At 42.8% G+C, this 241,597-nt stretch overlaps 6 protein-coding genes across 8 annotated transcripts; 3 read left to right on the plus strand and 3 right to left on the minus strand.

Moving 5' to 3' along the window:
- Positions 1-42,966: 42,966 nt before the first annotated feature.
- On the minus strand, positions 42,967-58,479 carry acp7 (acid phosphatase 7, tartrate resistant (putative)). 3 transcript variants are annotated; one of them, XM_079174514.1, is made up of 15 exons: positions 58,443-58,479; positions 57,492-57,579; positions 57,224-57,348; positions 56,331-56,531; positions 56,064-56,246; positions 54,976-55,001; positions 53,657-53,754; positions 49,295-49,357; positions 48,377-48,491; positions 48,068-48,181; positions 47,310-47,376; positions 46,825-46,892; positions 46,664-46,735; positions 46,140-46,277; positions 42,967-46,027 (listed from the first exon to the last, which is right to left on the minus strand). In XM_079174514.1, the coding sequence occupies exons 3-15, from the start codon at positions 57,330-57,332 to the stop codon at positions 45,962-45,964; spliced, it is 1,320 nt and encodes a 439-aa protein (XP_079030640.1). In that variant the 5' UTR covers positions 57,333-57,348; positions 57,492-57,579; positions 58,443-58,479; the 3' UTR covers positions 42,967-45,961. The 3 variants fall into 3 exon arrangements, with proteins under 3 accessions (XP_079030640.1, XP_079030641.1, XP_079030642.1); XM_079174515.1 differs by lacking the exon at positions 58,443-58,479 and adding an exon at positions 58,266-58,434; XM_079174516.1 differs by lacking the exon at positions 58,443-58,479 and adding an exon at positions 58,266-58,434 and having other exon boundaries at positions 57,224-57,364.
- LOC306707176 (KATNB1-like protein 1) lies at positions 57,983-60,806 on the plus strand. Its single transcript, XM_079174519.1, has 10 exons — positions 57,983-58,120; positions 58,648-58,760; positions 58,863-58,900; positions 58,993-59,269; positions 59,368-59,483; positions 59,568-59,618; positions 59,703-59,792; positions 59,927-60,031; positions 60,188-60,281; positions 60,358-60,806. The coding sequence occupies exons 2-10, from the start codon at positions 58,653-58,655 to the stop codon at positions 60,388-60,390; spliced, it is 912 nt and encodes a 303-aa protein (XP_079030645.1). The 5' UTR covers positions 57,983-58,120; positions 58,648-58,652; the 3' UTR covers positions 60,391-60,806.
- Positions 60,807-61,161: 355 nt separating this feature from the next.
- On the plus strand, positions 61,162-63,870 carry LOC306707731 (fibrinogen-like protein 1-like protein). Its single transcript, XM_079175314.1, has 3 exons — positions 61,162-61,374; positions 61,476-61,631; positions 62,246-63,870. Exons 2-3 carry the CDS (start codon positions 61,487-61,489, stop codon positions 62,935-62,937), a joined length of 837 nt encoding a protein of 278 aa, XP_079031440.1. The 5' UTR covers positions 61,162-61,374; positions 61,476-61,486; the 3' UTR covers positions 62,938-63,870.
- A 547-nt stretch (positions 63,871-64,417) lies between these two features.
- On the minus strand, positions 64,418-66,007 carry chrm5a (cholinergic receptor, muscarinic 5a; the record flags this gene model as incomplete). Its single annotated transcript, XM_079175359.1, has 1 exon — positions 64,418-66,007. The coding sequence occupies exon 1, from the start codon at positions 65,996-65,998 to the stop codon at positions 64,418-64,420; it is 1,581 nt and encodes a 526-aa protein (XP_079031485.1). The 5' UTR covers positions 65,999-66,007.
- Positions 66,008-110,539: 44,532 nt separating this feature from the next.
- Positions 110,540-204,503, minus strand: LOC306707036 (ryanodine receptor 3; the record flags this gene model as incomplete). The annotated part of the gene is made up of 101 exons (XM_079174313.1): positions 110,540-111,374; positions 111,857-111,908; positions 112,626-112,726; positions 113,736-113,800; positions 113,987-114,143; positions 114,245-114,379; positions 115,682-115,828; positions 115,985-116,045; positions 116,140-116,267; positions 116,359-116,401; positions 116,500-116,630; positions 116,951-117,148; positions 117,230-117,316; positions 117,445-117,616; positions 117,897-117,955; positions 118,114-119,429; positions 119,652-119,733; positions 120,951-121,055; positions 121,173-121,301; positions 121,391-121,479; positions 121,575-121,655; positions 123,134-123,207; positions 123,729-123,805; positions 124,012-124,091; positions 124,184-124,283; positions 124,376-124,429; positions 124,515-124,566; positions 125,901-126,010; positions 127,057-127,153; positions 128,632-128,744; positions 129,062-129,196; positions 129,286-129,345; positions 129,487-129,657; positions 131,100-131,192; positions 131,291-131,378; positions 131,476-131,716; positions 131,987-132,310; positions 132,588-132,718; positions 132,821-132,902; positions 133,116-133,354; positions 134,210-134,270; positions 135,052-135,101; positions 135,280-135,401; positions 135,515-135,582; positions 135,680-135,795; positions 135,908-136,031; positions 136,297-136,372; positions 136,527-136,589; positions 136,985-137,131; positions 137,234-137,323; positions 137,826-137,904; positions 138,054-138,217; positions 138,825-138,965; positions 139,658-139,748; positions 139,975-140,195; positions 140,851-141,020; positions 141,597-141,717; positions 141,804-141,912; positions 142,064-142,250; positions 142,511-142,646; positions 142,776-142,879; positions 143,669-143,798; positions 144,382-144,496; positions 144,592-144,865; positions 149,770-149,901; positions 150,504-150,606; positions 152,207-152,407; positions 152,763-153,570; positions 153,882-154,108; positions 154,526-154,612; positions 155,210-155,375; positions 155,477-155,637; positions 156,105-156,293; positions 156,376-156,584; positions 156,936-157,110; positions 157,509-157,711; positions 158,028-158,175; positions 159,661-159,820; positions 160,105-160,188; positions 160,951-161,054; positions 162,924-163,028; positions 163,116-163,332; positions 164,866-165,058; positions 165,348-165,589; positions 166,657-166,790; positions 168,265-168,383; positions 168,703-168,798; positions 170,084-170,219; positions 171,186-171,366; positions 172,262-172,383; positions 172,790-172,954; positions 173,574-173,742; positions 174,372-174,446; positions 175,260-175,353; positions 175,871-175,970; positions 177,032-177,144; positions 177,658-177,736; positions 177,925-177,999; positions 182,155-182,259; positions 186,404-186,523; positions 204,456-204,503. The coding sequence occupies 101 exons, from the start codon at positions 204,501-204,503 to the stop codon at positions 111,279-111,281; spliced, it is 14,559 nt and encodes a 4,852-aa protein (XP_079030439.1). The 3' UTR covers positions 110,540-111,278.
- A 13,969-nt stretch (positions 204,504-218,472) lies between these two features.
- On the plus strand, positions 218,473-238,069 carry LOC306707316 (formin; the record flags this gene model as incomplete). The annotated part of the gene is made up of 13 exons (XM_079174709.1): positions 218,473-220,791; positions 220,951-221,071; positions 222,608-222,669; positions 224,309-225,117; positions 227,279-227,420; positions 232,015-232,102; positions 235,455-235,516; positions 235,783-235,871; positions 236,872-237,001; positions 237,112-237,258; positions 237,404-237,463; positions 237,561-237,681; positions 238,062-238,069. The coding sequence occupies exons 1-13, from the start codon at positions 219,007-219,009 to the stop codon at positions 238,067-238,069; spliced, it is 3,624 nt and encodes a 1,207-aa protein (XP_079030835.1). The 5' UTR covers positions 218,473-219,006.
- Between the last annotated feature and the right edge of the window lie 3,528 nt (positions 238,070-241,597).

A 241,597-nucleotide genomic window follows, 5' to 3' on the forward strand; every position in this document is an offset into this window, starting at 1 on the left:
CTATTCCTAGTCTGGCCGCCAGGGGACTCATTGAGTAATGAATGTGTACTGGGTTTAGAGGTTCCTTTATGTCTACAAAGTGTAAAAATAGTTCAAGGAATGAATAACACATGCATGTTCACACCAAGCAGAGTACCAAAGTAGACTCCAATAAGAGTGAGACAATCCAAATGAGTGGAATGTACAAAGTCACTTTGATCATTCAGACTGTATTAATTAGCATCTTTGTAATTGTTATAAACTCAAATTAAAACTCAGATTCCTTCCAAATCATGACATTGTTTATGGCTGAGCATTTGACCTGTGACCTCTTTCTCTCCCAGACCCATCCTCATGACAGACTGCTCTCACTTCACCCGCTACCAAGGATGCATTTGGCTTTTTATTTCTTACTCTTAGGATCAAGCCGGCATGCAGACTTGTGGATACAGATGGAAGCTGAAGAAAGAGAGTGAGTGTTCTGAAAAACAGGAAATCACAAAAGGTGCATTCCTTCTGTGAAATAATATTAGAGGGCCTGTTTAAAATATGTTAAGTGTAATGACCCGTGACTGTGATGACACACAACATCTGGATACCTGTTCTTCAGCCGGTGTATATATACACCACAGGACCTCAGACTTTTTTATGATCTCTGTGACACTTAGGACTTACAGCATGCAGTGTACCTTAGTGAAACCTGAACCTACAGGAAGTGATACGGGGCGGTAATGATGCTTCGCTGGTCAAACTGTCATTCAAATGTAAAATGGCTTCATCGCTGTGAAATGGGATGACGGCGGTATAAGAGTCTTTGGTTTCATGGGAAAGACCCTTGGAGATATCACAGGCAGGTGCGACTGGTCACTTCCGTGTGGGCGTGACCGTGGGCTCACAGCGTGGGAGGTGAAACTGACAAGACCGTGTTGGAGGTGCAGAGACTTGCCAAGCTCTGATGAATAACCACTGAAGTGAGCCAAAACTACAGCAGAGACAGATAGCAAGTGTTTACTCTGAGTGTATCCCTTGGCGTCAGTTTCCAACTGGGGGCGCTTACACTTACTCGTCAGGGAGTGGGAGAGTTCGTTTGTGTTTAATCGCAGAATTTCTCTGCTCCTTTCTGCATGGGCTCAAGATAAAACACCAGATACTGACAGGAAATACTGACCTCATGTGTTTAAGATTTCTGTACCTCGCTGGATCAGCTAGGTGTCAGACTGTTTAATATTAAATAATAATGTGCATTATAATATTAAATATACATTGCTGTCTGTCAAAGCCCACTAAAGCTTTTATATTTAAAACACCTAGTGCCATGAAGTCTGTTTAGAGATTTAGGTTTATTGAAGCACCACTTGAAACCAACCAGGAGGTTTATAATATAGTCAGCATGCGCAGCAACCATGGCTGCGCAAACAAATAAAACAGCAATACTAGCAGGAAAAAAAACAACTAACTTTCATCGAATGTGTTCCAGCAAAATAGTTTCGACATGTTGGGAAACACACACGTTCACTTTCTTGCCCAGAGTTAGATGAGAAGAGCGACACCGCTCTCATAAAACGGGTATACAGTTTCTCATCCAACTCTCGACATGAAAGCGAATAAACACATTTCCCAAGATGTCAGACTATTCCCCTGAGCAGCAGATCGTCAGACGATCTTGAACATGCTCAGGCCGAGTCTTTTTACAAACAGATCTGAGAGACTCGAGACCTCAAACCAAACAGGTCACATTCAGAGATAATGCTCCAGCACTGTTTCTATAATGTGAACTGATATGATGCAACGAGTAGTCAAATGGACTTACAACTGGCAACAGGTATACAATCAAAACAAATCAAAAGGAATGACGCAGACAGTCAGGACATCTACGAAGGAAGAGCTCCATGGGAACGTTGATAATCACACAAACAACAGTGAGAGCTTCACCTTATATATACACACATTGGTGAAGTGATGACTAATGGGCTGGCATGAATCTGAGCAGGCAGGTGAAAGGATTTAAAAGTAATTACTGCACTGTGTTTAACATCGCTTCAGGCTTAAGCGGCTCCTTGAAAGACAACTGTAAGGTATTAGTGGGACAATCCCCAACATATGGGTCTGTAGTTCAGGGGATTTGTCTTTGCATTCCAGTGATAAACACTTGTTTGCTTTTTTTTGTATTACTATCAAGCATATTACAATTGTGATGTGCATGAATCCCATTTTCTTTTTATATATTTCAGTAAAATGATTTAAAATGAGCATTACACTCATCAGTATGTAATGTTTTCTAAATGATAGCAGAGATATATGATTTAGAATCTATTTCATGGTCAATTAAAAACATTTTTTATTCACTACAAGCAAATCATGCCAATGTGGTTTTTTCCATCTTTAAAGCTTCATCAGTTTTGTTGTTTATGACAGCACGGTATGCTGAAGTGGAGCAACATCTGAGGATGGGCAGTTTACAGGGTGATATGAAGCAGCACGTCGGCGTTATCGAACAGACAGGTTAAGACATTCTCCTGACATTTACCATCATTCGCAATGACTAATTCATCAGACATTTGAAGTCCGTGCCACCATTAATCTGGATAGGCTCCACTGTAATGTCCCCTGCAGCTGCAGTTTTCAAACAGCAGAAAAGCATGTGCGTTTAGCACAAAAGAAAGGTGTGTATGAAGGACTAGCGTGTATTAACAACTTTTATTTGGCAAGTGGGCCTCGCTTGAACGCATCATTCTTATCTGCCACAAAACATGCCCCGGGGGGCCGAGAGGGAGCAAGCTTGTGTTAGTCATGTTTTTGGGGAATAAAAATGATAACGGCTAGAGAATGGAAGTGGAAAGTATGAGTAAGAGGCCTACGAGGCTACTAGTCACAGACAGAACAACACGAGTCACTGATAAACTATCAGACGGTGACCGGCAAGGTCATCTTTGATCATCTTTTATTTTAGAACAACTGTTTAAGCACAGACAATAATCCATAAATCCTGTCTGGTCAGCTCTATATTGAACTCGGTGCACAACATATTGTAGAAACTCATATCTAACAGGGTGGCTGAATACTCTTCCAAGTCAATTTGGGAATCGTAAGATATAATTTATGAAAGGAACTAAAGGCCGTTTGTTACCAGACCAAACTTTTTTTAAAAGTCTTTCAGCTGTTTTGTTTTTGGCAGATGCCAGAACACTCAAATGACCTGGACCCGGTGGCTGTTGTAAATCATTGATCGTAATCCATGCTTGGCCTCGGAGGGATAAAAGAAGGAAATATGGATATTACCAGTGGCTTTGGAGCTGGCGTGGCGTGGCGTGGCCTGGCGAAAATAATGATCTGTGAAACAATATTATAAGATGCTCTGTCTGTGGTAAAACCTTCAAAATGCGTAAATGCTTTCCAATGTTTTGCACTTACGCACCATAAATCAATTATGTTTCATGTTTGATGAGAAGGATGTCTGGTGGTGGCATTAAGCTAGCTCCTCCTTGGATGTATGCATGGAAGAAAATGATTAATTGGTTGCAGTGAGTCCGCTCGATTCCGGCAAGTGATGTCAGAGTCTGATTATGTTGGACGGACGCTCCGAAAGCTCGTCTTCTCTTACCGTTTACTGGCTGACACCAAGCCATCCATGGTGCTCCTCGCATGCCAGTTGTACAAGCACATGGTGAGTGATGGCGGTAAAGGCTCTCTGCTGTTCTGTGACATTTCTCCTGCTCAATGCACACCTTTGACTAATGAGCTGACAGACCACACGCCACTCGACTGTAAGAGGAAAACTGTACGCAGGAATGTTAAAGGTCTTTTGAAAGCGGCACGAGCAAGTGTTTGGTTTGTAAGAGAACTGTGGCTCATCATCCCGATGACCACACAAGTGGATAATGACTTTCTGGAAAGTGTATCAAAATGGTTCGACAAACTCTTGCTGCACGACATCATTCAAAGGAAAACTTTAAGACAACATGAAGTCAGACAGCTAATATTAGAGCCAGAGGCAGCTGCATTGTTCGGGATTATAAGAAGACTTTATAGTTACAGAATAATGGGTGATTAACAGCTTATAAACCGTTGCCTATTCACGCATCCAGCAGACACGGGACAACATTAGCATTCATTTCTGACCACCTGACCAATAGAACAACGATATCTGGCTGTGAAGAGGCAAACAGCTTCACGACGGTGAAAACTAAAAGCTAACTTTGACAAGTAAAGCAGCTCCAGGTTTCATCTCAATACAACTTCAGTCAGGAGGAGTCATGAGGGTTCAGTCACAGGAAGCGGGTGACACAATATTCGCAGCTAAATATTCTGACGCAAAAATGGAAATATTCAGTTGCAAGTTACCTCCTTCAGCTTAGTACAGTAAGCACAGTTTGGCCACAGAGATTCTTTCATCTGGAATCATAAGTTCTTTGGAAGACATCCGGTTCTATTGCAAAACACAGGACTTCACTAAAAATATCAATGTCTTGTATTTGTTTCCTCTTTTTCTGGAGGATCACCGGAGAATTGTGAAGACTTTCAACACTCCTTCTACATGGAAATGGGTTCTTTAGAGGGAAGAGATCCCATGCAAACCCTTCTAACAGAGCACCATCCCAGCCCGTCTCTCCCACAATTCCTCAGTAGGAAACAGTAGCTTTATAAAGAAAACAGCTCACAATGACATTGTGCATTGGGTTGTATTAGAACAAACTAAAAAAAGGTAATGGCACTATTTCATCCTCCCACACACACATTTACAGTTCAGTTTGCTTTTACACCCTGTTTTTCTTGGCTTTGTCTTAAAATTCCACACCAATTTTAGGAAGTGTGTTCACGCCATTTCGACCCTGAAGGATATTAAACTCAGTGAAACAGCCTTCAGCAACGGAAGCCAGGAGAGGCCAAACTTCTCCATGCCGCCACCTCTTCAGACGCTAAACAGCCACTTATAACACAGTGCTCCACAGTGCTTTCAGTGGGCCACTTTGAATCTTTCCCACGGCATCATAGGTTTGTTTAATTCTATCAAAATAACTTCCTGGAGTTAGATATGAGCCCAAAGGGAGCCCTGCTATGTTGTAACTTTAAACACCTACAGTAGTTTTTATTTGGATCTTTACAGGACTGCTGGGCTTGGGCAAACTATTTACTCCTAGATTACTTATAGATTTTCTAAATGCTTCAATGTAGAAAAACAAGCAAAGACGTATTTCTTCACATCTTCAACCCAACTGAAACGAGTGTGTCAGCCAGTACAAAGTCATGCGGCGCTCATAAACTGTATTTAAACCCTCAGAATTTTATTTGAAACTCTAGTGGAGCGGAGATCCCAAAGTTTCCAAAAATACAAAATATGGTAGACTATATGGGAAGTGTGTGTATTAAAGTATCTGGAAGACGACATGTGGAATATTTTCATTGGATGTGTGCAGCTATAAAACATAATGCGTCTGCGGTTTAAATATTTCACTCAATGTAAATATGATATAGCTTGAATATAAAGTTGGAACAAGCGGAGATAGAAAGCATAGTGTTGAACAAGATTATTATTCGGGTCATTCACGTTCCTTTTACGATCCATGGCACATGACTGACCTACTTTAAAGATAACAGACATTTTTTTTCTTTCATTTTTGACCTATATCAATACAACTCAAAGTCCCACCAATCTGTGGGGTGCTTTTCAAGATTCACACTGCAGATATCATTCTTTGTGTCCACTAGGCACTGATTCAAATCTTTTTTTTGATGCAAAAATCAGGCAAAAGCTGCCCTATCTTTGGAATTCCTTACATTCTTACAGATGTTTTTGCTGAGCAGAACCAGGTGGGATTTACATTTCTGCCAGTAGCTTTATTGTACAGATTTGCCTTAAGCTATAGGTTATACACTTCTGCAGGAGTTTCCTCAGCTCGTACTGCACATGAGACAAGTGTGTCTCTCACTGCATGACCTGATTGGAGATGTGTACAACTTTAAATTCTATAAAACATATGGATTTGAGTGCTTTTTTCCCCCTTTACCATCATATATAGAAATGCAAACCTTCCCTGTTTGTTTACACGTAGTGCCATTTGACATTTGCATGCGAAGATTGAGTGCATGCACTCTTCTGTGGCATATACTTTGATGGTTTTTCCTATTTGGCATTACTTAAAAAAAAAGGTCTGTAATTGTACCATGCAGTATTTACCGCTGATTCAAAACAGTTAACTGTGCAGAGTAAGTGTCCACGGTGTTCTGGGGAGTGTGCCATCTACAGCCATTCCACTGCTCTTCTCCTGGAAACTAATCAACAGAGTCTGTCAGGGTCACATTGAAGAAGCTAATTAATGGCAGCAGTTTGTTTTATTATCTTCATGATAAAGACGTTATTTACTGCCATCTGTGCTGCTTCTTCAAGTCAGTGCCGAGACGACTGCCAAGTCTCTCAGGAAAAGTATCAAACTTTAACTTTAATAAAAAAAAAAAGAAGTTTCTTCTGCCATGTGGCATGGAAGCACACAACATATACAAATGGATTATTCTCAGCCTCCTCACTCGAAAGTGTGCGTAGCATGAACAAAAATATGTTCCTATCTCCTCTCATCTATTCCATTTACCGCTCATTCTTTCCATCAGTCACCTACTTGGACAACCTTTCAATTGTCCCTGTATTTTGAATAAACAGCAAAGTCTTAGAGCCTCACTGAAGTCACCGTCTGGGATTGCTGCCTAAGAATGTACCCAACACAGATATTGTCCTGGCTTTTTTTGTCCTTTTCCTCCAATTGACTCTGTGACCATTGAGCCTGTGAATGCCTGTAGCAGCTTGGAGAGCACTTAAAAGGAAGTGCTGACTACCGTTTGTAGTCCCTACATCTTGAAAATGTATCACCGCACCTTCCTCAGTGTTCTTCCTGCAGCTGCAGGGGGTTGTTGAGAGCCAAAGTTTGTCATCTGCGTGCATATCGTTCACATTAAGATGAGTTATTGCAGCTTCCTGAAAGGTGTCACTTTAGTCATTTCAGGTGGTTCTGTAACACTGATGAAGGGGGAAACACTTTGCAGGCAACTCAACATGACTCAAAGACCACATTTACTTCGGAGTAATAACTAAATATGAAATCTCACAATCAACATTACAAGTCCAAGTCAATATGCGTGTGCGATGGTGCCGGGTACAACTGCTGAACAGCTGGCATATAATAACTCATCCAAACATGAGTCCTGATCAGCGGCAGCAGCCCTGGGGTACTAGCTCAGCCGCGTGTTGTCTTGGTTGCTCAGGAGGGCACTAAAGCATCTTGTGGTTTAACATCAGTGAAAGTGTCTAGAATACAGCAGCGCAATAAATATAGAGCTGTGCAAGACTATCGGGTAATTAATCATGTTAAAATGAAACAGGTTGTACATGTTCCTTTTCTACAGACAAGAATGGAGAATATAAAATTATATTTCTTTGAGGTCTTTTCACAGATTTTCTTCAGAGCCATACTGTTGCCAAAATACTTAGCATGACTTGTAGTTAAACTCGTGGCATACAATAAATCCATTCAGCGGGGTAAATGTTCTCGGAGATTCCCGGTACTAATGACAGGTGCTACCTGTGTCCTTGACACTGTATTAGTTTTCCCCAGTGAAGGGTCTTACTGGATTGCTGTTCTCTGACTGATCTCAACTCCATGTCCAAAAAAAAGAGTCGAGGGTTCATGTTGAGCCACAGAGATGACTCGTGTACTGACCGCAATCTGGGCGACATGCATGTTGTGAAAACTCCAAAGTCCAACAACTTTTTTTGTAGCTCTCAGTGGAACGATGCATCACTTCCAGTCGGTCGTAATCTGGGACACGCCAGCACATGCAGATGTTCACTGAAAGGCTTACCGCTCTGAGTGACGTGCATCATGTTCAAGAGAAGCACGGCTGAATACGTTTTTTTAAATAATAGACTGATGTTCAAAACACTTCCAAGTGTCCGACTGAAACAGTGAATTGATCAGTTTATTAAACATGTCAGCACCAAAGACATATTGTGATACATTAAGGCTTTTATTAAATATTTCCAAACGCTTCCTTGAATCATAACTACAATGCATTTATTCTGAAAGGGGACTTGTAAATAAATATTTGCATCAAGAGGGATTTCACACGGCAGGTTTAGGTGTTAAACTCTCACTCATATGTTCGCCACATGTGTGGTACATTTCCCCAATAGTCAGTCAATAGATACCATCAAGGGATTACTCAAGCTTTTGGATCACAATCGTGTGTGTGTGTGTGTGTGTGTGTGTGGAGGGGGGGGGGGGGGGGACATGGTGAACACACAACCAGAGTTTCTAGAACAAGCTAGAATCTGAGGAATTTTCCACACGTTTTTAGGGTTTCTCCACTCTCCGACCAGAAACTGGCGATTTCTCAGAAAAAGGGGCTGAAATATCAGCTCATCTCCCTTTAAGAGTACCGGGAAACCCTCTCCCACCCCCTTCCTCTTGTTCGGATCTTTCCATACCCCACAAATCGGAGGTTCCCTGGAGTTATAACTCTTGCTGTCATGTCTGAGCATTTACGGTAAAGCCGAAGCATGCTCAAGCCATGTCTCCGGGGACCAAATGGAGACTCCGCATTTTTGCACGGCTGTGTTGAAGTGAGGTTGGATGCCTCTAGACAAAAAGGCCTCCCCCAACGAAAAAATGAAAAAGAGGGGGAGACTTATTCATCAAGTTAGGAATAGTGTTCTCTCTGCTTAGAGACTATACCATGAGCTCAAAGAAAGTACAGCTCATACAATTGTTGCATGGAATGGAAATGTAGACACTGTTTTTCTTCCATACAACAATTTATCAGCGAAGATCTCAACTTGGAGGACAACAGTTCCTACAGGCAATCAGACTATCTCTGATGAACTGCCAACAACAAATGTTCGGAACCTAATTTAGTTGTGTGATTTGTTCTGCACATGGGGAAAAACACTACGACCAGTCAACACACAGCTGCATGCAACATTTTCCTCTTGGGAGCTTTGGCTGCTTGTACAATATAAACACGAATCCACTTTTATGTCATGAACAGATCTGAGAGTCGCATTGGCCATTTATTCCATTAGATCTTGATGCAGGCTGACGTCGGCCGTTACAGCAGCACAGGAATCAGTGTAATCCCTGTCCTTTGTGTGTGAAAGGTAACGGATAGAGCTACTAAACAAAAACACATGCTGGACACATTGTTGCATTCGCCCCCTGACTTGGTCCTTGTTTTAAAAGCTTATGCCACGTGATTATTCAGGCTTATTAGGCTACAGTTCTGCATCAGCTACAGTATACATTACTGTACCTCTCTGGTTTACGGCCCCTGTCAGATCACCATCAGCGAATATATGTTTTTATGTTTCGGTGAACTCTACCAGCGTGTTTCATTCCACTCTGCAGCGCAGGTCCTCGGTTCAGCTTCATGGTCCAAAGCCATTTCCAAAAGTCCAAAGAGAGATTTCTTTAGCAGATGACGCCAGGCGGAAGAGAAGAGAAAACTCCATCTAGAAATCATCAGAAAGGTCAAAGCCTCTTTCATCAAACTCCTCTAAATGATGATGAAAACAAACTGGTGAATCAATCAGAGATTGCACCGCGCAGCACTCCTGCACTGCAGGCCTTTTGTTTCCCTGACTACTTTATTCAGACAGCACTGATTGGACAAGAAGTGTGCCAGGAAATATCTTAAACCCCGTGTCACTTATTGGGGATATTTCCTCTAAAATGTCTAGTTAATTTTGATATTCACATCAAAAAGGCTCGGAAGCTTTCTAAATTACACACCAGAACTAACATCACAGCTCCAGGATAAGATCAGAGATACGAGGTACCAAGCTCTGTGTGGTTCAAGTAAACACACTTGTGTTCACAGACATCTGGGCCTGAGAGTATTGGCCCTGTGGGGGTATTTTGCAAGCGGCAACCTCCGGTGCAGAGAAATGAAGCAAACATGGAATTGCCAAAATTGAAGTTCTTTAAATGGCCACACAGGTCTGGCCGCAAAAGCCCCCCTCGTGTTAAAAAGCCAAATATTTCAGCAGAAAACTTTACAGCGTGGTGCAAAATACTGCTTTGGTCTCTATAGCTAATATCTCCAGTCATGACAACTGTACGGGGGGCTGAATTTTATATAACTCATGCGTTTAATTTATAATTATCATTTTCATCACTGCCAAGACGGTGACAGCCAGAGCCACCCACTTTGAGCTTCACAAGGGTTCCTCAAAAACCTATAGATGACGTCCATATTCTGTACATTCTGTGGTATTTTGTCATCTGCAGAAAGGAGATGTGGCACGAGCCAACTGAGGCTGCTGATAGATGAGACTTTGAATAGGAGACGACAGAGCAATGGAGCTACTCTCAAGCTCACCAATTTATTCAAGCCAAGATACCATTACTCTACGCTACACAATGCATGTGATACTCCACTGGAGGTCCTGCCCAGTGGGCACCTACCCAGGCAATGTGCTGTGTCAGGGAAAGTGGAGAAACAGAAGCTAAGTGTTTTGCTTCCCTCAGGTTGCAGATGTCGACGTCTTGTGACTGACACTTTCCGGTGGCGTTCCCATTGGGGGGCATGAAGGGGGTGCGTTGCCTGCTGAGCTGCAGCAATGAGCAGCAGCATCTACTGGAGCCCCCTTGCAGGGATATATGTTTTCCAGACCCCATCAGACAGAAACTCAGCCAAGAAAAGCTGCTGGGGCTCGGGTGCCCGGCAGAAAAAGCCAAAGGTCCCATATTATTCACTTTTCATGCATTTGTTTTCAAGTCTACAGTATCTAGGGATACAAATTACATGAGATATACATACTTTTTAAAAAGGTTGTAATTATTTGAATAGGGTCCATCCTAAATTAACAATAAAGTCATACACACATAATTGAAATGACTTAAACATATTCTGTGGAAACAGACCAGACTCATAAAGCCTCCATTCTCACCTCTGGGTCCTGACACATAAGCCCCCTGACCAGGTTATGTTGATGTCAATGTCAATGTATCATAAAGTTTTAAACCTTCCTAACAGTAATCTTAGTAATGACAACAGAGCCCAATTAGTTCTCATAAATCACTGTAATCTCATTATTACCTTTCATAATATTTGAATAACATTTGGCTGATGTATCAGTATGTATTATAACTAAAACTGACTGTACCGAGTGCTACTGGGGAATGGGTTACCACAACAAATCAGTTAACTGTGTCCTAAGAAATATGAACTTTAAATTGTCCATCATAGAAAGCAAAGACCAGGTTTTGGACAGGACCACGTGGTTACTTTCCAGCCTCTACAGCTCATTAGCTGGCGGTTTTATGTCACGACCATGAAAAAATACTGACGCAGCAATTCGGAGAGTTGACAACAGGATGCAAAAAGATGACAATCAACACAAGTGTCGGTATGTATTCTCCGCAAATAGCACCAAAGAGAAGAGGACATCTTCCTTTCGTGGATTAAGGGCTGTGATGTTGTAATTTAATTACAGCACTTCAAATGGAGACATTGACATTTTAAGTGTTGGAAAACCCAAAACAGCTTAAGGTCTAAATAATGCACTGGCAGACGCGTCTAAAACAAAAATCAAAAGGATTACTTGCAGCTTTGTCAGCAGCATCTATGATGTGGTCTCTATCGAGACTCAAGACAAGTTGAAAGGTCATGCTTAATGGTGTATGTTCCACTCTTTTCTTTTTCCAAACAAACCAAGCTCATAGCTCTTACAGCTCATTAGTGTGAAATCTAGAAAAGGAGAGTAATGGCCTGCAGCGCAGCATTCAAAATCCATATGCAGCGGGTCTTCTTTACAGAGCCGGCCGCCTTGTTTCTACAGTAGCCCTGAGCAGACAAACCAAACACGGACTCTAGATTATGCCATTTGCGTTTTTTTCACGTCGGCCACCGTAGTTCTGCGATACACACACGGCTCCCTGGAGAAGTTTCAGCTGGTTGCAATTTGCAAACTCATCGCTAGATTACACCAAATGCTGATGTTAAGGAGGCTTAATGTTAACCATGGTTTAGCATGCTAACATATACTGATTCACACTTAACACAAAGAACAGCAGAAACTGATGGGAATGGCATTCACTTTAGTCGTAAACCAAATTATAATTTCAAAGTCAGGGTGATAACAATTCACTCTGTGGGGGACATTTATGTACTTTGTTGAGACATTTCACTCAAACCCTCAAATGTGAGCCTCATGGTGGCATTAGAGGAAAAGTCAGGGGAAGGCCGAAGTCAATAGAATTCATCCGTTTGAAGCCACGAAGTGAGACAAAACTTCTGTCTTTACCAAAAACTGCATTTATAGTACCTAAACAAATATAACCTTGCCCCATTCACTCTGAGAAAAGCACCAGCAGTTAAGAGGTTGACAACAAAATCACTCAGTGTTCAGTACAACGCCATGACAGCCGAGTGTTTTTAATGGCAGCCAGTTTTTATAGAGCTCCCCCCTCTCCCAGCTGAAGGATTTATTAGAATCCCATTTTCCTCCTGAGGGGCCCTCATGTGTCCCAGCCAGCGCTGCTGCTCTGTTGTCTGCAAAGGAGCACTAGTACTATACACCACAGAAACGCAAACAACAACTAACTCGAGAGTGTGTGTGTGTGTGTGCTGTGGTGTTTTCAGTTGCTGGGGGTCAGAGTTGGGAGGAAGGTGAGGACTCACAGCCAGTCCTTGTAAAATGTTAACCTGTTGTGTTTAACTAGTCAATAAAGTTTGACCTTTTGAGCAAAGTTTTCAATGAAATATCTGATAAAAGCAGGATATGTTGTTATTTTACCCTTTAAATTGATAGAGAATAGTGATTGTATCAATACAAATTGTAACAATTCACAGCATAGTTATGATTTTAAAAGTATATAATAAATAAATTGCATGACAACAATATTTGTGTTTTTAACTTAACATGCTTTTAAAACACTTTGGAAAGTGAAGATTAATCTCTGCAGCTGTGGTCTGACTAACACATTGAGTATTCTAGCAGAATTGGCACCAACACCTCCTTTGTGGCAAACTGTCATTGAGTCACCTCTGTGTAATGCCGTTTCAACGATTGTAAAAAGGAATTTGTGCAAAAGGTACACTTATCTGTCTCACTTCTTTGCTGACTAGTCATATTAAATGCAGTCTGTGTTGTAGAAATTGCACGCTTGAAAGACCCTCTGGCTAACGGGTGTCTGATGGGTATAGGTAACATGTGAGGCTGAGCTGGTCAGGTTCAACTCCAGCTGATGAACAAACACATCCCACAGTTTGCTGGAATCAAACGATGGAGCATCTTTGTCTCGTCTTCACTTTAGCGAGTCAAAATAAAATCGTATTAAATAGTTCTGATTTTACAAAGGATCAAAGCCATCACAATACATAGCCGTTTAAGTGTTCACACATTGTCTCACCTTGCCAGCCAGTTTGATCCTAATCCGGCAAACCTGTATTGACAGTAGAGTGCCGATACACAGTTGTAGCAGTCCAAGAAAGAAGAGCTTAAAAAGGCATGAATGATTCACTCCTGTGAGGATAAAAACATTTGAGGTTTTGCAAACGTTTCAGGCAAAATCATCTAGACAAACAGCAGCTTTAGTCAGAGAGGAGCCATGTGCATAAGATTGTGTTTAAGTTTAAGTTTAAATAGTTGTAATAAAAAAATGTAAATGTTTCAGTCAATTGAAATAATCTTAAAACTGTATCACCATACATAGTAATGCTTAAATGTAATGATTTGGTATAATTTACAACATTAAGCATGTTTGAGAGTTTTACGTACAGATATAACAGCTTTGTCAGCCAAACAGTCAAACTTTTAAAATAGTGGAAGCATGCAAGTAGACCCTGTGGGATGTTCGACTTGATTAAAGCCGAGTATACAGTCGAGTCCATCTCCAAATAAACATGCTAGGTTTGTTTAAAAGTACTCAAGCAGCACTCACTACGTGTGTGTGTTTTAATCTCCACATAAAGTTTTCCACAGAAGACAAGGGGATTTCGTATCATTGACAGCCTCAGGGAAGAAGAAACCTCTGTCACCACCAGCACTTTGTAAAATAAGGGTCCTTAACACAAACAGCCTTTTGGTCTTTCTAAGGCAGAGTAACATTGTGTGTGCAGATCTTGTCCGACTGATCCTGGATCGAAAAGACAGTCAGGAATGTCAGATATCCAGCAGCACCAAGGCCTGATGAAGGCATCAAACTGCAAACTTGCATAGGGCAAATAAATGTCCTTCTTGTTCCACTTTCTGACCAAGTTTCTTTCAACACCAAGCAACACAGCCAACAGATGTGTGATGTTTGAATTCTCCGACCGTATGGCAGACGAGTTTGACGAGGTTTTCTTTGGCAAATGAAACTGCGCTAGCCATCTACCAAAATAATATACATCAACAACTGATGGGGTAGAAAAATAAACTCTTAAATAAGTATTGCTGGGAAATGTCATCAAATTTGAAGTCTCAGATTCAGAAGGCAATGTTGCGCAGTTTTAATCACAAACATGTTTAAGCCCAATGAAGGATTGTGGTCAAGTATGAGTGATATTTCTACGCAACTGCAGAAATATGGATGATGTGATCTAATGTGGCTGTCGTCCTTCAGTTTTCTAGAGTGGAATTATTGGAGTTTGGAGAACGTAAATGACAGCTGGACAAGCTCCTGCCCAAGTGCCACTCAGGATAGTAATTACAAATGATGTATTACAGACAGAAATAGAAACAGACGGGAAAGACAGAACGGAGTGTGCTACCTTCAGCCCACGAATACCTCATCGTTTAAAAAGGATATGGCTGGCGATATTCAGTATTTGTCTTACTTAAAAAAAATCTCATTAAGAGAACAAATTCATCACTAACGAGATCCCACCAACAAAGTACAGTATAGTCTGTGTAACCAAAGTCTGACATATTCTTAGGAAGGAAGGAAGGAAGGAAGGAAGGAAGGAAGGAAGGAAGGAAGGACATCAAGCAGCAACAATGTTACGAAGACAAACTGACAAAGAACAAAAGAGCTGGGATGGTATATGTAGTGAATGACTGATTGGGGAAGTGAGAACAGGTGAGCTGGAGGTCTGGTGCGCGCAGGGCTAACGAGGAACAGGTGACACTAATTGAGACGGGGCAGATATCTAAAACTGGGATGAAAACACACAATAGCAGGAAGTGAAGGGATCTGAAATGAGAAGAGAGCTGAGTGATAGAAAATCAGGAAACACAAAAAATAAATGATATGTATGAAACAAAGGAAAAACATAGAACAGTGCAAATTATGACAAAAGGATCGAATCAAATACAGTGTAGGATATTATGAGAACTATATTGGGAGTGAGGGAATGGATATTTGAGAAGAAGAGCTTGGATGGCATATCTGGGGCATGAATTGCAAGAATGCTTCAACCTATAATTCAGTAAATATTTTGGCCATGGCATATGGAAGTATTAACCACACTCATTTTCCATGATGCAGCACCGCTGTATAGCTTTTATATCATTTTACCGTACACTTCTCACTATGTTATGTAAGCTCGCTCCTGCTTTAAAGATGTTTCAGAGCTGTTGTTATCTGTGCACTGCAGAAACTGACAGGAATACAAAATGAAAAGGTCAATTTAACAAGCCAAAAACAAGTAGTTTCCAAGCTGGAAAGTCTCTTTATCTGGAATTTGGCTTTTAAACTGCTGACGCAGCAGTTGTATATGCTTCCTCACAGTTGTGTCTTGTTTTGAAATGCATTTCCAGAAAATTTGATTTGATGGTCCACCTAACTGGGTACGTTTTTTAAATCACACAAACTCAAGGTTTTCAAATAAGAGACTTGACGAAGATGACGTGTTTTTATCTTTGCGACTTTATTTTCTTAAATTAAAAGTTCAAAGTAAATGCATCGTGCTTGCCAAAAATCAAGCTTCTCAGATGAAATATGACATATTCCATGATGCGACTCCTCGCCATCTGCACTGACCAGTGGAAGCTGCTGAATGTTTGTGGCCTGAGGGATCAGCGAGAAGACTGACCCCTGAGATTAAAGAAACCGATATAAACACACAAGAGACCTGTGAGCATCGACTGTCAACTTACAAATGCTGACACTGCTCCACAGGATAGATTTATCTGCTGAGAAACAAGCATTGTGCTCCTCATCTGTAAAACAGTTCAGCATTGGGGAGGCTGTGCTGGAAGCAGATCAAGGCATTATTGACTTAAGCAGTTGGATTTATACTTGCAGAGCTTGTCAACTACTATAAATCAGGAATTGAGTCCCTGGACTGAGAATTGTGTGATTTAGTTTGATCACCAGGAGATTAAAAAACAGCCATTTGTCCAGTAGGCAGGAAAATGTATTGATTCGTCTAATATTAAACTACCAAACACAACAAACATGGAAAACGTTGGGGAACGTGTAAAAGATTGCTTGGGAAAAGATAAATAAACAGCTCCCCCAGTAAAGGATCTTTCCAGTCTGACTAGCCAAAGTCCAGATGAGGACCAGGGTCAGACGAGTCCAGACTCTGTCACCACATGAAGTCTCAAGTCGGTGATGGCGAGTTGATGGCAAAGGGTTTATTTTGGGTTGATGAGGTGAGGGAATAGTTGCTTGACAGCCAGAACAAAGATAACCGTGGTAATGAACAGAGTACAAGACACATTGAATGATGGTGCTCAGTAACAAGCCAAGAAGGAAATGTTTACTGGATAACAGAATCATATGTGGGTTAACAGAGGTAACTGTGCCATCTTATTTTATTTCTCAATGCATCGTGTGCCCTTTCGTGTGCTGAAAATAGCATTTGTGATTATGGTGTTTATCTTCAGTGTGTGGGGAGTCTTCAGATATGTTCTTCTGTCCTGTCAGAATCCTGCTGATGAGAGACTGAAACCAGACTCTGTTGCACTGATCTGATGTGTTAAAAACACCTTTTAATGCTTAAAACTGACTGTAAACCTGTCAAAAAAGTCATGCTCGTGAGCACAAGTCTCACATCTAAGGTGAGCATAGCCTCATTTTGGGACTGTTTCGTGCATAGTGCAGCGTCTTCTCCGACTCATTGTGGGGTGCCAAGCTCATTACTGCCCCCCCGAGGCCGGAAAACACCCACTCATTCGTGATGGTTAATGAGAAACACCTTTCATAGTGGGATATTCTTCCTCCACAGGCCACACGGGGCAACAATGAGTCCATTTCACAGTGAAAAACAAACTTGGACAAGTGAAACAAAGGTGAGATTTAAGCTTTATCAAAACAGTATATCTAGATTTTACAAGGGCAGAGACTTCAAGCATGATGCTTTACTTGCTGTGAGTGTTTGATTGTGTACAGACTGACTCTACAGACGACAATAAGGGATGAATCTGATCATGACTAACTTGTTGGTTTGGCAAATGTGTACAAATAGTCAAGTTCTCGACTTCTGATGAAGAGCAAAAAGCTTCCCTGACATTTTCTATGCAAAGGGGAAATTTCTGTACAACATCTAATGTCCAAATGCAGTAACACTGAGTGAAATCATATTAGAATGGAGGGTGACTGTAAATAAATGTGCTGAGGGACTGTGAAGTTCTATAGCGGTTAAGACACGACACTGTACACTGTCTTTGCTTTTGTCTCATCTCCATCTAGCTTAACTTTTGGCCAGAAACCAGACGGTAGCTGCTGATATCTGATGCAGATTTGATCAGCTCTCGCCTCAACTTGGCCCCAGTGTGGAAGTACATGATGGGAAATAAACACATTGGGGGGATGTGATGCTCATCACGCGGCCGTGGCTAGACAAGAAAAGACATGGTTGTTTCTTTTGATTTAAATTGTACATCAAAAGCAGATGTCTCACTATGATGTATGCTCACTTCTTTCCAAAGAGAGCTGTAATTTATCTAACCTCTACAAGCTAATGACAACCTGCTCGATGCTACTTCAATAATAAATGTGCTTACGGTGTCATGAAAGGAGTAAACAAGTGGGTTCAAATGTGTCGCGTTTATGTCTTTAGCTTTAATCTTGTGCTCGCAACAAAATAACACCTTTCTCATTATTCTGACCAGATATGCTGCTGTAAATGCTCCAACAATATTATACTGTAGAATAACACTATTCTGACAACACAGCATGAATTCATACAATGTTCATGCCATTCACATTTATAGCTTCAGTGGACTGACTGGGAAAAGACTGGTAGCCTATAGGTCTGAAACAGCTGGACATGTGGCTGTATTGAAAACAGATGTGGCCTGGAATGTCCACCACATGGAAAAGCTGATTGTGCCTATACCTACAACAGTAATAGGGGACCTAACAGCCAAATTTCTACTCAACTAAACTAAAAAAAAAAAACTTATGGAAAGTTGTGGGATGAACACACTGAGAGCAGTCTCCTGCGTTAAGCTCCTTTCTTGCGGTTTTGTTGACCCTGTGGGTCGTCGAAGTATGACTTTACCATTGAGGATAAGTGTTCTTTATGTATAGCGTAAAAAGGCAGAGCATGAAACAGCAAGAATATTCCCATTTGCTGCCGTAGCTGTGTTGGGATTATAGCCCCACAAATACATTTCCATATGGTGTCTGTCTGCGCTGCAAATTATCTACAGCTCAAAGAATTTCAGGACTGCTATGAGGAGTTCATTGCACCTCGTTTCTTTCTTTATTTCCAATGATATCATTTACCGTACGCCTGAGTTTATGACACAGTTCTTATATGGTGAGGAAAATCTTTTGTTTTTCTGTCGAGCACATGGAGACATCAAGGGCAATAAATAGAAATGTAAACCCAAGAAGAATTCACCTATTTCTAGAAGAGGCCAAAAAGTTCCTTTTAGATTCATGGAAACACAGCTGCACTGTTTGTGAACTTTCCTACAGACTATATATATATATATATATATATTTTAAATACGCATGTGGTGGGCATGTGTGTCAAGGAAGTGCCAAACACTTTGGTGTGATGATGACACATATTGAATCTCTCAGCTCCGCAGCCAGAAGACCCAGACCCCCCCTCTAGCTCTCTGCTAGCAGAAAGCACCAAAGCAGGTATTTTACACTGTAAGCACCTTGCCAGGCTCTCAAAATGGCAATTGCATCTGGCAAGGCAACAGAACATTTGACCTCGGACTCAGTAGCTCAACAGAGAGGGATATTTATTGTGATTTGAACATGCAATCATGGAAAACTTGTGAGCATACCTCTGCACAAACCTCTCTGTAGACATTAGACAACCAATTTCCTTCTGCTAAATCACTTAGCGCTCCGATAGCTTTGCTGCCTTTGTGTTGATTTCGCTCTTGAGACGCAGAGAAAGAGATATCCATACCACAAATGCTGGGTATCGGCCCGTTAATGATTCTGACTTGCGTTTGGCCTCACCACCATGTTAATATTTCCAACACAACTTCCTCGGCAGGCACGAAAAACTCAGTGAATGTGACCGCTGCCTCACGCTCAAACAATCTCTATCTATTACAACTGCTAACATCTGTGACAATACCATCTTAGATGACATTATAAAGTGATCTGCAGGCTGTGCGGCAAAGAGTAAAACTGTAATCTGACGGGTTTGAGAAGTTTACAGATTAGATCATGTCTTTAAAGCATCCAGCAACATAACTGTGGTGAGTCTGAGGAGCTCATTAATAAACATTTGGAGCCTTCTCAGTGGCCAGGTTGTCTCACACACGTCATGTCTGAGGTTCACAGAAGACCTCACAGTGTTTTTTTGTGAGCTTGCTCGCAGTCACCGCTCAGCCTCATTCAAAACAATTGGGGCCTGATCGTTTTTTTTTCTTTCGTTTTGCAATTCCTATAACAGGACCTTGAAAAGAGACGCCACATGTGGACTAGGTGTGCCAGATCAGGAAACTATACAACGTTCTCATCTGTAGTCTCAATAATATCACGAGACAAAAGGGAAAAAAACATTTTCCAATTTATGTACAGATCACAGATTGATGGCTTATTATCAGTTGTTCCATTCCTTACAAAAAAAACAACACATGCTTTACTGATCAGCCCATTCAAAGAGGACAACATGTTGCCTTGTGTCTGGTTCTGTTTAGCAGAGAGTTTTTTTTAGCTAAACCACCACAGATATCAATGATAGCAATATCATCAGCCCAATAAAACAGTGCGTCTTCAATAATCACGTCTGTGATTGAAGCTGCACTCCTCAATATTCTTATAACAAATTGTTTAAATGACTATGTGTAATTAGTCCCATTTGTGACCTCAGCATTCCTTGTGTTGGTTTCACCGCTGACCTTCTGTGGGCGCCTTTAGCCTTATAATGCTATTTTACACAAAACATGCATGTAATGTCAAGCTTTTTCTGAGGTTTCTGGACCAAGGGGCATACAGATTGATAAGTGCTTCTTTATTAAAGGTCAAAACAAATTTGATAGTTGATTAATAATTCATATAAAAGATGATATATTATTTTATTTATGATGTGCTTTTAAATATATATTCCTACCAAATGAATTTCTTGACAGAACTTATTCAGGATGCGTTTGCTTCTGGTAGAAAAATGACATTAAAACAGCAAAATATTTCTCTCCGTCATCTTAGCACAATATAATAATTGGATTGGATAGACCCGAGTGTTTGGGGAGTAGAACCAGCGGGTGTATGTATGAACAGACCTGTGGTTTGCCCCTTTTCTCCCCAGGGAATGACTGCATTTATTATATTAACGATAAGAGGAAGAGAGCAGCCATGAACACGTACGAATTTGATCAAATGTTCCACTCATCAACACCAAAATAAGAAGGCCTCATTGTAAACAGACACAACAGGGGAAGTAAATATGAGGCAACCACTGGAGCTAAATTATCCTCCTTAACAAGGAGACTTTCCACTTTTCCACTTTCCTTTTCACCATGACATAGTTCTTTGTTATGTCATGTAAATGCCTCTGGCACAGATTTAACTTTTCAAGAGTCATAAAGAATGACTTCTGAAATGGATCTCATTAGATGTCTGGAGCAACATGTTGCATACGAATTACTATGTAGTTCTGTATTCTAGGTGTAGGAACTGGCAAAGATTAGCAGCTGGTGAGATTAATAGTAGCAGAAAGAGCATTTTTGCATGTCAGGAAACAATAAATGCTTATTTTTGAAAACACCTAGATAAACCTTAATTTGCTCCTGTGATGAATTAGTACTGAAGTAGTGAAACTTAATTTAGAGGGCTTAAAGCAATAGTTTAAAGATGGATACCACTCTCCTATCTGTCTCGTAAATATGAAGCTACAGCCAGAAGCCGTATTAAACAAACAAGATATAACACAATAATTAGTGAAGCAACCGAGGTGAACAGTGGTGCCAATCCTAAATGTGTTACATTTAATCTCACTAGTTCAAACATGGCCAGGGACCTTTCTGTGTCTGATTCTGTTTCCACATATCAACCCTTTACTGAAACATCTCCCAAAACACATCTTAAGATGAACAAATATGTCTTACATTTTTACAGGTATTAAACTGTTTCCATTTTTTTTTAGCTTCTTCTATCAGTCAGACACACAGATTGTTTGAGTAGTTTATGCACAAAAAGTGTAGTTTCATAATGTGTCATTTTTCTTTGTATTTCAAAAAGCAATTGCCTTTTAAATATTTCAGTGTTCTGAAGTAGATTTTTTTTTAACAAACTTTCACACAAATAAATTGACGAACTTCAAAGACATCAAATCAAAGTGATAAACAACAGACAGATAATAGCAGTAATGAAAGGACTCATTTAATATCCTTTTAGTGCCTATAGCGACACAAGCACAGCAGTGTCTGTCTGTAAAAAGTATGTTATTCAAATATCCACATCAATCACACAGCGAGTGAATAAAATAAATGCATCCAGTGCGAAAGCTAATGTTGTAATAATGAACCCTGTCCCTGGAGTTTGCCCTCATGTCACACTGACCACGAGTAAAGGGAAGAAAGTCATTCAGAACTTGTAACCTGCCACAGTGATTTTCCTGGAAGATATTTTTCATGCAGATAAAATAAAAGTGTTGCATTACAAGAAATAAAAATGTCTCCGCGACACGAGTTACTAAATACTCCACATGAAATATTGACCTTTTAAAGCCAAAACAAAGTCTGTAATACCTTTTGGAATAATAGTCTATTCAGTAGCAGAAGACGTGATCCTCAAAGGACCAGAAACTGCATTTTGACCCTAATCATAGACATTGATTCATCTACTTCAATAGGTTTTCCAGATTGTTGAAAAGTCTTTGGTCATTACCTCACTCGCATGACATTCAGAGCAACTTGAATTCTGTGAAAAAGGAAATGACTTCAGCCTGTGAAGGTGAATACTGCCACCCAAAGGGACAAATGACTCATACAAAGCTGATCTGCATTATAGCATACAATGCAGTAGTGATATCATGGATAACAAATGTATACAGAAGCACGCTCCAGGGACAGCAATGTCAGTCCGTTGTTCAGTCCACCACTTTGGTCCAGACTGAAATATCTCAACATCTACTGGGTGGATTGCCATGAAATTTAAAACAAACATTCATGTTCCCTTCGGGTGGAATTGTAATTATGGCTTTTCCTGCATTATACTTGCAAAATGAATGACATTCCCACCAGCAGTGGTTGTTTTTCTTTAGTCTTAATTAGCTAATGTGCTATTTGTACACGCTACAATGTGTGTAAATGTATCCACCTTATAGCGCCCTCAAACATTTGACTGGAAATAGTCCATGGCATTGAACACCAGTTTTTTCTTACAATGTATTTCATAGATGCGAAAATCACAGTAGTGCGACGTTGCAGCTGTCAGTGGTGACGCAAAATGATGATAATAATTCTCAATAATCAAGTCTTAGTCATTTAGTTGAGGAGTAGTGAATGAGTGAACAAGGTAGTGATAACAGGCAGCCTTAGTCATGTTGAATGATTACTCGTTCAGTACCTCACTCTTCAGGCCCCTCACTTGCTCACTTTATTTTAATTCATAAAATGAAAAAATGTTTCTATATATTTCACATTGTGTAAAATAACTTGGAAATCAGTTTAATTTTCTCCCAAATTGCATATTGGCTTTCAGATAGCATATGCTCCTTGACATTAGCGCGCCACACACAATGAATTAAAAACCTCACCGTCTTTAAAGTCAAGGCGTATCACACCACCACGATTCATTTCCCCCCAAATGCTTCTTTTATGGAGCTATTATTGAATTCTTATTTCCATAAATCCATTGTAAAAACCAAGCTCAACTTCAAAAGAGCAAAAGTGTTGCCGTCTGACCTCCACTGGGATGAATCAGTGATGCCATTATTACTAATTGTTCGTCAGCTTTTGCGTTATTCGTTGGGATGAAACATCGGACTTTCTTCACTCAAATATAAGCAGTTTTCAACTTTGCACCATTTCTTGGGTGGCTGAATGGTATAGTCATCTGGACAAATGGAATAATTATTTGGGTGTCTGTCTGCTCCTGCGGTTTGTGCATAGAAGCAGGTATGACTATAACGGTATCTGTGGCAGGAATGCTGTGGCTAACCACAGCTATGAATGGAGAGAAGCTACACATAAACACAGTTGCCTTGTTTTAATCCAACTTCATATAATTTAAACAAGACAGCTTTAACACTGTATATATATCACGTCAGGTTTCTCGCTAGGCTTTGAGTCAACTGTCTGACTTTCCAAGGTTTACAGGAAGACTCTCAAATGATTCACAAACAGCAACCTGTCAGTTTCTTTTTTCAGCCTGAGAAATAGATCACTGCCTTTTTATTTCTTTGGACTGCATTTTCGTCTTTTAAATAATTGTTCTACTCAATCATCCTTAGCTGAACTCTGTGTAAGTACAGTCTTGACAACATCAGCTACCATGCAAATTTTCTGTATCAAAATAGTACCACCAGCCTTTATTAAACACCCACCGGAGAGTAACAGTGAATTACAGCACGTCTTGCTCATTTATCACGGCCTAGGGTTCAAACTTCCGCAGGGAAGACTGTTCAAAATGCGGCCAGGATCAAGAATAAATGCGCTGCCAACAAGAACAGCCACGGCTGGAGAGGATTATAAAGCCTCTTTCTTCATCATGAAATTTTCTGCATTGACTTGGTGTAACATTTTGCTGTGTATACTTCCAAAATGGGAACCTGGTTCAGCCGTTCCCTCTTCAGACCTAATGCTCAATGTCACATCCCCCACTGAGAGCTCTACCTGCTTAGTTTTTACTCACAGAATGAATATGTATCAATTTCCACTGATGTGTTTCCAGTGAAATAAACTGCATTTCAAACCACAAACTGAAAACACATATTTGTGACAAGTGGCTGTTATTGCTACTTCTAATCTAAGCATATTATATTATAGATTTCCACTGAGTACCAACAGAAAATTTTATTATTGATAAGGAAATATTAGTCTTGAGTGTCTGGCCACCTTGCAAATATAAGTCCAATATTTACTCACTGTTTTTTCAGCTCCACCAACTCCTGAGAGAAATATCTGGCTCTGCTACATGTCACAATATCTTCACTAGCTAGTTGCTAACTTTTTTGTGTTGTTTGGCTCTGTGCAGATAGCGTAGAGTGGGTTTTAAGAGCTTTGTTGCCTAAAAATGGCTGCTTTCTGCTGCTGGAAACAAAGCTGAAGAGAGCTGTGAGAGTCAACCAAAGAGTAAAGTTGCAGGTGAGAAAGCTAAAACAATAAGCTTAAAGACACTAAAATACTCTGTAGAACTTGAGGGGAGCTGCAAAGTCATAATTCGCTATGGGTTCATCACCAAAAGCGACTCCTTTGACATACAAGCAGCCGTGTAATTTTGCATTTTGTAATATAAAAATAGTGATTATAGCCTCTTTAGAAAGAAATCTGATAAATTCTCTTGTTCTTGTTGGCATTTGAAGTCAACTAGATAGTGTTTTCAAATTAATAGTGGCACATATCATTTGATGGAGGACCATCGGTTGTCCATTTATCATATCAAGCGTGCTGATTTTTTTTCATGAACTGTTATTCGTACTCTTAACACGTATCCAACGATAACAAGGTTGTTAACACTCCTGCAGAGGAACACTATGAACCTTTGTTGATTCCTCGCAAGATGGTCTTAGTACAAGTGACTGGACTGGAGAGAAGCAGTTCCAGTAATTAGTAAAATAATGCCAAAAGCCCAGCTGCACTCTCTTTCCCATCAGTCATTTGCACTTCCTGCAGCAAATTCCTGCAGTGGCTTGTCCAATAAAAAGAAGATTTTTTACTGAAACATACTGTTTGGAAACATTGCATGCTGACCGGGCAAGTTTATTTTCCATATGTTCCTTGGCTACATATTGGTCGTTGAAAGCATTTCATGTTGCGTGTCTATATATACAGACATCGACAGATTGCAAATAACTCAATTATTGGATCACTTAAGATCTGCCGGTGACCGGCATCGGAGTGCCTCAGGCTTTTTGTTCTTTAGTGTTTTTTATAGTTTACCTGTGGTGGCCTTTCTTTTGTTCGTGTAATCTTATTTCCAAAAACGGTTTTCTCGCTAATGTACAGCAAATAAAAAATGTTATGTATTAGTTGGTATTCAGAGAGCACAGGTCAGCGAACGATGTAAACAAGCTAAAGCTGATGACTCCCTCACTGCATAGCAACAATGTTTACCTGTCAACACAGACTCCCAAATGCTGCTCAGCGCTGCAACAAGGAATCTGTATCAGTCTTCTTGGCTGGCTACTAATATGGCTAACTTGTTGCTGATGTGTGATAACAAACGTAATTTCTGCAGAAAAAAAACTATGGTGAAAGAAATGTAGTCGCATCACCTTTTATTTTTGGAAGTTTGTGGTTTTTACATTACATTATTTATCGTAAAAATGACAAATCACACTGTAACTCTACACATGTTGTTCCTAATGGTGTGTATCAACCAATAACACATAATCTAAACCGGCCGTTCATTTTATGAAAAACTGACTCATGGTGATTTCGGTAAACGCACCATCAGATAATCAAGGTCCAAAGGGCCCCTTCAGACGTTACAGGCAGAGTGGAAAACCTCGATTTGACTTATTTTCGAGAAGTCAATTCACTGATTCTCAACTGCAGACGTCACGTCTTCACAGAATAATCATTGGTATCAGTGTCAGGACCCGCAGTCTGGCATGCTCATTTCTGTCTCTTTTTCTTTGATTTGGTTACACAGGCTCACTTTGGGAAACAATAAAAGCTTGTTTGTTCTTGTGCTGGATTAACAAACAGCAGATTGTTCTGTTTAGTATGGCTGACTGGTACCACCAGCCATACCAGACATTCCAGCCACCTCCATTGACAAATCCAGCCTGGATGAAGGTTTAAGCCTTCAGCGTACACTCTTAGTCACTGCCGAGTCTCTTATGTAATTGAAGTATGCTGTTTCTGGGACTTTCACAGTGGCTGTCCCTCTCAGCCGGACACAGGACGAGGACGGCAGCTGCCTTATAAGGTCACGGCTACTGTGTCATCTCCAGAAAACACACTCCCAGACAGAAATGGTATGTGCTCTGTTCCACTTTTTCAGCTGGCTATTATCTGGTGTGTGTGTGTATCTGTTTGTTGTTTGTCCATTTTTTTTTTTTTGCATTAGTTTCCTGGAAGAATAGTTTCATCTCTGTCCGTTCTGTTTTGTCTGAGACTGTGAGAGCCTGAAATTTGTTTATCTTAGGAGGTTCTTTCCAATGCAGTCACGGGTGATGTCATGAGATGTTTGCTGGCTGAATGCATTGATTGATCGTTGCTCAAGCGGAGTCATATTCACCGTGGAACCGGAGATGTGCTACTGAGCCACAGCGACATTGAATTGTCTCGTCTAATGATGATTAAGGCAGAGTGTTTCAGAAAGATCGACCCGTAGGAGTGAGGAGAGTTTCATCAAAAACGACGCATCTGTAGTCTCTTTATTTATGGGGTGGCAAATAGTGCGGTGAGGCCACAAAGTCAAGACTGTTTTCATTTGCATTCATCTTCAAACACACCCACGCACACACTCACACACCACCCAGGCGCTCCGCGGTGAGGATGTGCCACTTTAGAGCTTCAAAATTAAACATCTGCGACAAACATTATCAGAGTGGAATGCACAATGATATCTTAAAGCTGTGTGATACCAATCTGAAATCTTACAGGAGAAGATGCTCTTTTCCCGGATTTAAAAGCGAGAGAGATCTGTGACAAAATGCGAACAGTGTGTGTGTGTGTGTGTGTGTGTGAGGTGTGCCAGAGTTCATGCATTAAATTGGGTTCAGCTGCTGTCAACAATGCGGCCGAATCAGTGGATTTCATTTCAATGGGAACTGCCTCATAAAAGTCATAGGTAAACCTAGGTACAATACAGTTAAATAAAAGTACATTTGTTACTATAATTGAGTAGTTGTTTCATGTACTTATAGTATAGTAGTTGTGTAAAAAGTAAGAATTACACAGTAACTTGCTGTTGTCATCCAGTCAGGAGGCTAGAGACCTTTGACACGTCAGGAAAATTATGGCTGCATTCCATTAAGGTGAGCCAGTTTCAGGTTCCTGGTATTGTGTAAGGATTACAGATGCTTGAACCCAAAAGCACAACTCGAAGAAGAAATACAAGTTAGATTTTTACTTGTTTTCAGGCAGGGTCAAAACCAGGAGGTCAGTCCGAACAGGCAAACAAATCCGATAAGGGGCAGGCAAAAATCCAAGGTCAAAAACAGGCAGACAGGGTCGGAACAGGCAGAACAAGAACAATATAAAGATACGCTGGAGAACTTGGCACTAACACACAAGACAATCTGGCAGGGAACAAGTGCAAGTGAGGGGAATGGGCTGCAGGTGAGATGGGTGTGGAGGACCAGGTGAGGGGAATCAGCGGTGAATGGTAGGATCTGAAATGAGAGGAGAGTTAATAAAACAAGCAGACAGGATGAAAACAAACTAATATGAAGGGGAATTCGTGACATATTGTCCATGCTGGCTCACTGGAACGGCTTACTCAACTGGGACACTTTGTGGAACAGAGACATCAGTAATACTATTAGTTACATCTGTGCTTTCCAGCCTATGACGAGTCAAAATACCTGCCCTGTCTGTCCATTCTCTTTTACTTGGCTTTCAACAATTTCGAGAAACAGCCTGATTAAAATTGCATGAATTCATATTTGGCAGCTTGGCGGCAGAACAGCAAGCTATAAACATAACATTACTATCACCTTGTAAAGTTGATATAGCTATACCGTTAGGAAACAATTGCCTATTTACACACAGCAACATTAGCATTCATTTGGAGTTGTGTTTCAGCTAACGTGATTACAATAAGACCATTATAACTATTATAAGTGATTTTCTTTCTATTGCCTACATAAGAGCTACTACGGATTTTTGTTCAAACAATGTTTTAATATTTGTAAATTAATCTTTTCTCTGCTTAAATCCAAGTAATTTCTCGTCTGCTTAAATAGTATGTACCACCTCTCTTTCCACCTGTGTATTAATGGGCGTAGGTTTGCACATGGACGGTAGGGACATGTCTCTACCAATATTATGGGGAGACATTTCAATATTTGAGCAAACGCGTTCACATTATCTTTGGTGTGAACAGACACAAACACAGAGGTAGAGAGAGGAGCAGAGGAGAAGAATAGCTTGTTGACTCGCTTCTGGTGTGAACAGCTGCTTATCACGACGGTTCTGATCCTGTCTGAACCCGGTCCCTTTCCCTTAGTCCTATTGCTTAGACTGCAGCACACATATTCACCGTCTGAAGGGGGAACAACCATATCAGCAGAGCGCAGAAAACTAAGGCAATGCACAGAAAACAATAGGGCATTTTTTTCTTCAACTTATCAGACAATACAGATATGTAGTATATGATTTGAATGTGCAGAAAGTGCCAATTGCACATTTAAAGGTGTTGTTCTTCCCAAAAGACACAAGAGTCAATCATATCTACATGTGTGTTGACTCAGCAGAGATAACATTAAATGACAAAAGGTGATCTATAGGTTTATAGCCTTACTCTATCATATTCCATTACATAAATGAAGACTTTCCACCATAAATTAGTGTTTAAAATTCATCAAACCTTAGGAAATGGAGTGTTTGATACTTTCCTGGAGGAGGATGCCCCGGCCTCCACTTAATACGTGTCCTTACCAATGTTAAAAGGAAACCTATGCTCTTGCGTGCCTCTAAACAGCCAGGATTGAGAGCCGCCGATCCATTTTCATCTGTCAGAACATACAATTATTGCTGATGCCAATACCCAGACACAACACAGGCCTGCACACATAATTTGTAGAGTGAAACAGGGACAGAGAGAGAGAGGGAAGAAAGGGAAACAGATATTTGTGGCGTTGTCACTAAGCCACAAAGATAAAGACTACACGCGAAACCCTTGCTTCCAAGTTTCCAGCTTCCAGTTATCCCACACTAATTACTGAGATAACCCAAAGATGAATACTTTTACGATGACTATTTCATAATAATCTTGTTTATACATCAAATGATTGCATTGCAACACGATCCAAGCTTGGTGCCAAAGGAAAAGGACAGTATGAACTGATATAGCAGACTTAAAATTGTATAGTGAAGTGTTGCGTTGGCCACTCTCCCTGCTGGAGCTGGCTGTGTCTGTTCTTTGTCTGGGCGAGAGCTGCTGCTCTCCCATTTCCTTCTCTCCTTCCCTCCTTCTCCCTGCTGAGGTAAAAATGAGTCACTGAGTCAGCAGCTGGTCTCCGTCATCCCCAATATCGCCCAGGATTCCACAGGAGACCAGCTGCCGGATCGCTACACTCTGACAACATCACTTCCCCTTTGCCCTTCTATGGACATGTTCACTGCCGACTAAAAGGCCTCTAATGATTAAATCTATGATTAGAGTTTTGTTCATGTAAGTCCAACGGTAATTCATATGTTTTGTTTAATGGATTTTTGTTGAAACAAACCCTGTGTGTTCTGCCTCCAAAAGCACAATGCTGCAAATTCATTTTACTGCCTCCTTTCAAGAGTTTGTTTTCCCTATAGAAGCAGTCGAAGGTATACATGTACATCATCGAGATCAGCGCTTTTCTTTTCTCCTCAGAGGCCACCTACACCAGCAAGGGACAGGCAGGGGTTTAAAATAGCAAACTCTTTTAAGAAGCGAAAGCCTCACTGACTCTTTTAAGACCTCCTAACTGTACATTATGGCATTTCATATTGAACATTACACTCATGTTCCATAAGTGAAAAGTACATGTCAAGGCCAAACGCATGGAAGCATATAAAACAACCATCCCTTTCACCAGAGATTTTGGTCGTTTCAATCACGTTTATGGTAACAATTGCCACAATGAAACAAGGCTATAGAGTCTACAGCCATGCTAGCTGCTCTGTGAGGCTGTGCTTACTGTCGGCACTGCGGCGCTTTGAGCTAAATGCTAATGCTAGCATGGAAACGTGGTCACAATGCAAAGCTAACATGTTGATGTTTATCAGGTATATTTGCCGTGTTCACTCACTTAACACCATGTTAACATATGGTAATAAGCGCTAAACACAGGGAACAGCTGAGGCGTATTACTTTTGCAGGTATTGCATCATAAAGCAAAGTATTAGACGGATCAGACTTAAGAAAAATTAAGGGATTATCAAAGTTATCAAAATTCCGAGGGGGATATGAATGACTGTACTAAATTTATAGGGAATCTATCAAGTATTTGTCAAGAAGTGACTAAAAATTCAAGCTGTTGTTGGTGCTGGAGATAAAAAAGGATCACCAAAATCGGTGAGATTCATCCTCTGGGTAGCATGAATGTCTGTAGCAAATTTAAGGGCAATTCATCCAGCAGTTCTTTCGATTTTTCAAATTGGTATCGCCAAAGTCAGAGCCCATCATCGTCATGCCTTGAGCCATGCCGCCTGTTAAAGAGCTAGCATCCATGAGGCAGCTGTAGTAACTCCCGGAATGGAGGATGTGGATTAACCTCAGACTGGTTATTTTGGCGTTTTATCCTGTGAGTTGGAACTCAGAGCAAATACTTGCACTTTTGTTATTTTACTGCATAGAGCTAAAGTTAATCATCAAAACAAAAGGAAGGTCTCCATTTTTGTCTGGGTTGTTGATTACGGATGAGTGGATTCCATTATTGAATGTTTTCACCAAGGTGTTTAGTTTTCCCATTCCACTGGCTAAAAGGACAGGCAGGTCTCTGTCTCGCTCCAGCTCGTCTTCCTTCCCGTTTTCCTGTGAAGGGAGGTGTTGTGCCGTGTGCTGCTTATTTGAGGAGTCACTGTGAAGGCATGGCTGTGGAGAGGAGCTGGACCTGTCACTGCTTACTGACAGCTCACTCTCATTCTGCTCGATGTTTATCCACAAGGCTTTGTGGTAAATACAGCCTGAATTCCTGGAGAGAGGCGGGTCTCTCTCCATCCTTTCACCTGTTTAGTTTTCCAGGTGGAGTGCCGTTGGACCTACCCGAGGGCCTTCCTCCACTTATTCGTGGGCAGTTTATTGCTCCGCCTCATCTGGCCTCAGTTTTTAATGAAAAAGTTAAAAAACAGTGGAAAGAACCAAAATGTGTTTTTGCCTTTCGGAGAAAAGAGATAAAATCTCTAGATTGCGCAACAATTATTGCTTGGAGCCTCTACTCTAGTATTAAACATTTAGCTTTGCTGACTTTGGCAAGCTGAAGATGTGTTAGCATCAGAGCACAGGGCACCATTGTGTTTGAGCTCAATAGTAGGCCCGAAGCAAAGACACTCTTTGATCCAAAACATTAACTTATAACTTAGAGGATAACTGGGCTTCAACAGATTGTTTCTGTCTCTGTGGAAGTAGTCTCTGATGATTGAAAGCTTTGCAGAATCAACCCAGAGTAAACATAGCCATCAATTCAAGTAGAAGCAATTATCTTCCAAAGAGGTAGCCTTCTTCTTTATGATGGAAACTACTGTGTGAATCTTTACGCCTGTGACTGTCAATAAATTCATTTTCATGAAATCGCACCCCGCTTTTTTTGATAATGTTGATGAGCAGCATTTTTTTTAGCAATAGCAATACAATTTATTCATTATAGCTGCTGTATATGATTATGAAGTTTACACTCTTTAAACTCTTTCGGTCCTATCAACAGTTTTTTGGGGGGTTAGATTCGATACCAACTAAGCCCAGAAGAATATGTATTGAGAGTTACTTTATAAGTTACTCAATTATAATAGCGATGTTAAACAAACGTTTGACCTCAGAATGGATTTAATAATGATGTCTGGGTTCTGCCATGCTCTGAGAGAATAATGATTCTTTATAAATGTAATTGCTGATCCATTAACACAAATGATCACTTCCGTGTCATTTTGTTTCGACTCTGGATGGTTGATTGTGTTGAGTTCTCCAATAACAACAGTTTGAGATAATCAAGATACTGTTATCCTGATGAGGGCTATTATGAATGTTTAAGGGGACTTTTTTTCTTGAGTGATATATAGAGACTGGACGCTCCCTCCCCGTGTGAGAGCTGTGGTGTTTGGCTCCCAGTCCTACATGACACCATGCATCTGTACACTGGCCAGAGTAACTTTCCCATTCATTTGACTTCAGTGACTGCTTAGTCTGACATTCAATTTCACACAGCTCTGGTGAGAAAGTTGAAGAAATTAGTTCAAATCTCATGAATATATAGAACAGGAAAGCTTTTTTTACAGCTTCCTCAGGAGAGAACGCGTCTGGATTCTGAGGTCATTTCGTCTCGACCTCGTCTCACCCTGGGTTTCTTCTGTCCAGGGGATCACTTCAGACCCCTTTTTCGAACAAACTGCAGTGGCAAGTCCACTGAGATCAGTAACTAAAGGAACCGACAAAGACAGAACTGTGCAGCCGATCTTGCATAATCAACTTCAGTTAGTGCTCAATCTGAATTGTGATTAATACAAATAAGACCTCAGGGTAGCAGAACAAGCCTCAACATCTGCTGCGCTGCTCCTTTGTTCCTATCTTTTCAGAAAATATCAGAAACCCTATGACTGCAAACACTTCGCCCCATCATCTGGTCCTCTTTAACACCCGACAGAAGATCCGCCCGCTTGGGCTCAGTCTTTGTATGATACTTCAGCTGGATCTGACAACTTTTGGGGTTTTTTCATTGTTGGACCAATTTGAAGGAATTTTCTCAACTGCCACCTAATGAAAGAGTCAATTCTTCACTTTCCAAAAGCAACAATTTGCACGTGTTGATTCTCACTAGAGTTGACAGCGTAGTGTCTGTATCATTGATTTAGGGCCTTCCTTAGCTCAATATTGATTAAAAGTCTATGAAATCAATATGTAGAAAAGGACAATCAATCATTTTATTTGGAAAAATGCAAATCACTTCACTTCAACAGCCATCTGTTTGTCATTTTTGCATGTGTATTGCCTCAGAGTGTATGTCCACAAACTGTTGCTATGTAGAAATGCTGAAACAAGCCCACAGTCGACCATTCGACTGTGGGCTTGTCCAAGTTGGCAGCGGGTCAAATGGCAAGCCTAATTCTGCAGAGGACAGTGGGAGTGAGACATAAGGCAGTGAAAAGGGCTTTGAGTCACACAGCACAAAGGAGTGAATCAGGCCTCTATGCAGGACCGGGTGACTGACTGACTGACTGGTGTTTGGATCCCGCACAGCCGTGGAAATGGCTGGAATCTAAGCCACAACTGGAAAGACACTCCACGTGTGTATACTTGACTGGAGTGTGTGCTGATGAGTCCACACACTTGTTAAGTCAAAAGTCACACATGCAAACATGCGGGCACATGCACATCAAAAAGGTTATTTTCCAAATTCTGCACTGTGCAAAATAAATCTTTCCTATTCTGAAAAACCTAATTACGATATCTATTCAACGTCAAAATAATTAACACGTGTGGCATTTGTTAATTACTACTTATATCATTTAAAATACTTTCTGTTGAAGGGAAGAAGGGCAAGAGCTGTCTCAGTCTATGGTAGTTTACATACCACAGAGGAGACATATGATGTGGACACACAGAGCAAAGACAGGAAGTACTAAACCAAACACAAGAAGAATATCTCACCTTCATGTTAACCCATAGCTGACCCCGTGCGGGTTTCTTGCTAGCTAAAATTAGAAACTGAGGGGATATGAGAGGACTGTGTTGAGATGAGCTGCTGACACAGTTTATTTCTCCCATCACTTCCTGTAGTCTGGCGAAAGTAAGCTCTTTCAGATATATTGTATGTTTCAGTCTAGCTGCGCAATACGGCCTAAAGCAGTTGCTTCCTGCTTGCTGCTCCTCTTCATGTCTGATCCATCATGTGCATCCCACATGTTGTACTGCATCCTTGTAGCTTAAAGGCAGCTTAAAGAATCAACTTCTTTCTTTCTCCGCAATAACCAGATGCCCAAAAGTGAAGACAGACGTCATATTATTAAACTTCTCCTGGATTTTTACCAAAGCGGGGGGCATACTGTTGCAGACTGCTGAGTCAGGGACAAACGCTCATTGACTTTTGAGATAAAGCAAAACAAAATTCCAAAAGAAACTGTTTGATCACAACAACTTTTGTGACTTTCTTTTGAAGAGGATAGCACCAACCGAAGCAGGAAGGTCAGCCAGCATTCTTGTCCAAAAGTATTTAATCTTGTCCTCTTACAGGCTGGAATGTGGAGGATAGCCACGGTTATGCAGACTGGGAAATCTTAAATCACCAACAGATATTTGCTTTTATTCTGCAGACTCATGCTTTCTTCTCTCACTTGCATGTGTTCTTGTTCCCATCATGCCTTGGCCTGATATTCTGTTATCTATAAATCAAACATGTCACTAATCTTAAAGGAGCAATATCCGACAGTCTGTGGATCAATATAGCAGCAAACAACTATTTGCTATGTAAAGATATAGTAGCATAATGTCTCCTTGAGAAGAGAATGTAGTCACTTTCCCTCGGTCTGTGTTGTTATCCGAGATGTTCACGCATGTCAGTGTGCCCCACTGGTGAGCTAACGGCCGCTGCTCTGCACTGAGCTCATATGGAGAGTAACAGCTGAGAACGCCGTCCCGACCGACAGCGTCATTGCGGAATCGTAGAACCAACCCTCCGGTTTCCCCTCAGGTTAAAACCGTTACCTCTGTCAGCACTTTCCCTGTAGTTTGCACTGTTAGCGCTGTTAGCACTATTGGTTACGAGCCGCTGGACACGTTGAGAGCCGTTGAGAAATGCTCCTAATCTCGTATTATGCACCTTCAAAGCTTACTTTGAGGTTCCCCTCCGCTCTGTGGACCTTTTTGGCGTCTTTCAGCTCATTGTTTTGGTTTTCACGTTTTGGTTGACTCTCGCCGATTTTATCAGCATTGTTTCCAAATGCAGCAGACAGCTGTTTATGGTGAAAAAGCTCCTATTACCCAATAAACCCTACCTGCCCAATGCCAACATCAACATGAAATGCAAAAAAACATGTCACTGTTGTGTTTACGGCTTGTTGTGGCCAAAATAATGTATTATTGCAGGCTTAATTGTTTCCTACAGTTTGTCCGCAACCAGATTTCATGACTTTCATGATTGTTTTCACAAATGTTTTGGCCAGTTACCTGAAAATTACATAGGTTTCCTATTTATTGGACATTCAAACCAATCATTTTAAATAAAGAATTATTAAAATTCAAACATTTTTATAAGCATCATTTTTAAGTCTTCTTCATCATGAATTTGATTGTATTGAGACAAAAATGAAGTCTTGGTTTGGTATAATATATACAGTGAGCCTATATATAGAGTACAGAGTAAAACCGATGAGACCCTCAGAGCTTTTGATATCTGGATCATCTTCTTTGCTTTGGCATGGTCCAAGTTAGAGGGATCAAATAGTAGGAGCAGACCAAGTCTCTATCAGACAACGAGTCCCGAAGAGCTGAGGACATTTCATGTACATGTGGTCTCCTGCAGGACCTAAGACTCGGGAATGGCGGGGCTCAAGATAAGAATTACCCAGAGGATCACAGGTCAAAACATATGAAGAATAGTGTGCGTGATTATTACGCTAAAGAAGTTTTGTGGGACATCAAGTAAAAATATAAACTCTTGATTGCAACAGTGTCATTAAAAGAAAATGGACAGCTCTTTTAGTTCTTGAGAATACTTGGAAAGAAATATCCAAAAGTTGTTTCTTTGTAACTATAGCCTTTCCCGCTACCGTCTTCTCTTCATATGCCCATCCACTGCTGGTCAGCACGTGTTAAGCACGTGTAAATAGCTCATTGGTTTGTGGGAATCAATCAAATCAGCAAAAGTTACTGCAAAAAAATATGTGCAAATTATGTTTAGCATGTAATCCAAGCTCACCACTACCTTACAATAACACAAACCTGCTTTTAAGTCCGAGCTGTTCTCTGTCCTCATGCTTATGTTTAATTGAGATGACATTGGAGCAAACAGCAGAATACGTTTGAGGTGGCAGGAAAAACACAGCAGGCTGCCACGGGACTGTATATCCTATATTCTGTTGGTTTAGGTTTGGTGGGAGAACAAATATTTTAGTCACATTTAAAAATGAATCTCGTGCGCCTCTTTTCTCTGGAGCATACATAAAGAGACGGCAACCACAACATCTCTCCCTTTCACTCTCTCTCTCCCTCTCAGCCACAGCGCTCCAGCCTCACTAGACATCTCGAATGACTGCTGTCAGCATGGTCATTAAGTCTTTCAGTCTGGGTCTGTTTAAACAAGCTCCTCCGGCGGCCAGTAGCCACACAAAACCAATTCCCAGCCACGGGATGATGTGCTTCTCTCTGCCAAAATTCATGCCTTGGTCCATTTAATGGGTGGTCAAACACACTTATTGTTAGGTAGCACAAACACTCCAAGACGTGTTTTTGTTAAGTTTCCTTGGCTGCTTGTGATGAAAGGGTAAAAAAAAAACTTCAACCACCTGTTTATGTTATCATCAGAGAAGAATTCAATATGATGTCAATGTGTGGCTTACTTTTATTTTTGTCGATTCACTGAAAAATTAAAATCCTGATATAATTTCTGATTCAAATCTAAGAGTCTGCAGCCACACAAGCACCTCTGTGAAGCTATATTTAGGCACTTATAGGCAATGCTAACAGGTAGCAGGTATAATGTTTGCCATGTTTAACATTTCAGTTGTTACTCCAACAGTCTTTGACAGTCCAAAAAATGTCCCATGGGCCGTTATCCTGAAACAAACGCCCATTGTTCCAAAAATACACACTCTCCCTGCAACAAACAGAGGCACATGGCTAATTATTATGTGGAATGACGTCATAGGACCTCCCCGACTGGCATAGGCATGACCCACCACCCTGCCTTATGACTCTACCTTTTCGGTTGGGTTGGTTAGGGTTTGGCATGAGGAGTGAGACTAGCTAGGTTTAAGGTATGAGTATCAAGGCAACAGAGGGCGGGTCATGCCTTTGCCATGGGGTTGGGGGAAAAAAACATTGCGATCGGTAAAGTTCCATGACGTCTTTTTGCGGCATGTGCTTCTGTTCCTTTCACATATTTTGTATTTTGGGAACAATGGAAATTTGTTTTTGTGTTAGCATGATAACTTGTGCCAATCAGCACAAGCACTAAGGAAAATTCTGACTAGAGAACAAGTCAAGGGATCACCAAAGTCAGAATGCGCAATCTCCTGAGCACAATAAACATCTGTCCAAACGTTCATAACAATCCATCCGATATTTGTTGATGTCTTTCAATCTCAACCAAAGTGGTGTATTGACCGACATTACCACCCCTAGTGCCACATGCTGATAGCATGGCTTAAACATTCTCACAAATTGTTGTATATTTCTATAGAGAACACACAACATTTGCACTGTCTTGTTGTTTGCTTACATTGTACCTCATCCACGTCACCAAGTCGTGTCCCTAAAACAAAGTCAAATGCATCTAGATGATCTAGGTAGAGAGACGTCAGGTATCCTCACGAGTCTAGACAGGGGACATACCTGTCTGTCTGAGTCTAAACGTATCATGTCATCAGGCCAAGGACATAAATGTCATCTAATGACAAAACCGCCTGCTATTGCTGGACAGATTCTCTGAATATTTTCTATTCAGTGATCTGAGACATCTGTGTTTTTGTAGCAAGCCAGTCACTTAGTTCCCACCCAACAGGCTGGTGAAGAGTTATTTTTTTCTTCAAGGTACACTGGAGATCTACATTGCCCATTCATTTAAATTTCTCCGTAAACATTGAAAACCACTTTACCGTCAGTAAGACAGTCTAGTATGATCACAACTCTTTCAAAAACAACACTGGATACCGTCTCCCCGGGATGATTACCTTTACAGCCTGAAATGTGGCTTTGAGGATAGAGACAGCTTTCAATGCTCCCCGTCACATCGGTCTATTTCATCCCAAGCACCCCTCCTCCCCGCACACACACACATTTATTGTCTTGACCAATGTGTTAGCCAAAACCATGGGCGACGTGGAGCACCCCTGAGTGTTTTTGTGGTCACTGCTGCCCCCCAAACCAACATGAACTTAAGGTGAGAGGACAATCTTAAATGCCAAACTCACCTCAGGTGGATAAGGAAAAGAAATAGCTTTGACATGCTGTATTTTTACTGAGTGCTGAAAGAGACGTTGGTGCTCACCACCCCGCCAGTAGCACCGTGGATACCACTGGAGTTCTTATAGCAAGATCCCGCATTAACTCCCCGAGGTAAATATTGTCTGGGTTATGCCCTTTTCTCTTATATCATACATAGCTAAATGACTTCCTTTGGGCACTGCTGGGATTGCTACTGGGAGACTGTCGTGTCAAAAAAGTAGCAGCAGGCATGTGTTTAAAATGTTCAAAAGGTTGCGGTTTCCACTCCTTTATTTGTTTCCAAATGAGAGCAGTGTGAAGTAAAGCGTCTACACGGGCCTGGATTGTTGAGAACACTCAAAGACTCCTCAGGCTCTCTTTGAGACAGTTTTAAGGGGGTAAGGGTTTAGAGTTTTGAGTGCAAAATCCATTATGACCGTTAATCACCTCATTCCTATCTAAATGGTTTTAAAACCAGAGCTTTAAGGGAGGTATTGTGTTACCATTCCTGTAAAACACTGGACATGTAAACCACCCACTGACCTTTCCTTAGCTAGAGCTCAGATCTCAAGTGCTGATAGAGTGACGGCTTTGTACCGAAACGACAAAGGTGGGCTCCTCGCCGCAAAACAGCCCGTGCTCTACATTAATGCAGATTAAACAAGGGTTAGCAAGAACATTACATTGTTAACAAAAAGTGCCAACAATGATATTTGGATCCAATTGTGAGAACATAACATTAACCAAAGTTAAAGAAGACAGACAGCCTGGCATGCGCAACATTTAGGACACAGGATAGGCATAATGAGCCTGGCATTGTTCTCAACAGCATGCTGCATTCTGGGAGAGCACTCGGACGGCAGTGCCAGTCTGTAAGAGAAGACAGCTCTGCAGTGCAATTTGTCTTAACCAACCAGGCATGACGGAGCCCTGAGGGCATGCGCAGGAGTTAAATGAGTTGGATCCTTGTGGTCTGACTACAGAACAGGGTGAACGTCTTCAGCTTCCACAGTAGGTTGGGTGTGATCACAAAATAGGTTGATGTGGTGACAGCTAGGCGATAACAAAGCCCACAACATAGTTTCCGCAATGCATAATCTTGCTCATTTCAGCATAGCAAGGCTTTCTTCACAGTCAGTCACTGGCAAGAAGCTGCGCGTCATATTGTTGACGGATCAGGCTTAGCCATTTTAGCTTCCCCACACTGAGCAGGCTGCTGAATGAGATCCGTTTTCAGATTTAACAGACCCAAACACGGACTTCTTGAACCGAGTGACGTGGGCCAGCTCTGCCTGCCAACAGCAGCCGATGTGGTAGCACACCCCTGTTGTCATTCGGCTCTCAAGGCTCGTCAAGTGTTGAGGCTCAAAAGTTAATGAGCTGAATCTCTGGCCCTGGCACAAAGCTAGCACTTCCTGCAGACTGAGAGGAGTCTCAGGTTGGCCTGCCGTAGCTTTTAAGAGCAACCGTGTCTGTATGCAGAACAACAGCACCTGTGTATTCTGACGTTCTTCTGTGAGGGCGATTGATGACTTGAAATGAGAAGATATGAGGCCACACACAAAAATAGCCCTTTCACTGTAAAATTGCAGGATGATGATGATGATGGGTCTCATGCAGAGTTCTTCTTGCTTGACTAAACAAGAGTAGTTAACTTAATGTCTTCCTGATAAATTACAGCATTGCTAATCAGGATGGATGACTGCAGGAGCGATGCCACTGATGCTTGCAAGCTTCATTTTTGAGATGCCTGTTTATGTGCGTGTGGCCAGAACTGCATGGGAACTTTTCCATCTGTAAACAATCACACACTGTGCACTACATTTGTTGGATGGATGATGAATCATACTACTATAGAGACGGGTCCTCAACACGAAGAGTGATTATATATTAAAGGATATCGTCCTTATTTTTCATATAACTGAACAGTGAATAATTAGGTTGTTTGGGTCAAGTTTGCAATCTACCACTTGGAATAAGAATGTTTCAACCATTGTTAATTACTTAATCTTCTTAGTTTATTAACTAGTTTTACTGCACTCTCAGTGACAAAATGTTCTATTCAGGTGTGACAGCTGACTGAATGTGTCTATATTCTAGTCTTCAATTTTTCATAAGCTATGCTACTCTGCTACTTCCCAAATACTGCAAAAGTACCACCTGGGGTATTGATTGGGAAAAGGTTAAGGTTACGGTTAACAGGCTAACCGTAGGATTTAGTGTATCATGAACAGCAGCTGCTACATTTTGGTCTTAATTCAATTTACAATACATTCAATACAGTCTTATGCGTTTCTTTTTTTCCCTAATGGAGAAAATTTGTTTTGTATTTCCCTCACACACTTTGTGCAAAGTGTAAATACAAAACCGTGTTTCAGCGTGGGCGCCATCATGTTTATGTAACCAACTCCTGGGTACTTTTTCATACGTCTGCTGGCCTATGAAAAAGCAACATGACAATGGATGAGGGCTGCTGGTGGTCGCGGGGGTAAACACACACTGCAGTTCAGTGTACCTGCCTGTTTCATCTAAAAAAACATGTTGAAAATAAATAAACCTGCAGCAACATTTAATACTGCATAGTATTTACTGATGCATCTAGGATGTAATGAATGAATGATGCAGAGAAGGAAAATCAAACTAAGACCTTCTGTCTTCACAGTTGATCATCTGTTACATGTTTGATGGTTAATTACTTGTGCTTTAGAATGTGACCGTCATCAAATAATTGGAAGATAACTTTTTATTTCTCTCATTCTCTCACTGTGCGGTCTCTATTGTCTACAGCTTGTTTGCATGATCTCTCTTTTTTTCTCTTCGTCTTTTTTTTATGATTCAGTAAGCCAAGAGCAAATGTTAGCCTAATTTTAACTTTAATATTATCAAACAAAGAGAAAGGCAAGGCAAGTTTATTTGTATAGCACATTTCAATAACAAGGTAATTCAAAGTGCTTCACATAAAACCATTAAAAGCATCAAAACACAAGGCAAAAGAAAAGGAGATTTAAAAACAATTAACCTCTTGAGCCGGAGAGCATTATTAGCAACATTAATTGAAACATTAAAAACAGCCATTAAAACACTAAAATGACTGTTTTAATGAAGGTTCTCATCTTGTTCTAAAAGGGTTCTACATCAATACTAGAATACTTCCTTGTTTTATGAATGATGCAGTACATGAATTGAATCAGCAGCGCTGTGTGTGTTTGACTTATCAGCGACAGTCATCCCAGTAAACCCCATCCCGAAAGTTCGTATACCCTCAAAGAGCACTATCCCCCGACCAGCCCCCCCTTTGAGTGGTAAAATGTGCCCGGCACTGAATTTAGACCCTGGTCCCTGAAGTCAACACGCACTGAGTTCCTCAAAAGACTCCTAGTCCCTGGGTAAGGTTCCTGCAGACAAATGGATCTGGTCGATCTGTCAGAGTCTGAGAACTCTCTAAGTATATTGTATGCTGGTACCAGTCTGGGTGACTGACCCGGTCCTACCGTACTACAAAGCAGATAGTGCATCCGGTTTCAGTGGCAATGGAGATCCAGGTTCCTGGAAATCAAGCTGGGAGGTTCAACATCTACTGGAATCGTTCCTCACTCAATGAAAGTCCTGACCTGCATTTACAAACAGGCTTATAGTCTCTGTTCTGCTTTCCTTCATATTTCAACATGTTTGTCAAATGTTGTAAAACACCATACTAAATCATAGCATCGTCAAAGTAAGCGCTGACTATATTCAATTACTTATCATATTGAAAATGAATTGTAACTCTGGTTCAACTTCCAAAACTCTCAAATTATTTTGGAATTATTTGTTCAAACAAAATAGGCTTAGCATATTCAGTATTGACACAATGTAACTATCAGACATGAAAGTATCAGCTAAGCCAATATTTGAGTAATTATTAAAACACATGAACACAAACAGGCTACTATTCTTATTTTTCAAACATTTTTCTGCTTTACATATCACTTAAATAAGTTAGCAACATGAAGGTTAAGGGATTAAGAACTCCACATTTGAAGAAATTACTTTTTCTTTTAGTAATATGCTGAATATTGCAAAGAAACTTCCCTTAAAGACACTTGAGAGTCACAGACCACAGTACATTGCTAGAAAAGGCTTAACGTGTAAATAACGTCACTGCTAACAAACAAAAATACTCGCAAAATAAAACTGACAAGCTAACGTTAGCTTACCGAGGCATGTGAAGGGCAAGTTGGTGAAGAGGAAACGACACTTCCGGCGGTCTCGTGGCGTCTGCAGCGAAACCGTTTCACTGTCACCTCATAACTGCTCGACTTCATTCACCGTTGACCGACTCAGGTCCGACCGTTTCTTCACCTTCGTGAAGCTGAAAGTTGATACACCGAGCAGCTACTTCTAGCTCAACATGGCGGCTCCCGGGCGAGATTTCACTGCATTATCACAGCTGTGGTGTCTCATAATAGAAATGAAGGCATTAGGTTAAAACCAAAACTTAAGTCAGTAATTCAATCGTTTATAACTTTATTCAAGGTTCCATTAAAGCCATTGTACAAAACAGAGTTGCAATACGAAATACAGTTTGTAATCGCATTTTGCTACATAAGAAAAACTCACAAAAAAGGCAAAACAATAATATATGTTAACCCGTTTTGTTCAGCTGGTTTACATTTAGCTCAGATTTACTTTGGCAATACATTGTGTTCACAGCGCACATGCTGTGTTCCTGTTGATGCCATATTCTGAAGCCCTGTAAGTCATCGCAGTGTTGACGTTGGTAAGAATGTGATGTTCCTGAGCACACTGAACTTGGCTGTTTGTCTTGGTGGCGGTCTGAGGCTGCTTAATAGTGGCACTCTGGCTCTGGAAGAGCGCGGAGCTTCTGGATTGATGAAATATCCCAGAGATCAAGCATCTGAGGGCCTTCAATTCATTACACATGTCCTCAGCCTCCCCGGTTCAACCCTGTGATCAAGTGCCGCCCCTTGATCACCCGTGGAGAGAAATACCACACAAAAGCCCTCTTCTGTCTTCTGAGGGTGTTTGTTGTTGAGTGCGAGAGCTACTAGGGACTCTTGAAAATAGATAAATAATGTCTATAAGCGTTGATAAGAATTTTAACTGAAGGAAATTCTAAGGAGTCTAAAAAGAGAGGCTTCGCGGCTGTTTGGTGTACAGAAAGAGAAGTCTGCTTCCCAGTCTCACATGTGGTCTTTAGAGAGTTCATTACTTTTAGGGTTTCTTGAGCCATTAGTTTGGGAAAGGATAAATAGCTGTTGACAGAAATTAGCGTGCCGCCGTGAAGTTTACTGAGAGGGTTATATGGTCATCAACTGGCAGTGTTATACCAACCTGATGAGGACTAACGGGGCAAATTCAAGTCAAATGTAGCACATTAAACTGCCATCAGTGCACAAGAGGACACCACATCTCCTTGACCTCTTACACCACTGGTTTCAACAAATCTACTGATGTACACAATCAGTGAGAAGCAGCTGTTATTTTAAATAGTTTTCAGTCTGCTTCGTGTCTTGTGTGTGTGAAGACAGAAAGAAAGAAGATCTGACTTCTGACCTGCCAAAGCCCTTCTGTGAGAGGAATAAATTGGCTAACATGGAGTAGACGAGGAAGTGCTAGAAAATCCGTAGCCCTCGTTAACGGCAGGAATCAATTTCTGTCAACAAAAAGCCCTTCACCACACAACCACAAACCTGCTGTTCCTGTATCATAGACGTTAATAAGCACTTCATAATTCAGCAACAGGCATGCAATCTGAAGTGACATGTTATTTTCTCCTTGCTCTTTTTTTCCTGGATTGCGATCAATGATTTTTTTTTTCCAGTTTTCTTGTAGGAAATCACGTGAACTCAATGATGAGGAACGTGATGTGAAGTGCATGCTATTTAAGGCAAGAACTTTTCATCCGTCCGTTTACGCAGCATACGTTAACTGGAAAACAACCGTCTTTTATTAGACTATAAATGTGGTCGCTAACAATTGTAAATAATTACAATGATTCAATGTAGGCTACAGTCTGGCAGCACTATACTCTCCTCCCCAGTCCCCCCACGCTGGTCTCTGCAGTCGACACTTAGCGCTGCTTCTTTCTCGCGTCGGTCACTCAGTGGGAGACATCAATATACAGAGTGTAGCATGAGCGGGTCAAAGGTTAGGAACTCAGTGGTGCGGGGCCTTCTCTGCTGAGATACTTTTACAATCACAAGGCTGTGTGTGAGTGGCAGTTAGCAGTGGGTAGGCACACCAAGAGCATGCGAGTGTGAGGTGTGATCACTGTGCGCTTGTGTCTCCTTCGTCTGCCAGACCCAGCTGCGCTGCGTGGTGTCGACTTCAGAGAGAAGTTCAACAAATCCTCAGTTAGGTTTACAGACATGCCACTGACGCCCGACTACTTTTGTACTCTCTACAAGAACTCTGGGCTTCGTTTGGCTAACTTGTTGTGACACATCATGATCAAGTGTGAGCTGGTTTTTGGTCCGCCATTTGGGTAAAAAAACAAAAAAAAACTCATTTTCCCTGCAGCGTTTTCATGAGTGATTAACATACATCCTCTCATAGTACTGCATGTGCTTTGGATAGAAACGTCTGCCAAATAACGTGCTGTGTGTTAACTCACTTGTGTAGTGTTAACAAATCATTGATTTTGTATAGACTGTAGAATTATGCAGAGACATGATTGCTCTCTGGCGCTAACGGACAGCTTGACAACTCAAAACACAGATGCATGCAGATCTGCCCTGGTTGTCCGCCAATAATCATCACAGGCAGCATGCTGTTTTAAGGAATTAATACCAACATAGTGGTGAGAGTCATGGCGTGAGCAACACTCCTTTGCGGAAAAGCGCCTTCTCTCACTTTGCAAGTGCCCAAGCCACAAGCATCCCTGAGTTACATAACAGTCCTTTTGTGTAGGCGTAGACTCCCGTCTTTTCGACTTAGGTCATGGACAGACAACACAGATGGACAATAAAATGAGGTTCCAATATCCTGATAGCATTCTCCAAGGCAGAATCTTCATAGGCTGATAGAAGGGAGACTTGATCTGTGTAAGTGCATTTCCAGGTTTTGAAATGAAGAAACTGCTCTGAACGGAATGGGGTCTGGTGTCTGCCAGACTCATGCCGTTCATGGCTACGGTCAATAGATTATTCAGGCAGCAATGAAGGGACCTACAGTACATCTACCTGACGATGACAAGTTAAAACTAAAGTTACACTAGAGTGATGATGGTTTTGGAGAGAGGACAAAATGAGAGATCCATCCAAACAAATGATTTAAACGCATGTTTCATTATCTACATTGGCAGTAGATGATCATCTTAAAGTGGTCTTCTAAAAGGATAAAAACGTAAAAAAAGGATTCACTGAATCTTAATTTGAAAAGCTGAATGAATAGGAAAGAAAACTTCCATCATCAGTGCATGATTGGTGTGACGCAGCAAAAAAAAAATGAGCTTGTCTGAAGTTCAAAGTGCATGGAAGTCTTCAGAACCAGGCAGAGAAGCCATGCTTCTCCTTCTCCACCCATATGCTGTCAATCACCTTCCCATACTGGAACACAGAAAAAGTCTTTGTTATGACTTGAGGCAATACTCTTTGACCTTTTAAATGTATCCTTTCACCTTTGCTCTACTTGTGTGCATGTTCCTCCATGTGTGCTCACCTGGTCATCGGAGACCTGCTCCAAGTAAAGGTGGGTGGCATTGACTACTTGCATGCGGGTGTAGCCGTAGTCCGTGCTGCGGAAAGCGCTCCACTCTTTGGGGTTTGGATTGAACTTGTCGGTCTTCTCTCTGCAGCCCTGCAGAGGAACCAACAGCGATTAAACTGAGTCTGTTCGTGATGAGCCGCATGCATTTCTCCAGCTCTGTCCACGAAGCCCTGTGTGACTACTTCACTAAACAGACTTCACTACTGTGGCTGAGCCTCGGTGCGAGTCTGGCCGCATTTTGATATGCCGATGACTAATCCCTCTGTGGTTGGATGACGAAGCACGCACCGCTCACCACATCAGAACCCACTTAACCAGAGGAACAGCTGGTACTCAACTCATGCGGCAGACCAATTGTTGCACAGAAAGGACTGCGAACAATACATAACATTGTTTTTGTATATGCTGCTGTCAATTTATGCATCGATCTGTTTGTGAAAACGTAAACAGTGATGCAGTGATGTGAAGGTACTTACAGCAGAGCCTGCGATGATGTGTACTGGAGCTTTTGGGTTCACATAAGGCTGCTCTTTGCTTCCATTGTACACCTAAAGAGAAAAACATATGTCTCTTTCACTGATTCAAAACAAAGGCTATAGATGTAAGCATGTGGTGAATTCAGAATGCAGGTGCTGACCTTGTCACCGTAGACAGGCCAAAGCCTCTCATACGTGTGCTCATGTGCCCACAACTCCACATCCACTCCTGTGAAAAATATGTGATAGTCAGCAACCTTCCATAGAGAAAACATAACTTTTGCTTTCACATGTTGCTGTGTGATCTGATGTCTCTCAGATCCTCTGCCCATTTCATTTAGAGATGTCTCAGCAATCTTAACACAAGCTTAAAATCAGAGCAACTAAAACTTTCAAAGTTCCACCACCATAAGTTCAATAATGAAATGCAACAAACAAAAGCCTGGGACATATAATGCAGGAGAAACATTTTTGAAAATGGGCTGTTGGGATATCAGCCAGACCAAAGGCCTGCTTTTTTAATAAAGGATGTTTGGATTGCTCTGCTCTCTGCAACTGTTGGGACATTAGTCTGTCTGAGTTTGCAAATCTGTAATCTTAAACACCCATTAGCTGCACACAGCTGGTTGTCAAATAGAGACCATACCATAGCGGTAAAATAGATCCTCTAGACCTGGAGCTGGCGGTTTGGTGTCATTCCGTCCCAGTCGGACCTGAGATATAACAGAGAGGAAAGATGTCAGCATGACCTGGCATTAGCGTATGAAACACTACCTGCCACCTGAAACACTACCTGACAGAGCCCCATCATGCATGTGCCAGCCTCGGTGTAAACCGTGCCAAGCGCTGAGGGAAGTAAGTCTAAGTGGAAAGTATTTGGTCCAAATTACAGTGATTATGACAGCATAGCGTGAATTGGCTCATGGGCTGCGATGTGGGCTGGCTATCCTGCAGCACTTGCGACACGTCTGCTACCAGGGGTAATTAAAAGTTTTCCTACAATCCTACAAATACCTTTATGATGATAAAAATAAAACCTTTGCCGACACAAATGTGCTGCTCACTGAAGAACACACTGTGAGAGCTTTGTAGGCAATCAAAAATGTTTAAGGTGATGATATAATATATTTTGGTAATAAAATGTCTGCCATCAGGGAATGCAGCTAAGTCATTACAACAGGAATGTCCACACATGAGACCAAGCAGTAGCCTCCTGCTTTACGCAGCTTCTCTTCACTTCCTGTTTCTTATAAATAAATTAAAAAGACGACCTGTCAGTAAGAGTTCACCTGATCTTCTTTACACCGATACTCTTTATGGCAGTGTGAAGGAATCAGTAGTTTTGGTTACAATATACAAATTATATAAATATAAGAAACGTGTAGGATTCTGTGGTTTACACACATAGGAGTCAAACCGAGTACAGTCGTCTTGGTCGTCATCGGAGCAGTACATGGGTCTGTGTCCCATGGTGATGATCCATGGACGCACTGCTCGGCTCTCTGGCCTGTTGGCCTCCTAGGTTGGGAGAAGGAAGTGGTAAAAAAACTTGCATACGTCATTGCGTGCCACATTCGGATGGGAAGACAACTTTGTGTTGGAACAGAAAGAGGAATGAGTAGATTTATATCTATAATGGAAAAAAAGAGAGCAAGTGTGGAAACAGAGAACACTTCGCCATCGTCAACACGTGTAACTGGTGTGGTCATTAACCTCGAGGTCTTTCATCAGCCACTCATACTGCTTGAAGATCAGCTCCTGGCCATATTCGAGATAGAAATAAACCTCAGTGGAGAGGGAGATGATGTGCGCCGACCCCAGGTTCCAGCTGCGGACACACATCGTTAAAATGATACACAGTATGGCCCGGCAGAGAAAGCATGCCGAAAGTCAGCGGATAAGCAAGAACAGGCCTCACTTTAAACGCCAGATAAGTGTGAAAAATACTCTCAAATCCAGGCAATGTTCCGTCTCTGACATTTTGCTGCTGAACGCGGTGCCAGATCCACTTTAGCTCTTTACCTCCTTGCTGTAATACGAGTGCTTACGTGTTTTCATCCTGCAGGGTTAATGGAAAAGCATGTGTTCTGTACATGTGTGCTACATGTTATGAACTGAACAGTTTCCAGTAGCAGTTGTGGGATTTCAGGTTGCCTCCCCTTGTTGCTAACCGGCTCTCATCCAGCAGGCCTGTCTGCGCCTAGGGACTGATCAGTGGGCAGCTGGCCTGTGGTCTAGCAAGGTATTATCTTACTGTCTGAGAAAAGGTGGTCTGTAGTGGACTATGAGTCACCTAGTTAGATGTATAGCTCCTTTGTATGGTGCCCATGTCCCTGAGATAGGAGAGCGCTCCTAAGCTGCAAATTCCTCTGGGCTGCCTCTTACAGCTCATTAATGCTTTCTGAAAGACAGTAGGAGGTTTGGTAAATCTTCCCGTGGTACTTCACATGGGGCCCAGGTCGGAAAATAAATGATTTCTCTTTCCGAGCTCTGTCCCTGCAGCTAGCCTTCACTTCCATCTAACCAAAACTGCTGGTTAAGCACGTCAAAGCACGTTTAACTAAAGCAACAACTGACTAAGTCAAATATTGTGTTATTCCATAAAGCCAAACATATTCTGTTCTCTCTTACCTGTACCACAGGCTTTCAGTCTGGCCTGGCATGCTGAAGCGGTTCCTGTAGTTGGAGAAGTTACTGCAAACAAAGAAGGTAAGAAAAAGGTTAGACGGACTGATCATACAATCTAGGTTCTTTGACGATGAAAAAAAACCAGCACCGACACTCAGACTCCCGCTCTCTTATTGTGTGGTGCAAACACAATTTTCAGCTTTGATATGAAATATAATTAACCAGCAATTCTTAAAGTAGAGTGCCATGTTTTGGTGCAGTTCCTTTGTTTCATGTCACTGTTCTGTATTCATTTCAACCTCGTAGAGAACTCTGGGTGGTAAATCATCGGATAAAGATGACCATCAAGCTGTGGTGGTGACATCTGCTTCAAACTTTAGCTATTCTGAGAAACCGTACAATTTTCTGTCGCCAACATATCAGTGGCTGCCTATCCAAATTAAAGGCTGTAGAAAAACATGGACGTAGATTCTGTGACCTCACCCTATAGGTTTCTGATAGGAGGTTTTCAAGCTTAGGATCATGGGCAGATAATCAGACTTGGGCGACGTGGGGTGGAGCCGAGAGACATCATGGCAGAGCGCACTACACTTGTCAGTCAAGAAAAAAGGCCTCTAAATATACATCTCTAAAAACCAGGGCATCCTCTTTAAGGAACAGAATAATTTTAGATCCAGCGGCCATTAGAGGAATCAGAGCTTAACTTAGGCACCACAGTGGTTTCAGCACTGACATGTGGTAGTTCCCACTTGATACAAAAAGGTACTTGCAGTTATCTTTCACTGCTGCCATAATCTCCATGACTCATTTCTAGACTCTATGCACGGCACCAGACGACAAAATCATCAAGAAATACTCAGAAACACCCAAGAGTGCACAATCACGCACACTAAACCAGCACTCTCCAAGTATTACAATGGGAGCGCCGTGCAAAAAGAGAAAAAACTCTTTCATGGAAAGCTCTCCCTCATGCCACTCCGCCAGTCTCTCTTCACGGTGTTTAATTTCAGCATGAAAGCAGGAGCCAATCTTCTCAACGGGCCATTAAGTAAGCGAGGTGAGGTGAGAATGATTGTTTTCTTATCTTACATAAGGGAGAAAAAAAGTGGAGTATTCTGGACTTCATAATGTAGGGTTAGGGGTAACTAGAAACCAGCGGGGTCAGAGATCAAAGGCTAGGGGACAGGGACACAAAAGGAGGATCATAAGAGACCTTTACTAATATGAATAAGTCTAAAACTACGCAGAGGTCAAGGCCAGTGTGGTAATCCAGCAGTTTGTGAGCTGTGATCTCTCAGGTGTCTATCATACTATTATAACCCCAAATCCAGTTTCTACAATTTCAGTTGGTTACTTGGAAAGGATTTGAAACGAGCATCATTGCATTTACAACAATGCATCGACTAACACTTACAGTATATTCTAATCCAACAACACGAAGCCATGATAGCTAAAACAGAGCTAACGGGTGAGATCTATTCCTAAATGATCTGACGTTCTCAGCCATGGTATTGAACCAACAACAGTCATAAGATGGGTTCATACTCCCATCTTGTGGCTAGGACGTGTACCGGCAACAATGTACGGTGATCTGGGCAAACAGTTAGTAGAGATAAACAATCAATTTTGTATCCAGTTAAATAATACACACACTCTCTAGTGACATGCCCAGGCACGCCCTGAGGGAAAGGTTTAGTCTGTAGAAATGAAAGTCAACTGCAGGCTTGAAAGTCTCTCGTTTTGCGGCCTAAACGTGAAAAATCTGGTACAAACATGTATTTTATATTTGCTTCATTATTCTGCACTATGGGAGTCCAACGTATCTTCATCTGGAACAAACAGCATGCTTATTTCCACGTGGGTTTGCTTTTCCATTTAAACAAGGTTGAGATAAACATCTGGCGGCTGTCGAGGTCAATGAGAACAACCCGACTCTTAAACTGACCCAACAAGACCCCCCCCCCCATCAAATCTACCCCTTCATCATCTGATGAGCTTAATCCAGGCCGTTACAGAAATGAAAGGAACCAGTTGAAGTCTCGAGGAAGGGAAATCACTAACTCCCATCACAGGACAGCAACGGTCATTTCCCGATGAAGCGTATTGTGCTCGGTGAACAAAGACCGTCTTGATTGGGGCCTTAGCATCCTCTGTGGATCCGCTGCTCTCATCCTGCTGGAATGCTGAATGAAAACTTTTGTGGTCAGCAATGTTTCAGTTGCCTTTCACCCATTAGGTTTTGAGGTTGGAAAGAGAGATGAACAGAGAAGCAAAAAAGAAAGAGAAAAAGCAGAGGCCAGCTGCTGGGAATATTTGGATTCTTAACAACACCACAGAGCAAAACACACTTTTTACGTATAGGAGAGAGGGAGAGAGGGGAGCTGAATTTCTGGTTATGTAATGCAGCGAGCTCTTTCTTGATATCAGGATGCGGAGCCAAGAAAAAGAGACTACTGTTAGCAGCTCCTTAATAAAGACCAGGCAGTAGTCACATTTCACATGGCAAGGCCAGGCGAGGACTGTCTCAGTACAGCAGCGGCAAGTAAATATTATGGTGCAAGATCAGGCAGCTCTAAACGTTTCAAAACGTTTGAAACACACACGGCTGACTCCAGCAGATGTGCTGGGAATTTAGGGATACATTATCTGCTAATCCTCGGGATGAAAAGTATCTGTGGCTTCTGAAAGTGTTGCTCTCTCTCTCTCTACATTTTACACGTCTTTAATTATCGTGTATCATCTTCAAAACAACATTGAACTGAACTTGAAAATGTCTCCCGGAAAAATGCTAAAGGGAGAAAGACGCAATAAAACATATGTCAGAATATCAATGTACAACAAGGCCGTTACAATTTGTTTACGGCTACAACAAATGATTATTTTTATTGCCAATAAATGTCATGAAATAGGGAAAAATGCCCACCAAGCTAACCGACTTTCAAAATTGAAAGATATTACATTTTATATGAGACAAATTTCCACCCTGGTGCACGATTTCTTGTCATTGTATAGTAAAAAGCATCAAATCCTCACATTTGAGAAGCTGGAACCAGCAGATGTTTAGGATTTCTTTTAAATCAAAAATCATCAAAAATGATTTAAATTGTCCAATCAATAAATCAGCTAATTGTTTCAGCTCTACATTAGTTTTGACACACGTACGTTTCAGCATTGTTCTCTCCTCGCTGTCCTGTCTCTCAGTCCAGAAAATGACATGAAATGTGAGCAACGCGTTCAGGGATGATGAGTCAAAAACGCAGGTAGAGTTCTCACCACAACAGGTCTCTGGGACCTGAAAAACAGACAGCTGATGGTTTCCAGCCAGATAAAGGTTTGTTTTGGAGAGCTTTGCCTTGTTGACATGTTGGTGGTTCCTGACGCCGCTCCGGCCTTTAAAGACCAAAATAGCTCCCATCTGTTCAAACTGAGGAGTTTTCAGCAGACCAAAGTGTGTTCTTTATAGTGGAAAATCTGCGGCACACCAGAAAGGTTGTTTTTCAGGGCTTCACCCCCCCACACACACACACATATATACACAAAAAAGCACGCGCACACAGTATTTACAGTAGCCAGTTCTGAATGCAATTTGTCATGAGGTGTCTGGCGAGCTTCTCTCACCAATATGGATGTACTGCTATTTTTGCCCAAAACCCATTAATCATACTTTTGCCCCGAAGCAGAATGTGGCATAAAATGTAAACAAAAAGGAAAACATTAGCTAATCGAAAGCAGAAGACAGACAGGAGAGAGTCACACACCTTCCAAGTTGTCTCACCGACTACGAATGTCACTGTTAAAAAGGTCCAGTGTGTACAATTTTGGGACATCTATTAGCAGAAACAATGTTTATTATTGTGTTTTCATTAGAGAATAATCAGCTGAATCTGAGAATTGCTGTTTTCATTAGAATGAGCCCTGTATCTTTACATAGGGAGCATGTCGTCTTCAGAGTCCGCCATGTTTCTATAGTAGCTCAGAGCAAACAGACTAAACATGGGCTTTAGGGCCTTTTGCGTTTTTATGTTACCTGAAGGCCACCGTAGTCCTCCAACACCCTTGTGAAACTGCAGTAAAGTGAGCCACGGAGTGCAAAAGCTGTGGTATCACTCGTCATTTCCTAAAGTTATGTCATTATCGTAAGGATGGCCTCTGAGCGAGGTGAACGGCGTTACCACGGTTTTCCGGTTGGCGGCTCACGTTACTGCAGTCTTGGAAAGGGAGAGGTGAGAGGAGGGGCATTCAATAGGCGGCAATCTGAAACCACACCACTAGATGCCAGTAAATCCAACACACTCGAGGAAACAATTCTTCACTAAACGTGAGTTCATATAATATATCGAAATTTAGAAATTAGCTTCCACCTACTATGTAGATTCGTGGTTGCCTGGACAGGTCATGTAGGGCACGTAGGCTGCTATGGACTGAATCTGCCTCATGAACTCATCTCCGATCCTGGCATTGTCCTGAAACAGTGACATTCAGCTGTTAAACATGACGCCAAAGATTTCACTTTTTCTCCACTCGCTGATCACTTTGATTGCTCTATTTTCCAGATAGCTGCAGGAATGTATAGCCTGAAGAAATAGAAGGTTATGGTGACAACACACGTCGGTGGGGCCATAAAGTGTTGTCGCAGTTCCGGAGAACTTTGGCTGGCTAGTTAGCTAGGTAGCTTGTCCTTCTCTGGATGAAGCATTAAGTTGTTAAGTTTTCTCTCTACCCTCCGTTACGTTACTACTTCACTGCAAAACCTCATCTCAGTGAGTCGGCGACTTGCCAAAAGTAAATGTAGTTAATATGTACGTTAGCCCACTACAACGGTCACAAAGGCAACGGTACATAAAAAAGGCCGCCACTATGACCATCCCGCGACTTTGATCTGAATGGAAATGTCCGTTTTACTCCTACTCTAGTTCTATGGTATAGTTTATCAAACAAACCTTACTGAAATCATAGACATTTTTGTCTTAGATAAGCTAACACTGGCAATGCAAACACATTGCGGTTAATGGCTTTCACCTGCCACAAACATTAATGACCTTTCAGACAAAATTCTCTCTCTCTGTTCTTCTATTTATAATATCAGTGAAGCCACAGGATTGACTTGCACATTCCAGCTAAAAAACACAGCTTGGAAGAATTATGGTTGTTAATGTGTGCAGAAGTCTGCTGATTGTATTTAACATTTTTCCCTATTTGAAAAAAATAGTACTCAAAAAAGTACTCATTTTAGAAAAATTATACAGGTTCCCAAGATGAAGTTAAGCTAAATGTCACAGATGACAGTTGGGAGGTTTTCAGATGAGCAAATATGTTATTGAGACTTAAGATTCTGGGTTTTGAATGACGCTTATTTTATTTAAGAAATACTTGGGCGACATGACCCTGACTCTCGTCTTTCACCGCAGGCTTAAGGCATTTCAGAGTAATGCTAATCATAAGCTGTGTGTCTCAACCACAGCTGAGGGCCTTCATATCCACTTATAATACACAGTGGTGAGTCTTGAGATGGGAGCAGTGGAGAAAGGTAAAGTGGCTTATCTCATCTGTCATTGTGGAATTAGAGGAGTAGAAGAGTGGCTTTAAGGATATACGCTAATGTTGAAAGAAATTTGCTGTCAGCTACTTTTACTGCGCACAATTGTGATCAAAGTTTATGATGAAAAGACAGAAGAGTGAAATACCTCATGCATATCGTAGGCAAAGTCACCTGTAAAACATAAACAAATCAATGAACGAAAGAGTTTTGTAAGATGATTACTCTCTCACAGTAACAACAATAGGTATATCTGTGCACTCTGCCAAAATTAGTTTCCCCCAAAAAGTTGTGTTTACATCTTTATCATAGGGAATATGCATTTAAAGGAATAGTTCAACATTTAAGGAAATACGCTTAATAGCTTTCTTGCAGAGAGTTAGATGAAATCGATTCCACTCTCACGTATGTACGCTAAATATGAAGCTACAGCCAGCAGCTAGTTCAACTAGCTTAGCATTAAGAATGGAAACAGCCAGCCTGGTTCTGTCCAGAGGTAAATAAACCAGCACCCTTAAAGCTCACTATTTAACACATTATATTGTGTTCGTCTAATCCGTGCAAAATCTGAAATGGATAAATGAAGATTTGTGGTTTTACCGAGTTATATGCTGGAACTAATCAGTTAGTGAACTTTAGAGATGGTAGTAGGCAGTTTGTTTCCTTCATGCTAAATTAAGCTAATCAGCTGTTGGCTGTAACTTTATATTTAGTGTGCAGTCATGACAATGGTATCAATCTTCTCATCTAACGTGTGTCAAGCTAGACCTCGAATATTATAACTAGTGGACTATGGTCAGCCTCAAGCAGAAGTCTGATCACGCTTTATGAGGGATGTAAAGAATTATATTCTCTGTAAACTTGTAAAGTGGCTGTAAAACAGTGTTGAACGTGGTGTTTCATTTGAAGAGCCACCAAAAACGTTAACGCTATTTCATTATCTTTTATTATCCAAGCTAGAAAGCCAGAGACTCAAATTTTGGCACAACCCAGATCCATTATCTGTTTAGATTCTACTCCCCACAAGTGTTGGAGCGAGCAAGTGACCGGCATCCAATCAATATTAACATAATAACCAGACATATATTTGATTTGTGTTAGTGTAATCTGTCGCAAGCTGTGCCAGGTATCTGTGGATTACTAACGCCTGAGACAACAGCTGATAAAACAATGCCTCTTTGCTGCTTTGACAGTGCAAATTGTTGCAGTATTTTTTTTTATCAGTGTAGAGCTTACCGATGTGCAGGATGGCATCGTACATGCCGAGCTGCGTCTCCTTTTGCAGTCGAGCCAGAGACTGAGGGTTCTCATTGCCCATGTCACCGTACAGAGCGAACCTGGGACTGAAGCTGGTGCTGTCGTTCAGAGCGGTGAAGGAGAACACATCGCTCCAACCCTCATCACTCCCACAGTGGTAGACTGAAAGTACACAGGGTTGAGGAAAAACTTTCTAACATGAGTCATGTTGTGAGAGAAAGCCAGTAATATTACAGCTCCACCCACCATAAGTAGCGGCAGGTTTGAGGTCTGCGAGAGTGACCCTGTGGATGTACATCTTTCTCTTCTCCTCGCCTGAGTCCACAAACAGCGTAGCGTCCCCTTTGCTGCTCATCTCAAAGAGCCGACCCCCCAGAAGGCCGTACTCCACCTGGCTCCCTGACTCATTGAAGGTGGTCCAGGTCACCACCATAGAACCTGGCGCTCCTGTGAAGAAAAGCCCAACTATTGGAATCGTGACGTAGAGCGATCTGACAGGGCAACTGGATTCACTTACTGACGCATCTACGAAAGCCAAGAGGTGCTTATGAAAAACCTGACTTTGCACAAGAGTTGCGCTTTTGATCTTGCCGCTGGCAAAATATAATAACCATCAGAGAGTCGAGGTAAGCTGACGACTGGCCAGGTATTAATTTCATCAAGACATCAACGCATTTAATGACTACCACGTTTCACCTTCATGAGGAATGAACGATGGAACATGTATGCTGCATGGACTCTGTGTGAACCAAGGGTAACGTCAGCTACTATATATGTACGGCAGCTAAGGCAATTATCTGGTGCCTTTTAACCTAAATGACTTACAGGCCACTTCAGCAGGATATGTTGCCATAACATAATGGCCTTCAGCCATTCAATTAACTGTATTGCATGAAACATATAGACTTTTATTTAAATATCAATTCAAGATCACGGAAAGTGAATCTGAACTTCAGTGAACTTGCTGCAGAGCAGCAGAACAGTAACAAAACGTTTCAGTCATATTATTGAGTGATTTGTACAAAACATCTGTAAATCTGCAATTCATTTGACTTGGATACTGGTTTGTACTACTAAGCGTAAAACTGATTCCCTAAATGAAAACACATAAGGCTGAGGATAACAGTTCAAGCACTTACCTGGATAAGAGAGGTGCACTTGCTCAGGCTGGGTCCAAATGGGCGGAACACCGAGCACCAACAGGGGTGCAAGGCTTAGCCAGGCCCAGGCAGTATGAACGGACAGCATTTTAACTAACACTGGCCTGCGGGAACAACAACCTGTTGAAAGTAGCAACACGCATACACACACACACCCAGAAAATAAAACACTCGTGACTGTAATCACATGATGCTAAAAGCTTTCATGCCAAGTGAATCACAGTGTTTTGCACAGTCAACATCATACCTGACCTCAGCTCCAGTTCACACAACACAGGCCATGTTTCGGTCTCTGATGATGATGATCAGTCAACCCGAATGATGAGATTGCAGAACTGAAACAGCAGAGTCAGCGCTAACAGCTTAGAAAGAGATGATGTGTCCACAAAAGCAGCTGATGTTTTTCATTGTGCATTCAGGGAAGTGAGCTCAAGTACAGCGGAGATTATTTCACAAGCCACCGCTTGACGTAGATCAATAAAGTGCAAAGGCAAAACTGCTCCTCTGCCTCACTGATCGGAGTAAAGCCAGAGTCATGGAAAGAAAAGGCATGCTCGTTTGAGCCAAAACACTCTTATCAGCTGCTCTCATTTAATAGCTATGCTAACTGCATCTTCAGTTGAATGTGTCTTTCAGTTATATGAGATCAGCTAATGATCTGAAACCACACATCTTTTTTTGAAATTTGCACCATTCATATCTCAATAGTCGCTAGAGGGTGCACACTGCACAGACTGCATAATGAATAGGAGGCTTTATTCTCTGGTGCAGGGCGGTATTAGTAGTTGAAATCGGATGTTAACTAGTTGGCAGTAGCCTAAAAGAATCAAAGGGAAGGTTTAACTCTATTGTCTCTGCATAGGAATGAAAAAAAAGGTGAGTAACGTTCACTTTACACCGTTCAGGATACATTGTTTCACGTGTTGTAACGCAGGAATATTTAACTGTGAAGGTTCATAGACCACTGGTTGCTTTTCTATTGAACGTTACCTATGTTAGCTGTTAGCAGGTGAATACTTACCACTGTTAAGTGTCGGTAAGTTGGCGCTACGTATAACGTTACGCGCAACAAAAAGCCTTTTTATTTTGTCTATGAACTACACGTACAGTTTAATTACACTGAATACGTCTCAAACACAGCCTGACCCGAATAAGTAAGCTAACGCTAAATGTTAAATTACTAACTTATAACACTCACAACACAAGTCAGCTGTTGGCCCGGGAGCAGTTCCTGCTACGTCATTGCACAGAACAACACCATGCCCAAGTGGCTTGTGGGTAATTGTGTTTTGATACGTTGTAGCCTGTAAAACCTGTAAAACTGTCATAGTCTGTGTGTGCTTGTAGATATTTAATTAGGTCTAAAAATGTATTAAAACTGATTAAGGCTTCTTTTTCTGTAGATATAATGGACTCCAACAGTGAGGATGGAGAGTACCAAAATCTTGAATATGACTTACAACAGGATGCAGCCCAGTACAGAGTGACCTATCCTCGTGGCAGAGACACAAAAGATGTGAGCTGGAAGACACATTATGAAACACAGATGTATTTATGTATGCTGGACCTCTTTTGCTACTCATAATTTATTTATAATATTTGTCACCATCATATGCAGATGGATTATAATAAAAATCAGGATTTCAACACAAAGAGGTAGGTCATTGCATGTTTTGTGGCTACATTACAGCAAGTGAATGATGTGGTTTGGTTTTCAAATAAACGTTTGAACATTTCACCTTGCCCAGGTATCCAGTAAGTCGCTCTGGCAACAACCCAGGTAGAGTGAAGCGGGTGGTGTCCTGTAAGAGGAAGACCCATCATCTGACGGTGACTCGAAGGAAGCAGCTCGGGATTGGGAAAATTGATGATGCTGCAAACAAGGAGAATGAGATGAAGTGCATGCGGGACGTGCAGCAAGAGATATTAGACATGGACTCTTGGGAGTTCCCATTAAAAGTCAATGACAACCCAGAGACTGAGAAAAGTGGTTCTGAACAAGCCGACTACTGTTCACTCACTGAGGTCAGAAACACTATCACAGCTCGGACTATATTTCTGTGTCTTGTGTTGTGTTCTTTCATGAATAACTGTGATAATCTGATCCAAACAATGTGTTTCAGCTGACAATGGCTCATAGCACAATGAATGACGTGCTCTTTGGAAGAAATCTGAGACTGAAAGTATCTCAAACATTGTGGCAGAGAAATGTTGGAGAGCTGTTGACCTACTTTCTGAGGTACTTTAGGTGTAGTCTGTTTCAGAAATGTGACACACAGTATTTTCGCTAGAATTTCAAAAGCACTTCACTGTTTTTGTACAGAATACAAGACATCGGTGTGTTTGTTGATTTTCTCCCGCTGATTAGCAAAAGGTGAGTGATTTGAAATTTGCCAACGTCTGAGCGGCACTGTCGACAAGCGGTGAAAGTGTTAATATAATTAACTTTTCTCTGCAGCATTGATGAGAACTCTCCCAGGGTCACCATTGGCTGTTGTGTAGACCTCTTTCCTTTAGTTAAGAAGGTCCTCACCAATCCATATGAAGAGTGAGTGTTCCTCCTGCAATGTAGTGTTTTGTTTTTGATGTGCAGTTGAATTACTATAGAATGAAATGCATTGTGCACATAGTAGGATAATTACAAAAACTCTAATAAATGAGTATTGCCTTTTATTCTCACAGGTATCTTATAGTTGGTTTAAAGTGGATACATTCAGTTTTGAAAAACTGGTGGGGGGACCTAAAAACAAGTGGCTATTGTGGATCAACTGAACTTCCGATGGATAAGTAAGTGTTGATGTATGAGCTGTATGATACTTCAGACAGATAAATACTGCATACATTTAGTTGAAGTTGTCTTGTCACAGTCCAAATATGAATGCATACAGCATACATTTGTATACACAGCCATCGTGGTACAGTATTTATTCAACTTTGTTACAGAAATTTCCAGGCCTTTAATCAGCAGTTAGCAGAGTTATGGCATCAGGAACCTTTGCTAAAATCTGTTCCCGGACCTGCTGGGGACATGGCAAAGGTCAGTGCTGCATGTATGAATATAATCATTACCACTGCCATTGTTGGTTTTGCATTTTCTCATTCTTCTCCCTTAGGTCATTGACTCCTTCCTGTCTCAACTTACCTGACAGCAACTAAGAGCCAGATAACGGATCTTTCTCTGGTGGCAGCTTCCCAAAAGTGTATTGAATCTTTAATAAAATCCTTAGTTTGGAGCTGCTGTTGTTTCCACAGATGAGTGGGTCTTAGATTGTACTGTACCTTTCCTGAGGGGATATCTGTAGATCATCATGTATTTTTTAGGCTGGCAGATGAACTTGAACAGTTGAAATACTGAGAATGTGCAATATAAATGTAATGGTGTCGTAAATTTGACTTGATTGTCTTTTCATTTAACTATTTACTAGGATGTTGTAATTCTGACCATAAAGAGGAGTTTTGCCATTATGCACTTTCAGTTGTATCCCATAAACTTAGAGGCTTTTATGTGTGGCTATTATCTTTGATTGCACCACTGATGATGAATAAAGTTTGTATTTTCAATGTTAAAGTTTGTGGTTGGTATTTACATTTGTTACTACCGGAACAAAGGTTGTCATCACCTTCTTCTGTGGGAGAAGACAGCGCCGATATGTTTCCAAAGTGTACGTGCTGTACTTTAATCCAACACTGGCCTTCACCTCATATTAAAGTGCGGTTAAATATACTCCTAGATCACCAGCAACACATTTCAGTTTAACCCCTACAATTCAGTCTCATCTGGACTTTAGCCTCATTTTGTCTTGACGTGATTTAGGTAAGTCACAGATATGGGTTTACAAAGCTCCATTTACATGAGGGTTTATCTCACTTGACACAGATAAGTGGCTGGTTGGTGTCTGTTATTGAGATGTGAACCTGAGGCTGAAGTCCAGATGTGACTGGCCAGGAGAAGGCTGTGTGAAAGGACCTGCAATTCAGTGTACTCTCAGCAGTAGACAGCCCTGTTTGCATTCTGGTGCTTTTCATTCAGTAAGTGTATAGACAGCTACAGTCGGAGCCTGGGAGAGGACTTGGGTACAGAGAACTACATATCTGTACACTGCAGCCTCATACAGGGGTCTTCACTGAAGGTAACACTTTCTTATGTGCAGTTTTTTTGTGTTGTTTATTATGTTCACTGAATTCAGCATTGTATCATGAACTAAACACTGTTGTTGTCTTGATGACAAAGGAAAGTGAAGGATGAAGTGCGTGATATGCTGGCTGCTGGCAGCGGCCCTGCTGCTGCTCAGTGTGACTGGAGTTGACCTGGAGCATCTCCAAGCTGAGAACCTGAATCTCCTTCCCCCAGATGAGCACAACTTGGTCCTGAACCGTGGGATGAGAGGTATGTATAAGTGTGACTTTCACTTTCATTTTTACTTTTCTTTTTGCTGGCTTTGCTTGTTTGATCTCAATACTCTGTTTGCCCATAACTTGTGCAGAATCCTCGAAAACTCGAGCTGGCAATAGTGGTTCAGTGTGTAAAACAATCCTGTGATTGCTTTTACATTTTGCATTACCTTTATCTCAGATTATCAGTGTGGATTCTCCTGTGGGTCAAATTCCAGCCCGTAGACCAAAACTGCTCAGTAACTCATTAATGATATGTGTGACGGTTCGTCCCGTGAGGTGATTAGTGTATCTTAGTAACACAGTTTGTCAGACAAGCAGCCGTAATAGTTTCGCAATTGATCAAGGTTTAACATGTTTACCTGGGAGACATTGAGAAATAGTGTTGGTGCGCTGTTGCCATCAATGTAATGACTAATTCCTGGCATTGCTGTTTACCACAAGGACACTACCACTGTGAGCGCCAACGTTTGATGTTCTAAAATTGTACACAGTTTGGTAACAAATCAATAGTTGGACGTTTGGTTATTCGTTTTCTTGCAGAGAGTGTAGAGAAATCTGGACATATTTCCTCTACAGTTCTGCCTGATATGTTTATTTACCCAACAGCGCTACCCAGGGACTGCCATGAAATGCTGATGACGTCTTCGGGCCAGGCCCTTGACGGTGTGTACCTGATCAAACCAGGTGACTCCCCCATCGTGGCCTACTGTGCCATGCAGGAGGGAGGCTGGACCGTGGTGCAGCATATCACCGTCAACAGCAGCGTGAATTTCGATCGTACCTGGGTTGAATACAAAGATGGCTTTGGGGCCGTGACCGGTGATCACTGGCTCGGGAACGAATACCTTCATCAACTCACCCGTGGCCCTGGGCGCTTTAAGCTGGGAGTAAAACTAGTGGACCGAGACGCCGTCACAAAGACGGGGGAGTATGATCCGTTCTTGGTGGAGGATGAGTCGTCAGCATACAGGCTGAGGCTGGGGTTGTTCCAGGGCACAGCTGTAGATGCTCTGACCCTGGACACAGAGAACTACCTGCACGACAACCAGAGATTCACCACTAAAGACAGAGACAATGACAACTACTTCCAAAATTGTGCCAAGCTGGAGTTTCAGGGGGTGCCGGGAGGAGGTTGGTGGTACGACGCCTGTGCTGGTGCCAACCTCAATCGCAGGAATGTCATCTACTGGCAGAAGGACTGCAACAAGGAGCGACTGTGCAAGTACGCATGGATGATGGTTAAACCTACGGACACAGTTAAACTGATTCAAAGTGAAAACTGCAAGGATGAGCTATAAGGACTCAGGATTTGTGACACTGGGTTTGGCTGACGGCCAAAAGTTTGGTTTTCTTTGCAACAAACACCACAGAAAGCTGCATCACTCAATTTCTCTGGACATTCAATTCACCACATTTTATTCAGAAATGCAAGGACATGATCACAAAATACTGAGAACAAGAAAAAGAATCACAAACTTGGAACACAGTATAAAAATGCTGTAGGGTTTTAGCTCTAGCTTTGTCTCCATCGATCACCATGTTAATACATGAAGCAAAGCCACTCATTATTCCCCAAATTGCAAGTGCAGATTTCTTTATTATCACAGTTACAAAAAAAAAAGTGTTTCATGACATTATAGCTTATGACGCATGTAAAATAGGTCCCATCCAATGCTGACACAAAAGAACATTTCACAAACAGCATTTTAATTGTCACAGTACATTACACGTTTGCCAGAAATACAATGAAGATATGATGGCATATTGATTTAACTACAGATAGTCAGAGAAAAAAAATACTGTATTACAATGCTCATGGAAAAGAAAAATATCCTGAGGATGAAAACTAATAAACTTATTATAAACAAGGTGTACTCTTGAATCCTCCACAATGTTTGTAAACACTGACATTGTTTAGGAAGTTTGTCATGTAGTTTGAGTAAAATAAGTCTTTTATTTTGTAAGGGTCGTGGGCTGGACCAGAAGCGTTCAGTAATATTTGTAATTTAAGTTATGGAATCATTACTCAATATTTTCCACAGACATTTTGCAAGACAGAAAATGCAGAAGATGAAATGTGAAAACAACGAAGCTGAAGCTATATTCCCTCATCTGACAAATTGCAATGGCACGTGTGAAAAGGCTTTGATTATCATCAAGTTACAATCTTGACTTAGCGAACAGGTTCTGACATCAGGACGACATGTATTAGCCCTTTAAAATAAAATAGAAATTCCCAAATGTGCATCCTCAATACAAACACAATACCTACAGAATAAAACTGCATGTGTTATGACATTTTAGGTGTAAGAGCATCGGTTCAGGGGAGGATACCGGCATTTCTTAAAACTAATATATGGTCTAAATTATAAGATTGGAGCAATTTTATTATGGTCAAGATATCAAACTGTGCATGTTGATACGAATACAGTACAATATAGAATATTCTGCATTAGAGCGTCCATTTGAGGGGAAAATACTGGTATTTTTAATATTTTAGAATCTATTTACAGTGTCGCTGAATACATTTTATTTTTGTTTATTTTTGTATTATTATGGACAATTTTATAATGTTTTTCCATTTCCAATGTTGGAGCAGTAATTAACATATACTGTGGCAGACCTACTGATTACTGAGCAACTTAAATTATAGATTGAACCAGCTCCTGGATATAATATTCTTACCTTTAATACTGTGTAGAATTCAAGTTCATAAAGCCAAGATTATTAGCACAAACATATAATTTACAGCCATACGCCCTTAAAAAAAATAACAGTTCATGTTAGTTTGGAGCTAACTACAGGGTTTTGTCCATACCAGTATAGCTTCTCCTCAATCCTCTTCTTCTTCCACTGGCAAAGTAAAAGCATACGGAAGGTCTTTTGGAAAGTCTTGTTACAAAGGGCGTAGCACATGGGATTGACGGTGCTGTTGACGTAGCACAGCCAGTAGCCCAGATGCCAGAGTGAGAGGGGAATGCAGTCTGAGCAGAAGGTCGAAATTAGCACCATGATGTTGTAAGGCGTCCATGTTAGGATGAACGCCAGCAAGATGGCGCTGAGAGTCTGAGCTGCCTTCCTCTCCTTGATCAGCACCATCCTCTTCCTCTTGGTGATCTGGTTCTTCAGAGTGGCGTCTATGGGCTTAGACGTCGAGGAGGTGGACGGGACACTCATGGACTCGGCAGAGGAGAACGTCGACGTCGCCATTTTGGTGTCTCCGTTTTTGCTGTGGTGCTCTACGTGAGCGTCTTTGGCCACAGGCTTGAACTTGTAGGACACACACTTGCTGCTCTTCTGGGAGTTGCTTTTGGGTGGCGACTGGAAGAAGCTATCCTCTTCGTAGCTGCTGAGCTGCTCGCTCTCACTGCCCACTCCACCCTTGATGGTCTCACAAGCCTGGTTCCTGAAGGAGGGCTGGAAGCCCCCTGGAGACACAGGCCTGTCCTCATCCTCGGACGAGGCATAACTGTTGAAGGTGGTCAGCTGACCAGCTTTGGACCACTCGTCGTTGGTGGCTGCTGCTGATTTGGCCGCATTGCTTCTGCTGGAGGAGGACCAAGAGGCTTGATTCCTGTCATGTGAAGCCGACCTCAATTTACAGCTAAAACAGGATCTGATAATGGTCTTCTGAGGCTGCGGGACACCAGGGTCAGTGGGATAGCTAATCCCCTGCAGCTCCGCCAGATCTTTGGTTCTCTTCTCTGTCTCCTTGTAGATTCGACAGTATAGGATGGTCATGACTGATACGGGGATATAAAAGGCAGCAATGGCTGTCCCAAAGGTTATCACAGGCTCAGAGAAAAACTGGATCTGGCATTGCCTCTCAGGGACTGTCCGTTTCCCTACAAAGTATTGCCAGCAGAGAATAGGTGGGGCCCACAGAATAAGCGACACCAGCCAGGCCAAACCGATCATGATCCCAGCTCGTTTGGGAGTCCGCTTGGCCCTGTAGGTCAGAGGCCTGGTGATGGAAAAATATCTGTCAAAACTGATCACCAACAGGTTCATGACCGAGGCGTTACTGGCGACATAGTCAAGCGCCAACCACAGGTCACAGGCCAGGTTCCCTAAGGCCCAGTAGCCCATCAATATATACGAGGTATACAGATTCATGGAGAAGACACCTATGATGAGGTCAGCGGCTGCCAGACTCAGCAGGTAGTAATTATTCACCGTCTTCAGCTGGCTGTTGACCTTGAAGGAGAGCATCACCAGAACATTCCCCACAATGGTGATGAGGCTGACTATGGCCGACACGGTCGCAATGGTGATCACCTCCCACAGACTGTGGGTGAACAGGTGGATATCCATTGAGCTGGTATTTACAGTGGAGTTCAGGACACCATCTCCCTCCATGGTCTCCTTGTGTTTATTAAAATCCAGCCATGAAAAGAGTGTTTGGATTTGTCATTTTCAGAAAGACCTCCTGGTGAGAAAAGAAGCAAAATGTTATTCCTTATCCCTTGAAAATAAAGTTAGTTTATTTGTAGCCACTAGATGAGATCTAGATGAAAAAAGCCATTAAGCTGTTGTACATCATGCAGCTCACACAATTAAATCAAGTTCATGCAAGTACACGCATATGGCCTGTTTTAGGCAATCTCTGCAAACATCTGTGGCACATTTCAAAAATCCAGGTCATTACATAATTTTATTCCCTGCTCTTAATCTTTGCTTTTATCTTACTAGAGCATAAACTCAATTTATAGCTTACTAAGATGGCCATTTCTTGATGAAAATATGGCAGATAATTGTGATTTATTTTAAAACAAAAAAATCCTCCAACAAACAAATGATGGTTGTGATTGCATTTATTTTTTGGGTTTACTTGTCTTTCCATTCTCTATACAAACTAATCACTGCAAAGAATCATTAGGAGATGGAGCCCTTCCCAGCATGAAATCAATGTATATTGAATAGTCAATCAACAGAAAGAACAAATACACCCCTCATTATTATTTCAATCAGTCAAATGTGTGAACATAATTTCCTCTGAAATACTGTAAAAAGAAATAAAGACAAGAAATGCGACTTGGATTTAAGTGTGAAAACCAACCTGGGTGCACTCTAATGGAGTCAATACTGTGCATTCAACCATGAAGATGCTGTCTGTGCCCAACTTTGAGGTTAGTGAAACATACAAATCTGCCTACATGTCAAACTCACTGCCAGCTAATTCGTCAGCCATGCAACAAATTCCTATTTCTGCAGAGTATACTCTACTATACTATTTTTTAGAGTTATGACACTAAAATAATCAAAAATGCAAATATTTTTATTTGTGGAGAGCCTGTGCAATTCCCTCACCCTGCAATATACTTCCTTCTCTGCAGCGCTATACTCTTTAGAAATAGAAACATGTTCTTTTACTGTGGCAGTTGCCCATGTGTGGTCATTTCCCTCTTTAAAACATTGCTTGAACACCTAAATGTCAGGAGTCTTTTTGTCTCCAAAGCCAAACAAGCTTATGTCCAACTAAGTACATACAGTCATATTGTCTGGTCTTGTCTTAATAAGGTTTAGACTTACTAGTCACCAACTAATCAACACACAACGTGTCTACACTATCAAAGAGGTATGTCCAGCACCCACAGGCAACTACACACCCTGCACCAGTAGAGAGCAGCAAACACCCTCCACATATGGAAACTCACAGCACAAATGTTTCCCTGCACTCTCAGGCTAGAGAGGTGGTGTGCATGCACATTTCATCACAGGCTGCTGGACGCACCAATCGATAGTGGCTGACGGGCTACCCATGCCAACCTGGACATGTGTTCGGAGCAAACCCAGGGGAAATGTCTATTGTTTGACGTCTTGCCTTTCATGACCTCCAAAATACATGACGGTGCCATGTGGTCTTGCACTTGCCTTGAGAGCTTTTATCAAATGTATTGAAGCAGCATTAAATCCCCTGGGTTTGAGTACATTTGTGTATGTGAATGATTATATTCTGTGGAGAAAACACAGAATTGTGTCCATTTCGACTATACAGGGTTTGAGCATCAGGCCAGTCTCTGATCCACACTATCCGTTGAGACAAGTTCTCACTCCCTCACTCCTCCCTTAGGAAATACATGGGCATCACGCCATTGGTTTTCCGCCATATCTTTTTCTCTGCTTAGGTTTAGGGTATTTCCGTGCCATGTTACAGCCCAGCATCCGTGACCTTCCAAGCCCTTGTCATCTCAAGAATCAGTACTTTCTATTGAAAATGACCGGTACAACAGCAGTGGTCTAAACCACCGCCAGCGAGGCAGAGACCATTTAATGCTCTCAGTGTGGAGCAACAGTGAAGTTTGGGGAATATCATCTCTACAGAAAGAACCCTCCATGTGGTTTGTGGGAATTGAACCTCCTGGCCATCAGCCAGAGCTGGCAAATGTGTGTCTGTGCGCTGGCACACATACGGACAGAGAAACAGCTTTACACGCCCTCATCCTGCAGTTTCTCGTTGCATTGGGAATTATTCTTTTTTTAATCCTTTATCTATGTTTCTCGACTTTTGTAGTACTTGCTTTTTTAATTGTCTCTTACTATGTTTATTGTCATGCACCTATACACCAAAGTAATTTTCTTTGAATGTGAAGACCAATTGGAAATAAACCGGATTCTTAATTCTTCTGCTCCATTCTTCTAGTGTCTCGTGTACTAAGAAGATCTCCCCTAACAGCTCTCCCTAATGCTGAGCTCCTCCTAAAATGTATCGCAATTTAACCCAGAATGCAATGCTTTGGACGAAGTCCCTACCCGGTAATTGAGAAATAATTTCCTCACTCATTGGCATTCGTTTGACAGTGCCAGGTTAGCAGGAGTGCCAGCAGCAGCCTGAAGCCCACACAAATAACATTCCAGTCACTGAGGGGGTCCTCCTGCAGGACTTGGATTTTCCCTTATCTTGTTGTAGAATGGCATTTAACATCACATCACTCAAGTTTAGTGCAGGAAATGTCTACAGAATTCTCTGCTACGAACAAACCTCATAATGAGGTCTTATTGGCACATTGGTTTCTAACTTTTTCTTACCGATTAGCTCGCACAACAACATGGTAAAGAATTACTGCGGCTAAACATAACAACCTTAGCAGTATTGTTGTGACCACGTTAGCGCTGTCGTAAGCATGTAGCTTGAACATCGAGAACAGCCTCACAGACCCGCTAGTCCTATTAACAATGTGATAAAGTTCTGCAGGAATGAATCCCAAAACCCAGAAATCAATTAGTGTTTTAACGCTTCTGTTTCCCTCGTCTCAAAGTCAATGAGTTGTTCAATGGGTTTTGGGGTTAGATGCCCGAGATAAGGTCTGTGGTTAAAACAAGCTTTTAATGTTTTTTTCTACAGTATAAATTGTAAAATTGTAGATAAAGCTTTTATGTCGTAAAAAGGGGGGTTGGTGAGACTACAAAACATAATCACGCAACTAGTCAGCCTTGACAGCCTCCTTGTGTATACTTGCGCTCATGCGACTGTGGTTTAGTTCATTTCTGGCGTAACGTTAGCTTTTAACTTCTGCCGCATGACCACTTCCAAAATATAAACTTGTGTTTCCCACAGAGTTTCTGAAGTAATCCAAAATCCAATGGAAAAACCCCATTAGCTTTCTGTTGAGTGAACCAGTGAGACGCTAACGTCCTGAGTTGGCCTATAAAAATATGTCATCCCCGTAGCACTCTATTCCTATTTTGTAGAGATCTATGACTCATTTTATACCGTAGGGACCCAAGTCAGTGTAGCAGGAATTGAACCAAAATACACCAGCTGGCATAAAAAGAGTGTAGTTTTTTTTCTTTTTCAGAACAAAAAGTAAATAGGCTGAACCATCAGTGATTATGTTTGATGGCACAACAAATAATTAATTAGTGATGACAGGCATGTGTATTTGATAAACGAGGACTGTTGTGTTGCTAAGCCTACACACACACACACACACACACACACCCACACACACACACACATATTTGAATAGACTTCAACAGGTAGAGCAAGTCAAGCTTGCTAATAGCTTCTAAATCGAAGCAGGAAGCATCTTAATGGTACACTCAGAGCTCAGAGTGTGGGGTAAACATGGACTCCGCATCGCTATAAATAGTGAATATGGTCTGTCGTGGCCTCTTTACGAACTTTGTATGGATGCAGTTCGGTATCAAAAGGCAGGAGAGAGAGCTTCGTGATGCTGTCTGGGCAAAAAGGCTGTTATTGAAAACAAAGGCAATGCTGCAGAATATCTGGTAGCATACCGCCTGCATTGTGACTTGGTTATGAGAATGAAGAAATGATTCCCATTAGCATAAATCAGTGCCAAATACAGTAGATGTCTTGCTCTCACTCTTGCCAAGAAAACAAAATCCTCCTCATTACAGATACATCCTAAGAGTATTAGACTACCTATTACAATATTGTGAGAGCTATCCATAAGTAATGGTCATTGATTCAGAGATTAACAGAGCCTGTAGGCTGTGGGTGAGGACAGAAAACCAAAAAAATCTGCCCTGGGCCTCCATACTGAGTACAGAGGCGGACATGTTGAGGGGTGGCTTCCTGCAGGTCCTCTGGCACCTGGCCATGAGTGCTCCTGTGCAGTTGCTCCACACACTGGCCCCCACCAGGCCTCCCAGTCATGCGTAACCTTTTTCTATCTACACTCTGCTTTGGTTGCAGCACAGCAGAAACACGAAAGCAATGTGTGTGTGTGTGTGTGTGTGTGTGTGTGTGTGTGTGTGTGTGTGTGTGTGTGTGTGTGTGAGTGTCAGTGGCTTTTGTGGAAGAAAGGGAAGAAGAAAGGGAAAGAAGATGAGAGAAACCAATAGAAGAAGAAGGAGAGAGCAAAAGAGAGGCAAGTCAAAGCAAAGGAGGCAAAGGACACCAAGTGTGTCTGCGTGGCGAGTATGTATGATATGCAAATCAGCCCTGAGCTTTTTGGCACAATAGTTTGTGCATCTTGTAGTCAGCCCACTGACCCATGGTTAAGATTCCTGCATATGTGGTGTCCTGGATAAGGACATAAGAAATGCTTGAATTATTCTGTGTCGGGCACTGAAGGAGAATGAAAGAGATTATAAATGTTCAATGCAAGATCTGGCTCCTACACATGCAATCTGAATTATTTATCAGTGGGCCAGTGTTTACGGCAAATAAAAGAATGCACTTTTCTGCCTTTTGTTTATTCAACGGCCAAATGTTTTTCCCTCTGTTAGTTTAAAACAAGAAAAAAAAAACATGATTTAGGCTACATCTCTGCTCTGAAGAGAAATGATGGTCATTAAATTAATATTATGATCTGCGTATGGACGCCCCAGTGGTTTTGGCAGGTACTTAAGGGAATAAAACGCAAATGCTTAATGTATCATGGAGATCTTTTTTATGAGCGACAACAACATTTCATTAATGCCCCATCATTTGGATAATGATCTGGCAATAAACTCATTTGAGTTATTGTATGAAGGCATTTCTAAATATCAGTGTCTGTCGCTGTTTGAGCCTCTCGGTTGATGATAGTTCCCAACTCGTAACACACCTAATTTTTTCTAAGCTGATGATAGATTTTTCTGCAAGAAACAACGGTGATAGTTTGAATTACCTCCATGCTGTTCAATTATTCATTTGGTGGAAGTTTGGCACCTTGAGGGTACACGCATGTACATTAAGCTTCTATCTCAGATTGTTGATATACTTAATCTAGCTCACTATATGCAAAATTAGAGCAAATGATTTGATGCCGTAGTTTATCCCGTCTGGACAACTCCCAAACTACCATTGACAATTTCACAAAAAATGAAATTTGAGGTGAAATTGCTGCACAAAAACAGTCAAGTCTAGGGGTCTACAATCTAGTCACAATTTCCCCTAACCCACCAAACCATTGCTTCTTTTATGGTGACTACTTTAAGCACATTTGTTGCAGCACCTCCTAAGATCTGTGGGGACTGGATGGACTCGTTAAAATCACGCTTCACCGCTTAATCCTTTCGTGTTTTTGTCATTTCCACTTAATCAAAGAGAGAAAGGGGAAAGGCGGCGAGAGCCTTGTGATTTAGCTTTTGAAGAAAACGTTGATTGATTTTTTTTTTGGGGTGGAAAGAAATTTAAAAAAGCATTTTCAAAAACAGGAATTAAAAATGTTAGATGTACGCAGTAGAAATGAGGATACCGTTGTCAGATATCTCAAAGACAAGTGTAAAGATAGAAGAAGACGGGTGACAGAAAATAGGGTTGTGCCTTTAAATTGGGTGCACTACTGAGACATAGAAATATGATGAAGATGGATGTGTGTATGAAATAGATATGCTGCTATGTGAAGAGGCAAGATATTTACCGACTTATAGCCAATAGAAACACATATTTCCTCAAGGTATTCATAAATATAGGCTTTAAAACAGATATGTGACTAAGAAACTACATATACAATCTAACATACGGCACTTTTCTGTACACCAAGTCTTCCAGAAGAAGGGAAGCACTGCTTTCCAGCAGCACATCCTCCGTTGCTTTCATTACGGTAAAAGGCTTCATTAAAAATACATGCAGAGACCTCTCAGACATGCACTTGTGCACACATGACGCTGCGTCCGCTTAAAACCAGGTCATGCCTTTGTGCATTCATCAAAAAGTGCATATGCAATCACTCGTGATTCTCTGGAGGCTGTGAAACAAGTCACTGATGTAAAGAGGAAGGATAAAAAGATGAACATACTCACAGTTAACTTCCATCGGATCTCACAGTCTCCTGTTTAAGGGCACACTGTGTCTCCTGAGAGAGCAAAGTTCATGGTTAATTCCTTTGTTTTGCCTGGGAAGCCTTCGGGTCAAGTGTGGCGCTGAGGAGCAGGTTCACAACACAGTTGGAGAGAGGATTGAGGTGGATGGGAAAATCCTGCTCGCTTAACCCCTCGCATGCCAGAGGGGTCCGAGGGAAAAGTGTGAGTGCCGAGGCAGAGGTGAAAGAGGACGAAGAGCAGGATGAGGGTGTACGCCGGGAGGCTTCGGTCATCCCTGCTCAAGAGGCGCAGAGTGCAGCATCACGTTCCCCCTCGGCCATCCAACACGGCCACCGTGCGCCCAGATGAGAAAAGTATTCTCAAGTTGCAGAGCATCCTTCCTCAGTCATTCATCAATTAGTACAATCGGCTCAGGGGCCGAAAGAAAGAGGACAGGAGAGAACTTTTCCTCCCAGTGTGAGCTGAGCCGGATGAGCTGCTTCTCAGCCAAGTCGAAGCAGAATGTCACTAAGAGGCTGCATGACGCCTGAGCCAAGTCACTGCTGCTGCCACTCTGCTGCTGCTGCTGCTGCTGCTGCTGCTGCTGCTGCTGCTGCATCTACTCTGGCTGACAGACACCGACGTAGCTGACTTTAGCTGGCTGGGAGGAGAAATTCCCACAGGGCTGAATGGTTCATCATGTTTCGGGACAGTGAGCATGCAGCTCAGACCACAGAGGAAGGAGGGGTGGGTGGGGGGGAGGTGGCTGGGTGACTTCTAGGGGTCTGTTTTGGAAGGTGTGGTGGGGGCAGGAGGGAGTATGTGTGGAGGTGGTGAGAGGGTGGTGTTCAGTCAGAGCAGTGAAGCCAAGACTTGCTTTTGTGTGGTTCTACCACACGGAGCATTAATTACATCCAATGGCATGTCTTTTGTGTGTGTTTTACAGAAAAGCAAGAAGAGACTGTGTTTGAACAGCATTGTGGCTATCAGCAAACTCATCTGCAGAGCATAAAACGCCACTGCTGCCTTTGTGCTCTCAAGGGAGAGCGCTGACATGGCTGGGCGAGATAAGCAGACGACTGAAGTGACAGATGTTTTTCATTGGGACCTTTGCATGTGTGTGTTGGTGTGTGTGCGTGCACGTGTGCATACAGCATGCATGTCACTGTGCTGATTGGGGAATTATTCGCTTGGCATTCTGCGACTGACCTGGATTGATAAAAAGTATTAATCCAGATGATGGTTGCTGATCCGTTCCATGAGCTCCCATCAAATCACCAGAGAGATACAATAATAGTAATAAATCCAGTCGCTCCCAATGCATTACTTTGAACTGTAGAATATACTGGAGGTATTTTCCCTCATTGTATTTGTGGCACTTGCTCGTATTCACAAGGTCACAAGAGAAAATGATAGCTCTTGATCCACTACTCAATAATTGCAGAGAATTATCAAGTTTGCTAAATTTCTAAGCTCTGGATATACAGTAAGGCTGATATATTGTACAGTCTAATAATAACGTGGTTCCAAACACGGTCATGAGATGATTAATTCAATAAGAAAACACATTGTTTATATTTTTCTCTAATTTGTGCTTATTTTCTTGTGGATCACTGGATCGTGTCAACTTCACTTTGAAGGGTCACACGCCAAAAAGGTTGGGAACCGCCATTGAATTAAAATGTATTTGCTTGCAAACTATCCGGATTACAATAAGTAAATGAAATAGTAAGTAAAATGCATTTTTATAGCACCATTTGGGATTAAACGTCACAAAGTGCTTCACAATAAACGACATAGAATGAATGAAGAAACACAAAGAACGGAGATAGCGGTTGGTAGCAACGAGAATAAGAAAGTCCCATGTGTTGTCACACAGACTGAAGAGCTGCAGGGGAAGCTGGTTAGTGGACTATAGATAGACGACACTCCCTACAATACTTCATATTGACATTTGTCATCATGCAGCTGTCACTCTGAAATGATTTTGCGACTAGGTCAGAGCTACATGTCAGTGACATGATGGATGCGTTTCATGAAAATCCTGCCACAGAGCACCGTGCATCTCCACTCGCCCCTCCACACTGGCTGACAGTCTAATCTAAAGCCCTTTCCAGGCATCCGGCCAAAGGACAGACACCTGGCTCATCATTACCGTTAAATCGCTGACCGACACAAAGTTTACAGCATAGTCATGTGTTTTATGTGATACAGCCCCACATTAACACTCACACAAAAGCGCAGGTGCGGACACCGACGCGCTATTGCCTTACAAGCTCATTCAGATTGAATAAATTCTCAGGATCTGTCTTATTGATTAAATCACAAAAGTCTATTTGAAAGAATGTCAGGCTTAATGCGTTATTAACTTTCTCGTTAAAAACTGATAATAAAACCAGTAAGTCACATGAAGCACCCGACCATTGACGCTGAAGTCAAAAAAATAATGGTTTTCCAATACCACAAACCTAAAAGTGCTTTTCTTCCAGATATCTTTTTGATTTGGATCATCCTCACCTCATCCTCTCTGGAAAAACAATATTCACAAGGCTTCTAATGGTAAAGCTGATCATTAGAAGTAGGGGCATCATTCAGGCATCCTCCTCTCTGCTCATCTGCATCCTGAAGGCATCGGCTTGCTTTTTCCACAGGTCACTGTCGGATCGCTGCATGCCTGTGAGAGAGACAAGATGGGGAAGGACATCAACACAGCCAGAGATGGATTGCATCTGTCCACAATCCACAGGGGCTTGTTTATCTCCTGACCCAATTGTGCACCCACATGATGGCAAAAAAACACGGTGCAATTCGGCTCTCATATTTTTACTCTGAAAGTGCTTGTGCTTGGCGTGAAGGTCTGTTCCTGATGAAACTTGGCGAATGAGCTTCATTTAATCTAATACTACCCCTCTACTTTTCTTGATTTGTTATTTGCCAAATTAGAGAGCAGCTTTTTTTTTAATCACCATAAACAATAAAGATCCAGCTGAATAACCAGAAACAATCAATAGCTCACTTTGGAGCCTCCTTTAATCTATTTGATCCCCGGCATGCGGGTCTCTCCACACTGGCTGAAAGAATTGGCTCTTCTGATGTCCTCCTCTCAAGGCTTTGATGTGCAACAAATGTTTATCTGCGGTCTTGCCTGCCTATTCCTTTTTTTTCCTTCTGTCTCCCTCTGGCCCCAAGCAACAACTCCTTTTTGACATAACGATTTGCCAATACCTCGCTCTGTTTCAGTGGATTTATTAGTCCCCCTACTGTGGCGCTCGCTTTTATCCCCGAGTATAAAATATTTGTTTCTGAGATGATAAGATACACATGTTCCTGTTTCCAGCTATTTGCTGCACACATACGCCTTTTGATGATTGTGTGACTTTTAAGCAAGTTATCTAATATTTGATCAAAGCTATGCTTAGGGTCATGAATGCATAAGTGCTTACCAAAATTAGAATCCAGAAGCAGTATCCATGTCAGTAAATGAGCGAGCCACCTGCTTTGTATACCCACTCTATGTACCAATCAGCTGTGGCTGGGTGGCACATGAGCTCTTCCGCTCTACAATGCAACTTTAATGTTGCCTCGACAGAGGAGATTAGGTGATAGGCAACTTTGATTGAGCTGCAGTTGGGGACTTGTGGTTTGCACTCCTTTGAGGACATCCAACACCGACTCCTCGGACACTCCTGCGTCAACAACGATGACCTTGTCTGGACGAGACCCAAGCTAACCTGTGCACGTGTGAGCGTGCATGCACTTGTGTAAGTGTGTGTGTTGGGAAAGGAACAAGCTGTCACGATTCAGGAAAAACAGGATTGGACCCAAACGCAGGTGCAGAGATTCGGAAGAAGCCGGTAGAGCTCAATTCATTTATTTAACAGAATAACTTATAGCTGGTAGTCTGAAAAAGAGGCAGCTAACAGAAGATAATTGAAATACCTAGAACGCTAAACACTGAAAAAAAATGAAACAGACGGAGCGAGGCTGGACCATAGAAACAAGCCACTGAAACAGGGAAACACACAGACTAAAATACACAAGGAACTAATTAACAAATGAAACTCAGGTGTGGTGGGAAAAAAGCAGCTCGGTAAAGACTGATGCAGGAAGTAAACCTGACACATTAACTTTCAAAACAAAAGAGGAAACAGACATAAGCTGTCCTTCTGAAAGCCATTGTGCTAAAGCTTTTGATCACAGCCCATGAAAGTGTTAAATACTCCAATCATCATTATCATCATCATCATCATCATCATCAGATGATGATCATCACAGTTAAGGAGCCACACTTTCAACCAGAAAAACAAACTGAACTGACCTTCGCAAAGCCCCACTGCTACTCTGTCAGAGCTACTATAAAGGCAACACTGTCACTAACTGTAATGTATAGTCATTATAATATACTGTTTTTGTAATAAAAATGTATGGAAATAGACGTTTGTCTGATTTTACTGTAATTTGTGGGCTAAAATCTTGATATCTGAAGAATTTAAATTGTAGAACAAAAAAAAAGAGAAAAGAAGGAATACATGTACTTTTATACAGCAGAGGTGAACACACACCTTTACGGTGGCATATTTGCAAAGAACGAAAAATACAGACAAGCTCAGCTGTATTAGAGTTTACTCCCCATTTTACATCATTGTCCTGTGTGATACGCGTAGGTGCTCATGTGCATACTGACGCAGATCCCGTCGAGGACACTGTGTACAGCATGTCCAGACACACTCCCTTCTCTATCAGGTCGTCCAGTCACCATCTGTCTGGCTTATTGGCCATCAAAAAGGGTGTCAACGCTTCAAACGAGCTCGGCCAATGCCGCTGGAGAATCTTATCAGCAAAAGCCAAATTTCGACTGCGTGGAGTGAAAAGAAAAACACCTTTTCAACCAAGCTTGCCCCCGTGCAGCCTAACCCTAGAGAGACAAAGAAGGAGAAGAAAAATGTCTAAATATCTGATCTCTCTCTCTCTCTCTCTCTCTCTCTCTCTCTCCCTCTGACTCTGTTTATCTGGGCGCTGCCCTGCTATCACATTGGGCTGGCTTTGCAGGGCTGTCTGTGTCTTTTTAATTATTGTAATTCAGGACCACCCGTTGAATGCCTCCATCTGCCCCTCTCTGAGGGGAAAGATGGAAAAATCCTCAAAAGAGAGAAGGCACGACTTCCAACCGAATAGATGCATCATGTTCCGTGGATAACGAGAAGTCTTCACATTGCTTCTTTTAAACAGGACTCTGTTCATTTATACCCAGTAACTCTGCTTGTTCCTTACTCCCCTGGTGAGATGAATTCTTGTCTCCATCCCCAGGACATTGTTCTAATCTGCCTCATTCACACGCTATGCTCTAATAGGAGGGGCCCATCTCTCATGCAGTATCCTGAGGTATAGTATGTTTGAGTGAATCCACTATTTCTCAAAGTGGAAAATCTATAAGCCGCCAGCTACAATTTCTGCTCAGGCTGCTTATGAGAGATGACGGTTTTCTCCACGAGGGGAAGTTTTGTAATTATGTTAGTGGTGAATAAAATAGATGTTTCATGTACACCATTTAGAGGCACAGAATGTAGATTATCACAACAACATTTGTGAAATGTTATTGATCCATGTCCACAAATAAAGTTTACTGTCTAGGTATTAATGTCATTGTTGTATGTATTGTATTGTATACATATTATAGTATGGTGTTTTTTTCATATTCTTTCATATTTTAAAATTATCCATTTTATAATCCTCATACCTCTTTGGGCACCCTTGTGTTGTCAGTTTTATGAGTTATGTGACTTGGCTGCTGCAAAAGGGCAACTTACCGTCATCAATAAAGTACTGTGTCTATGTATATGATTCTTTTTATAGTATTATCTCCTTTCTTTTTTCTTTTTTCTTTTTTATGAGAGATGAGAAGCTTGAATTAACTCTCAATTTTGTCCAGTCGATATAAACCTTTCAGACTGTATATTCAGCAGCCGGTTAGCGGTTATGAGTAGAAGCATGGGGGAAACAGCTAGTTTGGTTTTTCACCAAAAGTTTAAAAGTGAATTCAAGCACCTCTAAAGCGCACTAATCAATGAACTGCTTGGCATCCTATCGGTGACAACGTATTTGGGGATTTTTTTACCTTACAGAGTCCGGCGAGCTGTTTTCCCCCTGCTAAGCTATGAGATATGTCTAAGTCATTTTTCTACTCTTAACAAACTTCAATCTGATTATTCAATTCAACACTATCGCTGCTCACTTCTGCATCAACAGCATATCTTCTACCCCACAAACAGAACCTTTTGCTTGTTTTGGAGAGTTAAGCTTGTTTGTCAATTGCATCCTCTTGAACCTCGCATGACTACTTAAAAAAAAAGAAGAAGACACACTCAAAACAAACACATATGGTCCAGCAATGTCTTTGGTTGAAATTATATAAATTATTGCTTCAAAGACACATTCGAGCTCTGAGAGGACACATCACATCAAAGCGCTGCTACATTTGCGTCTTGTTACTAAATCAAAGAACTCTGTTGAACAAAGAGAACTTTTCCCACAGCAGTCTCTGCTCTCTCGTCGGAAAAACTTTTTAATTTGAACATTCACCCTACAACTTGTGTATGTGGCCCGTATGACACCATTACTGTAGATTCTGCAATCAAAAACAGCATGACCCAGTTTAGAGTTTTCTGCCTCCAAAAAATGAGCTGACCCACAGGCCTAGCTCAGTATGAAAAAACTTTAAAGCGCCCTGATGCTTTTGTAGTCATTCACAAGACAAAATCTGCTTATAAAACCAGCTAAGCTGTGAGGTAGACCTGTGATGGTTTTGTGTGATCTGGTGTCTGAGAGAAAGGGGTTGATGTGGTTGCGCTCCATTGACCTGTTGCCGTTCTTGTTTCGACAGCACAGATCTGACATAAAAGAGCAATGTTTAGAGGGCCGTCTCTCAGCGGTTACCTGTCTGCTGACCACCTGCTGACTCAGATGAAGGGCAGACAGGAGGTGTCTCACTGATGACTCACTGACTCACTGAATGAGAAATTATTAAAGTCAACAAATACCAGGTATGCTGTGTCATAAACAACTGAGTTATTAAATGCCATAACCAGGGATTCAGTGAAGGCTGCATGTAGGTTCTGTCTCCCCACATTTCATTATGTATTTCTTAGTAGCATCCCTTTATCAGAGAATCTACCCACAGTTACTCTGGGTTCTGAATGCTCCTAAACGCTTCACACTGGTCTGTAATTGAATGAGGGATTTGTTTGTTCCATATATTTCGTTTTCCTTGTTTATTACACATCATAGCTGTTGTTCCTCTCATTAGAGTCCACCCACCGCCCACTGACACTTGCATTGGGACTGTCCTCTGTACACAAACACTGACGCAGCGCTGCACGTCTCTCACTGTCGCACACAAACAAGAAAAAATACAAGCAACTAGTTCAACGGCCCCATCAGTTAATTCAGATAATGCAGACAAGATGGACATAACCATGGTACAATCACATTGAATTAAAAAATCTATGAAACGTAAAACTAAACAAGGGAAATGACCTGATTGTTTAAGGAATCGTTTAGGAAATACACATACGCTTTCTTGCCATGTGCTAGATGAGAAAATATAATGTCAATCCTCCAAAGAGGGCTATACAGAACAGAACCCAACAGACACACAAGTGAGCTACTGCACGCACTTCACACACAAAATGAGAAATACGCTCACAAAGGAGTGGTGATAGGATGGAGGCCGGGGTGGAAGAGGGAGTAATAAATGAAACAGCCAGTAACAGTGGAGTAAATGGTGAAGCAACGAGCAGCAGAAATATAATGACAAAGCAAAGACATATCTCATGAATTGGTTTAATGTGATTGGGAAGTGTTGATTGGTAATCAAAGAGTCAGCTGACGCTGAAGCGCACTGCGGGAGCTAATTCTTCATTCATCATTTGTCTATTTAATCAGTGTTAATGAATAGTCTCTCTCTGCAGCCCTGTTGTGGAAAGAAAGACGGGGAGCCCTGACCACGATAAAGATACATTTTTCACTCTGAGCAAATGCATATCGATCATTGGAGAAGAATGTCCATTTCCTTAGTTCACTTTGTTGTTGCCATACATTGCCTCTTAGTGTACTGACTTCAAACATTGTTTAAATTAACATTGTGCCAGATCCAAAGACGTACTATCTGCTGAAAAACTGCTGGCGGCTCTTGTTTGCTCTCCTTCTTTTTCATTTGAGGCTCCATGTTTGTGCTCAAACAAGGATTTAGTCGACAAAATGTCGACTTACTAAAGGAGAAATAAGGACAGTGAAGAACAGCCGCCCTTCGCAGCATAGAGCAGCTGAGCAAATGGCATGCACAAATACTGACGGTTCAGATCCACCTTCAGGCGATGCTTTTCCCCCCACAGCTGAACATCATTATACAGCAAACACATACAACAGAACAGTAAGAGGGAGAGGAAAAGAGAAAAAGTATAATAAAAAACAAAACACGAGGCCCATAGGCATTGTAAGATGAATGCCTGAATCCCATACTTTGGAGGTTTGGTCTTATTGTTTTATACCAAAAGAATTATTATTATGTTTTTGCAAATTTAATTCTTTGTATATTTGTTTTGTTTCTTTTTAGGTTTAAAATTTCAAACAGCAGCAAAAAAAGAACAAGATAGATAGATAGATAGATAGATAGATAGATAGATAGATAGATAGATAGATAGATAGATAGATAGATAGATAGATAGATAGATAGATAGATAGATAGATAGATAGATAGATAGATAGATAGATAGATAGATAGGTACTTTATTAATCCCGCAAGGGGACATTGTTTTTGCTAGCTTACTTTGGAAAACTGCAATTCTGGACATGCACTCTGGATGACTTCCTTCTTTTTGGCAAAACAAACGGGTGTCGTTAGGTTGGTCAGCCAGAAATGACCTGAGAGCACAACATTGATGCCAAACCCTGTCGTAGAGGTGAATACTGAGCTGAAGCAGCAGTCAGTGGAAAACTCTGCCATGCTTGTGCTGAGTCTTGAAATCCCAAGCCACGAGGAGGCTTTTCACTATACTGCTGCCACGTGGGCTCTGGTCATGCTCGCTGCTCTCAGCCTCCTGGGCCGACATTTTGCTGAGAAGCAGTGACACAGTCCAAGTCTGGATTAATATTCGCAAATTATTAAGTGACATCTCTCCAAAAGTGGCTTTTCCGGGACAATATTTGACGCGTTTGATGGCAAATGTCATACATCATACGACAACGTGACAATGGGAAAAATGTCAAAAACCACATTAATCCACTGTGACTCATCTCCACGAGAACAAAACAGAATGTGTTTCATGTTCTGCGTGGTGACTCATTCACTTTCTCCGCCTCCTCTTCTTCGTTCTGTCACTTTCATTCTCTATCTTTTCTCCCTCTCTCCATATCTGTGTCTCCACAGTCCCTGGAAAGCATTTCATGCCTGAGCAAAGTGCATCTGCTTCTCTTCATCCATACCCCCACTGCCCCTCCGTATGGCCTGAGGTCCACAAGCTTTGAATTTTTCCGGTGACGGACACACAGAGGCTTACGCTCAGTTCACGAAGACGCACCTGGGGACACATGTGTCAACAGTGAAATGCTCAAAAGCACCTAGAGTGTACCGTACGGTGAAACTATCCTGAAGCCCGTTAAACATGGACACCTCAGTCAAAACTTCCAGATGACAGACACATGAACGCAGCCCGGCCTTCTCTCTCCCACTCTTGTCTGTACATATGCTGTCTGGCTCCTGACATTTGCTGTCCAGCAGTGGTGGAGCGGAGCTGTCAGAGCTCATCTCATCTGATGCCTGTCGCACTCGCACACCATCAAACCCCCCAGTGACTCCATACAGCTCAGTGGCAAAAAGTCCTGCGGAGGAAGGACAAGAGGAGCAATTCTTCAACAGCTCAGTCAATGGCAGTGATAATTCAGAGCAGAGCAGTGTGGAATTCAAGCAATGTAACCTAAGGTATAAATTATATCATTTAGCGATAGAAGGCCACGGCCGCCTCCCTGACTCCCAAATCGCAGCACGTGCTTCACGCTGTCAAATGGCTGGTGGTGATGATCCATCATTCGTGGACAACTTGCTGTAATTTTCAACACCGTACCACAAACCAAATGCTAACAGCTAGCATACTAATATGCTCACAGTTGCCAGGTTTCCATCCAAATGTAGCAACAAAATGTTAATGAGTTTCCAGAAAATCTGCTAAATAAAAATTAAATTTGTGTGGGTTTCCACCAACTACCATTGTGCAAATGTCAGGAGGTGGTTCGTCGAGATAAACAGGATAATTCTAACTATTGCAGAAGAGGGTGCAACGAGGTGACGTAATTAGAAGAACATGAGTCAAGTAGAAAACATGATGGAAATATGGCATCCATGTTTGTTTCGTGTATCTATTTTGAGGCAGATTATATTATACAAATTGAAAATGCACATAAAAAGAGGTGGATGGAAACAGACTTAATGGCAATGCTGACATCCTGATTTTTAGCAGGTATGTTGTTCACACTGTTCACTGTCTTTGTTTAGCTTGATAGTACGCTAACATTTCGTAATTAGCACTAAACGCCAAGTACAGATGAGAGTAATGGGAATGTCATTTGTTTTCCAGGTATTTGGACAAAAAACATTATTTTAATGTTTTTTATTTTCCTAATAATTTACCAGAAGGTTTCCTAAAAGGAACTATGTAATTTAGGAGTCGGTCATTACGAAAGGTCTGATCCATATAATCCCAAGCAAATATTCATTCATTATTCATTTAGAAACTTTACTTTCTACATTTGTTTAATTGTGCGTTGTTGTAGACAAATACCTTTTTGCATAATTCAGTTTGGCTAGCAGTCAATTGAAGTGAATTGAAGTGTACAAATTGAACATGCTTTTGTGATATCTTTGGTCTATGCACCTGTGTTATCACAATCTGTTCAGAAAGCGTGGCGGCAAGTTTAACCCGGTATCCCATTTGTGTTCCTTTATCTTCCTCCTTTTTTTTGTAAAAAATGAAAGAATGATTCATTATTTCCAGAAGGAAACACACAGCTGCCTTTATCTGTGCCACACAACAGCAAAAGAGAGTGAGTGCAATAGCAGAGCGGTCTTTTGTGTGCCTTTAATTTTGTGGCATTAGCACTATGGTCAAAGGAATGTGTGCAGAGGCAAACTAAAGGCAGCGTGGAGGCTTTTGATGTCAGGTTCTGTTGTGTGCAAGGCTCATGGCTTTTAATGAGGCAACCTGCCTCATTATCGGAGCTCTCCAAGGCCCTGACAGCCACATGGTGGGACTGCCTCTACTCACTGTTCTGAAGACACAAATTACAGCAGCTTAGCCCCTCACTGGGACTAGAGGCCAACATGGTCGGCCTTTCTAATGGCACCCGAGGGACACGGAGCTGTACATACGTTTGGCCAAAACTAGCTTCAAAGGCGATTCCTTTGTCAGTCCCATTAGAGTGAAAGTTTAAGATGTGAGGCGTAAATATGGGATGCTGTCCCTATCGATTGAGTGGAGATATTCAGTAGGTTGTAACACAAAAGGCAGCAGTCGACTCTTCTTTCAGCACTGCCTCATGTTGTGACTTTTCTCTCATTTTGTCTGGCAGTATTTTTCTGGTAAGTCTGTGGCCGAACTATAATTTCATCTGGGTACAGTTTTAACAACAGCACAGCCCAGCAGGGATGGAATTATCATCTGCAGAATCAAATTAATACACTTCACAGTCTGTTAGATTCCTATTAACAGTAATACATGACCTGTTGTGCAGTTCTTCTTCAACCTTTGTAAATGTGGATATTTCAATATCAGTTTGTTCATTAAACAAGATCATTTCCCCCAAGCTCTTTACACTGACACCTTAATTAACCTCAACATTATTGTGTTGATCAAGAATGAACTCAGTTGGAAATTTAATTTTTTAAACAAAAGCTTGTAATGAAAGCCTTTTTCTTTTGCAATCCAGTGCCTCTCTCTTATGTGTTCTTATTCATGTCCTCTCTCCTTATGAACTCAGACCTTTATTATAATAGAATGAGAAAGATTAACTTAATGAGGGAAAAAAAGGGATGAAATAAATTGTTTGGGGATGTCAAGTCAAGTAAAGGTGGAGGATAATTGTTAATAATATTAACAGGACTGCGCTGTTTGTGTTGGAGCATTCGGAAGATGATAGCTATTCCTACTTTCTCCTGCCCTCATCACAGTACAGACATCTGGAGCGCTTCCATGTGATCCGACCATTAACAACATTCAGTAGCTTCCAGTAACCTTATATTCTGTCCCTTCGGCTACATAAAGTGGGTTTGCATGTGTTATCCATCTATCAACAAATTGCACAATGCTGAACATGTTAACAAAGTCGTAGACTTGAAACATTCATCACAGAGATCCATAAGTGAAAGTTCTGTTATCATCCCACGCAGTGCAGCCAGAGACTGGTGTCTTTACATCACTCTAAGGAATCATCAAATGCAGTTTGTCTTTTGTCAGTGTTTTTTTTTTTATAAAAAGAAAAACACTGACTGTGTTCTGGAAAAAATGTTAATAAGAACGTGAGAGTGAACCGAAACCGTAAAGTTGCAGTTGGCCTAAGGTCAAACAGCACAACATTAGAAAGTATGCACAACAGGCACAAACAAAAACAACAGAAGCATTAATGATCCTCAGCAGGCCAGCAAAATAAACAACAAAACAGCAAAATAAACCCGTAATGATCTCTGTCTAAATGTCTTCTGACCATTTCACCTTGTGTGTGTGTGCACAAATATATTCAGAACCAAGTTTTGTTTCGCGTGGGCACCGCCACACGACATGATTCGTGACTCCATCGCTCCAGTGAAGGGAGTTAACCCGGGCAATGTCCTGTGAACGGTAGAAGCTTTTCACAGCCTTCAGAAGATGGAAAGCTGCGAGGAGGTGGACTGATGCCGGGCACACCTGACAGGACCTGTCCTTCACGCTGGGACACTAAGCCTCTTCAAAGCTCCTTGACCCTCAAGCTGACTCTTAAAAACACTGACTCTCCTGAATGACACTTTAGATTGAACCCATCCTGAATCGTGTCATTGTTAGTATCATCAATTGCACCACTGAAGACACCTGTGTGTGGTCTTGTGCATTTTTCAAAATCCCACTGTTAGTGAGAGTCAACCAAGATGTCTCCGAACTGAGTGTGTGTTTTTGAGTGTGTGTGTGTATGAGTGCATGCCTGGACTTGCCGAATTTAGCACACGCAATAGTCACCCTGTAAGTTCTTGATGAAAATTGCACTACATGAAAATAGTCCGTTGCCCAAAGCTGGAGGCAAGGTGCTGAATGCTAATTGGGTGAGATGTCTGTCAGAAGTCCTCAGCGGGCTGATGCCTGTGGGCCGTTTACCCAGCAACCCCCCAACTCCAAGGTGTTTATTTTGGGCGTATAGCCAGTGCCCATCATGTGGTCCCTCATCTTACACACAGACAATTTAGCATCCAACCATCCACCAGCAAATGGCTCTCACATACACACCCTATTCCAGGAATTTGGCATTAAATCACACAAGCCCCGCTGAAGTCCCCTGGTGGGTAGACCATGCTGTGTTTTGCCTGAAGTGAGTCTTTCCGTACAGTTTCCGCGATATCAGTTTGTGTAGATGGTGTTTCATTCACAAGCACTGCTGCCTGACTTTGTTGTGTATGACACATTTAAATCAGTAAGCGCAGTATATGAGGTTCCCTGTTGTTCATCAGTGAGATCAGCCCATTTCAATACCCTTAAATAATGAATTGATACATGTAACGTAAAGTGTATCCTTGATGAGGAGAGAGATGAGAGAGGGGAGATGAAGAGAGACACTCTTAATGGAAAATAAACACAGATGGCCTCCCACAACTGCCGGAGAACTCCTGATGCACTGGCTGGCAGAAGTGTGGCCTCATACAGTCGGGCCATCGAGTAAATATTAAAAGTGACATCTCTTCAAAAGTTTGAGGATGAACCCAGACTAAATCATAAAGTGCTCTTTGATGGTTTGAAGGGCCATACTTGTCTTTTTAGGAGTCTCTCTCAAGCATGAATCTTTCATTTCCATCCTAAATAATGTGCCATGGTTTATTGATGAGATTCACTTTCCTGTGGTGCCGTGTGCTAATTGGTCCAAGTTGCACTAAGCTCCCGGGCGGAGCGATAAGAGAATAAAGCAAAGGTAGCTACTTTGGATAACTTACGCTGGTTGTGCTTCTAAAGGTCTCGCATGGTGTAGGAAGCTTTGTCAGTTTGTCAGGTGTCAGGTGTAGGAAGCTTTGAAGTGGTTCAAGCAAACCGCCGTGAACACGGTGTGCATAAATCGATGGCAGTGGCACATGCTACATGTAAATGACCTATAGTGTGGTCCAGCATACTTTAAGTAATGGAAGCTTGAGCTCTTATTTGGAAGGTACGATGCTGGTAAATGCATAGATACTCAGTCAAATGTTAAAAGTGTTTCCCAAAGAAAAGAAAGTTGTGTTTGTTTAGCACCTGGCTGATAAAGGCACAATGTTTGTCAGTATTTTGTTTAATATTGTGGTTGATACACATATCATATTTTAGGCATTGTCATTTTGAAAACTGTAATTGTATCCTTATAGTAAGTGGTTGCAGCTGTATTAGCACAGGAGCATGCTACTGTATACCCCCCCCCCTTTTTTTTTCAATCAGGCTCCCTTAAGTACTAGTAGTTATTGTTTGAGCCTGAACTCAGTGTAGCTAATGAGAGTATACCGTACTAATTTGTCCTGTAACAAGACATGGCCGAGCCCTCTCTGCGGCTCACGCTCCGTTGGTTCTTACAGTGTGTTCGTGGTGTGTTCACAGAGCCACAGTTAGACTATATGACACACACACACACACACACACACACACACACACACACACACACACACACACACACACACATGCCAGCGCTGATCTCAGTGGATGAAGGTTATATTTCACATGTGGGACATGTAGCACTGGGCGTGTTAGCAGAAAATGGGCAACCTCACATGAGTAATGGAGGTCAGAAGAGGCCTGCTGTTTGCTTTTCAGCCATTGTGGATGGAAGCTACACTCATGGCAGCCCTTGTCTCCCTGTATGCGAGGGTCGAGCAGAGGAGAGGTCCAACTCAAAAGCAGCAACAGCAGCAGCGGACCCAGAACAGCTAGTTATTACAAACTAAATAACAGCTGGTCATTTATCAACTGCAGAGAAGTAGTGGCTGCCCATCACGAGTCCCATTTCCAATATGATCGCAGATTCAAGGTTGCTGTCGTATTACGATTCCAACGTTTCATCTGCAGTCAGAAATAACAGAATTAAAAGATTCACAATGTGGATAATGCCGTACATGGTTGTACCTTTAATCAATAACTTACAAATTTCCCCCTGGGGATAAATAAAGTATCTATCTATCTTATTGTTCCATTTATCTCAGTGCAAGATAACTGTGGCAACATAAAACCCATTTCAGATAACGACAAACTTTAATAGTGGATTAGGACTCTGGTGACAACTGCCTGCCTTGTTTTTATGTGCCCAATAACCTAAAGCTGTCTAAGCTAACAGCCAAGTCCCGGGGCACAAAATGTAATAAAGCTGAGTGAAAAACAACAGTAAATTGCCTTTATAAGCTGGTGCCATGTGGAAATTACCTGTGGAACACACTTGAGGCTTCCACACAGGATCAAATGACATTACTGTATCTGCTTTCCCTTTTCAGTGCTGTCAAGAGCAAAATGATATAATTGCACGCCACTTTATTAACCTTAGGGCAGCCAAGAGATATAGAGGTACAACAGCCCCTCTTCAGACATCACTCACAGGTTGTGCCTCAGGTGGTAAAGTGAATGCAAAAATAAAAAAGAGGTTAAAGAGTTGACCCTGAAGGAGCAGCGTCGGTACTTTGTGTTTTGAATTGTGGCAACAGGGCATTCAGCTTCCCTCAGATAGCACAGCCTGTACATCAACAGCTGCTGCTCCTGCTGCCCTCCCTCACATTAAGATCTGGTGCAGACATTCATGGCCCCCTCAGGATGAATTGAATTAACGGTGGTGATCCACTGTATTTTCCTCCAGCGCCATCACCATTTGAATCCACCAGTACTTTGTTTTGACCTAACCACTGTGAGACTATTCCCATCATCCTCATACACTTGTGTTTACTGGCAATTGGCACATGTTAGCATGCTACCACGCCAAACTAAAGATGAAAAATGGTAAACATTGCACCTGCTACACATCAGCATGGTGCATCGATGTTAGCATTTAGCTCAAGCACGGCCTCACAGAACCCCTAGCAGGACTCTTTGCTACTCGGTGTGTGGATTACTCATATGCTTAGCCGGCAACTTCCCAACTTCCTCTGCTCTCTCCGTGACCTGCACCACCGTTGAACAAGCAACCAAAGGGCCCTCGAAAAAGGCCTACAGCTAATGACAGAAGGTCCCATAGGACTCCCGTTTTCCTTACTCAACTCGCCCACCGACAACGACACAAGCTGACTCCGGCTAACATCCAAGGAAGAGTAAATGGACCATGAAGTGCAAATCCAAAACTGCTCAGAAGAATGGAGGGCGATCTTGAAAAGCTTTTTGAGAGACATACCTCTGTGTCCTTCCTCGACTCACATTAGTCAGCATCAGTGTCAGCCCCATTCATACTCTGCGTTGATAATAACATGTATTATTCATATAGGAGGAGCAAGTAAGATTAAATTATACAATCACTGTCTTCACTGTCATCGTCAATCATCCGTCTCTGCTCACCACAGCAAATTATCGTTCAAGTTCTTCATTGCTATTCATTAAGTATGAATCACATGGTGTGATCGAACCGTGATTATCGTCATCTGTATGAAGAGGTTGCATCCTGCTTTGAAAACTATATTCAGGGAGCTTGTGGCACTTTGAATGACAACCTGGTGATTGAAAACAAAAGCATGATTACCGTACACGCTAATACTCACAATCTCCAACACGATTACCTTGATTAGAGTCATCCGTTTGTGTCTGTGCCAGGCGTGTTTCGTTTTGGCTTAGTGTACAATTTGGAATTTAAAAAGAAATGGAAATGGCAGAAATGGTCTTTGCAGCATCAGATGGCATGAAGTGAGATTAAAGGTAAGATGGTGATATCTCTTTCCTTCCCTCACACACTCGTTCTTTGGTTCTCATATTCTGTCTGATCCTCTCTGTGATGCTCTCATCCGCTCTGTGCTCGTCTGCAGGATTAAGCCCACGTATCTTTGGATCACATCGAAGGGTTTGTTGCCTGCAGAAAAGTTGAAGCGTGATCAGGATCAGAGACCTGGAGTCTATCTTTTTCATATAAGATATGTCAAAGGAATTTTTGACATTTTGGGAAATATCTTTCAGTTTCTCGCTGAGAGAAAGAGTTAGCCAGGCTCCGGCACATCAATGTAAAAGTAAAATGCCAATATAAAATGTAAATCAACTTTTATTGTCACACACAGCACACAGTGACATTTAACCTCTCCAGTTAAGCCGTCCTAGATATTAGGAGCTGTACCTTAAAACCTCAAATTGACTTTTTCTCACAGGTTAAACAGGTTGACATGTTGATCAGTAAGCAAAGGTGCCCTCACAGAACCAGACAAGCTGTTTCCCCCCCCATTCCCATGACCATTTTATTTATGGTGTTTATTTGCCCCAAACACCAACTGTAGCTACTAATGTTAGCTGTAAGATAGCTAGCAACGGGCGCACCGACCGGGTACATCTTGTCTCTGTACGTTAAAGTAGCAGTTGCATGAAGATCCGGGATATGCACAAATCTCCACGCTGCCCCAAACGTATTCTCTCTGCAAACTATCTAAGGCAAATTTTGCAGTAGCTGGTTGCTACAAATTAAATTCATATTAAAAGTTAACGGACAGACATAAAAGATTGATTTCTTCATCTTACTTTCAAAAGAAAGCCTAGACGCCAATTTCCCCAAATGATGACATGTGCAATGCAGATGAACAAATTCCATAATCAAAAGTTTATCCCCAATCATAATATACAAGCTTGGAAAGTTCCATTTGCACACTGCTCTTATTTGTCATTCGTCCTCTCCAGTTTGGCGGCCCCGGTGTCAGAGCTGGATCTGCACTTGACTTGCCCCTTGCCGTATCAGCGCAATAGAACACCCGGGGAGTACGAAGCCAGCTCTTCAGCTCACTTCGACCCTCGCTCAGCACCGTTCACCTCACATCACCATGCACCTGCACTGCGGCCATTACAGCATTCGGTTACTCAGCAGCCGCGGGCTAAAGTGCCTCTGTCTGACCTTGGACATGTAACGGATCCCCTGGACGAGAACCTAAGACCGGGTTTCTCTGCAGAAATCCAAGGACGAGGCCATTTAACCAGAGATGATGTTCAGGTATTTGATAGATGATGAAAATATAAATGAGTTGTTAAATCTATCAGGATTTCAGTGCAACAAGGTTTGTGGTTTCATTTTCGTGTCGAACATTGTTTTGCCAGTAGCCACTCTGAAAGTGACGGGCACTAACGTCAAACATGTTAGTTCTCGTAGGGGGTCTGTGTCACTCTGTCTTAGGAAGATGAAGTATATAGGAGCTGAAAGAAGACGCTCTTTTCTCTCTGTGACAATAGCGAGTGAAGGGTTTCCCACTCCTGCTTTCTAAGCCTAAACACCCTGAAAATTGCCTCAGTGCAGCATGAAAAACAACAGAAGAAACTGCACCAACTGTGTTTTGCACCCTCAGACTTAGTCAAGTTAAACAACCCAGATCTATCAATCCCAATCGCTTCGCAGCCAGAGGAAAACCTTAGAGGATGAAGATACGGAACTTTGTGGTTGATGTGTCGTTCAAACGGGGTTATGAAGCAACTCTTGTCCTCACATAACACAGACCACATCAGACCTGGTCTCAAGCCTCCCAATAAGGATCAGTGACACCAACAGATGTCTCCCTTAACCACTCAGTCACAGCCGAACCAATTGAACCTATAAGAGGTAATAAAAACAATCTTTAACATTTGACCTCTCTTTTTCTGTCTCTCTTTGTTACACGCACACACACACACCTACACACACACACACACACACACACACACACACACACACAACGTCTCACATAAACTTTATTGATGTAGAAGGTGCTTCAGGGAAGAACACATCTGTCAAAGAGGTGGATGGCAGTACTGCAGTGTGTGAAGGGAGGACAGAGTTTTTTTAACTGCATTCACTCATACACACACACACACACACACACACACACACACACACACACACACTCACACACACACAATCACACACACAATCACACACACATACACACACACTGACACTCACACACACACACGATCACACACGAACACACACACGCACACACACACGAACACACACACTCTCACTCACACTCTCACACACACACACAATCACACACACACCTACTCTCACACACACACACACACACACACACACACACACACACACACACTAACTTGAGGCAGAATTTCAAACAACATACTCGTCACGTGAAGCCTGACGAAACGTTTCCTCTGATCGAATGACTTCACGTGAGGACTTTAGGTTGGCAGCACACAAAAAGCAGGTTTTTTTCAAAGAGTATCAACATATTGGAGTTCTTAAAATGTTTCTCAAGAGCAGAAATAATGTACATTTATGTTACAATGCAGAAAAAAAGAAATCTATTACATTCTTCTTCGGACAAATTGTCCTTTTCAGCTTAAAGAAGGAATTTGCTTTTCACATTCGTTCATTTTATTGTGAAAAGTGTTACGCCCGGTCTAGGGGAACCTGGACGCAACACAGTATAAGGACTTCCTCTCTCTCTCCCACTCCCAAGAACGACCAGTTATCCCAATGTTCAGTCCATGATATTTATTAGTGACGCCATTGGTAGCGATATACGTCAGGGTGAGCCTGGCCCAAAATAATAAACAAAACAAGCTTCGTTAATCAACTATCTAACCTACCCAAACTGAACAAAAGAAAAGACAGGCAGCTTCCCTAACTCCCTACCCAAAACAGGAGAAAACAGAGTAAACAAAAGAGCGGCTCACCCCTACCACTACAGGGACTGTTTATAGAATGTACTAGGGCGGTCGCCCCGATCTGTATCCGATGCAGCACGGTCCGTTTGGGAGTCGGAGAGAAGAGAGAGAGACGGCCGGCCTCCACAGGTGCCTTCTTATGTCCCGCCTCATGAGTCCCCCGTCCAATCACCGGTCACCTACAGGTAGCACTGAAAACTGTCACACTACACAGCCCCAACCTCAGGCAGGGAGGCACACAGCATATAAAATCCTATATTATGACTCGCAGTCAAAACAAAAGTGAAATAATAATTTGCCTTTTGGACAAAACTCAAGTTAAAGTCTGGTTGGCCAGCTCTCTATTAATACAGGCGATGACAGAACTCTCTTTTTTCCTTTATTTCCTTTCATTTATTTCATTGTATTTATTTTTATTCTATTATATCCATAATTGTTGAGGTAACACTACAGGTACATTGGTTAATGTGTTTAGGTTGGAGAGGGGAGGCTGCTCATGTTTATGTGACATGAAAACCTCCTGAATATAAGTTAAAACAAGTGTAATTGTACAAAAATCAAGGCATCCTGAGCCAAATAACAAAAAGTGGTAGCAGTCAAAGTCTATTCTGAATCCAAAGTTACAGGTCAGATATGCTACTGGTTTACACGACAGGAGTTTGGTGCAAGTATCTTACCACAGCATCCTACATCAGACCCACGGGAAGCTTGAAGTGAGCTCTGAGGCAGACTGGCACAAAGACTTCCTGCCCCCAGGTAGCACTGAAAACTGGCCGACCATCCTTACACTCTGCTGACGGCAGCCTGCGGCTTGCCCCACACAGCGAGTTAACACTGGCTGGACTCAAGAGCGCGACTGAGTCTTCCCCCCAGTTCAAACACTCACCGTCAGCATGGCTCCGAGAAGCCAGCTACTACCTGGGAGCAGTTCTGAAAATATGCTGCGGCCTACCTCAGAGCTATCCAGCTGTCCTCTATGGAGTTGTTTTTTTTCCATACTATACAACATTTCTACAACTGTGTGATTATAAATACCGTGGCTCATTGGGTAGAGAGGGTCGTCCGGTAACCGCAAGGCCGGCGGTTTCATCCTTGGCTGCTACATGTCCTGTGCCAAAGTATACCTGAGCAAGACACTAAACCCAGCCCACTGCTCCCAATATGCTAGGGATTGGTTAAATGCAGAAATTGAATTTCATATGTATATAATGACGACTATAATACATTTAATTTCATTATATTTTTTAAATAAAGATGTCTACATTTCCCTTTCTGTCCTGTAAGCTAAGCTCTTTTGTATTCTACTAAGTAAATAATCAATGTGAACAATTTGATATTCAAGGAGGGATTTGGTAATCCTAAAATCAGTATGGTGGCACCAAACATCCTTAGCCAAATAACAAAAAGTGGTAGCACTCAAAGTCTATTCTGAATCCAAAGTTACAGGTCAGATATGCTACTGGTTTACACGACAGGAGTTTGGTGCAAGTATCTTACCACAGCATCCTACATCAGACCCAGGGGAAGCTTGAAGTGAGCTCTGAGGCAGACTGGCACAAAGACTTCCTGCCCCCAGGTAGCACTGAAAACTGGCCGACCATCCTTACACTCTGCTGACGGCAGCCTGCGGCTTGCCCCACACAGCGAGTTAACACTGGCTGGACTCAAGAGCGCGACTGAGTCTTCCCCCCAGTTCAAACACTCACCGTCAGCATGGCTCCGAGAAGCCAGCTACTACCTGGGAGCAGTTCTGAAAATATGCTGCGGCCTACCTCAGAGCTATCCAGCTGTCCTCTATGGAGTTATTTTTTTTCCATACTATACAACATTTCTACAACTGTGTGATTATAAATACCGTGGCTCATTGGGTAGAGAGGGTCGTCCGGTAACCGCAAGGCCGGCGGTTTCATCCTTGGCTGCTACATGTCCTGTGCCAAAGTATACCTGAGCAAGACACTAAACCCAGCCCACTGCTCCCAATATGCTAGGGATTGGTTAAATGCAGAAATTGAATTTCATATGTATATAATGACGACTATAATACATTTAATTTCATTATATTTTTTAAATAAAGATGTCTACATTTCCCTTTCTGTCCTGTAAGCTAAGCTCTTTTGTATTTTACTAAGTAAATAATCAATGTGAACAATTTGATATTCAAGGAGGGATTTGGTAATCCTAAAATCAGTATGGTGGCACCAAACATCCTTAGCCAAATAACAAAAAGTGGTAGCACTCAAAGTCTATTCTGAATCCAAAGTTACAGGTCAGATATGCTACTGGTTTACACGACAGGAGTTTGGTGCAAGTATCTTACCACAGCATCCTACATCAGACCCACGGGAAGCTTGAAGTGAGCTCTGAGGCAGACTGGCACAAAGACTTCCTGCCCCCAGGTAGCACTGAAAACTGGCCAACCATCCTTACACTCTGCTGACGGCAGCCTGCGGCTTGCCCCACACAGCGAGCTAACACTGGCTGGACTCAAGAGCGCGACTGAGTCTTCCCCCCAGTTCAAACACTCACCGTCAGCATGGCTCCGAGAAGCCAGCTACTACCTGGGAGCAGTTCTGAAAATATGCTGCGGCCTACCTCAGAGCTATCCAGCTGTCCTCTATGGAGTTATTTTTTTTCCATACTATACAACATTTCTACAACTGTGTGATTATAAATACCGTGGCTCATTGGGTAGAGAGGGTCGTCCGGTAACCGCAAGGCCGGCGGTTTCATCCTTGGCTGCTACATGTCCTGTGCCAAAGTATACCTGAGCAAGACACTAAACCCAGCCCACTGCTCCCAATATGCTAGGGATTGGTTAAATGCAGAAATTGAATTTCATATGTATATAATGACGACTATAATACATTTAATTTCATTATATTTTTTAAATAAAGATGTCTACATTTCCCTTTCTGTCCTGTAAGCTAAGCTCTTTTGTATTCTACTAAGTAAATAATCAATGTGAACAATTTGATATTCAAGGAGGGATTTGGTAATCCTAAAATCAGTATGGTGGCACCAAACATCCTTAGCCAAATAACAAAAAGTGGTAGCACTCAAAGTCTATTCTGAATCCAAAGTTACAGGTCAGATATGCTACTGGTTTACACGACAGGAGTTTGGTGCAAGTATCTTACCACAGCATCCTACATCAGACCCACGGGAAGCTTGAAGTGAGCTCTGAGGCAGACTGGCACAAAGACTTCCTGCCCCCAGGTAGCACTGAAAACTGGCCAACCATCCTTACACTCTGCTGACGGCAGCCTGCGGCTTGCCCCACACAGTGACCTATCACTGGCAGGACTCAAGAGCGCGACTGAGTCTTCCCCCCAGTTCAAACACTCACCGTCAGCATGGCTCCGAGAAGCCAGCTACTACCTGGGAGCAGTTCTGAAAATATGCTGCGGCCTACCTCAGAGCTATCCAGCTGTCCTCTATGGAGTTATTTTTTTTCCATACTATACAACATTTCTACAACTGTGTGATTATAAATACCGTGGCTCATTGGGTAGAGAGGGTCGTCCGGTAACCGCAAGGCCGGCGGTTTCATCCTTGGCTGCTACATGTCCTGTGCCAAAGTATACCTGAGCAAGACACTAAACCCAGCCCACTGCTCCCAATATGCTAGGGATTGGTTAAATGCAGAAATTGAATTTCATATGTATATAATGACGACTATAATACATTTAATTTCATTATATTTTTTAAATAAAGATGTCTACATTTCCCTTTCTGTCCTGTAAGCTAAGCTCTTTTGTATTCTACTAAGTAAATAATCAATGTGAACAATTTGATATTCAAGGAGGGATTTGGTAATCCTAAAATCAGTATGGTGGCACCAAACATCCTTAGCCAAATAACAAAAAGTGGTAGCACTCAAAGTCTATTCTGAATCCAAAGTTACAGGTCAGATATGCTACTGGTTTACACGACAGGAGTTTGGTGCAAGTATCTTACCACAGCATCCTACATCAGACCCACGGGAAGCTTGAAGTGAGCTCTGAGGCAGACTGGCACAAAGACTTCCTGCCCCCAGGTAGCACTGAAAACTGGCCAACCATCCTTACACTCTGCTGACGGCAGCCTGCGGCTTGCCCCACACAGCGAGCTAACACTGGCTGGACTCAAGAGCGCGACTGAGTCTTCCCCCCAGTTCAAACACTCACCGTCAGCATGGCTCCGAGAAGCCAGCTACTACCTGGGAGCAGTTCTGAAAATATGCTGCGGCCTACCTCAGAGCTATCCAGCTGTCCTCTATGGAGTTATTTTTTTTCCATACTATACAACATTTCTACAACTGTGTGATTATAAATACCGTGGCTCATTGGGTAGAGAGGGTCGTCCGGTAACCGCAAGGCCGGCGGTTTCATCCTTGGCTGCTACATGTCCTGTGCCAAAGTATACCTGAGCAAGACACTAAACCCAGCCCACTGCTCCCAATATGCTAGGGATTGGTTAAATGCAGAAATTGAATTTCATATGTATATAATGACGACTATAATACATTTAATTTCATTATATTTTTTAAATAAAGATGTCTACATTTCCCTTTCTGTCCTGTAAGCTAAGCTCTTTTGTATTTTACTAAGTAAATAATCAATGTGAACAATTTGATATTCAAGGAGGGATTTGGTAATCCTAAAATCAGTATGGTGGCACCAAACATCCTTAGCCAAATAACAAAAAGTGGTAGCACTCAAAGTCTATTCTGAATCCAAAGTTACAGGTCAGATATGCTACTGGTTTACACGACAGGAGTTTGGTGCAAGTATCTTACCACAGCATCCTACATCAGACCCACGGGAAGCTTGAAGTGAGCTCTGAGGCAGACTGGCACAAAGACTTCCTGCCCCCAGGTAGCACTGAAAACTGGCCAACCATCCTTACACTCTGCTGACGGCAGCCTGCGGCTTGCCCCACACAGCGAGCTAACACTGGCTGGACTCAAGAGCGCGACTGAGTCTTCCCCCCAGTTCAAACACTCACCGTCAGCATGGCTCCGAGAAGCCAGCTACTACCTGGGAGCAGTTCTGAAAATATGCTGCGGCCTACCTCAGAGCTATCCAGCTGTCCTCTATGGAGTTATTTTTTTTCCATACTATACAACATTTCTACAACTGTGTGATTATAAATACCGTGGCTCATTGGGTAGAGAGGGTCGTCCGGTAACCGCAAGGCCGGCGGTTTCATCCTTGGCTGCTACATGTCCTGTGCCAAAGTATACCTGAGCAAGACACTAAACCCAGCCCACTGCTCCCAATATGCTAGGGATTGGTTAAATGCAGAAATTGAATTTCATATGTATATAATGACGACTATAATACATTTAATTTCATTATATTTTTTAAATAAAGATGTCTACATTTCCCTTTCTGTCCTGTAAGCTAAGCTCTTTTGTATTCTACTAAGTAAATAATCAATGTGAACAATTTGATATTCAAGGAGGGATTTGGTAATCCTAAAATCAGTATGGTGGCACCAAACATCCTTAGCCAAATAACAAAAAGTGGTAGCACTCAAAGTCTATTCTGAATCCAAAGTTACAGGTCAGATATGCTACTGGTTTACACGACAGGAGTTTGGTGCAAGTATCTTACCACAGCATCCTACATCAGACCCACGGGAAGCTTGAAGTGAGCTCTGAGGCAGACTGGCACAAAGACTTCCTGCCCCCAGGTAGCACTGAAAACTGGCCAACCATCCTTACACTCTGCTGACGGCAGCCTGCGGCTTGCCCCACACAGTGACCTATCACTGGCAGGACTCAAGAGCGCGACTGAGTCTTCCCCCCAGTTCAAACACTCACCGTCAGCATGGCTCCGAGAAGCCAGCTACTACCTGGGAGCAGTTCTGAAAATATGCTGCGGCCTACCTCAGAGCTATCCAGCTGTCCTCTATGGAGTTATTTTTTTTCCATACTATACAACATTTCTACAACTGTGTGATTATAAATACCGTGGCTCATTGGGTAGAGAGGGTCGTCCGGTAACCGCAAGGCCGGCGGTTTCATCCTTGGCTGCTACATGTCCTGTGCCAAAGTATACCTGAGCAAGACACTAAACCCAGCCCACTGCTCCCAATATGCTAGGGATTGGTTAAATGCAGAAATTGAATTTCATATGTATATAATGACGACTATAATACATTTAATTTCATTATATTTTTTAAATAAAGATGTCTACATTTCCCTTTCTGTCCTGTAAGCTAAGCTCTTTTGTATTCTACTAAGTAAATAATCAATGTGAACAATTTGATATTCAAGGAGGGATTTGGTAATCCTAAAATCAGTATGGTGGCACCAAACATCCTTAGCCAAATAACAAAAAGTGGTAGCACTCAAAGTCTATTCTGAATCCAAAGTTACAGGTCAGATATGCTACTGGTTTACACGACAGGAGTTTGGTGCAAGTATCTTACCACAGCATCCTACATCAGACCCACGGGAAGCTTGAAGTGAGCTCTGAGGCAGACTGGCACAAAGACTTCCTGCCCCCAGGTAGCACTGAAAACTGGCCAACCATCCTTACACTCTGCTGACGGCAGCCTGCGGCTTGCCCCACACAGCGAGCTAACACTGGCTGGACTCAAGAGCGCGACTGAGTCTTCCCCCCAGTTCAAACACTCACCGTCAGCATGGCTCCGAGAAGCCAGCTACTACCTGGGAGCAGTTCTGAAAATATGCTGCGGCCTACCTCAGAGCTATCCAGCTGTCCTCTATGGAGTTATTTTTTTTCCATACTATACAACATTTCTACAACTGTGTGATTATAAATACCGTGGCTCATTGGGTAGAGAGGGTCGTCCGGTAACCGCAAGGCCGGCGGTTTCATCCTTGGCTGCTACATGTCCTGTGCCAAAGTATACCTGAGCAAGACACTAAACCCAGCCCACTGCTCCCAATATGCTAGGGATTGGTTAAATGCAGAAATTGAATTTCATATGTATATAATGACGACTATAATACATTTAATTTCATTATATTTTTTAAATAAAGATGTCTACATTTCCCTTTCTGTCCTGTAAGCTATGCTCTTTTGTATTCTACTAAGTAAATAATCAATGTGAACAATTTGATATTCAAGGAGGGATTTGGTAATCCTAAAATCAGTATGGTGGCACCAAACATCCTTAGCCAAATAACAAAAAGTGGTAGCACTCAAAGTCTATTCTGAATCCAAAGTTACAGGTCAGATATGCTACTGGTTTACACGACAGGAGTTTGGTGCAAGTATCTTACCACAGCATCCTACATCAGACCCACGGGAAGCTTGAAGTGAGCTCTGAGGCAGACTGGCACAAAGACTTCCTGCCCCCAGGTAGCACTGAAAACTGGCCAACCATCCTTACACTCTGCTGACGGCAGCCTGCGGCTTGCCCCACACAGCGAGCTAACACTGGCTGGACTCAAGAGCGCGACTGAGTCTTCCCCCCAGTTCAAACACTCACCGTCAGCATGGCTCCGAGAAGCCAGCTACTACCTGGGAGCAGTTCTGAAAATATGCTGCGGCCTACCTCAGAGCTATCCAGCTGTCCTCTATGGAGTTATTTTTTTTCCATACTATACAACATTTCTACAACTGTGTGATTATAAATACCGTGGCTCATTGGGTAGAGAGGGTCGTCCGGTAACCGCAAGGCCGGCGGTTTCATCCTTGGCTGCTACATGTCCTGTGCCAAAGTATACCTGAGCAAGACACTAAACCCAGCCCACTGCTCCCAATATGCTAGGGATTGGTTAAATGCAGAAATTGAATTTCATATGTATATAATGACGACTATAATACATTTAATTTCATTATATTTTTTAAATAAAGATGTCTACATTTCCCTTTCTGTCCTGTAAGCTAAGCTCTTTTGTATTCTACTAAGTAAATAATCAATGTGAACAATTTGATATTCAAGGAGGGATTTGGTAATCCTAAAATCAGTATGGTGGCACCAAACATCCTTAGCCAAATAACAAAAAGTGGTAGCACTCAAAGTCTATTCTGAATCCAAAGTTACAGGTCAGATATGCTACTGGTTTACACGACAGGAGTTTGGTGCAAGTATCTTACCACAGCATCCTACATCAGACCCACGGGAAGCTTGAAGTGAGCTCTGAGGCAGACTGGCACAAAGACTTCCTGCCCCCAGGTAGCACTGAAAACTGGCCAACCATCCTTACACTCTGCTGACGGCAGCCTGCGGCTTGCCCCACACAGCGAGCTAACACTGGCATGGACTCAAGAGCGCGACTGAGTCTTCCCCCCAGTTCAAACACTCACCGTCAGCATGGCTCCGAGAAGCCAGCTACTACCTGGGAGTAGTTCTGAAAATATGCTGCGGCCTACCTCAGAGCTATCCAGCTGTCCTCTATGGAGTTATTTTTTTTCCATACTATACAACATTTCTACAACTGTGTGATTATAAATACCGTGGCTCATTGGGTAGAGAGGGTCGTCCGGTAACCGCAAGGCCGGCGGTTTCATCCTTGGCTGCTACATGTCCTGTGCCAAAGTATACCTGAGCAAGACACTAAACCCAGCCCACTGCTCCCAATATGCTAGGGATTGGTTAAATGCAGAAATTGAATTTCATATGTATATAATGACGACTATAATACATTTAATTTCATTATATTTTTTAAATAAAGATGTCTACATTTCCCTTTCTGTCCTGTAAGCTAAGCTCTTTTGTATTCTACTAAGTAAATAATCAATGTGAACAATTTGATATTCAAGGAGGGATTTGGTAATCCTAAAATCAGTATGGTGGCACCAAACATCCTTAGCCAAATAACAAAAAGTGGTAGCACTCAAAGTCTATTCTGAATCCAAAGTTACAGGTCAGATATGCTACTGGTTTACACGACAGGAGTTTGGTGCAAGTATCTTACCACAGCATCCTACATCAGACCCACGGGAAGCTTGAAGTGAGCTCTGAGGCAGACTGGCACAAAGACTTCCTGCCCCCAGGTAGCACTGAAAACTGGCCAACCATCCTTACACTCTGCTGACGGCAGCCTGCGGCTTGCCCCACACAGCGAGCTAACACTGGCATGGACTCAAGAGCGCGACTGAGTCTTCCCCCCAGTTCAAACACTCACCGTCAGCATGGCTCCGAGAAGCCAGCTACTACCTGGGAGCAGTTCTGAAAATATGCTGCGGCCTACCTCAGAGCTATCCAGCTGTCCTCTATGGAGTTATTTTTTTTCCATACTATACAACATTTCTACAACTGTGTGATTATAAATACCGTGGCTCATTGGGTAGAGAGGGTCGTCCGGTAACCGCAAGGCCGGCGGTTTCATCCTTGGCTGCTACATGTCCTGTGCCAAAGTATACCTGAGCAAGACACTAAACCCAGCCCACTGCTCCCAATATGCTAGGGATTGGTTAAATGCAGAAATTGAATTTCATATGTATATAATGACGACTATAATACATTTAATTTCATTATATTTTTTAAATAAAGATGTCTACATTTCCCTTTCTGTCCTGTAAGCTAAGCTCTTTTGTATTCTACTAAGTAAATAATCAATGTGAACAATTTGATATTCAAGGAGGGATTTGGTAATCCTAAAATCAGTATGGTGGCACCAAACATCCTTAGCCAAATAACAAAAAGTGGTAGCACTCAAAGTCTATTCTGAATCCAAAGTTACAGGTCAGATATGCTACTGGTTTACACGACAGGAGTTTGGTGCAAGTATCTTACCACAGCATCCTACATCAGACCCACGGGAAGCTTGAAGTGAGCTCTGAGGCAGACTGGCACAAAGACTTCCTGCCCCCAGGTAGCACTGAAAACTGGCCAACCATCCTTACACTCTGCTGACGGCAGCCTGCGGCTTGCCCCACACAGCGAGCTAACACTGGCTGGACTCAAGAGCGCGACTGAGTCTTCCCCCCAGTTCAAACACTCACCGTCAGCATGGCTCCGAGAAGCCAGCTACTACCTGGGAGCAGTTCTGAAAATATGCTGCGGCCTACCTCAGAGCTATCCAGCTGTCCTCTATGGAGTTATTTTTTTTCCATACTATACAACATTTCTACAACTGTGTGATTATAAATACCGTGGCTCATTGGGTAGAGAGGGTCGTCCGGTAACCGCAAGGCCGGCGGTTTCATCCTTGGCTGCTACATGTCCTGTGCCAAAGTATACCTGAGCAAGACACTAAACCCAGCCCACTGCTCCCAATATGCTAGGGATTGGTTAAATGCAGAAATTGAATTTCATATGTATATAATGACGACTATAATACATTTAATTTCATTATATTTTTTAAACAAAGATGTCTACATTTCCCTTTCTGTCCTGTAAGCTAAGCTCTTTTGTATTCTACTAAGTAAATAATCAATGTGAACAATTTGATATTCAAGGAGGGATTTGGTAATCCTAAAATCAGTATGGTGGCACCAAACATCCTTAGCCAAATAACAAAAAGTGGTAGCACTCAAAGTCTATTCTGAATCCAAAGTTACAGGTCAGATATGCTACTGGTTTACACGACAGGAGTTTGGTGCAAGTATCTTACCACAGCATCCTACATCAGACCCACGGGAAGCTTGAAGTGAGCTCTGAGGCAGACTGGCACAAAGACTTCCTGCCCCCAGGTAGCACTGAAAACTGGCCAACCATCCTTACACTCTGCTGACGGCAGCCTGCGGCTTGCCCCACACAGTGACCTATCACTGGCAGGACTCAAGAGCGCGACTGAGTCTTCCCCCCAGTTCAAACACTCACCGTCAGCATGGCTCCGAGAAGCCAGCTACTACCTGGGAGCAGTTCTGAAAATATGCTGCGGCCTACCTCAGAGCTATCCAGCTGTCCTCTATGGAGTTATTTTTTTTCCATACTATACAACATTTCTACAACTGTGTGATTATAAATACCGTGGCTCATTGGGTAGAGAGGGTCGTCCGGTAACCGCAAGGCCGGCGGTTTCATCCTTGGCTGCTACATGTCCTGTGCCAAAGTATACCTGAGCAAGACACTAAACCCAGCCCACTGCTCCCAATATGCTAGGGATTGGTTAAATGCAGAAATTGAATTTCATATGTATATAATGACGACTATAATACATTTAATTTCATTATATTTTTTAAATAAAGATGTCTACATTTCCCTTTCTGTCCTGTAAGCTAAGCTCTTTTGTATTCTACTAAGTAAATAATCAATGTGAACAATTTGATATTCAAGGAGGGATTTGGTAATCCTAAAATCAGTATGGTGGCACCAAACATCCTTAGCCAAATAACAAAAAGTGGTAGCACTCAAAGTCTATTCTGAATCCAAAGTTACAGGTCAGATATGCTACTGGTTTACACGACAGGAGTTTGGTGCAAGTATCTTACCACAGCATCCTACATCAGACCCACGGGAAGCTTGAAGTGAGCTCTGAGGCAGACTGGCACAAAGACTTCCTGCCCCCAGGTAGCACTGAAAACTGGCCAACCATCCTTACACTCTGCTGACGGCAGCCTGCGGCTTGCCCCACACAGCGAGCTAACACTGGCTGGACTCAAGAGCGCGACTGAGTCTTCCCCCCAGTTCAAACACTCACCGTCAGCATGGCTCCGAGAAGCCAGCTACTACCTGGGAGCAGTTCTGAAAATATGCTGCGGCCTACCTCAGAGCTATCCAGCTGTCCTCTATGGAGTTATTTTTTTTCCATACTATACAACATTTCTACAACTGTGTGATTATAAATACCGTGGCTCATTGGGTAGAGAGGGTCGTCCGGTAACCGCAAGGCCGGCGGTTTCATCCTTGGCTGCTACATGTCCTGTGCCAAAGTATACCTGAGCAAGACACTAAACCCAGCCCACTGCTCCCAATATGCTAGGGATTGGTTAAATGCAGAAATTGAATTTCATATGTATATAATGACGACTATAATACATTTAATTTCATTATATTTTTTAAATAAAGATGTCTACATTTCCCTTTCTGTCCTGTAAGCTAAGCTCTTTTGTATTCTACTAAGTAAATAATCAATGTGAACAATTTGATATTCAAGGAGGGATTTGGTAATCCTAAAATCAGTATGGTGGCACCAAACATCCTTAGCCAAATAACAAAAAGTGGTAGCACTCAAAGTCTATTCTGAATCCAAAGTTACAGGTCAGATATGCTACTGGTTTACACGACAGGAGTTTGGTGCAAGTATCTTACCACAGCATCCTACATCAGACCCACGGGAAGCTTGAAGTGAGCTCTGAGGCAGACTGGCACAAAGACTTCCTGCCCCCAGGTAGCACTGAAAACTGGCCAACCATCCTTACACTCTGCTGACGGCAGCCTGCGGCTTGCCCCACACAGCGAGCTAACACTGGCATGGACTCAAGAGCGCGACTGAGTCTTCCCCCCAGTTCAAACACTCACCGTCAGCATGGCTCCGAGAAGCCAGCTACTACCTGGGAGTAGTTCTGAAAATATGCTGCGGCCTACCTCAGAGCTATCCAGCTGTCCTCTATGGAGTTATTTTTTTTCCATACTATACAACATTTCTACAACTGTGTGATTATAAATACCGTGGCTCATTGGGTAGAGAGGGTCGTCCGGTAACCGCAAGGCCGGCGGTTTCATCCTTGGCTGCTACATGTCCTGTGCCAAAGTATACCTGAGCAAGACACTAAACCCAGCCCACTGCTCCCAATATGCTAGGGATTGGTTAAATGCAGAAATTGAATTTCATATGTATATAATGACGACTATAATACATTTAATTTCATTATATTTTTTAAATAAAGATGTCTACATTTCCCTTTCTGTCCTGTAAGCTAAGCTCTTTTGTATTCTACTAAGTAAATAATCAATGTGAACAATTTGATATTCAAGGAGGGATTTGGTAATCCTAAAATCAGTATGGTGGCACCAAACATCCTTAGCCAAATAACAAAAAGTGGTAGCACTCAAAGTCTATTCTGAATCCAAAGTTACAGGTCAGATATGCTACTGGTTTACACGACAGGAGTTTGGTGCAAGTATCTTACCACAGCATCCTACATCAGACCCACGGGAAGCTTGAAGTGAGCTCTGAGGCAGACTGGCACAAAGACTTCCTGCCCCCAGGTAGCACTGAAAACTGGCCAACCATCCTTACACTCTGCTGACGGCAGCCTGCGGCTTGCCCCACACAGCGAGCTAACACTGGCATGGACTCAAGAGCGCGACTGAGTCTTCCCCCCAGTTCAAACACTCACCGTCAGCATGGCTCCGAGAAGCCAGCTACTACCTGGGAGCAGTTCTGAAAATATGCTGCGGCCTACCTCAGAGCTATCCAGCTGTCCTCTATGGAGTTATTTTTTTTCCATACTATACAACATTTCTACAACTGTGTGATTATAAATACCGTGGCTCATTGGGTAGAGAGGGTCGTCCGGTAACCGCAAGGCCGGCGGTTTCATCCTTGGCTGCTACATGTCCTGTGCCAAAGTATACCTGAGCAAGACACTAAACCCAGCCCACTGCTCCCAATATGCTAGGGATTGGTTAAATGCAGAAATTGAATTTCATATGTATATAATGACGACTATAATACATTTAATTTCATTATATTTTTTAAATAAAGATGTCTACATTTCCCTTTCTGTCCTGTAAGCTAAGCTCTTTTGTATTCTACTAAGTAAATAATCAATGTGAACAATTTGATATTCAAGGAGGGATTTGGTAATCCTAAAATCAGTATGGTGGCACCAAACATCCTTAGCCAAATAACAAAAAGTGGTAGCACTCAAAGTCTATTCTGAATCCAAAGTTACAGGTCAGATATGCTACTGGTTTACACGACAGGAGTTTGGTGCAAGTATCTTACCACAGCATCCTACATCAGACCCACGGGAAGCTTGAAGTGAGCTCTGAGGCAGACTGGCACAAAGACTTCCTGCCCCCAGGTAGCACTGAAAACTGGCCAACCATCCTTACACTCTGCTGACGGCAGCCTGCGGCTTGCCCCACACAGCGAGCTAACACTGGCTGGACTCAAGAGCGCGACTGAGTCTTCCCCCCAGTTCAAACACTCACCGTCAGCATGGCTCCGAGAAGCCAGCTACTACCTGGGAGCAGTTCTGAAAATATGCTGCGGCCTACCTCAGAGCTGTCCAGCTGTCCTCTATGGAGTTGTTTTTTTTCCATACTATACAACATTTCTACAACTGCAGTTGGCAGAGCGCTACTGAGTCTTCCCCACAGTTCGAACGCTCACCGTCACCTTTGGTTCCGAGAAGCCATGGGCTACTAACCAGAATGTAGTTGTTAACATATACTGCAGGACACTCTCCAAACAGCTCAACACAGTGAGCATGAATCTGCTTACATGAAAGGGCAACACCCGACTGTAATAGGTTGAAAAGCCTCAGCCAGCGAGCCGGATGATAGACCTTCACGTCAACAGGGAGCCCCCCCAGGAAGCCTGACCACAGTCAAATAAAATAAAACTGTACTATAAATTATGAGCAGTTGTTTTCCCACGGCCTACCTCAGAGCCTCAGAGCCTCAGAGCTGTCCGGCTGTCCTCTGTAAAGTTTTGGAAGATACTGAGTTTAATTTGCATAATAACCTGGCTTCATACATAAGATGACACGTCAACATTCTAATTTATTCGAGTCACAGAACAGTGCATGTTCCATCCAGCATTCTATTCTATTCTCAAGGGCAGATAATGTCTTCTTTTAGGGATTCACTATTTGCTAATCCAGCGTTCACTATGTTTTCCATGGCACAGTTTTCACAAAACTCCACACATTATGACCCGTTAGCAGTAATGAAATAACCCAGTATATTACAAATAAAATGTGTCAATTGCTTTGCAGAGTCACAAGTCAGAACAAAAGTTTAAGCTGTTGCAAGTAACTCAACAAATTCTCCTTTTAAGTTAAGCTGTCTATGTTTGCAAATTCATATTCAAATGGTAATATATTGCATCCCGTGTACTTGATGGTAACTATAGCAACATCCAATCTCACCTGCTCCTGAGTTTGGGAATTAGTCAGTTGATGGATTTAAGACCTTAAAACAGTTTTGAACTGAAGTATTTGGTGGTTAATAGTTATTAAGACAAATAATAATAATAAGTCTTTCAATTAATTATTTTTTGTTTGCGTGGCACGTTTCACCGCTCTGATTGGAAGAATGCTGAATCACCAAACACTCATTTGTTAGTATTTGTAGTTGTACCTTATGAATACAATGATTCTTTAAAAGGAATCTCCTAAATTGGCAACATTTACTGTTCAATCTGAGCAAAAATGCCGTCGTTTTAAGTCGTAACATCTATCAACCTTGAAAATGAAGTCTGATAGTATAATGCCCAGTCTCGTTTGACACAAGCACAACATGAGGTTTGGCAACTTTTTTAGCTTTCAACCACATCCCATGGTCTTCATCAGCAGATGGAGTTGCTCAGTAGTCAAAAGAGCTCAAAATCATTGTCTTGACTAAGCTCCATGTCAACTGTCCCCGTGATAACTGAGAGAACAATTTTCGGCCAAAACTTGATTCTTAACTCTTTTATGCTTAAAATGAGACTTTAAAAAAGTTTAAATCTACATCCGGACATAGATGCACAGATGTAATTTGTCATTTTCAGGATGAGGTCTTGACTTTTTTTCCAAGTACACAGAGGCAGGTTGTCAATTGTGATGACAATTGGGCTCAGATCAAGGTGAGCGGAATGCTAGAGGCAAATCAGTACCAAGTGAAAATCAGTTATCCATTAAAGGCCTTCAGAGTTGATTAAGCTTGTCTAATGAAGAGGGAAAATACCCAAATTGTCTCTCTTCCTCTTGGTTTAGCGATTAAGGTGCTGTTGATGTTGATTGCAAAGCTCAAACACTGACGGGATGCATCAACAGGACTATGCAGTGACCCGTCACCACTTGGAGGTTTTATCTGCAGGTCGCCAGCGGAAGGTGACGGTGAGGATTGTGACTCAAGCTTCTCTTTTTTTTTCTCCAGACCTGCCCGTCACTCCACCACTGCTGTGCACCAGGAGCTAACAGACCGGATACGGCTTTCAGGGGTTATGCATTACAGCAAGCAAGATTACACTAAAGAATATTGCCTACTGGGAGCAACACAGATAGGACGCTAAAATGTCCTAATCGGCACTCCAAGTTCAGTCTAATTTCAAACCACAGATGTCAACCAAAACGTTTTAGAGTCATCTAAATGATAGAAAGCTGTCAATCTCTTCGAAGAGGACAGTGGTGGAATGACGTGAAACTTGTCCCCTGGGTTGTGTCGTTCTCTGGCCATGTGTCCTGTTTAATAACAGCTCTGTGTTGGAGATGAAGCCCCTGGTGTGTGTGAGGAGCTGTTGGCAACAAGCTGCTCGCTAAATGACCCTCTCTCTGTGTCTTGTCCCAGGTAACATAATGGAGTAACTGTGTAAGGCACTTTGATGCGTCAGTTCTTCTCAGGGGAGTTCGACTGGTGTTGTTTTCACCGCGTGAGGCACCTGATGTAGCAGGAGCTACCAGAGAGACGGCTCTGAGTTCTATGCCATGTGTTTATATTTCTGTGGACAGATTTTGTAACCAAGATAGAGTCGCAGTTGTGCAAGATGCAGTCACAACACTTTAAAGGTGTGTAGTTGAGATGGAGGCCAAGTTCGAAGATAGGTGTGGTCAGAGCAAGGGAGCTAGAAGTAGGGGGCCAGGAAGTGGGCACTTTAGGACCTCTGTCCCATTTTGGCATTGCTGTGTTATCCCGTTGCAAGTGGTCTCTAGAGTACATTTCCTTGTATCTTTATAAAGCAGAATATATAAATAACATTTAGCAATGAGAACCTCATCAGAAACCTCTCTATTGCCTGTACGGGGTTTATTATACAAAACCAGATTATGTGTTAGCTAATTGCATATTACATTAACATATTTCAAGGCTTGTTTGGCTTGTTGGAAACAGAATCAGATGTTGACATGATACTTCAAACCATGAAAAAGTCCAATATTTCTAATATTTGCTGGAACCTGACTAATGTGGAATACATTTCCTCAACAAGTCATTTGAGAGTAAAATTACAGGCCTAACTTCATTTTGCTGCCACCAGAGATAAACTAGAATTTAATAGGTATTATATGTCTCCAGCTATTTGATGGCTTAATTGTTACTATTTCATGTTGAGAAAGGCTTCCCACAGCTTTCATTATGTCAAATTATTGAGAATGATCATATCCGTGACTTCACACATCATTTTCTCCTGTTCCCATAATGGACACATAATATACTAAATAATGCAGCAGCTTGTTAGAGCATATGATACTTTGAATTGAGTTTCCTTAGATATACATTTTTTATACAGTGCATCCAAAACCACATTAATTAAATATTTACTATAACAGTCACAGCTTTTTTTGGTGTTTGGAGAAATGTGGATTGAAAATGTGGCTTATCAATCTTGCAGTTATTCATTTTTTGAGGAATGACGCCAATAAGTCCCTTTTTTATCTTAAAAATACCATTTCCTCAGCAGTGTGCTGGAACCATAAGAACCAGTCAACATGCTGGAGCTGTTGCAGGCGTAAGTAGAGGAGGCAGAGCTGCTCTCAGCAGCAGACTGCAGCACTGTGTGGTGCCTGAGGTGTGGTGACATGATGCGAGCTGACAGGTGGCACCATGGGTAATAGGGCTAAAACTTCCATCATGCAGCCCACTGGGGCCCAGTCCTACCTCTCTGACCAAACCAGAAGTGCACATCTACTTACCACACGGTAATTAAAAGCTGCAGGATGGTCACGGCTATGATATAGCTTTGAGGCGAGTCAAATTAACTTAGAACTAAAGGCCAAGGGCTGTTAGCACACAGTAGGTATCTTATTTTGAAAAGATTTGGATTAGATGCAGAGGCAGCTGTTGCATCTTGCTGGTTTTGAGACCAATATGACTCACTGTCAGAGCTTCAGGACTTGAAATAACTTGTCCAAAACAAATATTTCTTGCATTGATTTCTTTATTTGTTTCCATCAAAAGAAATGCACAGATCCGCAAAGCTACTACATATAAATGGCCATACAATAGCAATTACATTTTTGTTCCATTTGAAAGTGATCAGTAAATTCTGATGAGTCATTTTTACACTTTGTACCTTGAACATTTGCAATTATGCTGCATTCAGCAAATAAAAATCTGTCAAATCAAACAAATGCTGTTGAAAAATGAGAAAGTTCAGCCACAAACTATGTATCTGGACAGCTACGTGTTACTGCTCCAGGAGAATTACTGTACTTGCATACAATAAAGAAGAAACAAAGGTTTTGCATAGCTTCATTGTAATGTAGATACAGTACTGTAAGGCACTTCATGAAAAAATTAGGCATTTTTTTTATCCTACATAATAAACCTTTTTGCCACTTCATTCTAAAACTGTATCTCAATATGCAAGGTTACAACATCTGGAAAAAAAACTTCTCACGTCACATTTTTTGCGCACAATGTAAATCTACTGAACTTCTCCACTTTTCTTTTGGCATTAAGTCTCAAGTTCAACATTCTCAAAATATTGAAGTTGGGTTTCTTGTGCATAATATGACTGACACATTGTCCCATAACCCCACACAACCCAGTGTTTCTCAAAAAGACCCCAAAAAAAAAATTGTGCAATGACTTGGGGTTATGTGGAGTAAAAGGCAACACGCTGTCAAAGACGAGTCCCAAAACAAAAAAAAAAACGAAATGTCTGGGAAAGTTACATATCGTATCCTCATAGACTGGCATTGACACGGGTCGGAGACCTTTCTCTTTTTTAGATTAAAAAGGTAGTTTGGTCTCTCCTCCGGCCAGCCTGAAGCGTTGGAGGGATGACTGTGTGGTGTTGTAGTCCAGCAGCTGTCTGTAGGACTACAAGTTCCAGCAGCCCACTTTATAAGGATAGAGGTAAAGAGGATGCATCTGCTCTATCCAAGCTGGTCTTCGTACTGTTTGCGGAAGCAATCTCCTGCTGGGAAGAAATCCCAGCAGCGCTCCTGGTACATCTTCCACACATAGGACTCCTGGAGGCGGACACACACACACACGGACATTAAAGAGTTTCCCAAAATTACAACCAGATGGACATAAACCAATATGTATATCCATTCAAAAATATGCTGAAACAAGAGCTGAACAATTACATGATTTCATTTAAATAATCAACTATCTTGATAGGGTGTAGATGTTAATGTTTAGGTTGATAACTGCAATTGTAGTTGGCATGATGGCATCAATAATGTCAGCTGTCATTAGAGCCAAATTTGTGTCACAAATGTACTCAGCTGTTGTCAAATAAAATTTATTCTGTGAGCTAACAAAACAACAGAAAATGAATTGTGGCTGTTGTTGTGGTTATTATGCTCACTCTTTCAATGCCTGTTTGCTCATTTTTGTAAAACATTTTTTCCTTAAATCACAGACAACACCATATTATCTCTGACAGCGACAGGACAATCATTCTTATAATTTCATTATTCATTATTTATATAGAGTCATACTGTACCTGGCCCGTGTGTTCTGTCTCGTCCTTGTTGATAAGGTACATCAGGAAAAACCTTTAGAGAAAGCCATGCCAATGAGACAAAACCAAAATGTCACAACAAAAAAAAGCTTGACAAGCTCTGGCATTCTCCTGCCTAAATATCAGAGTAGAGAAAAAAAAAGCCTGTGCCGAGGTACATCTGATTTCTCCAACACCGCATTAACAGGAAATGTCACATTCTGTGTTTCGAGAGACAATTTCTGATGCAAGTGTCAAACAAAGAAACATCACCCAATCACCTGTTGTTTTCCCAAATCAAGTGTAAATGGCAATTGGACCCTGTATCTCAGTGCGCATCGCAGCCTGCCAAATCCTGATCAATAGTGTACGAGGGCACGCTATCACAAACCTATTTTCCAATAAAGTTCATAGCATTAAATAGTAATGAAGCAACATAACGAGGTCGCTCTCATATCCTCCGGCCAGCTGACTGTGAGAGCAAATGGACTGAGACTTTCTTTTGTCACGGCCATTACACTGAAACACGGATAAGCAGGAAGTGCAGGGGAAACAGAGAGACAGATGGAAAGAATACCTGGCGGGATCTAGTGTTCTGGATCACTGCGGCTATTAGTGACTTTGGCCCTGACGCTGTGGTTACGTGCTAAAGCCATCAATCATGTGGTTAAATTACAGAAAAGATGCAACACACGTTTGGTGACAGACGATTATCATCATCACATTTGCATTAAAAAGGCTTGCATAAAAGGCTTGTAAGCAGGATACTTACAGGTAGTTGGCCAAGTTGTGCTCTTGTAAGGTGTGAGTCTCAAAGCCGTGAGGCGTCGTGTCAAAGTAGTCATTACCGATCCCACAGATGAAACATTTGGTCTGAGGACAGAAAATGAAAAGATAATAAGATGTCTTTTGGACATTTTGCTGTATTTTTAAAGGGGCACTCCTCTGATTTTACACATAAAAGGTCAGTTTACTTGTATACTAGTGTTGTATATATTCTCTCAGAAAAATAATTATAATGATGTCACCTGGGTTATCTGGACTAACTTTATTCACTATTCAACTATTTATTTTCCCCCGTCTCTGGAACCTTTTAATGACCCGGCGCCGTATTCATAAAGCTTCCTAGTACAAAGAGTTACTCTAAGTGAAGACAATTCATAGAATTACAACATTTCTAAGAATATTTTTTTACAGTTTAGAAAATATCTGCCAGAAATGAAATGATCACAACACTAAAGATATTTGGCAACTGGAAAATGCAACAGTGGTCGCTGGTTTATAGATTTACATGCCGACCAATGCTGCTACTTCTATCAATTGGCCTGCAATCACAGGAACTGATGAAAGCTGAAGCACTTACACCCGTTAATATCAAATACATTAAGTACGTAAATTTACTAGCATGGTAAATAAACTTAAGCAAATAAATGTAACAACTATCAGCATGTGAAGAGGCTACCGCTAAACAAGGGCTAGTGTTTCAATCATTTTAAGGCTACTTCTAAAGTCGGCCTATGGCTTACAATTGATCAACAAACAAACAAAGATGTTTATTAAAATAGCATTCATAACTACACCATGTCTGAATAGAGACTAAATGATATGATACTATTGATTTCACTGTCCATTCTATGAGCTTTACCACTATGAGTGCTTTGTTCTTCTTGTTGATCAACTCAATCACACCTCTTTAAAAGAATGCATCATACCTAGCACCGAGGTCATTTACAGCATACAATAGTGTAAATATGCATTAATCTAATATGACACAATATTAACATGATTGCATTTTCAGTTAATGTTTTTGTTAATTTTGTAACTTTCACCGTCACACTCCATAGGTTGGGCAAGTATGGGTGAGAATGAACTCGACTCTCACCTCCATGTCCTCTTTGACTTGTTCCTGCTGGTCTCTCAGCTCTCCAAAGGCATCAATGATCAAACCTGCAACCACAAAGGATTTTCTGTGAGCTCATCATAGCTACTGTAACTGTGAAACCCCAATCTTACATGCTTTGCCTCCTAACGATACAGTATGGAGTGCCATGTGGATCTACTGCTGTGATGAGTATTGCAAAGTCTGTGTGGAATACCAGTGTCTTTGTGTTTCTGGCTACAAAGGGAGCTTACCCTGGATGATGGCCAGGAGGATGACGATGACAAAGAAGAAGAAGGTGATGTCAAATAGGATGCGGTAGAGCTCATAGGGGTCACCAGCCGGGTCCTCGATCTCATCCCCAATGCCGCCTCCTGCTCTCACCCCAACGTACATGTGGAACAGGTAACACTGTGAAAACACAGAGGGAGGGTGAGTACAGACCCCTCTGAGTCAAGAGTGTTGGTATCTCGGTGCGTCTCTAATTAGAAACGCATGTGATGGATGCTTACAGTCATCATATCGTCACACTTCATGTCTGGTTCATCCTCATCCTCGCTCTTGTTGTAGAACTTCCTGAAGAAGTTGAAGGCCACCACAGTGTAGAGATAGACCACGACTGCCAGCAGGCCCACTGTCAACACCAGCTTTAGAGAAACGCAGATGGCAGTCAGTGAAATGTCACAACCAACTTCCTGTCTATTTATGTACTTTGGTGTAGAAACACTCTAAACAAAGCTGCCAGCTCTCATTTATTTTCTATGTCGATTGCTGGCGGCGACCGAAGAGCAGGCGGTGAGAAGGGAGGAGCTCAAATGAGTGGAAGGGATGAGAGAGTTTAGCTTAGTAACCAAACACACATCAGTTTTATATTTATATCAATAAATCTTTATATAAAACTCCATTCAGATGCAGCTCCCTCACTGATGACAACAGTGGAAGCAGCAGTAAACTGCACTTGGAGCGACGGTGTAATTGGTCTGCACACAGATTCCTTGCGGCCTCGCCATTTGGGAGCATTTCCACCCTTTGAGATTTAGGTGACATTCAATTTTGATTTGTGCCTCTGGGCAGTTGACATGAGAGTCCCCCGGAAGAACTGTCAGTCAGCATTGGGAGTGAGCCATTTGAACTCAAATGTCAAAGAATACTGGGTGCATCTAAATTCATTTACAGTACGTAGCCTCACTTCCTCCTCTTGTATCTCTCCCTTTTGCCTTAGTTCTCTCAATTATCTAATGAAGGAGAGATGCAATTGTTGGATGTAAAGATACAAAAACATTTACTAGATGACACATTCTTGCTCAAGCAAGCATCGTTTTTAAAATTGATTATCCATTACAACATGTTGAACAGAAGGTGACACAAGCATGATACCTGCCAGTACCAGACATGTAGAGGAAGTGCAGAGAAGAATATATCTCCCAGGAGTTGGTAGACCAAATCAGAGTTAAAACGGGGAGTAGGATTACTCAGGTGACCAGACACAAAATCAAATTGGACGGCCGTGTTGCTAATATATTAACATATTAAGGTTTAGTGCTCTGGTGGCTTTAAGTTTGTGGAAAGAAATGCACAAAAATCCTGCAGCTTACACAATTCTGTTCAAAATTGTTTGTTTCTTTTCTTAAACAAAATAAAATCAAGCAGTAGATCACAGATGATGTCATGGTTATCTTTTGTGACGCAATCTGAAGTAAAATGAGCCATTTATTTATTCAGATGAGACATAGATGTGTGTCTACATTATTTGACAGAGTTATCAACCGGCTTGGCACTAATATTACTCAAAACGCCATCAGTGAGGCAGGAATATGGAAACCGTGATAAAACTGGCTTGTGGTTGCACATCATGGAATAAACAGGAGGTGGTTACAACCCAACCCGACCACCGACTCTGCAGTGACCCCTGCTGCTTGGAAGAAGACCTGCATCCTCCTCATCCTTACCTGTTTGCCGTTATGTGTGACAGAGGACAGGATGGTGCGAAGGGTCTTGAACCCCATGGCGATGTCCAGCAGATGAGCAGCGAAGAAGAAGTTGTTGTAATGGCCAAGGATGGACATGGTGGTGTACCATACTAGATACAGGAATGACTGGCAGAGAAAGAAAATGAGAAGTTGATCAGAATGAATCTGTTCGGTCATAATATCAATCACCTCATTTGTTCCACCCATCCATCAAATCATTCACTCAGCCATCCATAAAACCTCAAAACAGAGAAATTACTCATCCCCAGTATTCAAACTTACATTGTCTGTAAACACCACCCCCAGTTTCCACACGTGGTACTTTGTGTCGATTGAGCTCAACCTGGCGAAAGATATAAGGTTGATATGAGGGGCTCATATTTTCTATTCAACCTACATTCAAGCATCTATTCAAGCCTGACTGCTCTTTATCTCACCAGGACACCAGTGAAGCCTCCTTGACGACGGTTTCCTCCGTAGGGTTGAAATCCAGGGCGCTCTTATCCATCCCCAGCAGCTCCGCTATCCTCTCAGCTCCATACAGGTCTCCATACTTTTTGATTACCTACAAATAGCAGCAAAAGTACACAAGTAGGTATCACCAGATGGGTTTGTGGTGCGTTTGCATAACAGATTACACGAAAAAATAAGCTTACTTTGCGTTTGACAAATTTATCCCAGTAGTTGTTGGGGAAGGAACTAGTAAAAACAGCAGAAAACAAAAAACAAATCAGCAATTATCCTCGGTTTGTACAAGATAATGACTCAGTAGAATAGCTATACTGCAGCTGACTCACGGAGTATTGATGACAAGTCTGTCCCACTGTCCTTTGATGTCATCATCCGACGGCTGCTCTGTGATGTAAAGTCCGGCAAACTCCAACTTCCTCGCTATCTCCTTCTCACGTTTGAACACTACTAGGGGCACCTTGGACAGAGAGGGAGTTTGGCTGCATCATTAGTGCAGTAAAGGAAATAACATACAGTTACATACATTGCAGTGTTTGATCTCAACATGCTGCATATACAGTCTGTCTAAAAGCGACAAGAAGTGCATGACTGTGTGTGTATGTCAGCGATCACAACATATTAAGTGCTTACAGTGGAAAAAAGACCTGCATAGAAATGTGCAGAAATGCTAAAAGGCAAATAAAATAATTTCTGGCTATTTGTTTTAGAACAAAAATACTAAATCTGAGGTGAAAATCAAACTTTATTGTATTTTCTTGTCAGTTTGTGTTGATGTACCTTCAGGTAGTAGTATCCCACTACACACAGGAAGGATATGATGGTGTGTAGTATAGCCAGACAGCGAAGCGTTGGCGCCATGTAACCTGTGCTCTCCTGCAGGACAAAATACTCAAGCGCACCCTCATCTTCCTCCTCCTCCCCAGCTCTGCCTTGACCATTCCAGGGGTCTTCATCGTCTGAGTATTCACCGGTCACCTGAAAGACAAAGAAACATTTAAAAGATATTTACCAAAGCTCAATGCTGTATACATAATTATACCTTAATTTCAAGCTTACTTTGTAGAAGAGCAGAATGAAGTTGATAGCAAAGGCGACAAAAAGCGCCAGGAAGCGGAGGTTGTAGAAGTTTCTGGCCAGGTAATTCTGTGAAAACAATCATTTCTGAATAAGTTGAATATATGCAGCAAGCTGATTTGAACTCTCTTAACATACTTAAGCTCATAGTTTTGGTCGTATTTTTTTTCAAAAGAGCTGGGAGGGAAATATCTGACCAGCATCTTGGTTTGGTAGATCTCCAAGCCAGCAAAGAAGCTGGCCATGAAGACCTCCGGTAGTTCTTTCTTCTGGCCGAGCCTCTTCTTTGGGACTTTTTTCTGCACTGGAGGCTCAGGCGGGCCTTCGTCTTTAGCCTTGTCATGGTCTTTCTTCTCGCCATCTTCTGAACTGCAACAGTAATTTAGCTATTAGTGGCAGACAGATACACGCTGGTGCAATGTAATGAATATACACACACACATTTGCATGTGACCCATGAGAATAATAAAACCACCGTACAGCCAGCGTCTACTCTTGGAACTCACCCACACTCCAATCCCACATCACATCCCATCAGGACTTAAATCCCGTTAAATATCTGACATGTGTCATTACTTAAAGCAATCACACAAAAGATGTATCAATTGATCCACAGAGGAAGAGCAATGAACAAATAAAGAACACTCACTCTCCTTTCTCTGAATCCGATTTGTGGTCTCCATTTACAGCCCTCTTCTTTGCAGCCAACTATAACAAATACATTGTTTTGACCATCAATCACTTAAACAGTGTGCTCTGATATAATACATGTCTTTCAAGTAAAATGTCAGTCATAATGTTCTAGCGTCTCCAGTGTCTATCAATACGGAAATGATTAGGAATAGAAGTAGCCTTATTCAACTGACCTGTGCCTTCTTCTGCCTGACAGCGCTAGCGATGGACGGAGCATCCCCCACCACCACCTCAGACACATCCCCCAAACCTGGCTCTGCCCCGTGCTTTCCCTCCTTCTTGGGCTGTATGTTCAGCAGCTCGGCCATCAGGTCCGCCTCTCCAGCATCTCCCTGCGCCATCTGAGCCATCTCCGCCAACGCCGACGCTTCGCTCGCCTCCATCTTTTCCATCTCCAACACGTCTCCGTGGATCCCAAACTGGGTGGGGTCCGGCATGTTTCCCAAAATGTCCGTGACCTTCATGTTCTTGGCCCCTTCGACGAGGCCACCCCCAAACATAGTGGTCCACAAGATGTGGAAGAACCCCCAAACCAGGCTGTAGACAAAGTGGAAGAGGCCTGTGATGATCATCCAGAAGAAAGAGAAGAAGCCTCGCACCATCTCCTTAATGCTCATCTTCCTGAATTTTCTGTACTGCCGCCTCATGCTCTTGAGAGTGAGCAGCTGGCGGAAGTGGCAGAGGCTTTTTTTCAGGGAGATGCAGGCAACTGTAAAAGCAGAGGAAGACTCCAACATCACAATCTCCTCCTCTTCTTCTTCTTCTTGGTTTTCCACCACGCTCTGCTTGTCTTCCTCATCTTCCTCCGGACGCTCTACTGGGTCCGGCTCTGAAATTTGAGACGCTAACTGCATCTCAAAGATTGTGTCCTCGCAGAAGTTGACAAACAGTTCCATCTTCTCACTCTCACCACCTTCGTTGACGACATCGAAGATGAACTGGCGCTTTGACTCTTTCACCTGAGGCTTTTCCCACTGGGTGCGACTCGACTCGCTGATCTCAAAGTAGACTCTCTCGATGCGCTTGGCCCCACCCATGATCTCAATACGACCTAGGTAAGGCTCGAAGTAGCTGAGGACACTCTCAGCCAGGTCGAGGAACGTTGCGAGGCGAGCATCATGAGGCATATGCTCAGAGAGGTTAGTCAGCAACACAGCTACATTAAAGCCAATGTCCTTGGCGGGCTCATGAAATCTCTCCACAAACTGCTCGTAGTTGAACATGTCGTTCTCATCAGCCTCGGCGCAGGAGAGAAGAAACTCAATCTCAGACTGTGAATACTGTTTCTGGTTCTCCATGGACTTTTGGAAATCTTTCTTCGAGATGACCCCTTTGCTCTCAGGGTCGTACTCCTTGAAGCTCTCCGAGGTGGTCAAGTCCTTCAACTTGAGGAACATGTCGAAAAACTTTAGGATCATCTCCACGTTGCTGGAAGATTCCACCAAGGTGTCCACCATTTGTTTGCCAATAGTACCATTGACAACGTTACCTGTGAAGTAATGGAGAAAGAGACCAAAGCAAAGTTGGCGAGTACACACAACAACAACAACAACAAGCCGCAACAAACCATGCAGATTAAGCTAAGCTGCTTTGGTAAATATTAAATTACACTCCACACAGACAAAGCTGTTTGATGAAAGTCATATGAGAGACAATATCCTTGCAAACTAGTGGGTCATATGCTCAAATGGCGAGTCGTCAAAAAGTAAACCTTCGAGAAGGGAGAGCATCATGACGATCATGTCCTTCTGCAGGTCCAGCAGCTCCTTCAATAATTCAATCTGGCTGGAGTCCTGTGAGGAGAAGACAAAAAAAAAAAGGGAAACCTTGTGAGACACTACATTTGATCACACAGACTACTGATGGCCTCCCTGTCAGAGAACGGCCATCCTGTCTAATATCTCTAAGAGATCAAGGCTGCCTCAGATTGTGGGGACCCACAATGGCCCTGCTGGGGCTCAGAAGGGCCTTCCAGCTAACATCCATCCATCAGCACAAGGGTTGATGTTATTTTACTGTCTAAGAGCAGATAGCTAGGTCAGTTTGACTCATTTAGGGTCTCGAAGGAGTCGGTATTCAGCATGCCATAAATCTGAGGCAGACTTTGATGCGCTAAATTCAAACCCCTCCACCTGGGCTCTCCCTCATACTGGCTACTACTGTCCTTTCTGATGACCATGAGATAAGGTTAAGCTGCTGGATTTCATCCACTTTCTGGCTTATTGGGCATGGAGGAAATATAGATGATGGAGTCATACATCACATAGCTGAGTGGAATGACATATGTAATTGTAATGCAGTAGCCTGAGGTTATCCCTGAGTCTGGAGAGACCTCTAGTGGCTGCAGATATTGCACCATTGGTGGATGAAATATTCTGATTTGAACTAAAGTAGCAATACTACCATTCAAAAGCACGCCATTACAAATTCAATTCCTGCATTTAGCTTCTTTTTTTTTACAGAAATGTATTAAAGTGATAAAAAAAATAATCATGCAAATTAAATGTTTTATCTTATCGGATTATTATCACTCAAGTATTATTGTATAAGTAGAAATGTAATCTTGGGAACATCTGGGAGCCAAATGATTAATACACATACCATACGGTTAAAGCACTTGAATGGCATGTGGCTTCAACACTCCCTCAAGATTACATTTCTGCTCATACATTAATGCAAACCCTTTCGATTTCATTCCAGCAGGATTCCTACGTTGCATTCCTTTCTATATCTATACAATAAAACTGTCCAATGAAGACAAAAAGACAATCTTTTTCATAAATTCAATCTAGCAGTTGATGTAGTGGAGCTAATATCACCACTTAATAAACTCATGCGTAGTTTAATCTATAAAGCAGCATCACATTTAATAAAATGATCATGTTTTGAATCAAATAAATTAAGTGGGTAAAAATGGAAATACTCAAGTACAAGTAACTCAAAACTGTACTTCAGTACAGTACAAAAACATAGCAGCAACACCACTTTATTGCAGATATAAAACACAAACCTGGGATAACTTCATCTGCATGTTGGCAAAGACATGCAAGAAGCCCACCACTGCATCCCACAGCCTGCTGTGAGCCAGACTCTGCTGGTTCCCAATACATGGACCCTGGAGCCCAGTAGGTACAGAGAGAGGAGAGACAACCACAGAGCGTCAAAATCAGACTTTTTAGCTCTGGGTTTACATTCGTGTGTGTTTGTGGTGCAGTGTGTTGTGATATGGTACCTGTATATACTCAGTTAAAGAGTTGAAGACCTGCTTGGCCACTGCTAGTGCTTTGGAGAAGTTCCTCTGACCTGCCTCATCTATAATATCCTTACCAGAGTAGTACCAGTAGAAATCACTGATGGATTCCTAAAAAGAGGAAGAATACAATAATTTAGCATATTAAAAAGGACATGAATTATTATAAGATTTGTTTTTATAAATCTGTAATAATATACCTGAAGTCTTAGAAGGTAGTCTACAGTACTAATAATGATGTTAACTGTAGTTGTGTTCCCTGTCTGAGTTCTCAGGAAGTTCTGAAAATCTAAAATAAACAATTGTAGTTGAGTACATTCACACCACCCAGCTTCTGAAACGGTGTTGTTTAGTGACATGCAGCCCTTCTAAGTGTCGACCCACCATTGTTGTGGCCCTCACAGAGAAGTTGCAGAAACCTAAAGAGATCCTTCGTGAACTCGTCATTCTGCAGTACCTTGGAATCTGAGGACAGGAAATGAGATTAACTGCCTCTTTCAGTGATAAGAAGGCCAGAGACCCATCATTTTAATGTCAGTGCAGGCATAGCTTTCACTTCCTTATAAAGCTGCTATCTAACAACATCAAATCATGTGCACTATATTTGAGGTTCAGACGACGTATAGTGCATCATTTCACAAATTAAAACAAGGCTTAGAATAGGAATAAAACTGGGCTTTGTTGTTGAACACCAGCAAAGTGTTGCTGTTTCTTACAAACAAAGCTTTGGGAGATTTATTTCTTATAACACGCTGGTTAGTATCATCAAAATTGAATAAAAAAAATAAAAAAGGTCCCACATAGATGACAAGCACTGACTTCTTACAAAAGAAGAAGTGGAGAGATTTGAATCAGTTTTGGGCGCCTGACCATAGACTGAACAATCTATCCGAATGTCATAGAAGCATGCATGCGTTCCTTCGGTCCAAGGTACAAAGAAAGTGGCTGTAATTGCATTCAGGACAAGGGAGGAGGAGGAGGAATGGGGGTAGAGAAGGATTGGAGGGGAATGAGGAAAGGGAGTTGAACGGAGAGCAATCAAGATGTCAGCATTGCATAGAATGAGTAGAATCTAAACCATGTATTTACCCCGCTCACTCACGTTGACTGCGACCGATGAGATAAAAAACATGATCAGAAGGAAAAACAAACAAACAAAACAAAAGCAGACATAAGCAAAGGAGAAGACATTGATATTCAATCAGAAGAAGTAGGAACAGGAGAGAGTGATAGCGCTATAGATATATCTTAACATACTCACATTGATTGGAGACATTGACATGCGGTTACAATTAAACAAAGTCTGAAAAGTACAGGTTGCCGCTAGGCAGGTGTTTGGACTACAGGTTAGACAGACTTAACAGTTACCATCACTTATGCCTGAGCTCATGAGGTGAAAATGAGCTGGGATATGCATGAGAAAAACATATTTTTATACTGTATGCAACCCATCAGATCGAATAGACCTCTGATTAAATGTGGATTTTCATGTGGATGTACTCGTGACTGAGTGCTTTTGAGGCCCAGACAGGACTTAGACATACAGTAGCACAGGTTTACCTGCATGATGATGACATACAACATGACACACGGGTGACACACGGGACATGGAGATGGGCTCGCTCGCACAAACAGCAAACTAAAGAGCGGCTGTTTCGTCGAGCTAATGCTGCGTCATTCGTCTTGCAGCTGATTACAAGCCTGACTAAAAGGACATTAACTCCATGAGCCAGAAAGAGACACTTAATGCCACTTTAATACGATTTCTACATGTAACATCTCTTATAGCGCTGTGGTCTCGGCCACATCTGTAACACCGAGTGGCAGATAAAGGTCAGTCTGCTGCACAAATAAATCTAGAAATTCCATAACCTCTGTGTCATTGTCAGTTTATAAAGTGCTCAGTCTCAGAGAAGTTTACCACGTTTAGTATCCTCACTTACTTGATCCTTCTTCAGTAACCATCCCCAGACCTTCGGCTTTATTTTGCCTTTCAAATGCATTTAAGTCCAGGACACTATAAGAGATAAAATATATACCTATGACACATACAATTTCTAAATTCTATATTTCTACAATATGCATTTTAAAAGGGTACTCCATGAAGTTAGTGAATTCATAATCGACAGTTCAAAATACAACGTCAAACAAAATTCATTATCCTGACTTTTAATCCCTAATAAAGGTCAAAACACTGGATTTTACACGTCCCGTGATTCAACCAACAGCATATTTTCATTTGAGCCTTCCTGATTGGTAAACACCCATATCTTTCAACAGCCCCAGTCTGTAAATGAGGCCTTCTGTTATACAATATTAGTATCTAATTAGCTCTGATGACCTAGATGACATCATCAGACTTGACAAAGCTCCACCGGACGACATTACACAACTTTTTTCACAGGGAATACTCCCCGTGACAAGTAAACTGACCCTTAGTGTATAATTGGTGGAGTTCTCCTTCAAACTGCAGCTGAGAAACACGACAGACAGTAAATCAGGCGTTTTGTGTGTGATAGTTGGTTGTTGCTTTATTACCTGCAAGACATCATCAGTCCAGACAAACTTTTAAAAAAGCCAACGTCTCTTTTTTCCTTCAGGTAGTCCAGCATTTTCTGTATCAAGATAAAAGCACAAAAAAAAGTGTGATGCTAAAGATGCTACTAACTATACCTTAACTAGACCTTTTTCATTGCCATTCTGTTGCTCAGGCAATATTTCTGGTCCAAGTTTACTTCCTGTCAGCTACAGCATTAACAAACAAGAAATACAAAGGGGCACATTCAGAATGTTTACGTTGAGCATGCCGATAGACGTGTACCTGCTGCACCAGTATGTTTCCACCGTTGAGGACGGAGATGCCTAGTTTGAGGGTGAAAGTCACCATAGCACCAAGTCGACCTGATGACCACAAAGCATACATCATACAGTGGCGATACCAACCAAAGGTGGAAGTTCTAAGAAGACAGACAGGTAAACGTGTCTCTTCCCACCTTTGCTGGCACTGATCATCTGAAGCACCATCTCGGCAGCTCCTCGATCATGTAGTCTGGCCTGCTGGTACAGCATCTTTTGCTTCTCCATTTCCTTTTCCTGTAGGACGTCATAAAGTAAGCACCACTTGTGAATACGATTCAAAAACAAAGATGAAATACAGAACAGTGTTCCTGAGAAATCAATAGCACCTCAAATGTTTTCTCTTTTTCTTCCTCCTCTTCTTCTTCACCTTCATCGCAACTCTGAAAAAGGAAGCAGAATGTCAAACCTGCGGAATTTTGCTGAACAGCTTGCATTTCAGGAGAAGTAATTTAGAGAATGAAGTACCTTTGCCATCATATCTGCATATGCAATATACAAGGGATCCTCTTCCAAAGAACTAACAAAAAAAGGAAGATAAATATCTGGTGGTTAAACCTTTAGTAACACGCAACCACATTTCAACAAACTATAAAGTAAGGAATCTCTTTCTGTCGATATGTTCTTCTGAACTGCTCAATTGGACACAAGACACATTCAATATTAATAAACTATGAAACAAGCAAACAGCGCAATGTATGACTTGATTCTCACTTAACATCGTTACCGCCAGCAAATTACTTCCACTAATTAAGTCCATGCTCTACTTTATGACCGTGGCGGTTTTGTCAAAACAAGCGACTAATACGCCTATTTGGAAATAACCTCTGCCAAGTTTATTTTACTGATGTTTCTGATCGCGAGTGACCTCCGACCCGGGAGTGTTTGTCAGGGACAGATTGAGTGAATTGGGGGCGGCAGGCAAACGCCGACTTGCTTTTCGACCTGACTGTAAATGGGGAGATGGGGCTGGCAGTGGTAGAAGTAGTAAGAAGTTTTCTGAAGCTAAACTATTAACTTTTAATAAGAAAAACAGTTAAAAGTCCTACATTAAAATGTTTACGTCAAGTGAAGAATGAAAGAGAGGCATTATCAGCATAATGTACTTAAATTGACTTAACACCTGTTCAAGGTGGAGCTGATGCCGGATAGCTTAATGAATAATAATGCATTATAATTCAATCGTTATATCTTTTGAAACAAATCTTAATCTGCAACGTAACCAGTAACCAGGCGATAACCTCCGGATTTGAAATCAAAAGCTGACGCAGAAATGCCTCAAACTTGCATTCTTTCAAAAGACCAGCAGGAGGCGGCGACTCTTGTTGCAGAAAGTAAGTTTCATTGTATAGCGGTATATGAGAAAATTCTTTCTTGATTTTTTACCTCAGTAAACATTGTAAACAAGAGTCTGCCTTGTGATTGACAGGTCGTTACCACGGCGTTGTTCAATCTGGGAGTGTTCCATGTTTTTGTCTTAGATCTTTGACCCTCACGGAGGGTTTTTAGTTCATGAAATTCATAAAGATTTGAGGCGTTATTCAGTCTTCTGTTGTATTAAGCTCCACCTTCTCATGTTACATTTGGTTGCAAAAACCCAAGATGGCGATGGTCAAACTACCAAACTTGAGGCTTCAAAACGGCAGTCCACAGACCAATGGGTGACGTCACGGTCAAGCCACTGCAATGTATGTACAGTAAGCAGCGAGACAACAGAGAAATACTAAAAACTGCTTGTGTGTCTGTCCCAGTGCAAAATAAACACAGATGATTAGACTTGATGCAGCTCTTCATTAGCGAACAGGTGAGCAAAGCGTGTTGGTGCCAGGTGTGCAACCATGAGTGTGTATTCACCTGCACTCAGTGAGAGCGTTGTGGCTGAAATGCAGAATGAGCTGGTGAAGAGGGTCTGGCTGCTTTCTGACCTCTTCCTCTTCCTCGTCCTCCACTTTGGGCTGCGTTTTCTGGACAAACCCATGCAAGTAAATACTGGAGCACAGGCACGCAGTCTTAATATCAACCATATGGGCTCTAAATACTTTGTATGATAATGTATCGTAACATTTAACTGTTACTCAACTATACACCACTTACCTGAAGAGAATCAGGTTTTGTCAGAAAAAAACAGTGATAAGATAAGACTGACGGCATGCAGACAATAAACCACAAGCATGCACACAAACACAGCGGATGAGGTTCAGCAGTGTTAAAAAAGGTGAAAATGGAGTTAAGCATGACTCTCCATGAGCCCAGTTTGCACTTTGATAAGCTTCTTACCGATTTACATCAGAGCAGAGACCGATCATGATAGCAGACTCATCGGAACTATTTCTCTCTTTAAGTTGCCGCTAATGTGTGAGCTTGGCTGGATCATAAAGTTATTCATCTGTCACACCCCTAACTTCTTATATGGGTGCCCTGTGGCTTTCATTTCATATAATGTGGAAATTTTCTTTTTTCAATAATGAAATGACAATAAAAATTTGAATCATGACTTTTGAAAGTCTAGACACCCATTGGCACAGTCGGGTATGTTGAGTACCAGCGTGCTTTCATGATTGTCTCTTATTCGAGAAAACTGATTTCATTAAACTCCTTAATAAACCCTTTAAGCATATCACACTGGAGGTTATCATGGGCCACAAGGTGTAGAAATATTTGAGGCACTTTTGTGAAGTTGTAAAGAAACCAGCTACGTGCCGTTTTGTCTTCTGCTTTCTCTACAAACTCACTGCATGATTGTGATGTTTTATGATCGTTCAAATTTAAGAAAGAAACCACAACTTTCAGAAATTTCATTGGTAAGTCGAAGCATCGAGGCGGGATGCCCTCTTACCGACAATGGGTGGGACAAGGTGGTCGAAAATACATCAGCTGGCTCTGACATCAGCGGTGATGTCATGCTTGCCAAAAATGGGGGGGCTGGCTGAAAAACACGTATGGATGACTGAGTGCGACCCAGTGATTCGTGTTGGAATTGGGGCACTTAAACGATGACACAAGTACTTACAGCAAGATCCTGCACTAGCTTCTCCTCAAAAGAGTACTCCTCTGTTTCTATCCATATTCTCTGATAGGCCAGGAGGAAGAGGTTAATAGAGCGATGCCTGGGGAAGGGTGAGAGGAGATTAGCCTGAGTTATATAACAGCAGAGCAGAGGAGGGGAGAAGACCCTTTAGGGAGAGGTTAATGCTGGTTAGTTTAGGGTACTGGCACATCCAACTGGTCACCTTGGAGGAAACTGTCATGTTGCTTATAAATACAGAAATGTGACATTCATGCTCTCTGCCAGACTGTTGATATATTCACAATTCTTTGTTTTCTTCATCAGCGGGCAGAAATTGCAATTCTAGCCTAGATTAATGAATTGATCTGAATTTCGATTATATTAAGAACCCCTGTATCTGCACATCTGCAGATAGGAATAGGTTGACATTTAAGGGTTGGGTCTAGGTTCATATTTAGCGCACAGACATGAGAGTGGTATTCATCTTCTCATCTAACTCTTGGCAAGTAAGCGTTCCAAATAACTCCCAAAATGTCAAACTAGTCCTTGCATTACTGTGCAGATATGGACCAGTGGAAAAACCAGCGGGGATATTTGAATGGGAATTACATTTGTAGCATAAACCGTGCTTGAAGGAAAAGCAAGGGACAGTTAAGAAAGGTATGCAAGGTAGTAGAGTAGCAACAAAGGAACAGTGCTACGTTACCGTCAGCACGGAGAGCAGACTGTCATAGTCTGTGTTCTCATGCATTATCTCCAGCCTAATATGTCGGTAGGCTTTCAGGAAGTAATTATTATTTGTGTGCCTGAGGGGATGAGGTACAATAAAGTGTGACATTGAGGAGAGAACAAAGGCTGAATAGAGAGACAAAAGAGAAAAGATGACATCTGAATGCGTGGAACTCCAGTAGAGTCGACATTATCCAGAAGCTTCACATCCAGCCCTCAAACTCACAAATCTATTAACCCAAAGAAAAACAATCAATTGTTCCTGCATTGTAAATACTGTCTCATAATTATTAGCTGTGCCGTGTCATATTTCACTGTCAACAACTCTGAATAAATGAGTCATGCTGTCAGGCAGGCGGGCAGCATCGTCTCAGCACATATTGAAGATGGCCACCCCCAGGTTGTGCCTCATAATTGTTTTCCTCCCTACTGTAGCTCTCTGTCTGACTTCCTGTGATTGAGTTACAGAGCAGCAGGGCATGAAATTGCCAGTGTTCCTTTTTTTCTATTCCTTGATAACAGCTGCGGGCTAGACATTTGTCCTACAAACGGAGGGAGGGAGGTTGTGAATTAATGCAGGGTCAGAACCCAAGAACAGGGAAAATGAGGGTTGTGAGCCAGACCGGAGAAGAACAAAGTGTGGTTGCATTTGGCCGGCAAAGATAGAGGCGGTGTTATAACAATTGCTGGGCAATTGAAAAAAGACAAAGTACTACCACAAGCGGCTCTCTACTACCTTTGAATGTGGAGTGTCATGTTGGATTCAAGACTATAAGGCTGTTTGATATGGTTTTCAGGCTAAAAACATCCAGCAGAGATGTAATGTCGGTGCAATGTATGCAGTCATACCGTGGCAGATTATAAAGTGGAGCCATGCGGAAGCAGGCGACAACCGCTCGCTTCCTCTGCTTGGACAGCAACTTCTGCCATACACATTTCTTGGATCTCAATGGCTGCTCCACCTAATGGGAGTAGAATAAGTCAGAGTTAAGATGATTATTAAACACTGGAATGGCATTCTCTACCAGAACTGGTATTTTCATCAGGTTTTTCCTCATCAGGTTTTTCCTGTATCCTACTAACATGTCCAGGACTGACTTGGGGATTCTCTTCTCACATTGTAAATCATCGGCCCTTGGCAGCTTATTTAATGTGACATTAGCTGTATGATTGTTGACCCTACACCTTCACAATGGTTTTATGAAACAAGCACCCTGAGCGTCATTTACAGCTCTATATGCTCAATATGTTTGGTTATGCACTAATCTTGACGTCCGACCTGCTCCAGGTTGAAGACAGCAGCAGAGATCCTCTGGATACGATCCACCACCCTCTCAGGGTCTGGAGGCCCCTCAGTTATCATCGCTATGTCCTTGTACAGGTTCAGCTGCCACCTCACTGCAGGGTCCTCTGACTGAGAGCGGGACACAAAGAAGGATGTGAGAAACAATATGAGTCATTAGAACCTAATAACCACTCGTGATATTGAGACCTTATGCTCACCTTTTCTCGAAGGTGCAGATTCTGCCGAATATGATCTTTAACCTCTTCGTCTGTGTCTCTCTATTAAACAATAACAGGAAAAGGAAGCTTTATTATTGTAAAATGTAGCCGTTTCAAAAAAGTGTTCTTGGTTGAATGCAAGGATGGATCTTTGCTTCAGGATGTGATCTCATAAGACCCGTATTAAATGTGTTGTCTCACCAGGAGGTAGCGAGTCTTTGCGAGAGAGATGAGCTCCTGGTCTCCTGGCGTACACATGTTGAGGCCGATCGGCAGCATCTTCTTTAGAGCGGCAACAATGAGCGATGTCTGGATAGAGTAGAGCTCACCACGCCTTTTCTTGTGTTTCCTCTCCTGGTCTTGTCCTCCAGACTGTTAGAAAACGAGTTAAGCCGCCAAGTTATGGCGGCTTAATGAGCTGGTCTTTTTAGGTAATGAATATCGTTTTCCCACTTTTGCTGGGTTGCACTAAAGCACTTTCTCTCAACATTTAAACTGATAGATCAACACTATTTTATTGGAGCTTATTTCACACGGGATGCACTCCCACTGTATTTGATCAGAAGGCAAAGGAATTTATTTTTCAGGCCGAGCAAAATCTGTGACCGGAGTGAATCTGTGCCACTGAAGCATTAAGAAGTTTCACACCTCAGCTGAAAAGCAGAACTAGCAGACTGATGCTGTTAGAACAGCAAGGTGTTACCAATGAGGGAAAATTGCACTTTTGAGCCAAATTGAAGCAGCTGGCTCTGTGAAAACACAAATTTCCATATTAATATATACACATATACATACTGACACACACACACACACACACACACACACACACACACACAACATCATATAAATAGCATGAGGTAACTGTTGGCCAAACACACCAGGATAACACAATCCATCAACTGCAAACACACCAGTGGCATATGATCACATGATTTGCTACAGAAGGGCTGGGCTCCATTACTCCTGATGAGACGTGTTCCGCCCATAAAGCAATGAGGAATGAGCAAAGTTACCATGTAACACATGGTGATGAATGGTGGCCACAAATAATCAGATGACATACTACGTAACTACTCTATAGACTATATAGCACAGCGGCACAAGCTATTGGCTTTTCTGCTTAACGACGGGAGCATATAAGCCAATAAGCTGGCAGGTAAACGGCACATGCACTGCATCACTCTACCTTCTCCTTAAAGGACTGTTTGAGATAGAGGGAGAGACAGAAAGAGAAAGGCAGATGACAGGGTAATTAATGGAGGCACGCAGTCCTCATATGGACGTGCACTGCAATGAAAACCATTTGTTTGCCTTTAGACAGCTAAACCAGGCAGACAAGAAATGAAATGTTCCAACCTCTGTAACACTGACAAGGGCTCAAGGCATGAATGTTAGTTTTCTGGCATCTGCTGTAACAAGCATGCATGCAGAAATTCATACACGCACACACACTGTCATAAGTCAAAGTTAATTTCATTATTGTCGGCAAAGAGATTATCGATTTTCTTTCACAAGTTTGATGCAGGTTTTGTTTGTCACATGTGTGTGTGTGTGTTCACTCATAGTTTCTCAGAGATTGTTTCGGGCATTTTCCATGTCAACAGCAACACACAAGTGGTGACGTTAACATGGCGGAGATAATGTTAACATGTATCTTGCTCATTCTATCAATCCTGCTTATTTATGGAACTTTTTCAGCTTTCACACACATGCTCAATGGGTCATAGTGCCATTTCACATCACCAAAAGGGTTTTAATCTGCTGCCAGAGCAAGGAAATAAAGTTGACATTGTTAAGAGGCATATAAAACCTACCTTAGACATCTTGGTTTTGTTGTCTCCAGTCAAGAAGGAAAGGTTGTTAATTTCATTCTGGACCACAAAGTTCTGCTCTTCTCTTTTGAAATTCTGGTGAAAGACAAACATCAAAGAAAGATCCGTGTTCAAATTAAAGAAGGATGCCTGTTGTTTTGTAGCTGAACATGTATAGAGATGAGAAAACGTACGTGTGACTTGCACCAGAGGATAAATATCTCAGCGACCATTCTAAAGAGCTCATTGGAGTCTGCGTCCGGTTCTTTTAGCCATCTTGACCTGCGGTAAATAGGCGAGATTAATACATCCTCTGTATTTCTTCTGCATCCACTAACGTCTCAAAACAACTCCACCTTTCACTGCTCAGTGAGCTAACCTGTTGTTGTCCACATAGCGGATAAGCATGGGGTAGAAGGCGTACAGGTCCCTGCAGAGTACGGCAAACTCGTCCAGGATGAGCAGCTCTGCCTCCTGGGTGTCTCCCTTACTGTCTGCCTTCAACAGTTCTTCCTCAGACACCACCTTCACCGTCTTCTTCTTCAGCTTCTCGAGTGTAGGAAGGAAGTGGCTCTTCAGCAGGTCTGCACGGGCCTTGCTGATGATGGGTTGCACATAAACTAAACGGTGCAAGAGAGAGAGAAAATATCACTGTATTACAGTTAGTGTTTATGTATATCAGAATGTTGCCAGTATTTAACAAACATTTTCATGTGAAAAATGACCAATTTTCATAACAATAGTATACAAAATTAGCAATTCAGCCGTGAAAGCTTTTACGCACGATACATTTCCTAACAGGGTAGTTAACATGAGCCAACTAAGAGATGATGCCACTACAACACTGTCATTTAAAAAAAAGTACACGTATGAAAGAACACCATGCCCACCTGCAATCCTCTTCATCCAGGAGGCCTCATCGATGCCCAAGTTGTTGTTGAGGATCTTGAGGATGTTGCCAAGAATGAGGCTGAGGTTTTCTGACGTGACGGTGGTGCAGCAGATGCTGCCCCCGCTGGCTGGCTGGTTCTCAGGCCCCCTCTCCCACCAGTAGGACAGATAGTTACACAGCATGGGCAGCACCACCTCGATAACGTGAGGCATCTCTGTGTAACGCGCTCCAGACTCGGCCATGTCGTTGATGTCCTTCATCAGACCGTCAAGCCGCGGCATCCCGGGACACATCTCCTCTACGGAGTCAGGTATGCCTAGGACTAAAAACGATTACATCAGCCTTTACATTGTATAGGTTAAGTGAAGGTATATTTAATAACTGACTATTATTAAAGCACAGATATACACATACTGTAAAAAATGTATGATTACATTTAGCACAAAACATACATCAGCCTTTTGTCATACTGTAAGATACGGACAACATCTAAAAATGATGAGATGGTTGTAAAAGACAATAATAATGTCTGTTTAATTGCCACCTTGGTCCAACGCTGGTAATTAACTTTTATCTTAGAATTATTACAAATGACTCACTTGCACGTTCTCTGGCACTCTTGGTATTAAAGACGGAGCAGGGGTTGTATGTGTTGAGTAGTGGCTCCAGGAAGGCCACAGGCATGGCTCCAGCCAGGGTGGCCAGACACTGACCGAGAGCTGGTAGCTGTCTGAGGGACACAGAGAGGATGAGAGTTGGTTGAAAGCCGCACCGAAAATCAGTTTCTTCACTCGGGCTTTAATTACTTTACAGAATGTTGAAGAGGAGATACCTTTCTACATAGATGTTTTTCCCAGTACCCAGTGCGTAGAGACTGGTCAGGATTCGATAGCAAGACACTTGGACATCATCCACTGGAATAAAGAAAATCATTGTTATTATGATAATTCATATTTATAGGGGTAACTTTACTGTACATTTGTGTGAGTAAGCGACAGATATGTTCCGTGGTGTCAGGTAAAAGCAGCATGTAATCACTGTATAACAATAAACTTAACATTTGAATCAAATTCTTTAGCAGCCTCTTGCACAATACGTTTGATCATTCCTCTGCTGTCGGGACTCACAAAGCAGGTCGACTCCAAAGTGGTGTTGAGTGATGTGTTCAAACAAAGCGGTTAAAATGGGGAGCAGAGCTACGGTGGTGTAGTTGATATTCTGCGACACCCCTTTCATCTGGGAGCGGGAGTGAGTGAACTTCCCCAGCTTCAGGTTCTCGAACGTCTTCTCCAGGTCCTCTGCAGCGTTCTCAAAGAACGTCCTCAGCCCCACCCTCACCTGCTCTGAGCCCGACTTCATCACCGTCCTGTTGGAGGGAAAGGGAGAGTGATAAACGACTGAGACCAAATGAGGAGATGTGCAAGGGCAGCGCTGTAATAAACCACGGGATACCCCTTGGTATGCAAAGGACAACGCTGTTTATCCACTGTCGGACACAGTCACATGTGCAATTTCTTAACTCTCGCATACTGTGAAGGTTTTAGTCATGAAATATGAGACGCGAGTATCAACCTGACCGCCCTCACACTGAAACATCAATGATTTATTTCATGAATAAGGTGAATATCTAAATCCAAGGTGGGTTTGCCAATGTTGTAGGCATACTGTATGAAAAAAAGCAAAAGGCATTAATATGATAATAATAGTCGGGCCATTTCCAGGTATTTCACAGTTCATAATATTGCCTAATGAATTACCCTTTGTTAAGCCTTGACGTGTCTCACTAGGAAGGAGAAATAAAAGACAGTCTGTGGGCATCAGCTGTAGCTCTTGAGCACAAACAAGACAATAATACATTTCCCATTTAGCCTCGTTATGTGTGAGCTGCATTAACAAACAGTACATTGTCTCTAAAGAACACTACACGCCTTGGGCAACATGTGCCGTATGAAATTTGTCTTGCTTATTTAAATGCCAGAGGACGCTCTTTGTTAATGCCAGCGCATCTCACAAGACACCGCAGTAATAACTGTTAAAGAAGAAAATATTCAATGCAAATATGCTCCTCATAAGGGTTCTACAGGGGTTAGATTCTACATCATTGCATTACACTGGGAAAAATGTGGTTTGTTTCTAAAACAGTTATTGTTTAAACACAGTCAATATTTAAGATTTTTAAAACTCAAATCTGCCAGGGTCCCTGTGCGTCTTGAGAGCTCACCTGGTGTCCAGAGTGTGAGCCAGGATATGCAGACAGCTGACGATGGTAGTGGAGTCGCTCCCTACAAGACAACACATAAGACTTCAATATGACGTGAACACACACACTGTCATCCATGTTTAAGGGACTTTCTTGACCTGAACTGAGCCTTTCATTGCAGCAATGAGTTCATGTCTGTGTATGTAGCACACCTCAACAACCTCCAATCATATGGTGGGTTAAGAGTTCAGTTAAATTATAGACGTAAGGTTAGTGGATCAATATCTAGATCACCACCTCTGGTTAAGGGCGAGAAGTATTGAATTCAGTTTTTTGACCTTTTAGTTGCCATTACTTAAAGGAATAGTTTAACATTTGGGGAAATATGCACATTTGCTTTCTTGTCAAGAGTTAGAGGAGAAGACCGGTGCCACTCTTGTGTTTCTGTACGATAAGAATGAAGCTACAGTCACCAGTCGGTTAGCTTAGCATTACATAAAGATTGAAAACTAGGGGCAACAGCTAGCTTGGCTCTGCCTAAAAGGTAAGAAAATCATCCTATCAGCATCTTTAAAGATCACTAATTAACATGCCTTGTTTGTTTAAAATAGTTGTTAAAAGGGCCATTTTAGTATTTGGTAGCCAAAAATGTTGACCACAACGTTTTAGGCTTGTGGTGCAGTCAAAGCTATATTTTTACACCATAGTTAAAATCCTTCAGACAAGACACAATCGAAAACAAACCAAGTTAAGACATGATAAAACCTACTTATACCCAACTTAAGACTCGATAGAACAACAAGCATTCACTTTTACGACACACACACACACACACACACTGCTGTCAGTAGTAATCAGCTTACCAAAGAGAGAAATCCTATGTCTGACAAGAGCTGCCAGTTTACAAAACAGGCTGGAGGTGTGACGGATAGACAAGGAAAGAAATCAGACAGTTACAAGGAGTAGATTCTTAGAGAGAAGATTAGTAAATAAGATTACAAGAGTTTAGGATTTTGAGAAAAGAATGGCAAAGGGTCATTGTCATGCTATATTGCTGTAGGTGAATGAAAGTAAGTGTCTTCATTTTGTACCTGGTGACCATTTCCTTCTCCTTGTTGGAGGCGTAACCGCTGCTGCTCAGGTTCTTACTGGGGGAGGAGAGGAAGTAGAGAGAGTGGTTCTTGAAGTACTGGTCGATGAGAGGAAGGAGAACCTGAAGGAGGACATCGATAATGACAAGATCAGGTTAATAGAAACTTAATTTCAAAAGGGTTATCTAAATATGTACAGCAGCTGTATATATATATATATATATCACATCCTTACTTTGGCAAAAAACTTGATTTCTTGTTCATGAGGGGACCTGTCTGTTTTTCCACTGGCAGCCATGGCCTCTGGATTGAGAGCATGAATTCATATTTAATAGTAAGTAACAAGACTACATTAACAAGTCTCTTGCAGTCAGGTCCTATGTAATGTTACCATACATACCCAAATGAGCAATGAACTCCTGAGCTGAGTCGACATACTTGAGCAGCTTCTTGAGGAACTTGTAAGCGAACCTCTTCTCCATGGAAGAGGAATCCTGCTCCAAGTCCTTTAAACCTCTGCAACACATAATATAGGATATTAGCTACGAATCAACACTTGAAAAGTTATGAAGTCGTGTAACCCTACATCAACATGATAATATATAACAGACATCCTGAAATTCTTGACCTTGTGATGCTGTAGCCATTGATCTGCAGGAAGCGGAAAAGGTCCTGTGCTTTCTCCCGGTCACGGGCCTTCTCTTTGGCTGTCAGCGTGTCATAGGACACCAACAGAGAGTGTGTTCCCCCTCCTGAAACCACAGAAAACCCAGCGTTACGCAAGACTTGATCAGCCACGGCTCTCTATTGTGCATTTTGCGTGAAGGCAGATGGTGACATGAAGTAGATGTATCACTCAGCTGAACCTATTTAGTCAAGGCCGGCGAAGTATACATATGCACACAGGCAACGAGCAAGTGGCACCTCACATCCACCCACACAGGCATATGGTCTCTTCCTCGCTGTTCAGCATGTATCACTGTGTCTCGTCTATGATTGAATTCATAAGCATATCACCTCTGCTTCCAAGGTCACTCTTTTTCTTCTTGGCCCAGATGTTATGATAATTCTCAGCCACCACCTCCACCATCCCCTTGGACCAAAGATAAAAGAGACAATCAGCAGATCTCACAGAGGAGCATATCCCGCCCATCCAACTCATTCACATTCAAGAATTATTGCTTTTCGTCTTGTATTCAGATTGAGAGATCGCTCGATGAAAAAAATACAAATGTGAGGTCACTCACCTGCAATTCTCTGGATAAAACCACGTTGCTCATGTCTATGGGGCTCGGATTGAAGCCATTTGCCTAGAAATGTTCAAAAAGATGAAGATTTACAATGAGACACTGTGTTCTTTGATTTTGCATCTAGCATATCGCTAAAAGAAGCAAAGGAACAAAACAGTCAAAATAGTTAGCTTAAAGTAAGAAATAAAAAGCTAAAAGAACCAATTACACAGCAATGGATTAACGATAAACATACTAAGCTAAAAGTAATGGATAAAGAAATAAACTGTTGAAATTGATTGTAGCACCAAAAACTGTTGAAAATGTTGGCCAGAAGTAATGGTTAAAAACAAATGTATAAAGATATACAGGTTATAAGTTAGCAAATGGTTTTGGATAAATGGTTGAAACTAATTCTTCTTGGAGGACAAACACATTTGATGTTCGCGTTTGTCTCGTCATTCGTTGCCCTGTACCTGTGAAGCCTGAGAGATCTTTCGCATTTTCTCATTCTCCCTCTGTAGAGACATGCTTTCTCCATCCTTGGTCCTGTCGATGGTCCAGCCCATTGCCAGCATACTCTTCAGGGACTCTCTAATTGGCCATCTGTAAATCTCTTTCTCCTGAGGCACAAAGATAGAAATGGGGAACAAGGACTAAGCCTAGAAGCCTTTAGGTTGTCTCTTTAATGGTACTATTCTTCACAAATCTCACATTCTTCCTACCTTCTCTGTCAGGCCTTTGTAGATTCGGAGCTGAGGGTGAATCTTGGCCTTCTCATCCACACAGTCTCCATACTTCCATCCCAACAGCACCTGAGGCACACGCACAGAGGGATGTATGTACAAGGGTGAGCAATCTTAATTGCCTTCACAGTCTCTGAAGGACATGATTTATTGTTTGAAAGGCTGGGTAAGAGATTAAGTATGCACAACAACACATTAAGGAGTCATGGTATATTCAGTTATTGTTAATTTGTTTTGATAGATGCAACAATGCAAGCTAAGCAGTTCTCACAAAAGAGAGCACAGGCCCTCTACACATAGACTAGCATAGATACTGTCAGCATTCGCAAAAGATCTCTTTCAACACTAAAAAAAGGAAACAATGCAGCGATATTGGAAAAGAAAAGAATCAAAATATTGTTCTGAAGTATTTCACATGGATAAAGCTGCTTTTCTGATGATTTTGAATGCAGTATTTTCTAAAAGGACAGACATTTTAAGTGTCCTCTGACACTCAAGACTTGTTCCAAGTCAAATACTGTACAATTGAATACCCATTTTCCCAGATGAAAATTCTTATCTTTGGCCTTACCTTCTCTGCAGACCATTTCTCATGGGAGTGCTCTCCATATTTGTTAGCAAAGTGCTCAAGCTTCTCTGGAAGAGCAATGCTGGGGGGAAAAAAAATGTGCGACAATTAGTCAGCTCGTGTATGCAAATGCATGGACAGTCATGTACCGTGCAAGTCATCACAGGTATGATATGATAAGTCAGGCTTATACTAAAATTCGTATTGACGTGTGGCTCCAACGCGCCTTACTTAGCAGTACTGATGGGTTTGGGGTCAAAGTTGCCCTGAGCATCTACAGAAACGGGCTTCTCCACTGTGGTGCTAATTGAGGCGTCCACGTAGTCCGGTGGCAAAGCTCCAGCTATGGCACTGAGGCAAGGCATGGCCATCTTGAAAAGCTCTGCGTCATATTTCTACATGGTGAGAAAAATAGGAAGCTTCACAGTAAATGCAAAACATAGCTCTTAAGATTAGGTACAGTTATGAAAATGTTGTTATTATTTCACAAATACAAGTAATGTGTTAAAATTGTTCATTTAAGGAGGGACTTAAATAAAGCTATACAGCCTCTTTAGTGAAAGTGTAACAGTGCAGTGGGACCAGGAGAAGAGACGCTAATAGAGAATTATTCTAAAAGCTGAAGAACCAGTGTGCTAGAGGCTTTGGATCAATGATCACTGTCCAGATATTGATGTTTTCAGGCGGGGCCCTTTGCACAGCCTTCCTTTCTTGAGTGGGCATTTAGAGAGATGTGCTGAGTCCAGCCATCCGCATCACGAACAGACCTCAAGATATTTGTGCCAATGGGTCCCTCGCATACATGCATGTTAATTACAACTGTGATGAATTAAGTTACTTTTATTTAACGGTTGAGCATTTCTGGTATTGCAATCTCTTACAAAATGTTTAAGAAGAAGTGGATGTCAGCCTTCTACCAAACAGACGTTAATGTAGCATAATGAAGTCACAATGAAATTGCAAAGGACCCTGAAACGACAACGGACTTGAGCGACGTCTCACCCTCTGGGACAGAGAGTCAAATACTCCCCAGAAGATTTTCTTGGTGAGCAGTAGTTCATCCTCCGATGCTGTGCCGTAGCTGCCCCAGCCCGATGGGAGGCAGTAGTACTTCCAGTTCTGCTCATAGTGGTTGGTTAGCAGCTGGAGGACAGAATAAACAGAATTTTGTAAACAGAGGCACTTAACTGTTTTCAATGATATGAGACAAGTAAGCAGACTAAACATGCTCACAACACACTGGGCCATTAAATCCAAACGTGTACATGAAGGTGGAACAAGTGTGGAAACCCTTTCACAGGCTAGTCACAACCCATCACATCTTCAGTATTTCTCTGCTGTGTTCCAGACTGATTGCGTGGAGCAGTGGAGTCAACAAGCCTGTAATCACATAGTCCAATACTTCAGCCCCTTGTTTTCCCTCCTGCAGCTGCCCACTTCTTCCACAGCAGGTGATTAATACCGTTGGTGTGTTGGAAATTGTTCACCTTTGAGTATGCGTGTGTTTCTGAGAGACAGAGGTGTACACCAGTGATATTACATGAAAAGGTACACCTGCAATAGAGCTGGTGGAAATTGGCTGTTGGTAATACACCACCGAGCTGACAATCTAATAAACTGAAGTAGTAAAGTGTGACCAAGCAGCGACCACGGGCAGAGCCCAGGTTGAGTCATGTAAAAAGGTAAAGAAAAGAAAAGACAGAGAGAGGATTATGCAAACAGGAAACAAATAAAACGGAGTCCCGCGAGCAGACCAACAAGCAAAAAAGAGATGAGGCAAAATATGAGATGGCAAAGGGATTTAAAAAGAGTGAAAAATGAAAATCATTGCCCACTCTGAGAGGCATCTTGCAGTATTCGGTCAGCAAGGGCACATCAAAGACGAGGCGGCGAAGGAGCTGCTGCAACATGGAGGGACGAAGGTGCCTGCAGAACAAGGTGAGAGATAAGAGTGCTGCTGCCCTGAGCTGCCTTTAACCATAATCACATATTCAGACGAACCACCTTTATCACACAGATTTAGAGGGATAAGAGTGAAACAGGGCCCTTAGCTATGATGGAGTTTTGCTAGAAAGCAGATCAAATGTGCTGTTGATCTTTGCTATTCTGGCCGGCTGAATGTTTGGTGTGTCACTTTTCTAATAATCCTCACTTGCAGACAGCCAGCAGACACTCCTCTATGGCGTCTCTCTGGGCCTTGGTGAGTGAACGGCCCTTGGAAAGGCGGTAGATGGTGTGCAGAGTGGAGTCAACGAGGGTGGCGTAGTGCTCGGTGCCGGCAAAGAGAGGGGCGCAGCGGGTGAGGAGGGGTAGCATGGCTGAGCCGATGAAGCGGTTCATGGCCAGGGCCGTCTCTGTGGTGCATAGACCCTCCTGTGGAACGAACGGGTCACAGGTCATACAATATGAGATTACTTCATTTATTAAAGTAAGACTGTCATTTCAGAGAGATTTTATGTTGCTAGAGGTTTTGCTGCTACAGCATTACTTGGTCTGGTATGACTGCTGGCTCATGTCAGCTAACTTTACATATTATTAACTATTATTTACTTGTACTCTTAACTTGTGTTTTAGCATGCTGTAATCGTTACTCGTGGCCACAGTGAAGTTGTTATATAGTCTTGCTTGAAAATGAATGTGCGTATTTGATGACCATTTTCAAAGAGTACCATTTAGATTAGCACTATAAAACTGTCTTGTAAATAACCTTGCAAAATATATTAGACAGCTCCACAAACAGCAGCATGCTCAGCTCTAAATAAATAATATGTATTTAGAATTTGACGTATTATGTGATGGATTCATTTTAGCCAAAATTCTGCACACTACAATACCATACACGTATTCTTGATAAATAGGAGTAAAGAACAATTACATTAATCAACCAAAGAGAAACTTGAGCCAAGGCTTAATGAGGAGCTCCTCATTAGTATAAAAGGCTGCCCAATATTATTGATCTCTAAACTCCTTGAGGAAGTTCATGTTACATTCATTACTTCTCTCCCGCGTTGTTGTCAGCTTTACCCACCGTATCCAGAGAGGTCGCAGCCCTCAGGTCAGGAAGGAAGCCCACTTCGAGCAGTTGAAGGAGAAAGCTCTGGTCCTCGATACCATACACCCTGTCCAAAAACAGCACCATGGGGGCCTTGTGATCCGGACAGAAGCAGGCTGACATGTCCGGCTCAGTCACCGACCCATCTGAGAGAGGTTGGAACAGGGAAAGGAGGGCACAACATGAAGAGTACACCGCTCAGGTGTGAAGCAGTGAAATAACTCAGAGAACAGGCCACACTGCATAATGGAAAGTCTTTTCTGATTAGGAAAGCCTTGTGTATTCATTAGGCGGCATGCAGCAGCGTGCCGATCGGAGTTTTTCCGGAGCTGGAGCCACGGCTCGCCGTCTTCACTCTTGGCCTGCTGACAGAGCTTATGTAGGCTGAGCTCCGGGCAGCAACTTTAAGAGGCGAGTCCCGCCATGCTTATGCAGATCAATCAATAGTGCAAGACGGCTCGCTATAGAAATGATCTGGCTTACTCAGACCTATGAGAGAGTGCAGTAAAGCGTTGTGCTGATTAAAAAGGCATGAGCAGTGAAATGTAATCAATAACCTTCTGCCTTGCACTGTGTGCATGACTTTCTTAAACCGTTGTACCGTCACATGAGCTAGACATAGTGTCGCAGCATGCAAATTAATAGGATGTGTCCTCCAATGGAAGTATAAAGGTGTGCTGTATGCTGCCCTGTGTTATTAGAGTGAACATCCTGACCAGTACCTTTGTTGGTGATGGGCATTTTGAGCGGTATGCTGATAATTCCCACGAGGTCTTCAGTTGGCACCAGAGAGCGCAGGATGGCACGAATACGCAGAGCTTCGCCTTTCCCCTTGTTGATGAGCTGAAGAAGGGCAAAGGAAGTGAAAAAAATGGAAAATCTGTCCCGAGGAAAACAACAAATAAATTCGCAATTTATATCAAACATACATGCATCTCTGGAGCGCAACGTCCCAACAGGTCAATGAGTGCAGAGTAGAAGGACATTATGGCATTGCCCATGTGTACCACCTCCTCCTCATCATCGCCATCAGCAGACCTAACAGTGGAAAAAAGTGAAGAGTTGAGGAAGAACAGACACAGACGAAGAACATTTCTTAGGAACGTCACAGCAAAGATGCAAGCAAAGGGGGATAAGCAGCTAATCCTAAGGGTGAGTCCCCAGTATCGATTTGATAAGTTTTGCTTACACGTCAGAGCTGACTCCATGCACAGAGCCCGGCAGGTCCAGGGCTGGCGTCTCGGAGATCTTGATGGCTTCCTTCATGGCAGCCAGCAGGCCGTTCCCTCCCTCGCCCCTCAGGGCAGGTCCAAAACACTCTGGACGACGGATGAGCAGCTTGACCACAACACTGGAGTTCTCCTCTACGCTTTCGCCTGGAACACGAACATAAAAGAACATACATTATTGATGTCAGCAAGAAAATACAGCACATAAACATAAACACCCCTATCCCCAAATACTCAGACAAAACACCAAGACGACTTTGCCTTAAGCAGCGGAATGAAGATCTGTCAAGCTTAGTTGGGCCTTTGCTAGCGTTTACTACATGTCTAGATAGAGATACAGTAACAGAAAGAGAGAGAGAGAGAGAGAGAGAGAGAAAGTAGAGAGAGGATGGTAACTGCAGTCTTACCGTTGACAAAGACAGCAAACCGTAGGAAGGAAAGGTAACGCTCCCCCTCAATGGGGTTCCAGCCGATGTCTGGATAACCTTTAGCCAGGAGAATCGGACAACTCTGAAGACCGCAGCCTGCTAAGTAGGTGACCACCTACGGGCATACCACATGCCATCACATATAGATACAACACTCATTCAGCTCTAATCGATTCATCCCGGGTGATTTAAAAATTGTGTCTCTCCTTTTACAGACTACGGCGTCAGAAAGATTGAGTCTCACCTTGTCCAGATCAGGCTCCTCCAGTGCCAGAGCCAGGCCGTTGTTGTCCATCACCGAGGAAGCAGCCACATCTAGAGGAGTGGAGCCCCTCATTGCTGGTGAAGCTACAATATAAAGCACACTGGTAGAATCAACTATTTATTTGATTGTATTTCATATAAGCCTGTGTCTGTGTTCTCATTTCAACAAACAGCAGGGGGTGATGTTTTTCCACTTCTTCCAACAGCTGGTTAACATTAGTGTGTAAGGAAAGTTTCCTCACCCATTTGCTATGGACACATGTACTCACATTGGATTCCAAAGGGTTTATGGGAACCAGTTTGTGTAGCACGGTGCATACGTTAATTGGGAGTTTTTATGATTTTATTCTTAGATTTCCTTTTTGTTTTGCTGTCACATAACTTGTTGCAACTTGTTTAATGAGCATGCCTGGCTGTATGTGTGTGTGTGCAGCCAGGGGAGACACTCTCTCACCCCAGCTGGGAGCTCTCTGAGACTGTGGCACTGACATCTTCTAACAGAATGGGAGATGAGTCGCTCTCTTCGCTGATAGATTGTCAGCGCTCAGACTCACAATTACACACACACACGTCTTCTAAGGTGCGAGGCTAATATATGTGAGCTCACAGGCACAGAACAAGTCCTATTATGGCAGCTGATGACAATGTATCACCCATAGTGATGAGAATGCTGGCGTCTTTCATCCATCCTAGTGGTGGTTTTACAGGTGTGTTGGGCCTGTTCTTTCAGAATATCCTCTGGCATGTCCTACAGTCTGTGCATGTTGGATGATTCCTGATCAAGTCATGTGGTCTTCATCCAGTAAAATAATGTTTCAGCTCAGCATCATTTGGCTAATCCTTAAGTAGCAGGATGATGGAAGCTGTACCCACCTAGGCCCACGCTGCTATTCTCCAGCAGGTAGCTGAGGTGGTCGAACATGGCTTTCTGGTTCTGACGGCTGATCCGGCAGAAGTAGCACAGGAAGCGACAGCAGCTGGCCACCATCTTGGGGAAGGCGATTTCCTGTGGAACGGCACATACAGACTAAGCAGGTCAAACATCTTCCCCGGTTGGATTTTAAAACAAGATCTGAAATTCCAAATTAAAAAGCTCAAGTACACAATATTTCTCCGGCAACAGTCTCATGTGTTTACAGTCTGAACACAAATCTAGTAACTTGTCGAGACATTGCTAAATTGTCACTGTAACTTGATACCAAGTGGTTTTGGAGAGGTCCTTGCTTTATTCTGGGAGTTTATTGTGTTGACTTTCTCCCGGCTTGTTACTATAAAGTCTCCCGCATGGGTTGGATCCTAATTAACATCTAAAAAGCCTGACACCTTCACACACTGCCAACCTCCCTCTGCCCTTTCTGCCCTCCATCCCAGACTCTGATGCCATCAGGCTGAGGAGAAAGCCCACCTACTGGGACCACGTCTTCATTAATACGCGCTTACAAATGATAACACACAAAACTACACTCAGACACAAACTTTCTCAGTGAGCAACACATTTTTTTGCGAGGTGGAGCACTGAACTCTGCGGGTGCCTCTTTAACGGCCTGTGGAAGCAGAGATAAATATAGATATAGTTGTTTTTCAACCTGGGACTTGTGTCCTCCGAGCACATTGACCATGACCTCCATGACCGTCTCATGCATGCCCAGTATTCTCATTAGGTTGGGGTGCTGGTAGAAGACTTTGTTGTTCATGATGTCACTGTCATGATAGGGGGACAAAAAAGACATAATTCATACTTAACATTCACTCAAAACAGATAACTCAAATATAGAGTTGAGGCAACTACAACCTACCCAAGTCCATCAATCATGAGCTTCTCCTCCTCTTTGCCCATACGAACCGACAGCAAAGATCGGATCTGACCGAGGGCAGCCAGGAGGTTGATGGTGTCCTGGACCGAGGCAGCACTGATGGTGTAAGTCTTCCTCATGGCCCGGAGAAGCTCCCCAATGCTGTCATACTGCCTCCTCAGTAGGCTGAACATCTTGCGGACCAGCTCCGAGTCCAGGATGTGACACTCCTGGGCCCAGCTGACCATTGTCTGAGAAATCAGCTCCTTCAGATTAGCTGGAAAGAAAGTTGGGTAAAGATGACTGATCCTTTCCTTTTAAAAAAAACAAAAACGTTTTAATGTATTTGCTAAGAACAAACATATTTCACAAAGTTGGTGAACTTCCAAGAGACACTTTCAAATGTAAAGCATGGTCAAAAACAATGAGAAGGCTTTGTTATTCTTAGTTATCCGAGCACACTTGAAATAAAATCAGTGGAATGTCACTTTAACATTATGTAACAGCAGTTAACCCAAAGGTGAGATGACTCCTGTCAAGGGACCAGTCACTTCATAAATCATAGTCCTCTTAGAGAATGAAAATACATAATTTAACACAGTTAAAGCAGCAACATTTGTCTTGGTGGCAGCGTAACTAGCTGTAAACACACTAGTGACATTTCAAGGTCTTATAAAGTTGTTGTGGTGAATGTGTTAGCAAAAGGTTTAAATATATTTAAACATTCAGCAGACATGGAGCAACACAAGTGTTAATTCATTTCAGAGTCATGTTTCCGGTCACTCAGCAAAAGTCCAATATTGACTCTCCTTTTAGCTCTGTTTGGGTTACGAGAGCAGTGACAGAGAATAAAACGGTCAAAATGAGCTTTTACTGATTTTCTACAATGAGACTCACCTTTAAAATAGCAGAGAAACACTTGTTTTGACAGTGAAGTGCTTCCAGCATTGTGTTCTAATCCTTACTGTATGTCATTGGAGTTAAGAGGAAAATATACTAGAACCTTCCTTCAATTAATTGAGGTCACACCAAGACACTTCTCCCTTAAACACAGATGTTAACACACACACACACTCAACACAGAGCTTTATTAGAATGATGTTAAGTGGATGACTGGATGCCCCCTTTTGTATAAGCCATGCTTGAGCAGTAAATTCATAGGATGCAAATAAAAAAGACCGGCACCTAAGCTAATATAACTGCACGCATGAATCTGCCACTTCTACAAGCCCCAGCCTCTAAAGACGAGGCAATCAGCTGTGTTTCAACAATGTCAGCTAGTTATTTTTCTTCAAATCTGTCAGAAAGAAAAAACACAGCTTGCAAGTTCATTCATGAAAAGGCACATTTTCAGTGGAGAGGAAGCCCTGCTATCTCTTAAATAAGGGAAGTATGAATAGTTCTGTACAGTACAGTATTCTGCTTCCATGGTTAAACTGAGACACTTGTTTGGACATCTCGTATGTGGGTTACCCATAAGGCTTCATTAAAACTTGATCAATAGTGGGGTGAGGGTGTTCTCGGGGTATGAATACACAAAGGACAGAAAGACATCAATTAAACAACTCGGAACCATAAAAGATGGAGCCGTTAAAAACTATTGATTGCTTAAAAGTATTGCAATTAGGTGATTGTGTTTTTAAGACCCCCGTGTCTGTTTGGTTTTCCAAAGACTATTTCACACTAGGCCGTCAATCACTGCAAGTGTGTATGTGTGTTTTGAGTGATGTGTGGGGAGCCGGCAGAATGTCACTGTCAGCGGTAACCGATCCTGCCGCAGACATTTGCGTGGGTGTCAGAGGAAGGGGCAGAAGCACCAGCTTGCTCCAAAATGAGAAGCGGCATTTCTTCCTCTCAGCCAAGATGCTTCCCAACACCTGACGCTCATTCTGTCACACTATCCAACACGCTCTCTCGTTCCGTCTCTGCCGCTTTTGCTCTTGACTACTACACCCCTCCAGCATTTTCCCTTCACTACACCCCAACAAACAAATCGGACCGGTCTATTCTTACACTGATGGAACTGGAAGTCAGGAGGTTTTTATGGTGTGAGAGATCACACACACAATCCCTATGCTCTCTCTCTCTCACACACACACACACACACACACACACACACACACACACACACACACACACACACACACACACACACACACACACACACACACACACACACACACACACACACACACACACACACACACACACACTTCTTCAAGGCAAGACATCATGTCTGAGCATTAAATGCTTCTGGTGGATAAACCATTCATCAGAGGAAGAAAACGACTTCTGCGCTCCTCTTACTTCATTCCCATGAAATAATGGCAAAGACGACAGCGCCTTTCGTGTCTTCAGGCTCTCACTTTGCAAGGAGGACAAGTTATAGCCGGCGTAACAGTACAGAATGTATCATGTCATCTCAACTCTGGTCCATCCTCCTGCCTCCTGGCAAACCCTCTTCTTATAAAAGATTTTATTCTCAAAATATATCCCCTGTCCCAGTCACTTCTCACATACTATATGTGATAGGTAGGCTCTCAGCCTGGTAATGCCACCATCTCACTTGTATGCCGTCAACTAAACATAACAAAACTAAACAATAGCGACCAATATGTAAGGACACACAGTTACCACATCACACCATCACATGGACTGAAGAGGGGAGGGGCACCACCAGTACACCACCCTGTTTGTCTGGTAGGAACACTAAAAAAAAAAAAGTACGAGGGCTGAGGTCAGTTCACGCAAAACGGAAAAACGCAAAAATATTAGCAAAACTTTGCAGTTGGCTCCAACATTTCTATAGCTCATCCACCTATTATTTCAGCTAGCTTTAGCAGGAATCAATGCACAAAATAAAGGCACAGACAGCAGCACAGCAGCATATAGGCAAAACAGCAGTGGTTGAGAAAATGAGAAAAACAGTTATTGTATTGTAATAGTCAATCGTAATACCATTGTATTTATATGGAATTAATACCTATAATGATGTGTAAATGAAATTAAATGAGTTATACAGTTACCTGAGAAAATTTCCAATGGCAGAAATGTACCCAAATGGCAAATTTGATATTTTTACTAAAACCTCTCCAACAATGCTCTCCTTCACTTTATTAGCGTCAGTCTGTGCACAGGTAATGTTCACATGTTGTGATATGATTTGATCAACATTTAGTGCTGCAACTGCATCATTCCAAAGGGATATTCACTCTAAATGTGCACAGTTTTGTTCGGCATTAATTAAATCTTTCCTTTATGCTGTGTTCCATCTTCATTTACATGTAACCAGTCACATATATACTGATGCTTACCCCTCTGCAGAAATCTCACGAGTGTCACCTCTATTATGATACCAAGATTATTCAAATAGAACTTGTAGTTGCATATATACACATTTTGGGCATGTCATTTTTCACTAAGATGGTGAACATGGTAAACATTACCTGATAAGAGACCGTAAGTTCGCATTGTCAATCTGAGCTCGTTAGCATTTAGCTCTGAGTGCAGCCTCACAGAACAGCTGGTTTGGCTGAAGACTCCTAGGCCTGGTACCAGTGTACCTTATGTTAAAGGAGATAAGCAGGGAACTTTGGAGCACTTTCTTTGAGCATTTAAAGAATTCAAACAGCTCTTATCAAGGCTGCCACTAACTACTTCCAGCTCACTCAGTTAGGAATCTCCCTGAGCAGCAAGTCTTGTTGTACATCTTGTTTTTGGAAAGATCTTGGAAAGAAATGAATTACATCAAGCATCAACACTTACTATTAACATGCAGTATGTATACTATAATGATTCAAAGACAAAACACTTTTAGCGGATAAGAATTTGCCTGCATAGATGGTGAATTATTCCACTTGCAGCCTACAGCTGTTCCAGAAGTAGATGTGATGCTCCTGAACAGCAGCTGCTACCACAAACCAGCCTTCTAATCAATCATCCTGCACACAACAGCCTGCAGAGACCACCACCATCCAAAGCACTCTTTCAAGGAGGAATACACAGGCCCCTATTTTCATTCAGCCTTGCCCCTTGAGATCGGTGGGGTGGTCTTATAGGCTCCATGTCAGGGTCACACCAAATCCCGATGGAGAGATAGCCTTTCAGCATCACATTTATCATCCCAAATTCATCCATTTGCCTCTCGGACACTTCCCGTTACTGGCATCACTCTGATAAATAGACAAGGATGGAATGGTGACGGACAGATTCTCAGAAGTAATAGAATACCCTGTTTCACTTTAGTTATTACTTTATCACTACTTTGTATAAAAGGATGCCATAAAAAGGAGATAGTGTCTATGCTGATAAAACAAAACTCAAAAACAGTGACAAGCAGTTAAAATAACACACTGCTGTCTATATTGAAGACCAACAAAACAAAGCAGAATGTATTTTTTTTACCAGCTACGTAATATTTGCAATCAGCCACATGATTGGTGGCCCCTTACACAGAGTGATACTTGAGATAGAAAATTAGATACAACTTGTTCTGCATTTATACTGCTGTGGCCCCCTGCTTATTATTAAGTGCTGTGATTGAAATATTTTTGGTTCCGGTGTGTGCGCTCACGATTGTGTATTTGTACTCATGTGTCTATGGGTTTTTATCAGGTGAAGGATTTGGTTTTATCACCAACAGTTTTCCCTCTCATCGCTCCTCTCTCATCTTCCGGAGCGGGTGACAGAAGAAGCATTTGGAGCCTCTCCTCGCCCCGGCTCTATATTAACATAATGAAATTGAAAAGAAATTGAAATGGAAATGACTGCCACCCACTCAGTCCACATGACAGCGGCAGACAAATGGAGGCAAAACTGAGGGTGCTAGAGCTGCGATACAGGGGCTCCTGCTTTTAATTCTCACCACTCTCCAAGCAAAGAACACAGACAGAGAGCTCGTACTAAAAAGGAGGGAAAGGGACCATAAACAAGCAGAATGTAGTGCAGAGCAAAGGGGTGACGTGTGTGAGAGCTTGTGCTTTTATGAGAAAGAAACAAATGTTGCAAAAGAAGAAAAATATGCTTTTTTTGACATTTGGACTTAGATTGATGAATTTAGTCTTCATCCTCCAACCAATCAGACATGTGTTTATAACCCAGAGCCACAGGTACAGCGCTCAGCACTCAGTACTCAGCAGCAGCGCTCATATTATGAAGTAATAAAAACATTGATTTCCTCACATGGTGCGGCTTGCTCCTTCTCTGTGGGCTCCTCGGCTTTGTGAGACTGGCCTTTGATCTTGTTCACCAACATCAGCAGGCGACCTTTGATAGACGTCGCTTGCTCGTATTCCTCTTCCTCCATAGGGATCCCTGCACAACACAAACAGACATGCTATATACAGTACAAGGAGAGCAAAGCCTATTCCGGCAATATCTCTACTCTTCCTGTCGGGTTAGCAGACATGTCATGTGTGTGATGCGTAGTATTGGGGGCCCAGTACTATTTCTTGGCAATTTCAACTTGGTTTTCATTGCCGTCTATGCGACGCGTGCCATGGCAGGTCGGTGCCATTAGATCGTTTGTACCACAGAGGGTTGGGCATTTCAATGATTTATCACAACATCAAGATGTCAGAGCAATGTGAGAGGCACTGGACTGTAACTCCTGTGCCGGGAGACAGAGAGAGATGCCGATTGGGAAAAGAAAACATTTCTGAGAGCAAGTACTGCAACAATTCAGCTGATGTTGACACAATAGCAGCTAACGCAATAGATGGAAAAGGCACAACTCTATGTGTTTCCTCTGTGATCCATTTGATTGTTTTCCTATCTTTACATTTTCCATCCACGCTGCCAGTTCATGCTGCCTTTGTAAAATATATGTATTAAATTATGCAATCAATCCAAGCAACATAAGATAGAGACAACCAATAAAGCTGCTCATAAACGTTTTTGCAAGATCTGTATCTCACCACAGTGGAGCTGCAGCTGGTTGTGAAAATCATACAGTTCCTCCTGGATGTCTGTTGGACACGGACAGTCCTCGCCCACACTGAAAGTCAGCAGCATGTTGATCTGAAGTATGGAAACATAAAGGCAGACACTTACTACGTCTGGTACTTTAGTTTCAATGGCAATCTCAACACGTTGTGATCTCATTGTACGATTCACAATGGAAGAAAAAAAACAGTGAAGTGGCTAATTCTCCCTTGGCTCTCACAGACCGAAGGACACCATGACAAGTCATTAAAAGTAGCTGTGAAGCGCTGAACTCCATCTCCAGCTGTGACCCTAAAGGGCTGCTGTGTGTGTGTGTGTGTGTGCGCGTGCGTGTGCGTGTGCGTGTGTGTGTGTGTGTGTGTGCTCACGCTCACTGGTGCAATGACACCACAGAGAAGAAGGATGAGTTCGCTTTGAGGCATTGTTCATAGCACACAAAGAGAGTGCTTGCAACATTTGGAGCGAGGACTAGCTCCCATTCTCCTGGATCCAAAATGAGGGAATTCTGGCGAAAAACTAAAAAGGGAATCTGAGGGTGGGGAGAGAAATTAGCCATGCATGTGGAAAATTACACAAGTTATGTAACAGCTCCCTCTGAATTATCCCGTTTCATGCATCATTTGAAGCAGTGAGCCTGCAGGCTTTCTTTGTGGTCAGTTATTATAGATTCATGCGTGCCTAACTGGAAGATTTATCAGTTCTAACTCACGCACAGTTTCTTGCATTTGCCCTCTGTGGGTGATTTGCACCTTTAGGTCACATAAGCATCAATAAGATCACGCAGCAGACGCATGAGAGTTGTACAAATCACATGAACAGAGGTGCAAATTGATGTGAAACTGCGTGCTTAAAGACTTCACAACATAGCTGTGAGTAGGTGAAAAGAGCTGTTACCGAACATTACCCACAGTGTGGAGTGGCAGTCTTACTTAAACAAGATGTACATTTTTCCACTGGAAAATGTACATCTTGTTACACATAAGTAGAGTGAATGATGTGGTTTTCAAGAGGATATGTAGTGTTGATGCGGTTTTACTTTTGACATTTGTTAGCATAGATCACTGGATACCAAAAATGGTTAACCAGGGATGATGATTGGAGCTCCTGTCAGGAGTGTGCAGGCTGTGTTTGATTGACATCTTCCTCACTCTACAGTTAGCTGCCAGGGTGACAAATTACACTTATATTATCTCATTAGCGCATGGAGCCTAATAAGCCAGGATACGCAGAAACACCTGTAATCCTTCAAGTATGCGGATAAGATAAATGTATTATCTCATTCTGCTCAAAAAGTAACATTTTTGCTATTCAAGGTCACATTATGCATTGCATATTAGTGCTTTGCTATTCTAATATGGAGTTTCTTTTGCTTACTTCTTTCTATTTTGATGTGTCTGAATATAACAACATAATATAATCTCTCAATCATAATCATATCATGTAGTATATAACTGTAAAATGTAAATGTTCCTTAGTCTTTGATATGGTAAATGTACAGTGAAAAAAATGGCATATACATAAGGCAACCACTGGTTTAGATGCTAGTAACTGATGAACACATTTTGGTAGAAAACCTACAATGTAGTGACCTGAAACTGCTTCTTGAGGTAGTTGGAATATTATTAGTTAGTTTCGCAGATGTAACTAATCTGCAGCCACTATGACCTCATCTCACCTGTTCTTGAGGGGGCGATCTGAACTCTTTGGTCTTCTTTGCGGTGACAGCAGCAGACATATTGAGGGCCAGCATCAGCTCGTTGTAGCGGAACTTCTGGTTGTACTGCAGCTTGGAGACAAAGCTGTCGGAGAAAGACACGATGGCCTCGATGCGGTGCTTCAGCTCGCAGTCGCAAAAATAGTGAAGCAGCTCACACATCTGGGGAACAGACAAGGGGAGGAGACAGACAAAGAACAATGTTGCATCACTGTTTCGCACCTCGATGCAGCTGTTACAAGCAAGTCTGTTAGGAATACATACAAGCAGCCTTATGGCTTCACATCATCCAACTTATTAAAGAGACATTTCAGAGATCATTTGTTCAATATGAGCAATTTCATATTTGACTGCTTTCTAAATGGGTCTATTACAGTGGTGCATTTATGGAGCACAGCTGTGGAGATGAAGATGTTCATTGAGTTGACATCTTTTGGTGATTTACCTTCGGTGGTTTATTTTAAGGTTTAACAAATATATGATGATGCCAGATCTGTTCATGTGTGTTTGTTATCACCTGGCGTTTGACAGGCTCTGGCAGCCTCTTCTCCAGCAGTCCTTTCATTGGCTGTTTAGCCTCTTTGGCGGCCTCCTCTTCTCCAGCTTCCACTGCCTTCTCCTCCGTCCCTGTAAGTCCTTCTTTGTCTGTGGCCCCTGAGGCCCCCTCCTCACGTGTCTCTCTGAAAACATTTGGGTCAATGAGCAGTAAGATCTTATGAACGTCCTCACTACCTAGTACACCCATAGTCAACAAGGTGCTGATGAGTTTCAAGATTGGCACAAACTGGTACTCCACTCCTCCTCCTACGGGATCTCTGATGTGGTGGCCGCCACCCTGAACGGCCTCTGTCAGCATTGAAATCGATTTCTCCTTCAATGCATCCAGTGGGATTTGGGGACTATAGAGATGTTGTTCCCGCTTGGTGCTGATGAAACAGGGCGGGGCAAAGTTGAGGCGGGGTTTGAGCGAGGTACTAAGCCCCACCCCTGGCGGGAGATGCTTTTTGGAAGCATCGGAGAAGAGGCGAATGGAGCGCGTCTCGGCCGTGACGGGGATGATGAACTCATCTTTCATCGTGAGTCGAGCCTCTTTTGCCGTCTCCAGGTGGGTGCTGATCAAGACATTGTAGAAGCCCTCACGTAACATGCCTGACAGGTACTGATTGTCGATGGTGTACAAGAGCTGCGACTGGTCCAGGTGGCTGCAGAGGGCGTGGGCCACACGGGTGTTGCCCAGAGCGCAGAGGGCACAGTAGAGCTTCAGGGTGTGGTAGTGGAACTTCCTCATGTCCTCCTGCTCAGACAGCTCCATCATGTCGACACACCTTTGAAAAGAAGTGAGAGAGGATTATGAAAATACATGCAGATGTTCTGATTTCGTCTACTTAGAGGACAGACAGGTGTTATTTACCACATAGGATAATAAAATGAGCATCGTTAAAGGCTCCCTGGAGTGTTTGACCTCTAGTAGAACTACAGAGCTGTTTTTTTATAATACTTGAGAAATTAAGTGTTTGCAAGTGTTTTATGAGGGGAAAAAAAGGAATTAGGCAAAAGTTTTAGGTACAATGTCCTTTGAGATCAACTAATACGCACTGAATAGAAGCACTTAAGGACACTAAGCCATGCACTGCACCTGTTCTCCTCAGGTATATGAACGGCCAACATCTGCAGGGGCTCCACACACTGGACCACCCAGCCGTGTCTCTCATTGACCCTGGCTGTTTCCACCTTGAGGAAGATGTTGGGCATGCGGCTCCACAGCACGGCGCTGATGGTCTGGACATCTAGCCGGGGTGGACACTGGGGCACTGGGTTCTTATGTTCACTCTTAAAGATGGCGGATGACAGAGGCATGGCATTCTGGGGAGGACAAACAAACATGGAAGGAATATTCCTATTATTCAATGCCAAACAAGCAGTTAAACACAATCTTTTCCTGTTTATCATTCAAACAACTGACGTAAGCACCCATCGTGGTGGTGAAGCGCTCAGTATCTTTGGTGTAGATATAACCATGATAAAACATTAGCCCAGTGGACCTAGCTGAAGGGTGTGAAGCATAATGCTGTATGGGGGCTGCATCTCTAAACTCAGTGTGAGGTAGAATAAGGTACTGTCGGAAAGGTTAAAACGAAAAAGAGCATACTGTGAGCTGTATAAATTTCATCGACCAATACGGTGAGCATTTTTAGGATTCTGTCCTCTTTCTCCTATTTGTACAACGTTATGACATCATACAGGCAACAAAGTTGCAATGGAACAATTAGGGGACTCTACCTTTATTTTAGCCAGCTCGAACTGGAAGAGGTTAGGGCTGGTGGGTCGCACAAACACAGCGGGGAAAAGCTTGGTGTTGGGTTCCACCTGGAGCGGAAAACAAAGAGCGGCACGTTTATAATAATAGGTCCAAACATGAAGTACACAACAAAAGCTTGAGAAGCAGCAAAAGAGCATGACTTGCAGAAAGCAGCTAATGATGCATCATGAAACTCCTCACTACTTAGTATGTGTATGCACGATCATTTAAGAATGTCGGCTGGCAGGATGACTCAGCGCCGAGTGAAGCCTCAGAGTGTCAGTGAGCGAGCGCAGAAGAAGATTATACCCTTCTTTAAGATTTAGTTCTCAGAGTGCGTCTGAATGGGAAAATTCTAAGTCTGAAATTGAACAATACAGACTTCAAAAAGGAAAACATGAAAATACAGAAGATGAGTTAAGCTCAAGGTGAACAGGATACACTGATAGAAAGAAGAGTGGAAGGAGAGTTAGGCATGTAGTGATGGTGACTTACAGGTGGATGGAAACATTAATTCATACACGGCAGAAGGTACAAATGAATGAGTGAACAAGTAAAACTCACAAGGAAGCTTAAAAGCAACCTTAAAAAGTTCAACATTCAGATTATTCTATCATTACACACTGTATAAAACACAGTATAAAACAACGTCATGTATTCAGTACCTGGTAGGATGTGGCTATCTCCTTGCCATTGACAGTGAACGTCACCAGGCCGGTGGACAGGTCTATGAGACAGCCAATCTCCAGGTCCACGTTGCTGCGACTGGATGCGTGAGCCGCGTTGGTCACATCACCGCCCCACACGATGTAGCAGTTACTCCTCCTCACGCTATTAGTGTGCAAATATCAGTCACCTTATGTATGATGACATACAGTACATTTTGATTGAAGATAGGTACCCTTTTTTCCCTAAAAAAAAAAAGGTCTCACCTCTCATGGACCCGTCCTCGCTCGTCACCCAGGGTTACAGTGACCGATCGGTTTTTGCTGAGGTTGAAATTGTTGCTATAGTAATGGTAGTCGGGGGTAACCCAACCAACCCACACGCCGGCCGGGTCCTGGCCAGCGAAGACCCTTACCGAGTAATAGTACTGCAATGACACACGCAAGAGTTAGCCAACGCTGTAGGTGGTGCAACCGAATGGTAAGAAGAAAAAAAAGGTTATTTAATACCGTGGTGATGCTGCTGTAGTCCACTCTTCTACTTTCATCGCTGTGCCTCACAGATCGCAATGGATACCTATCGGAAAAAACGCATTCAACAGGTGATTATCAAGTACAAACCAGTTGACAGATATTTTCGTCTTCAGCTCTGATTGGCTGAGTAATGTTCAAAGACATTTTAAGATATCTGATGAATCTAAAACATCTCTAACTGCGTCACAATTACTTTAAATATTTGCATACTAACTGACACTGAATTTGAGTGGTCCGAGTGATGTCATGAATGTCAACAATCTAGTGGAAGTGGATCAGCCATTAATATGGTAGCTATGGTGCTTTGGAAGGAGTTGCATTTTGCAAATTCATGATTTTCATTCGAGTACCTGTGTTTGACTTTGAGGGTGTCATCTTCGTGGACTCCGTTCATGTCAATAACGGGACTGGATTTGAAGATGGAGTGTAACTCTACAGGCATGCTGAGACGACAAAACACCATATCAGCGTTGCTGTTCTGGCTGCCAAACGTCTTGTGGGTGACTTTAAGACACGGGGGGCTGTCAACGGTGCCGTCGATCCTGGTCACCTGCGAACAGGAAGAAAGTCTTTGCAATTATCCAATGACCAATTTTGTGATTTTTACCACCAAATGGTGCTTTTGTTCTTACTGCGATGTGGTTATGGTCCTTTGGCACATTGACAAAAGTAGGCAGACGCTTGCTGAACCACATGGTGACCTCTCGGTTCATGTTGACAGCAAAAGGTTCGAATCCCTCCTGAAGGCCGCACATGGTGTAGTACTTGAAGGTGCTGGCGTCTTTCCCCAGATTCATACGGCCCACCTGAGACAGACCGAGGCTACACACTGGAATAAACCCTGAAGGATGGCCAGAGGAAAATAAAGGAAGGAGAGAAATGAGGAGAGAATAAATAACCTCTAAGAACACACACAGCAGGAGAGGAGGGGAAATCAATCCAGCTTTTAAAAAAAGGCAATTTACAAGTGTCACATTAAATAAGGGTGATTTTGTTACAGGGAGCTACTTCATTTTCACTTATATCCCCAGCATGGTCATTCCAGTTTACTGCTCCTGGCTCTGCACGTGAAGCTTTTATTAAAAGATGAGTTTCTACGATCCCCTCATCAGCCTGACACTCCCGGACCTTTAGCATGTATAACTCGGCTCGGTTACCGCACACATCATATCCACATAGTAAACTTTCTCACCGTCCTCAGTTTCAAAGTCTGTGAAGCAGAGTTCAGAGCCCTTGGTGGTGATAAGGATCTCTCCGTTAAGGGTGAAGATCATGGACTTGTCCTCCATGTTGATCATACAGCCCACCACGTCCCCAGCGTGCCAGCACCGCCCGAACAAACGGCTACCCATGTTCAGACAGTGACCCTATATACAGTACATGTAGAAGCATAAAATAAAACACTCAGGAGCGAGTTTTGGCATATATATTACAAGAAATGTCCATCTCAAGTCCTTCCTTTTCAATTAAGTCTATTATTTTTTTCTGAAATAAGTCATTTTTTTAATGGAGTGACTTTCATCTGTTTCAAGAATTTGAATGATAAAGTATTTAAATCAAAGAAAAGGACAAGTTAGAACAATAGTAAAAAAAATACACTTGAGTCAACAATATTAGAACCCCATAGAGTTAGAAAAAAATTTGACTTTAGGTCCTAATTCCTATGACTTGTTAAAATATTTTTCTGTGGAGTAATCAACATGAATTCCACCACACATTGCAAATGATTATTAAGCGACTGATTTAGGTGTGGTCGACAGCTTACCCTGTATCCATCAAAGACAAAAGCGAGCTCATCCGTGCCAAGCTCCACATCTGGCTTACACCCTGGTCTCGCCCAGCCCACTCTCATGTCTCCTCCCGTCACAGCCTCAAATTCAAAGTACCACTTCCCGCTCCTCACCGCATACGTCCTCTCCACTCTGAAGAAGCGGATCTTGTCGATGCTGAGCCGCTCAACCACTTGTCCTACAGGGGGGGAAGGGATAGTCACAGTGTCAAGTCGTGGATTGCTGCTTCGAAACCAGCTGAATCCTCTCCAACAAATATGGAAATCAATGAAGGAACTCTTCATTGTTACAGTCTAACATTGGGTGAGGTTAAAGGTAATAATTTCACACCCCTATTGTCTTTCAATGACAACTTAAAGGGAGTTGAATCCTTTATCTGGGCTGGAAAATTAACACAACTTTACCATTTCTTTGCAACAAGCTTTTTATCATGTACTATAATCATTTGAACGTCCGTGCATTTAGAGTGGCATACATCCATGAGTCAGACTCACCGCCTTCCTGGTCCGAGGGCTCGATGTTGTATCCGTAGCCAATCAGCGTGCGGATGGCCTCCCGCAGGCTGTCCCTGTTCGACTTCTTGGTGCGCTCATCCAGCAGAACATAGGGAACCAGGCGAGGGTTACGCTTACTCTTCAGGTCCTGCAGAGAGGAGAGGCAGTCAGAGAAGATTTCATGCACCCATTTGCGAGAAGAATATTTCCAACTATCCCTGGTTATCTTATTAAAAGTACTGTAGGCCAGCTCAAACACACCACTGCTTTGTCTGCTACAAATGTGCCGTCAATCCCTGTAATTGAGTAGTTAATTGTCCATTTATTGCCACTGTGCTATTGCTGCCCATCATTCTCTCCATCTTTCTTGTGTCACTCATTTCCTATAGCCGCTCTCTCACTGGGCCTCGAGGAGCAACCAGGGAAGTATCACATTAATACTACTTAAGCAGATTTGTGGAGCTTAATTTGAAATCTTGTGCCGGTTATACAGATCACACGCTGTTTGTTTGGTCTGGCATAGCAGCTTTCCTAGATATCACTGAAGGGCTTAATTGAAATTTGCATTTTTCCAACGCACTGGTCAGTTACCCAGTCTCATGTCATCAACTACAACCCTTGTTCTACAAACAATACAGAAAATATGACCAAACATCTGCTTTCAAGACAGATGCCGAAGTGTGACACAGAGGTGTAACTTTATCTACTTCAAATGGAAGAGAAGGGAAAGATGGAAAAATGGCCAGTTTACACTAACATCAAGTGCCTTCTAAGTTGCACATCTGCTGCTTACTTTGAATTAATGAGGGATTTCAGAACTCTTCACTCTATCCAGTGGCTTACTTGCATTCAGGGACCAGCGAAAAAAAGCAAAATGAATGAGCCTTCATTCACTTAATGTGAGAAGACAAGTTACACTTGGTAATATTCTGCAAGATGCATCAAATTATTTCTCAATAGATTTCTCAAAATTAAGCGAAAAGCCAGTAGAATACAGATGTTTTGTTTTTACCAAAACCAACCATCCAACAGTACGACTAAAGAAACAAGATTAATTTCATATTGCTTTGAGATATAAATAGTTTCCACCATGATGAAACATTCTGCATCACATCGTAGGAGAAAATAGCTGTGAAAAAAAGAATGATTTCAGAAGAGTGTGTTATATCCAATCTCATGGCAACGGTAACAAATCACACCAAAAACCTGATAAACAGCAGCTAGCAGTCGTGTACAGCATTCAGGTTTAGCACGTTCAACAGATGAGAATAGATAGCGTGCACTGTGTACTCTGTACTGTGTGTTCTTGTTTCTCTTTACTGCAGAACATCTTGCTCTGTCTAGAATAATGAAATATTGCTATGAAATGTCAGACTAAACAAACCGTCTGACATGTGCACCGGTAAAGTAGAGACTGTATGGGAGGGGAATTAATGAACCATGAAGGAGAAACTGAGCACATAAAAAAATGCAGTAACAAAGCTGGACACAGAAGGAGGAAGACAAAGCTGGACACAGAAGGAGGAAGGCAAGGCTGCCTCTTTTCTTTACAAAATAAAAGTGTGAATTGAATTGAATCTACTCTTGTGTTGGTCCCAGCATATTGTACATGAATACATCCAACATACAGTACCTGCTGAATGCCGTAGGTCCATCCCTGTTTGATGCGGTCCTTGGCCCACACATTATGTGCATTCTCTGCCAGTTTGTCCACCAGCAGCTCCTGACCTGGAGTCAGTTTTATGTCAGACAGGTCCAGAGGAGACGGCTTATAACCATTGGACATCATGTAGCTAAAGGAAAAAAGATCATGAAAAAAACATATGGAAGTAATAAAGGGTAAATCCACCAGCACTAGTTTACGTAGTTAACATGTATATAACATTTCTGATATTGCTGGACATTCAATTGATGGTTAAAATATGAATCACCTTTCTCAAATAAAGTCTCTATATAACTATCGGCACAATCACAATCAGTAACTACAGACGACTTTCTAACAACCAGTTTGGTCTGAGCTACATTTCAATAAGAAATATGTGTTCTTTATACAGTTCATATTAGGATGCACACTTACTTCTTAGGGAGTTTTATCTTTTTGAGGGAGCTGTCAGCATTTGGGTTGACCTGAACTACACGACAGCCCAATGCCAGCAGGGTCCTGAGGGGAAATACAGCAGCAAGTGAGTGAGCGAATGCAGCTGCAGATTGTGTTTAAGCAGCACCTTGACATTACTTCGGATTTGATAGTGCATGCCGATCCAACAGCACCGATTGAGGTGCCTGGGAGTGCTCAAATGGAGCAGTGGTGGGTTGAATTGTGCGTGTCCTAATCCGTCAGGAGAAAAAGGCCAAAGAAAACCCAGAGGAACGCAGTGGGTGTGAAGTGCTTTTGTCAGTTTCTTCACACCGTGTGAGAGGACAAGGTGACAGTAAAAATGAGTTTGATGTCCCTCAGAAAACCCATCAGTGTCACCCAGGTGTGCAGATTAATCCCAGCAAACCCCCACATTGTCCCGTATTATTTAAAGAGCATTTATGTAAAGCACTTGCAATAAGTCTCACTGGGACCTTTGTGAGAAGAACCGAGACCAATGGAAAAGACGAGCAAGACTTGTTTGGTTGAGCGACACTGGAAATGCAAAAGTGAGGCTCATATCTGACCAAAGGCATTTGTGCATTTAGTGTTGTCTTAGTACTTTGTTTATAATTTAAACTCCTTCATTTAGACTGTGGGTGATGTCATGTCTGTGATGCTGTTAAAATAATGTTCATAAACAACTGTTTAAAACAACAAAATCTAAGTCTCCTGCACGTCTTTGTTTGTAATGAACGTTCTTTGACTCAGTTCAACACTCTCTTTCTTCATCTCTTCAAAAGCAACAGAACCGCGGAGAAGATCAATCCATAATGCTCAACATACTTCAGAGTTTCTGTTGACATCTGCAGATTGTAGTTCTTTTCAGTTTCTGGCAGCTTGGAGAAATCCACTAGGCACGGATGCTGCCGCTTATTATCATCCCTTATCTATGAGAAAAAGAACAGTCACAGAAATCATATTTCAACTTCCCTTTGTGTTCTGCAACTTTGGCCCACAGTCCCTCTATTTGTATGTGAATTATGTGGGAAAGTTGACTAAATATATGCATATGAAATGCACAGCCTTGTAAGTCGGTGTCATTGTAAACCAACAAGGAGGGGAGAATGTGGTTTAAATACAGGGTGCTACTGGTTGCAGTGATAAGTCTACTCTAGTGAACATGTTATGAAAGAGGAACAAGGGAGCATGTTTTCTTGGGGGAGAGAGAAAGGTGTAAGACTAGAATACCAAGTGAGAGGTGTAATGCCTCTTTCGAGGCTGCACCGTATGCCAAATAATCCTTTTGGCAATGCTGCTCAGAGGAGGCGGCATGGCAATGGCGGATGTTTACCAAGAAAACATGCGGGGCTGCGTACAGCTACGCGGCTGTGTGTGTGTGTGTGTGTGGGTCCAATGAAAACCAGCCAGCTCTTTTGTGAATAGTACAAGAACTCTGTGGGGAATCACTTATCTGGCAGTTCTTTATTTTACACAATTACATGTGTGGAATAAACTAATACAAATAAAAAAAAGAACGTATTTTTATGACACCAGGGCAAAATAACGAACACTTCTGTAGGACGTCTACTGTGAATGCCGCTGTGATGAATCACAATGAAAACTACAGAGCACATAATGAGCTGCAGTGTAACCACATCCAATACTACTGTACATTCACTGTAACACGATGTGCACCACAACTACATCTCACTATTTGACACATGTGTGCATCTGACCCCTTAAGTAAGAAAAAGCTCTTGACAACAAAATGTTCATGCTAAACTAAAGATTCTGTGGAGGTGCCGCACAGGATGAAGGTCCGTCTATTAGCTGGCGTATTAACAATATAGGGAGTATTCTGATACACGTTTGTATTATAGACATAAGAGCTGTGTTCCATATTGTTGTTTGTGTTGTCATCTGTTCCCTTCGGGGCAAAACAGGTCACTTTGGCGTTATCCTTTAGCTAATGTACAATAAACCAAGAGAGTCATCAACTTTGAAGGAATAATTCGATATTTTGGGAAATACACTTATTCACTTTCTAGTCAAGCTTACCATACAAACTAGAAACGGGGGAAAACTCAATCCAAAAGAAAGCACCTCTCCAAAAAAACAGTCTCTAAAGATCACTAATTAAAATACCTCTTTTGTTTAATCCGTACTCAAAGTCTGGATTCTGGTGTTATTGGACTTTAAACAGAGCCAGCTGCTTTCCGTTGCTACAAGTCTTTATGGTAAGCTAAGAGAATGGTATTGATCTGGTAGAAATCAGACAAACCTTTTTCCCAAAATGTCAAACTATAGCTGCCTCATAAAACCTCTGCGATTACATTTGGTTGACGGATTATGTCTTTAAATACAGACAAATAAAATACAGGCTTTCCTCTTGGTTTATTGCTGCATAGAAATTGCCAAAACACCCTGTCCTGCCCTTTGGTGAAACAATACTTTCTTATTCATGACTTCTACTAAAACACAGACACAATGAAGCATCTACTGAATGGAATGAAAGGCATCGATCATGGAAAACAAGAGTTTTCTTTCCACTTACCCTCTTTTTGGTGTGAACAGCAAATTATAAAAGAGAAAGCAAGATGACGTACAGGCTTTTGATGATTCAATTCTAATACTACCAACATCTAATGCTTTTCAATAAGCTCCTTATCTCAAACTTGTATAGAACATGTGCAATTGGGATGTTTATTTCTCCCCAAACACGGCAAAATGTATGAGTTATGCTTTTTATCTTTAGATCCAGAGTGATGCTTTTGTTGTAAGAGTATTCTGAGTAAAGGAATCTGCATATTTCTCACCTTGCCATACGTCCAGCCCAGCTCGATTTTATTCATCCCCCACAGTTCATGGATGTTCTCTGCTAGCTTGTCTCGAACCTTCTCTAAATGAGGCAGCATCACAATCTGAGGAAACAGGGCAAAGTACTAAACTAAGTAAAAGCGTTACACAGAGAGAAGGTTATTAACATATTTGCCTGGCTGTTGGTTTACCTGGCCAGTTTCAACAGGTGTGGGGATGAAGGAGGCCTGCGACATGAACTGCGTGGTGCCCAGCAGATCTCGGACTCCCTCCACATCCCTCTTGTACTCTTTCACCGGCTCCACCTTCATCTTCTCTTTCGGTAGCAGCGCTTCATAACACGGCGCGTAACTTGATGGAGGCAGGAACTTAAAGTCGCCGTGTCGGCCACCCAACAGGAAACGCACCCTAACGTGATAGAATGTTATTACATCTATTATTCTGCACACAGGTTGATTAATAGGGGAAAAAGTGTGTGAAAATATAAATGATGTATCTAATCAAAAGTGATAATTAGACAGCTATTAATGAAAGAAGCAGTCAGGGAAAAGAAAACCTACCATGCAGCTAAATGTAACAGTTGTTCTCCTCTAAATCCGCTTCAATCAGTTCCCGCCTCGGCTCTAACAGGGACAAGTTTAGCTCTGAGACGCAGGCCATCACTGTGAAGAGGCTCTCCTGAGGATGCCCAAAATAACTACCGAAGTAGTAGTGGTGACGCAACCAAGCCCATTATGACTAAAACCCTCAATTGTTGTGGAGGGAAGATGTGCAGCTGTCATTTTCTGACACGTTTACATCAAAGGAGATAATTCAACCCGTTCAGTGGGTCAGTTTCAAGTTCAAGCTCGGAGGATTCATAACCCACACAAAAGTGGTTATAAGGTGATACTTTCCTTATGAAATGCTGAAAATCAACTCTAATTGAAAAGTCTCAACTGCTGGATGGATTGGCATTACGTTTGGTACAGACCATCATGTCCCCTCTGGAGGAATTGTAATCTGTGGTGACTCCCTGACTATTCCTCTAATGCCGTCATCAATCACAACTTAAAGTTGTCCAACCGTTTGGTTTATAACCAAATACCTGCAAAACTAATGACATTCCCATCAGCCTCTACTGTGCTTCGTGTTAATGCTAATTTGCATGCCAAAATGCTAAACTAGGATGGTGAACAATGACACATTATATCTGCTAAACATCAGCATGTTAACGTTATCATTGTAGACATGTTAGCATGCTGACGTTTGCATTTAGCTCAAGGTACCGCTGTGCCTAAATACAGCCACACAGAGCTGCTAGCATGACCGCAAACTTGTTGTCCAGAAAATAAATGAACTCATTCCAGCATCTTTGAAAGGCAAAGACATGTTGCTTTAAAACTTTGAGGAAAATTGTCGAGTCCACCCTGAAATTCTTTTACGAAACAAACTTTGCTGAATCACATTTCTTTTCCTCGGCTCACAAGCCATCAGGTTTGGAATCACTTTTCTTGAGAATCCATTTTTATCCCGCAATAAGGTTTTCAAATAGCTTACATGACCAGATCAAATCAGACCAGTCTCTTGGTGTCAAAGGTCTCTGGGCTTCAAAGACTGAAAACTGTGAATGCAAAATTCAGCTTTGCTCTACAAAGTCAAGAGTCAATCATGGAATCATGGGAAAACCGCTGGAGCTTGAAATTCCATTTGAAAGTGTCGTCAATCACTCTTTGTCACCATGTCAACATAGCAGAATATGAAGTACATATATATATATATACCACACACACACACACACATATAAGTATATCATAATAATAATAATAATAATATATGTTATAATATATATGTTTTCTTTTGGCTCGTCTGTGCTTCTCTGTGTAGCCCATTCATCATCGAGGAACTTCAGGGAGGCTGTTCATCTCAGACAAGACACAGGAGAAACAAATAAACACTCACTTGACCCCCGCAGAGAAGCTGACGACAGGGAAGAAGAGCCCGTCTGTGTTGAAATTTTCGAACATGCCCTGAACCGGCTGTCCGTTAATCCGGAAAGAGATGCTAGGAGCTCCCAGGTCCAGACAACAGCTCACCACATCCTCAGAGGTCAATACGTGCTGATTTATGGACGCGACCGCCCGCGGGATACGACCTATTCCACACACACACACACCCACACACAGTTATGTGAAATATGACCCAGTAAGGGATGCTGGCACAGATCACGTCTCTTTCACAAACACACAGGATTGAACACGCAAACTTGTACACAAAGTAACACACACTCTGGGCAAGGAGATCAGAACACCCTGCAGGGGAACTGATCATGTCTAGACACAACCTGGCTGTAGCCCAGTGTTACCACTTATCTTTAATACAATAGCTTATCATGATATGAGCCGAGTTACACACAAAAACAAAATCGTATTCCTTCCACTGACCTGACCAGAGATGGAGACCATCGAACCCGTACGAGTAGAGGTCATCTCCCACTCCATTGCCTCCCCATCCCTCTCCTCCTCCAGGGTAGGGAGCGTAGCCTTTAGCGTTGGCCCAGCCCACCCTCAGGTGGGAGGGCTCGCTGGTCACAAAGTGGTCCACCTGGTCAATCATCAGCTCGTAATACCACTTCTTATACTGAGCCGAGCCCTCGCTCACCCCCAGGAAGATGTTCGGTCTCATGCTGGCAATGAAGTTAAACATAAAAAGAATTAGTTATCCCTCAGAGGCAGTGACATATTCTCAGATATGCTTCTATTAATTTGCAATATCTTATTTTCGCTCTGAATGAAAAAGTCTGCCCATAGGACAAGATAATTAAATTTGCCTCTAATGTATTTGGTTCAGGAAGTTCTTTGAAAGTGTTGATATCTTACAGCGAGATAGCCCAACGCAGATCACTTTACAAGTGTCAAGAAAATGATCCAAAGAGATTTGTTGGATTAAATCTCAATTCAAATGACCTCACCCTGATGAGCAAAAATGCTACATCAGGCAAAATGCTTCTTTTCATTGTACAAAGACAAAACGTTGAAGGAGATCATTGGATATTTAAAGTTCAATCTCTGGGCGCCTCAGTGTTGAGCATATATGGTCCACAGTCCAATTTAAAGAACATGATTTTAAGTCTACATGGTTTATGCTCAACATGTTTTAGATGTGTAACATGTACACTCAATCACACGGTCCATAGACGAGAAGGCTGAATGTCCACACATCCACAATAAGATGGTCGGGACTCTGGAACCGGATACACCAGCAGAAAGTATCATCAAACGTAACCCTAATTGCAACATGTGTGTATAAGTAGAGCTAACTCTAAAACGCACATAGTTTTCCACCCATGCATATTCAAATAAAACAAGGTCATGCAGTACCAGTGCCCACATTTTAAAAAGATATATTAGGAATAGGAATTCATTTTACCTAAAACAATAAGATTTTGAAGTTACTTACAGCTTGTAAGTAACTTGACTGTGACTTCCTGTTTATATAGATACTTGTTTTGATTGGAGGTCTTAATTGACTAAGATGTTCTTTAGGTTTTAATGGTTTAATAATTTAGTAAATATTTTGAAAGTACACCAATCACAGACTCAGGCTTTAATCACTTGGTAACAAATTAGATTTTAGTTCCTTATTTCTAACCATTGAATTCGCAAAATGCAATTTTGAAATGTAGATTACTTATTCTTTTTTTTTTTAAAGCATGATGTTGAACGGAGACATGGTGAGTGACGGCTTTCTAACCTCTGGACATCATTGACCAGCTGGGTTTGCAGCAGCAGATCTCTCTTGGGCAGCAAGTGATCACAGATTAGGTTCTGATTGGTCCGCACAGCCACACCGTTACACACACACAGCGAGCAGAGCACATCCAGAATCTAAAGAAGAAAAGTGGAGGCAGCAGGAAGAAAAATAAGTACGAACATTGAGAGCAACTGTCCCTATTAAACCCTGGATATGAATCTATACCTTTCCAGAAAATACTTGTTATTTTTGTCACTTATCACTGTCCAGGTTGCTGCTCTAGGGACAGACTCTTTCCATGCAACCACTGCATAATTACTCAGAGATGCTTATTGGGGGCAAAAACATGTCCAATAATATCCCTTTGATGTTAGCTTAACAAAGCCGTAGAATTAAATGGGCCGTGAAGTCCAGCCAAGGGCGACAGGCCAGCGCACCTACACTTTTTCATTGGCCCTTTTCTCCTGCTTCCAGAGCTAAATTATACATTCTGGCTGATTTATGACCCTGGCCAGCTGACTGCCTGCTCCCGATCTCATTTCACTGTTAAACTGATTGAATCATGATGGGCACACACTACAACCAAAACCTCCTTGAGCCTTCTGTCAACGATGGAAGCTTGAACACCGGTATATGGAAAGCACAATGAATTAATGGCTAAGGACAAGAAGAGGTGACAAAGAGGCCCAAAGGGAACTGTTATGGAAATGAATGTGCATCCAGTGAAGCGTTTTAGTGTGCCTAACGAGGAAAAAACTGGATAGGGTGGATGCGCGATAAATAGGCACTTAAGGTTGTTGTTGTGTGCTTTCTTGCTTGACTAAAGGTTTCTGACGACATCCGAGTTACTGAAGATATTTCAGTATATCTTACAGAAATAAAGTTAGACATTTCATAAAATACACTAATTTGCTTTCTTGCCGAGATTTAGATGAGAAGATCGATAGAACTCTCCCGTCTTTAGCTAAACATTAAGCTGATGTCAGCATCCAGTTAGCTTAGCTTCGTAGCTTTACAGAAACGGGGGGGAAACAGCAAGCCTGGCTCTCTCCAAATTAGGCAACAAAATCACCCCAGCAGCACCACTTACACTCACAAATTAACACATTGTATCTCATTTGTTTAATCTATACAAAAAAACAATGTGTATAAACAACAATTTGCCGTTTAATGAGGAGGTATACGCCGGACTATATCTTGGTCAGCGGCAGTTGCCAAGCAACCAGCAGAGAATCCGGGAAGCTACTGGTCTTGGCCAAGATGTACTGTAAGTGCAAGTAGACAGATTTTGTAACCCTTGCACAGAGCTAAAATAGCAAATTCCCCATCTTTCCCGTCGTTATGCAAAGCTAATTGGCTGTGGGCTCCAGTTACGTATTTACCTTTGTCAAACTATTCCTTTAGGAATATATTTCACTGATTTATTACCTTATTCCAATTTAAGTTTATTTTCACCAAGACCTTTATTTTCCACTTGAGTTCATTCAACATTCTTCTCGTACCTCAAACCACACAATACACAATAATGGAGCCCACGTGTGTCATTGTCTTGTATCACAGCGAAGACAGTACCTCAGATTAACACTTGAAGCGCTACTAGCTGCTCACCTTGTGGTTGCGTCCGTGCTTGTAAAGTAATGATATGATGGACTTGATGTGTCCTCGCTGGATGATGTTGAGGGCCTCGGGGCTCTCAATTAGAATGCAGTGCAGAACCTCCAGAATGCCTGCAAAGCCACAAATTCATCCATTAGTTAACAGCCGCTGAAGAGAGAGACACACCAGAGGACACTGGTCAGAGAGCTATCCAGTCTGCAATCGATGAACAGGAAACACTGTTCACACAGTGCTGCTTGTACCTGGATCTTTTCTAAGCAAGCAGTGTCATCTTTTAACAAGTTTTAAGACGGATGTCCCCGTTGAGTCGTGCTGCATTGCCATTAAAGTAATTGGATAGCTTTGTGACGTCTCTCTGACAGAGAAAAGCTATTTCACAATGCCGTTTCACTGGAGGCTCAGTATGGGTGAGGAAGACAACGAGCATACCTGAAGAAGACTCCAGTCTTTCCAGCTTGCTAACCAGCCAGTCCAAGTTGTTGGAGAACTGGGTGCAGTTGTTTCTGTTCCCTCTAATTAACGCAGCTGCAGGTTACAAGGAATGTGTGCATGAGTCAAATATTAAAAAGGAAAGAAAACTGCATTTTTGTTCAAAGGGATTTGATGGATCCCCGTCGGCGCAACAGCAGAAACAATGATACCCAAAAGGTAGAAACCTTAAATGCACGCTGAAAGCCAAGAAAGGTTTGACACCTTTATACATATTAATCTGGAAGATGCCTAAGATAGAGGGAGGGAATGACACAAGGAGAGAAAAGACAAACACAAGCTGACAAGCACACCCACATTATGTCCTATCAACAACAAAAAAAAGACAGGGTCATCCAACGCAGACAGACAGAGAAGAAAGGAGGGAGGCGTCCCAAATCCACTTAGCGCTGCGCCGGAGCAGGTGTGTGAAGGAGGGAACGGGGAAAGAGAGAGACGTGGCTGGAACACTAATATCAGCCAGGAGGGGAAATCTGTGTAAATGAGAGTGTGAAGAACACACTTAGAGGGCACAAGGGTATAAACAATCGCTTCATAGGAATGTGACATATACAAACCGTTACATGGAAGGAAAATCATGCCTGCTCGCAAATGCATCTTTCATGCCACAACTGGTGAATGTTGCAACCAAACATTGTGCTCATCAGATACGGCAGGATTTTCAGACGGAGCGGAAGAGCTAAAAATATATATCTTCTCCCTGCCAGATCATTTTAGTGAGATATGTCTGTATCTGACAGAGCATATGGTAGCAGTGCAAGAGGTTAAAGTGATTTTTCAAAGGCACGGCTGATGCCATTGTGCTATAGGAGCACAAAGAGCGCAGCAAAAACAAATAAACAAAACAGAAAGCAGCATAGTGATGAGAATTGACATTCAATGATTGAAAAAAAACTAAAATCCTATCTGGCCGATAGGGGTGTGTGTGTGTGTGTGGGGGTATGTGTGTGTTATAATGATTCTGCTCTGGAAGCTACATCACATAAACTGGAAATCTCTTTTGTATGCAGTCTTTTCCCCACAAAGATCTGTGTACATGTGTGAGTGTTAGCGGTGAGTGTAAGTGCATGTGCGTTGCATGTCTGTGTGTAAATATTCAGCTGAATTCTAGCAACCTCAGAATTCGTTCTTCCACTGCGAGGTGTCTGTAAATGGCTGGTTAAATGCCAGGTCAGCACACTTCTTCATCACCATTGCAGCTACTGTATCTTCAAACGACGACTCTCGCCTCTGTGATTGATTACAGAGTAGGGGATCGGTTTAAGTGTGTGCGTTTTGTACGTACGTACGTGTGTGACGTTGTGGTAGACCGGCTTCTTACCCAGCAGCTCATACAGCAGGTTGAGAATGTCTTTCCAAGCTGCTCCGGCCTCTGACCCCGCACACTCCCCGAAGTGGGCGGCACTGTTGTATACGTTGAGGCGATCGATACAGTTGGACACCAGAATCAGCATGCCCTAAGAGATGCACAGTGATCCAACGCATGAACATAGCATAACCACCTGAAAGTAACAACAAATATGAAATGCACACATTTTACAACATTCCCATTAAAATATAAATCTTTTTCTGCAGCATTCAATTAGCCGACCATCCTGAACGCAGCTCTGTGGCTCTCTCCTGTCCCATTTAGTTGGCTGTGTCATGGTGATTTATACCACAGAGAAATATCCATAGTGATCAGATATGCTAAAAGTGTGCAGTAAAAAGACAAAATAGCAATTGCAGATGATTTATAATGCCAGAAAAAAAATCATGAGTCAGCTGTCTACAGTGACAAATTGACCTTCTAAATGTGATATATTAGTCCAGGGACAGAGATATGCCGTTTGGGTTTATTATCATAGAAAGACAGGTAAACAAGAAGAAAGAGGAATTGCTGAAATATGCATAATTTGCCAATATTGAAACCACCAGAACTGCACATACAGTATATTTCTGTTAACTCATTCACATTCATGCATGTTGGCTTGAGGATATGGTGACACATTGTTGTAGCGGGTGAAGGTTTAGGGGAGTTTGGATAGTTGACATCATAGACACCCTCAGTATGGCTGCTGACATTTTTGTAATTGATGAAAGCAATTTAGATTCTAGAGGCTCAGAAGAAAGCTTCAGTGCGATGGTGCCAGAAAACTTATAACATCAAAACTGCTGACGCCCTTCAAATGCAATGCCTCCAAATACAAGATGGCATTGAAACACACAACAAAGAATCAATTGCTTTAGCCTTTCACATACTTTGTCTTTTGATAATTTGCTGCTGCTCTCTGCACACTCATGTGGTTTGGTCACTTTCTATGTCACAAGTCAAACTCTTCACTCCAGGGGGGCTTTTAATATTTTGCTGCACTGCGGAACCGCCCACTGTGTTATTAATGGGTGTTTCATAGAGTATTGGTTTCCTTTATGGTGAAACTTACTTCCTGTTTGAATAGGTTCTGCCGGTTCTTGAGCGAGCGCAGCTTGATCTGCCTCTCTTCATGCTCCAGCTCAACGTCAGGGAGCTGGAAATAGGTGATGAGGTCATTGAGGGTTTGGAGCACCTCTTCAACAGGCAGCGCGACCAGTGACCAATTCTTAACACCCAGACAATCAAGGTCTCTGGGAGGGAGAGAGGGGCGGGGGTGGGGGGCACAGAAATATCACAATATCACAAATAACCCGTCATTCAGACATGACAGCAGTCCCCACTTACATTTGTGATCATGTATAGTTTTTGAATGCACTCTCATTCCTCACAAATGCAATAACTTCCTGGTAAAGACACTCTAATTGGGAGCCTGAACAGACTTGTGGAGAGGCTGATGACTAACAAAATGTTTAGCCCACAGGTTCATCCATGCTGAAATGTTGATTTCCGCTGGCCGGCTAAAAATAGCTCCTGTCGTACGCACGGGTGGGGTGTGCGGAGATGTATGTGTCACAGCCGCGGGGGAGGCTGACAGACTCTCACATGTTCCCGCCATGAGTGCCCCATGAGTGCCCGACCCAGGGGACAGTATAACAAATAAGAGCAGTGGAAGCATCCACTTACGTGCTCCACAGCTCCCTTTTTCCAGAGCTGGCAGTGCATAGCCGCGACGCCGCTGCAAAGTTTGCCATTGGAAACGCATGACTGCACCGCTGAGTGAGCTGTCTGGGGCTTTAGCACCCCACTCAGTCAAAATTCACAGGCCCAGAGCTCAACTCTCCAATAGAATGTGTTTACAATCTGGAGGGACATTACATCACTTTTGTGTTGACTGTTTGGGCGTATGTGGGGATTTGATATGTCTGGTCTTTAGATTTCATCTGTACTTTGGTGATGCGGTGCAGCTGGGAACTCTTTGTTTTATCAGCCCTATTAATCCTGCTCTACCATTATCAGGACATTTTGCAGATTACCATAACAGTGGCTCAAGACTAATGTGGACTGTAATTTGTTTTAATTGGGCAATTAGTGTGACCACGTCACTGCTTGCATTCGTGAGGAACAGCAGCGTTAATGCATTCATACCTGATGAATCGGTTGAAGAGTAACGTGGTGTTGCGGATGATTCGTGCGGCGCGGGACTCCTCGTGTTGACAGCGCTGCAGGGTCAAACCGTCATCCATGTGACCTTCAGAATGCAGGCACGCCTTGAAGAGGGCATGACAGGAAGAGAAAGACTGTGAGACATTGTCATGAGACGATATAGGGAAAGAGGGGAAAAGGACCAAAAAAAGGAATTGAATGGCGAGAAAGTGTCCAGCCATCGTCAGCCAGCACTGAGCCACTATGTCTGGAACACAGGTGCTGACAATACAAGCTTTCTGGCTGTGTTTACATGAAGGACACCTCTATCACTTCTGCAACAATAGCTAAGGGACAATTTAGCTGAGGCAAGGGTATAAACTAATATGAACAATAATCTTAACTCAATCAACTCATTACCCTCAAAATAATAATCCGCTGCAAGGAATCTCATTTATTTATTAATTCGCTTTGTTTTTGTATTCGCATTGTGTCCAGAACGGTGTGTGCTTGAGTTTTGTCTCCGCTCACTCGTCTCTTGAGGGGACCCAGACGGGCAGATTTGACATCAGGTGCCTGGTAGGAGAGCCAGAGTCCCGTGGCCACGTGCATGATGAAGCAAAGCGAGTCCCCGTATTTAATCTCCGCCACCCCCATGCCCTCGATGTCCCGCTTGGGGCTCTGCTCCAGCTTCTCCTGCACAGGGGAGGAGAAAATGAACAAAATGATCAGTGTGGAACTCATGAGCGCGCCGGCACAATACAAATCATGTGCACATTCAGACACGATGCATGCAGATCTCTTCTTTATCAACCACCGACCAAATGTCAGCCGAATCTGCTGTTTATGGCTCAATCCATCACAGTGGGATGATTTTAATGGTTTTGCTCGGATCAGATATGAATGCAACCCATAATCGACATGAGGCGTCGGTGATAAATGATAATAAACGCTTTAAATCCACATTGGAAGGCTCACTAATTGGCTCCGAATCGCTGGCCATATCTAGAAACTCCATTACACAGAGTGAAGCTAAATGGACTGTTCAGTCAGATTCGGCGAGTTCAGTTAAATTAACCTCTATGGTGTAGATTTCACTGGTCCGATCATTTTCATTTTCCTTGGAAAAACTGGTGATTTTCCCGTCCAAGGGGAGTGGGTTCATTTGTAAAGGTTTAGAGGGGATCTTTTGTAACTTCTTTCCAGTGACGTTTAATGAGGAGGTGTGTGGTTGATCCCATGTGACACAAGTCACCTTGAGGAACAGCGGGGAGTCAAGGGAACACATGTTGTGCCCTTGTATCCGTGTGCGTACGTGTGTCCTAACCTTAGAGGCTCTGAAGCAGAAGGCGGTGGCTATGGTGTCGGACCTCTCCCGATCCTGCAGCACCAACCCCCTATCCTCAGTCAGGGCCAAGTAGTGACCGGTGGTCAGGTGCCGCAGTCTGTAGGGCTGGCCCCAGCGGATGTGGCTCCCACTCCAGCTGTCATTGTCACACCCACACATTAAAATGAAGCACACATGCAAAGATACAAGGAGAAAAAGGTGCATTTCATCAGCCCTGGGAGCCTAATATCCGCTAATTAGTTGATCTAAACATTGCCGCCAGCTGTTAATTATCTAGCGTGCCATGCGGTAGAATAATTAGATATCATTATTAAAATAATAGCAGCTGAACACTTTTCTCTGATTGCGCAATTTGTTTCTCGTCAGGGAATTTAATACAAACCAGGGTCAAAAACAAAGGTAGATGTGACAAATATCATATTTGACACAGGATTTGAAATGGAAAAAGTAAAGGCTGCATCCCTGTGAGGATGTGAAGTAGCCAGGATCAAAGAGTTGACAGAGAAAGAGAGAGCAAGAGAAGGAAAATGAGGGAGGGAGATATAGGAATAAAAAGAGAGTGAGGCCAGAGTGCAGCAGTAAATCCTAGGTATAGGGAGAAGGAGGAAAGGACAAATGGATGTAGAAAGAAAAAATAGAAAGAGGAAACGGCAGATACAAAGACACAGATGAGAATGATGGAAAACAAAAAAAAGAATAAAATAGGTAGTGAGAAACAGGAAGGAGAGAAATAAATAACAGATCACGTAAAAAAACACAACCCACCTGATTCGGAGCGGCTCCAGCCTCCACAAGGACCTGGCCTTGGCGCCGGCTTTACCCGTCTCATAGTTGACTATCCTGGGGATGCCAGAGAAGCATGAGTGGGTTGTCTGTCTTGTCTGTGTCTTGACGCTTTAAATGTCTAGCCACCACTGATTCTGTCAAGGTCATTCATCCTGGCTTAGAAGAAACACCATCTCTTTACCGTCATTTGTCACACTGATATTCATCAGGGAGATGTGTATGTATTTATGTGTACACGTACACCCTGCATTTACTCTGCCGACTACAGAATCACATCCTTCAAACAGAGACAGGTGTGCCCCGATAACCCACAGCTTCACTGTCTATCAGTGATATGGCCGACTGGGTCCAAACATAAAATGAATCTCTCATCAGCCCCCGCTGACAGTTCAGAGTGTGTTTAATCTGCCCCAGAAAAATGTGAAACCTCTGAACAGCTTGCTCCTTCTGTTGAATTTCAAGGACAGTAGGGGAAAAGCCAAAGCGGGAAAATCATATCTAATCCTGCCTCTGCATTCACCGTGCTCTGTTCTAAAAATAGACACCATGTGTGTGTGAGCGTTTGTGGCCAGGAGGAACACACATCTCCTGGCACCTGGCTGAATGTGAATGGGCCTTGCCCGCTGTCTTGACCCACTTTGAGCCCAGTGTGCACATAAAAATAGCACAGCAGCCATTTTGGCTCCCCGGAGAGCCGAGTGCAAGCTGGTCAGAAGCATTTTTATGAAGCGAGGTGGCAGCTGAGGGACCATAGGTAAATCGCAGGTCAGTTAGCTACTTGTGTGCTATATAACTGCTTTGCCATCACTAAAGGGTGACCCCTAATGCTGCAGTGTAATCTAGTTCAGCGTTAGCAGTGTTTCGCACCTCTGCTGCTCTTCACTCTGGTCTGATCCTGGGATGGCCACTACCTCGTCATGTCCATGGAACAGCCGCATCACATGACCACCCAACAGGTAGCCTATTGGAGGAGGAAGGACAGAAGAGAGAGATTTAGATATGGGCACTATGGATATTTTGTTTCCTGTTTTGTTGCCTGTTTTTGCTACCACTGTGAATGCTAGTCATCTCGTAGATGTAATTTGGAAAGACAAACTATCTAAATCATAAAAATGTTGTACAAATTTAGGGAGCAGTTTATTTAGGTTCTCAATAACGATACGATCCGTTTATGGCAAACATTGGCTATTCTGACATGACAAGTAGTTTTCCACTAATGAAATATCACAAATACAGTTAAACAAGATTATTTTTAACATTCATTAAATTCTGAAACTCAGAAAAGTCTTATGAATGTTTGGGGGTCTATCCTTGACCAATTAGTGCAAGTTTTCACTATCCCCATCTTACACATATATATATATATATATATATATATATGTATGTGTGTGTGTGTGTGTATGTGTATTTAAAATACTATCAAATCGTGGGGAAAAAGACTATGGGGTGGAGGATGGGGTGTTGTGTGTAGTTTCTACCTTCTTCTATGTTGCTACCGGAGCAGATGGGATGGACGTTCCACAGGGTTTGCATGAAGGAAGCATCCACCTGGATGTTGCCACTGGAGATGGATAAGTGCTGCAGGAAAGAGAAGGAAAGATTTCATGCTTCAACACCAGTGACTGGGCTGAACATTTTCATTGTTTAACCTGCATGGTGCTACTTATCTAGTGCACAGAATAAAATGAAACTGTCAGAATAAGAAGAATGTAAATGAAAATAAAACTTTAGAGGATAACCCAATAGCAAACAAATGTGGGTTCTATGGTAAGATCAACACTGGATTTCAGATACATAAATTAAACTATTCATTTAACATCAAATGTGATGTTGTCTTTTCAGGCAGAGTTCAGCTTAAGTTTGAAACTCTCTGTAATCATCCACAAGAAAAGTCTGGTTTATCATTGAGTGATGAGGGAACCATGAACATGACAGACAGATGCTTTGACAGCGCGCAGCTGTGTCCTGATCATCCTCCCTCTCTAGAGTTCCTCTGCAGCCCTTAGGTGCTGTCCCCACATACCACTGTGTGGGTGACAGCAGGGACAGACCACCAGATTGACATAAAGCGATAGTGGTCATCGGGCCGTGCCCCTGCCGCCATGCGTTCGGAGGCTAAACACAGCCTGGCTGCTGTCACCAATTTTGTGGATTACAGAGATCACGTTTTGCACAGTAATATGATGCTCAGCATAGAGGGCAGGAACAAGTAATGGTAGGAAAATAAGCCTATTGCTGAAAAGGTCAGTTCAGGAGTGCAATAGGATCAATTATTGATGGCAGTGGGATGTCAATATGTGACGAGGATGAAAACAAGCGAGGCTCATTTGAACTGGCAGCAGAAATCATAATCCACCAAACCAAACATTTCCAGTTCAGATCAAATTATGCTAAATGTTATTGTTAGCAGCCTTGCAGTCATTTAGAAGGAGAAAGTTGTTGCTTTTAACGTGAAATCCTCCTGCTGGAGAGAGGTCACGAGGAGAGTGTGGTATGTGGTAACAGGATTGGGATAATCTGAAATTGTGTCACATCAGGGGAAGAAGAGTTAATGCTCTCCTACTAGGACCCTACGTTAGACACACACACACACACAGTAGCTACAGCTTCAAGGATCAAACCGCAAAAAACAAACTTACAAGGTATCGCTCTGAGGACACGCTGACGAGGATGAGGTCATCACCAATCCGCACTTTCTCTCCTTCAGATCGCTGTTTGGAGGCAGGGTGGATTGTCCACCAACAAGCCTCACCTGCAATGAAACACACACACACACACCCATATATACGCCGTCTCCACTCTCTAATTCAAACAACCACATATAGAATGTCATCTGGTATGACTAAAAATGAAATGAGGAAAGAGCAGACAGAAATTAGAACTTGGGATGCATGTGGATGCACCATGGCAACGATCATATCGAGGTGACTGCTCTTCTGCTGCATGGTACGAGATAAATAAAAAATGCAAGTGTGCAGCAGAGATGTAATCATCACTGACTAAAGAACCACGCTGTATGTCTACAGTGCTCCACAGGGAATATTCACTGGGAAAACACAAGCTTATGAACGACGAAGGTGCAGAGACAGATAAAGAGAGGAGGGCTTGCAGACAGCAGAGAGAGAGAGAGAGATAGACAGAGTGAAAGATTCAAAGAGAGGGACACAGCAACAAAGAGAGGGACAGACAAAGAGGGGCAGAGCCAGCGAGAATGAAAGAGGGAAAAAGAGGTGGATGAAAGCAAAACTGAAAGCTTTTCTTTTACCTGTTGAATCCTCCTGCAGACCGACATCAAAGGACAGCTTGTCTGTCTGTGACCTTGATGTCTTCAAACAGGCCAGGTACTGTGGTACACATCAAACCCCACAAGACAGCGCTGTCACACACAACCCTCTGCAGACGACCTCATGCTGCTGTTCATGTGATATACTTAAATTGCAAATGGCATTTAAATCCTGCTATTGTAATAATCTGGTTTGAATATTCTTTTTTTTTTTCATGATGGTGACATTGATTGTGCGCGATCTCTTACCATAGAGCTGAAGGAGTGTCGAAGCAGGATGGCGTGTCCATACAGAAGAGTCTTGTGACCGCCACTCTGCGCTGCCTACAGAGATCATTCACACATGCACACAAATAGGTCGTTACATGTCAGCTCACGCTCCTGACGGAACAGCCCCAGTCTGTTTCAATCAACACCCGACCTCTGGCACTGAATGTTGACCTCAGCGAGGACCTTCTCCCCAGCGATGATGACCTCAAGCTGGGGGGGGGGGGGGGGGGGGGGGGGGGCACATTTCTCCTGGGGAGGGTTTTGCCACCCCATCTCGCCAGTGAAGACATGCAATCTGACTTGCCACGGGAGATGGAGTTTTCTGGCTCCTGTATCCGTGAGCGAACGGGATACGGGGTCATCTTTCCAGCACTCCGACTACAGGAATGTGGGAAGGATGCACAACTACTGTGAGTCTCCGATGCAAGGTCAACGTTAGTGGGGAACGACTCCGTCGCTTATTAAGATGCAGGAGGGGAACAATTGGTATCTCTACTGGTAGAGATGCAAAGGGGATAAAGAAGAGTTTGTCTTGTTTTTCTTTGGCAAGCAACTCCCATGTTACTCACCTTCCTTATGAGCCTCTAGGATGCATTAAGGTAAGAAAGAGTGTCATTATTCAGAAAGAACTGTTGTTCTCCTGAACCTTTCTGTCTGCCTCTGCCTTATTTTAGTCTTTGGTTCAAATAATTAAAGTCCAGTGGGCACACATGACTGTCAATAAATCTATTTTTAGAGAGGGATTAAGGAAAACAAGTCGACTTCCATTCTTTGGCATTTTACAAAGTAATGCCATTGGTACGGGATCCGGAAATAATTTCTGAAACAATGCCAAACACCCAAGTTTATGTCACATTAAAACTACCAAAGCCAAGTTGATTTTTTCAAAACTAGAGACTTATAACTATCTGAGAGAATCATGCATCACAGCAGTGTTTTGTGAAAACAACCTAGCATGCACAGCCTCTCTCTCCTTCCGATTCATTTTCTCTCCCTATACCCCCCTCGATTGGCTACTGGGACAATAGCCTGCGATTTGATGCAGTTGTGTCGTGCAGACTGCAGCACTGGCTTTTTCTGTGCTTCTGGCTACTGCTATATGCTGGCTGAGGTACTGAGCTTAATGCGGCGAGGCACATCCAGCTGCAATCACCACAACCAATAAACCCAAGCCTTCCACTCACTTCCTTATCCTGCGGCTGGGGACTGCATTATACAGATAGAGAGCACAGGGAAACTGAGGGAAATTGCGGCTCACATCAGTAGGCAACTGAAAAGAGTAGAACTGTATTATCCTCAGCTTATTGGATCAAAGAGATATAAGAGAAGCAACAAGTTCTGTTTCTCCTGTCCAGCGGTTGACCACGAGTGACGTCCTCATATCAATTTAAAGACGTGACATCTAGCAGGACGCAGCCTCTTGGTGCGAGCCCTGCAGAAGATTACAAGAGTTGTGGTTTCTCTCATTAAAGTAGGGGTGGGTACAGCCACGAGCTCACACCAAGCTAGAGGACAAAGAGGCAGCAGTGATGGCAGAGGAGATGAAACACTGGCACGCTAGATGACGACTGAGCAGCTCCGTCTCATTGACTGCGCTTTTTGAATATGCGACGACAAATTCACACAGTTTAGTCGCTGGTGTGTACTGTGCTGGAGAGTGTATTGTCTTTGTGCGTCCTCTTCATTCTCAGCACCTTCCGGCTTAAAACACCCTGAACTACCGATTTGCTCCAGCCACCGTCTATTGATAAGACCATCCGTTCAAAGACATATTGATTTCAGAGCCTCAGCCGAGACATATTCAACCTCCATTTCCCCTTTAATGGCGCTTCCTCTAGTGACATTTCAGCGCAGGCGAAGAATGATGAATAGAAAGACAATATTGAAAACAGATACATGTGAATAGAGACAAAACAGTGAAGTAACACAATACAAATGGTCAATCCGAGTTATCTAAGTCTCTGGGGTATTTGCTACCAAGGCACAAGGGCAGGGAAAGATTAAGGAACAGATTTTGGCGAAGAGTAAATCTTCCAAGTAGTCTAATAAGAACAATATTACAGTCCAACTGAAATCATATTTAGTCGCAAAGACAGTGGACAAATCATTATACCAAAAAAGATATAAGATCAATTTCTCCCTTTTGATTTCAGATTTGTTTTTTTTAATTGAAAACACAGGACATGTGATTTACAGAGCAGGTATGTATCCTGTAGCAGATGAAAAATGCTGTTTAACTTCAGTTGGACTTTAAGTATTATGTTAAGGCCTTAAAACACTACTGATGCATGAGGAATGAGGCTGGACTCGCAGTTAAATAGGTCTTAAGATAGATAGATAGATACTTTATTCATCCCCAGGGGGACATTTCTTTAAAAAAGGTAGTGTTTAATATATTGAGCACCCTTTTTCTCTGCTGCGACTCATAATTCCCTGCCAGCTAGCTCTTAAAATCCCCACAGCGGCAGTGGAACCAATGGTCTTGACTTGCGGGGGGCGGCCGTGGCTCAATGGGTAGGGAGGGTCCGGCAACCTGTGCCGAAGTGTCCCTGAGCAAGACACTGAACCCCCAACTGCTCACCGGGCGCTTCTCAGCAGCCCACTGCTCCCAATAAGCTAGGGATGGGTTAAATGCAGAAGTTACATGTATGGACATTCTTACCTTCATTAGCCATGGGGCATTAAAGGGTGAAGTGGCTAACGCTGACTCAAAGTAAAAAAGTCTTTTTAACTAAATCACTCGTGATCATTTTCTGTCTTGTTGCAGAAATCTTGGTCTCAGCTGTTTGCATCCTCTCATAGCATACATCCAAGAGTGAGAGGTTCAAATAAGATACTGTGACAAATTTTAATTTATCCTACATGGTGGAGTTTGCATAAAACAAATGACGCTGCAATGAACAACAATCTGAATTCCCCTGAGGGCATGACTAATGTTAATCTGACGCTAATCCAGCATCGGTGACTCTGTAGTTCTCCAGCAGTTAAAAGTAAGATGTATGAGAGCTTATGTTTGCGGGGAACCTTATTGGAAGTGTATACAAACCTCTATTTGTCTACGTCAGCTCGGAGGGAGCTCAGACACATTCTTCTTACCCAGTGTACACAAAAAAAATCCATACGATCATCAGTTATTTCAAAGCATGGGCTCCTGGTGTGAGCATAACTCACGATTTCTACCCATTTCTGATGTAAAGACAAATGTGCAGTGGTCACGTGTTGTAGTAGACAGCTGTGTAATGTGGCGAATCTACTGCGTCATGCATTGGGGATGACATGGGAATGGTATGAGTGGCAAACATACCCATCGGTCGGGGCCGCGCGTCTATCATGCAGAAGATGGAGATTATACACAGAAAATAGAAGATAAAGAGGGAAGTATTACACATCTGTCACAGCATTGACAAAGAGAAGCAAACACACTTACAAGAAGACAACTGAAACAACATCAGGTGCAGAGATTACAGTGATGAATGAGTGTGGATTACAAATTCACATAGTATTGATTGAAAAAAAAAAGCCAAATCTACAGTCGGCTGCTCTCTTTACTTGTAGAATGTTTCTTTTATCAAGGAAAATATATACATGTGTGCTAAATGATGCCGGTAATCAGAATGTGCTAAAAGTGCACACAACACAACAAACAAGCCCTCAAAACCCACCTCTTCAAACTCGCCTTCACCTGCTAACCCCTGCACCCTACCCTAAAGCGTCTTTGGGTATTTAGAAAAGCGCTATATAAAATGAAAGTGTTATTATTATAACACTGTGACAAGCTGCAGTAATGCCAGGGCATCTCCTTCATTCGCATTAATATTCATAGGGGCCCCAGACCTCTACGCAGTAGGGGTCCCAAGGCCACTGTAATGGGCCTATGTTGCCCATTAATCTATTTATAGTGACTGAACAAGTTAAGAGTATTCAACTTAGCTGACTGCATTCATTGCAATAAACTGTTTTACAACCTCCTCTTTTTAACATCCAAACAGGGCGGGACATACAGTTCATGACTCAGAGATGGCTTATGAAGAGTTGGAAGTATGGTGTGTGTGTGTGTGTGTGTGTGTGTGTGTGTGTGTGTGTGTGTGTGTGTGTGTGTGTGTGTGTGTGTGTGTGTGTGTGTGTGTGTGTGTGTGTGTGTGTGTGTGTGTGTGTGTGTGTGTGTGTGTGTGTGTGTGTTAGCATGCGCGCGTGTTCAGCATCACTCACCCCTTCACTGTTCTGTCCGCTCTTAGCCAGCATCTCCTGGAGGGCCCGTACTGACAGAGACTGTTCCAGCACAAAGGTACAGATGCACAGGTCTGGAGGAACATACTGCAACAACAGGCAAGTGGGTCTCAGGTCAAAAATGAACATCATTTTTAAATTTAATTTAATTTACTTTACAGCACTCGGTCCCACAAAAAGTAGGACTCACAAAGGAATGTTATTACTTTTCTTTCTTACGTCACTCTTGATCGACATTTGACACAATTCTGCCTTGGTGGGAGTCTTGTGGAGAGGCGCTGACAGATGTCTTGTTTGTTTCAACATGGCGAGTGGAAGTTAGACCTGGCATCTACAGTAGGCTACATTATGTACTGTACAGCATGTCCTCAACAAGGATGAGCCCAAAAAGTTAAGAATAGAATTTTGACAGCAGTTGCCTCAGAAAAAAACTCACTTATATTGGCTCAACATGCTCCCACAATGATAACCAGAGCCACCCGTCTTGCCTTCCATCAATACTGATTTTGATATAGTATGTAAAGAACTTTTTGCTGCATGAGCAAAACATCCACATACAGCCAGTGCTTCTTGAATCCACAGGGATATTCTGATTAGATGCCCACTCAACCTGTGCTGACTGCTGCACTTTTACCGCACTTGAACCAAGTTAGTCTTCATCAAGTGGGTGATATTCATTAAAAGGTACTTTAAAAACAAGACAAAGTGGTCTCAGATCAGTCTGCGCTCAGATAAGCGTAGTATAAGACAAACGAAGAAGATGCCAAACTGGGACGAGACGGGCGATTCACTGACAGAATGAGGGAAGCAGGGATGAAGATATTTTGGGGTGTGGCTAAAAAATAAATGACATCAACCTCAACACCCGCCCTGGCCTCCTTATGGAGTATCTCCACTCCTCCCAAACTGGTTCAGGTAAATCTAACCTCATTTCCTAACTTCACAGCAACCCAGTTTCAGGGTGAAGTGACAATAGAAGTCAGGACAAGACTAAAATGACCACTGCTGTGCACAGCCATCGCCATCTCTGATCATTAAAACCTATGTCAAGTTGAAGTATAGCTGCTCCAGGCAAGGACTGTGAAAAATGACTGTGGAAGACTTGATTTATGGCGACACGTGCCAGTGTGTTGGCATCCAACAATAAAGCTTCCAGACTGTCTCATTGGCCGACCGCAGACTACTCATCCACTCCACGGTTCATTTAGAAATCAACTCGAGTGATTCGTATTATTCTGAGAGATGGAATGAATATATTTTGCATCCAGTCTCATTCGCGCTGTTGTCGTCCAGACATGCAGAGGAACACTCAGCACTCCCATGAATGCGCTTAAAAGAATAGTTTGACATTTTGAGCAATACATCTATTTTTGTTTCTTGAGTTTGATGAGAAGATACTCGATACCACTCTCATATCTGTTCATTAGAGCTGCCATTATCAATATTTTCATATTAACAACAGAGTAATTTTAATTGGAAAGGTATCGCTTGCAGTGAGTAATCCACAGAGAATTATTACCCGACTGTGCAGTTTCCTTCAGCTCTACTGCTTGAAAGCGACCCTCGGCCCACTGACAGGCTCTACAAACAGACTGTACGGTATCTGCACAGCACCGAACGGCAGACAGACAGTTAGCGAGGAAAATGTAGTGGCTGAAACGCCAGATATTTTCCTCATCAGTTAGTGGAGAGCAAAAAAAAAAGACATCAAGCTCACTAACACATCATTATTGTAAATGTTATATCTCTGTCATTATGTCTGGAGTCACAGCTGTTTGTGTGGCCACTTCACTGTGACAAAAAGGATGTGCCAGGCCAAAACAGTCCACTCATAAAACCACAACTTACACCTACAGTATATTATATTATATTAGTTATCTATATTTCTCTTTTTGTAAGTAGGACAAAACAAGATATAACTTGATCATTTGTGAGCTTTAGAGGTACTTTTAGGCAGATATTGTTGTGCTTTCGACAGAGCCAAGCTAGCTGTTTCTTTCTGTTTCTACCCTTTATGCTAAGCTAACTGGATCCTTCATATTCAGCTTCATATCTAATGGACAGAGATAGGTTCTATCAAACTTTCAACAGGAATTGTATTTCCCAAAATCTCAAACTATTCACATCTAAATGTACACATCCTCCCCGTACAATCTGTATACAACACATGTTCAGCGTGCTCTACACTGACTAGCCCTCCCTTTAGCAGTGTCGCTGTAGAGAAATCGTAATAAAAGGGTCTGGTGGGAAGCAATCTGACCCCGCCCTCATCTCTCTGGATGACTAACAGCTGACCTTTGCTCTCCCCAGGCGCAGGACTGTAACAGTTGGTGGGGAGGAGACTGCCTGGAGAGAGGCAGGCAGTTTAATGAAGATCTAGAAGAGCTGGTGGGAATGATGAGTGTCCAGCCCTGTCCTCTTACAAAGCAGACCAAAAAGAGCATCGCAGGGATAGATAGACGTCTTTATTTGTCTCCACAGAGAGGGTCAGAAAGGGTTAAAGCTGATTGCCCTGAGGAGCTGACCTCGTTCTCTGCCGCTCCTTTTCTGCTGAATTGGAGGAGCTGCTAAAACTGTTACCTGAAGCAGCAAAGACGGGTTCCAAAACAGATGATTTGACAATAATTGATCAGTTGGCGTATTTGAGGAACTGTGTTTTGATTCACATACTGAAGACACAACAGAGTGACAGCATCACTGCCATTATGGTATGTGGGCACCTACCCTCCAGAGGTCACAACATTGAGTCGCTGACAGGCGAGAGCTGCTGGTCGTATATTACGATCAACCAGCTTCTCACAGGCTGATTGATGTTGCCATTTAAACTGTGCACACTCTAAATCAACCTCATCCTGTGGTCCGGGTTCTGTGCCCCATTACTAGACTAGTTCACGGAGGAAAGAGGCTTCCTATTCAGGGGTCCAGGCCCGCTTCCAAATTGCCATCTAGGGTTTTTACACCTCACCATTGTTGATCCCAAAGGTGGGCGATGCGTTTTCAGAAAGAAACGCTGGCAATGAAGACAAAGTGCCAGATAGGGAGAACATCCATCACACCTGTCAGGTGTAATTACCATCCGACATCGGGTGAAAGCATCAACTCCCTCTGCACACAATGCCCCCCACCCCAGCATACACACACACACACACTCTTTGTGAGAGCTGTTTGAGGGCAGACAAGATACTAAATGTCAGGAGTACATTTCATCAGTACTTTCATTTCTTCTTCTTCTTTCAGTCTCCTTTGCCTGATAAACATCATTGTATCTCTCATATGTTCAGTCTGTTCATGCCTGTTGTCATAGCTTGAGCGAAATTAATCCAAGACAATATTTATGGATTTAATCCATAAATATTGTCTTTTTTGATTGCCTTTTACTCATAATCCATTGGATTATGAGTAAAAGGCAATCAATGCGGGAAAAGCCCATTAGGCCTGCTGTCAACAGGCTTTGCTCTGGGAAAACATAGGAATGCCTGTATTGTTGCTCTGCATCTTGCCAGATAAGACACAGAGCAACAAGGTGAGGGTATCTTGGGATTGTTCCAATTCTCTCCAACAGCCAATCATCATTCAGATATTTCTGCCTACCATCACTAACATGTTGAATAAAAAGGCTGAAAATGTGCTTCCTCAATTTTGATCATTTCTTCTGCAAAAATGCGGCAACCTGCTGATTACAAAGGCAAACAATTCAGTTCAAAACTGTCGCAGTTACAACGTTGCACTTGCTTAAGCAGCTACAGCTACTGCTCAGCTGCAATAAAGCTGGAGGCAATTAGAGCCAACAAAAGCACTGTTTATGAAAGACTCCATCAAACACGTCCAGGGGCCGAATTTCTGGGAATTATTATCTGACGGCGGGGCCCCGCGGAGATGCCACGTCGTCCCTGAACCCTTGGAAGAAAAGCTCAACAAGAAGACGGCAGCGTGTGATGTTTGGTGGCGTGCTGAGTGGCCTCTCTGTGCGTCTCTGCTTGGCTCCACTGAATCTTTGCTGGACCTTAACGAGGATGAACCGAATGGATGTTTGGTTTCCATGGAGCTCTCGCCCTGGGTGAATGCATCCTATATTGCGGTTCACTTTCCTGCAAACTTCTTCATGTGACGTTTGTATATTCTGTATGGGTGTGTGGGTGTGAACATGTAGCTCATTATATAACTGCAGAGAAAACAAGTCCAACATGAAGTAGAGGATTTTTGACATCAATGTTTCAGTCTCTTTGCTTACCTTGGCTTCAGATGTGGGCTCCAGGTAACACAGCCGATTGCCCAGCCCCTCAGCAGCCAGGCAGAACTTGCGATTCTCCTTCTGGATGCAGGCCACGCACTGGAGCACCACTTCATCATCCTGTCGAGACAAAACGGACTTCAGTCTCAGGGCCTGTGCATGTAGACTCTGCGAGTGTGTCCCGAGAGAACCCCACTTCACCCACGCACATGCCCGCCCTAGTTCATTGATCAGGGGAGACCTTTGTGCCTCATAAGTGTTTCGTCTCTCGTGTTTTCCCACTACCGTGGTTGAGGAACAACAGGAGACTGTTGGATGCAATAACACGACTCAGAATCACTGTCTGGTTCTTACAGTGTTGTCACTGTTACTTTTTGTGTTTCTTTGGTGATGGACAAATGGAGCATTTTGAGTAATCTGACAATTGAGTCTTTTCTGAATGTTTACATGAGGATAATACGAACATATTAATAATATATTACATATATTAACCCTCCTTTTCACAAGTTATCCTGTTTTCTCTACCTCTGCTCAGCTAAGTGTGCTGATCAAACAGAGACCAACCATGGTGGGTCCCTTTGAGTGGAGAGAATCTCTTTTAGGCTGTTTACGCTGTTCATATGGTACAAATGAGGCAATTGATTGGAGCTTTACGCGTTAAAAAAAGAAATGAATGGTCTGAGTGAATTCGTTCATTTATGAATGTAAAAGAGAGACATCGTCTGGCTTTGATGTTGCATTAGTAATTATGCATGAAATACCGTGTGCATATATTTGAGCATGTATATCTATATTTGTTATAACTCTGGGTATATTTATCTAACAAATGTACACAGCACAGCAAACCAAAGTACAGTGTCACAAGAGTCTAAATACAACCCTCATTTTCTATTGATTTTGGCTGTCACGTGTTTCAACATTAGAGAATTATTCAAACAGATTCCTTCTTAAGTGGCTTAGATTTTAGTGATGTGCAATTAGTCTGCTGTTATCCAAACCTTAGGTTTTCATTAATGGATTGTATATTTCATTACTTTGAAGACATTTTGAATTAGAAATCCAATATAATTTACACAATTTACAATATTTTGACATTATCCTATTTGACTCTGCAATTTGAATAATTGGCTCATATATTCTAAATGTATTGATATATCCTAACGACATAAACATTAGTATAAATTGTCTATTGCGGTTACGTATTTCTTATGCAACCATTTCTTCTTTATTTCGGTGCACCAACAGCACCGGTTACCTAATTCTGCTCTAGACTTTCCTCTGTGGATGTCTGAAAAGCAGGACTTCAATATAGATTATGATGCATTACAGGAGAGTTAATTACGCATGATTATGAACGCACAGGTGGCATTCAGCATGTTGACGCTGGTCATTTACACAGTTATCTGAAGTTAGGAGCGTTTACTGAATCCAACGTGGCAACACTCGTGCGACCCTACAGTACCACAAAAAGTAAGAGAAAGCTGAGATAAGAACAGGAAAATGCTATCGCACGAGATCCAATATTAGCATCAGCACAGCCATTGGCATCAGGATAATGAAGGACTCAGTAAAAGTAAAAAACAAATTAAATAAATAAACAATTTAACTCTTCATCGCAGATGAGCCATGTGGGTGTTAAGCAAACTACTTCTGTCTTTGTAAAAGTGGAGCAATTAATATTGTAATTGTCGCAATTATATACGTCAGCAAAGGCAGGTGTGGAGAAATTCCCCCGATATGCATTCTTTTGAGAGAACAGCTGAAAACAAACCTCTGATGCTGCTGTTGTGTAAGTGGCTTGATTATGTTTATAGTGTTGGCCCTGTAAACGCTGAATTGGACACAGTTACTCTTCACGATAGCAGAGCAAGCGGAAATCTGCTGATACGGGCTGCTAGGGGATGGGGAGTGTGGGGCGGGGGGGGGGGGGAGCTTCTGCACAATGGCCAGCTGCATTATTTAATGTAAGGGGGATTGTGCTGAGAGCAGAGTGCAGCAGTAGTAGTAGTAGTAACAGCAAAGCACTCCATTATAGTGCTGCATGATGCACGAGAGAGAAATGAAGATGACTAGCTTCTACGTGTCTCTGAATGCGTCTCTGAGTGCGGGTATAGCTCCGTTATCATCACTTGTGCGTTTAGAAGCACGTCACGAAAATTCAATATGACGAGCCTCAGGGCCCTCAAGACGCACGCAGGACACTTTTTGGGGTTGATGCTCGAGTGTGTCACAGATGTGATACAGGGACAGGTTCTAATTCAAAGCCCATTGTGAGCCTGTTAATGACTAGTCATGTCCTTAGTCATGCTGATGAATTTACATCATGACTACCTACAGCAGCACGTGACGGTTGGTGGAGGTCTTGTTTCCTCTACCGCTGCCCTGCACTGTTGGGCTTAGACCTGCAGGTTATAGTTAGGCATTGCGGGGATAACAGGTTGAGGTTATGCCGCGTTCACGTCACATCTGAGTTATCGTAATAACCAGTTTCACACATGTAAATAGGGGTTTGTGCTATTTCACGCAACTTCCAAGTTGGATTTATGACTCTGAAACTGAAATATGGTGTCGTATTCTCAATGTACGGAATTTTAATCCTCACACAATAAACTCTGTAATCTCACAACAGTCTTGATGCCGGGAACACTCGCAACTCATTAACATCTCTACCGTTAGGGATAAGCTTGGGCTCAGATAAGAGAACCACAAATAGATGAGGAAACAGATTTTCTCTTAAAAAAAAGAATTGACTGGAAATGATATCTTCATGAATATCATTATCAAAAAATAATGCAATATTAACAGCATTATTTGGGATTACATGTGTACTCTAGCAGCCATCATTGAGAGAATACTGACTGCTGGAATTGATTGCAACATTCACGGGTCTGTTATGGGAAAGACTTTGGATAGTGCTAACAGTCTGGGATCGATGTGAAAATGTTATTCAACACAGATGCAGACTGAAATGAAAAGCCCTCACCGGTAAATCAACACTTGGCTGGGCAGGAACATGCAATCAGTCTCCCTGTTGAGGGAGCGAGCACAGGGTTGATTTGGGCAATATAAGGACAGCATCGATCCCTGCATCGCAATCCTGCCTGTCTGAGTGCCAAGACGTGCGCGCACACACATACACACACCTCTTTAATCAGAGGCTACCACTCCTGTCTCTGTCTAGCCGATGACCAGCCCTATTCCACCGTCTCATCCCCACACTGAAGAACAATTATTCTGATATTGTCTCTCTCCGTCTCTTCCTCCCTCCGTCATCAACCCTTCTCACTCACTCCTCCCCTGTTGCACCTGGCTGCTACAGAGCAGGCGGAGCCACTAACTGCTATCAATCATTCATAAAGTGAGGCACTAAGTGATGTCAGTCAGAGTGCAAGGAAAGAAGATGCCCTCCTCCATTTGGAGATGGGTCACTTTACAACATCTGAAGAAACCATCAGACTTTAGGGGGTTCTGCTATTTTTGGCTGACTGAATGTAAAGATGTCGACAGCAACAATGGGAAAGGTCAAGCAGAATCAGAGTGCCGTATAGAGATCCAAAGAGAAACTAAGGAAACCTGAATTCTCACTTTTATAATTATGCAAATGACCTTAAATACGGCCCTTCAATATAATTCTGAAACATTATGTTGTGTGGTTCACTCTCACTGTGAGGTTGTACTTTGCACAGTGGTGCTTTGAGCTAGCGATGCTATGCTAACATGCATTATACTGATGTTTATGTATAACATTTACCTTGTTCACCATCTTAGTTTAGCATGTATTCATCTACGCCGCTAACCCAGTGAAAAAAGCTCTCAATAAGATCGTATATTGAAGTGCAGAAGCTAGTGGAACATTGAGCCAGTCCAGATATGACGTCACGTCGGGGCTTTGGTCTCTATAGATTAAAGACAACAACAAGTCTTTCCGCTGTCCTTCAACAATGTGAGAAGGGAGCAGAGTCTCCAAAGGCACCTTGAGATTGCATTTCACTCACAATGTCATCATAACACTCCCCCTCCCATACACTCTCACTATTATGCCTTTGTTCTGTGCAGAATCCATGCATTTGTCATTTCCACTGTGTATAAATGTGTGCGTGTGTGTGTGTGTGTGTGTGTGTGCGCGCAGCAACAATAGCGTAAAACTCCTATGAGACTTGTGTGAGTAACGCTGGAGCATATCAATGAGCAGGCCGTGATGACACCTCCGGTGTTCTTGGTTTCAGCCAATCACGCTCTCCTGCTGGGAAATAATGACATCGGTGCAGATTTCTGCATAGTGACAGGTCGGCTCACCAGAGGTCTCCTCCACAAGGCTGCAGTGAGCCAATCAACCAATGAATTCAGGCGGAGATTAAAGACATCTTCTCCTGTAGACCAGTCCCGCCAGTGCTCCTGGCACGGACTTATAAACTGACGGCTCCTAAATAAATGATCATCATTGATGATAGTGAGGAGTGATTACAGAGTTTAGGAGGCATGTAATGGGTTGTTATGGCTCGTGAAAAAATAATACTGGCATTAGGCCTCTTATAAGTGTGCAATTATTGAAAGAGCATCCCCTTTTCTCTCCAGCTCAGTTTTCTTTTATGTATGTATGCATGAAAACAGACAACAAAGATGAAAAGTCCGGGGTTTTGTGGAGTGTAACTTATTCTGGTGAAGGCCTCTTAAGTACTGGAGTGAGTAGAAGCAGTCTGAAACAAAGCGCTCTCAGGAGGAGTCTGGAGTATCAAGGCCTTTGGTTTGAAGAGATGTCTACAGCATTTCAGCGGGTAGTGCGGTGCGGTGCGGTGCCATCAGCTCCTGGAGAGAGGCTCTTACCACCGTATCATGCATTGCGCAGGGCGGCATTGCTTTGGCAAAGTACATCCTGGAGGCGCTACAAAAACTACTGTAAAGCTGGAGGCGCTAAATATCTTACAGACACCAAAGAGCTGGAAAGACAGAGAGGAAAACAGGATTTTAACCCTGTTTTTCTATGAGTTTTCTATGATTCACTATGAGTCTGGATGTGATGGCAACTGAATTGCTCCGGTATTTCATGTGGCGCTTCAATGCCTCCCATAAGGCTTGTATCACAACTGCTTGCACTATGTTACACCCAGCACACGTGACATTACCATTGCTCATTTTCTTTCATGCGAGATATTCTACCTCAAGTTTTTAAGCATCCACGCTGCAGAGAAAATAAACGCTGCATAATAAGGACTTCGGGAGTTGCAGTATTACAACTCCCATAGCACAGGAACAACATGACAAGTAGTGTCTTCATTAATGAGTCTCCTGTTTAAATACCTGAAACACATGTTGGCTTCTGAGATGCCTTAACAGCCGTCAAGAGTCATGCATCCACGTCAACAACATGTCTCTTGAAATGTGGTAAATGAAGCTTGCACATAAAGTTAAATTGCTAAAATTGCATTGTCTGTGTGCATGCACAAGTCTTACACAAATGCATTGGTGCAAAAGGGTTTGAAAATATAAAGGAGTTTATAAAGAAAAGGCAATTACGCCTCCTGTTAAGAAAAAATTGCCATTGCATAGTATGCCCCATCAAAATAAAGGCTTCTGGTGATAAAATCCAGACTCCCATCCTGCAGCTGCAGCAGCTTTCAGCTTCCTGCCTCACTCTTTGAGGTCAGATTTGTTTCATCTTCTCCAGCTTGAGTCTGCACCAAAGACTCAACAGCAAACTGATCCGAGAGTGGCACCAAATGGCCCTCTGGGAGAAGGTTGAAGGATATGGCAGCACAGGCGAGAGGAGAAGAGGGGAAAAGGGAATAGAAAAAAAAAGCAGGTAGAGTGATAGAAAAGAGCCTGCAAGCAAAGCCGATGGAGTACACACACAGCAGTCCACAGCACTTGCCTCCACTTGCCTTTGTCCCCGTGTGACACCGCTCTACAGAGTACGGGCTAATGATTCTCCATCATCACCAGGGGCCTGCTGCCAGTCAACACTGTACAGAGGCTGGCTCACGCACCGAGACTTTGTTCTGGACAGATTGATACAGCTGGTCGCACACTGCAGAACAAAATACAGCTGGGCAGTAGTTTCACCTCCTGCATGCTTTCACTGCCGCCTTGACTTTCTCCGCTCACACCCACTCACACAGAGCTGGTACAGAAAAAGACCAGGTGTTTTCCAGGCCTATTGGAGGGCTATTCACAGCGGTGACAAGGGAGGGGAGGAGAGGACTGCAGTCCGGATCCAACTCTATTTGTCCCTTAGGATCACTCAAGGTGGCTTTATGTTGTTATCATCTCCAGTAACCAGATTTAACCCATTTACACAAGTACCATGTTCCTTTCTTGATATTTTTTTCTACAGTTTAATGTTGAGTCTTGGATGATGCACTGTCGACTGTACTCTGTGTGGTATGAATTATCAGAATTCAAAAAGGATTTAGACTCTGGCATCGGTTCCCTTGGCCCGTTACAATGTCAGTGTTTACTGAGTGGACACTGAACCGACTGCCAAAACTAACATCAGCTTGATAATATATGACCTGTTATTAAGAGTTAAACGGAAATATGAAATATGGTCGACACATTTTACCTGATACTTGGAAAAATGCTGATTTCAAATTACATTTCATAAACACAACACTACCTATACCTGAAATTGCTAATATCGCTAACTGTTGCTAAATTACCAAATAACGTTTGGATACTTCCCTCTCTTACTAGACTGCATTAATGCTGTTAACTCGGAATAGCATATTTCCTCATGCATGCATATATTAATGTGTTAGGGACAGTAATACACAATATAAATAAAACAAGGATTTGCAGTTAAGTTTAATACTTAACATGTATTTTTGGCAGTTATGCTACAGTGACTTCCTGTTTACAAAGTTGATAGCTTTTGATTGGACAGGGATACAGATGTTTCCTAGTAACTAATTTACACATAACTTGTGTCTTCACTCGCCAAGACATCACTTAAAGGTACAACCTGAAAAAAAAAAACTTGTTTGAAAAGTTACTAAGAACTTTACGCACAACCTTACTGATGGATTTATACACAGCTGGTTCCTCATACTGTCTTTGCTAATGAGGATAGAATAGCGCCAACACTTGGACTGAACATATCTGCATGACAATAACTGTAGGATGTGTATTTCCTTCTTTCCATCTTATTCTGAAATGTTCCTCCAGTTTTAGAGGAAGCACTGTAAGACAAGAAATGTTTGTTCCAGAACATTCTAGTGGAGATTACACATGCTTTCTGTTGAAGTGATTCATGGACTCATCGTATCTTAATGCTCTCTCATGCTGTGGTGGGACACCAGCAGAAATGGAAAGAGCGAGAGAAAATGAAGTTGGACTGAAGAGAAGCAAAGCTTTGTTCTCATGACTCAGTGTTGCTGCGTAAACGGCAAAGCTAATGCTCATCTTGAGGCACACTACTGAACATGGTTCCCCCAGAGCAGAGAGAAAAGCAAACAGAGCTATGGAGAGCACACACATCTTTAAAATACACGGGCCAGAGTGACACTATGACATTCTAGAGGATGTCGAGATTCATTTAGCCTCCTTTAAAGGCTTTGGTAAGAGTACCGAGGATAACAGCTTTACAGCTTGTTGTTGAGCAGTGTCCGTGGCACAGAATGCATGCAGCTGCATTGTAGACTGCTCTGGGATGGACACAGAAGGTAGGCTAGTTTGGAGAATCATTCAAAACATTTCGGTTTTGTATTTAAGTGTAGTCTATCTGTAGATCTAAACTCTAATTCTGCAAATATCGGGTAAAGCAAGTCAATTTTATATATATATTATTTTTTTTGTCTTTGTTGTAATATCTCAATGGAGGTTAACGTCAGCAACAGTACCTGTACCAGTCCGATCTCTTAGTATCCACTGCGCACTGAAAAACAGCGTAACTACTGTTTTATCTCTCTGTTGCCGCTTGTTTTGAGGCAGGTAATCGGCTGCAGAGTCCGTTGATGCACGTTAGTCGACTTTCTAAGAATAAATAAACAAGAAAACACCACCAAGGAGGCGCTGCAAACTAATCGTGGTGGTTCAATGGTCCTATCCATATTTAATCCTCTCAGGTTGTTTGTGTGTGTGTGTAACAATCATCTGGTGCATATTGCCTAATCACTGTCGGCAATCTAATTACACCATACACTCTCGCTATACAGCTGTGAACAGCGGCAACCATATGGACAGAGGCAATCCGTCGCAGAGATTGGACGGGTATGGCGATCACCGTGAGCCAAATAGCTCAGGGAGAAAAATGTCTCCGTCTTAAATGGCACAGAATGTTTGCAGCTGCTGTTAGCTTTGCAACGTAGGTGTATATTACAGCAAAGACATAAAAAGATAAATGACAGTAGCGGCCCATTCAAAATGAGGCCTGCTACAGGTCATGTGAGAAGAAAGTTTATAAAACAAGCGTTACTAAGTGAGGCCCCGCAGGCGGATCAAACCCCTCCCAGGTCTGGAGGTATTCAGCCCGTCTGTGTGCTTCAGGAGCAGAGGAGCAGAGGAGAGAAGCCGTAAAGTGTTTCATTGCACCTTGCAGCATCGCTTCTCTCCCCTGGCGTGGCTTTAATGTGAAAGGCTAAGTAAGCATTTTCATCACTTCCTCGCTTTAGGCTTCCACTGTCCATCCATAGTACTGAACAAAGAAGGAAAAACATGACAATGCAACATCTCTGTAATGTTTTAAAATGCTTTGACATGAGCCAATGAAGATTTGGCTAGTATTGCATGTTTCCAATGACTACACGATAGCATTGGGGATGCTCAGGGGCAATATGTGACAGTGTGCTACAGCAGAGGCTCGCACCGGGGGGAACAAATTGAACAAACTACTTCTCACTTCCTCTCCACAAAGTAGCTTCAGTCACCGAGGGAATTGAGACTTTCTGTGGCAAAACACAGAGAAGGCAAAACAGGCTTTTCTACTTTCTGACAAGCAGCGTGTTGCATTTTCAGAGGAAGAGCCTTCTTGGAGGTCCAAAGGGAGAGCAGCACTAACAGGTGCATTTGTCCCCATGCTGCGTCCGGGAAGCAAAGCCTGACTTACATTTCAACTGTGTCACGCTAGAAAGAGGCTGAAGGAGTGTGGAGGTAGAAATGACACCTTCCTTTCAGGTCCAGAAAGTGGAAGTAGGACTAGCCTACTGTTTATGTGACCTAGAATAACAAAGGGAGCAGAGATTGCAGGTGGTCCAGCAATGCCACAGACAATGCACAAGGAAGGGAGGTCATGGCATGTATATCAAACAACCAAAGTCCAATGTCTACAATGTCTGTTTGCCAATGTTTTGAAGAAATAGACAATTTGGGGAAATTGCTTATTGCTTTTAACGAGACCCCCAAACCACTTTTTTCCAGCTGAAAACCAAAGTATATTGCACGGTTCTATATTCTAACTAGGTTAAGTGTTAGAAAAGGTGTTTTAGCCTGTTCTGCTGAGACCTGGACAGTGTAACAGTATTACATGTATTCCCTATATATGCAATAACAGTGATCGCAGTGTCAGCTTCTCTGGGATAAAAATACACATTGTCCTTTAAGGCCTGACCTGACTAAAACTCTTCAGAGCACTCATCCACATGCTTGCACAGAGGAGAGCTGGGATTGAACTACAGCTGAGACACCGCTGCGTCAAACTCTATTTGTTCAGGGACTGGTGATGATGCTCAGGTGAAGAGTTCTGGTGTCAGCACAGCTGAGTCACACAAAGGAAGGAGGACAGAAAGAGAAAGTGCTGAAATAGTTTGACTTGATGACAATTGCCAAATTTAGGGACATGTCACCCCGAGCGACATGTCAGGAAAAAGCAGGTGGAAAAACCGACATCTCTCCTCAAGACAATTTTGACTGCATCGAATATCAACCTGCAGCGCTCGTACGTCATACAATTCAGGAAGAGGCCATTAGGAGCTTGGTGAGGTAGTTTTGAAGTGTCAGCTCCTCAGCTATACGGCCACAGAAACACTTCTTTAAGTTGGGAGGCAGTGCTACCGGGGGCAGAGAAAATAAAGTGAGCAATGCTGCAGAGATACTCAGCTCAGAGGGGGAATTAAAAAAAAAGAAAAAAAGCTTGACTATCTCGATGCGTTCCTTCACCTGCAGGGCTCGACAAAGACCTAAGCATCAAAAGCAGCTACATGTTATGTCGGGCACTGATGAAGGTAGCGTGGGTTGAATATGTGCTGGCATGCATGCATGCGTGTTCGTGAATCTTCAACCGTGCTCGCTGGCAAGGCAGCACGGTGCATTTCTTTATAACACACATAGCTAAATATGATAATAAACAAGAGAGTCATACTGTCTTGCCTGGTGCAACACAGAGGTTGTTAAAGACATATGAATATTTTATGAGGTGGGAAACGCCACAATTGTCAATATCTGATGAAAAGGCTGAGACCTCGTCACCTGTCTAGAGGGAGAACTTGACTGGATTTCTCAACACAGCAGTTGGTGTAGTGTCGGATGCACCTATACGTGGAGCTCCTGCAAATTACTCAATCAACCCCGTTTCTGTTCGTAAACATGATGTATTTGTGTGGGCGCAGCGTAGTCTGAGGTAGAATAATTCTCTGAACACGCAAGTTAACACTGGCTAGATAGTTTTGGGGGCTTGTTTCTCTCAATGTGTACAGTCACTCACCCTCTGAAACCGTAGTGTTCCTTGAGAAAGTTAACATTAACCAACACGACCATATTAGCCGACCCCTACGCCGCTGGTCGACTAGTTTGTATACTTTTCTGTAACTAGTGTTGCATGAAAGTATGACGGAATTAGCAAGCTAGCTAAGTGGCCAGCTGTCCGCAGATATTTTGCTATTTCCACAATGTTGTGATGCAACACTGGTTACAGAAAGTAAGCCCAACAGCGGGCCATCTCTTCATCCTTCTAATAGTTTAGCCTGCAGCAGCTGTGACGACTGAGGAGGTTAACAAAAGGCTAAGCTAAACTATTGGAAACAGTTTGTCTCCATCTCTGAAATGCCAATATTGTAGCTCTCTGTAGCCTGGAACCAGTTTATCGTCTTTAACCAATGCTATAGCAACTCTGGTACCCACCAACACAGCAGGATGACATTTTCAAGGTGCAACTTCAGCCCACTTCACGGAGGCGATTTGTGTTAGCCTCCAGCTAACACAATGCAAGTCAATAAGACGCTTCGCTAAAATGCACCGGTGACACTGGGATTACCTTTCCCACAGCAGAACAATTTGGGAGTTAATTTTCAGACGACTGTCAAGGTTTGCTTGAGAACTCACGCAAACTCAACTCAACTTTCTCCTACAAAGTGGGCCTCGACGGCAGCAGATTGCAGCACTAAACGCTCCTCTAAATGGTCTATTAGGGGCACAGTGGGGACACAGAACATTGGACATAATTACGGCAGATACCAGGGCTGCTTTATGTGGGAGGAGGATGATTCACAAGCATGGAAGTAGTGAGCGTTTTAATGATTTTTATCCCTGGTAAAAAAAAAAAAAGAAAAAAATCTGAAACACTGACACTGTTTCCGTGGTAACAGGGCTGTCGGTTGCACACGTGGGGAAATCCTACAACGTTTCAGTGGAACAGCATTCGCTGTCACTTAAAAGGTACGTTCACAGGAAGTGAACGAATAGAGACGATACTTCCTCTTTCTTACACACAATTCTTACAATTCTTACACACACACAACCATTGAACTAGCTCCAGATGTCCGTCCCATTTGAGCCCGTCCACATAAGTAATCAGAATACATCTTCACAGAAAGCTGAATACCATTTCATCTACAGATTTAAATCTTCTTGTAACGGGCAGAAAGTATTAAATGAGCCAAGCTTTTCTTGCCATCCCTGCAGCTAATTACAATCGAGGAGGTGATTCCTTAAATTGTTTTGGGTAAGCACCCCATCAACATAGTTGGTGCAGCATATCCCACTGTGTAGCTACTCATCATTTAATGATCGAGAAATATTCATATAAATATATATAAACTGAGAAACACCGGTAGACTCACTCACAGAAACAAGCCTACCTGGATTAGGAAGAACCATAGAAGCAAAGCTTTCCTACGTGTGTTTTCGTCTTATTGCAGCATACATGCAACATTCATATTTCAAATGAACTGAAGGAATTATCCCGACATTTTGGGGAAATAGGCTCATTTGCCTTCATGCTGAGAGTTGGCTGTGAAGAGGGAAACGTGAGAAAGAAACACACCAGTAAAAATTGGTGAAGGACACATATGTTCTACTACCAGTGACCAATAGATACCCACAACCTTTTGAAGTGCAACATATTCAGAAATACAGCCTTGTATGTGTGAGCCAACATCAACTGCCAAGAAGCAATGGCAAAGTGAAGCAGAGATGAAGAGATGGCCCTGCTAGCTATGGAGGAGGCAACAGCTAACAACAGACTAACAGTAGCTGCTGGTGGTGGAGGCTATTTGGCGAGTGCACACATGGTATTTTTGGGGTAAAATTTAAAAAAAAAAGATGGCAAGAGGTGAAAGCAAATGGAGAACAGCACCAAAGCTTTGAACCACACTGCCGTAGTGCAAATGTACTGCAGGATACATGGAGCTAACTGGCTAACACAGAAAGTAGGTGTGTAGATATGGTGCTCAACATCTTTCAAACCAGTAATCAGCGTAATGTGACGTTACACAGAGCAAAACAACTCGCTAGTACATCCTCCGTTGGCAAAGTAACAGGAGTGCAACAATAATGTGTGTGCATGTTTTCTGCATGCTGGCAGTGGACCCTGCAGGATTAATTACGCTGCATTGTTGATGGTCCAAAGCAGCCAACCGCGGATATCAGGAGGTGGCCGGAGCACAAAAGACGTTACTGAGAACCTAAAGGGCTGTGACTCATCGACATCAGCGCTCTTTGTCAACATAAGTAAGAAAAATCATGATACCGCTGATTAAAGTGAACTGTGCCAGGGATCGGTCTTGGTACAAAAGCTATTGTGTCCCTGGTGTGAATAGAAATTAAACGTGTTACACACAAAGGGGTTATTTATTTTAATGTAATAGGGAACATATTTATCAACACATTTTACTTGTCTACCATGGGATTATTAAACTTTCACGACTGAAGGTTGTTCGGCATAGATTTGCACATTATTTCGAAACATAGCAAAATCAAATGTGTTCTGATTACAGGCAGACAGACATGCACTGTTAATATGACTCACTTCAGTAAATGTGGTTAGTGTTTTCATTTAGGTTTTAACTAGATACATACACCACCGGGAGGCATTCAAAGGTGGCTTGACACTAATCATCACTAAAGCTTTGCACAGCGGAGGTTTTAACGTTTGAATGGCCAGTGTTTAATATCTTTTTAATAATTAAACAATGCTGATGCTGGCAGCATGAAAAATCTGTAAGCGTATTGAGGTCATCAACGAGGACACTTTGTATATGTTTCAGTGTTCCCATATACAAAACAAATTAGAAGAGTTAAGTATTAGTCAGTACGGTCATATCAAGGCTTGCCACGCTCTGATTCTATAGCTGCAAACATAAATGGCGGACATGTTGGAGGTCTACGACCAAAAAGAAAAGAACAGCAGGGTCTTCTTTGAGAAGAAGCTTCCTACACTGCCTATTAAATATTCATGCTCTGAAACACCAGATCAATCAGGCCTGCTTACTGCATGCCACTGACATTACTGGGGAAATTTCTTCATTTGGTGGCACGATCAATAGCTCATTACAGCAGCTTTACACTGGCTTGTCTCTGGGCAGGCCTGCCGGCTTAATTCCCTCTACATCACAGGCCTATCTTATCGGTCCATCTCCATCACGCAACACAGAGACTCTGCTCAACAACACTCCCGCACTAAACCTCACACCAACTTTACTTTTCTGCAAGTTGACTTGTTGAAGGGGTCTCAGGTTATGTTATGGGAGATATAAAAGGAAATCAATACTGCAATATAGAAGTATATGTGCACTGCAGTATGTACTTGATCAATACCCTGCTTGCCTTATACATGATAGAACTTTGCGTTCAGAGAAGTCTTAAATGCAACTCGTCCAGGAAAAGAGCCATTCTAGATCAATTATATTTCACACTTGCACAAGACGGGTACGTCAAAAATAAATAAATGATGTACCAGTAACAGCTGGTGAAAACATATGGCAAAAACACCAGACGAGACAATATTCCCTGTAACGATTTGCAAGAAGAGATATTTTTTGAAGTTTCATGATATCATTTCTTCACAAAGTTATTTCTGAGAGAATCTCGGCCCTCAAATCTGCACCATTCTGCTCAGAAAGCCTTTTTCGGTTCCGAACGAAACTGAGCTATTACTTTTTTTAATTCAACCATGAAATAACAGCAGACCTCATCATTATAACGTTAAAGCTCCCCTCCTTAGTGTCAAGTAGAATGTGATGATGTGCTGAACTGAATTCCCATCAGTGGGAATAATTTCATGGTGATCTCGAATAATTATACACAGGGCGAGTGATAGAGGAGCCAAATATGCAGAGAGACAGGCGTACTTGTAGCTCTATAATCATGCAACAACAAGTATCAACTTGAAAGCATTTTTAAGGATTGTGATTAAAAGGTCGGTAATAACCTGGAAACGTGTTCTTTGCAGTCTCTGCTTAAGTGATGTGGTGTAACAGTAGACAGTTTTAGAGTAAGAAAGTATATATTTGTCTGCACACATAAATACATAGATTCAATTAGTAGCACATGCATACACATAACATGCAAAGACATAATAGATTACTGTGGATATGAGAAGCACAAGAGCCACAGGGAGACGAGAGATAAAAGTGAAAAGCAGGAAGAAATATGTTCAAAAGGGAGAGAAGAGCAAAGAAGAGCAACAGCAACACAATAACAGGAAAGAGATGCCCAGCAGGGTGTTCACAGAGTCACAAGTGGGTGAGGAGCCAAAAGGCTCTGGCACTGGTGTCACAGGCATGTTGCAAAACCAAAATTAACCCTTTACTGCTTTACGGTCCTATATGCATTTCCTCTGGTGCGATTCATGTTCTGGTCTGGCTCGTTGCATCACTTGTGTGCTGCCTCATTGACAGTGATCGCCTGGATGCAAAGTGAGACCAGTGCCTTTCACATAAACAAGCCAAACGCTGCCACGGTGCATTAGTCACAGCCCTAGTCTGGCCTTTTCAAAGTCCCCACTCCCACTCGAACTGGGAATAGATCACCAGAATCTGATATTCGCCTAGCAGGGATCCTCCCAACAGAGAAGCTGCGAGCGTGTGCCCGTGCATAGAAGGTCTCACCGCACGCTGTACCGTGGTTTTACTAATAGGTGGCATCTGTCAGGATGGTTTTACGGATTAGAACAAAAAAAAAAATTCTATTCTCCGCCGGCTCAAATGACACAATGCACAGTAGGCAAGCAATTCATTTAGAAAAACTACTAATGAGCAGCCTGAGCTACTCTAACCATTAGCTGACATTTTATTCCCTATACTGCTTATTACAAAGCCAGTGCTGCTAGAGCTTGTGCATCTGAAGACATATCCAATTTCCAAACAGGACGAATAAAGTTCCTGTAGAATATGCAGCCTTATTAAAGTGTGGCGGCGGCCCCCCTTTGCCCCCTCTCATATGAAACAGCAGTTTGGGGGAAGCATTTCTCTGACTCTCCTGGCTCATAATCAGCACAGTTTCCTCATCCTGTACCATCAAATTACCCACGGCTGAGATACCCTCACTCTTTCTCTCTCCTCCCACTGAGTTGGCTTTATAGGCAGCGGTCCGACAGGGGTACTTTCTGCTGCCACTCCAGGGAAATTACTTTGTGCTGTTGGAGAAAAGGCAGTTTGTGAACTGCTTTATCAAGCTCCTTGACTCCAATAACAAGCAACGTTCGGATGCCGGCAAGAAATGTGTCTTTCGCACATCCGCACAGACGGTTCGCCACTTAGTGCCACCTATGTAAAAGCAAGTGTAGACCGTGTCTGCAGTATGTTTGTGAATAGGCATGTGTGCAGCCAGCCGAGCATTTGTTTCAGCGGGACTGACTTTAGTCATGTTCTATAGATAAATGTGTGTCTCTGTACAGTCTGTGTGTGTGTCTGTTCCTCTACACTGAGTACTTCAGCTGTGCCTTGCTGGGACTGATGAATAATTTCTGCACTGTGCTCTGCTGTGGCACGTCTGGTGCAGCCTGACTGCGCCACACAGCTACAGCTCCGTATTTGCATTCAACACACAGACACACACACACACACACACACTCACTGTCACACTCGTGAACACCAAGCTCGCTCACTGCGCCTCCATCACAACACCATCCAGCCAGTCAGCTGCTTCCCTGTGTAGACGGATGCAACAAGCTGCCGCTAAGCCCTTTTTAAAGCAACAGCAGTTTCCTTTAGTCAATGTCGTCGGAATTTTTCTCCCCGGGTTACATCTCGGGGAAAGAAATGCTCCCTGTGAATCCAACAAATGGAAACCTGAACAGCCAAGCAAGGAAAAACAATCAAATCCACAACTCTCATGAAGCTTTGTTCACAAAAAAAAAGAAAATCCTGATTGTGAATTGGTGGCATTTAAGTTCCAGCCCAGAGATGAGGAGGAGTGGTGCTGAAATGTCAGCTCTTTTTTGGAGTGGCAGGCATGCTGATGTGGTGACCTCTATGTGCTGTGGTTTAAAGGTTGGGTGATAAATAAGGAGGAGGTAGCAGCTTTTTCTGAGTGAAAGGAAACATTTTAAAGATCAATGTTAGTCCTGGGGATAGGTACGCCTTTCAGTGCCAAAACACTGCCTTAGTCGACAATCCATCTCTTACTGTATGCCGTTTCTCTCTCTGATACCTAAAGGTAGTGTCATGGCTCTGCATTGTGTCTGCTTACATGGTGCTGTTATTTGTTGGGTGAAATAGGGTTCATTATCAGGAGATGACTTAAACACATTGCCTTGTAAAATATGCCAGGTTACAATAATTTGCATTACAAACCAGAACATGCCTGCTCCGTTTACCTCAAAGTACAGCAGGTTGCGCATCTGTGAGCAGCTTAATAAAAAGGGAAACCACAAACAGCAGAGCCAGCAATATGTGCAACCAAACACCTCCTACTGTCTCAGGGTCTTTCTGGAAGACCTCCAGCGTTCTGCTCCTTCATCTGTCCTATAGACGAGTGTGTATTTTCAGACATGACATGCCTCTCAATGCATTTCACCATAGATGAAATTGTCAACAGTGGGAAGTGTTCCTCTCTGAACAACCAATGCCAGACATTGTCCAATCTTCAACATGCATTTTCAGCTGAAAAAAATGCATACTGAAAAAGGCAAATATGTTTTACGAGCCAAGAAGAGCATATAGTCTACAGCCTGTTTAATACTTAATTACAGCTTCTTTTTATGACCATATAATACGGTCTGTCTACACTGGCTTTATTTCCATAAGTAAGACAGCATTAGAGACCTGGCTCTGATGCAGCAATGCTGTATTTATTACAAAATGTTGTTCTCGGTTCCTTTACATAGACCTTTGCTGCTGCACAGGAACCCTGGGGTGACTGTCTGTACAGGCAGTAACACTGGCCGGCTACCACGTTTGAATATATTATAATAAAGCATGTGCACTGGTTCAGAGCTCCATTCATCCAGGACGAGATTGAAGTGATTCCTGAAGAACAAACCCATTTAATTCTGAGAGTTAATTAATGGCTTAAGTTAAATCACAGGGGCTGTGCTACTGTCAACCTGTCAAAGGGAAGGCGACTGTGGCTACGACGGTGCAGCAAGGTGCATACGTAAGTTTTACATGGGACGCGCAGTGCTGTCAACTTCTTGAGACAGAGACTGCAGAAAAGACAATAGCTGTCAGTGAGCGATGCGCAAAACAACAGCGCACTCCCGCCGCCTCTAACATCTGCAAGAAGGCAGAGGGTTATCAAAGGCTGTAGGATGCGATGAGGTGTGGGAGGAAAGCCAAGTGACCGGCGATCGACAGTCATAATCAAACACGCAAGGTACCGTGAAAAAAAAAAAAAAGAAGAGCAACACGCATATCCACAGTCGCCGGAGCAGCGTTTCAAGTACAAGGAAAGCGAATGTACTTACAGTTCTGAGGAACTGAATCTCATCCTCTCCTTCTCCACCTTCAGCCATGGCTGCAGAGGAGCCTGTTCAGACTCGGGAAGCCTCCGCTGGCTCCTCTCTCCTCTTCGATATTAGCATATAGCTAATCCACGGCCATGCAGCGGGGACACTACCGCAGCATCTGTCACTCAAGCCCCTGTGCTCAAGCCCCGCTCGCCACCCGGAGGAGGAGGAGGAGGAGGAGGAGTGTGTGTCAGCATCGGTGGGCTGGAGCCACTAAGGTGGGGGGGGACGGGGGGGACGACGACGGAGAAGCCAAGTCGTGTAGCCGAGATACAGCAGCGGGGTCTTTATCTTCGACGTCACCGGCAGACCGTATTAATACAACCGTGAAAGCGCGAATATTCAAACAAAGAGCATTAAACGCGTTGAAATGGTCACTGCCTAACAGGTATCTCGTCAGTTGTCGTTCACGCCCGCCCTATCACCGAGCTACGGATTCACAGAGAACATGCTAATGAGTGAAAAGGGAAACCGACAGCGTGGTTCTAGTCCGCAGGGAATTCATGGTAGCTGCTATTTCCCAGCGCTGGTCCAGATCAGCACCATGGTCAGCACCCTTTTCTGTTAAGGCTCTACTACACAGTGCAAGTGTCGCTTCAGCGCGTGTGTCTAAGCTTAGCATTAGTGTACACGTATTGCTACACAGAGAATGTGTTATTACCACTGTTGGAAGTGGAAAAAAGCAGACGGACAAACATCCTCCAATATCAACACCAATCTACTATATCTACGATTACAAATTACATTTATTTTAGCTCATAATATGCACAAGGTGTTTGCTATGATATCATTATTTTTTATACAAGCTACTACATTATGCAAAAGAATATTTAAAAAAGCTATTTTTTTAAAAAAGGGTGATATCTGAGAGAGCTGAGATTCAGTGGGTTTCCGTTCCTTTCATGAAGAGAGCCTATAAGAGCACATCCCAGGCTGCAAAACTGACTTCTAATTGTACACTTGTTAAACTATTTAAAACGTTATGTTTAAATGATTTAACATTAAATGAGATCAAACTGAATATAAAAATATATATGAATGCACAGTAAATATTTTCCGTGGACTAAATATAGTGACAACAGCAATCAGTCTGGTCTCATTGTTAAATCAAAGATGACCCTCAGCCTTGCCATAAAGAAGCCTATGCTCATCTCCACAACTAAATTAAATAAACACAAATACTCCCTTATTATTATGCGATGCCGCCCTCTAGTGTCAACACTGTGATATAACATCTGCTCAGTACCTCCTCTCCTACCTATACTATACCTTACCTGATATCAGACAGGCGTCAACTCATTATAGTGGACTCTAACTCTGTGGAGTGGGCGGATTAAGAGTTCTGGACCCACAGTTAAATAGTTTGCTCCTCCTCCATTTATGATTACAAATGCTCTTTCCTCCTTTACTGACTTTATGACCCGAATGGGCCCTTTTCACAGCAGCCACGTTGACATGTCATTGCAGTGTAAACACAGGTGTATATAATCACAACGTAAATTACGGCCCTGTTCCATTTAGGTGGGCCAGGTCACCGGTATTTTTGCATGCTGGCTCACTGGAATGGCAGACACACTAATTAGCATGGGACCATAATTAATTTGATTAATTACACCCGTGCTTGCCTTGCTGTGACATGTCAAGAATAGCTGCGGTGAAAATGGCCCATTGAAACGACTAGGCTAATCATAACGTTCATATTTCACAACCCTTTGTACTTTTCACCAAAATTATTTCAGTAAGTTTACCCTATACGTACGTACTTACTCAACAACTCTCTGGGTCCCCACTCAACTGTTGCACGTTATTCGGAGTCTGTTACACTCACACCTGTCCCCCGCAAAAAGAATGACAGGTAGGAACTGAAATTAGACTCTTATGCTAAGGAGAAGAGCATTCATATAGCAACAAACAAACAGCTGTTTGCTATGGAAAGATAGAGTGGAGTAATATGTCTACCTGAAAAATTAGTTGGTCTCCCGCTGTGTGTTGTTGTTTGAGCTTTTTTTCTTTCTTTTAAATGTTCTGTCTGAACGCTAAGTTATTGTGACTGCCACAGCGTCTAAACAAGAACAAATTCAATAAACTATTGTTCACCCCCCCCCCCCCCCCCCCCCCCCCCCCAAAAAAATGTTTTTATATATCCTGCTCCCTGTCATACAAATATGCTATAACTTGATTGAAGACATTGCGTCCTTGGCACATAAATCAAGAAAATAGTTGAATTGATCCAGCGCAGTGGTATAATAGCAATGCACAAGTTGGCCACTAGGTGTCTCTGTTTCGTAAGAAATGGCACCTCCTCGGGCCTTCAAAGAGCGGGTACTTTCACATGCTCTTATCTCTCTGCGTGTACTACAAAGTACTACTGTAAGCCTGCGACACACTAAAACCTGCTCAGGACTGTTCAATTAAATTAATTTCAGCCATACTCGGCCCCCTCCCCTCACGATGCACAGACTGAAACCCATCACATGGCCTACCTGCAAGCTGCAGCTGCACTGACTCAAAATGTGGGATGTGGACAAATACTAAGCAACCAATCAAATAGCGGCGAGCCGGCGCTGAGTTTATCTATTGGGGCAAACTCCTGTCAGTCACGAGAGACAAGCTCTGCGAGACAGCGGTGAGCACTGGCTGGCTGCAGTACAGAGATGTGAAGAATTATTTGCCATGCCGCTAAATCGGGTAAGTAACTGTTTGTGTTTCTCCAAGTGCTGCTGTGCTTCACCTGCTGCAGGTGCAGTGGCCTGTACCGCACTTTCAGCTCCTAATTGAATATATGACATTGACGTGAAGCTGGCATGTTGCTTATGCAGAGCTTTATGCATTACATCTTATAATTTATAATAAATGTAACTGATTATTTCTCGATTTCAGTCGCAATGGGCAGCAGTAGCCCCGTCGGGTTAGTGTAACTATGCTGCCATTTTAACACTGCCAACTGCACCAGGGCTTGTTGCAAGGTGACGGTTACCCACGGGATTATGTTATGATGTAAACAGTTCAGAGATATTGCCAAATGTCGAGGGAATCCGTTGAAGCGCATGCAAAATGTGCGCCTGTGTTTGCTTGTAAACATCTCAAACGGCAGCAATAGCGTACGGGGCTCTGCGTGTGTCGTCACCTTGTGGGACACTCTCAGGTTTTATGCGGCAGCAGCTTGTGAAATGTTCATGAAATGCGCTTTAGAAATATTTCATCCACTCATACAGCAAGAAGAGAGGATGACGACTATAAAATATTGTTAGTATGGTGCGTGTCATGGAATTTAATCTCTTGTTTAATCTATGCAGTGTTTGATTTTATGTAGTTTTTTAAATAACGAATGAGTTTGACAGTGCAATATGGAGGGTCTGTTGTAGGGAAAGGAGCAGTTTGTATTGTTATGCATAAAAGAAAAATAGCTCTGTATCATCATTCATATAATCTAACTTCTTCTCAGAATCTAAAGCTGTTTGTGCTACTTTCTCACTGACAGTGTCTGGACAGGCCAGGTGATGAATAGCCGGAGATCCTCCCCTTGCAGTCCGAGCCCAATCACTCCGTCTGGGGGCTGACCACTTACTCGGGGTGCTCGAGTGATAAACATGGCACCCATCATGGAGGGCACACACACCGTGTTGCTCCTATACGCGCCCATCTGTGAGCTAAGCAACATCCGCCTGTATTTCCCCAAGAGGCGGGCCCCGGGCTTTAAGTACAAGCGCCGCGCCCCTCATTCAGAAATGGCCTGTAATGACCATGACCGGGGAAAGGAGGATCTCGCAGTGTCCGAACAAAGAGGCCAGTCTTCCGGCTCCTCAGGCGAACTTCTCATCACCCAGCAGGCAACAAAGGAGGCAGTTGCAGAGCTCTGCTGGCTTGCGGCGGAGCACCACCAGTTGCTGGCGGATCTCTTGTCGCTGTGTAGGGATTGCGCCATCAAAGTCAGGATGGGTAACCAGGATGGGAAACTCCAGGATTACATGGAGGGTCCGGAGGTTCACCTTGGAGGTCAGGTCCTCAGCAGCGGCAACCAGTCTCTCACGGTGTCCCAAGAGCATAAGAGAGCGACGTCCAAGAGCAAAAAGCTGAAGAAGTCGGCAGGCAAGAAGCTTGACAGCACCAAGGATATCCTGCACAGTAAGATGAAGAGGAAAGTTAAGAGTGGAACTTCATCTGTTGAGCGTCCTGCTCACAACAGTGCGTCCACATGTTCTGCCACAGTAATGCAGCAGATCCCAGGTACCTCAGCCTCTGGCCATGTCACTGACAGCCCAGTCACCGGCTCTTATGTCAGTGCGGTCAGCAATCCCATCCTGCCCATGGAGGAACCCTTCCAGATCACTCGTGAGGGTTGGGACTTCATGGAGGACAACCGGACATTTGACCCCGACATCGATTTCTGCAACGACTTCTCAGAGTACGACGGTGAGCTGGGCTATGAGTCGTCATTCTGCAACCTGATGGAGGGTCTGACTCGGCGGGAAAGCGGAAACAACCTTCGCCCAGTTAAGAGGTCCGATTGCCTGGGTGAGACCGTTTCTGAGAATGGATCAGCAGCCATGTCCGCTCAGCAGCTGTATGGGGAAATCAACCAGCTCAATAAAGGGGTCAGGATGGTGACCAAAGTGCAGGATGTGGAAGGGAGAGTGCAACATGTCAACCACACGAGCCCCGACAGGGCCGGGCCGGCCATGCTACGTCCAGGGACTAGCAGCTGCCAGCAGGGGTATGGAGAGTGGAGAAGACCAAGCAGAGAGCACCTGCTGGGAGTCGGTAGAGATAAGACGGGTAACCAGCTCTCTGAGGGGCTACGGCTGCCCTTATCACGTACCACCGAACCTCACCCCCCAGCTAAATACCACACAAAGAGCCCTTCTTCACCATCGCTCGCTGGGGTCTTCAACACATCTTTCCCTGCCTCCAACAGTCTCCAGAGCATGTCCCCAGTCCTGTCCCCTCTGTCCTCCAAGCAGGAAAGCCCACAGCTCAACCACCGCATCGTTCTGCTCTCGGATAAGGATGTGGACCACGAACAAGACAGCTCCAGTAACACGGATGAGCCCAAGCTCTTCTCCGAGGTCATCGACAAGAACGGCAACAAGCGGACTGTCACCCGTCTGGAACTGAACCTCAGCAGGCGGCCCAGCAACTTCAAGTGGAACTCCTCCAGCAACTCCACGACAACAGGTAAGCCATCAGAGCTCACACTGCTCCTACTCTGAACACACTGATTCATGTTCGAACTCCCTTCCTCGACGTGAATGTCGACACGAGTGCTTTTATCACCTTAGTAGCATGAAGCGTTTGTCAGACTATGCCCTTCATCTGGCATTGCTGTTGCTGGATTTCAAAGAGCGGAACAAGAAAGAAGTGCCTTTGTGTGTGTGTGTGTGTGAGTCTGTGTCAGCAATTACTCTGCAGCATTGTAACTGACTAACATATTCTTTTACTTTGTCACCCCCGGCTGTTATCTAATAAACCAGCCAGTCCATTAATTAAATATGCATCGCTTTCTAAAATGTCTCTGCTAGCCCTGTCCTGGTAGCTCTTTTTTTTTTTTTTATTGCTGTGTTCACATCTTGGCTGTGACCACAAATTAAAAGCTACCCAGCAGAGTTGCACAAGGGGCAAACGGGGCCTGAGAATGCTTTGGCTGATGATCCACTTTAACTCTCTAAGCGCCGTAGGGAAGGCAGAGATTAGTGGGAGTGTCCCAGATCAAAGGCTCAAAGTTGACACGGGGTTCGACCTGACCAGGGTGCTCGTGAGCGCAGTGTTAACTGAAGCATTGCCAATTTGGACTTTTAGGGACCTGCTGTCTCTCCCTTAAATCTACATCCTCTCCAGTTCACAGGAAACTGACAAAGGATCCGTGACCCAGCAGGCCCAAGGGTTACAGAGAAAAAGGATTATTATTTGCAGAAGTCCTTTCCTCTTTCCATAATCTGTACCATTGTATCTGCCTACAATGATTGAGTTTTAAATACTCCCAGCATATAGAATAAGCCTCAATAATGTCAGAAGCATGAATGCATTATGTACCTCCTGTAAGGTGGTAATTCATACATGTCAGTCAGCTCAACACAATCTTTGCTTTAATTTGCAGCAGTATCAGATGGCCTTCCATGTGATTTCCTAATAGACCGTGGATAATGGTTGGTTTTACCTCTAATCCAAGAACTGTGCTGCATTTTGAAGGAAGCTCCAGAGTATTTGAGTTGTTTCATCACATCACAGAACAGAACTTGCTCGACCGACACAGCCAGCGATGCGATGCTCAGCAACAGCCGGAGGGAGGAGGAGGAGAACTGAGCTGTGTGATGCTAAGCTAACTGGTGGATAGGGGAATAGATAGCCCAGCTTTACTCATGTGGAGATCATTTGGATCAGTTCCCACTGAAATGACACTGTCCCTGTATGTCCTCACCTCTGCATTCACAGACACCACACACACACACACAGATGCCTTCATTAACATTTAGGCACACACGCACACACACATAATCCACATTTTCTGGCATCAGACCACACCTTTTTTTTTTTATTATTAAATTCTTGCAAAAAAGTGACATTATGAGCCCTATTTTTTTTAATATCCTGAGCAGCTGATGTAACTGCATGATATTGTAAGCCATAAGCTGTCTGTATGAGACTCTGACAGAGCAAGATACACTTACATTGTTGGCTACATCACGCTAACCAAATGCTTCATGCTGCACAGTCCTCACACTCGAAGCTTAAACCTTTTAGTCTTAAAATAGATCCTTTTGTTGATTTTTGCCGCATCTTAGCTGTTTACTAGATCGCCCTTGTGTTGCTTGATAATTAAATGCACTTCAGATGTTAACACAGAAAAACAAACATCACAGGGTCCAGCCAAAAGGGCTAAGTGGGTCTGTTAGAAGCCCGGCCCTTCATAGTTCGCAAATGGTGCACTAATTATAATACGGGTTCTTTAATCACAATGCTTATTAATGAGGGTGATGATGCAGACAAAGATTGTGATTTTAAAGTAATGGGTTATCTTGTTTGCTTTATGTGCTAATGCTGTGTAGTCTGTGGAACAAAATACTCTATACATATTGAAGGTGTGTAAGTGGTTGCATGTGTGTTTACACGTTACCTACATAATGTATGTTCGTTAGTTTCCATTTACGTTAGCGTTTGTGTTGCTTGTTCTCTTATACTTATCAGTATTTTAAAGCTACACAAGAACCTGCAATAATGGATTGTGGACAGCGGAAACAAGCTACAAATACACGGACATATGATCACCTCTCAGTGGACATGGGGAAACCTCTTAGTATACGTTTGCTTATTTTACACATCAAGAAGAGACAGGGAAACATTTGCATTTATTCCGGGCCCCCTGGTAAATGTAAATCCACTATGTACTCTCCTGTTAGCTCTGTTTTGGTCCTCACCAGCTCCTGATAGACAGCTTATTGCTCCGCTCTGTTCACCAGCTAGCCATTAACTTTGTCTGTCTGCCGTTTGTTGCTGAGCATGTAGTATACAGTGGGTTTGGCCAGAAACCCAGAATAATTAGCTAAAAGACGCCATAAAGCTCTGTAGAGCTGAGAGCAACCCTTTTCGCATTACACTGATCCACTGTCAAAATGTTGATATTAGCTGCTTTAAAACGTCACTTTTCAGTCCAATCAGCCATTAGTGTGTGTGTGTCTCTCTCCCCCCTTCCTTCCATCCCCTACTTATTTTATTGTCTGACATATGGCCGGCAATACCATAATCAGATTACCCAATACGTTCCTGCAAGGTCATATGAAACTGATCAGGGCAGAGCAGGAGTATATCACCCCACTCTCCCAGCTAGCTGTCATTCAACACAAATTGCCCTGCCATGCAACATTGTTCCACCCAGTGAAGACAAGGGCCGGCTCTATTCAGATAATGCAGTGGATTCTGCTAAAACCTGCTTCTCTCGGTCTGCATACTACATGCAGTGAAACAGGGCACAAAGGTCCTTCTCATATAAAGTGTAACTTGTTTTCTTTAATAAATGACTCCACACTACCACCTTGGCAAATGTTAGCTATGTTCCATCTCGTGCTTTTCAGCATGACCAGCTTTTTAAAGGCTTCTCCTCAATGTCCCACTCTTTTAAACATGGACCCACCAGTGGACTGGAGTGACTTTTTAACCAGATTTCCTGTCTCCCAGTCAATGGCCCGCCAGGCCCAATGAAAGCACTCCTCACTCTTCCTCAGTTCTGTATATCCCATTAGCCTCCAGATTTGCTTTTCAAATGAATAATGGTGACTCTGTGAGCATCGTGTCATGCTACATTGCTGCTCTGGCCCTCGAAGCACCACAGCACTTATTCCTGAGTTTCAACTTGTAGCCGCCCCTCATGGACCTCAGCACTGCCGGCCAAACCAGTCAGTCCATCAGCCGGCCTTGACAGCCGTGCACGGCCGACAAGCCTGCGTAGAAAAACGGCTTTGACAGGCGCAAAAGAAACCAGGTGATTTATAAATCCTTCATTTTTTTTATGTTTTATATAGAAGTCGATGATTCTTCTTCCTGCCTAAAAAGTGATGGGGGGGGGGGGGGTAAGGATGCCAGATGCACCTCAGTTTGCCACATGGCCCAGTTATTTTACTTTGAATGATGAGGTTATAGATTTTTAATAGGCTGGGCAAAGCTTTTTGAATGTCTGTGACAACAATGAGACTTTAGCGTGAGAGATTTGTGAAAAGTTCTGAAATTCTAGATCTGGATATAGGTATTTCTGCTTTGTCTGGCCTGCAGTCGCCCCATTATTGATACCAAAGAAATGATCAGGTTCACTCATCATCATTGCTGTTCGTGATTTCAAGACTGCTTTGTTGTGTTCAACACAGCGTCCACACAGTGTTCTCTGACCACTGGATGAGTGATGTACAGCCGACACTGTGGAAGCTGGATCATTCAGCACTGACGACACCCACCTGTCAGGGTCGGACTTCAGATGACCTTTTGAGCTGTGCCAAATGCATATACTATATTGTTAAAATCGTAATGCTTATGAACACACACACGCATCTTATCGGACAGCTGCTCACTCACATGTGATTTTCACTGTCAGTCAACACCTGCAGGTTTGCTCTAAAGAAACACCTGCATGTGCCTTAGATGTCTGAAACTCTCTATTGAAGTACGCTGGCATTGGACAGTGTTCGATGGACTGCTGTTGTCTCGTGTTAGGATGTTTCAGTCAGCATTACTTGCTATCCCACCAGTACGCACCCTGTGTCCCCTCAGTTATGGACACTGTGATTTACTCTCAGCTTTTCGAGCAGCAGAGAGGGAGATTATATGGCAATGAGCGCTCAGTTTCCCCCATGGCCAGCGAACTTAAGCTGTGTGTATATGTGTGTGTGTGTGTGTGTGTACACGGAAGAGTGCAGCGCCTTCATTACCTATTGCATGTAAGAGTTGATTCTCCATATCTGATTACGGTCATTACATTGCAGTGTGGTGTGTCGCATCACTAATGTTTTCTCTCTAGCATTCAGCACTGACATTAGAGCTTCACTGCAGTGTTTGACTACAGGGAGAAAAACATGCCTCTTCCTCTCCCTGTCCACATGGTGGCAGTGTGGGCCACCGTGCACTTTTTACTGTCAATTTATTTGGGAAAGCATTGTCACACATGTACAAGATCCAGGTTGTTTAGCCGAGTCATGAATGAACATAGTATATCAATAGGTGTTCATTGTTTGCCTATTTCATATATATATATATATAAGAGAGATTGTAGAGAGGGCTGTTTCTGATCACAAATTTCTTTCCTTGGCCCGGACTGGGCTTAACTCTGCATTTGGAAGTGTCCCAACCTACAGTCAGCAGTTCCCACTGCGGGACCATGCAGCGCAGCATTATCATAATGAAAAGTTATTAATCTAATCCCTTTTCCCCCCGCTGTCCAATTCCTAGATAACTGGAGGGACTGCAGGCATTGCTGCCATCTCATAATGACTGATTGTGGTAGAGCACTGAGGCTGAATTTCAATGCTTCCATTTTTTTAATGAAACCCCCCCCCCCAGTTCGTTTTGTGTGTGTGTGTGTGTGGGCTGATAACTGAATTTGAAGCGTTTGGCTGAGACTCAGACTCTGGGGGGGCTATACAGCAATACTAGGAGACTTCCAAGAGTTTAGAAGTGGCTGCTGGGCAGCAATACGGAAATACTGTATGTCCTCTTCAGGGGTGCTCATTACAAAGAGACGTTATGGGATATGTCAGCAGCTTGTCGAACAGGAAGAGATGATGTGATTCTTCTCAGTTTGCAGCTCATAATTCTCCCCAAAGAAGTCAAGGTGATGTCTTACAGCTGGAGGAAATTGAGGTCAATGAGCTTCAAGATGTGTACCCTCCCCCCCCTCTCACTCCCACTATGTTCTCTCCTCTGTCTCCACCTCTTTTCCGCCTCCTTATTCTTTTGCCTCACTGTCCCATATCTCTTCTCTTGCACTGTTCCGCCCTTTTTCTTGCACGACTGACGCGGCGTTTCAAATCGCTTTCTTTTCTTCTTTTTACTTTTAGTACATACTGTAGCTGCCCTGAAAGGATGTACGGCTTGCATACTGCAAAATGTGACCGGATGCAGTGGGACATTCTACATTTGACCTACTATGTTTTGGCACACGCTAAATCTTTTTCTGGCATACTAAATAGTGCACATTGGCGCACGCATGCATCAAGCCAAGAGATAGGCTATCATGTTCCCATACACGTGAGAAGAATTCTGAATTGCATTTCTGCTCACGCGCATGTGCGAGGCACTATCCTGGCTTGTGAAGTCAATACCATGTGACTTGTTCGGGGCACGGCGCATGAGGGAGGTTCTTCAGGTTGAGGATGCATTGTGTCACCGAGCAGTAAATATTAAGGGCCAGGTGCTCTGAAATGCACGGAATGAATCCAACCTCCCCAGCATACTGCGGCGTAAACAGAACTGACGAAAGACATTTTATTTAAAAGTTTAAAAGGTACATTTACCCGGTTTTAGCATAATGTTCTAAAATGTCACTCATCACCTTCTGTGTGACTGCCTGGTCAGGAGAGGGCAGTCTTCCCCAATCTGAAGTCCTGTATTTCCACTCCTTCAGGGCCTTTGGGCGACTAAACGCACACCCATCTACAGCTGACCTTATTGTAGTGCATTAGTAATGCTGAACAACGGCATTGGCTCTGTTGCAGTGCATCTCTTGAATGCAAATCAATAACGGGATCTGCTTTTAATGCTAGTGCTCTGCAGACATTTTTCCTTATTGGATCAGTGTGGCTTTCTGCTGGTGTCAACGATGGGAACAGGGCCGGCTAAGTGCAGATAAAAATAGCCGTGTGCCCTCGGGCTTGCAGCAAAACAGTGGTCTCTCTTGCTTGATGCTAAAAGATTCTGATGCCTGCTTTCTAACTGGTTCTGCTTTTATTCCCCGTGCAGGTTACACAGCCTCAGTCAGTGCTGCCTATTTAGCCTCGTCACGCAAGACCACACCTGTTATGCCGTTTTGTTTTTCCATGCTATGTTTCCTTGCACAAAAAACGGAGCGTTAATTACCCTGTGGGGTTGGTGCGTTTGTTTGTGTAGAGGATTCCCTCTTGCGTCATGATGACATTTGGATGCTGGATGGTGATGACCCTCAGGAGCCCCTTTCCCGCTTTCCACGCCCTGATCACCTCGACTTCCTACGCATCACACCGCCGGAGGATGACATCCTCGGTGACACGCCCTACTGTCCCAAGCTGGAGTGCACGGTGAGGGCCCTCGAGCAGCACAAACACTTGCAGATCACAATTAGCTGTAATGTGTGTTTTCCGGCACAGAGCAGTGTACCATAGCACTCTTTATTTCCCACCTCTTGGGACTCAAAGGGATTTCTCTCCACTCTGGCATTTAACCACCTGATCATGAATTCTTAGAAATGGATTAACAGGTCATGGATTCTAATCTGTAGAACGTGGTCTTAAGCCAAAACTGAACGAGATCACTCCACTCAGACCTTTTTCGTTCAGAGCAAAGACAGGAACAGCTCTCCTTCCTGTGTTACATTTTCTGAACATTTTTTAACTTAACTATTTTGAAAGGTTTAGGCTATTAGGAGTAATTAGTGTGGTTTATATTTGTTAAGGAGTAGAAGTTGCAACACAGGATATTTAGCTTGCCTCAGAACATGTGACTGATGTAATGCAGCAAACAGTGTGTTGTTTGTTTTCAGGTTTTGTAGGTTTTAATTATGCTAAAATGGAATATAATTTAAGAACGGTCTAAGTGCACATCTAAATCTACCATTGCTAGCATGATCTGAACTTCCACTGAATTTCCAAGTCTTTCTAGATGCCATTATGTTGTCTGGCAAAGGGCATTCATTCCTTTGGCAGATGAGGCAATTACCTGGGTGTGGATTAGGCGGGTAGTGTATCAACACAAGTCGCGCATTGTTTTGTAAATGCCCTGTGAGCTAAATCAGTTAACATACCAGTATGAAGGCCATGCTGTACAGAATTAGACACTCTATATTGTTGTAAAAGTGACAACTCACATACTTCATTGTCACTGTCATTAGAAAGACACACACCTCAAATGTTCATGATGTTTTCTCAGTGTGTTGTTGCAGCACAATCCAATGATGTGGGTTATACTAGGTCTGTAGTGTTGCCATGATTTAACTTCTATTCTGAGCTCACATGTGTCAGATCCGCGTTCACATCAGTTGTGCCTTTTTTCTAGTGCGACCTCTGTGGGAGATAAACTGAGTCCTATTACATAACTTAAATCCTTGGCCATAGAAGCCCCTTTTATTTGTGGCGTTCTTCAGACGAGGGGGGAAAATAAACGCCATTCTGACAAAAATGCAATTACGAGTGCTGTATTTTATTTAGGTTTTTATTGGTAAGACACTTCCAACGTGAAATTAAAATGGTAATAAATAAATAATTATAGTATTTGCATAATCCATGCAGTTCTGCTGCTGGGTCCATTTTCACTATTTTGAATCTTGGAAAAATATAAATTTCTCTTATTTCTCTTCCAGTTGTGTTTCTATAGCATCATAACTAACTAATTATTAGTCATTGGTCCTTTGACGGGGGAGACGTTAGTATTTGAAGATGTTTAATTGAGGGCAGTCATTTTACTTGAATATAAACATTACAAACGCAGCCTGTATAGTCCAGCTACCTCCGTGTTTAGGCCGTGCTCACTGAGGCAGTCCGAGGGAATGCATTCATGGAGGACCAGCTTTGGTTGCTGGGGCAACCACAGTCTGAAGAATGCTGTGGTGTCTTTTTATTGACGTATAAAAATCATCAGAAGTTAGGGAAAGACAGACACTATAAAAGTTGTTTTTCTGTGCCATTTTATTTTCTCATATAAGCCTGTTAGTTTTTCCCACCTGTTGTTAGCTTAGCTTTCAGACTTTTTCAAGAAAAGTGTCCTCAAAACAGAAGGTGTAGTTTAATTTAAAGCTGTCAGCGCTCAGTATATAGAGATTTAAGGTAAGTGAAAATCAAGATCTTGTTTTTTTTTTTGTTTTTTTTATTAACTGCTCTGTCTTGTTGTCCATGAGCCACTAATGACATGTTAGCCTCTTAGCACGTTAGCTAGAGCTGGCAAAGGCAAGGCTGACTAATCACCCTGTCTTTTGCAATAGCTCACCGCTTAATGGTGCAATGCTGGGCTAATGGACCTCAGCAGCCCTCCACCTGACCACAGACTGACTCCCCCTCTGTGTTTACTCTGTAACTGCGGCAGCCATTATAAGGAAGTGAGCGGGGGTAATCAGACACCTGCAGTGCCGGGCTCTGCAGGTCTCCTCCCAGAAAGGGAGGAACCTGAAGGGAAAGGGCGTCTCCTAGACTGGGTAGACCAGTGAGACACATTCTTTATCCCAACCTGTGGAGTTTTTTTTTTTTTTTTTCTCACGCAACAGCACACAGGGCTTTCCTGTAAAGTGAGAAACAAGGTAAAGGACACAGAGAACTACAAGTACAGCTTAGTCATGGACTCCAGTGTGTACACCGGCACATAGAGAAGGATAACCCACAACTTTATGGATACTACGGCTCAACTTGTCGGAAGAGTCGGGAATGCTTTTGTGAAAGGCAGGTGAACTATGCTCTCCCAGGAAGATTACAGCAGCACATGCTTCCAGCCACTGAACAGCTTGACTTCACTTGCAGCGTCATGGGAACCTTGTTGGCTCAGAGGAGGCTGAGCATTCCTGCTGACAACATACAGTCAGTAGTAGACTCACTGTGATATTATGAACGTCTACTACGTGGAATCTGTTTGCTTTTCACTAAACGGGAATACAGGAATAGTGGTAAGAGGAGCTGGAGAGATTTGTCCATACAAAGGCCTTTTGTCCCAGCCAGCGGTAGAGGTGGAATAGGAGCCACTTGGATAACTGGAGCTGGGGGCCTTTTTTACACTTTGAACTGACACTTTGCCAGAGCTGCTACCTGTTTTGGTTTTTCTCGCTTTACTCTCAGTTCGTGTGGAGCTTTGAGTAAAAATGGACAGTTTGAGCAATAACTCGGATGGACCGGGGAAGCAGCCCGCCAGTTCTTACCTGAATGTCTTAAGCAGTATGCTCAGCCGAATCAGACCTGTCTCTTCAGACGCCGAGTCGGCCGTGCTGACGTCTTTCAAGGAGCTGTCGGGTGAGGAGAATCTTCTACCTGACGGTGGTCAAACTGCTAACGGCGAGAACAACCTCCAAGGGAAGGAAGAAATGCGTCAGGACAATGTGACTGCTTCCTGTGATACAGGGCAGAGCGCTGAATCATTGGAAACCGGCAAGGAGTCTGGCGACCAAATTAAAACCTTGGTTGATCTAGAGCTGGTCCAGGTCACTCGGGTGGAAACGTACATGGAAGATGAGGACGAGGAGGCGGCCCACAGCAGCACTAGCCTGTCAAAGCCCACCCTACCTGAGGAGGATAATAATACAGTGGAGCATGATGATGGAGATGCCACTAAGGTCGAGTACCAAATGCCTTTGTTCAGAACACACAGATTTACGGAGAGATCCCGCATAGAAGCTATTCTATACTCAAACAGGTTCGTCAGCACTAGGACACCCCTGGACTCTTTAGCTTCCAAACAGGCAAATGTCCGCAGTCCCAAGGAGAGCACCGTCACAGCGTCTTTGGATGTAGAAACATCTGGTGATGGAGAGAATAGTAAAGACAATGTAGGGACAGATGAAGGCAAAGAGTTGGCTGGCATAGATTGTTCTCTGCCCGTTCCTTCAATCATCTCCGGACATCTGGATTTGGAGGCCTCGGGTCACAATGCTGCCACAACCTCTCCTCTAAAGGAGGATTTAGATAATGCACAGAGGGAGGAGACACATGAGCTAAGGGTTGAAGCTGAGAAGGGGGCCGAGGAACCTCCCTCCAGCCAGGTGTCCTCCTCTGTTCCCTCCAGCCCGAACACTCCTAAAGTTTCAGTCCAATCATCCTCCATTCCAGAAGAGCAGTCGGACTCTGCTGGTATCACAAACCACCCTACAGGGATTAAAAAACCCATGCCGCCATCATCTGCTCCTGAAAAGTCTCCAATAGACATCCAGCCAAGTAACCGTCCTCGCTCACAGCGTACAACTGCTCCAAAGACACCAGAAACACCACCACCAGCTTCATCCACTGCACCCTCTTCCACCTCATCCCCATCCAGGAGCACGGCGCTCTCTACCCCCCCTTCCTTCCAGATGCCGGCTCTCTTCAGTGGGTTGCGGGTGATGAAGAAAGGAGCTTTAGGGGAAGACAGGGAGACTGTGTCAGAGATCAAGCAGAGGGAGAAGGATGCCGACTTGGCCCTGCTCAGCCTTAAAAGGACGGTAAACAAAGCCAAGCTCATGCCCGAGCAGAAGACGGCCACCTCTCCGACCAAAAAACAGGCGGAGCCTAAACCTGTCGCGGAAACTAAAAGCACTGTGATGGGCAATCTCAGTCAGCTGCTCAACCTAGACAACCACGATGAGACCAAAAAGTCCGACGTCGGGCGTGATGGGGATCCTGAACACCGCAGAAAAGAGTCTGAGACTGGAGAAGAGCTTCTTTCTGGACCAGACACCTCCACATCCCCAAAGGAGAGGAAGAAAACGTCAGACCTGGCCTACGAAACCTTCAGGAGCCTCTTTGGCCCCAAAACTGTCAAAAAGGAAAAAACAGAAGAAGTGGATGTGGAGGCATTGAAAAAGAAAATCAAGAGCGAGAAGGAAAATCTGAGGTCTATTTTTGAGAGAACCTCCAAATCCCCTGGAAAGGAACATATCAGTGCCACAGAAGCTAATGTATGAACATCACAATTATTTTTCATATTTTGTTTGTTATTGGAAATTTAAGTTGCACACTTGGGTTGTGCAAAGATGATAAGAAAATGATGAGGCAAGTTGTTGCTGGATCATTGCATTGCCAGTGTCCACGCTGATGCATGTATTTTCTCCCCACAGACGGAGCTCACGTCTCCTACCGACAGTGAGGACCGGACCCCGGGGCGTCTTCAGGCTGTGTGGCCCCCACCCAAAACCAAAGATGAGGAAGAGAAGGTGGGGCTGAAATACACCGAGGCAGGTAAGAACCTCAAGCTTCTATAGACACTGTTGTCTGTCTTTCCACCTAAAGACCAGGAACGCTGACAGAGGATCACAAACTTACACTGACACACCTCACGATGATTGGCTTTGTGGACAAGGGCCATTGCGGATAGAGTATGTATATCATAGTATTTTTTTAATGGATCTTTTCACACTGAAACAATAGTCACACCTTTTGAGCACTCCCACTTTACTCAACAAGTCATACAAGTTGTGTAGAGCTAGCTAAGTATCAGCAGCAGGGTGTAACACATCCTTTAAATCCATGAACACAGCGAGGCTGGGTCTACTCCTTAAATCTGCTGTTTGTGTGGTTGTTGTTTTGTTGCACCACGGCATTGCATGTGTGGGTGTTAGAGGTAAAAAAAACATTTAATCGAGTATACTCTGGGCAGCATGCCATGTTTGGCCCCTATTGTACTGTAAGGTGTAATAACACACAGACGCACGGCTGTCGAGGGGTTGATTACGTTACAAAGTAAAAGGCTTTTCTTTCATGTTCCCGTGTACAGCTAGTGCGGCGCTGCAGCAGTGAAACAGCTGTTGGGTGTTCTGTGCAGCTTCATCCCAGAGAATAGATTAAGACTAGCAACCCCGGATTATTTTTGTTGATTGGTGCTCTACGATGGAGCTTTGCTCTCGTATTAGAGAATAGTGTGTGGAAGTTCAGAAGCAGAGCAAAAAGTCCAGTGTGAGCCTTACAGATACACCAACACATTCACATCATAGGCATTTCTTTCAGACACTTGTCTGGTATTTACCACACACGTAGGGCCTTAGATTACAGTGCTGATTCAATTGTGCAACTAATTGACTATTAAGTGGAGTCAGTATATTTAGAGCAAAAACAGAAAGCCTTCCCAGTGCGAGGTATTGATTACCTATCACGTGCCTTCAACATCGTTGTCCCTTGTCCTGGGAGTTTGTTGACCCAAGGGGTGATAAAACAGCACAATACGCTTCCGCTTAAAATGTTTGTTGAACTGACATAGTTGGTCTCTATTGTCTATTGTAGTCTCAAGTTGTATGTGTTTCTAAATCCTACTTTATTATCATGGACATTAGGAGAATTACATCGTCGGTCATTTTTCCCCTCAATGCCATCCTTTTATTAGAACCAACAGAGCAGCATTTCTTCTCGTGTTTTGCCCTGATGACATGTTTAGTTTTGGGCTTTCATCTGTGCCAGCAGTGTCATTTAAAACTGGTTGGTTGGGTTGCAGATATGGCACTTCAGATTGAAAACGACCCACCCTTCTGTAGAATCTTACCAATAACCAGCAGTACATGTTGTTGTACGTCTCTTGTCTTGCAGATTAGCTTGATAACCGTTTACCATAACAATCTTTTAGCCAGTAGCTCAAGAAAAGCTAAATCTCAAACCCTGTTTCCTCAATCTATGAAAAGTTAAGAAAACAATAAGCACTGAGCTGTGATTTACACTCCAGTGTATATTTAATAAATGTAAACTGCCAGCAGAATGAGTTTGTGTCCTTGTTCTGCATCCTTTCAGAGCACCAGGCTGCCCTCTTGCAGCTGAAGCGAGAGTGCAAGGAAGATCTGGAGAGGATGCATGTAAGTTATCAAGTTATTTAGCGAACATTTTATTAACACTGAAAACATACTACACACTGGAGAAAACAAGCCCAGGCGTCTCTGTGAGGGCAGACTAGTTAAAGAAAGTTAAGTAAGGAAGTCCTTACAAATGTTAAACAGAAACAAACTGACATGTAGCATTTGTAATGATAGTTCTTGTGTGGGAGACATACATGAACAGCACTTTTAGTTACATTTATTAAGGCACTTAATACGTTGTAATATCTAGCCTGACATGGCAGTTCAGTCTACTGAACACAAGATGGCACTAAGCAAGCATGAAATGTTCAAGTGCAGCAGCTGGACTGGTGCTGAACATTTACTTGCAGCAGTAGAAGCTTTAACATTTCAGAGATTTTGAAGTTGCCCAGTATTGTGCTGAAGATTTTTAAATGTAAAATGTTTGTCAACCTGTCCATTCAATTTATATATTTTTCAAGTTTTAAAGAAATGTTGTTACAAAAAAACCTGTATGAATAGGTTCAATTGGAAATAAATAAAATCGGACTCAAACTGTTAATATAATATTTTGAAGGCACACTATATTTATTATATTATTATTATAAGATTAGCATAAGACCAAATAAAGAGCCTTAAGGGAGTAAACTATTGAAAATATAAAACCTTTGAATTACTGAATGTCCCTTATATATGCCTTTTAATGGGACCTTTAGCAGTTTTATACAAAAAGTGAAAATAAAGTTAATTATTGAAGTGACATAAATTATATAAATAGAGGCAACATCTTATAAAACACCTTGACTTAAAACTGCACTGTTTCTCCTAAAAAAATCTAAAAGAGACAAACATTATGTATACTTTTTACTTCCAAATGTCTTCCAAACACACATTCAGAGATCTTATCATCTCCTTTGTCTCCAATATGACTGCTCATTCCAAATCCAAATTCATCTGTGTCATTCATCAAAAGCGAAGGTTAGGAACAGTGTTTCACAGGTGTTTTTCCTTCGTCCCGTCAACTTAATCAAGAGTCAAACTTATTGGATGCCCTTGGAAAACCAAAAGAACATAGCTGTGGTCGTATTACATCATTTGTACCACTGATGAATTGCTTTATGGGCTGTGTCTTTGAAAAGTCTGACCTCAGAATTGGTTCCTCAGCCTTGTCTGCTTAAAGCCTTTAATTTGACGTGGACCTTTTTTTAAAGGACTGATGCTGACACTGAGAAACATGCACCGCAGTCGGCCCGCGAGAGAGAGTGGGAACGTGCCTAATGCTATTTCTAAACGGACACAAGTTAATAAGGAACATGTGCCAGATTTATTTCAAAACAATTTCCTTTCTGTATCAAATCAGTACTTGGCTTTGGTGGGCATGTTTTTCATTGTTTGACATGTCAAATAGATCAGACCGGATATTAACCTCCGATTGGGGGAAAAACTTAATGCAAATTAAGTTGAAAACAAAAGCTGAGAAAAGTTATTATTCAACCAAGAGTCGTGTTCATGTAGGCCTTTGGATGAATAATCAAACACTCTAATCCAAGTTCATTTGAGGAAACATATGGTCTTCTGATATTATTTGACGGAAAGTGACTGAAGATTCTGATACTCTGCATTGGTTTTCTCTCTGGCTTCCTGCTCTTGTTCCTAACAGTCCGACTATGAGGTGGAAATCTTCCAACTGCGAGGTGAGCATGCTGTGTCAACGTCGCACCTGGAAGGACTCATTGCTAAGATGCAAAGAGACAAAGGCTATAATGCAGGTCAGGAGCGGGGCGAGCTCCGCGACGCTGCTGTGTCCACAGACGACCTGATACCCAAGACCTTCCGCACCGTGAGTATCCAGACGGACAGGGAGACCTTCATCAAGAGCCCGGAGGGGGACGGCGGCGGGCTTGCTCATAGCCCCAACCAGAACGTGCCCAAAAAACTCAACATGGACTCCATCGGACTAAATCTAAGAGCTGAAACGGCCCCAGGCCCTTCTGGACCACCCCCGCCACCTCCTCCCCCTCTGCCACCAGGCCTCATAGGACCACCTCCTCCTCCCCCTCTGCCACCAGGCCTCGTAGGACCACCTCCTCCTCCTCCTCCTCCCCCTCTGCCACCAGGCCTCGTAGGACCACCTCCTCCTCCTCCTCCCCCTCTGCCACCAGGCCTCGTAGGACCACCACCTCCTCCTCCTCCTCCCCCTCTGCCACCAGGCCTCGTAGGACCACCACCTCCTCCCCCTTTGCCAGGCACCACTGGAGCCCCGCCACCACCCCCTCTCCCTCCTGGCCTACCTGGAGCTGGTCCCCCTCCTCCTCCACCCCCTCCAGGCGGAGGCCTGCCACCTCCTCCTCCTATGGGGGGCTTCGGTTTCTTCCCGAAGGTGGAAACGGCCCCACGGAAAGTTGCCGTTGAGCCAGCCTGTCCCATGAAGCCTCTGTACTGGACCAGGATACAGATAGAGGACAACAAGTATGTGGACCATTGTTTAAATCCCCGCATACTGCTCTTAAAGGATAAGTGTGTTGGATTACAGCTTGGGTCATGTTTTTAACGTTTCGGCCAGTTTGTAGTAATCAAAGGCAAATGGTAGAATTATTCTCCAAACTGTCCGTTGTAAACGTCTCAGTTTACAGACTGACTTCCCGGTTCAACTTTGACCTACCGTACTTACCAGAATTGTGCACACATTTTTTCTGTAAAATAAGGGATTATTTATCCACATTTCTGTGGTCCTCACTTACATTTTTTTACCAACGATTAATTAGATTAAAAAAAATAAGACTGAAATTGTAGTAATTATTCTTTAAGCGGCAGTAATTAAATCGTTAGTAGCTCACAACAATTGCAGAATGTCTTGTCACAGGCCTAGCATAACCTCAGTTCCTGTTTGTAGTTATTACTGTAATGATTGATAGAATAATTGGATTTTCCTCACTGATTGTTTGGTGGATTACTGCAGAATGTCATCAAAGTGAGGATTAAAAAGTGTTATCCCCGAGTTAATGAAGCTCTAGGCATCATCGGCCCTTGTCTAACGGGGTCTTAGTTTGGCCCTGAACGCACCTCTTCAAAGAGATATTAAAAGATATGGTTGGTGCACACTCTCTCGTCTACTGGCCCGATTGAGATACTCTGTAATTGTAAGTGGATTATCCAGCCCATTTACAGTGGCTGTGGTCGTTGCCTGAGTGCCAGGCTCCCAGCTTTATGGCCTTGTATTTCCATGGCTGGATTAGTGGGAGAAACTGAGTTGTGGTTCTCTCTTTCGCTCTCTCGCTCTGGTCCTGGCCAGCGTTGGAGGACGGACTTACTACACTGCAGCAGTTTCGAGTCGGCTATAAATTTAACTGTAAAGGGCCAAGTTAAGGGGCATTAAATGGGTCAGATGTTTAACTATAGCTGGATCAGCTGTGTGATCTCTGTTAATGGTGTGAGGTTCTGAGTTATGAGGGGGGGGGGTAACAGTGTAAGGTCTGAAATGATGCCAGGTGTCTGAATGTGAGCCGAAACACTAAGTACGGTGAGCAGGACGCGGGACAAACTTTCTCGTGGAGCTGCAGTAAGAAAAGAAAAGAAAAGGGAACATATCTTTTTGGGGGATTCAAGCTCAATTATTGTCGTAATCTGGTCAATTAGAAAGTTTTCTTGCATGGAAATATTTCTCTGGGTTTGGATGTCATTTTCTTTTCCAAGCTAGTTTCCTGCACAGAATCGGAGGCTCTGCATTGGACTTGTTTACCCCAGTGTCTCAGACGGGAGTGCAAAATCAAAGGTCGGATTTCGGGGACAGTATCATTATGTCTTCAACATGAAAACCCCTTTGCTGCCCCAGATGAAAACTCTCACCAACTGCACGCAGAAACAGTTGGACTTACTCGACCCTAACTGAGTCGCTGGCAATGCGGTTGATTGTTCTGATATTTAGGCCACGATAAGCCTGCCAGCGCTTGTGTTAGTGTGCTGTGTCCAGATTCTCTCACTGGGGAGATTGACCTGGCAGTGTCATGAGCTCACAGATGAGATGCAACGTCGATAAACAACGACCTGCGACGTGTGAAAATAAGATAATAGGAAACGAGTCGTTAGGCATGTGCAGCTTATTATTGTTGTCGTCATTCCTTTAGTTGTTACTGTTTCTTGATGTCCGTTTTATTATTTTACTGAAGGAAGGAAAGCATAGACAGATGTGACGATAACAGCAACAGAGTGCTTAAATTCTGAACATCCTCTTGACTTTAAACACTTCTTGTCCTTATTCTGCCTCTGTTTGTTTATTCCATGTTACTCGGCAACTTCTGAAACACAGCATCACCTCCCGTATTCTCGTCCGTTTGCTGGAAATGATCCTTTATTACAGAAACTTTTGTTGTTTTTATCACCTCCCTCATAAACAGTGCTTTTTAAAGTTGAGATTGTCTTGCTGCCAAGTTTTTTTTTCTTTCTGTCAGACAGCGAAATGGAAAATGAAAAGCAGTTGGCAGCTTGAATAAACATCAAATACGCTTCCACAAATAGAGCACACAATGTGTTTAGCTCCAACTTGCCCTGTGAGCCGCTGTCGTTTCACTTTAGATGCACAGATTTAAGCATTGGCGTAAATCACAAACTCACACTTCACTTCGTTTTGCAGCAACAACACACTCTGGGGTTCTCTGGAGGAACCAAACATTGTCGACGCCAATGAGTTTGAGGATCTTTTCTCCAAGGCCACGCTGCAGACGAAGAAGAAGCCCCTGTCCGACACCTACGAGAAGAAAGCCAAAACTAAGAAGGTGAGTCAGTTGCTCCACACACACTCCTCCTCAGTTTGGGTTACATCTTCTCACTGTCCTAGTTTTTCCTTGACGTCGATTGTGTGGAAAACACAATTCATCGCTTTTTTTTCTTTTTTTTTTTTGCATGTGATGGATATTCTGTGCACTTTGTCTCTTGCTGCGGCCTCCCGAGGGCTGCGTTAGCTGCTTTCTTATCAAGTTTTGTTTAAAGAAATACTTTTTCTATGCTGTCATGTTCAATCTTAAATTAAAGAGAGAAATAAAAGGTGATCCGGGAATAAATGGATTGTGCCTCCAGACTGTTGCCTACAGTTGCCAGATCTTTTGATTGTAATGTCGGTAGGGCTTCAGAATGTTGTTCTTTCCGTCTGTGCAAGCCTCAAAGTTTTAGTTTTTTTTATAGATTAAACCAGTCGCGAAAAGTCAGCAAAGGTGTGCTTTTGTGCCAGATTGATCTACCGTCCCCCCAACCCACCAAAGACACACTTGTTGATGTCTGGTCAAATGCTGCAACTCTGCAACTCTGCTGCAGCCAGCGCCGTGTCAGCATCCTGGCTGACTCGTGGTCCTCACTGTGGCGTCCAAGGAGTTAAAAATCAGCCAATGCCCCAGACTGTCCCCTCTAAATCCATACACATCCCCTATTCTGATCAATTTCGAAAGGCTCCACTCTGCTCTAGAGGGCCACAGTGTGTGCGTGTGTGTGTGTGTGTGTGTGGGTGGGTGGTTGTGTGTGTGTGTGTTCTTCTGTCCTTGATCTCCATCCTTAGATCTCTCCACTCAGTCTGGTCACTGTAAAGCGGCGAACTGTCCAACATTTGATCCAACTCAGATCCAGACACAAATCTTGCCAACTGTCTCCTGTCTGGGCTTACATCAGCCTTTTGACCCCCACTAATGAAAACGCTGTTGGGACAAATTCATATCAATCCAAAAAACTCCATGTCCAACATAACATTTGGTGTTTATTTGGGAGAAAGACTCATATAATCTGCTTAAGATATTGTACACTGGCTGTGGCTGATATCTATGTTTAGACATTTGGTCCCCAGCACTGTGATGAGACAGAAGTCTTATATTTAATATAAAGGTCAAGAGCCAGCGAGAGCATTCAGAGTCCAACTCTACGATTTAAAGAGGGGAAGTGAATAAGTGGAAGGTTGGTTTGGTGGCTTGGTTGGTTTCAGGCAGCTTGTGAGTCCAACTCGCTGGAAAGGTCTTCACAATAAAAGTAGTTTACTTCATCATTTTTTATCCTTGAAAGTTTATACTCATTTGAGAGAAAAATCCTCTGAATCATCAGCTGATAATGGCTTCCAAGAAGTTCAGCTGGTTAACGGGCGGGAAAGTGAGAGGAACTGGGATGAGCACAGTGTTAGAGACGAGCTGCTACTGAGTTAAAGAGACAAATTGGATGACTTTTCTTTTCTTTTTACAATTACAGCAATTTTCCTAGCATTGTATCCCTATTTTATGCCCATCACAAGTGGCAGAGCCCTTGGTGACATCTTGAAACGTATAGCTTTTCGTACCAACGATCCGCAAAACAAAGTTATTCAGTTCCCGTTCATAGGATACTAAGACAAATAGAGAATATTCAAATGGTTTTCCATTTTCCTTAAATAAAATACTTTGAAAAGATAAATCAATTGACAGTCAGTCATTGGTTTTAGCTCTCGTTAATATCTAGTGTCACTGTAGATATGGACGGAGTGTTCTTAGTGTGAGTCTCATAAGTTTGAGGGATACCTGCCAAGGCTAGAGTTCAGGGCTGCCAGACTCTGTCTCTGTCCCCCTGCAGGACTACTGATAACAGTGGACACTCGTGCAGACTACCTGCCTCCTCAGCACAGAATTCAGTGATAATGTTTCCACTGAATCTGTGCATGAATCTGTGAGAGAGAAAGTGTGTTTCAATTACCTTGTTTGTTTGTTTCTACACGTGTTTGTGTATATGTACGTTTCGGTGTGTGTGTGTGTGTGTGTGTGTGTGTGTGTGTGTGTGTGTGTGTGTGTGTGTGTGTGTGTGTGTGTGTGTGTGTGTGTGTGTGTGTGTGTGTGTGTGTGTGTGTGTGTGTGTGTGTGTGTGTGTGTGTGTGTGTGTGTGTGTGTGTGTGTGATGACGACGGCACGTCCTCACGAGTCATTATGCACTTGCCCAGAAAGTGTTGCCAGATCATGCTAACACCACAGCCCGGGGCTGTGTGCGGCGAGAGGAGATGAGTGGGCGGGAATGGAATGTGTGTGTACATTATGCATATGAGCCACTTCCCCGCTTTCCAACAACTCCACACGCCAGAAGTTGAAACTCGGGGGATGCGGCCGATGCCTACATGAGTAAGTTAATCTTTATCATGTGTGCCGTAGGAAAAAAAAAAATCAAAGCTCTTGTTTACTCTGGAGCCCTTCTCTCTCTGCTGATTAGCATATCAAAGCGGAGGAGATGACATGGAAGAGAGCTATCCCACCCGACCGGACCAGACCGGACCAGGTGTATAATTGCAGGCATGTGGCTCCGCTCCACTGGCAATGAAGACAGGGCACCTATAGGAGAGGTGGGGGGGGCGAGTGAGAGAGGATGAGCATGTCGGCGCATTCTTGATTGAGGGATTAGAAGGGGGAGGGAGAGGTGGATGAAGATGAGGAAATCAATCGAGCTCAATGTGCTGTTGAGTTCGTATGCGAGCAAATATGCACATCAGTAAACACAAAAACAGCAATTTCCTCTCCCCACATCAGTCAAACCCATATCAAGTTTATACATAGCGGATCTCCTTAAACAAACTGCAGCTTTAACCGGTTTATGGGGGATGACTTATGAGCAATCATGGTGCGTTTATTAAAGACATATTTGAAGCTCTGTCTATGACGTGGGAGAGTGGGTGTAAGATTAACACCGCTGGGTGAGACTGGGGTTGCTGAGTGTATCGTAGGTGGTTATTGATGGGAAGTCTTGATCCAGTTGTTATTTTAACATCTGCCCGTGGTGATTCCAGACAGATAATCAGACAAGACGGTCACAGCGCGGAGCGGGCTGGCTGCTCAGCCGTGGTTGTGTAAACTATCCGCTCGGCTCTGAACCAGCATCACCCTGCCCACCCCGCCGAACAGCAGCCACCTGCTTCAGCTCAAGCTGCTGACACTCCCAGTGTCTCCCTCCATCTTTTGGTTTATTTTCTTAGGCCGCTCGCTTTTTCTCTCTCTCTCCTTTCTCCTCTTTCCCTTTGACCCGTCTGCGTTATTAAAGTGTCCACATCAGTTTCAAACGAGAGCCTCAGAGTTCCCATTTCTTCCACAGGAGGGAGCCGCTAACTATTGGTGTCTACCTGTCTCAGCATCAGCATCACACGGCTTCCTCCGGAGCCGTTTTGCTGTTTCTGATACCAAGCATCCAGCATCAGTTGTCTTTTCCCGTTAACGTAACTGTTTAGGCTAATTGGCGATTTCTGCAGCCACAGTGAGCGGGAAGGGTTCCTGGTCTGCTTTTAGTGTGGCCCGTCCGAAGTGGTTAATTAGAGGTGTTGGTAAAGCCCCCAGAATGGGAGATCCCCAGTGATCCAGGTAATAGAGCTGGAAGCAGCATGGCACCCACTAACGCCCTGTAACGCAATACCCACTTCTAAGGCTTCTGCTCTCCAGCTCCCACTGGACAGCCCAGTAGCCGACAACGCCATAATACCTAATGAAGAAGCCTGACACATTAACTTTTAGAGCAGGGCTTTACCTTGCCAAAACTCGCTCTGGCTTTACGGCTAATTCAGTCATAAGTAATTGTGACCATGTGTAGGCACAAATAAAAATCCTGTGAATTTATAGTTTGTTATAAAAGCTTGCTCTTCTAGACTGTCCTTTTATGGTGCCACTTTTGCCTTTGTACTTTCACTGCGACTTGATATTTTCTGATTATATCTCACACATGTTCTTCGGTAAACTGGAAGAGGTGCTTTTCTGTTTGACTTTGCTCCCTCATTGATGTAACTTGACAAAGTGTGTCCCGGGCCATGTATGCGTGCTCCGCGTTTCCCAGTCGCTTGCATCATGATGATGGGTTATGACAACGTGTGTTGATTAGTCTGGTCGTTTGGGTCAACCCAGATGATTCCCAGGTTGCTCGGAGTAACTGGTGCTTCAGGCTCTCTGTCTCGCTCATCATCTATCATCTGCTTCCACAGCCGGGGGAAGTGACTAAGTGATTTCCACCCGGCCTCTCATCGCAGAACCGAACGTTTTGTTCACCATCTGTTCCTCACTTTGTTTTATGCCTGTGTTTTAAATAATAGCATTGGTCATAAACATTGGTGTGAAGAAATCCGAGTCGAGATAAGACACCGTATTGGATTTGAAAGTAATCGATAGTAATATTACTTGAAATTTGAAACCAACATCATATAATGTGGTGTTAATGTACATAAATGATGTTGTTCTCCTCTAAATATAGACTCACTATCCTGTTAACCTAAAATGAAATAATTAATTTAAGATATGGCAATCCGCTTAAGCCGTATTAACTGAAATGCAGACTGTGGGTTTTACCCTGAATCCCACTAATGCTCTAATAATATGAATCCATTTGTTTTCTGTTTTTTTCCAGCTTATCAAGCTGCTGGATTCGAAGCGTTCACAAGCAGTCGCCATCCTCATGTCGAGCCTGCATCTGGAGATGAAGGACATTCGGCAAGGTGAAGAAAAAAAAACAAGTTCTGATGACAGTCTGTTGAACATGTCGAGTGCACACTGTGATATCATTTTAATCGCTCTCAAGAACGAAGCTCCTTTTTATATTCAACAGCAATAAACTGAATTTACAGTTCCGTGTAACTATAAATTGAGGATGACTCCTGATGAAATGTAGATGGGAGTTATTTTTAAGAGATGAGATAGTGAGCCCTGCAGCAGAGAATCATTTCCAACCTCTTGACAGTTTCTAATTTGTATCTAGAGACACTTTTTGGGGGATTCATTTGTGTTGCTAGTGGAACTTGGGAGTTTTTTTGTTTTTTTTCAATTACCATGGTTGGTAAGAAAAATGCCATGATTTGTCAAAATGTGAGACGGCAACACGGATAAAAGCAGCCTTTATTTATTTCTGTCGGGCTGCTTGAAATCCCTCCTGCAATGGTTAAAATCAAATTTCCTTCATTTGAGGAGCTGCGTAGATTGATTGCATGCTTGGTTGTTCTGCGGAAAAAGCAGGAGAGAGAGAGAGAGAGAGTGTGTGTGTGTGTATAAACACATAATATGTGTGTTGGGGACATCGTAGATGGGCCAGGAATTGGTCCTGTCCCGGGACTGTGGCGGAGAGAGCCTGCCGCCTGCTAGTCTGAGCATGCGGCCAGCAGATCTGTTTATTGTAGCCAGTGACGGTTTCCACAAGCCTAATGGGACTGACACCCCACTAATGATCTAAGCATGTACAAAACCACCTTCCACAGTTAGCAGACACTGCGCTACCACATAAAACCACCTCGAACACAAGCCAAACAGCACATAGCACCAGGACGCCCATTTAGTTGTTAGATTTATTTTTTTTTTCTTCCCTTTTTCTCTCTGTTCCAGTGTCCGCTTGTAGAGGTGGTTTGGTAAAACACCCAGCGTGAGGCTGCTTCCTTGTGCCTTAATGGGGGGTTGTATGTGAAATGGACAATTTGAATCTGACAATGAAGGACAGCACCTTAATAAGTACTTCTAAGGGCTCGAGTCCCTGGCCTCGCCTGCTTGCCTCCCCTTTGTTGCCAAATTAAAAGGACATGGGACATGTAATGTAATTAGAGCTACTAGGGAGGGAGGGAAGGAGGGGGGGGGAGAGAAGGTAGCACTCTGGTGGAGGGAGAGAGGGGGTGAATTGCACCCGCCTGACTGGGGGACCTCAAGGGCCACCATGGTTCAAGAGCAAGGGGAGGCTCTCCCCCACACACCACCTCACCACACGCACACATACACATGTTCACACACCACACATGCCCTTCCACACCAAAGCCGATGAGTGAAAAGTGGAAGGAGAGGGTGTGAGGCGGTTGGCAGGCTGGCTTTGATCTGTCGGTGTGGAGAGATATCCGGCTCCCTGTGCACACTGGAGCAGACCCCCCTTTGGTGTGTGATTGACGGCTGCATGGCTGAGGGACTGAATAATCCACTCTAATAAGATGTAGGAAACGGACCTCCAGCGTTCTCTCTGATCCAGACATTGGGACCACATTGACAACTTCTTTGCAACAGGAACAGCTGGGAACCAGAATGCACCTAACATTACCGCGTTAGCCGGAAACCACTGATACCAAAACTGCACTTTCTTTACACGCCTAAAACGTGATTAACTACCTGAAACTTTTTTTTATCCAAAACTCAAATGGCTTGTGTTTAAAGCACCATACATGAATGCATTTTGCCAGTAGCCTACAGATTTAATGAAATCATGATTTTAATCCTAATTTACATTAGGAAAACGAGAATTATTAAAAGAAGGCTATACTAAAAACATGAAAAAAACATGCATTTCCTCTTACAGATTAAATGTTTAGCAGTAAATTACATCCTCTCCTTTCAATACACTCAGGTTTTTAATGGTCTTACTTGGTCTGCAAGGACATGTACATTATGTCGGCTAATTTTCCCAAACTTTTGCTGCCATGTAACCGATATTGCATTACTGTTAAAATACATTTGACCTTTTACCGCCGTTGCGTATTTGTCACTTGTGGTCACAGTGGCTGTTAGCCAGAAAGTTACCCGGTTTTGATTTCATGTTTACATGTTAGGAAGCTAATGAAATGTTAGCCAACGTTAACAAACTTTAGCTTTATTTTGCATTGTAACTAACATTGTGCATTAACCATTTACTGTCATTGAATTAGTGTCATTTGTGGCCACAGTAGCGGTTATTCAGCAAAAGTGAGTTGACGGTGTTCTAATGTTTGTATTGAGAAGTTAATGTAATGCTAGCTAGGTTAGCAAACCTGAGCTAGTTTTTTGCCATAGCATTACTGAAGTCAGTTTGTGGCTTTTCTCTACTTTAGCTACTGTTACACTACTTTGTACTATTTAAAGCCATGCTGTAACAGTGGCTTTTGTTCAAAAGTTACACTTTGGTTTCCCTTTTAAGTATTTCTTGCCAGTCATTAGTTTTGGCTTCGAGAGCAGTATGTGGTGTTCAGCGCCCCTCAGCTGACACCAACCAGACAACTGCCAGCTGATCCAGCAGCACTGGAGCCATCCCTCCCATTGTGTCCTCATCCCCTCCTCCCTCACTGAGCCATAAACCTGTGACACCTCTCAGACACAGAGCAGGAGTCACTCTCTCTCTCTCTCTCTTCTTTTTTTGCTGTCCTCTGTGCACTTTCATTATTACGGAGTCAAGCTCGACAAACATGCAGCCTGTAAGCGAAGCAGGTCAAGAAACTCAGATCATTTTGTGTCTAAATGATGATCTCTGCCAGCCTTTTCTCTCTCTCTCTTATCCCTCTCCCTGTTTGCCTCCTCTGTTTCTCACAGGGCTCCCCTTCTCCTGTCTGACTCTAAAAAGCATTACAGTCAGCTGCGGTGGTTCTCACTGTGGGGTTAAACACTTTCAGGCTTTCTGTTTTGAGCCAGTGTCTGCTCAGCATCCGCGGTCTCAGACCCAGCCTGGCCACACTGGCAGCTTTCACAACCTCGAGCTAATTTTCGAAATTAGGTTTATAATTCAACTCCATGGTAATTGAATGATGTGTTGTGGTTGTTGGTGCAAGTGTTGTGCAGTAGTGAGAGCGAGTAGACACAACTGGCACGCTGGTTTTAGTCAGATGTTGCTCTCGTCTCTGTTTTCATTCTCATAAAATCCATAATATGTCTTACAAATAGTCATAGCCACAAATATGATGTTTTATTAACTGAAGTTTAACAAAATTACCCTGGCTATCATGAGTTAACGTCCCTAGTCGGACAGACGAGTTTGTTCTTCTAGCACTGGCAGCACTTAAAAGGCAGCATGCTTTGGCCAAGATCTTATCCATTTATTAGACTGACTGCTTCTAATGAATATATTTACTGTTCCAGCTGTTCTTACTGTGGACAACTCTGTGGTGGACTTGGAGACCATTGAGGCGTTATATGAAAATGTAAGTATGAAGGAGCACTCTGTCTAAGGTAATAAAAAGAAATGGCAGCTTTTAAAGAAAACCGTATTATTTTTATTGCTACAAATTGGTTTCGTCACGGTATGCGTCTTATCAGCCCAAATGTTTTTTATTATCGTGTAACTTCTTGCACTGCAACAATTGCAATACCGATTCAGATTTCTACTGGATGTCCTTCTCTTTGTGAAAGTATTTAGCTGTGTTTATGTACATATTGATTTTTGACTTTGTGTTGTGATTCTTCACAGAGGGCCACCAGTGACGAATTGGCCAGGATAACGAAACATTATGAGGATTCTAAAGAGGAGGAAGTCAAACTGCTGGACAAACCTGAGCAGTAAGATCACAAATATGTTTTGTCAAATGTTTTTTTAATATTTTCCAAAGAAAATTATGCTTTCATAAGTAATTGTAAACTTGCCAGTATTAATCAGATACATGAATGTGAGTTCAGGTATTGAGTTTAGTGCTATCAATTATTTATTTGCCTTATATTTTACCCAGTAATTTAGCTAAATTTAATTAATTTACATGGGTTTCTGAGATTTCGTAGGGCTCATCAATAAATGAAAATAAACTTGAAATGATTCCAGTATTAATTATTCTTATTATTATTATTATAATAATTTTTTTTGATAGACCAAAATTAAATAGGAAAGGGGATGACATTTTAATATTTTTTATTTTATTTGTCAGGGTTTCCTTTGTACTTAAAGGTCGTTTTTACACATTGGAGCATACTTTGTCTACTCCCTCTTTATTAAGTCTTTATTTTTTTATAAAGTCTCTCCAAGCTTGTGTCTGTGTGAAAACATATGCATTAATGAACATTGCTTCAGTAGTTTCTGTCAGGGTTAAGTAGTCCGGGGCCAGTTAACGAGGCCTGGACCCAGCGGTGCCGCTCAGCCTGGGCTTCCTATTTCCATGTTTGACCAGAGCTGTCACTACGGCTGCCCGAGTCATCCCTACTCAGTGTCTACCTCCGTCAGCGGGGCCTAATCACTCAGGATGTTACCGCTCCCCTCCCCTCTGACACGGCACTGTTTACATAAGTCGTCCCACATCAGGCCGGAGCTACCTTTGATCAGTCTCTGTGAGCCGCTCTTTGCTCTCCCTCCACCCGACCCCGCGGACCTTTCAAACCCAGCCGAGCAGCACCGCTCATGACTATCAGCCGCCTCTGAACAGCAACATTGACTCAGACGGCCTGCATGGGGAAGCAAAGCCTGCCAAGGAACCAAAATAGTTCTTCTTGTTAGACACTTTGTTTAATTCTGTCATAACACATCACACCCCATTCTCTTCCGTTACCTCCTCCTGCCCTTTTTGTTTTCCAGGTTTCTCTATGAGCTCTCCCAGGTTCCCGACTTCGCGAACCGAGCCCACTGCATCATCTTCCAGTCAGTATTCCTCGATACCATCGCCTCCGTCCGTCGTAAGGTGGACATCATCTCGCGTGTCAGCAAAGTAAGAACATCTCGTCAGTAAAGAGGGCTTCAGAACAATGTCATTAAGCTGTCTGGAGGTTTACTAACCCAAAGGCTGTGTGTGTGTGTGTGTGTGTGTATCTCTGTCAGGAGCTGTTAGAGTGTAATAGCTTGCGGGAAGTAATGGGCCTTGTTCTGGCCTTTGGGAACTATATGAACGGTGGGAACAGGACAAGAGGTCAGGCTGATGGCTTCGGACTGGAGATCCTCCCCAAACTAAAGGACGTCAAAAGCAGGGTTAAACATTTCTTACAATTTTACACTGAAAATCTGCCATAATTCCCCAATAAATCTTAGCTAAATAGACCCATATAATCAAATTGCAATAATGTATCAATATGTAGATAACAAATGTAAAGTATGATTGTCATTTAATCCTCAGGACAATTGTATGAACCTGGTGGATTATGTGGTTATATACTACCTGCGTAATTTTGACAAGGTAAGGCACCGTCAACCAAATTCACACAGTTATACACTCTTCCACTCTTAAAACACTCATCACTCATCATACTGTCATATGTGATCCACTGTTCCAGCATGCCGGCACAGAAAAGAGTGTGTTCCCTATGCCGGAGCCTCAGGAGTTCTTCCAGGCTGCTCAGGTCAAGTTTGAAGACCTCACTAAGGACATGAGGAAAATGAAGAAGGATCTGACTGGTAGGACATGTCCTGTTGAATGAAGTACATCCATTTTTACTGTGGCTGCCAAGGCTTAAACCGCTCACCACATTGCATTTTAGTGCCTTGGTCACATTTGATTCGTTGTAAATCAATCGGTGTAATTGTATACAGTACCATCTTTGCAGTGGTGCAGTTTGTATCCGATGTAAATCCTATGTACTCTCCCTGCCCTGTGCGGAGAGGTTTGCTGGTGTATTCAGGACCTTGGATGGCCTGAGGCGGCTTCCCCCTGTGTTACCAGACGTTGTATCTCCTAACAGCCGTGTCATCATAACACCACATCCTCTCCCGTTTCAGGACCAGTGACGGAGCACCTAGCCGAACAATCCTCTTTATTTTTTGCTGTCCCTTTTTAGAAGCATGAGTAAAAATCCAAAAAGCAAATACCAGCTCATTGACAAAGAATAAGAGTCACAATCGGCGGATAAATAAGTGAACCCGAATTTGATGTTCTGTACTCAAAGTGTCGTGGGCGCCGAGCCACTCAGTAACCCAGCCAGCCAGTCTTGGCCAGGGCCATGCGAAGGTTAAAGGCGATGCCCCCCAGTGCCCCTGGTGTCTGTGGTTATTTAAATCAACCAATAATACGGCATATGAAAGCAATTAGATATGCTCGGCAGCTCTCCCCTACGTTTTTTAGATCGCTGTTAAAGCCCTCTCCTCTCTGACCCGGGGGAAAAAATACAAAGAGTCTACTAAAGTACCCAGACCCACCTCAAGCTGTCACTCATTTATTAGGAAAAATGGAAGACCTGAAGACAATAAATGCAACACAAGGGCCCTCGTATTTGATCTCTGCTGCAGCACAGTCTGGCACAGTAGTCCTCGGGGGTATTGGCATCACAGGGCGAGCGTCGGATTCTGGATGTTTGGTGAGCTCCACCTCTGACTTGCACCATTTTTATCCTCTCCAGCCGCCAGGAATAAATATTTATGCCTGGCTATTATAAACCAGCCTAAAGAAAGCAAGTGGTCTTGATTATAACGCTAACACAGATCCCTTCCATCCACATTGTGAGCCATGTCTGACACCGAGAGGCCAACACTGAATCACACTTCGGTTTACTGGCTCCGTTTGACTGAGACTGAGCGAGGCCGCCTGCCCCTCACCTGATCCTGAGGTGGCGACTGCAGTGGTCGGCGGTGTCTCGCCCTCCAGGCTTGGGTCAAAGGTCAGGAGACTCTGAGGAGGAGGCTAGTAGAGACTGCGCCAATGTGTGCCTGTCTCATACAAATCTCAGCATACTGTCTTTTAAATTGGCACAGTAGTGTGTTTGCAGACGTAATGACGCTTTGCTGCACGTGTGTGCGTGTGCGTGCAGCGTTTAGTCATCAGTGATGCTCAGGTCCTGGTCTGCTTGTCTGCCCTCTCCTTCACTGGCTTGTGCAGAAACATGATCCTCTTTTGATGGGGCTTCCTGTTTGGGGAGAGGGTGATGACCTCTCTCTGTGCTCCTCTCAGGGGGAGAGGGATGAATGGGAGGCCACAGGGACCCCAGCCTACTGTAGGACTCTCGGCTCCTATAAAGACCGATATCTTCTATTCTGTTTCTGACTCGAAACATGTCGAGTAGTGCAAGTAAAGCTTCGGAACCCAGCAGCCAAACTAAAGATTACGTTTATCTTTACATAAAGATCCCTTTAACTGCCGTGTAATTGGACTGGACAGAGAGGCAGGGACGCTACCGAATGAAATAGGATCAAATAAAAAGAAACAGTCAGAGCTCATTTGCTGCTCAGGGGAGTTTAGTGTTTCACAGAAGGCCTGGCCCAGGTTAAGCATTCATCACTGTGGAGAATCAGACAGTGTCCTGATTTTAAATGGCCTTTAATGTCAAGTTCAGGCAGGGTCTTTAGCCTGAGGACTGTTTTACGACGGAGGCTCCGCTCTGAACGGGATGTGTGACGTCGGCGTGCTGAGGTACAGTCGCTCGCCGCTCATCTGAGCAAACAACACAAAAGTTAAGCTAAATGTTGTCAGTGATTGGTTGAAAACAGCCTGCACATTAAATACGAGTAAAATCTGTCCACGATATAGAGGTCTGTTTCCTAAACAAGACTCTTCACCGATAAATATTGCACCGACTAATCGTAGCGTTCTCTCTGGATTTTAATGCTCCGCCTCATATTCAGAGTCCTGCCTCATGTTTCTATTTGTCAGAACAGTATTCTCCAGCTAAAATGTAGGAGAAGGGTTTAGTGTGATGGATACGGGTTGATTTATGAGGAGTGGAGAGCGTGTCTTACCTTATCTATAGAGCCAGTCTCCTGTCTGGCCTCACCGAGGGGTAATAGCCTGATACAGTAGAGAGCAGGGACAGTCTGCTGGGATTGGAGAGAATTGGGGATCAGTGAGAGAATTTCACTCTTCAGGTATAAATAACTAGAATATGCCCACGGCTGGAGCACTGTACTGGTTTAACCTCTGATAAAAACATTTTCCAAAAAATATTTTTCTTAAGGTTTAAAATTGAAAATAACAATTGGAACTGTAGTTCAGATTACAACAGATTTTTTTTTAAACAAAAAGGAGGTTTGCTCCCTCAGTGCTTTTACTTTAAATAACGATCCAGAGCTACAGAGACGAGCGCGGGCGGGGCGTTTCCGAGACCGACTCATTCGTCACACAGCAGGTTCATCTTGTGGTGCTCCGCAGGCTCCCCATCCAAGCTTTTTCTCTAATCCACACACACAGTTGCGCATTGTCTTGGTGGAGAGGGGGCTCTTGCTTTCTGCGATAAAATCATAAGCACATATTGACATCAAAGTCACCCATCTTTTGCTGACCACACATGATAAATCCTGGAGCAGAAGTCTGGCTGGTTTGTTTGTTTTTCTTCCCGTTAACTCCACCACTGACCCCATTTACCCACAGCTGTTGTCGCGTTACTTCAAAATACACAGAGCTGGTCGACTTTCTCCCATTAGGATATGATGGATTGGGCGATGACTCCTCTGGAGAAATAGATGCATGTTTGTAAATGTAGCTTGAGTGCCTCAGGATACCAGCGCTGACTCTGGTGATGTACTGTACCTGTGGCTCCGGTTGGACGGATTACTTCTGGCCATACAAATATTCACAGGCCTCTGTTCAGTGATGTCTTGATGGAGAAGACATTGGCACCCCATTTCGAAAGACGCTGAGCTCACGGCCTGTGATCTCATCCGTTTTCACCCTGTAGGTAGTAGCAGTGATGCACTATGTGCTATTGGACACTTACTATCAGATACAGATTTTTGTCATCATTTTTTAACTAAGACACTCTATTATCCACTATGACACATTGTATGTATGTGTTAAGTTAAGTATTTATTACATATATAGATGTAATATTGTCTGACTAGTTGGTTGATTGGTCATTTTGGTTTCTACGTCTGAATGGTAATTAGATTTTCACATCAAAAACATGAATTCTATATATACATAATTCAGCTTTGATTACTCAAAATCACTTGCATTTTCCGTTTTATTTTTGTTTTGCAACAAAGCATCATTTTCCAGGCAAAATCCCTTTTATGCTCTGAGATCTTCTGTGTGACCTGATTACATGGCGTCAGGCGTTTACTCGCAGGAGAATCCTCCTTTTCAATTCACTCCTCTAAAATATGCATCATCACTGCAAGACAATGTCTCAAATTGGAGCTTTTATATTTTATTCTTTACAGCTGCCGTGTTTTTGTGGGCTTCCTTCTTGCAGCCTTTGCTGTCTGGACCACATTTGGACGAGAGCCGCCTCTAAATTGTAGACTTGCTGTTTTGAACACTGTTTTAATGGGTCCTTTTGAGTTGGGGGGGGGGGGGGGGGGGGGGGGGATTTCTGGTAAGGGAAACGTGGTTTGGTCCAATCAGGATATCTTGGGTTTGTCCAATCAGGATATCTTGGTCATGTTT

Source organism: Pholis gunnellus (genome assembly GCF_910591455.1).
Source record: "Pholis gunnellus genome assembly, chromosome: 15".
Lineage (NCBI taxonomy): Eukaryota > Metazoa > Chordata > Actinopteri > Perciformes > Pholidae > Pholis > Pholis gunnellus.

What these genes read in the sequence shown, in the direction of transcription:
- acp7 (XM_079174514.1), bottom strand. Translation starts at nt 57,332, where the DNA reads ATGCTGTCCGTTCATACTGCCTGGGCCTGGCTAAGCCTTGCACCCCTG. An exon ending in GGCAACCACGAATCTACATA is followed by an intron (nt 49,358 to 53,656) that starts GTAGGTGGAAGC and finishes CTTTGTTTGCAG; the next exon opens with TAACTTCTCCAACTACAGGA. An exon ending in ACTGAAAGCCTGTGGTACAG is followed by an intron (nt 48,492 to 49,294) that starts GTAAGAGAGAAC and finishes GTGTGTCCGCAG; the next exon opens with CTGGAACCTGGGGTCGGCGC.
- LOC306707176 (XM_079174519.1), top strand. Translation starts at nt 58,653, where the DNA reads ATGGACTCCAACAGTGAGGATGGAGAGTACCAAAATCTTGAATATGAC. An exon ending in CTGTTGACCTACTTTCTGAG is followed by an intron (nt 59,484 to 59,567) that starts GTACTTTAGGTG and finishes GTTTTTGTACAG; the next exon opens with AATACAAGACATCGGTGTGT. An exon ending in CTCCCGCTGATTAGCAAAAG is followed by an intron (nt 59,619 to 59,702) that starts GTGAGTGATTTG and finishes TTTTCTCTGCAG; the next exon opens with CATTGATGAGAACTCTCCCA.
- LOC306707731 (XM_079175314.1), top strand. Translation starts at nt 61,487, where the DNA reads ATGAAGTGCGTGATATGCTGGCTGCTGGCAGCGGCCCTGCTGCTGCTC. An exon ending in CCTGAACCGTGGGATGAGAG is followed by an intron (nt 61,632 to 62,245) that starts GTATGTATAAGT and finishes TTTACCCAACAG; the next exon opens with CGCTACCCAGGGACTGCCAT.